The 211,467-nt window shown below is 32.2% G+C and overlaps 2 protein-coding genes across 7 annotated transcripts; one reads left to right on the top strand and one right to left on the bottom strand.

Annotated features, from left to right (window-relative positions):
- The first annotated feature begins 41,238 nt into the window (after positions 1 to 41,238).
- On the top strand, positions 41,239 to 43,817 carry LOC129945991 (transferrin). The gene is made up of 9 exons (XM_056055990.1): positions 41,239 to 41,395; positions 41,468 to 41,710; positions 41,774 to 41,892; positions 41,957 to 42,116; positions 42,180 to 42,337; positions 42,420 to 42,784; positions 42,857 to 43,141; positions 43,196 to 43,580; positions 43,647 to 43,817. Exons 1-9 carry the CDS (start codon positions 41,305 to 41,307, stop codon positions 43,743 to 43,745), a joined length of 1,905 nt encoding a protein of 634 aa, XP_055911965.1. The 5' UTR covers positions 41,239 to 41,304; the 3' UTR covers positions 43,746 to 43,817.
- Positions 43,818 to 64,297: 20,480 nt separating this feature from the next.
- LOC129944323 (cytosolic purine 5'-nucleotidase) lies at positions 64,298 to 210,893 on the bottom strand. Of its 6 annotated transcripts, none has more exons than XM_056053676.1 (10): positions 210,689 to 210,893; positions 200,187 to 200,284; positions 82,415 to 82,488; positions 74,815 to 75,028; positions 74,602 to 74,748; positions 69,474 to 69,594; positions 69,085 to 69,402; positions 68,784 to 69,019; positions 65,288 to 65,681; positions 64,298 to 65,221 (listed from the first exon to the last, which is right to left on the bottom strand). In XM_056053676.1, the coding sequence occupies exons 2-10, from the start codon at positions 200,270 to 200,272 to the stop codon at positions 65,066 to 65,068; spliced, it is 1,746 nt and encodes a 581-aa protein (XP_055909651.1). In that variant the 5' UTR covers positions 200,273 to 200,284; positions 210,689 to 210,893; the 3' UTR covers positions 64,298 to 65,065. The 6 variants fall into 6 exon arrangements, with proteins under 6 accessions (XP_055909651.1, XP_055909650.1, XP_055909648.1 ...); XM_056053675.1 differs by lacking the exon at positions 210,689 to 210,893 and adding an exon at positions 206,243 to 206,486; XM_056053673.1 differs by lacking the exons at positions 200,187 to 200,284; positions 210,689 to 210,893 and adding exons at positions 179,442 to 179,806; positions 181,135 to 181,153.
- Between the last annotated feature and the right edge of the window lie 574 nt (positions 210,894 to 211,467).

Below are 211,467 nucleotides of genomic sequence, written 5' to 3'. Positions count from 1 at the left end.
CCCCGCATTCCGATAATTCCAACCGATTTGCCGTTTCAGTTTAAAAGAGTGCAGTTTCCTCTGAAAGCAGCATTTGCAATAACAATTAATAAAGCTCAGAGACAAACGCTGTACATTTGAAGAAAAAACTGTTTTTCCCATGGGCAGTTATATGTATCGTGCTTACGAGTCTGAAACCCACAAAACCTTTACATTCTGGCCAAGGAAGGAAGAACAAAAAACGTCGTATATAAAAATGTATTGCAGTAATCTATCTTCTTCTAAAAATGTATTAACCTAACCTAACGTACGCTCTCCAATAATATTAACATCATTTTGTGTGAGATGAACACATTAGAAGTCAATATCTTTCTTTGTTCTCATGCAACATTGTCAATTAATTTTTCTTAAAAAATAACAAACAATTATGTACAACATATTCCATATGATGATATAAGTTTGATTTCAATATCTAATTTCGATCAATTTTATCAGTATTTTTTAAAAGTATTTGTATTCCTTTAAAAAAAATACTGATCGAATTTTTCTAAGAACATTGGGTCATATGCAAAAAGATGAGTTCAAGCTCTTTGCTCACTTCCCTGAGAACTTTCTTAGAGTGGTATGCAAAAAAAATACAGAGATCGAGATCGATCCTAAGCTATAAGTTCGAACTCAAAGTGTTGAGATCGAGCTCTCGATGAAAGCTCTCTGTGAGAAAATTCTAGTTTTGATATGCACAAAGATGAGCAAACGCTCGATAGCTTGAGATCGATCTCACAAATTGTTCAGGATGGGTTTTACCTTTACTCAGTTGATAAAACAACTATTAAAATGGCCGAGTTTCTTAATAATTTTGTTACAAATCGTGTTTTTAAAAATAGAAGATGCCAAATTGGTTAAAATTTTCGAAAATTGTGTAAATTTAGTGATACAGGTGAGAAAATATTGACAGATGAATTTTTGGGCCCAACCATGGAAACACACAGTGGTGCTTTGACTCACATATGGGCCATAAAGCTTATAGAGTTTATTTGTATAATTAAATATTCTATCTTAAGATTTGGCAGTTATTAAATGATATAATAAAATAAATACAATCTTTGTTTTTACACAAATTAGAATTATAAAAATCTTTAGTAATTCTTTATATTAATTTCATAAGATCTTTTCTGAGAGAATACAAATCTTGAATAAAAGATAGTCTACTTGGTACTACATGCGAGTTCAAGCTCAAGTTTCCTGAAACTCGCCTTCAATTCCTTTTTATTAAGGAAATCCAATTTTTGCTTTTAAAGCTCTAGAACTGAGATTTAAACACGAATTTCAAGAATATAAATGTCCCAAACACAACAAAAGTAACAATTTCGTTAAACAAATGGATAATTCAAAAACATAATTAAAGTTTTATATCTATTACTTAAATACAAAAGACAACTGAAGTGCAAAGAGATTCTACAAAGTGTAGTTTGTGAGTGGCACACTAAAGTTTCTTCCCAACTTATTTGTTTACCTTGATTTGTTTTTATTTAATATTTAGAGAAACAATTTACTTCAATGCATCTGTTTCCCCAAATTCAAGAACAAAACATTTTTCTCTTTACAATTTGTAAGATTTGCTGACTCCTTTAAGACAAAAACAGTAATTTGTCTTTTAGCATCAGCTTTAATCTACGAGTAAGCAGACTGACAACGATAGTAATACATATTAGTCTACCAAAAATTGAGCCCGAAAAAATACTTTTAAAAAATACCAACAAATTCTTCCTAACGTATCCTCTTTTATATTCCTACGAAAGAAGATCAAATCTTCTGGCATATTTAGAATCATGTTGGAATCATCGAGTCGTACCAATCTAATAGTTAGACCATATCTTGCTGGACAACAGTGTTCTTAAATAATCTAATAACTTAAAGTGCCTCTTTAAACTTGAAATATGTAAATGTTAGGTTGAAATACACATTATGTTAGTAAGAGAAAATTAAAGAACATTTTTAAGCGGTGTTCAAAAACTCATCTTTATGTTAAGTGTATGAGGTGTTCCCCCTCCCTGATTGAAAGTCTGGGTCCGACCTTGCATCAGTTTTTACCAGTATTGTGCAGTTTGTTTGTAGATTCATATTTTTATAATAACATCTAGCTGACGGATTCTACTTATATTAAAATAAATGTTTTATGTAACATTAAATGGGCCGTATTCATACATAGTTCTTTGATAAGTTCTGATTTTTTCTTTGCTTAACTAAATTCCAATTTATGGTATTCATAGACAATTTATAGCCATTTTGAGGTGATAGCCTGGAGTCTAAAAATAAAAATAAACACAACAGATCTTGCCTTTAAGCTATTTTTAACTGCATAAAACGTCAAAAATAAACAAATTAATTGAGAACAATAAACCGAAAAATTGTATTTGACCACATGGATGGACTATGGTTTCTATATCGATAATTTCAAATTGACCTTCTAAATATTTAGGATCGAATTGGGATTAGATGTTTACTAATATCTGCGAGTTTCCCCTCGGAATATTCAGCAAAGTTACATAGGTAATATGGTTCTTGCTACTGCACCTATGTTTACCACAATTAGTAATAACTTTGCCGTAACATGCGATTCAATTGGAATTTCTCAATCAAAAGTCAGCAAGAATTTCAAAGAAATTGGCTTTTCATTTATCGTACCTCATGTGACTTCCCTCTCTAACCCGTTTTTTATGAGTTCAAGTGAAATTGTAGTAAAATATAGATTTATCCAGTTTCTTACTAAATGAAGCTGCCAAATTATCTGTGCGTATCTGTACTTAAGCTTGATGTGAAATGTAGACTCTAGTTCAAACAGACTAGGGTTTAAAATATTTCAATGAATATGCCCCAATGTCTTTAATTTTTAAAGATATTCGAGTCCAAAATCAATTTTTACTATCTTTAAGTAGAGTTTTTATTTTGAGTTTTAATTGTTTTTAAATAGAACCATTACTTCGATTTTTCTCAATATTTTACCAAAAATGTCAAATAAATTAACTTCATTGCATGAAATTCTTGTTTTTTTTGAAAACCTACTTAGTTGGTATCACGTTGCATCACATAAAGTAAAATTTAATTAAAGTAGCTAGCTCTTTTGATTCCTGAGAAATTTAAGGCCAACCAAAAAGTCCTTTCATCGTCTTTTGATGTTATCTGTAAATCAACATTTATTTGGAGTCGATACCTCCGCCAATTCTTGAAATAAGGACAACGAAAAATGGTATCCTTAACGTAAGAACGTACACCAAGATTTCTATCTAAAAATCTTTGATTTAGAATCTAGGAACTTTAAAACCTCAAAATTTTCAATTCGACAAAATGAACCGATTGCAATAACTTTCTATGTTAATAATTTTTAAATTAGTACAAAAAGAAAACATACAAACATTACCACATTTAGCTGCAGCAGAAAATCATCAACCTGCAAATATCATCACAGTGGTATCTAAATTTGTATGATTTAATTTATTTATCATTTCACTTAAAGAACTAAAGTTCCTTAACCATTCTTTGTTTCGTGACATTTGCTGAAATATAATAAATAATTATTTGATTAATGTATACCTACTATCAAAACAATCGCGCAAGGAAAGCCTAGTTATGATTGGGCTGTCATACTAAAATTGTCGGCATTTTTGAAAAATAAAGATAACTTAATTCCTTATAAATAGTCACATATGGCAAGCCTGGTTGTAGGAGTTGAAGAAGGTAAGTATTTGTGTCAGATGTTTTTTGTTATTGTTTTTGATGCTCTTTCTTCCCCCATTGCGTTCTCACTAAAAAAAAAAAAAAAACAATTTTGTTGTGTTGAATGAAAATATTTTGATTCGAAGTTTGAATCACACCAACATATAGACACATAATACATAGCCATTGCCAGACAGAAATATTGTGCTTTTAAAATGAAAAAGCAAAACACAAAATATGACGAGGACGACTGGATGGAGCGTCGTCGTCGGAGTGTCACGTAGGCCAAAGCTTTTTTTCTCCATGCGATGCTTATTCACCACATCAGAAGTCATAGTCATAGAATTACAGTTGCAATAACAAATTGGCTTTGGTCTTCGCAATGTTATATTTTAAAATACACAGATCTAAATAATGGTTTTGAAAGAGCTTTTAGAGTTTAAATTTTGAGGTTTAAGCTCTTTTGTTCAACAAAAATAAAGCTTTTATTAAAGCAAAAATGGTTCCTGTACGTACTTTGAAAATTGAGGTAAGCATCTTTTCATGTTGGACTACAACCGATAAAGATGAGAACTAAGAGCTTTTGTGGTAAAATAGTTTTCAAATGTATTTTTTAAAAATGAAGTTGGGCAAACAAATTTTTTGTCAGTGTTTTTGATTTATGAAAAAAACGTTAGTTGGATTTTTTCCAAAAATATACTTGTTTGGTATCACGTTACAATATATATATAATATAAAATTTAATTCAAGTCTCTAGCGTCATTGTTTCGTGAGATATTTAGGGTTAACCAAAATGTTCACCTTTTTTTAAACTGCTATGGTAAAAAAAAAACACCAACGCATTTGAGAGCCCTTTCTACATGTTTCTGCATTATTATCTGTATAACAAAATTTATTTGAAGTTGATATCTCTTTTGGTTTTTGAGCTATGGACGATGAAAAAAACGTACGAACGTACGTTCACACGCACGCACAGACATCTTTCTAAAAATCTTTTAATGCGACTGTAGGGACTTTGAAACGTTGAGAAATGTTAAAATTTTCAATTTGACAAATCATTCCCATTACAATAACTTCCTATGGGAAGTTTACAAAATTTGCAGTAGACATTTTTTTATTGAATCCGATGAAAGGTTTATTATACAAAAAGGTAATGAAAATCCCAAAACAAGTGCTCCCCAACTGACTGAAAAAGCCTAAGATATCTAAAGTCTGTTTAGCCAGGAAGAAGCCGTTCGCAAGTCAAATTAACAAGTTGAAGAGAGTTGCATCGCCAAAGAAAACCTTTGAGGAGATTTTAGCCATCGGAAGACAACAATGTGACTAAATTCAACCTTTTTGGCTCAGATGGCAAAGTTTGACGTAAGCCCAATGAAGAGAAAAAAAGAGGCTGGGATGCGACCCACACTGATACCTTCCCATCCCGTCTGTCGATTTGTCTTGCTTCTAAGTTTGTCTATATTATGTACTAGTACCAATTTTTACCAAATTTGCGTACTATTTTTTGTAGATTTGTTTTAATGAAAAAACGGATTGTTGGATTTTTATATACATATTACTGAATATCGAAAACAATATTTTCTGTGAAATAAAATAAGTTTGAAGCCAATATTTTTAATTTTTGAAAAGCTATTTAAATTGAAAGTAAATTTTTACCAAGTCTTAGAATTGTTTTTTTTAGAGTTTTGTTTTTTGTAAAAAAAACTGTCAATTCGATTTTTTTCAAAATTTTATCGAATATTGAAAACAATATTTCTTATAAGATAAAATTAGTTTGAAGCCAATATTTTATAGTTTTGAAAAGATATTTGAGTCAAAAATCAATTTCACCATCTTTTGGTAAATTTTTATTAGGTTTTTAATTTTTTGCACAAAAGCTGTCAATTCGATTTTTTTCAAAATTTTATTGAAAGTTGACAACAATATTTGTTGAAAGATAAAAGTTGTTAAAAGCCAATATCTACAATTTTTGGAAAAATATTTGAGTCGAAAATCAATTTTTACCAACTTTTATACATTTTTTTAATGTTTTTATTTTTTGTAAAAAAACTGTAAATTCCATATTTCTCAAAATTTGTCCTAATGTTCAAAACAATATTTCTTATAAGCCAAAATTAATTAGAAGCTATTATCTCAAAGTTTTCAAAAGATATTTAAATCGAAAATCAATTTTTACCAACTTTTATACATTCTTTTTTTAGGTTTTTATTTTTTGTAAAAAAACTGTCAATTCGATTTTTCTCAAAATATTTCAAAATGTTGAAAACAATATTCCTCATGAGATAAAATAAGTTTGAATCCTAAATTTTAAGTTTTTGAAAAGATATTTGAATCGATATTAAATTTTTACCAACTTTGAGCAATGTTTTTTTTAGATTTTTATTTTTTAAAAAATAAAACTGTCAATTAGATTTTTCTAAAAATTTTATCAGATGTCAAAAACATTATTATTCGTTGCACAAATTTGTTTTGGAGATGAAATCATATTTCAGTCGTAAAATTTTGGAGGTGACAAATTTATTTTTTCAGTTTTATTGATTTATAAAAAAAACCGTTATATTAATTTTTTTCAAAAAATATACTTGTTTGGTATCACGTTACAATATATTATATAAAATTTAATTCAAGTCTCTAGCGTTTTTGGTTCGTATAAGATATTTAGGGTTAACCAAAATTTTCACCTTTTTTTCAAACTACTATGGTAAAAAAACCACCCACGCAATTTTCTTGAGAGCCCTTTCTGCTTCTTTCTGCCTTATTATCTGTTCAACAAAATTTATTTGAAGTCGATATCTCTTCTGGTTCTTGAGCTATGGGCGACGAAAAAAACGTCGCGAACGTACGGACGTACGGACGTACAGACGTACGGACGTACGTACACACGCACGCACAGACATCTTCCTAAAAATCTTTTATTTCGACTCTAGGGACCTTGAAACGTCGAGAAATGTCAAAATTTTCAATTTGACAAATCGGACCCATTACAATAACTTCCTATGGGAAGTTAAAAATGTAAGAGCGAGGGTTAAACATGTGGTGGGTCGGTCATAAATTGGGGTTGTATTGAAATTTCATTAAACTTAAAATATTTTAGGTTACCATCGACCAGGCCTGTAGCCAGGATTTCGGCTCGGGGGGGTGGGGGGTTGGGGGCTTGTTCAATTTCGAAGAAGTAATTCTATATACAAAAATAAAAAAACTACATGTAATGTAAATGTTTTATTTTTGTTTGTATTCTTTTTATTTAATTCAATAAATAGTTTGGATTTTTACAGCAATAAACGCCTTGTCTTTTTTTTAGACATAATGTCGATCACTTCATCTGGATCCACATCAATACCCGAGTGAACAGACAGCATTGCAAGTGCGCTTAGTCTTGGATGGCCCATAACGCTTCGGGATACTGTTTTGACACTTTTCATCGTTGAAAAGGTTCTTTCAACGCTAGCTGTTGTAACTGGTAGTGTGGCCAAACTTGTAAGCAAGTAGCTTATGCCCCTAAAGTAGGTCTTGTCACATATATCTAGCAGTTTCAGAACATCGGATGAAAGATCCATCGATGAAATTCGCACCAGAGTATGTACTCCGCTCTAACAGCTAACAAGGATATTGCATTATCGAAGTAGAGTGTTAGATTTTCCATTTTATTTAGTAAAACGTCCTCGTTGACCATAAATCTGTCAGTAAGATTTTGTATAAGAGAATCTAGACAGGGAATAAGTATAGAAACTCTAAAATAGTCTTCTGGATATGATGTTTCTGGATTAGAGCGCGTTGTTTGTTTCAAAGAAAGCCTTGGAACTGTTATGCTGACTTCAAATAAATCCCTGGCAAGTTGTGATGCGGATTGAAAAGCGTCTCTGAAAAGTCTCTGGCTGTTTCTCTTATGTTCTTAAGACTTGTTTCGTGTGATTTATTGCAGACACGAAATTTAAAGATTCATTTTGAAGGAAAATAGATAAGGGTAGCGTTAAACTTAAAAGTTTTTCGCATACCATGAGGCTTACCAGAAAATCACTTCTTTGAATTGTTCCTAACAGAGTTGATGCTTTTGAAGACATTGCCCACGTCTTGGTGGATATTTCTTCAAGACTAATAGCAATACATTTGAACAGCCATACAAATGAAAGAATGCTGTCATGCCTTTCAATAAACCTTGTTTCACAAAGGCGCAAAAGTCGTTTTTTTCTGCTTTCTGGTACGAATTTTTGGATGGCGGTTTGGAAAGTCTTATTTGCATTTGAATGGTTTCGGAAGAAATTAGCTATTTTGCTTACTACACCAAGACAATTGCGAATCGAGCCCCTCTAGCCCCCCCTTGGCTACGTGCCTGCCATAGACCCACACTGATAACTTCCCAAGCTGTCTGTCGATTTGTCTTAAAACTTCAACAAAATATAGGTACATAACAATATTTTGTGCAAGACAAATACATAATTTGAAGTCAATATCTTTCTTTCGAAAACCAATTTTTAATAAATTTAAGAAGCATTTTTTTATTTTCAAAAGTATAGGCACAGCGACAAGCGATCAACTCTCCTGCACCTATTTTCAACACATCACCACCAGCCACAACACACCACAAAAAATCAAAATAAAACAGTTTTGTTTTCATTTGTGAGAAATGATCTGGGTGTATTATGTGTTACTGTGCATTAGGATTATGAGAGGAAAAGAACATACAAAAATGATTTCAGATTTTTCTTTGCGTTAGTTTTCATTCATAGGAAAAAAGACGAGCATTCATTTAGTGAATGTGTTGAACTTTTTGAAAAAGCTCTTTTTGGTTGATTTCAGTTTTATATATCATTTCTCGGATAAGGGTAAGACATCTGTATATTTATTATCCGTGGTATAGGGCTGGAATCCGACATCTGTCTTACTAAGTTGCTTAACAAATTTTTTTGTGAAAGTCTGACAATTACGAAAATTGATCGCTTACCTACCGCCATTGAATAATTATGGAATGCTATCGCACAACACACACAAATTGTTGAAACTTACTACAAAAATGGAGATACTGCCACAGCCACACATCGTGCTTTAAGAGAAGGTTATGGTTTACATAATCGTGGAACTACGCAAGCAATTGGCAAAATTGTGAAGAAATTTTAAGGGACTGGATTAATTAGAGATGTTGTAAGAGCTGTGCATTATTCTTTCACTCGTACCACTGAAAATATCGCTTCTGTTAGCAGTGGCGATTCCTCTCAGTTGGCTAGGTTGGCTGCGCCAACCCTAAAATTTCAGCTTAAATAGACAAACAAATTATTTCTATAAAGATTGAATGCATAAAACAAAAAAACATAACTTCCTCATGTGCTTAAATCATTATAAAACCAGCAAAACCTATATAAATAGAGCCATTTACTGCAACCCGTACGTGCTATATTAATCCCATACAAAGTTAATTTTTAATGCTTTTAATTTCTGTCTAGAGTTGGCGATAAAATTTGTCGCCATCAAATGATATTCAAAACTATACTATTATTCCCGATGTGCCGATATGCTATCTCATTCTATCTTTAAGAACAGACTGAAAAAATATTCACAAAAGTTGGCGCTACTAATATGCGCCAACGCAACAAGTAGAAAAATGCGAGAAGAAAATGTGTGTTTCTGCTTGGTCGTTTGTAGCGAGACAGTCTCAGTGCGAAAATCATAAAACTAAAAACAGCAGTTGCCAGAGTCCAAATTGCGTGATATATCTTTTTTTTAATGCGATACAGGCTTATAAAAATCTGGCAAGACTGAACCTGTGGAGAAAAACATGAGAAAAAAATGCATTGGGACTGTAGCTGTGGGATATGGTTTTCTCTATTTGGGTAGAAAAACCCGAGAAAAATATTGATGGTGTGTGCTTACTGCTTGGTCGTTTATCCTAAACATAATTTTCAGTTAATGAATGTTCTGTTTGAATGAATTTGTCTTGAAACTTAATTGTAGTTTTCTTTTCAGTGGCGGAATTATTTTTAAAAAAAACTTTTAACTGTCATAAATTAAATTATACGTATTAACATTTTTGGTACATTTCTTAATATTTACAAGCATTTTAAAGGCAAAAAAGTGGTACATGAATCTGTTTAATTTAATTTTTTTTATTTTTTTTGATAGTACGTTATTTAAAAGTTCTTATTAGTGTGGCGATTTCATGTGGCAGTATTTTATAGGCGAATTTGAGCTTTCCTTTTAAATTTATTATCAAAAACTTTGTTCTTAAAATAAGCTTTATAGGTATAGATAAAACCTACGAGTTTTAAAACATAATTCAATTGTTACAAAAAATGGGTGTCAATGTGTTTCATGTAAGTTTTTTAGCATACACCATTTAGTCCAGCAAAATAAGGGTTCTTATATTGAAAAAAAAAAAAATTGTATAGGTACCTACCTACCGAGCATAGATTTCATAATTTTATTTCGATGATTCTTTTTACTTTTGATAACCTACACTACATAGGTACATAGTTACAGTGCGATTTTCATACAAATAATCTATCCAAAATGATGTGTATGGGCGGGTGGGGTATATGTTCGTAGCGTACGGCTGTATTTTTCTTTGGGGTTATGCAATCTTTTACATTGTACATTACTGCTCTAAAATAAGAAAATATCATTTCATCTTGCTGGGTTTCGGCATAGATAGTCCAGTAAACGAAATAATGTTGTTTGCAAGAAATAATGCTCTCTTCGTTATTTTTGTATAGGTATGCTAAGCGTTACCTCCAGGTATGCAAAACATTCCCAAACTCCCCAGCCCAGGGGCCGGAAACTGGACCTAGAGGGGGGTAAATGTCGCCCTTTTTAACTTGTTGTGAATGCTTGTTAAACAAATCATATGAGTGGAAAAGTTAAAAGCAAATTACTAGTAAATTAAATTGCTTATAAAAATGATATTTTTTAATTAATAATGTTAAGTTGTTTAAAGGTCGTTGAAATGTTTTTTGTTTATAAAACTTAATAAATTTGCATCTGGTACGCTTGAAATTTGCAATATTTAAGCCTGTTTTTATTAATTTTAATTACAAATTTTAATCCAATCAAGTCAAAAGTAGGTTATATAATTGAAATAAGTCACGATAAGAAAATCTATCTACTTAGAAAGTGCCAATTTCATTTTTAAGGCTTAATATACTGTGCTAACATGAAAGTTAAAAATACTGTTGAAATGCCATATACGAAGTTTTAATACAACTCAATATTCACTTTATCCGTGGTTAGCAGGGTGTGAAAACAAAATTGCACTGTTCTATTGGCCTTGTCTACTTTGTTCCTCTCTTTGAATCGAGGAAACTAAGTTGAAACTCTCAACCTGTACGACCCTATCATAGCTGAACACTTTGAAACTGCTACAGTTTTTAAAGGAACATCAATGGCGATTCAGAATGATTTAATCAAAGCGGTTGGAGAAGTACTCAGCTCAGCTCAGCTCAAATATAACGAAACAATTACAACAAGCAACATTTGTTGCCATAATGCTCGATGAGTCATCTGACATCCAAGATAGCGGGTTTGATCAATTTTGGCAGTATACCATCGAAATTGTTTCATTAAACGCTAAAAAAGAGCGGTTCGAAACGAAGATTTGTGTTCAAACGAAATTAAATTCAAGAAATTATTTTTCTAAGTAATTGACAACCTAAGCATGCAGGTTTCAGAGATATTTTCATCTATTGAAAAATTGAAGTTTTTCAACCTGATAAACGACAAAAAAATATTAGAATATCGCCAAAATCAATATTTTCCTAATGATTTGATAACAAAACTGATTGAATTCTACCCAGAAATATTTGAATTCAGTCAACTGATTAATGAATTAACCGTATTATATGCTAACTATACCGAATTTAAACTGCCGGAAAATACATCAACATTAGCGAAAACTTTGAATCCATATGACGTCGAACGTAACTCTTAACTTAACTCTTATTTTAATAGAAAAAGAAATGTTGTCAGAGTTAAGAAAAATTGAAAGCTTTTATGAGCAAGTTCTTGAAAAATTTTTGAAAATAGACCGACGACTTGATTTTTTATATAAATAAATAAGTTTTTAATTAAAAAAAATAAATAAAATTGTTTGTTTTTATTACGTTTAGATTTGATCAAAGTAGCCAACCCAGAACTTAAGACCAGGAATCGCCACTGTCTGTTAGAGAAAGTATTGCGGAACACCCGAATGGGTCAATTCCTTGTCGTTCTCAGGAATAAGAACTTTCTTATCTACATCTATGTACAATTGTACATCCACTCCAGCTGACCGTTCACAACCTCGATGATAAGTCGAATGGGTGCTTGAACAGGTGGTGGATGGCGATTTTCAGAACAACATTTTCTTCAGCGGTAGTGTACATTTCTCCCTTAATAAACAAAATTGTTGTATTTGGGGTTCTAAAAATCCTGAATGAATTGAAGAGAGGCCATTGTATCTTACTTTTTCGAAAACGACGCACGATGGAACAATTGCCACCGTCAACTGGGAACGTTATGGTCAAATGATAACCGACTTTTTTTTCCTGCTATTGAACTATAACACTTTAGCTTTTTTCTGTACTGTATTTTCTGTGAAATAAAAAAAGTTTGAAGGCAATATATTTATTTAATTTTTGAAAAGTTATTTGAGTCGAAAGTAAATTTTTACCAAGTATTTTTTTTTAGGTATTGTTTTTTTAGGTTTTTTATTTTTTGTAAAAAAAACTGTCAATCGGATTTTTATCAAAATCTTACCGAATGTTGAGAACAATATTTCTTATAAGATAAAATAAGTTGTAAGCCATAATGTCAACATTTTGAAAAGTTATTTGAGTCAAAGTCCAATTTTTAACAACTTTGAGTAATATTTTTTTAGGTTTTTATTTTGTATACAAAAATGCCAATTCTATTTTTCTCAAAAATTGTTAAAAAAGATTGTAAAAACGTTAATGTTCGTTGCACAAAATTGTTTTGGAGATAAAATCATTTTTTATTCGTACAATTTTCGAGGTGACAAATATTTTTTTTTCAGTTTTTTTTATTTATAAAAAAAACCATTAATTGGATTTTTTTCACAAATTAAACTTGTTTAGTATTACGTTACATAATATTATATAAAATTTTATTCAAGTCTCTAGCGTTTTAACCAAAATATCCATTTTTTAAAAATTGTTATGGTAAAAACCCACCCACTCAATTTTCTTGAGATCCCTTTCTGCATCTTTCTGCATTATTATCTGTATACTCGTAACAAAATTTATTTAAAGTCGATATCTTTACTAGTTCTTGAGCTATAGACGACGAAAAAAACGTCACGAATGTACGTACACACGCACGCACAGGCATCTTTCTAAAAATCTTTTATTTCGACTCTAGGGATCTTGAAACGTCGCGAAATTTCAAAATTTTCAATTTGGCAAATCAGACCCATTACAACCACTCCCTATTTGAAGTTAAAAAAGTATTTTTAAATCAAATTTATATGAACAAAAGACATAGTTTCCACTGCTATGCCACGTTTACTCTCGACAGCTACCGGCAAAATACGAACTGTGTTGGTATTCCCCGAGCTTATCTCGGATAGTGGTAAACACATGTGTCCACTTTGCGAGTGTCTTTCGAAAAGATCGAATGTCGAGAGTAATAAGTTAACTCTCTGCGAGCTGCTCTCCAGACTATGTCCACGTGCGAGATCGCTTACGAGAGTAGCTTGAGAGCGACTCGCAGTACTTTTACTCTCAAATGGACACCCACCTTTAGACAATATGTGATTTCAACAAGACCGTTTCACCGTTGGGTTTCGTCGTACTTATATAATAGATCGTACAGCGTAGTTTTTAGGAATGTGCAGTCAACATATTTTTATACCAACTCTGGCGTACCACAAGGGAGCCACTTAGGCCCTTTACTGTTTATTTTGTAAGTTAAAGACTTACCATCTATTATTAAGCACTCATCTGTTTTAATTTACGCTGATGCCATTAAAATTTTCAAACGTGTTGACTCACTTGACGACTGTTTACTCCTACAAGATGATCTAAATATAATAAATAAGCTTTTACTAAACATAGACGAATGTAAATCAATGTGTTTTACATGCAAACAAAATGTTTTGACTTTCAATTAGACTCTTCTTATTTGAATAAACTCTCTACTTTCTCTGACCTAGGTATTATTCTTGACTCAAAATTAACGTTTACAAATCACTATGACTATGTTATTAAAAAAGCAAATAATACAATCGGATTTATAAAACGGGTTTCACCTGATTTTCGCGACCCATACATTCCTAAACTTCTTTATATATCATTTGTAAGACCAATATTGTAATATTATTTAGTCCATATAAACAGAATAGAAGGAGTACAAAGAAGATTCATGCGCTTCTGCCTCCGTTTCCTCCCATGGTCCAATATTCTCGAACTTCCAGCGCACAATCATAGGCTCACGCTCATAAATCTTCTATCGCTTTTTAAACAAAGAGAGTATATGCAGCTGTGCTTTATTCAGTATATCACCATCAAATTTTTGGACAATTAAACTTTATTTATAGCAGTTTAAGTATTAGAAGACAAGTTCCTTTAAGTCCTACAGCAGATCGATCTATGGTAAAAACAGTCCCCTTAACCAATTGATTTCAGTTCACAACAAGTATTACTTTTTGGAACATATATTCCGTAAGCGATGATTTTAAAAGTAAAACATTTACATTAAATTTTTTCAACACTTCAGTTTAGCTTTTTTTTGGAAATGGCTTCAAGCATTGTAAATCTATTAATCTAAGAATAAATTTTATATAAGTCTTAAGTTCTAACGTTAGTTTGTTTAACGAATTCAATAAATAAATAAATGCACATGCCACACAACTCGAGGGAATATGGCTTTATTGCAAGAGACATTTCCTGACCACGTAATTTCTCGTCGGGGCAATATCAACTGACCACCAAGATTACGCGATTTGGATTTTTTGTTTTTTGTGGGTCTACGCTAAAGGCCGTGTTTATGCAGATTAATCTTTAACTCTTGAACACTTGGTCATTTAAATGATGTAGTGTTTCACATAAAATTTCAATTTTTAAACTCTGTGATAAAAAAGAAATATCATGAAAACAAATATTTCATATGTGTTTTATTTACATTTACTTTTGAAACCGCAAAAATTATAACCATGTAAACGGTGATTTTTTAAGAGCTTGAGAACTTTAAAAAAAAACCCATAAAATTTGCAAAATCTCATCGATTCTTTATTTGAAACGTTAGACTGGTCCATGACATTTACTTTTTAAAGATAATTTCATTTAAATGTTGACCGCGGCTGCGTCTTAGGTGGTCCATTCGGAAAGTCCAATTTTGGGTAACTTTTTCGAGCATTTCGGCCGGAATAGCCTGAATTTCTTCGGAAATGTTGTCTTCCAAAGCTGGAATAGTTGCTGGCTTATTTGTGTAGACTTTAGACTTGACGTAGCCCCACAAAAAATAGTCTAAAGGCGTCAAATCGCATGATCTTGGTGGCCAACTTACCGTTCCATTCCTTGAGATGAATTGTTCTCCAAAGTTTTCCCTCACAATGGCCATAGAATCGCGAGCTGTGTGGCATGTAGCGCCATCTTGTTGAAACCACATATCAACCAAGTTCAGTTCTTCCATTTTTGGCAACAAAAAGTTTGTTAGCATTGACAGTAGCGATCGCCATTCATCGTAACGTTGCGTCCAACAGCATCTTTGAAAAAATACGGTCCAATGATTCCACCAGCGTACAAACCACACCAAACAGTGCATTTTTGGGATGCATGGGCAGTTCTTGAACGGCTTCTGGTTGCTCTTCACTCCAAATGCGGCGATTTTGCTTATTTACGTTGCCATTCAACCAGAAATGAGCCTCATCGCTGAACAAAATTTGTCGATAAAAAAGCGGATTTTCTGCCAACTTTTCTAGGCCCATTCACTGAAAATTCGACGTTGTGGTAGATCGTTCGGCTTCAGTTCTTGCACGAGCTGTATTGTATACGGTTTTACACCAAGATCTTTGCGTAAAATCTTCCATGTGGTCGAATAACACAAACTCAATTGCTGCGAACGGCGACGAATCGACATTTCACGGTCTTCAGCAACACTCTCAGAAACAGACGCAATATTCTCTTCTGTACGCACTGTACGCATTCGTGTGGTTGGTTTAATGTCCAATAAAGTAAACTGAGTGCGAAACTTGGTCACAATCGCATTAATTGTTTGCTCACTTGGTCGATTATGTAGACCATAAATCGGACGTAAAGCGCGAAACACATTTCGAACCGAACACTGATTTTGGTAATAAAATTCAATGATTTGCAAGCGTTGCTCGTTAGTAAGTCTATTCATGATGAAATGTCAAAACATACTGAGCATCTTTCTTTTTGACACCATGTCTGAAATCCCGCGTGATCTGTCAAATACTAATGCATGAAAATCCTAACCTCAAAAAAATCACCCTTTATAAAGAAAAAACAGATTGGATTTTTTAGGAACAATATCTTACGTTAACAACAAAATTTAGCACAAATAGAATCGTTTTGAAGTCATGACATATCGAGGATCGAAAAACAATAATAATTTTTAACAATTTTACGTTCTACTTTTAGTAGATTTTAATTTGTATGACTGTACGATTTTTATAAAAAATTGACTGAATGTCCAAGACAATGTTTCCTATTAGATAAAATAAGTTTGAAGCCAATATGGTGGTTTTTTCTTTTTGTAAAAAAAACTGAATTCGATTTTTGTCAAAATTTTACTGGGTCTCAAAAACGTAAATCTCCGTGGGATTTAATTATATTGAAGATAAAATCATTTTTTCTTCGTAAAATATTCGAGGTGACAATTATTTTTTTTAGGTTTTTTTTTTTATAATTTATAACGAAAATCGTTAATTGATTTTTTTTTTCAAAATATATCAGTTTGGTATCACGTCACAATATATAATAAAAAATTGTATTAAATTCGTTAGTGTTATCGGTTCGTGAGATATTTTGGGTTAACCAAAATTTCTATGGTAAAAAAAACCCGCTCAAATTTTTTGGGAATCCTTTCTGCATCTTTCTGTGCTATTATCTGACAATTACAAATAATATTGTATATACACGTTTTAATAGCTCCAAAATTGTTCGAATTCAGAGAATACGATTCATCCAAAATATTTTTAGACCACTTTGCATTTTACGTGATTCTTGTTAAGTTTTGTTAATCTTGCATTTTTTTTTTAAATCTTTTGCTCTTTATAATTTGTATAAATGTGATTCTAATCACGTTTATCAATACAAATTTAAACAAGATCGATTGCTAATAAATACAAAAAAGCTACAAATCTTTGAAACAAAGCTATGAGCCGGTGATTTACTTGGTAAGAAAGTATTTAAATATTCTATGTAAATCACCACACTGGATATTTTTAGTTTTTACTTCATTTGAAAAAGAAATCTAATTTAGTTTTGTTTGCCAGAATTAGAGATATTGCACCTAGTGTTTCACTACGGGATTAAAATCAAATCTTAGTCAATTTTCCAAGTTCAATAATATACTAACCTATTTTGATATTTTTTTCAAGCGTTAAGTTTGAATCAAATCGATCAAAAATTTCTCTAAAAGAGAACGTATTATTTTAAGGAATTTTAACGACTTTTTTTAAAGGACTCACTTATCAAAAATAATCAAAAATATGACCTAAAGTAAGACTAGATCATAATCATCGGATAGTAAACAAAGAATGTATACCTTTTCAATTTAGTGTCGTTTTCAGCATTACATATAATAGAAGAATATAATTCTTGAATAAGATTTGCTGTCTTAAATTTTCAAAAATATGTTAATTTTTGGTTAATAGAAAAATTCAAATATCTAAATCGAAAATGTTTCCAATATTCTTGCGTCTCTTAATAAAAAACTAATTGTTGGCAAACATAAATCAGTATATTTTTTGGCCCATAACGTACTCGTAGGTGCAATAATTTAAAAATTCTAATGGGAGTCAAGTTAATTAAATATCTGATGAAGACTAATGGCCCTACCAAGAATAAAATTTAGAGTGGTCTTTAAAATTTGTGAAAAATCACCATGCATTGTAAGGATCATAGATAATAAACCATAAATGTTAAGTGCAATTTGTTTTTTGAGTTTAAACCATAAATGGTTTATTGTTAAGACTTAAAGTCGACTTTAATATCAGGTCATAGCAAGTGCTGTTTATTAATAAGAGACCAATTTCAACCTCAACATAAACTTCATTGAACTCGATAATTATCTTGGAACTGTAGACTGGAATACTGAATTTTTAACCCTAAACTTGAAGAATATGCTTAACCGTTTCACGGGTGTCTTAAATACAGCTTTGAACTTATTTGTTCTTTATAGGACAGAAAAGAATATCTCAAAACCTCCGTGGTATAACAAAAGGCTGACTCATTTAAAAAAAATTTAAAAATAAATCATTTGACAAGTATAAAATGTCTAACACTTTAGATGACAAACATTCATTTTGTAAACTTCGTAAAGAATTCATGGTTCTCAGCAAATTCTTGCACAGGAATTATATTTCGAATATTGAGCTTAATTTGAAAAGTGATCCGAAACGATTCTGGAGTTTTATTAATTCTAATAGGAAATCAATTGACATTCCAACTACGATTAATTGTATAGGTTATAATTCTACTGACATTAATAAAACTCTTTATCTTTTTGCTCAATTTTTTGAATCAGTTTACTCAACTTCACAAACTTAGATTTGCTTTCAGATATTACCCTAAAGTAGATATTGGCCCAATACCCTTAGAATTATCTGAATCATTAAATGGTCTTCAGAATCTTAAACCCAATCACATTCCTGGTGTCGATGGAATTCCTGCTCGTGTCTTAAAAAATGCCTTTGTTCTGTATGCTTTCCATTGCAAATTACGAGAACATTCAACTTATCTTTACCGTGCGGACAATTTTTGGACGAATGAAATTTATAAGTCTGGTTCGAAAAATAATGTTGAAAATTACAGAGGCACTTGTAAGCTGTCCACAATTGCTCGAAAGTTTAGTAAAGACTAAAATGGATTTTTTCGTAAAAGAATATGTAAGTGATGCCCAACTTGGGTTTATATCGGGGAGATCAACTGTCACTAATCTTACTTACTTACTTACTTACTTAAGGTGGCGCTACGGTCCTGTGTGAACTAGGGCCTCACCAAACAAACTTCTCCATCTAGCTCGGTCCCTAGCTAGATGTCTCCAGTTTCCAGCTCCAAGTTGGGTGAGGTCACCTTCCACTTGTGCGCGCCACCTGATCCGCGGTCTTCCTCTACTGCGCTGTCCTGTGGGTGCGGATTCGAAGACTTTCCGGGCGTTTACAGCGGAGACTAGGTAGACGAAGTCCTTGACTACCTCAAAATTACGTCTGTCGATGGTGACGTTTTTACCAAGACGTCGGTGTTGTATGTCCTTTCTTGACGACAGCATGTACTTTGTTTTGCCCTCATTAACCGTTAAACCTATTTTTGCCTCCTCTGACTCAATACTCACAAAAGCCCCATTGACATCACGCTGAGTTCTTCCGATTATGTCAATGTCATCAGCATATGCTAGTAATTGGACAGACTTTTGAAAAATAGTGCCTCTAGTGCTGACGTGTGAGCTCTGCACTATTCTTTCAAGCACGATGTTAAAAAAATCACATGACAGCGCATCACCTTGTCTAAAACCTTTTTTGACATCGAAAGGTTCTGTTAAGTTTTTTCCAACCTTTATGGAGCAGCGTGAATTCTCCATGGTCCTCCTGCACAAAAGGACGAGTTTGGCAGGGATGCCAAAACTAGACATGGCTCAATACAGCTCGTCCCTGTCATATGCGGCCTTGAAATCGATGAAAAGATTGTGGGTGTCGATTTGGTGTTCTTGGGTTTTTTCCAGGATCTGCCGTGATGTGAATATTTGATCAACTGTCTTTCCCGGTCTAAAACCACACTGATAAGGACCTATCAGGTTGTTGACGATGGGCTTTAGACGTTCACATATTATGGCAGAGAAGATTTTATATTATGTTAAGTAGACTTATTCCTCTATAGTTGGTGCAGTTTAGAGGGTCTCCTTTTTTCAGGATCGGGCAAACAATACTGAGGTTCCATTCATCGGGCATGCTTTCTTCCGACCATATCTTACAAATAAGTTGGTGCATGCTCCTAACCAACTCTTCTCCAGCTGCTTTAAAGAGCTCGGCATTCAAGCTATCCGCTCCAGCGGCTTTATTAGACTTCAGCTTAGATATGGCAATCTTCACTTCGTCTAAGTCGGGAGGACGTGATTGTTGGCTTTCGTCGTCTATGTTGAATGGATCATCCTGCCTGACAGCGGAATTCAGTTTGTCGTCGCCGTTATACTGTCTGCAGAAGTGGTCCTTCCATATCCTCAGCATTGACTGCGGTTCCACTATGATGTTTCCACTTTCGTTTTTGCAGCCTTCGGTTCTAGGTTTATGTACCTGTGAATTTCGTTTCACCTGTTCATAAAACTTTCGAACTTCATTCCTGCTATTAAACTTCTCAACATCTTCGACCGCACGCTTCTCATGCCCTCTTTTTTCCTTCTGTGAAGTCGGCGTTCCTCTCGCCTCTTCTGCTCATAGAGCTCTTAGATTTGAAACTTAGATTTTCTTTCAGATATTAGCCCCAAAGTAGATATTGGCTCAATACCCTTAGAATTATCTGAATCATTAAATGGTCTTCAGAATCTTAAACCAAATCACATTCCTGGTGATGGAATTCCTGCTCGTGTCTTAAAAAATGCCTTTGTTCTGTATGCTTTCCATTGCAAATTACGAGAATATTCAACTTATCTTTATCGTGCGGACAATTTTTGGACGAATGAAATTTACGAGTATAAGTCTGGTTCGAAAAATAATGTTATTGTTATTAAGTAACTGTCACTAATCTCGCATGTTTTTCCTCTTTCGTTATTAATTGTATAGACAGTCAAAGTCAAGTATACACTATCTACATAGATTTTAGTAAGGCATTTGATCCTTTATGCCACAACAAACTGCTTCGTAAGCTTCATAACTTTGGGATTCACTCTTAACTCCTTCAGTGGATTTCATCTTTTTTAACTGATAGGGTACACAAAGTAAAATTTGACAATCGAGCCTCGAGATCTATTAAACTAACCTCAGGAGTTCCCCAGGGTAGTCATCTTGGCCCACTTTTATTTATAATCTTTATCGATAAAAAAAAACATGAAATTCAGCCAATGTCTGATATATGCTGATGATCTAAAATTGTTTTTAAAAGTGAGTTCCATTTATGATTTCTTTATTCTCCAAATAGACCTCGAACTGGTGTTTGGTTAACTGTCTTAAGTTTAATGTCAAGAAATGCTTCGCTATCTCTGTTTCTAGGAAGCTTTCAACTTATGAGTTAGCGTATTCTCTTGATCGTATCCCTCTTCAGAGGACTCCTGCGGTAAAGGATTTGGGTGTATCCTTTGATTCCAAATTTACATTTGTCCTGCACATGGATGCTATTGTCGCTAAAGCCAATTCTATGATTGGTTAAAAGAAACTCAACTGACTTTCGGATCCCTATACTTATCTCTCAATATTACTCATTAGTTAGATCATTACTTGAGTATGCTGATGTCATATGGAATCCTTTCCAACAAATGTTTTCGGATAGAATTGAGAAGAGTAGAACGTTAGTGCGTTGGACTGTCATGCGAGAGGTTTGGGTTCGATCCCTGACTATGCGACTTAAAGTTTTTTTTCACGGGTACTGCCTCTTGCAAGGAGTTGATAAATTCTCCAAGAGTAATTCTTGTCATGAAAAGTGCTTTCTCAAAATTTGTCGTTCGGATTCGGCTTAAAACTGTAGGTCCCTGCCATCCCTGACAACAGTACTCGCACACAGGAATGGTTGAGAGTTGTCAGTCACTAGGCCCTAGTTCTCAAACGGACTGTTGCGCCACCAAATTTGTATGAGATATTTTATGTTACTATATAAAGAGTTCTAACCTTCAAATTCAAAATTGATTTGTATTACCTATTTTAAAGAAATTAATCATGAATTGTAAATTATTTATTTATTCTTTTTTGCATCTGTTGAGCCTGTAGCTCGTAGATTAAAGAAATAAATAAATGAATAAATAAATTTAATTATTAATAATGTTCTGAGTATAGACAGAGTAAAATTTTGAATTTATAATAATTTTTAATGAGCCATTGAATTTCTTTAGATTGATTTATTTGCACCTGAAACAATTACGGAATTTTTTCCGAAAAATGATTGGACCTTTAAATATAGTAAAGGGGTTTTCCTTGACAGCTCGTGACGCATATATTGTTTCTTTCAAAATATGGTGGAGCAGTCGGAAATGGGGGTGGCGCAACAGTCCGTTGTGAACCAGGGCCTAGTGACTTACAACTCTCAACCATTCCTGTGTGCGAGTAATGTTGTCAGGAATGGAGGGGACCTACAATTTTATGCCGAATCCGAACGGCTAGTTTGAGAAAGCACTTTTTCATGACAAGAATTACTCTTGAAGGATTTGTCAATTCCTCGCAGAGGCAGTACCCGCGAAAATTAATTTTTTTAAATTAAGGTGGCACAGGCAGGGATTGAACCCAAGCCCCTTGCATGACAGTCCAACGCACAAACCATCATGCCACGGGTACTATGGAGCAGTCGGAAGCTGATCCAAATTTTAGTCTATAAATCATCTTTAACAACAAGGTCCATTTAAATATTAATGGATACGTGAATAAGCAATATTGTCGGATTTGAAACGACACCAATTCACGCGATATTGACAAGGAGCCAATGTATCCAAATAAAGTTACTGTATATGGAGTGAATTTTAGGCTGCATGCATTATCGGTCCGTACTTTTCTGAAAGTAATACGGCCAGGCCATCTGAGGATCTTCTTGAGGATCTTCTTGATGCCACCTGTTGTGGTTTTATTTATTAGAACAACGATTCCCACATTGTGGAATGTTTTGGCACACAATTTCCTAGCCCGCTGCGACAAAGCCTCCACCAGTCTTCCTAGTCCTTGGGGTCGTCAAGCCAGATGCCGTAGTGAATTCCGGTTCCTCGCTTAAGAAAGAGGGTCACCAAGCTTTTATTCTCGGCGTTTTTTTGTTGCCACGTAGCTCCCCAAAGTTTCCTTTTTTCCATATTCTGTAAATAAAAAAAAAGCAATAATTCTTGTTTTGTAAGGAAAATGTATAAATAATATTGCTCACCACGACCAAATTTATTTCAAAATGAAATATTTGTTTCGAAGGTTTGTTTGTTTAGTTCAATTTTGAATTGCTAATAGTTTTCGAGAGGTTTTATATAAAACTCGTCGTTTACAAAAACTTGTGGTTTACCAAAAATGTATGGGAAAACTTGAATTTTCGATGTAGGTTTTAGGCCAAAACCGATAATATCGTGAAAACCGGTTTTTGGGCTTATTAGACTTCTTCCATTTGGAGAGTAACACGGATACGGCTTTGACATTGCCCTCACGACAGAAAACAGATCTAATGGCTTTCTTCAGGATATGAAATGGAGGTTAGAATTCTTCATAACTCAATTTCAAACCTCTTCGAAACCGACACTAAAAGGAGGGTAAAGAATGATAATGGGATAGCGACTTTTGGCTATTGTATTGATTGGTTTAGTCAAAACAGCAATTGAATTTAAACATTTCATTTCCCCAAATGTAACGCGAACAAGAAAAAGACCCTACCACTTACCGACAACTCACAGATTACTTTTTGTAGGAATTTAGAACAATCTATAGTACTGGACACAAGTCCATGGAAATCTATTAGAATTGGTGTGAACAATTTTTAACTTCCCATAGGAAGTTATTGTAATGGGTCCGATTTGTCAAATTGAAAATTTTGACATTTCTCGACGATTCAAGGTCAATAGAGTCGAAATAAAAGATTTTTAGAAAGATGTCTGTGCGTGCGTGTTTACGTACGTTCGTACGTCCGTACGTTCGCGACGTTTTTTTCGTTGTCCATAGCTCAAGAACCAGAAGAGATATCGACTTCTAATAAATTTTGTTATACAGATAATAAGGCAGAAAGATGCAAAGGGCTCTCAAGAAAATTACGTGGGTGGTTTTTTTACCATAGCAGTTTAAAAAAAAAGGTGAAAATTTTGGTTAACCCTAAATATCTTACGAACCAAAAACGCTAGAGACTTGAATTAAATTTTTTATAATAAATTGTAACGTGATCTCAAAGAAGTATATTTTTTGAAAAAAAATCTATCTAACGGTTTTTTTTATAAATCAAAAAAACTGAAAAAAAAAATTTGTCACCTCCAAAATTTAACGACCAAAATATAATTTCATCTATAAAACAATTTTGAGCAACGGAGAACAATGTTTTTGAAATCTGATAAAATTTTGAGAAAAATATAATTGACAGTTTTTTTTATAAAAAATAAAAATCTAAAAAAAACATTACTCAAAGTTCGTAAAAATTGAATATCGATTCAAATATCTTTTCAAAAACTTAAAATTTAGGCTTAAACCTTATTTTATCTTATAACAAATATTGTTTTCTACATTCAGTAAAATTTTGAAAAAAATCGAACAGACAGTTTTTTTACAAAAAATAAAAACCTAAAAAGAAAAAAAGAAAAGTTGGAAAAAATTCATTTTCGACTCAAATATCTTTTCAAAACTTTGAGATATTGGCTTAGATTCACTTTTATCTTTCAAAAACTATTGTTTTCAACGTGCAGTAAGATTTTGAAAAAAATCGAATTGATAGTTTTTTTTACAAAAAATTAAAAACCGAAAAAAAATAACAAAAGTTGGTAAAAATTGAATATCGACTCAAATATCTTTTCAAAACTTTGAGATATTGGCTTTAATTTACTTTTATCTTTCAAAAAATATTGTTTTCAACATTCAGTAAAATTTTGAATAAAATCGAATTGACAGTTTTTTTACAAATAATTAAAAACCGAAAAAAAATTAATAAAAGTTGGTAAAAATTGATTTTCGACTCAAATATCTTTTCAAAACTTTAAAATATTGGCTTCAAACTAGTTTTATCTTATAAAAAATATTGTTTTCAACATTCAGTAAAATTTTGAATAAAATCGAATTGACAGTTTTTTTACAAATAATTAAAAACCGAAAAAAAATTAATAAAAGTTGGTAAAAATTGATTTTCGACTCAAATATCTTTTCAAAACTTTAAAATATTGGCTTCAAACTAATTTTATCTTATAAGAAATATTGTTTTCAACATTCAGTAAAATTTTGAATAAAATCGAATTGACAGTTTTTTTACAAAAAATTAAAAACCTAAAAAAATTTAACAAAAGTTGGTAAAAATTGATTTTCGACTCAAATATCTTTTAAAAAATTTTAGATATTGGCTTTAAACTTATTTATTTTACAGAAAATATTGTTTTAAATATTCAATGATTTTTATATAAAAATCCAACAGTCCGTTTTTTCATAAAAAATAAAATCTACAAAAAATAGTACGCAAATTTGGTAAAATTGATAATAGTACATATAGACAAGCTTTTAAGCAAGAGAAATCGACAGACGGGATGGGAAGTTATCAGTGTGGGTCGCATCCTAGCCTCTTTTTAGGTTTTGAAATTATAGTCGGCATTGAGCAAGAAAGAAAGAACACCTAGCTTTAAAAATATATACTTAGGCAAAGATTAACAATGAAAGGAAACAAATAAAAGCTTATTTAATACCTGCTCGAGAAGAAGAAAGAAAACAAAACTAGTATCCATAAAACCCCATAGATATGAAGAAGATTCAACACCAACTCTTTGGCTCAAGTAGCAGAATAAGCCACAAGCCGTTGCGACGCTTGATATTGTTTGCTGGTGTTCAGAGCTTACACGGTTAAAGATACATTTATGTAGGTAATGCCTTGCTTCGGGTAGAAGGCGGAACAATAACCTTTCTTTGGCTTTAAACCCTGACTTTGACTGAAATCTAATTAATTTCCCAATGCTCATAGAGGTGGCATGGGTCTCTTAACGCTTCCCCGAGCAATGGAAAAAGGGAATGATTGTTAAGTTCTCAAAAAAAAACTTGAGGAATTTCGAAATGCTTTGTATAAAAGGATAATGGATCTTCATCAAAAAACAACAAGGGTCAAGAGAGACGCAGAAATCATAAGCTCTTAAGTCATCCTCATAGATAAACGTAACTTAACAATCAATAGAAAAATTATAGAGCTTCCAGTTTCATGGACTCTTTTAATGAAAGGTTCTACGTATATATGTAAATCAAACAATAATTCGGAAATTCCTTTGTTTTGTAGATATGCTTATTTTAAAAATAAATTGATTAATATAAATGACAAAGGAACAACACAATTTTTAATCAAACCGTTGGACATATGACCTCTATAACATTATAAGAAATTCCTATTCCAAATTGTCATTCTCCAGCTTGCCGTGAACTTTTTATAAAATAATTAGGTTTTGTTTGTTTTGATAATAAAATCAACATTAAACATTTTTAATTGTGAAAAAATGTTATCACTGTACGGGAAAACAATAATTATGTGCGGTAACCTTATCAACAGATGTGGAAAACCCATCTTCACTTGATATTTATTTGCAATGACTTAGACCTCCAATTCCAATTCTTAGAATTGATTATTTAGAATTTAAAAAACTACACTAATAAGTAATAAAACAAAACTACTTAGAAATTGTAATTGCATTGCACAAAAGAAGAAAAATAAAACAATGAAGCAGTATCAAGTTTCACATCTCAAATACGATTTTAATTAGTTTATTTTATTAATAATATTTCAGAGCTAAAATTCAGCTTTCGTATAATGAATTTATCTCGAATCGGTGCATTTCTTGTTGCTTGATTGATATTAATTTCAATTACTGCTAGACAATTTTAGAGCTCTGTTTTCTTTGACTTTTTCAGGCTTGTATATTTGTTTTCTTATTGAGTTCTACAAGTAAAAGGTGCTCAATAAACTTTTCGAATAATCTAATATTTGCTTACAGCTATGGCTAAATTAATGAGAACATTACTCAATTTTTTGTAAAATTGACTTTAGCGCTGTGTTAGTCCAAAAATCTAAAATTTAGACATTAAATTGAAGTTCTTAGTATTTTATAAATGTTTTTAATGATTGTTTTTTAAAACAATTCTCTAGCAAGATTGTGGATTCCATTTGCTGCAGGCTTCATAATAAGCTGACCAGAAAATTGATTTGAATTAGAAAAGAGATGCTGGGACTGGGCGACCCACACTGGTAACTTCCCATCCCGTCTGTCGATTTGTCTTGCTTAAAAGTTTGACTATATGTATGTACTCGTATCAATTTTTACCAAATTTGCGTACTATTTTTTGTAGATTTTATTTTTTATGAAAAAACGGACTGTTGGATTTTTATATAAAAATTATTGAATATCGAAAACAATATTTTCTGTGAAATAAAATAAGTTTCAAGCCAATATTTTTAATTATTTTTAAAGGCTATTTGAGTCGAAAGTAAATTTTTGCCAAGTTTTAGTATTGTTTTTTTTTTAGAGTTTTATATTTTGTAAAAAAAACTGTCAATTCGATTTTTTTTAAAGTTTTATCGAATGTTGTAAACAATATTTCTTATAAGATAAAATTAGTTTTAAGCCAATATTTCAAATTTTTGAAAAGTTATTTGAGTCGATATTCAATTTTTACCAACTTTGAGTAATGTTTTTTTTTTAGATTTTTATTTTTTTTTTTAAATGTCAATTCGATTTTTCTCAAAATTTTATCAGATGTCAAAAACATTATTCTTCGTTGTACAAAATTGTTTTGGAGATGAAATCATATTTTAGTCGTAAAATTTTGGGGGTGACACATTTTTTTTCAGTTTTTTTTTTGATTTATAAAATTTTCTTCAGAGCCCTTTCTGCATCTTTTTGCATTATTATCTGTATGACAAATTATTTGAAGTCGATTTGTCTTTTGGTTCTTGAGCTACGTACACAGGTACGCACAGGCATCTTTCTAAAAATCTTTTATTTGGACTCTAGGGACCTTGAAACTTCGAGAAATGTCAAAATTTTCAATTCGACAAATCGAACCCATTAAAGTTAAAGAAGTTAAAAACTAGATTTTCTCTTAACCCAAAATTGTACATTATATTCGATTTAGTTAAAATTGAAGATCAAGTTAGTTATTCTATTATAAATTTACTACGGCACATATACTATTTGTACTCTTACAATTCTTCATTAATTTCAAAATATACATGTGTAGATATTACGGTTAATATAATATACAGTTTAACTCTAAAATAAGGATTGTTCCTAATATTATGGCCATAGCTTTAAATTTCTATGCATGTATTTGCCTTCTCATTAAATATAAATTTATTATTTTCTTAAGAAAATGATATACTATGACGTTTTATAGATTTGCAACTATTTATTAGACACAAAAATAGATAAAATAAATTAAAATGAATCGTATCTAAATAATTTAAATTCTAAAAATAAGTGCACCCATGTTTTTTCTTACTTTTATTATTATTGTTAAGTCAATAAAGAAAATAAAAGAATACCTGCATAAATTAAATTATTGAAATTGAAATTAAAAACGGCTCTCGAACTTGAACTTGTTAAACAAGAATAAAAAAGAACGATTTAGAGTACTTTTTGTTTGATGAGGGTTGATCTAGTTTATAAGATGACTCATCTTCAGCCTTATGAGAAAAATGAAGAAGATGTGTGGATAAAAACTACACGAAAAACAAGTGTGGCAGTCAATGGAAAATTTGTAGTATTAAAAAATAGCTTTTAATTAAAAAAAAACAACTTCTACCATTTTAAGGGAATTAATACAAGCCTTATAGAGAATGAACAAATATTGCAATAAAATAGTAAAACTATAGCCATATGAGTATAATGTGCAGCAGTCAAGGCTATCCACTTTAACGAGTGTAGGAAGAAAAGATTATAGACAATTATGAATGCTTATACTTAACTTTTGGTATCATTTGGACTTATATTTAAATGCAAAAATTATGTGACTCATAAAAATACATTTAAAATACGTAAACTAGGTCTGATAAGATTAAAAATGATTACGATTGATTAAAACAAAAATTAATATAATTTGAGAATAGAAATGCAATTGGCTATCTCACTTAATCATTGGTTATCTATGTAAATATCGGTTATATAAAACGTTGAGGAAACCTCAACACTTATCAGCGTTTTCGGTGATGTCAAATGCCAGATTTGATCACTCTACAAAAGTTTTTATCAGATGTACAGCTATAGAATTTAAAAGTGCTAGGCATGAATAGTGGAATTTAGGAAGGGTTACGCTTTACCGAAAGTAGACTTGATTTCGAACATTGTTAAGTTCTATACACGGTTTAAGACAAGGATCCAATAGAACTCGTTGTGAATTTTTGAAAATATTATTTCTAACAATCAGAAAATCTTACTTTCTAAGAAACCTTGTAAACATTTGTTCCGCACTGCACTTTACTGCTACAAAAACCGTACTGCTGGTCATTGAGAAACTTTGGTTCCTCAAAATATTTCTTAAACTGAAAAATCCTTGATCTTGAAAAAAAGGCTACAGTATTGTTAAGGAAAATGGCGATAAGACAGTGAAAGCTATGAGACATTGCGATAGCAAATACTTTAGTGCAAAATTTTACAATTATATTCGAAAGGCTAAATTCTGCAACATTGAACTGACATGCGCGCACACCCCCACAGAAGAGAAAAATGACAACGCCAAAGATATGTTCTTCGAGCTCTTAGACAAAACATATGAGCAGTGTCCTAGCTACGGTATTAAAATCGTCCTGGGCGATTTTAATGCCAATCTAGGAAGTGAAGACATCTTTGGTGGAATAATCGGGAAAAACAGCCTGCACGACAACACTTCCGACAGCGAATTGAGACTCATAGATTTTGATGCGGGGCGAAACGTCATGGTAGCCAGTACGCGTTTTCCACACCTCAACATCCACAAAGGAACTTGGACTTCTCCAGATCAATCTACCGTCAACTAGATTTACCATATTGCGATCGACGCCAGACACGATTCCAGCATTATGGATGTCCGAACTTTACGAGGAACTAACATCGGCTCGGACCACTACCTCGTTGTAGCCAAGGTAGCACTTCTGGTTTCCAGACCCAATGCAAAACAGGAAGATGCTGGGAGAAGGTACAACGTCGAACAGCTACAATCGCCAAAGATCGCAAAATCCTTTTCCGGCCGAGTTACAAGTAACCTCTCTCGAAGTTCTCTGCCGCCAACACAATGCATCGAAAACCAGTGGTCACATTGCCAAGATGCAATCAGAGAAGCCACCTCTGATGTGCTGGGTTTCAAGCAGCCACCAAGAAGGAACAACTGGTTTATGAGGAATGTCTGCAGTCAAATACAACCAAACAACAAGCACGAAAAGGTCTATGAGCAGAAGAGGCGAGAGGAACACCGACTTCTCAGAAAGAAAAAGAGAGGGCATGAGAAGCGTGCGTTCGAAGATGTTGAGAGGTTTAAAACCAGGAATGAAGTTCTAAAATTTTATGAACAGGTGAAACGAAATTCACAGGTACATAAACCTAGAACCGAAGGCTGCAAAGACGAAAGTGGAAACATCATATTGGAACCGCAACCAATGCTGAGAATATGGAGGGACCACTTCTGCAGACTGTATAACGGCGACGACGAACTGAATTCCGCTGTCAGGCAGGATGATTCATTTAACATAGACGACGAAAGCCAACAATCCCGTCCTCCCAACTTAGACGAAGTAAAGATTGCCATATCTAAGCCGAAGTCTAATAAAGCTGCTGGAGCGGATGACTTGAATGCCAAGGGAGACCTTCTAAACTGCACCTATAGAGGAATCAGTGTACTCAACATTGCCTATAAAATCTTTTCTGCCGTAATATGTGAACGTCCAAAGCCCATCGTCAACAACCTGATAGGCCCTCATCAGTGTGGTTTTAAACCAGGAAAGTCCACAGTTGATCAAATATTCACATTACGGCAGATCCTGGAAAAACCCAAGAACACCAAATCGACACCCACCATCTTTTAATAGATATCAAGGCCGCATATGATAGCATCTACAGGGACGAGCTGCATAGAGCCATGTCTAGTTTTGGCATCCCTGCCAAATGCAGGATGACCATGGAGAACTCACGCTGCTCCATAAAGTTTGAAAACAACTTAACAGAACCTATCGATGTTAAAAAAGGTTTTAGACAAGGTGATGTCATGTGATTTTTTTAACATCGTGCTTGAAAGAATAGTGCAGAGCTCACACTTCAACACTAGAGGCACTATTTTTCAAAAGTCTGTCCAATTACTGGCATATGCTGATGACATTGACATAATCGGAAGAACTCAGCGTGATGTCAATGGGGCTTTTGTGAGTATTGAGGCAGAGGCGGCAAAAATGGGTTTAACGGTTAATGAGGGCAAAACAAAGTACATGCTGTCGTCAAGAAAGGACATAGAACACTGATGTCAAGGACTTCATCTACCTAGGCTCTGCTGTAAACGCAGAAAAGAACACCAGCGCTGAGATCAAACGCAGAATAACTCTTGCTAACCGCTGTTTCTTTGGACTAAAAAAGCAATTGAGTGGTAAAGCCCTCTCTCGAGGGACCAAAGTGTTGCTATATAAGACCCCGTCCTGCTATACGGTGCAGAAGCATGGGCTATGACAAAAGCGGATGAAAGCTCCTTGGGTCGATTCGAGAGAAAAGTTGTTCGTGTGATCTACGGTCCCGTAGATCACACGAGTAGAGTAGAGCGCAGTAGAGGAAGACCGCGGATCAGGTGGCACGCAGAAATGGAAAGTGACCTCAACCAACTGGGAGCGCCAAACAGGAGACATCTAGGTTAGGGACCGAGGTAGATGGAAAGGTTTGTTGGGTGAGGCCTAGTTCACACAGGACTGTAGGGCCACCTTTAGTAAGTAAGTATTCAAAACATCCAAGTGCGGTGTTTTAGTACCAGCTCATATATATGAGAATCATGTTCGAGTTTTTGACGAACAAAAGGCTTTGTAAATAGCCAGATCAGATTGTTTAACAAACATCTTGTACTAAGCAAAAATTTTGGCGATGTCAAATATGTGATCACGCCACAACAAGTGGTTGTGATGCACATACCTAGAACTGAAAGCTGTGAAGTCTCCTCGATGCAAGTACCATCAATGGAATAAGAAGAGTTTTACGGTTTCGAGACAGTAGACAGCATTAGGTTTTCGAAGCATTAAATTAAACGTGGTTGTTGATTACCCATGAGACAATCCTGTCATACGCTGCCGTTGGTAGTCACCATTCGAAAAACAAGGATAAGATCTTAAAACAGCGAAGAAATTCGGAGACAAAACGGAAGCATGGGGCATACCAGCGTTTATTTTGTGGAAATCAGACTTGAATCCGTCTAACATAACTTGAATGGAACGATCCGAAAGGTAATTTCTAATTTAATACCAAATGGCATTTTCGATGCCACACTCAAATGCCTTTGAAATATCAAGTGCAATAATTTAACTCTCTCCAAAACGATGTAAGGAATTGTTTCACTGTTCGGTGCGATAAACCATCAGATAACCACTGGCCCTATTGCTACTGCCTGCTATTAAGAAGCTTTCGTTCTTCGAGATTATTTTTAAGCTGAAAATTGATCAGCGTTTCAATGCCCTTGTATAAAAGAGACACAAGTGCAATTGGACGATAGTTAGATGGGAAGGAGAATTCACATTTTTGGGGATAGGCTTGAAAATTTTTTTTCTATACACTCCAAAAAAAGAGACATGAAGAATAGGACAGATATAAAAGCTTACGTATTGGTTTTGCCAGTGTTCTAGAACACCTCTTTGGAACAATAAAGATTTGTGATTGTCAAGATCCTTAAGTACTCTAGCAACTGTACCAGGTCGAAAGAAGATTCTCCCATAAAATCGTGTACGCTTTCAAGTACAGGAGAAGCCATGTCACTCATTGGCAACAGCACACTGTCCTGTAAGAAAATTGGCTTTATCAATCGAGCTTACCAAAGGAGAGTCATTAGAAACGATCGCAAGAACAGACGCACGCATGATGACGCGTTGGTGAGCACATTTTTCACAAATGACTTTAAATTTGTACTACCTTTTGGTACATTGTAGTATTGTTTGTTATAGTTTTTGGTCATGCAACAATTTAATGCGTTGAAATTGTCCGTTTCAGTTCTGTCTAGCTTGTTTTTATTTATTCCAGTTTTTCCCAATGGAGTTTGCTTTTTAATTCATAAACTCATTTCCTTGAATCTAATAACCTCTTTACAGCTCGGATCAAACTATGAGTTTTCTTTAGGTTTGATAGATCCTTAAAAAATTGATACCTTATTAAAAAATGTAATACCTTAAATAACTAGGTTTGTTATCATATTCGCGCTGAAATCCACGTTACTATCGAGAAATCATAGTAATCAATTAAAGTTCCCAAAGAATTCATTGCGACCGTTCAGTTACTTTCTCATTCTGCCAAACGGTTCTAGTAGGAGTTTTTTTTATTTTTTGCCCGTATATTTTTTTCTGGCATGCGCTATTTAAAGATATGACAAAATAATCTGATATGCCTAGAGGAAATGGCATATTTGTTGTGATAGTCTAAAGTATTGGCGACTTAACCTCAATCTTCAGGAATCCGAGTTGGCTCGTAAACTAGCTGAGTTGACTGATCAGAAAAGTTCTTGTACAAAAAATAAAAAACCTACAAAAGTACTACACAAGTTGGTAGAAATTGATTTTCGACTCAAATATCTTGCCAAAATTAAAGTTTCCTTCCAACTAATTTAATCTTATAAAAAATATTATTTTTAATAGTTAGTTTAAATTTAAATTGATAGATAATAATATCATCAGACGTTCGTTTACTTCGCTTGAACATCGTCGTAAGGTCTCTTATCTGACTCTTTTTTACCGTTATTTTAATGGCTTATATGCTCTAGTGAAATATCCAGATGCATTCATCCCCTTAAACAGTTCAACCGAATTACTCGCGCTTCTAGAAATGCTCATCAGTATACCCTCGAGTCCAACTACGGCTGTACTGTCAAAATACAGAGATTCCTTCATTAGCCATACTACGGGTATGTGGAATGCCTTACCACACTCTGTTTTTCCTAGTAATTGAAATATTCAGTAATTCAAAACCAACATCTCCTTTCAAACCCTCTCTCCTCTTCCTAATGCTCACACTGGGAAAAAAAAGTTGAATTTTTAGAAATTGTTTTAAGAAAAATCTAATACTTCACAAACTGATGTTCGATACGAATATTTCGGGAATAGATGAAGGTATTGACTTCAAAATTATTTCATTCAATATTAATATTGATGTTCATATAAACTTTCAAAAATTTCTACTAAGATTGGAAATATTTCGAATTTGACTAAAAATCTCCATTGCTAACTTAGAAAAATCCAATTGACAACTTTTATTTTTACAAAACATAATACCTTCACGGAACACAACAACATATTAAGAAGAAATGGGTTTACAACTCAAGTATTACGAGAACAAAGAAACTTGAATCTTTTTTATCTTACAAATGTTGTTATTAATATTCCTGTAGTATTTTTATTTGACAGACGGGCAAGAATGGGAAGTTACGAGTATAAGGCGCATCCCAGGCTCTTTTTATGTAAATTATTTGCAGTTTCAACCTCCACCTGTCATAATTTCGCTATTTTCAGACAAATATCCAAACGGAAAACAAATTAAATCAAAACAATAAATAATTCGCAATGATAACGTAAACTTTGGTTTCCTCCTTTTGTGATGTTGATGTTGTTAAATTCAGTCCATAATTATTATGTTTGCTAAATTTATTTTTTCAAAGTATAGTATTTCTTTTTGTTCTGATCCTTCTCGAACAGCTCAACAAAAATTTCCATTACTTAGGTCTTGAAGTCAAGTCAACAGATTCAAAACCATTAAATTACGTATAGGTAGGTAGATACAGAAACTATTTTGTATACACAGTACACACCCACAAGACAAATTTATTTATTCGAGAACGAGTATTCCTGGTGTACGACTATCTCAAGCTTAATTAGCAACCGAAATGCACATCGCAGCAAAACACCGGCCGGTCGGTAAACAAATTTAAAATCAGCTGTTGAATTTATGTGAATGTACATTTATAGCACAAGACATCAAAACGAAAACAAATTTAAAAATTAAAAAACAAATAAAGAAAACAAAAATAACTAAATGGCATTAAATTGATTAAATTTGCATACGCAAGCATAAGTGGCTATAAGTATCTATATGCATGTAGAATTGCTGATACAGAACAAGTAAAATCCCCGTGATAACTAATTTTTTGAAAAAAATAAAAAAATAGTATTACCTCCCTCACGAATCACGAATCAGGCTTAAATTGATATTCCCCTTGAATGTCTTCATCTTTATAAAGTACATCACAAGCGCTCAAGCTCACGCTCACGCTCGCGCTGCTCTCTTCCAAGCAATTATTATACATATGCACATAATTTGTATTTAGAATTAAGATCTAAGCCATGACTGTGTTGTAGGTACCTGCTTAAAGAAGCTGTTTAAAATGTTATGCATTTGTACTTGTACTTAAACATTATAAAGTTTTATAATCTTGTAGAACCCTATAAAATCTTAACGATTAGGAAGATATTTAATCTATTCAGCAAAAAACTTTAATGATTAATCATCTCAAGTTCCCAATAAGCAAATAGAAAGAATAGTCCAGGTGGTATAGGAACTTCAAAAAGAAGTTCAATGCAAACTAGTTTAAGTTCCTTAATCTTGAAATAACACTCCTATTTCAATCTCATACTTCAGATTAAAAAAAAGTGTTTCAGTGCATCGATTGTCGCACCATTCCCTAAACATTAACAAGTACATATTCTTTTCAGAAGTTTATAGTAAACTTTTGAAAACCTATGTATCAGCATTAATAAGGACGGATGAATTTGTTATGATTGAAACCAAGTCATTTATAAATAAAATAAATACTTGTGGACCTAAATGGCTTCCCTGAGGGACGCCAGAATTTACAACAAATTGATCCGAATACTCATTACGAAATACAACACTATGCATTCTATTTTTTAAATATGATGAGATCCAATTTAGAAATTGTTGTTGTTGAAACCTTTATTGTTTAGCTTTAAAATAAATGTATTGTGACACATCTTGTTACAGGCTTTACCAAAATCAGCAAATACACAATCGACTTGTCCACGTTTTTCAAAAACATCTAACCAAAAAGACGTGAAGTTGAATAAATTAGTAACAGTAGATATCTATTTCACGAAACCATTCTGATTATCATATGAATATAATAGAAGTACAATGAAATGAAGATAATCTAGCTATAGGTCTTTAGTTCATTACTTCAATTATAGGACCTTTCTTGTGCATAGGTATAATGTTCCAGATATAAGAAAAATGCGAACTATTCAAGGACTCATTAAGGACAAAACGTAACAGATATGTGAAATAAGCAACACATTTCTTTAAAATGTAGCATGGTACACTATCACTACTCATCCAATTTCATGATACCCTGCGCAACAATATCTTTGTTTATTTTAAAATTAATTGAATTGAAGACAAGAAAATTTCTTTTAAACGGTGATTTTTTAAGAGCTTGAGAACTTTTAAAAAAAAAAACGCATAAAATTTGCGTTAGATTGGTCCATGACATTTACTTTTTGAAGATAATTTCATTTAAATGTTGACCGCGGCTGCGTCTTAGGTGGTCCATTCGGAAAGTCCAATTTTGGGTAACTTTTTCGAGCATTTCGGCCGGAATAGCCCGAATTTCTTCGGAAATGTTGTCTTCCAAAGCTGGAATAGTTGCTGGCTTATTTGTGTAGACTTTAGACTTGACGTAGCCCCACAAAAAATAGTCTAAAGGCGTCAAATCGCATGATCTTGGTGGCCAACTTACCGGTCCATTCCTTGAGATGAATTGTTCTCCGAAGTTTTCCCTCAAAATGGCCATAGAATCGCGAGCTGTGTGGCATGTAGCGCCATCTTGTTGAAACCACATGTCAACCAAGTTCAGTTCTTCCATTATTGGCAACAAAAAGTTTGTTAGCATTGAACGATAGCGATCGCCATTCACCGTAACGTTGCGTCCAACAGCATCTTTGAAAAAATACGGTCCAATGATTCCACCAGCGTACAAACCACACCAAACAGTGCATTTTTCGGGATGCATGGGCAGTTCTTGAACGGCTTTTGGTTGCTCTTCACTCCAAATGCGGCAATTTTGCTTATTTACGTAGCCATTCAACCAGAAATGAGCCTTATCGCTGAACAAAATTTGTCGATAAACATATTTCGAACCGAACACTGATTTTGGTAATGAAATTCAATGATTTGCAAGCGTTGCTCGTTAGTAAGTCTATTCATGATGAAATGTCAACGCATACTGAGCATCTTTCTGTTTGACACCATGTCTGAAATCCCGCGTGATCTGTCAAATACTAATGCATGAAAATCCTAACCTCAAAAAAATCACCCTTTATAAGAAGAGGAGTAAGAGAGGAGTAACTGTTGTCATCTTTTGTAACGTTGGAAGCTTCTCTAAAGAAATTTGCAAACAAGTTTGCGATAACCTTGGTTATCACTATTTTTGTTTTTACAATTAAGGAATTTCCAGAAACGATCTGGATTATATGTAACGTCACTTTCTAAATTAGAAGTATAACTTACATATAAAGAACTAGAATAGTAATTTTAGAATTAAAAAAGTTTCATAATATTCATCAGCTAATGTCCTACTATATTTTAACCAGATTTCTATGCAGACATACAATTTTCGTAAACATCGTTATTAGAACTCGGAGGTTTGTAAGCCGATATTATAAATAGATCCCAGCCCAACTGGCAAATAATAGTACGCGTTTTTATTGGAAAATCTATCCATAGTATAGTAGGATGTTACACGAATAACAAACACAATATCCATAGTATGAATAACACCGATAAAAGTTAGAGTCTCGAATGGATCGATTGATATTGCATTTGGATCTCGATGGCTGTGTTCGTTGAGTAGTTGTGCATTTGGAATCATGTGTTTACCATTGGGGAAAAAATCAATCTGTTATTATTTTGTTTTGTTAATGAAAATGGACTAACTGGGCTTAATTTGCAAGAGAAAACAATATAAAAGATATTTAAGTATTCCTATGTTTCCACAAAATGTTTATCTCAGCTTAGAGTAAATATATCTTTTTGGCATTTGCACCGCACAAGATGATTTAAAAATGATTAAGTTTGACAGTACTTTTTAAAATGCAAATGGTGTTTCGATGTTTCTTATGAAGTGGAAGTGAGACCGTTTGATTTGATAAATAGTTCAGCACCATAAAATAATATGCTACCTACTCCATGTGCATGTGCTCGCTTCAAGCTCGCTTCAACACCACATGTTAATGTCGTAGTCTACAAACAAACGCCCTCCTTGAAGCAATTGTTAAATTAACTTTTTTTTTCCAGATGTTTTCTTACCATTCCTTCCTGAAAATTGTCCATTTTATTAGTTTAGTAGTTTTTCTTTTTTTGCTGAAGTTAATTTTAACTTTTGATTTTTACAAAACTTTCTTCTATTTGTGTTTTTTTTTTAATTATTATTCTGACAGGTCTTCTTCAGTTGTACCAATCTTTAATTACAAAAATCTGGCACTGCCTACTGCGGATCGTTTTGTTGGCAATTTCTCACTGTACTATGTATGGAATACCAAAAAACGGCACTAAGTGTTTCTGTGTGTTGGATTCGTTCAAAAAGCTCAGAGTCAAGAACATAGCTGTTCATGCAAGTTTATGCCAGTGTAATGACGTCGTAAAGAATATTGTTTGCATTTTTATAGACCATATTAATCTTTATCCGAAGTCCATTTACATTTCGATAATATATTAATATCATATTAATTTCCTTTGACGTTGTTTTAGAGTTTTTTACATATAATTCAGAAATATTAATTTATTATTTGTTAAAACATACACTAAATTAGAAATATTAATAGCTAGCTTACTTGGCAGACTTCTTACTGCCTCAATCGATGAATGAAAGACATAAACTTTTGTATGACATCCTCAACTTTGTATTTATTTGTTGCCTCAATGACGTTATTATTGTTCACAGCGAGTCTTGAGGTTGGTTAATTTCACGCAACATGATGACAACTGAATTCTGATCCTCCTTTTAACTGCAAATTGTGAGGTGGTAATTTAGTCAATTCCAATGAATTTAAAAATTTCTGGTTCATAATGGTATCGTCTAATTTTCTGCATTTTTGCATTGAGATCATTGACATTCTTATTGCTTGTTGGTCCAACCAATTACGTTTATGGAACTGTTGCCTTATATCTGGGAAAACACGCTGAGTAAACTCCTCTTTTGAGTCTGTAATGTGACAAAAATCTGTGGAAAATTCAGGGCAAGGAGTCCACTGTGACTTTATTATTTCAAATGTCTATAAATTGACTCAGAAATACTCGGTTGTTAGTTGTTGATGGAAGTGCCTTTACTTACCCTCACAAATATGATGATTTTAGGCATGCGTTTATGTTGAAAATCACCTGACAAAAGAATCATGGTCAAATCAAAAATAGAAGATTTTGCAACGTTCTGTCGAGTGCCTTCAGTGATCTCTTATGGGTCATTGTGTATTCATCCCAAATAAATAAATAAAATAAATTAGATGGAGCAACAGTCCGTTGAGAATAAGGGCCAAGTCCGTTGAGAACAAGGCCCATTTGACTTTCGACTCTCAACCATTCCTGTGTGCGAGTTATGTTGTCAGGAATGGAGGGAACTTACAGTTTTAAACCGAATTTGGAAAAAAATCAATTTCCATGACAAGAATTATTGTTAGAGAATTTGTCAATTCCTCGCAAGAGGCAGTACCCAGAAAAAAAAAACAAGATAGCAGAATCAGGGGTCGAAAAAACCATCATCCCACGGGTACTACTTCCCAAACAATCTAAACAATATTAACTTGTATGTTGAATGAAAATTTCAACACTGTTGCAACTATTTCAGATGAAGCCAACGCTAGAGCTACATCATTTTACGGGTCCTCTGACAGCATCAAAGAAATAAATTCCACCAGATCCTCTGTTAACAACTTCTACCAAAATGTCGTAAGCAATTTTTTGCTGTCGATTTAATTATGGAACATTAATTGTACGAACTGTTTTGGCTTCTTTAATGTACTTCAATGTCGTACTGTTTTTCTCTTTGCAACTTATGGTCTAATGTATATTCAGAGCTTTTTCATTTCTATTTACCTTTTAAACTCTGGACTTCCACAAGTAATTGAAGACCAAAATAAGCCAAATCGATCCAGTCGTTCTCGAATATTAGGAAGATGATTGCATCCTTACATTACCCATTTAAAGTGTGTCTTGAGTTAAGTTTCTATGTTCAATAGACAATTATTAATAATCCTGCAGAAAATAAAGCAAATCTTACAACAGTGGTTAGGTTCAGACAACATAAGGAACTTTATTTGCATTCCTGCATTCTTTGAACGTAAATTTTGATTATGGCAACCAGTAAGTTTTTCAAGTGTCGAACATTTCAAACTCGGTAACTTACTTTATTAACCTATACCTTCAGTTAATCGTGCCAAAAAACATTTATGTCTACAAAATACATCTTACTCAAGGAACTAGCTTTGAATAAGATGAGTTTTGTAGACACAAGTCGTGTATTTTGTATTGTTATAAAATATTAATTATTCCATTTCCAATATAGAAAATAAATAAACTACAGAGTAACAAAGTTCAGCTTTCAGTTGAATGAAAAAACATGATCAGCTGTCATTTTGGCATAAGTGGTCTTGACGGGTAGTTAGGGAAATTTGCATTAACTAACTCTCCAATCAACATTTCAATAAAGTCGTCTTGATTGGAAGGCAATTTTTTCCAGCAAATCAATCAGATTCTAGAAACTTGTCTTACTTTCAAGTCCCTAATTTGGTCTAAGCTTACCTAGTGACAACCTTTGAATTGCGACGTCTATCGTTAAAGGGAACAAAAAAAACTTTTTAACTTGAAGTTAAGTTCTTAAAAGTAAGTTTATTCTGCCCGTCTTTGAAACTCATTACCAGAAAGTTTTAAAAAAGATTTAATTTTTATTAAATTTGCAACTTGATTCTATGTTATTTATTAACATCTTTGAATATTTTATATCTTATAAGATTTGTATCTTGCAGTTTGTGAAGAAACAACAAATAAGTTTATAAATAAATAAGTCGGTATTACTTGATGCCCATTTTTTAATTTGAAAGCCTATACAATTACCTTTAGAATATATTAAAATAAAAACGACAACTACTGCATCGCGAATTAAGATAACGACAAAGCAAAACATAGGTGCATGAACTGATGAGGGGTCCCAATAAAAACAAGAACAATTATATAGTTATATCAACAGCAGTATGTTTAATACAAAAAGTAAAAAACAACAACAACAATTCAGTGGAAATAGCCATCAAGATGAAAAGTTCATAATGAAAATAAAAAAATCCCCAACTTAAAAAAACCACACCTATATAAAGGAACCAGAATCCAAGTTATAGTCATCAGTCGATTCGTGTTCAACCTAACGACAAGATGTTGGCTTCAAAGTTAACACAAACCTTTCTAGTTCTAGCCTTTGTGGCTGCTGTATGTTCAGCAAGTTCTGTCCAAAATGAACAAATCTGTAAGTAGTTTCACAACAATTAAGCTTCATCAGAACTTAACACTCAGAAATTATGTGTCCTTTTGATGATAGACAAAATGTGCGTTCCCGAAAAGTTCTACCAGGATTGTTTGGATCTTCTAAAGGATCCATCTGAAGCAGGTATTCATATGGAATGTGTAAAAGGACGTGATCGTTTGGAATGTTTAGATTTGATCAATCAACGTAAGGCTGATGTTTTAGCTGCTGATCCGGAAGATATGTACGTTGCTTACCATAAGAAGAACGAAGACTACAAAGTGATCTCGGAATTCAGGACTCAAGTTGAGAAGGATGGTAAGCTTGGAATAAATATAACAGAATGAAAAGATTATTCATAAATTTGATGTGTGTTTTTAGCTGAGTTTCGTTATGAAGGAGTCATTCTAGTCAAAAAGAATTCCAATATTCATAGCTTAAAGGAACTTCAAGGTGCCAAATCTTGCCACACTGGATATGGAAGGAATGTTGGTTACAAGGTAAGGATATAAGCTAATTTCATAAGGAAGCAATTTTGTATTTAAAATATATACTTTTCAATAGATCCCAATCACAAAATTGAAGAACACCGGAATTTTAAAAGTATCCATGGATCCAAAACTATCGTCGACTGAACGTGAACTTAAGGCATTGTCTGATTTCTTCTCACAATCCTGCTTGGTCGGAACTCTATCACCACAACCTGAAATCAATCAAGCTTTGAGTGAGTAGATCAGAAAAAGTTTAAAGAAAGTGTAAACTAAATAATTTATTATATTCTTTTTAGGGAAGAAGTATTCAAACTTGTGTGCTTTGTGCGAAGATCCTGTTAAGTGCAACTATCCTGATAAATTCTCTGGCTATGATGGCGCTATTCGTTGTTTGGACAAGGGCAAGGGAGATGTTGCATTCACTAAGACATCGTTTATCAAGAAATACTTCGGTGTAAGTTTTTTTTAATTTGTTTTCTTCCGTACTTCCAAATAGCTTATTTTTCTAAATGCTTCCTTATCTATGAAATTTGTAGCTTATTGATGGCACCAAAGCCGAGAGTACTGATACTGCTAACTTTGAATACCTTTGTGAAGATGGAACTCGTCGTCCAATCACAGGACCTGCATGCTCCTGGGCTCAACGACCATGGAAGGGATATATTAGTAACACAGATACCGTTAAGGAAAAATCTGCCCTAGAACGTCTTCAAACCCGACTTGAGAAATTCTTTACCAATGGTCTTAAGGCTGAGAACAAGAAGGCTGCAGCTGATCTTTTGATTGAACCTGATCTAGTCTATCACAATAAGGAGAAAATTGTTGATCCAAAGGAGTATTTGGAACGCGCTGGATACAAGGATGTCATTGAGCGTGATGGCAGTGCAATCAACAAAATACGGTTAGTTTTAGAAAAATGAGTTCTTTTTGAAAAAGTGCCTTAAATTTGTTTTGGAAACTTGAATCCTTACAGATTATGTGTAAGTCAAGACATTGAAATGAAGAAATGCAAGGCCATGCTTCGTGCTGCATATTCTCGGGACATCCGACCAGAACTTGAGTGTGTCCTAAGTGACGACTGTGTAAAGGCTGTTAAGGATAGCAAGGCTGATGCTGCAGTTATTAAACCTGGACAGGTCCAAACTGCACGCGATCAACACTTACAACCCTTGGCCTATGAAACGATCTTGGAAAACAATCTCTACGTTGTAGTAGTCGATCCAAGTCTTTCCAAGGATATTCTCACCAAGAGTCCAGTGTAAGTTGGTATTGTGCTATTTTATGTTGATCCATTTTAATTGTTGTCCTTTAGTAAATTCGATGCCTCCCAAGAACGTGCCCGTGCCGCTGCTGCTTTATTGAGCAAGAAACGTGGCAAGAGTCCATGTGAGGTTCAATCAAGTCCCAATGATAAAATGATGATTGTCAAGGCAAACGAACTGAACAACTACAAAAATATGCAGCTTTTGTGTCCAAACATGGAGAAGAAGGCTATTTCTGAAGTAGCAACATGTAACTTTGAAGCTGCTCTACCACGCACAGTGATGGTTCGCGAAAGCATGGACAAAATTGAGAAGGACAACATTATTCATGTGTGCAGCTTGTTGTCGGAGAAGTTTGGAGGTCTGGGTAAATTGAATGATGTCTTCGAGATGTTTGGCGAGTTTGAACAAGGAAACAAGGATGTTATTTTTACTGTAAGTTTGGTTTTTTATTTATTTGGTTTCGAATTTGAAGGAACTTGTTTTTGTTTTTTTTTTAAGGATGACGGAAAATCACTAGAGACTGAATGGAAAAACACCAATGTTGACGAAAAGACTGCAATGGAGCTTCGATGTGGAAATGCTATTTCAAAATCTTAAATTTTAAAGAAAAAAAAACCATTAAGAATTTGTATAGTGCTTAAACTTAAATAAAATAAGACACAGAAGTTATTCTATATATTTCTATTTTCATTAGAAAAAAATAACTTACCATCACCCGTTTCACAGAGTTAATTTATGGAAAATGTTAGGCCTATAAAAATAGGTCAAACCCAAGAAATGTGCATATTTGGCAATCCAAGCTATTATCTTATTTTTATAGTTATATAAGAATATTGTCTAAAATTTGGAGAAACGTTCTGAACTTTGCTAAACTACCGAAATAGCTTTGAAAATTGAAGCCAGCTTGGCTGTGTACTGTGTTTCCTAGTAAATAGTAGAAGATTGCACGGCTTTACTTTATTTTCCTACCATTTTACCCTTAGATAATTTGTATAGTAAACCTAAATTTATGGAACCTACTTTACTAATGCCACATTTTTGCAAACTTCATTGCGCTCTAAAATGTATATTATGCTGATAAATAAATTACTATAAATCGCTGCAGGTGTTATAACAAAATTCTACAACTTGCATTTAAGAATTTACTCATATTGCAATATTGGCAAAAGAAATTTGCTTATTTCAATGGTGGAAATAAGCAAATTTCTTTTGCCTCTACGATGACATTAACATCATCGTTAACGTGGCCACAGTGACATTGAAGTGAATATAAAAAATGTGTTGCATTTTGCATTATGTAACGAAATATGAGTGCATTACGATTAATTTTATGTTCGCATTTAAACTGTTTTCATATTATGTGAACGAACCAATATGAAATTAAGTGTGTTGTAAGAAAATAATAATTACGGAATTTAATTGAATAATTGAAATGTTTTCAGTTGTTTTTACGAAAGTTGTGTTGGAGTTGTTTCTTGGAAATGCCTTAAGTTTTATATTGCAAATTTATAAATAATTGCAATTGCAGACGTTTTTACTTGCTAAATACTCGTATAGGTCAGTATGTATTGCATTCGTACAAATTTTCGAACTCGAGATTTTAATCAAACATGACATTACGATGGTAGAGGAGTCGGTAAAAGTGAGCCCCCCGATTGTGTCCCTCTGTCTGTCTGTGCTCATCTCCATAGCCCAAAACCATTTGGTCGATTGAGTTCAACCCGCATAGAACCTTTGTTTTTTTTTCAAGAACAAAGTAACAGATTTTAATCATTCAAATCAAATCCACAATGACACTCTATTTGTTAGCTCCTTAGAGAAAGCTAATCTCTTTGTTAGGCAGTTCGCAGCAAATTCAACGCTGCCAGTGAGTGTTATGACTCCGCCTGTATTTGATCGAGTTAATGATTCTATGGGGCAAATTTTTTTTTACACTCGTACTGCAGCGAGAGTCCTAAAAGATCCTAACATACATAAATCTGCTGGTCCGGATGGTATTACCGCTATTGTTCTGAAGAGGTGTTCTTCATCGCTGGCAAAACCACTGCGTATGCTTTTTGATCTGTCCTACTCCTCAGGTCTCGTTCCGAGCGGATGGAAAACGGCATTTGTTCAGCCTATTCCCAATAAAGGCGAATCCTCCTCACCCTCTAACTGCCGACCGATTGCACTTACGTCCCTTCTTTCCAAGGTCATGGAAACACTGATTAATTATCAGCTCAAGAAATATCTTGAAGATCGAAAGCTTCTTAATGACCGGCAATACGGCTTTCGTAGCAATAGGTCCACTGGTGATCTCATGGTTCATCTCACCGAACAGCGGAACAAATCTTTACATCGTTTTGGAGAAAAAAAGATTATTGCACTAGATATTTCAAAAGCATTTGATAGGGTTTGGCATCAGGCTCTCTTATCGAAAATGCGTGCTTTCGGTTTTCATAAATCCCTTCTTCATTGGATTAGTAATTACCTTTCGAATCGTTCAATACAAGTAGTATTGGATGGATTCAAGTCTGAAAACCACAAAATAAATGCTGGTGTGCCCCAGTGCTCTGTTTTATCTCCAACACTTTTTCTCATTTTTATTAATGATCTCCTGTCTGCAACATCTAATCCAATACATTGTTTCGCTGACGAAAGTACTCTTAGCTTTTCATATGGGGAATAAGAAACCGCTTGGAATTTAATGCTTCGAAAACGCAATGCTGTCTTGTATCGTTAAAGCGAAATATACCCCCCCTGCCATTATCCATAAATGGCACTTGTATCGAGGAAACTGAACATCTTGATATTCTCGGTATGTGTATCACCAACCAAATTTTGTGGAACAATCACATACGCGATGCCTCCATAAATGCCGCAAGATGTTTGGGTTTTCTAAGGCGATGCAGGAAGTTTTTCTCCCCCTCTGATCTGGCTGTGATTTACAAGACTTATATACGTCCAAAGCTTGAGTATAACTCCCATCTCTGGGCTGGTGCTCCTGCAACTTACTTAAGCCTCTTGGATAGTATTAACCGCAGAGCATTTATTGATTAGAGATATTACCATCATATGATCATTTACGTCACTTGAACATCGTCGAAATGTTTCTTGTCTCACCCTCTTTTACCGTTATTTTAATGGTTTATGCTCTAGAGAAATATCCAGCTGCATTCCTCCCCTTAAACAGTTCAACCGTAATACTCGCGGTTCTAGGAATGCTCATCAATATACCCTCGAGTCCAACTTCGGTCGTACTGTCAAGTACAGAGATTCGTTCTTTAGCCGTACTATGCGAATGTGGAATGCCTTGCCACACTCTGTCTTTCCCAGCTATTGCAATATTCAGGAATTCAAAACCAATGTGCACCGACATCTCCTTTCAAGCCTCTCTATCTTTCCTAGTGCTCACACTGTGTCTACATAATAAGGGTAATATATCCCTTTTAGTGTGCGCTTATTATTTAAAAAAATAAAAATCCCTTATATTTTTTTCTTATTATGAAATTGTAGTCTTAAGGTTATAACATCAGATTTTTAGAATATATTTTAAAAATATAAATATGTACATAAATAACGATAACAACGGGTATTTCTGAGTGTGAGCACATAAAGCTAAAATCGAAGTTTTGAATTCGGAATCAGCAATACAAATTAGTTCTAAATTCTTGATTCTTGAATTCTTCAAGATCATAAAGGTTTTTCAAAATTTCTTATGAGAAATTACTAGAACTTAGTGAGATACTAAAAAGATTTAAACTGTATATAAAAGATTAATATTTGTTTTTTTACAAAACTATATCACACAATTTATTGTTAAAGGATATGTTGTATTTTAGCTTGTAGTTAGCCTTAAAAAACTCGGCTTTGGTTGACTTTAGCCTTTTTAGGATGGAATACTTCAAAAACCTGATATGGTAAAAAAAATTTAAAGGTGAGATTCGAATTCAGGACATTTTAATCCTTTTAAAAAGCATTGCTTCGTTTCTGAACTAACAAACAAAATGTATTATGTCGACCAGTGTTATGTAAGGATACAAATTTGTTTTAAACAAGGTTTTGGGAAATTAAAGCTATTGCTAGTAGGCAGGTTATGGTTATGCAACTATTTAGTGTCTTGTAAAGGGTGTTCTTTTAAACATGTGGTTTCAAGAAGAAACAAAACTTATATTATCTAAAATTGGTTATAGCCTTGTTATATATGAAAATGATCAAAATACTACAGCCAACCTGTTCAATCAGCATGTCATACCGCAATCAGAGCTAGTCTCAAAGTTTTTAAGACAAGTCCTTTAAAAAATATGTTAGCTGCGGTAGGTTTTTCGTCGTTCACCGAAAGAAAGAAAGTCGCTTACATCAAGACTTGTAGAAAAAATACTTTAATCATATGACTTGTAGGAAACCTGTAGTCTCAACTATCAGTTAGACCATATCAGGAAGATTGTGTCAGAACAAAGAACTGCATCCTTTTCTCATAACGAAAGAGTCGAGGAGCGAACTCGATCTGTTAGTTTATTTTTTTTAGAATAGTAGGTCAAAAGTTTGAGAAGCTGTGAAAGATTAGATTTTTATTACATCATAAATTTAACGTTAAAATGGTTGCATATTCGCAGGCGGCTTAAATATTATTATTGCTTGTTTCGAATGCTAAATTTATATATCTAATACTTATTATGTAGTTTTAATAAATAATGTTGATTTTCATAATTTGATTAAGAAAAAAAAACAGTAATAATTAAATAAAAGTTTAAAAAAAGAAAAATGAAAAATAATAATATAAAAAGTTTTATAAACAAAACTAAAATTATTGGTGTGCGCACTAGGGATCGAACCGGGTACAAATGGTGTGGGACCGGAGTCTCAACCCTTTGTACTACGAGACACTCTAAATTTTTGCCATTCATAAATTGAAATGTTTGTGAAAGCAAATTGAAAAAGCGAATACAAAAACAGTTGAAAAACATCAAAACAATTTCAAGGCCAAATTAGCCGAAGTTTCGAAGTCCAAAATCACATGACTGGAAAAAACTTACACCTACATTCAACATAAAGCCTGTACATTTTCTTTTAATCAAAATATTTTAACTAAAATATTTTGGAAACCTAACACTTATTTAAGAAAAAAAATGTAATGAATTTTGGTATGGAATTTGGATTTTTTTGGTTAAAATTCATAAAGAAAATTGTAAATCGGAAACTGAAAATGTACGTCCATATTTATTTTGGTTGAATGTATGTGTGGAAGAATCAGGGTAGGTTGAGGGTATAAATACCAGTGCTCAACCCGAAAATTGTTCTTTTTGGTGTTTTTTCTAGATTTATAAAAAGTATTAAAGATATAAGATTGTGAGCCTGTACAAAAAATTTTGTTTTTCGGCAATATACAAATTTTACAAGTTATTGTAAAAAGTCTTTAATCAAATAAGATACATATGCGATATATAGTGCAAAATAAAATAAAACATAAAACAGAAGGTGAGATATCGGTGTTAAGAAAATATAAGTGCGCGAGAAAGAATTTTCCCTATACCTATTCCGTGTTTTTTTTTCTTCAACCAGGTGCTCCAGTGGAAAACCACAAATCGATTAAATACTATTTAATTAGACACCTATAAATTTAGCGTATTGTTCTGGTTCTGGTTAAAATAGTTAATCACTTGGTCAAGGTTGTCTTTTTCTTGGCACACCACACTACACGATACCGTGCTGCGAGACATAAGGCTCAAGCACAATTCTCTTCTAAGCGCTATAAAAAAAAGGGAAACAAAAATTGGCTCACAGAAAAAAAACACCTCCCAAAAAAAAGTTCCACCTTGACATTTTATCTGAACCAATTCTTGGAACAATTTTTTTCGAACCTTCAGAACTTCTCTATATACATACGCTCATCGTTCAAATATTCATATACACATTGAGAACACAATAGAACAATCCATTCACTCAGAAGCATAAAGCTGAAACGAACATGCACACATCATCCATATACAATCATCAGAATCATCCAGTTTCATCCAGGATTCCTAAAAACAGCATCTTCAATTCCACATACATACATTATATCCAATCTCACCAACTTAACTTACCTTCAATAGTCAACATATTAATTTTAATTAAAAGCTAAGTACCTACTTCCATTCATTCCTTCTTGTGAAAAAAAAAGATCATAAAATTTAAAAGAAAAGATCAGTATACATTAGTATACCTGACAAACCAAAAGGAAAAGATTCTTTTTTTTTCATAACGTCATGTAAAATCAAATTCGTTCAAATCAAGTGTTTTTTTTATTTTTATAAACCTTTAAAGTCTAGCTGCATACAAAAGTGTTCTGCAACAACAAAAACCATCCTGCGATGCTGTGCACAACATCAGGAGGAATGGAGCAATTATAAGTGAAGTAAAAGTACACCAAATGGGGTAACCCAGAAAAATATGCAATATAATGCGGTAAGTGATCTTTAACTCAATACTTTATTTGAACGAAAAAGAGAACATAGAGAGTAAATTAAATTCAATAAAACTTAGTGACAATATTTGAAAAATCTTAAAATTAATTGTAACTAAATTAAATTGGAAAAATTTAAGTTTTTTTTTTGTTTTTACATAATTAGTATTTTAGTCTCTTTTTAATATTTTTATTTATAATTGGGATAAAAGATAAAAGATTTTAAATTTCATTAGGCTAAATATCCAATTATAATTTTGGTATTGTCCTTTCTAAATTAAGTGATTTGGAATAAAATATTAATTGTTATTGTTTTTCGAAATTTAAAAACGTTTTTTTTGGAATTGAGATATTTCTTTTTGAGACAAATGGGTTTGCCTAATTTCTTTCACTCCTTTTCTTTTACATTGAAATCGATGTGATGATTTTTTTCTGTAATTTTATTTTTGTCGAATTTTTAATTTAGTTTTGAAAACCATGATTATGGTTTAGATATTTTGTAACTTTTAGGTGGATGTAGCTCTGATAATAAGGGCTAAGCGATAACGAAGGCATACGACAAAATGGGAACATAAAATTATGTTTTCATGATCGTTTGGGGTTACCAAAATAGTTGAGGTCTTGGTAACCAGGTTGATCGCATGGTCTTGCTCATAGAGTGAGATTGTATGATAAAAGGGTGGGATAATCCTCTGAGGGCAGAACATCTAGCTCTCCTCACACACACAGGGACATAAAACATTAATTCAAGAAAAAGGACAAGTCAGCTCCGCGAAGATTATAGTACGAATTTTTAAACGGCATGAAGAAAAAACGTAACGGCCGTCCAATTTCCAAACCAAAAGAACCCCGACAACCCGACGAGCTAACCTTTGGCCATGCAAGCATGCCGCGGTAAGGAAATTGGGCACCCATACACTTTGCTGCCAGGACAGTTTTGGAGTCCCTGTAAGCTCTAAGACTTACTGGTAGTGTACGGAGTGTATGGTTTAGAGGGTTGAGATTTTTGTATTTCATCCCTTACTCGATGTCAGCTCGAGGTACGTTACAGGTGGCGCCCAACGTGGGGCTCGATTAGCATCCTTTAGTTGTTTTTAAAGAAAAAACTTTTACTGTCTTGAATTTAGCGTTGCGTTTGTGCGAGCAAGATTTTTAGTGCATTCATTAATTTTATAATAAAATTTTGGTTATTTTTCTTTAGTCATATTGCCTGACAAGATTTTCGAGAACTGGACCAGTAATTGGGTGAAATCCTCAATTAGTCTGCAGCTGGTATACGTTTAATACTTGTCAAAGAAAAGATAGTGATTATGAAATTATCTCGGCAATAAAAATCAATGTAATTTGCTCCCAAATTGATATTGGAAAAGATGTCCAGTAGATGGGTGATATCCTCGTCTAGTCTGTTGCTTCGGACCTTTATCTTTTTGCAGACTTAAGCGTTTTTACCTTCATATCCGCTCAGTATTTGGTTTATTTTAGTTTCAGTTTTTGATGAATTGTTGTTGATCTTTTGACCGATAGCGTGGCTAAGAGCCTGACTAGTTCGCTGCAGAAGTTAAACAACTTTTCCAACTCTAGTTTTGATTTATTTAAATTTCTTCTTTTTTTTTAAATTTATAGTTTTAACAAAACAAAGGAAATGTTGAATTACATTTCTTTTGTAGCCCTATAAGCACTAATTTTCTGAAATCGTCAACGCATGCTCAGTAAAAATATTCGAAGACATTGTTTCTTGATGTGAGTGAGTTAAACAAAGTTAACTTCGTCGTTTAGCCTCGGGTGTATCCTAAAAACAGAGTTATATCCACCTACACAATGAATAGTGAACAAAAACAAGCATTTAGATTTTTTTTTTAACTTAATATAGTTGAAGATATTTTGTGTATAAATATTAAATATCTTTAGTTGGAAAGATTTTACTTTTATTTATCTTATTGTATTTTTTTTTTTTTTTTGATTAACTTTTCGAGTCCATTTCAATTTTGATCGTGATTTGACTGAACTTGGATTACTCATTTCTAAAGTTTAAACCTCGATACAGTTCTTATAAAATCTTAATGTTTTCCTTTTACGATTAATTCAGCTATTTTTTTTTATTTTGAGTTTCAATATTTCTGGATAAAGTCCTGATTTGTTTTTGAAACCAATTTTGAGTTGAGACCTTAAGTTTTGTTGGAAACATTTTTTACAATTGCTCAATGTCAAAATTCTGACGCTTGAGCTATATATATATTTTCTTTTCTTTCGGAGTGTTAAATATTTGTTTCACCATGTCGAGAAGGGGTCTTCCTCCTAGGAAAGGGACCTTTTATGGCCGGAATCGAAACAATAATTTCAGTATCAATGATCGGTCGATCAACATGACAAATGATACTTCAAATGCGGGGAGGGCTTCAAGTGCCTCCAATTTATCTGACGCACCAAGTTTAAACATAGGGAATCAAAATCCAACTGGCGCTATTCCAAAAGTTCCACCTAATAATCAAACATCCACACAAAATCAAACAGAAGCTTCAGAGGACATTGGTGAACGAGAATTTTCAAATTATGTCCAGGGAATTGTTTCTGCTACAGTAGGATTAGGTAGAGCTGAAGACATGATATATATACAACAAGAATTGGAGAGGAGGACTGCTTTGATAAGACAAGAGCTGGCCGCTCAAATCCGTCAAGAACTGACTGTTGCGGTTTCAGAAACTGCAGCAGCAGTGTCTTCCACTGAATATGACTTGCATAAAAGCAGTGATGCTCTCCCAAAATCAGTCTCAGTTAATCCTCCTATTCAACGAGACTCACAACAACAACATCAGACTTCTGCTTTGAATTCACATCAATCACCGAATGCTACAGCTAACGAATTCTTAGCTCAACTTCATAACTTAAGGCTCAGCGATCCGTCCATTATTGCTTCAGGGGCAATCCCACCTTCCCAAGCTAATGCAAACGTGTCAGGTAGATCTTCTAATTCAAGTTCTAAATTCTTTAAATGTGATAGATGGGGTCTCAAGTTTAATAGCACTAATATGGCCATAGATGAATTCCTGTTCAGGTTAGAGCGTCTTAAAGAATGTTATGGGGCAACTTGGCACGATATTTATCTCAATTTTCACCATTTTGTTAGTGGCTTCGCTGAAAGTTGGTATTGGTTGTACAGCAAATCACACCCTTCTGGTGATTGGTGTACTTTGAGAGTAGCTCTTATTGACCAGTTTCGCACTCTGGAAACAGATGCAGAATTGTCAAAAAAATTATACGATAGACGTCAAGGACCAAGTGAGAAATTCGATGACTTTTATGTAGATTTGCAAAGATTAAACTCAAGACTTCCTGTTCCAAAACCAGACTTTGAATTAATAAGTCTTATTAAGCAAAATGTGCGTAGGAGAATGGGCGAATTACTTTTAACCTACCAAACACACCACTTGCAGGAAATGGTCTACGTATGTAGAAAAATTGAGAAATATATCTACGACCAAGATGCTTTAAGAAATAAGACTCAGCCAGTTTCACAGTTTCGCAAATATGTCAACGAAGTTGACTTTGATACAATTAGTCCCTCGTTAGAGCCAGATGGCCAAATTGAAGAAATACAATTGAAAAAAGATTCAGGTTTATACAAATGTTGGAATTGTAAGGTTGTTGGTCACGGTTATGTAGAATGCCCAGTGGACCAAAGGTCGCTGTTTTGTTATAGATGTGGGAAGGAAGATACAACCTCTCCACATTGCACGAATCCCAAATGTCCGGGAAACATGCGAAAGAGCAATCGGGTTCCCGAAACTTATTGCTCTCAGAACAAAAATCGGGAAATGAAATAATAACAGAATCGAAAATAGAAAACAATTTGAATCCAAATAAAGAGCAGGCAATTCAAATTGTAAAAAGAACAATTGGAATGGAACCCAAAGAAATTGAAACAAAATCAGAAAAAAAAGAATATCCACCTAGAAAATCTTTACACCAACGTCTTTTAGAGTATGATGCAGCTAGGGAAAGAATCTTTGGCCCTAAGTCTACACCACTTTCTAAAAACATCCACAGAATCAGAAAAAAAGCCAGATCCAAAAAGATAATCCATAAGGCTGTAGAAGCAACCACTCTTTGTACAAATGGAGATCTCCGCCCTTATGCTGAGGTGACCATTTGTGGAGAGACTATGTTGGGGTTGCTTGACAGTGGCGCTAGTATTAGTTGTTTAGGACAAGGTGGGCAAGATTTGCTGAAGAAATGGGGCGTTCCGTGCGAAGACTTTACATCTAAAGTTAAAACAGCGGATGGAAAAAATCAAGCTGTTGAAGGAAAGTTTACAACATCAATAACTTATAAAGGTCTTAGTAAAGATATTGAAGTCTTCGTAGTTCCATCATTGAAGCAACCATTGTATTTAGGTATAAATTTTTGGTAAGCATTTAGCTTAGCACCACAAATTATTTCTGAGATAGTACCGGACAGACCAGACAAAGAAACATATCATAATTGTTTTGAACCACACGAGTTGACAATAGAACAGTCGAGAAGACTTCAATCAGTAATTAAAATGTTTCCGTCATTTGCCATACATGGTCTAGGTCGTACCACCTTAGAGGAGCACTACATCGACACCGGGGATGCCAAGCCCATAAAGCAGCGGCATTATCCCGTTTCTCCCGCTATCCAAGAACTAATGTTTGCAGAACTGGATCGTATGATGAAGATGGGTATCATTCAAGAGAGCAATAGTGCATGGAGCTCTCCTGTAGTATTAGTGCGTAAGCCCGGGAAAAATCGCTTATGCCTGGACTACAGAAAGGTAAATGCTGTTTCTAAGAATGACGCCTATCCGCTTCATCCGATTGAGGGTCTTTTATCGAGGGTTGAAGATGCGGTCTTTATTTCGAGCATTGATCTCAAAGATGCGTTTTTACAAATCCCACTAGAAAAGTCATCAAGGGAAAAAACAGCCTTCACGGTACCTGGAAAGCCTTTGTTGGAATTCGTAGTAATGCCTCCTGGTCTAAGTGGTGGTGTCCAACGAATGTGTCGGCTTATGGACAAGGTGATGACACCTGAGCTTAAGCTAAACGTCTTTCCATATGTAGACGATCTTTTAGTTATCTCACGTACTTTCGACGAACATATCAAAATCCTAATGCAACTTGCTAGTAGGTTAAGCGTAGCTAATCTTACGATAAATGTCGAAAAATCGAAATTTTGCTACAAAGAATTGAAGTTTTTAGGATATGTTGTTAGTAACGGATGTTTAAAAACGGATAAAGATAAGGTAGCAGCAATTCGAGATTTTCCAGTTCCAACCACACCTCGTCAAGTCCGCAGGTTTTTGGGTATGTCAGGATGGTATAGGAGATTTATTCGAGATTTTGCTACCCTGGCTACACCAATAACGAATACCTTGAAAAAGGGGGTAAAATTTGAATTTGGCGATGACGCTGTTAAGGCTTTTGAAATTTTAAAGGACATGCTTACGACATCTCCTGTGCTTGTTTATCCAGATTTCTCTAAGCCGTTCGTTATACTTTGTGACGCATCAGATTCAGGAATCGGATGTGTGTTATGTCAGCTAGACGAGAATGGAGTAGAACGCCCAATATACTTTTACTCACACAAGTTGAATGGCGCACAAAGGAACTACAGCGTGACTGAAAGAGAATGCTTAGCAGCAGTGATGGGGGTGGCCAAATTTCGACAGTATATTGAAGGTTACAAATTTAAAATCATTACAGACCATGCAAGCCTGAAATGGCTGATGGGACAGCAAAATCTGAGTGGTAGGTTAGCTCGATGGTCCTTAAAACTTCAAGGATATGACTTTGAAATCGAGCATCGAAAAGGTTCACTGCATGTGGTGCCTGATGCTCTCTCTAGGGTTCATTCATCAGATGCAGTGAGCCTGGAAGCTCTTTCAATCGACCCTTCTGATGTCCTTCACATAGATCTTACAGATTCCGCTTTCAAATCGGACGAATATCTGAAGATAATTGATGGCATCGAAAAACAAAAACACCAGCTACCTGATCTTCTTGTTTCGGACGGTTTCGTTTACAAGAAGGTTAACCATAGTACAGGTAATCCACTTGAAGATGACCAAACATGGAAGTTGTGGGTACCGTCGTTGCTAACAGATCATCTCATTTCTCTAGCTCATCAGCCTGCTAAAGCAGCACATGGGGGAATAGCTAAAACTTTATACCGTCTCAGACAAAGGTTCTTTTGGCCAAATATGGCCTCTCAAGTCAAGACATTTTTAAACAGTTGTGAAACATGTAAAACATCAAAATCATCTAATCGAATTTTGCGAGAGCAAATGGGAAAAGCGTTTACCGTCGACTACCCTTTCCAACATCTTTATGTGGACTTTCTTGGTCAATATCCACGTTCCAAAAAAGGTAACACGTATATCATTATTGCTCTAGACCAATTGACTAAATTTGTCACCGTAAAAGCTTTGCGAAACGCAACTTCGGAAGTTGCAATCCAATTCTTACATGAAAACATATTTTGTTTGTTCGGAGTACCGGAGTCCTTAATGACTGACAACGGAAAACAGTTTACTAGCGCATCCTTCACAAAATACTTAGAATCTTTAGGCATACGGCACATCAAAACAGCATCGTACGCCCCTCAAGCTAACGCTAGCGAACGAGTTAATCGCTCCATACTCACAGCGATAAGATCATATCTTAAGCAAGATCAGAGAGATTGGGATACCCATCTACCAGCCATTGGTTGTGCTCTGCGTACCGCGGTGCACTCTGCAATTGGAGTATCTCCGTATGAGGCGTTGTTCGGTCAAAAGATGATAGAGCATGGTTCGGATTTCAGGCTTTTAAGAAAATTAGGCAAAGTAAACAGCTCGGAGTTAAATATAATTCCTAGGTCTTCAAAAATCAACATGCTACATGCAAAAATTAAGGAGGCGCTTGAAAAGGCACACTCGCAATATGAGCATAAATATAATACTAGAAGTAAGGTCACAAATTTCAAAGTCGGTGATGTAGTCTATAGACGAAACTTTATCTTAAGTGATGCGTTTAAGAAAAGAAATGCTAAACTATGTCCTAAATTTCTAAAAGCAAAAATAGTTAGAGTAGTAGGTAATCATTCATATGAGCTTGAAAATGATCAAGGACAAATAATAGGCGTATTCCACTCGAAAGACCTTAAAGAGTAAATAAGGGTCCGGCTAGCTCAGTCTGAACATGAGACACTTGTTGGGGTGTGGGTTTTAGTTTTTTTTCTCTTCTCTACACTTAAATACAGGTTTCTTTCCATTTTCATTTGTTCGCTTTGGAAGCTCACGAAGTGAAAAAGTTTTGTAGGAAACCTGTGGTCTCAACTATCAGTTAGACCATATCAGGAAGATTGTGTCAGAACAAAGAACTGCATCCTTTTCTCATAACGAAAGAGTCGAGGAGCGAACTCGATCTGTTAGTTTATTTTTTTTAGAATAGTAGGTCAAAAGTTTGAGAAGCTGTGAAAGATTAGATTTTTATTACATCATAAATTTAACGTTAAAATGGTTGCATATTCGCAGGCGGCTTAAATATTATTATTGCTTGTTTCGAATGCTAAATTTATATATCTAATACTTATTATGTAGTTTTAATAAATAATGTTGATTTTCATAATTTGATTAAGAAAAAAAAACAGTAATAATTAAATAAAAGTTTAAAAAAAGAAAAATGAAAAATAATAATATAAAAAGTTTTATAAACAAAACTAAAATTATTGGTGTGCGCACTAGGGATCGAACCGGGTACAAATGGTGTGGGACCGGAGTCTCAACCCTTTGTACTACGAGACACTCTAAATTTTTGCCATTCATAAATTGAAATGTTTGTGAAAGCAAATTGAAAAAGCGAATACAAAAACAGTTGAAAAACATCAAAACAATTTCAAGGCCAAATTAGCCGAAGTTTCGAAGTCCAAAATCACATGACTGGAAAAAACTTACACCTACATTCAACATAAAGCCTGTACATTTTCTTTTAATCAAAATATTTTAACTAAAATATTTTGGAAACCTAACACTTATTTAAGAAAAAAAATGTAATGAATTTTGGTATGGAATTTGGATTTTTTTGGTTAAAATTCATAAAGAAAATTGTAAATCGGAAACTGAAAATGTACGTCCATATTTATTTTGGTTGAATGTATGTGTGGAAGAATCAGGGTAGGTTGAGGGTATAAATACCAGTGCTCAACCCGAAAATTGTTCTTTTTGGTGTTTTTTCTAGATTTATAAAAAGTATTAAAGATATAAGATTGTGAGCCTGTACAAAAAATTTTGTTTTTCGGCAATATACAAATTTTACAAGTTATTGTAAAAAGTCTTTAATCAAATAAGATACATATGCGATATATAGTGCAAAATAAAATAAAACATAAAACAGAAGGTGAGATATCGGTGTTAAGAAAATATAAGTGCGCGAGAAAGAATTTTCCCTATACCTATTCCGTGTTTTTTTTTCTTCAACCAGGTGCTCCAGTGGAAAACCACAAATCGATTAAATACTATTTAATTAGACACCTATAAATTTAGCGTATTGTTCTGGTTCTGGTTAAAATAGTTAATCACTTGGTCAAGGTTGTCTTTTTCTTGGCACACCACACTACACGATACCGTGCTGCGAGACATAAGGCTCAAGCACAATTCTCTTCTAAGCGCTATAAAAAAAAGGGAAACAAAAATTGGCTCACAGAAAAAAAACACCTCCCAAAAAAAAGTTCCACCTTGACATTTTATCTGAACCAATTCTTGGAACAATTTTTTTTCGAACCTTCAGAACTTCTCTATATACATACGCTCATCGTTCAAATATTCATATACACATTGAGAACACAATAGAACAATCCATTCACTCAGAAGCATAAAGCTGAAACGAACATGCACACATCATCCATATACAATCATCAGAATCATCCAGTTTCATCCAGGATTCCTAAAAACAGCATCTTCAATTCCACATACATACATTATATCCAATCTCACCAACTTAACTTACCTTCAATAGTCAACATATTAATTTTAATTAAAAGCTAAGTACCTACTTCCATTCATTCCTTCTTGTGAAAAAAAAAGATCATAAAATTTAAAAGAAAAGATCAGTATACATTAGTATACCTGACAAACCAAAAGGAAAAGATTCTTTTTTTTTCATAACGTCATGTAAAATCAAATTCGTTCAAATCAAGTGTTTTTTTTATTTTTATAAACCTTTAAAGTCTAGCTGCATACAAAAGTGTTCTGCAACAACAAAAACCATCCTGCGATGCTGTGCACAACATCAGGAGGAATGGAGCAATTATAAGTGAAGTAAAAGTACACCAAATGGGGTAACCCAGAAAAATATGCAATATAATGCGGTAAGTGATCTTTAACTCAATACTTTATTTGAACGAAAAAGAGAACATAGAGAGTAAATTAAATTCAATAAAACTTAGTGACAATATTTGAAAAATCTTAAAATTAATTGTAACTAAATTAAATTGGAAAAATTTAAGTTTTTTTTTTGTTTTTACATAATTAGTATTTTAGTCTCTTTTTAATATTTTTATTTATAATTGGGATAAAAGATAAAAGATTTTAAATTTCATTAGGCTAAATATCCAATTATAATTTTGGTATTGTCCTTTCTAAATTAAGTGATTTGGAATAAAATATTAATTGTTATTGTTTTTCGAAATTTAAAAACGTTTTTTTTGGAATTGAGATATTTCTTTTTGAGACAAATGGGTTTGCCTAATTTCTTTCACTCCTTTTCTTTTACATTGAAATCGATGTGATGATTTTTTTCTGTAATTTTATTTTTGTCGAATTTTTAATTTAGTTTTGAAAACCATGATTATGGTTTAGATATTTTGTAACTTTTAGGTGGATGTAGCTCTGATAATAAGGGCTAAGCGATAACGAAGGCATACGACAAAATGGGAACATAAAATTATGTTTTCATGATCGTTTGGGGTTACCAAAATAGTTGAGGTCTTGGTAACCAGGTTGATCGCATGGTCTTGCTCATAGAGTGAGATTGTATGATAAAAGGGTGGGATAATCCTCTGAGGGCAGAACATCTAGCTCTCCTCACACACACAGGGACATAAAACATTAATTCAAGAAAAAGGACAAGTCAGCTCCGCGAAGATTATAGTACGAATTTTTAAACGGCATGAAGAAAAAACGTAACGGCCGTCCAATTTCCAAACCAAAAGAACCCCGACAACCCGACGAGCTAACCTTTGGCCATGCAAGCATGCCGCGGTAAGGAAATTGGGCACCCATACACTTTGCTGCCAGGACAGTTTTGGAGTCCCTGTAAGCTCTAAGACTTACTGGTAGTGTACGGAGTGTATGGTTTAGAGGGTTGAGATTTTTGTATTTCATCCCTTACTCGATGTCAGCTCGAGGTACGTTACAGACTCTCTAATTCTATTGGACTCTACGAAAATGATTAAACGCTTAAAGACCCCAAAAAACTATAACTTTAATGTATGCGAGAGAAATTGGCATTGAACCAAAAATTAAAAAAAAAGATGTCGAGTGTAAGCCTCCTTGGCTATGCCCGAAGAAATCCATCAACACTGCTCTCGTTCGATTTAAAAAAGATTCAACTCCGAAAGAGGTTTATCTTTAGCATTTTCACGAATTAATGAATCCTTTCATCAGAAATATCTTCTTTAACGATGGTCCAAAATTTGAGGAAGGTACCTCTTTCGCAATTGTTGAATCAAACAACAATCGAATTTCTTCAGAAAAGCTGCCACCATTTTTCTTTGTTTTCTTAGCCGAAGCCTTAGCGGTCTTAAAAGCCACACAATTCGCCTGCAAATCTAAAAAATTGATTTTTAGGGTGCCAAGTCACATTGGTGTAAAAGGCAATAAACACGCAGACAAATGAAGCCAAAATAACCGCTAGGCCCAAAAACTTATTATTATTCCATCAACCAAAATTGCAGCCCAGTTATGTAACCCACCTCTACCCCTACAATCCTGAACAAATGCTTCACCAGGTTGAGGATTGGACACACCCAGCTCACCCATAGTGACCTACTCAACAAAGATCCCCCACCCATTTGACAACGCTGCCAACTCAATATTCAGCTGACCATCAACCATTAAACTACAGACTGACCGAAAATCAATAAAATTTGTAATAAACTTTTTAATTGTAATCTAAAAAATCTCCTTTTGGTCGCTTCCCAACAAAACATACATACGGAGTAAGTCAGACCTATTACTCTTACTACCGCCCCCTGCAGCTGGCAAATTTAAAACATCATAACAACCAAAAATACTACTTTAGTCATTTCAGAAGCTCTGGTAGCTATTAGCTTTTAAGTATTATTCTGTACATTTATGTATAGTTCAATAAATAATAATAATAATATAATTTAATGTTATGGCTAATAATGTAGTTTTATTATGAAGTCGAGGGTTTGCTATTAGGTTATAAAAACGATTTCGGCTAGGTTGCTTCTGTGGCTAGCTTTAGTAAATTCCAGCGGAGAGCCCCAACTTTCGGCCACTTTTTGTAGTAATTGGGGACGAACGTCAACAATAACACACCAAATATTCTCTTTTAGACCAGTAATTCCACATAACCCACAAAAAATACAAACAAAACCATTATTTTCTTCAAGAGTAAGCCTATTCATTATGAAATGACCAACACAACTGAGCTTTAATCAAGTGATACCTGTAAAAAAGAATAACTCCGAAAAAAGTATTGCAAGATCACATTATTATTTGTACATTAAATAATCACGCAGTCTTAAATCGTTTCTAATCTTATCCAAAATCAAGTCGTCAAAAGCAATACAATATTGCTTAACCGAGTTTTGATATCCTACACCCCCAAATTTTAAATTCTAATAAATCGAAGTTCGAACTTTAACTGATGTCTAAATCTGAATTCTAACGCTTAAAAACTTGGTAAAGAAATCAGTTCGATCTCCACCAATTATCTCCGTAAATTAGCAAATCATTCACTACTGCTTCACTTATCGAAGGCCAAATTTAGATAGAGTATCAACTTCTCGTGAATTTGATGCTTTGTCTGATTTCATCTAAAGAATTGTTTCGTCCTATCCTCGCATTGAAATCGTTGTTACGTGCGATTTCAATGTACACAATTCTTCATGGCTTCAACATTCAGCCCCGACAACAACCGATATAGTGTGTGCAGAAATCTTCGATAAGTTGAATCACCTAACTCAGCTAGTCAACGAGCCCACCCGAATATCAGACGTTGAAGGTCACTATGCTTCCTCGATAGTGACGTTGACGCCAGCGCTGATATGATCACAAGTTTAATTCTCCTGCGAATGAGAACTTTTATACCGAACAAGGTTGAAAGTATCAGACACAAGGAAAAATCTTGGTTTGATGCGAGCTGTAAAGAGGTTATTAGGGCCAAAGAGGTTAGTTTGCATTGTTCAAAGTTCAAACAAGTCAGGAAGGCCTGCAACGCCCTTATTCGATGGACCAAATTTTTACATGACCAAAAGTTACGGCAAAAAATACTGCAATGTCCCAAAGGCAGTAAAAATGTTTGGTCATTTGTAAAAAACATGAGGAATTCTTCCTCCTCTTCGGTTCCTACGCTCGTTGACAATGACTCTCCTTTTGTTAGCTATTTAGAGAAAGCTAATCTCTTTACTAGGCAGTCCATCGCCAATTCTACGCTCCCGGTGAGTGTTATGACTCCGCCTGTACTTGAGTGAGTTAGTGATTCTATGTGACCAATCTTTTTTCGCACTCGTGCTGTGGCAAGTAGTACCCGTGGCATGATGGTTAGTGCGTTGGACTGTCATGCGAGAGGTCTTGGGTTCGATCCCTGTGTATGCCACCTAAAGTTTTTCACGGGTACTGCCTCTTGCGAGGATTTGACAAATTCTCCAAGAGTAATTCTTGTCATGAAAAGTGCTTTCTCAAATTTGCCGTTCGGGTTCGGTTTAAAACTGTAGGTCCCTTCCTTCCCTGATAACAGTACTCGCACACAGGAATGGTTGAGAGTTGTCAGTCACTAGGCCCTAGTTCTCAAAGGGACTGTTGCGCCACCCAATGTATTTATTTATTTTTACTGTGGCAAGAGTCCTAAGAAATCTAAGCACACATAAATCCGCTGATCCGGACGGTATCACCGCTATTGTTCTGAAGAGGTGTTCTTCAACGCTGGCAAAACCACTGCGTAAGCTTTTTCATCTGTCCTACTCCTCAAGTCTCGTTCCGAGCGGATGGAAAACGGCATTTGTCCAGCCTATTCCCAAAAAGGCGAATCTTCCTCACCTTCTAACTACCGACCGATTGCACTTACGACCCTTCTTTCCAAGGTCATGGAAACACTGATTAATTATCAGCTCAAGAAATATCTTGAAGATCGAAAGCTTCTTAATGACCGGCAATACGGCTTTCGTAGCACAGCAATAGGTCCACTGGTAATCTCATGGTTCATCTCACCGAGCAAATCTTTACATCGTTTTGGAGAAAGTAAGATTGTTGAACTTGATATTTCAAAAGCATTTGATAGGGTTTGGCATCAGGCTCTCTTGTCGAAAATGCGTGCATTCGGTTTTCATGAATCCCTTATTGGTTGGATTAGTAATTACCTTTCGAATCGTTCAATACAAGTTATATTCGATGGATTCAAGTCTAAAAACCACAAAATAAATGCTGGTGTGCCCCAGGGCTCTGTTTTATCTCCAACACTTTTTCTCATTTTTATTAATGATCTCCTGACTGCAACATCTAATCCAATACATTGTTTCGCTGACGATAGTACTCTTAGCTTTTCATATTCGTTTCAGATTCACACCCCTCTTCTTCGGATGTGGAACTGCAACGACAAAATATGATAAGCTCATTATAACCGCGTGGAATTTGATGCTTCGAATACCCAATGCTGTCTTGTATCGTTAGAGCGAGATATACCCCCATTGCCATTATCCATGGATGGCACTTGCACCAATGAGACTGAACCATCTCTTGTGGAACGATCACATACGCGATGTCGCCAAAAATGCCGCAAGGTGTTTGGGTGTCCTTAGGTAATGCAAGTAATATTTCACCCCTTTTGATCTGGCTGTTATCTACAAGACTTACATAGGTCCAAAGCATGAGTAAAACTCCCATCTCTGGGCTGGTGCTCCTGCAACTTACTTAAGCCTCTTGGATAGTATTGAAAGTAGAGCATTTAGATTGATTGGTGATATTACCATCATAAGATCATTTACGACACTTGAACATCGTTGAAATGTTTCTTATCTCACCCTATTTTACCGTTATTTTAATGGTTGATGCTCTAGAGAAATAGATAGCTGCATTCCTCCCCTTAAACAGTTCAACCGTAATGCTCGCGCTTCTAGGAATGCTCATCAGTATACCCTCGAGCCCAACATCGGTCATACTGTCAAATATAGAGATTCGTTCTTTAGCCGTACTACGCGAATGTGGAATGCCCTACCACACTCTGTCTTTCCTAGTCATTGCAATATCCAGGAATCAAAACCAATGTGCACCGACATCTCCTTTTAAACACTCTCTCCTCTTCCTAGTGTTTATTATAAAAAAAACAAGTTCTAATTTCTCATCATACTGAGTTTATCAAATTGGAACTTTGTCAATGAATTTTTCAGAGCTTATAAATCATCGAGAAATTGACCTAAGCTAATATGAAGATTGACAAAATGAAAACAACTTATTTTTAACTCTTTCTAAAATATATAATCATTTCATTTTACTGTTTTTATTCATAAATTTATAGCTACATTGACTTTATATACTTGTTATTTTGGTTTGTTAAATTGCTAAAGTTCACAGCAAAGAGCAGTTAAATCTTATAGTGCCTGGTTAAAACTAGCTTTTATAATATTGCTATTTTTATTTAAAATCATAATATTTTTTTTGAACGGTAGTAATAAAAAATTAAATTTAAAATCAGGAATAAAACTGTTTTTATTTTGTTTTTATAAATTCGGATTTTCTTTTTGTAATAAAAGAAAATAATGTTTTATTACTTTCAACTATGCATATTAAGATACAGTTCACAACATTTGAGATTTTTATGATTTTAATTTTATAAAACGAAAAAAGGTACAAGTACTTAAAGGTAATTTAAGTAATTCTAATAATTTTGCATCTTGATTATTATTTAGGCGTTAAAAATATTTCTTTGCAATAGTTACTGTATAATGTATGTATGTATATTATTAATATAAAAATGCTATACCATAAAGAACTAATAACTTACAAATTTATTAACAATTCATGCAGATTTTTAATTCATTTTCTGTTTTAAAATATTTCAAGTTTTTTTTTTGTTTTTAATTTTATATTGCTAATTTAATTGTTTTGTAACCGTTAACGAGGAAAGGCTTTAATGATGTTAGGCCAATTTTATTTTAAAGTCTGAAAATTTGTGACACAACTCGAATAAATTTTAGTAGAAATCTATAACAACTTCATGTCTTATAAATTTAAGAGAAGTTCAATTGGGACTCAAGGAGAATCTGTCTGGCGTTGGTCCGATTTAGTGTTGTGGTCACTTTCTTCATCTGAACAATCTTCGTCGTGGGTATGGGTAACAGTCCGGGGAGTTTCTGGACGAGCATGAGGTAACGGCAATGCAGGCGAATATGACTCAACTCCCAAAAGCTATAGTAAAAATAAAATTAAAAATTAATAAAAAACAAAAATAAATTGTTTGTTTTTTTTTCTTACAGATTTATCCTGAAGGATTATTAAATCATTTGTTACACCCGATGACGTAGGCTTTGACTCTCCATCATCTTCGGGACCCTTAGCTCTAGATCTTTGTATCATAGGTGCTCCCATATTAAATCGTTGTTCATGTGTTACAGTCGATTCGTGAGGCAATAACATGGCCGGCGCTCGGAACATGTACGAGAATGGATAGTAAATTAAATTAAGGAAAGTTGCCGCATAAAGATCAGCGTATCTGACAACTTGACTTGAAAAGAATGTTTGTCTTGAGCCCGAACGAAATAGAGAGCCCATCATACCGTAGGCCAAATCCATTTTGTGCGTCACATCACGAATGCTTGTTCGAAGATTGGATATATCAGGTTTCTCCTTAGTACTTGAGTCAAGATTTCTAAAAACAAATAAGATGTAAGCAAATGGGTTATTTGTGTATTTTTGAAACTTTTAAAGCTTAGACAAAAAACATAAATTAAAATGATTGAATTTCAAAAACGTTTTATTAATTTTGGGAGTTAAAAAGAAAGAATAAATATTTTGTGTGGTGCTGTTTAATGTAAAACCAGACGGTAGATTTTCAAGTTTTGGAATAACCTCCTAATAAATAAAAAAAGAGGCTGGGATGCAACCCACACTGCACTGATAACTTCCCATCTTGTCTGTCGATATGTCTTGCTTAAAAGGTTTGTAGGTTTTTGAGTTTTGTTGCAAGTTGCATTATTTAAAAAAAAAAAAAATATAATTACCAACAATATTTTGCATATGATAAAATAGTTTGATTTCAAAATCCGAACATCAATTTTTACTAATTTTGTGTAATATTTTTTGTAGATTTTATTTTTTTATGAAAAAACTTACAGTTGGATTTTTATACAATACTTTACTTAATGTCAAAAACAATATTGTCTATAAAATAAAAAAAAAATGAAGTTTAAAATTTTGAAAAGATATTTGAGTCGAAAGTAAATTTTTACCAAATCGTAGTATTCTTTTTTTAGTTTCTTTTTTTTTTGTAAAAAAAATCAGTTCAGGTTTTCTTAAAATTTTACCGAATGTTGAAAACAATATTTCTTATAAAATAGAATTAGTTTAAAGCCATAATCCCAAATTTTTGAGAAAATATTTGAGTCGAATACTCAATTTTTACCAACTTTTGCCAATTTTTTTTTAGTTTTGTAAAAATCGTCAATTCGATTTTGCTTAAAATTTTACTGAATTATGACAACAATATTTTTTTTAAATATGAATTAAGTTTAAAACCAATATTTCTAAGTTTTGAAAAGATATTTGAGTCGAAAATCAATTTTAATGAACTTTTATCCATTTTGTTCAGTTTTTTTTTTTTTTTTAATAACTGATTCGATTATTCTCTAAATTTTTTTGATGTTAAGAACGTTATTATTCGTTGGACAAAATTATTTTGGAGATAAAATTAATTTTTTTTCGTAAAATTTTCTAAGTGACAAATATTTTTTTTTAGTTTTTTGATTTATAAAAAACTCGTTAATTGGGTATCACGTTACAATGTATAATATAAAATTAAATTGAAGTCTCTAGTGTTATTGGTTCGTAAGATATTTAGGGCATCTTTTTGCATTATTATCTGTATAACCAAATTTATATGAAGTCGATATCTCTACTGGTTCTTGAGCCATGGACGACGAAAAGAACTTCCCGTACACACGCACGCACAGACATCTCCCTAAAAAAAAATTTGTTTTCGACTCTAGGGACCTTGAAACGTCGAGGCATTTAAAAATTTTCAATTCGACAAATGGGACCGATTACAATAACTTCCTATGGGAATTAAATAAGCAGCAATGGCCCAAGGTGGCTCCGTTGAGGTACACCAGAATTTACTTTAAATTCACATTAGGCTTACTTTTGAACATGGAACTATACAGGGTCCGGCAAAAACATCTCCCATATTTAAAAAGTGAATGTCTTGAATTGTGTGGTGTGGCTACATCTTGTTGGAACCAGACTTCATTGTGGTTTCTAGTAAACTGATTTGAATTTGGTTGGAGAAAGGTCTCAATCGTGTGACAGTAGCGATCCACATTAACTGTTACTTTTTGCCCATTTTCTTCGAAAAAATACGAAAATACGGATATATTCCTCTCCGAAAAATGCTCGACGCTTACCATGCCAGGCCATTGTTATTACTAAAAACGGCACGTAGACCTCCATTTATCTATACCCGGAATACAATTTCATCCATAAATAGCTTTAAATATAAACGTCTTAAAATACGGGAGGTTTTTTTGCCGGACCCTGTATTATCTATCTCAGAGATATGTTTAAATCTACATAATGACACAATCGTTTAGCCCAATTTTACTTATTTGTTTAGAAGAATTCCAAGACTTAATTTGTCAAATAACTTGCTATGATCTTTAAAAATGCCATCGATTGCATTTAAACAAAAAGCTGAGAATTTTAATAAATTAGTAATTGTAAATTTATATCAAAAAGTAAATAAAATTATGTGACAGACAAGAGATTCAAACAATAAAGGACCTTTTTTCCTTAGAACTCATTGAAAAGAATACAAAATGGATAAGAAATATAAGGCATTCAACTTTAATGATGGTATTCCATTAGGACCAGGACTGAAACATTCATTTAGCTTTGAAATATTGTCACGTATAGAGGCTACAGAAATCGAGAAATTGATTGATGTAGGATGACTGTACTTGTATGTGTTAGAAGAAATAAGAGAAGAGGTGCTTTCAGAAGTGTTAAGGGAGTCTTAAAATAATCTGGATACTTATTCGAAATTGATTCGGGAAGATGGCTTGAAGAATTTCGAAAGATCGAACTAGCTGCATACCAGCCAAATTTACGTTTACTATTAACGTATCTTCAAAACATGTGGGGGTTCATTTTCACTCAGTATTAGAAATGAGTTAAGAGTACAAAAAGTTTTAATAAGTCACAAAGTTTTATTGCAGTTTTTGGTAAACTCAAAGCGTCTCATTACTCTTCGATATATTGAACTTCATGCTGGCCTAATTACTTTAATATTTTAAAGTTTTTAAATGCAAAACAAGTCTTGGCGGGGTACCAATTAAAGTTTTGTTTTTTAGTTGTGGGATGGTTCAGCTACCAAATTGATGTCTGAAAGCTTCAAAATGGGATGTCGAGAACTACAGAACTACACATCAAGTTTGTTAATTTAGCCCTTTTTTTAAGATTTCAATGGGATTGGTCCTTTTTCAAAAGTATATGTTTTTACTTCTTTTTTCTCCATATTTTCTAAACATTTTAAAAACATAAAACATTCTGATTGAATATTTGAACTAATTGACCCTTTTTTCGTTTTCAGACTAATGTTTCATTCCACATAGCTTTTTGCCTTGACACTTTAAGGCAACGGCTGACAAGAGAAACATCAAGTTTTTTAAAATCTTGTAATGATCCAATTAAAAGCACTCTACTGGAAATGGCACTTACATATCTGTGTATTCCGTAAGGAATCTCTAACTATACTTACTTGTACATATCACCCAACATTATATCCAATTGCTGAAGTTCAGCAAAAAATTGACATTTATCAGTCCACACATGAAGTTCCTGAACCAACTCAGGGACAATTAAAAATGTCCTCCAGCCTCGGATTTTCTTACTCTTCAAAATGTCACCGAATATGTGGTCACCAATGTAGAGGACATCCTTGCCCTTGGCGTTCATTAAAGAAGTAAAAACATCACATGAGCCACCTGAATAGACCTGTGTCAAAGAGAGTCATCAAATTAAATTCATATTATGACAACATTTATATCGAATCTATTTACCTGTCCCTGTTGGAGTGGTCCAATATGTGTGCCAATTTTCAAAGCACCAGTTGTTGTATCTACTTGGCGTAAAATTGTTCCCTCATCGAAGAACAATGGCTTCCGGGCGTCAACTACAATCACATCAAAATAAGTTTTCCAATTGCGATGGGGCTCGTTTTCCTTGGCTCCATGTGGAAAATCGAACAAGTAAGACATTATCTTATCGGTAAATCTGTAGTCACTGTTTGTCAGCAAAAACACTTTGGCACCTGAATCACGGATGCGAGACAAAACCATTGGAAGCCTCGAGTCCTTCTTAACGTACATGTCTAAGTTCTGTGAGGCAAAAAATAAAACAATAGTTAGGTATAGATATATTCGTACATGAAATATTTCCATGAACTCACTTCAGTGGTCTTCTTCTTCAAATCCCCTTGGAGATGTACATAGTCCACAGCCCGTCGAACATCTTGGAAGATCGATTTGAATGACATAAATAACTCTCCAGCTTTAACACCGGTCTTATCTCTGCAAAAATGAACAACAAAAAAACAGAAATTAGTTCAAACAAGAAGAACGAAACGATGATACTGGGAATTGTTGTACAACAAAAATTCTTGACCCGATGCGATGGTGACACATGTTTCTGATGTGTAGACAAGTGGACCTCAAGGTCAAAAGCGCTGAGATAGATTGCGTTTGCGCTGGCTGGAATTTATGTGAAAATGGGGATTTTTACTTTGGAATCTGGATTTGATAGTTCGCATTGCGATGAGTATTATACTTGGTGATGGCCATGGTCTTCGACCGTGAGCCCGACATTCATTTAAAGTCCACTGCATTTGGTCAGTTTATTTTGGTATTCCAACGAATATAAAATAGTTCCATTCGGGAAGAGAAAGCCATGTGCACACATAGGTTAACGTGTCGAAAGCAATGTCGAGGATTCAAGAAATGCAGGAGAGCAAATAAGGACGCACATGAATATATAATGCGAATATGTCATCAGTGAGATTATGCAAGTTTATAGGAGGAGAACGTGTGCTTGAAGAATTATTCAACAGGTGAATAGAATATGAGTGGGTTCATATGAGCGTTGACGACTTCGTTTGACGAAAAAAGCATTCGAATATAAACAATTTATGAGGATAAGAAGTTTCCTCAAGTTTTGTACCAATTGCATTATAAAATTAAATTCAGTTTATTTTTAAAATTTAATAAGTCCAACGTGTACCAATGAATAAAAGTTTTCATTTGTGTGAGTAACTATGAAGACAATTTTAGTTGGTAGTGTTCAGGAACATTTCCTATCTAATGATAAAATAACTAACATTTTTTGAGTAGTACCAATCCTAAGGAACTAAGTAAGTGTTTCATAAAAATGATAACTTTAAAAAAAAATTGTAAATCTGAATTTTTGAGTTTTTACTTCGTATTTAACTTGTGTTTTTTTTTAGACGTTTGGTTTTCAATCTGGCAGCACTTTTTTTAGAGTATTTTTTTTGACGGTTGTCAGAGTTTGGTTTTAAATTCTATAATGAATAATGACTAGACTTTCTTATGAAGAACTTTAGAGAATTGTGCAAAATGTACAAAGAAAAAAAGAGGCTGTCGATTTGTCCTGCTTAAATGTTTGTAGCTTTTCGTCTTGGGTTAAAAAAGTTGTCAGTTGAATCATTCTTAAAAATTTCAACAACAATATTTTTCATATAAAGAAATAGTTTAGTTTGAAAATCTAGTTTTGTTAAATAGATTTTTGGCCGAAAACAAATTTTTATCAATTTTAGTAACATTTCTTAAATTTGTATAAATATGACGAATGCAATTAATTTGAGAGATATTAAGAACCAAATATCAACTTTTACCGAATTTGCGTATTATTTTTTGTAAATTTTATTTTTTTTATGAAAAAACGGAGTCGAAAGTAAATTTTTACCGAGTTTTAGTATTAGGTTTTTATTTTTTGTAAAAAACTGTCAATTAGATTTGTCTAAAAATTTTACTGAATGTTGGTACCAATATTCTTTAAAGGATAAAAGTAGTTTAAAGCCAATATATCAACATTTTGAAAAGATATTTGAGTCCAAAATCAATTTTTACCAACTTTTATAAATTTGTTTGTTTAGGTTTTGGGAGTTATTAAAGACGGCTGACGTTTTAGACCTTAATCCTCTTACATTTTGATACTAAAGGCTAAGACATTTAGGTTTAGTGGTCTTTAGGTTAGGAGCGATAGTATTTCTTCATATCTGCACGGGATTTTTTATATGAGATAGTCGTTTTGAAGAGATAAACGACGCAAAAGAGGCTAGGTTTTCTCTCATTTTTTGAGGAGAAATTTCAAAGCCATCATGGAATTTCAAGAATATTTCCATAAGTGCATCACGTTTGGTAGGGAGGCCTTCTTGGGAGATTAAAACCTTAATGTTTGTATTTGTTTTACCTTCAAAGCAAACAGAATCTGGTTGGTCGTGCAGGAAAGCTAGGTAAAGACGAACATTAGTGTAGATTTTGTGGTCTCTAAGACGGGACATAACATACCGATCATTAGTATTGGCTTCAGATTAATGTTTAGTTAACTTAACATTTTTAGGGATTATTGGCTTAAGGAATCCTTGTAGTTCCTGGAAAACTGATGAAGAAGAAGTAGGGTTGATGGTGCGAGGATGGATGAAATTTGTATAAGCGGGTGTTTTAGCAGGAGCATCAACCATCGGAGAGCAAAAACCAAGACCCAGATGAGAAGGTTTAAAAGAAACTTGTTTGGATGAAGGCTTTACAGAGGTAGGAGAAGTTTTCCGTTTAAGGGACGAAAGTTGGTTAGAGAGAGAAAAGTTTGGAAAGATTTGTATTTTAAGAGTCTAGTTAGTTTCAATATTTTTTTTGGGATTAGGATTAGGTTTATTATCACACGACGGTATGCCAGGTTTTTTAATGATATCGAAGAGAAGCGATTCAATTTTTTGAGATTTAACATTTAGGCTTTCAATTCTTGATTGCTTATATCGTAAGCAATAGATATGAGTGCCGTTGGAACCCGAGAAAGCATACAATTAATGTTTTCAAATTCGTTAACGAGTCTAACGTTTGTAACTTCACTCATTTGACTGGAGGAGGGGGAGAGCAGGGATAACGAACTCAGTAGGTTTAACTGGTCAGACAAGTTTTTTTTGGATCGTTTGCCGACCAAGTTAGCACCTTTAACTTATCGTCAATGTCTAAACGAAGAGAATTCAACCCACCTATGACGTCACAGTATTGTTTTTCCAAAGAACGTATCGTGGAAAGCCACTGCGTAGACGATTGTTGACATTGGATGTTTGAGTCCTCAACAATGTTCGTTAGACAGGGATTTTTTTAGACATTAAACTCCAATCATAATATCCGACACAGATATTTTATTGCATTCATCGCAATAAAACGCACTTTAACTTAAATTTAACTAACTTTTGTTAAATTTTCTCTTAAGTTTTTATTTTTTGTAAAAAACTGTCAATTCGATTTTCTCAAAATTTTAACGAATGTTGAAAACAATATTTCTTATAAGATAAAATTAGTTTGAAGCCATAATCTGAAGTTTTTGAAAAGATATTTGAGTCAAAATTCAAATTTTACCATTTTTTTTTCTTTTCAGATGTTAAAAACGTTTTTTTTTTCGTTGCACAAAATTGTTTTGGAGATAAAATCAATTTTTATTCGTAAAATTTTCGAGGTGAACATTTTTTTTTCAGTTTTTTTTTCGATTTATAAAAAAAACGTAAATTAATTTTTTTCCAAAAATATACTCAATGGTATCACGTTACAATATATAATATAAAATTTAATCAAGTCTCAAGTGTCATTGGTTCGTAAGATATTTAGGGTTAACAAACATTTTCACCTTTTTTTTAAACTGCTTTGTTAAAAAAACCCCACGCAATTTTCTTGAGAGCCCTTTCTACATTATTATCTGTGTAACAAAATTTTTTGGAATCGATATCTCTACTGGTTCTTGAGGTATGGACGACAAAAAAAACGTCGCGAACGTAAACACGCACGCACAAACATCTTTTTAAAAATCTTCGACTCTAAGGACCTCGAAACGTAGCGAAATGTCAATTTGACAAATCGGACCCATTACAAAACTTCCTATGGGAAGTTAGTAATGGTTCGATTCACTTGACGCTTCGAGAGCTGCGTCTAGTATTTGGTCGTCGTAATCGCTCAGTAGATTCGGTACATCGAACTCTAGCGGATAATGCACATCCTCAGAGACACCGTTTTACAGTGAGCACCGAAGACGATATAAGAGCTGTGCCTATCCACTTTATACAAGATTTTGCGGAAGGATCTTGGTATTAGGATTTAGGTCTTACGAAATCCAAATCGTGGATGGAAAATAATTACAATACATTACATTACACATTATTCAGCACATAAATGTACAGAGTAGAGAACACAGCACCTTGAGCGACAAGACTATGTAAGGAGATAACAACACAAGACATTAATAAAAGACAGAAAGACAGAAGAGAAAGAACAACAGACAGAAAGAAAACATGACTACAGCACGCGTTAGGTTTCGACTTTCGAGACGGTCCTCCATCTGTCTACTAACGACACTCACTGATGCTTGATTTCGGTGATCGATGGGAATCGAAGCTTTATCAGTGACTAGGCCGTTGCCAGAAAAAAAGCTCACTTTTGTTGAATGGATACATTAATTTACTAAATTGTCATATCGCAATCGATTTTGTAAGATGCTGCCGTTACATCCTCAAAAAGTCAAAGTTTTGGTGTGCTCCATGGAAAATTATTGTTACATATTTCTTTAAAAATTAAACCGGCCGTAACGTTACAGTCAATTGACAATGCTATAGTCTTGAATTATGATTTTCTCATGGCTAAGTGGGAGGATGTTGATTTTAACGACATTAGGTTCCAACAAGACGGAATTTGGCATAGATCAAGATCATACGATTTAACACCGTTGGGCTTTTTGTGTAGGGTTACGAGAAGTCGCTTGTCTAGGCAGGCCACCTACCTCAGCCACTTTTCCGAAATCGTTTTTAAAACATGACGGAGAATCCTTAATTTTATAATAAAGCTCAATTCTTCTTGAAAAACATACATCTAAAAAAACACTAATAAACTTCAGCATTCTAGAACAAACAGAAGAGTTTACTCTTATAAAAAAAGTGGTTGTTTAAATTTTAAACTTTGATATTTGTCATCAATGAAATGGTAGTTGACACTTGCAACAGGGTTGAGAAAAAATCTAAGTAGTTGGAACTCTACGGGCTCGGACATTTAAAATACTCCTGGAATGAGCACAAGTTTTAACGAACCGTTTTAGTAAGAAATATATAATTACTGGGAAAGCTTTTTAAAATGTATTGACCGATAGCTTATATATAATTTTCATCCTTTCAAGTTTTTCGCGGTAATAATGAAGTAGTAATGAACCCAATTTCAGGAAATGCATGTGTCTGTCCATATGTTCGATAAATAGGTTTATGGCTCACAACATTATTAACATTTTTTTTTTATTCTCACCTGATATACTCCTTGCTGTTGGTAAAGAAATCGATCAAACATGCTAGAAGGTACGTTTCTGGTAAATTGAATAGCGTATTCAAAACATAAACACGTGATTCGTCCAATTTTAAAAATTTATTTGGATACAATTCATAAACTTGGGAACTAAAATAGAAAACAAAATAAAGGTAAGTACATACAAAAAAATGTATAGAAAACTAAATAACTTACTGTTTTAAAAATACAAATCCATGAACACACACAAGAATATTTCCATAGGCATCCATTTTCAAAAGATTACCATAGAGTGTGTCAAACCATAAACCACGTACCGGAAATGATGGGTCATATTCAAATTGTAGAATTTCCTTCGGATATCCCATGCTGACCATGTGTTCCTTAACCAAATCAAATCCAAGTGTTTCATATTGAGGTGATTTATATTCTGTAAAGTTTCGAAAAAAAGTAAAGATTTAAATAAATATTTTTAAACATAAAATTTGATTAAAATCCATGACTTGGAATTAAAAACAATTTAACTAAAATGAGTTAAAATTTTTAAGGGATTAAGATAATCTTAATTCGAAACTCGCCTTCTAATTGTTCTTAAACATGAGGCTTAAAATAAGAAACTGTAAAAATGCTTAAAACAGCCAAAAACGGAATTTTTAGGGCCAACTTAAAACTTAAATATCTATTAACAATTAATTGCATGATGATTTTACAAAGTACAAATCTTTCCCCTCTACATACAATTTAAATCATTTTCGTATTTTACTTAGGTTTTGAAAATTGACAATAGTTATGATTCTTTATTTGACTCCATATGAAGTTTTGAGAATACATTGAATTTGACACTTTCATACTTTTGAAATAAGCTTTGGAGTTAGTTTTAAGTGCTGATTGCGATTCGTAATTTTAATTCTAACTATTTACTCATCATTTAAAAATACTCGTTTTCAACATTATTTTTACATTTTTTAACATACATATTTCAAAAACTTGATACAATTAATTTTTTGTAGAAAACCGATTCTTACTTATTTTGAATTTTTCAGTTTAACACCGTTTAAGCATATATAGTTTAGCGTTCTTTAAGATTTTTGTAAGACAGATGATTTCTGAAACTTATGAAGATTTTTCGAATATTGTGTAAAATAAGTACAAATATCTCAAAGAAATATTGAATAGATATGATTTTAGATTTGGAAAACCATCACGGATTTTATTGGACAAAAAAAGTACTTCATAAGTTTAGATAGCCTCAAGACACCTTTAGTAAGTGTTTTTCCCAGATTTAAAAAGTAATATCTCAAAAACCAGAAGTGATACAATAATTATGAAGTCGGATTTGAATTAAGGCCAGGAGGAAAATCTTGCCGACCAGCTAATTAATAACAATGATACTCCTAATAATGTTATAAACACCAAAACTTCTTGTGTTATAAACTTCCCATAGGAAGTTATTGTAATGGGTCCGATTTGAAAATGTTGGTTGTTTTTTTTTACCATAGCAGTTTAAAAAAAGTGAAAATTTTGGTTAACCCTAAATATAAATCATAAACCAAAACGCTAGAGACTTAAATTAAATTTTATATTATATATTGTAACCTGATACCAAACCAGCATATTTTTGAAAACAAATCTAATTAAAGGTTTTTTTTTATAAATCAAAACAAATAGAAGAAAGGTGTCACCTCAAAAATTTTACGACTAAAATTCCATCTACAAAATAATTTTGTGCAACGAAGAATAATGTTCTTGACATCTGATTAAATTTTGCAAAAATTCTAACTGACGGTTTTTTTATAAAAAATAAAAACCTAAAAAACCATTGCTCAAAGTTGGTAAAAACTGAATTTCGACTCAAATATCTTTACAAAAACTTGAGATTAAGGCTTCAAACTTATTTTATCTTATAAGAAATATTGTTTTCAACATTCTTAAAAATGTTGAGAAAAATCGAATTGACAGTTTTCTTACAAAAAATAAAAACCTAAAAAAAAATAATAAAAGTTGGTAAAAATTGATTAACAACCCAAATATCTTTTCAAAAACTTTGAGATATTGACCTTAAAATACTTTTATCTTTCAAAAAATATTGCTGTCAACATTCAATAAAACTTTGAAAAAATCAAGTTGACAGTTTTTGTACAAAAAATTTAAAAACAATAAAAAAATTAACAAACGTTGGTAAAAATCGATTTTCGACTCAAAAATCTTTTCAAAAATTAAAAATATTGGTTTCAATTTAATTTAATCTTATAAAAATTATTGTTTTCTATATTCGGTAAAATTTTGAGAGAAATAGAATTGACAGTTTTGTTTACAAAAAATAAAAACCTTAAAGAAATAATAATAAAACTTGGCAAATATTTGTTTTGGACTCAAAAATCTTTTCAAAAATTAAAAATATTGGCTTAAAACTATTTTAATTTCACAGAATATATTGTTTTCGACATTTAGTTAGTTTTTTATAAAAATGCAACGGTCAATTTTTTTACACAAAATTTAAATCTGCAAAAAATAATAAGATTGGTAAAAATCGGGTTTCGACTAAATATCTCGTTAACTAAAATAGATTTTGACTATATTGTCATAAATGCAAAATATTGTTGATAAATTTAATTTTTGTTTTTGAAATGATTCAACAAACAACTTTTTTTAACAAAACTCGAAAACCTACAAACGTTTAAGTAAGGCAAATCGACAGACGGGATGGGAAGTTATCAGTGTGGTTCGCATTCCAGCCTCTTTTTTCAATTCAGACTTGTATCACTTAAAATAACAAAAAGAGGCTGAGATGCGACACACACCGATATAGTCCGTATGTCGATTCGTCTTGCTTAAAAAGTTAACAAAATATTCAAAACAATATTTTGTGTGAGATAAATAATTTGAAGTCAATATCTTTCCTTGCTCTCCTAATACTTGAGTCGGAAACCATTTCTTATAATTTTGTTGTTGTTAATGTAGGTTTTTGTGTTCCTTTGAAAAACTTGTCAGTTAAATTTTTTTAAAAGATTAACTAAGAATTACCAGCAATATTTTACATATGATGAAGTAGTTTTATTTTAAAAATTATATTCGTTAACGAAAAATATTTTTAACTAATTTAATTATCATTGCTTGAACATTTCTTTTATATAGGGTTCATTAATTGGTACGGGTAGATTTTGGCGACCTGCGGCTGCCATTTTGTTTTGGTGATATCTGTCAAATCTTTTGTATATTATTGAGTTGTTTATGCCAAATCATCATGGCGAGTTACACGATTGAACACCACTTTGAAATGATAAAACTTTATTTTCAAAATAAAGTGTTCCTTAACGCAAACGTTGCGTGTATTGCGCCCATTTTACGGTAGACGTGGTGGCACTTCACCGTCTGGTGGAGAAATTTGAGAGCACTGGTTTAGCAAACAATCAGCCAACACCCGTAAGTTCAAGGAATGCAAGACCGGCCTATAACATCACTGCGGTCCGTGAAAGTATACAACAGAAACCGAGGTAGTCTATTCCTCGCCGTGCACAAGAACTCGGCTTGTCGAAGACTTTCCGTAATTTCCGAAACGATAATCGTCAAAACGATTATCATTAACGATATCGTCAATAATTTGGTTCACGTAACTTTATCACTATCGTCTCGTTCAATCGTTTTCAGTAAAAGTTCGTTGAGTACATTTCAAATGTCAAAATGAACTCAACAAAAGATAATGCTTGTTCAATAACTTGAAAATGTTATTAAACTTGGTTTTTCTCTATGGGAAATTTTGAAAATTTGCAAAAAACGTATTGTAAATAAACATACCAATTATTTTGTGATGTTTGTTGTTATTGTCACTTTTTGTGTTTTCATTTGTTGCCGCCGAAGATAAAACAATAATATGAAAATGTTTGTTCAATGTCTTATATTTTTGTAAATCAGCTGAAGTAATAAACCCAATTTGGTCAAAGGGAAGGAAGTGAAGACTTCATTTTATCCACAGGGAACATAACTTGGCTATAAAAATATTTAATGTTTCCAAAACTTATTTGGATTAGTGCTTTGTGCAAGCAAGGGCGGATCCAGACTTTTCATCAGGGGGGGGTCACACACTCACCGCTTAAAAATGTTCTTTAATGTTTTGTAAAGGATGCTAACAAAATTTAATAATTGCTAAAATGACAACTTTAGTTATCAAATTATTTAGAACACTGTTGTCCAGCAAGTTATGGTCTAACTTTTTAATTTGGATGACTCATATAAAAGCATTCCAAGATTCGAACAGTTGTCTAAATATGCCATATTTAAGAGCTTTCCAAAAACAAAACACACTTTTCTTGTTTTCATTTCTATTTATGCGAAGAACGCTGCAAAAATTTAAAAATCCAGAAAACAAGAGAGGATCTGAAATGTAAAAATGTGGGGCTTTTTTTGACGTAGGTTTTTCGAACTCAATTTCCGGAAGTCTCTTATTACTATCGTTATCAATCTGCTTACTCGTATTTGGATCCTATAAAGTCGTCAACAAAACTTAAAAATTTTAGAGACATAAAGGTTTGGTTCTTAAATTTAAGGAAATAGTTGCATTTAAGCACATAATTTCTCTAAAAAAAATTAAATTAAAACAAAGTAAGGTAAGTAAATAAATAAGTTGGGAAGAAGAATTTAGTAGTACTCACAAATTACACGTTTCAAAGCTTTTATATCAATAGATATAAAACGTTTATTATGTTTTTCACTTAGCCATTAGTTTAACAAAAGTGTTACTTGTTTTTTTGGGACATTTGTATAATTGAAATTCGTGTTTGAATCTTAGTTCCAGAGCATCCAAAGCAAATTCATTTCAAAAGTAGATTTATTTAATTTTGTAAGATCTTTTGTATTCAACAGAAAACCAATTTTAAAAGAAATGAAATGCACGACTGGGTCGCAAGAACTTGATAATTTCTTCCAAAAAGTCTGTTTAAAAATATTGCCTATATTTTAAGATTTAAAAATGTATACCTCCAAAATAAGTTTTTCTCGAAAATTTAATTGCCATTTTATTTGTCAAAAAATCTAGATCTACCTATTTTTTTCGAAAATCATTTTAAATTTTGTCTTAAAAATATGTTTGGTATAAGCACTAAATGAAGAGCTTATAAATATATGAACATTTTACATTTAAATTTCGTAAAAAAATGTTGTCCCCTCTCTGAGATATCGAGTTTTGTAAACAAAATAAATATATTATTATAAATAAAAAAAATACATTTTTGATCATAAAAAATCATCATTAATTTTATCATTGACAAGAGCTTGCACAGAAAGAGAAGAATTTTGAAATCGGTCCATTAGTTCTTGAAAAAACTAAAAAACTAAATAAAAGTTTTTGAAGGGGTACCCTTCCGGAGCAATACGAAAATATGTTTTTCTTGTAGAAAGAAGCCAAATTAAGAACACAAAATTTAGAGAATGTTTTAGAAAAATCACATGTTTGTACCAAAAAATTTGTGTGGGGTATGCTGTTATTTTTCGTAGTAATAAAATGATAAAAACTCCTTACACTAATCAGCTGAAAATCTTTATTTCAATCAACACAATTGGTTGGACTGTAGGGGCCAGGAGAGACAGACAGACGGAAGGAATCGAGGTACATACTTTTTTCGACTTCTCTACCGCCGTAATGTCATATTTGATTAAAAGCTCTACTTCGAAATTGATTACTTATGCAAAACTTGCCATATAGTTCCTATACGCCGCAAGTAAAAATCACTTCAATGCTCACTATCTATATGCGTCAAAAAAGTTTAATAATAAAATTGAAATTGAAGGAATTTAAAGGCAACTAAATATATAATTGATGATCTCTTATTCAAGGTTTCTTCTTAAGAACCTGAATATTTGCTCTTTTTTTTAGAAACAGTTTTTATGAAAATAATTTAAAGCATGACTACAGTTTTTCAAGTTCTAAATTGAGCGAAAATCAAAATTTGAGTTGTTTTTGACAGCAAACCACTTTTTGGTAATTGTGGTTAAATTACTAATAAATCTTTAATTGAAATCTTTACTTATACAACTTAACTGTATAAGTTTTTTGGGTCATATGACCCCCCCTGGATCGTCAAGTGGTCAAATGTTGATGAATTTGTGCTGTGTTTTTAGAATAGGGCTAAACATTTGATTCATATTATGTTTTTGGTCCAATATTCAGTCAAAAGTAGTACTTTTAGCAACAAAGTTTGAGGAAGTAAAATACAAATGTTGTTTTCATATACAAAAAATAAATAATTCAAAATATGGGGGTCATATCCATTAAAGCAATACGATTAGTTTTGAATTGAAGGGAATTCATACGAAAAAGTAAACAAATTATCTCCCAGGGGGGGAGATCCGCCATTGTGTGCAAGAGCGATACAAAAATCGTTGCCTGTCGAATATACCAATGTTCCTACGCCCCAAAGTTTCAATAGTTACAACACATTTTAACATTGAATGTATATATATACATTATGTATGTAGAACGACAACCGTCTGGCAAATTTATTGTTTATAATATCATTATAAAGTCCTCTTTTGCAATTCCAAAACTACAAGTGTTTTATTTATTTAACAACAATTAAGAGAGATTACTAATGTTTTGTATATAAAAAAATGCGTAACCGAATTCATTGTATTTTTTTGAGTTTTTATTTTCATTTTGTAACAAAACTAAACTATACCAGAAATTTTTTTCTTTAATTTGCTTAGTTGTCAATGGGAATTAATAGCAGACGATACTACTTAGCTATCGTGTAAACGCTATCGTTTTGACGATATCACTTTGACGATTATTGTCTTACGTGAAGTGAGACTATCGTCGAAACGATATCGTCGAACGATTATCGTTTTACGGAATGACCCCCCAGTACAAGATCCAACTGACCCAGAAGCTCAAAGTTCATGGCGATAGACAACTCCGTTTGTTCGCTGACAGGGCTTCGAATCGCTTGGAAGAGAACCCCAATTTTGATCGAAAAAGCATCTTCTGTGACAAGACGCATTTTTAAGAAGCAAAATTGCCGTACAAGGGACGACACCAACCCACGCGAGGTTCACCAGGTGATAATACGTCATCAAAAAGTTATCTTTTGGTGTGGATTTTGGGCTGGTCGCGGCAGCATGATTGGTAGTTTTTTTAAAACGACGTTAGTGTGGCGGTCACCGTCAACTGCGAGCACTACATAACGATGATAACTAATTTCATAACTATTTCAAATTGAACCATATGGACCTAGACGACATATGGTTTCAGTAGGAAGGCGTGGCGCTACGTGAGCAATATCTTGCGTTAACGACAAAATTTAGCACAGAATGAAATGATTTTGAAGTAAATGCCTTCGTTTATTCAAGAAATACCGAACATTAAATATAAATTTTTACCAATTTTGCGTACTATTTTTTGTAGATTTTAACTTTTATGAAAAATTGACGTTTGTATTTTTATAAAAAAAAATTCTTAATATAGAAAACTATATTTTTTATAGAATACAAAAAAAGTTTGAAGCCAAATCTTAAATTAAAAAATCAATGTTTACCAAATTCTAGTAATGTTTTTTTTTAGGTTTTTGTTTTTTTTTTCAAAAAAACTGTCAATTCGATTTTTCTCAAAATTTGTCCAGGTGTCAAAAATGTTATTGTTTGTTGCATTAAATAATTTTAGAGATTAAATAATTTTTTTTCGTAAATTAATCGAGGTAACTTTTATTTTTTTAAGATTTTTTGAATTATATATTTTTTCAAAATTATATAAGTTTTGATACCAAACTCACAAATAACCACAATATGACAAATTCAAACAAATGTAAATTTTTGGGTATAAACTTACCAGCCAAGGTATAATCCATATCGAAGCCATAGAACTTGATGTTTTCCAAATGCAGCGATCTGTTAACGAAAATTCTGAAAAAAAAACAAAAATATTGTTAATTAATACCTTTGACACATTAATAAATAATATTAAGTATTACAGTTTAAAAAATGTTTAATTTAATTTATTCTCTACTTAGTTATTTGTTTTAAATACAACAGAAAGGTAATGTTTTGCAATTAAGCTATTTCAAAATGTTAACCCTTTGCTAACTAAAATATACAAAATTTGTTTATGTATTAAAAGCAGTGCATCTAAACGCTTGTTGTCATAAATCGTGGAAAAGAGAACATTAGCTGATTATCAATGAATAGTTAGACTCTGAAGTTGTTAAAAACAAGGAAAATTATTTTTAAGTAACTTAATCAGTCACACTTAAAACTACCCGCTACTTGTACTGGTACTGGGACTTGACTACAGCCCAGGGCATGTGTTTAAAAATCCGATTTTATCGGATATAATTCTGTACTTTATCGCATTTTGTAAGATACTTGTTATTTATCAAAATACATTAATTGCTAAAGTTAAATTAACAATATTAATCTAAATATATTCTTAAAACTATCAAATTTAAATTTAAATTTAAAGCTTCAAGATTTGTCATTTGTAGAGTCAATGATTATGAGAATTTGTTAAACTTAATAACTAATTGCTTAAGAGGACTGTTAGAGCCATATTTTCATATGCTTAACAGGTAAATTTCCTCTTAAACTAGCCTCACTGAGATTGAAATACAGTTCACAAAAAATAGATGAGCATGAGTTATTTAAAATAGCAATGGACCAAGGTGGCTCCCCTGAGGTACACCAGAATTTACTTTAAACTGACATAAAAGGTGACTTCTGTACATATCGCTATAATATCTTTCCTTAAGGTATGACGTTTTGTATATAAGTTAAGCTGTTGATAGTTTGAAAATTAGAAATAATTGAACAACGAATTGTTTTAAATGTTGAAATTATCTTTTTTGTCAACCTTGTATTTAATACGAATATTTTTCATCAAAATATCATTAGTTGATTCGTGCTGGTTTAATTTAATTATTTTTCCGAAGAACTATAACTTTTTCCTGGTTTTGTTTTCAAATGTATCTTTATTTTATGATTGCATTGATTTTCCAAATAAAGACAGACAAGTTCTAAATTAAACATAAATATTATATATGTAGTTAAGAACAAATGAATTACAATGAAAATCCTGAAATAAGCTGAATGTTATCTATTTTTAATTCTACCTACGAACTACCTTACTACGTTCATAATAATTAATTTTGCATGATAGTTTGAAAGTAGGGCAAAATCCATAACAACCCGGGGATGTGTTGTCTTCAATTTTTTGCCTCTTTCTCTCAATGCTGTTATCTAGCTGAAAGGTGAAAACCTATATTTCATTGATTTAGTCCTGTAAGCTGCATGCGAGTTTTATACCCTACAGCTTTTCATTTAATTTTTTGTTGGGAGTTATTTTTTTTTATAATTTTACTGATACATATCTATACACACTCAACACACTCATTTATATACATACATGTAACCTAAAGGGTTTATAAATAATTGGTATAACTTAGCTGGCAAATGTCCAGTTGTACTTTTCCTATGCATTGGCGACAGTGTCCTTGGGGCGAGGAAATGGACTATGAACTTGATCATATCACTATAGCATACGAGAATGTCGTAAAAAAAGCCATTTTAATTTCGTTTTTATATCGGACAGGCCCCGACAGTTTCAATTCTTTTAGGTCAAATGCTGCCAATTTATTCAACGTAGTGTTGAAGGAAAATCTTCCCCACGAAAGAAATAGTTTTATTCAGGAATAGAGAAATTAGACTTTTCTTAATTTATCAAAATAACTTTCAAAAATATAAATAAGGAATTTATAACTGTAAAAAGTAGTAACAAAGTTTACTGAGTTTGACTTATGTCAAAAATGTTACAACACAACACCAATTTCGCACTTTAGCTTTTTCAACAGAAAAATACAATAAAGTAAAATTTAAGGTTGCACTTTTGACAGCTCACCAAATGTGATTGACATTTTGTTAAAACCATTTACAAACAGAAAGAAAAGCGTTCAAAATTATATTTTCCAAAATCAACTTGATTGAAAAAAGTGGCATTAAAATTGCATTTTTTTAATGGGGTTTGGTGGCCTTAACTCAAAATCAACTTCAAATTGAAAGTATTACTTCAGGTTTCTGATATATATCTTTTAAAAATTCGAGGATAACTAAATTTATATTATTTATTTAAGAATAAATTCGGAATTGTTTTACAAATGTATAATCCCTTTTTTCAATATTCAGTGCAATTATTTATGTATATTATTCCATATAATATTTGAGAAATCTACATAAGTTGTTATATTTCACATGTCTTACAAAAATCTAAAAGAAACGCTAGACCATTTACGCTAGAACGGTTTTCGCGTTTTGAAGGTAAGTTTTGTCCCTGTAACGAATCTGTTGTTTGCACAAATCTATTATATCAATGTCTTAAAACGGGTATTATTCAAAATCGGCACTAAAAATTAACTGCAAAACTTGTTTTTTAAAATGTGAAAATATTAATTTCAAGGTTTTTGCTCAAAACTTCATATTGAGTCACATAATGACTCATAACTAATGAGAACTTTCAGAAACTAAATGAGATATCGATTTGTGCTTTGCAAAACACCATTCAATTAATTGTTAAAAGATATTTTGAGTTTTAGCGTTAAAAATCTCTCTTTTGATTGTTTTCAACATTTTAAAGGGGAATATTTAAAGAAAAAATTATTTTATGTGCAGGGAAAATATTTACATTAAGGACTTTTTATTCTATAAAAGTAAAAATTTATTTATTTAAGTAAAATATTATTTGTGGGGCTGAAAAAAAACCTAATTGTTTCAAACAATTTTATTTACCTACGTTAGGGTGTCCCAAGGTATAAGGGAACATTTTTTTTTTCGAAACTTGATATGCATACCCTCCAGTTTTGTTCGTATTAGCTTTAAATACTTGACTATAAAATTTTACATCGATTGGATAACAGTAACCCGTGCCGACTTGATGCCAAACTTAGAGCCTAAGAATTTATTCTTTTTCAGTTTTCAAGTACTTAAAACTCATGAAAATAAAACTACGTACATTTTCACAAAACCAAAGTGTGATTTATTATTTAATATTTTTTGATAAAGTCTTTTCGTAGTATTGATGCCCTTGATACAATACTTTTATAACGAAGAAATTTAACTAATATTTCAATTAATTTCATTTTCAAGAAAATACAAATTTCAATTAGGTATCATGCTAAGTAAAAGCAAACGGTTAATTTTTTTATTTTGTTTTGCATAAAAAAAACAAGTGGCAACACTTAATTCTCAATGTCAATTCGGTTGTGTCCACAGGCTTTAGTTTAAAAATGATTTGTTTAGTGATAGTGAATTTAATTCCAAGACGATGTCACTTGTCACAGTTTGTTTCACTGGATTTGCTGTCAAACAATAGACCATGCAGACTCAGACAAAAAATGAAAGCAGAACGTAAACGTTTAAATGTCTACTCTCTTTACGAAGGTTTTGTTTTTTGGTTCGAATACTTTACTTGACAGAAAAGCCTGAACATGTAACATGTCCGATATGCCCTATATCTGTGCATATACATTTTTCTACAAGTTGAATCATTGTTTTTCACTTAAGTCAGGACAATACATTTTCCTACAACAGAAAAAAAAAGATGATAGACGTTTTCGGTAGAGGGCTTCTTTGTTTTGTTGTCTAAAATATAAAAGTTCCAGTTAAGCCTTAACTTTCAGACAATAATTTATGACAGAAGAATAAAAAGGGTGAAATGAAAAATTAGAGTAAGGAAATGTTGAAAAGTTAACACAAAATTTGATATAAAATTAGTTTTTCATCACATTTTTAAATTTTGAAGTTGCATATTTCTCTGTGTGAATTAAGGTTAAGGTTTAATATTTTTTTAAAATACTCAAAATGACAAACCTGTAGGGTAAAAGAATTGGCGGGAGGGAAAAATCTGTACGGATTTAGTTGTGGTTTCGTTTTAAAACCACAAAACGACAAGGAAAACAATGAAAATAATTTCGACGAATATTTTTTGGTCAACCTTATTAATTTGAGGGCGATGGCTGTTTTCTTGCTTCGTGTATTTATATTTATATTTGAGGAATTTTGCAGGTCGTGCATCAAAAATGCATGTTTTTTTTTATTAATTTTAAATTAACAGATAGTATCTACACTAACTTATTAAAACGTGGTACTTCCTTAAGAAAATTTTACAACAGCTTGTAAATATTGTGATGATGTTTAGGGTGTTCCATTAAGCGGTTTCTTTAAAAATTAGCACATTAGTTCGACTGCTGTTTCTGGCTGGCAATTTTGTCTCAATGGAAATAAAATTGAACTGTTCTATTGGGCTTTGGAGGACTTTATTCAAATCCTTCAAAAATACGTCACGTCAGGATTTTGAGATTTTGCTTTTTAAAGTTCGAAAAAACACGTAAGAAAGGCTCTTTGAGGCTATCTAAACTTCAACTAGGAAGTTATTGTTTGTCGAATTTTGATATTTCTTAACGATTCAAGGTCTCTAAAAACTTATACAAACAATCTTAGAGAGATGTCTGTGTGTGTGCGTAAGTTTGTACGTTTAGGAAGCTTTTTTCTTCATCCATATGTCAAGAACCAATAGAGAAGATATCAAAAACTTCAATACTAACACTGGTCAACAAAATTTTAACTTATTTTTGCCACACGGACTTTTTTGATATTTTTTGCTTAAGTTGGTGATCATAAGAAAAAATAAATAGTTAAAAAAAAATTGTTGGCCAAAGATTTTATTTTATTGAGTAATTTCAAATATTGCGAAATAACACAGATCTTGTTAATCAAAACTGTATTTTTTTTATAAATGACTTAATAAATCTTAGATTTTCTTCCATGTTTCGCTTCTGGTTGGTCCCTTTTAATTGCCCAGCAGTAATCCACTAACATATTTGGGTTCCATATGCCCTAGTTCAACTTTTCCATATTCAAAATGTGTTGATGGAACCTCTCATTGTGCTCGTCGCTGACAGGCACTAAATTGTCAGGAAATAAAGTGGATCTTAAGTGACATGTTGCAATCCAAAGCTTTATATGTCATTAACAGCTCGCTAACAAACTCCCTGTAACTGTCACTCTTGTGGTTAGCCAACAAATTTGCAACATGCAGATTTTTTTAAATCGCTTAGTTTTTAGACGAGATCCTAATAGTTCTGATGGTTTTTTGGACAAATTTAGATTCCGAACCAAATCATTTAATTCTCCTTGAGTTGGCTGAAAGTCATCATGACTGAAAGTCATCGTCCTCGTCAACATATTTACCTGAACGTAGTTGCAACTAGAAATAGTTCTGGCAATTTTTTACAATTAGAGACAGGTCTTATAGCCGAAGATAAGTTAGGTTAAATAACAGTATTTTTTTCTTGTATTTTATACCGTTTATGTCAGTGAGACAAAAATAGCAATCCAAAACGTGATCTCGCTGTTCAGTCCATATCATGGGTACTGCAAAAGCCAAAGGTCGTGCGCCTTTCCTCCAGTCGGTTGAATTTTTCACACACGTTATGCAACAGACATAAGGAGCCCAGGATTTGTCTTGACGGGCGATAGAAAAACCAAAACATTGGTGATAACACTCCAACACAAGATTCGTAAAGTTTCTTCTTTGTTTTTTGAATGTAAGTTCTCCGCAAACATAAAATAAATATAAAGGATCATTGTTACACTTCCTCGACATGTTCACAGGGTTAAAAACAAAAAAATGCTAAAACAAAAAGGTTTTAAAATGCAACCACACATATTTTTAAAACGGTTTACTTGGAAGCGCTTCTGTCAAGTTTTGAGTTATACCCTATCACAACAAAACTGAGACTAATTGACACTTGACAATTGTGATTTGATAATGAGACTAGATTGACAAAACAAAATAAGCTATCAAAGTTCGTGTGACAAAACCAGTGTTGACCAGTGTAATCTTATAAATCAATAATCTGTTTTATATAAAAATGTTAAAAATTGTGAAAAAAAGACATCAAGGATAAAGCTTCGCACTTTTATAGCAATTTATATTCAAAACATTCATGTGATAGCGAAAATACATTTTTCCAAAGTCAAATCGGAAAAACGATACATAGTTCGAGAAATGATAAATGCAAAGGAAATGATGGAATCTTGACTTAATATCTCAAGATCGGAAAATTTGTATTGGCCAACTGGTTGACAGATATTTTGAAATAGGTTTCGGTAACAGGTGAAGAATAAACAAAAAAAGACGATATTAATAACTATAAACCTATAAACATAAGACCTCCAGTTTATAAAGTTTCTGCAAAGTGTATTTTTAAGAGGATGAAAGCCAATTCTTAATTCAACCAGCCATCTAAACAAGCTGGTTTCAGATCTAATTTTTACTTGCGACATATAGGAACTATATGGCAAGTTTTGTATTCGTAAAAAAATTTAACTCGAGATTTTAATCAAACACGATATTACGATGGAGTGAAGTCTAAACCATTGGATAGATTGAGTTCAAACTTGGAAGTTAAGTACAATTTTTTTTGGTCAAAAAATAAAAATTCTAATTTTCTCAAAAATAAACCGATAGATTTTTTTTTAATCTTCCCTATAATTTTATTTTTTAACTTGTTTTTTTTTAGTAAGAAAAGCATATTTTTGTACTGCTCAGGAGAGGTACCGCTCATAGAACAGTAATTTTGTTTTTAATATTCTCAGCAACTAATGAACCGATTCCAATCATTTTTTTTGTACGAGCTCATATATTGCCTTAACAATATTTGATTATCAAAAATGCAATTTTTTTTGTTTGGATTTTTAAAAAAATATTGATTTTTTTTTTCAAAATTATATATCTCAAAAACAATTCAACATTTTTTTTAGAAATTCAAATGCAGAAAGTATATTTACAATCACTAAATAACTGCATACCAAAAACATGTTTGGAACAAAACTGAAAAATTGTATACATACAAAATTAGTTAAAAAAGAACCGCTCTTTGAAAAACAAATTAAAAAATCAACGGTTATTTGATTTAAAAATGGCGTTTAAATTTTTGAAGACAAACTTATTTTTCAGGTTAAATTTTAAATCTTTAAAGGTTTTTTTTTTAAATTATTTTACTTGTATTAAATGTAACCTCCTCTCATGTCATCAAATCAAAAGAATAAATATATATTAGGATCACTTTTTCAACGTATACACATTATATTACGTACAAATTCTACAATTACTGCTTACGTGTCACTTCATAGCTAGAATCCAAAACGCACAAGAGCCTGATTTTAAGCAATTACCTACCAATGACATTCTTTCATTATCATCATAAACTTGTCTTTATCTATCTATCTGTATAAAGCTGAGCACGCTAATGAACTATTCTTTATTCGTTTTAGACACCTACCTAACTACACAACCAATAGGCGATCGCTTTAAAATTTAAACATACATACATGTTCTGCCTCTTTCTTATCTTCAGATAATTCATTTTCCATCCTGGTTCTTCTAATATGAAATTTAAATAAGGCTATGCAAAGGAAAAAGCTTTGAACGAACTAGTTGAATACACAAACAATTGTTTTCGTTAAGGATGCTTACAAGTATTTTCATTTCCGGGATGAGTTGTGTCTTGGGATGAATCGCGCCTTTTTTATACAAAGGAAATACCTGGAAACTATCTTACCGACAAAAAATGGTGTGTATTCCACACGCTAACATAATGTTTTCCGAGCATTTCATATTTTTATTATAATACAAATTTAAGTTCTTTCAACAAATTATAAATTAATATTCAATAAAATACAATTCGGAAAATTCTCTTTGTTTTGACACGTCCAGACAAAAAATGGAAAATTTGTATTTATACAAAAATTAATTTAAATAAAACCGGCCTAGCGATTTTCAAACAAAAAAAAATGAAAAATGGTGGCTTTTTTGAGAAATCAAACAAACTTATTTTACAGGTATGTATATTTTTAAATCTTATATACATAGGTACTTTTTTAAACAGGCTATTTGCCTAAAGGAGTAAGTTCGTGCGATGCAGTCGTGCTTTTCATTTAATAATCGATCACTTATAAACTGTAAGCCAAATAATAGAAAAATGGAAGGGTACAATATTACTATCTGCTTTTATCGATTTTTCCGTTCGAAGATAGAAAAATAAAAGAGGTAGAACATCAAATGACAATTGTATGGAACCAATTTTAGTGCTCCCAGTTTTAACCTGCGGATGCCAAACGTGGCAAATCATTAGCTTAGATAGTGTCAAAGAGCAATGGAGAGAGTACTTTTTAATGTTTGCACCTATCAACAAATCAACAATACCTCATTAATAATTCAAACTAATTTTGAAGATATTCGTTATATAATTTAAGAAGTTAAATGGAAATGGGCGGGACATATCATGCCCCTTTCTGATGACGGTTGGGCGAAGCTGTCTACAGAATAGTTTAAATAATGAGTGAATAAAGCTTAAAATAATAATATTTTATATTTATATATTTTAAAACTTTCAAAATTGTAAAAAATTGGTTTCCCACAGAAAACGTCGATAACAATAACAGATTTTGAAATTAAACTTGTTTTATCATATACAAAATATTGTTGGTAACTTTTAGTTAAGTTTTTAGAAAATTCAATTGATAGCATTTTTTATAAAACACTTTCCACTTCGTTATCGTTTCTTAGTTTGGGCCTTAAAACCATATTAAATTGGGCAACGATTTTGACGATCTGCATTTTTATCTCACCTAAATTTAAAATCAAAATAACCGCATATGTGCCTCGAAACAGGTTTCCATAAATCGGATTAGAAGATTTTAATAAATCTCTCCTACACAAGATAGCGAAACAAAAATATTTTTCGAAACTTAAATAACAATAAACAGTTTACAGCTCTAAAGGAAAAACAATGTGTTGATAAGAGAAAAAATAGTTCTTTCATCCATAAACAATATTTTAAAAATAATACAAATTTTGTGGTCGCAGATGGAAAATAGTTTTCAATTTATGGTCGTAATATTGATTTAGTTCTGTCAGTTGTGAAGAGAGTAATTGGAAATTCAACGAGATTGACCATTAATTCGTTTTATTTCTGTTAGGTTATTTTAATTTCAAGGCCTTTACGCCTACAAGTTACATACAAATAACCACCAGTACCTACGCCTGTCGTGTATTGAAACAAAGGGAGAAGTAAATAGCTGGAATAAAAAAATATACGTTAACGCAAAATTGTAATGAAATATTTCAACACAAATAATGTTTAGCAGTGGCATTAATTTTCCCAATTCAATAAATAAATACAATTTCATGAAAATAGAGCTGTGTTTTAAATATTTGATTGAAATCATGTGTGAATTTTGGGACACACATTTACGTGTATGAAAGGTTTTAGTTCTTCATGAGAAAAATATACATTTGTATCTGTTTTTAATTGATGGTGAATTGTTTTCAACTTTGGTTTTGAGTTTTAAGCCGACTTAATAGAAACACTGTGTTAAATGTTTTAATATTAGATTTTGGTCATTCGCTGGTTGTGAAAGAAGATTTGACGGAATCCCTTCCATCATATCTCATAAAGATGAAACATGCCATGATCATCAGTATTTATTAAACATGGTTGCAGAATATTTCAAGAGTGTTTATGAAGGCTTGTTCCTCAGCAAATTCTAACTTGTCAAATAACCGTTTGAGTTCTGAACAATTTCGCCACTTGGGTTTTATTAATATGACAAACTCTGAAGCAGTTATTCTTTAAAGCATTTTAAATGTTGACGACAATATAGGTCCCAGACCTGATGGCTTCCCATCATTTATGCTGAAAAAATGTGGAAAACATTTATCATATTTGTTGTTTGACTTGTTTAATAAATCTATTAAATGCTGTCACTTTCTAAATTTATGGAAATGCGATTTCCTTAAACCAACCCACAAAAATGGAACAAAGCACTTAATATCTTAGTCATTCCAAAATTATTTGAATGAAATCTACAAGTTAAATGCGTATTTACGGACTTCGGTAAGGCATATGATAAACTAAGCCATATATTGTACATTTGATAAAATTGGAATTAATAAAAAGATTATTTATTAGATTTCATCATACTTAAGTCACAGATATTAGAGTGTTGTTTTTGAAATAATCGTTCATGTAAATTTTTAGTCAACTTTGGTGTTCCACAGGGAAGCCATCTTGGTTCACTATTATTTGATTTATTTATAAATGACCCTTCTTCCATTTTAAAGTATTGAATGGCATTAATATGCATACACTGATGTTCCGAATTATGATATCCTTAACTGACTGAACTACTTTAAGAGAACCTTAAAAATCTATGGGTATCTCGGATTCCTAATCGTGTAATATCAAACATTTATAAGTGTGTTTTTGCACATATAGTTGGTGTTGTGAATGTGGTTTTTTGTAAGGTTTGTACAGCGAATGAAATTATGTTGAATTGATTCAATACGTTTTCTATGAACTTCGTAATAGGGAGCCCATACATGTGAAGCATATTCAAGATGAGGACGAACATGGCAATTATACAAAGAAATAGTAACATAGGGATCATTGAACGCCTTTGCCAAGAGTTTTATAAAACCAAGCATAGAACTTGCCTTATTAACAATTACATTAATGTGATGGGTAAACTCTAAGTTGGAACAGTAATGTACACCTAAATCTTTAAATATGGAGACACTACAGAGTTTTTGCTGTGATATAAAGTAGTCAAATACGTTACTGATTAGTTTTTTAGTAAAAGTTATCGTCTGGCGTTTTAAAGGGTTGAGTGAAAGGCAATTTATTTCCACACCAAAATGTGAAACTACCAATGTCGGCTTGTAAAAGAATACGATCATGGGTGGGCTTCATTATTTTGATAATCTTCATATCGTCAGCAAAAATGAGAAGTTCACTTGAGCGTAGATATGACGATACATCGTTAATAGACAGGATGAACAGAAAAGGGCCAAGATGGATTCCCTGGGGAACACCAGATTGAGCAACAAAAGACTCAGAATGACAATTTCTAAATCTTACCTCATAGGATCTGTTTTCAAGGTATGATATAATCCAAGTTAAAAAAATCGTGGAAAACCAAGAGCCTTAAGTTTAAATAAAATAATTCCGTGGGTAGGTTGTTCAAAAGCTTTAGAAAAGTCAGTGTATACACAGCCAACTTCATAACCTTGTTCTAAAGCGTTTGAACATGTGTTTGAGAATGTTTGGAGATTAGTAACGGTTGATCATTTTTTCACAAAACCATGTTGCTGTTCGCAAATGATATTTTTACTTAAAAATGCTACACTTTCAGAAACAACTTGTTCAAATACTTTAGGAATGCAAGAAAGCTTTGCAATAGGTCTGTAGTTGCTTGTATCCGACTTTTTACCTTTCTTGAAATTTGGTGTTTAGACGAAGTAAAGATTGCCATATCTAAGTTGAAGTCTAATAAAGCCGCTGGAGCAGATGGCTTGAATGCCGAGCTCTTTAAAGCAGCTGAAGATAAGTTGGTTAGGAGCATGCACCAACTTATCTGTAAGATATGGTCGGAAGAAAACATGCCCGATGAATGGAACCTCAGTATTGTTTGCCCGATCCTGAAAAAAGGAGACCCTCTAAACTGCACCAACTATAGAGGAATAAGTCTACTTAACATCGCCTATAAAATCTTCTCTGCCATAATATGTGAACGTCTAAAGCCCATCGTCAACAACCTGATAGGTCCTTATCAGTGTGGTTTTAGACCAGGAAAGTCCACAGTTGATCAAATATTCACATTACGGCAGATCCTGGAAAAAACTCAAGAGCACCAAATCGACACCCACCATCTTTTCATCGATTTCAAGGCCGCATATGACAGCATCTACAGGGACGAGCTGTATAGAGCCATGTCTAGTTTTGGCATCCCTGCCAAACTCGTCCGTTTGTGCAGGATGACCATGGAGAATTCACGCTGCTCCATAAAGGTTGGAAACAACTTAACAGAACCTTTTGATGTCAAAAAAGGTTTTAGACAAGGTGATGCGCTGTCATGCGATTTTTTTAACATCGTGCTTGAAAGAATAGTGCAGAGCTCACACGTCAACACTAGAGGCACTATCTTTCAAAAGTCTGTCCAATTACTGGCATATGCTGATGACATTGACATAATCGGAAGAACTCAGCGTGATGTCAATGGGGTTTTTTGCGAGTATTGAAGCAGAGGCGGCAAAAATGGGTTTAACGGTTAATGAGGGCAAAACAAAGTACATGCTGTCGTCTAGAAAGGACATACAACACCGACGTTTTGGTCAAAACGTCACAATCGACAGACGTACCTTTGAGGTAGTCAAGGACTTCGTCTACCTAGGCTCCGCTGTAAACGCAGAAAACAACACCAGCGCTGAGATCAAACGCAGAATAACTCTTGCTAACCGCTGTTTCTTTGGACTAAGAAAGCAATTGAGTAGTAATGTCCTCTCTCGAGGGACCAAAGTGTTGCTATATAAGACCCTTATCATCCCCGTCCTGCTATACAGTGCAGAAGCATGGAACATGACAAAAGCGGATGAAAGCACCTTGGGTCGCTTCGAGAGAAAAGTTCTTCGTGTGATCTACGGTCCCGTATGCATCGAAGGGGAGTGGAGGAGAAGATGGAACGACGAACTGTACGGGCTGTACAGCGACGTAGACTTAGCAAGAAGAGTGAAAGTCCAACGACTAAGATGGCTGGGTCACGTAGAGCGCATGGAAACCAATGCTCCGGCCCGGAAAGTTTTCGAATCCGCACCCACAGGACAGCGCAGTAGAGGAAGACCGCGGATCAGGTGGCGCGCACAAGTGGAAGGTGACCTCACCCAACTTGGAGCGCGAAACTGGAGACATCTAGCTAGGGACCGAGCTAGATGGAGAAGTTTTTTGGGTGAGGCCCTAGTTCACACAGGACTGTAGCGCCACCTTAAGTAAGTAAGTAAGTGAAATTTGGTGTTAGAAATGACTTCTTCCATGTGCTGGGAAATTTGCCTGTTTTTAGAGAAAAATTGAATAAGAACGTAAGATGTTCAACTAAAGCATTACTGCACTTTCTTAGTACTATCGGGGGAATACCATCGGCATCGGCTGAGCAGTCATCATTTAACGCAGATAAAAGATCAAGGACCGTACTGTGTAGCGCAGGTATGTGACTACAGCTAGGTTGCGAAAAGGGGGAAGATTATGAAAATATACTTCATCAACTTCTTGAGGACTATTAACAAAGGACTATCGGAATTTTGTTGCGAAAGCGTTACAGATATCAACAGTTTTATCTAACGAAAGGTTCTTGTAAGTAAAGTTAACTGGAAAGCCATCTAATTTTCTCTTTCATAGAGGTGCCCAAATCAGTAACATAAAAAGCATATACAAAATTAGAAACAAATCAATGGGTGAATTACACTGATCGACAAGATTCCGTTTTTTTTTTGTTGCACAAATAAAAGAATACTTTTTAAAGGCTTAGGATGTCCTTTAATCAAATATAACATTTAAATTTTGCTACCACATCAGTTTTTTAAATACTCAAACCATCAAACCTAAACCATTAAACCTTTATTATAAAACTCAAAATATCTCTTAACAATAAATTATATTCTGATTTTGAAAAGTGCCAATCTTTATCTTTGTATCTGACTTAGTTTCAGGAAATTCTCATTGATCTTGAGTCTTTATTTGACTCTATATGAAGTTATGAGCAAACCTAGAATTTAATTCTTTCACTATCTTGTACTTAATTTTTAATGCTGATTTCGAATCTATGCTTTAATTATTTGCGGAAGTATTAAAAAAAACGGGTTTGCAAGATTATTTTTCAATAAAATACTTGAAAACTATAAAACTTGGAATAATATAATTGTTTAGACAACAGATTCGATACAAGAGCAAAAATTGCAATGAAACCATTTTGTCTTTTTCTGTTAAAAACTGTTTAAAAATAAATGATTTAACATTTCTTTCAGATTTTTTTTAAAACAGGTCAAATCTAAGAACTATTGAAGTTTTTTCGAATATTATATGAAATAATATAAATATTTGAACTGAATATTGAAGAAAATGATTATAGATTTAGAAAACTGCAACGGATTTTATTGAAAAAGCTGCTTCATAAATTTATAAAGCCATTAATTTTGACGTTGGATTTGAGTTAAGGTCGCTAAAACCTATTGGAAAAGTGGGATTTCAATGGCAGTGAGAAAGCATTGTCAACCAAAATCAAATGATAAAGTTTTTGAAATATCCCAAATTGCTTGTTCTTTAATTTGAAAAAAGTTCAAGTCCTTATTCGTAAACGCTATTTTCAAACTGGAAAACTATATCGTTTAGCTTGTGTAAAGTTGAACCTTCTTGTTAACATCATTGACTACCTTTTCAAAAAATGCTAAGGTTTCATGTCTTTATATTTAAATAAAAAGTAAAAAGGAGAATGTTGAAATAGTTTTGTGTAATTTACCAAAAAAAATATGTACAAACGATCATTACAGTCGGAGGTTAAATTTTAAATGCCACGCGACAACTTATCATGTATAACAAGCTTTAGTTGCAAAAAAAATCTAAATACAAAATTTCAAAAGCTGAATTAATTGTAATTCAAAAATAAATTACATCAAATCAGAGCCAAATTTTATTTTTAACATTAAAGAATTTTCAAAAGGCTTTTTGATATAGCCACACTAATGACCGTTCTTTTTTATTACGCAGAGATGTATTTATATGAGAGTAATTATAGATTAAAAAAAGAATTAATTTTATTTGGCAATAATTTGCTTTCATTGCCAAATCAATTTGTAAATCAAACTTATTGGCGAAAACGAATTGCAATGAAAAAAATAAAAAAAAAACAAGGAAGTTAAAACAAGACGTGTTAAAATTAATAGCGCCATTTGCATGTTTGTGGGTGTATGTTGATTTGTGCAATGCACTAATTGTACCTAAATATATTTATACCCCTTATTATATGTTTGACGATATATTTTTGGCATGACCAGGGTTTTGAGATCACATTGACGATGACCGAATATGAGGCAGGGTGTAACGAACGACAAAATGTTGTTGATTTGTGTTGATGATTTATCTTGTCACGAAGAGATTTGTCTGCATACATACAAAACCAAAACAAAATGTTCATTTTAATTAATTGAGTTGTTGTTCTTAAGTGATCTCTTTCATGGTTAGGGACAATCTTAATGAGTTATTGGCTTCAGGTGGTAACATTTAAAGAGTTTTATTTTGTCATTAATTTATTTGAAAAAAGGTGGAAAAGCATTAAATGAAAAAAATGTTGAATGGGAAATTATTTATTTTATTGCAATTCAGATGTTTGAATAATCTTTTGCCAAAGGAACTAATTTTATTTTAAAGGCCTTGCCATTTGAAAATTGAATTGAAATTACTTTGAAAATAAAGAAGATTCATTTAAAAAAGGATTTATTACAAGGTTTGTTCTTGAAGTACTTATAGATTTGTGTGAAAAAAAAATGTGTTGCTTATAAATTGTCATTAGAATATAAATTTGCATAAAGCCGCTTATAAGAATAGGAGAAAATGTAGGTCATAGTTGTTAATGAGTTAAAATTTTGTTTTCAATTTGCTTATAGAAGACACTTAATAATATAGTAAAAAAGTAATAAAAGTAGTCATGGGTTCAAAACATGCACATTTAAGCAAAAATACAGTTAGATATTATTAATTTTCAAAATCTCCTACGCTAGAGGGAACACTATGTTTTTGAAACAAGATGCATTTCAACCTTTTTTTAAAGACAAATAAGGTTAATAGAAAAAATAAGCCATCTATTAAATTTTTATATCACATCAGGTTTTTAAAATATGGCACTTTAAAAATGCTTGAAACAATAAATTGTATGGTGATTTGCAAAGCACAAATTTGTCTTTTTTATAAACCATTTGAATATTTTAGTATCTTACTTAGTTTCTGCAGAATATAAAGTTTCGAACGAAACGCGAATTTAATACTTTCATAGTATTGAAAATGCCTTTTTTTTATTTCTTAGTGCTGATTTCGAATCCAAACTTTAACTTGAACTATTTGCTCAAGTTTTAAAAATACCCGCTTTAACATTATTGTTTATATTTATTTTAATATATATTTTAAAACTTGATGCAAGAGAATTGTTAAGACAACGGATTGCCTTTTTTTGTTGAAAACCGTCTTATAATAAATGGATTTTTGTAAGAGGGATGAAATCTAATGACAATTTTTCGAATATTGTATGAAATTATATAAATATTTCAACTGAATATTCATGAAAGGGATTATATTATAATATATATTTAGATTTGAAAAATTGTAATTAAATTTATTGAAAAAAATCTAGTTGACAAATTTAGATAGCCTCAAAAACCTTATAAATGTGTTTTTCGAATTTTAAAAAGTAATTTCAAAAACTTGACGAGATACATTGATTTTGAAGTCGGATTTTAATTAAAGCCATGGAAATTCATTTTAACGTCCAATTTTACTGCCAGCAAGCAAAACCTTTCCGATCAGTGTCATTTTAGTGTCTTACTAAGTTTTCTCATTAATAGTGGGTCTTCATTTGACTTTATCTGAAATTTTGAAGAACCAATTGCATGTAATTCCTCTAAGTTTTGTTTTTAATAAAGTTGGAGTTACTGTTAATCTTAGTGATAATTCGAATTCAAACAATGAGCTTAGCTATGTGGACATAGATATTAGTTGTATATTTGTTTTTAATATATATTTCAAAACCTTGATGTTATAACCTTAAGACCACTAATTCCTAAAACGGGAACAAACAGTTCTTTTATACCGTGTTGGGTTGTTCTTTTAAGAACCGTTTTAGTATAAATGCTGTGGTGTTTTTTTGATGTGTATGTTGTGAAGACTAACAATTTTTTTTTTTCACTAGAGCATAATCCGTTAAAATAACGGCAAAAAAGGGTCAGACAAGAGACTTTACGGCGATGTTCAAGCGAAGTAAATGAACTTATGATGATATTATCATCTATAAATTTAAATGCTCTACGTTCAATACTATCCAAGAGGTTTAAGTAAGTTGCAGGAGCACCAGCCCAGAGATGGGAGTTTTACTCAAGCTTTGAACGTATGTAAGTCTTGTAGATAACAGCCAGATCAGAAGGGGTGAAATATTTCTTGCATCGCCTAAAGAAACCCAAACACCTTGCGGCATTTTTGGTGACATCGCGTATGTGATCATTCAACAGTCTCATTGATGCAAGTGCCATCCATGGATAATGGCAATGGGGGTATATCTCGCTTTAACGATACAATACAGCATTAGGTTTTCGAAGCGTTAAATTCCACGCAGTTTTTTAATCCCCATTGAACAATGCTGTTTAGGTCGGAATTTAATGAACTTATCATATTTTGTCATTGCAGTTCCACATCCGAAGAAGAGGGATGTGAGTCTGAAAACAAATATGAAAAGCTAAAAGTACTATCGTCAGCGAAACATTGTATTGGATTAGATGTTGTAGACAGAAGATCATTAATAAAAATCGGAAAGAGTGTTGGAGATAAAACAGAGCCCTGGGGCACACCAGCATTTATTTTGTGGTTTTCAGACTTAAATCCATCCAATACTACTTGTATTGAACGAATCTAAAGGTAATTACTAATCCAGCGAAGAAGGGATTCATGAAAACCGAAAGCACACATTTTCGATAAGAGAGCCTGATGCAAAACCCTATCAAATGCTTTTGAAATATCAAGTTCAATAATCTTACTTTCTCCAAGACGATGTAAAGATTTGCTCCACTGTTCGGTGAGATGAACCATGAGATCACCAGTGGACCTACTGCTACGAAAGCCGTATTGCCGGTCATTAAGAAGCTTTCGATCTTCAAAATATTTCTTGAGCTGATAATTAATCAGTGTTTCCTTGACCTTGGAAAGAAGGGACGTACGTGCAATCGGTCGGTAGTTAGAAGGTAAGGAAGATTCGCCTTTTTTGGGAATAGGCTGGACAAATGCGGTTTTCCATCCGCTCGGAACGAGACCCGAGGAGTAGGACTGATGAAAAAGCTTAAGCAGTGGTTTTGCCAGCGTTGAAGAACACCTCTTCAGAACAATAAAACAAATTAAAAATAAGCACGATGCTGATCATTTTTAAACGGAATTTTGAATTAAGATATCGTAGATTTCAACAATCATCACGAAGAAAAACTACTTCATAAATTTACGCACCCTGAAAAACGTGATTTAAAGTTTTTTTTTTAGTTATAAAAAGTTGTATATCAAAAACCCCTGACATGATGGTTATTGTGTAAAATTGTAATTCTAAAGTTCTTGGGCTCAATCCCGGAATATGACTCGTAAAGTTTTCACTGTTGCTTTCTCTTGCGAGGAATTAACAAATCCCTCCAAAGAGCAAATATTTTGTTGACATTTTTTTTTACAGCTGTTGAGCTGTCATACAAAGCAAGTGTTCAGATAATAGAACTAGAGCTTCCGTTTGGAGTCACAATACTTTACATTATTTTCTTTGCCTTACGATTGTCAAACGAAATGTGAGGTCAAAGCTCCAGCACGCTTTAGCTTCGGCTTCACCTGACGTTTAAGAATTCAGCTATAGGAATTCAATGCATGCTATCACAATGGAGATTCCACCTCACGTTGCTTTGTCTGACAGCTCAACAGCTGTACACAAATTTCAACACACAAAATATTTGCTCTTTGCAGGGATGAAGTAATAGCGTCACTGGACAATACGAATTAAAAGCTAATGTTTACCCACAAGTTGCCAAATTTCAGAAAAAACGGATGATTGGTTACGCTAACCATTGCAGCACCTAAAAACGATTCTGTAATAAGCATAATAATATAATTCTTTCAATGTTTCAGGTCCATCAACAAAGCTAAGCTATAAATTCAGAAAGTTGTGAGTTGAGATTTGTAAACGTGATCTAAGTAAAAGAACAAATAAATATATAGAAACAAAAGTTCAAAAATGTCTTTTAACAACCGAAATTTAATTTGACAAAAAACGTATATTGCAAAAACACGTGAATAAATATATTTTTTCAATATCTACATAGCCTCATGCACAAAAATATCTATCTACAATAAAAAAATACTCAACAATAATTTGAATAGCAATCATTCATTTCCAATTTCAATGACAAACAAAAATATTTTCCTTTATTACTTTTCCCTCGAAATTATTCCGAAAATGCTATTTTTGTATTTCTACTTTTTTTCGCAATATAATAAATATCAAAGTTGCTTTCACTTTACCTACCTTCATACCAACTGTTGGAGGACAACCGCAGATTGAATTAATAAATTAACTTATTGATGGAATTTTATTCAAAAGCCTGATTTTTAACATGTGCCATGATTTATTTTTTCTGTTTATATTTAAACAATATATAAAATATATGTATGTGCGTATTGTATTCATATACATACAAGCTACGTACCTTGGAAGAAAAATATGTGCTTTCCATTGTTTGAGGGATTTCTTTAAAAGTTCTGAAAAATTGAAAAATTTCGATTGGGGGAACGACTTTTTCTTTCAATAAAAATAGAGAGAAAAGTTCACAGGTCTTGAAATATTTAATTCAACTGTAAGGAGTTAAATTAAATTTTTAACAAGTCCTTTCTAATTTTAAGTAGTAAAAGAAAAACAAATCTCAAAGTGCTAAATATTTGATTTATGAGTGAAAAATGTAAAAGTTTTAAAGGAAATTTTCCAAAAATCCAAGAGATTGAAACCATTAATAAAATATATGCATTGATTAAGTTACCAAGCATGAATAGACAGTTCAAAACATTGTAAGTACCATACATATATATGGTTAATATTCTCGGAACAAATTATTTAAAAATCTTAGTTGAAAATTACTTATCTATATTTGCTGCTTTATAAAGGCAATTCTTCCTGCCGGAAACAATACATGGAATTTGAAATTGAAATTGAGAATTCTATTATAAAATACCTACATATCTCAAAAATCCTCACCAATCAGGCAAATATCCATACATAAATATATTTATGTATATATTTTGTTTCCACAAGACTGCATCTTCTAAAATAATTGGATAAACATTAAGGCTTACCTACCTCTTATACATATATATGTAAATAAAATACACAAATAATGATATTAACTCCAATTCAATGAATAAGCTTTATACATACCCAATACGACCTACAATAATTCCTTGAAATTCAAGTGCTCTACCTTAATCTTAACTGAAACTGACGTGATGCGAGTATGTTGAAATTGCAAAATGGTATGGATAGGGTATACCCATACGAGAGATATACAACCGCGTCGCCAAAGTTCGTCCCAAAAGGACCACAAATGTTCTCCGTCAACTTTGGATATTAATAACATATTCTCATTTCGAATTCAATTTTTTAGGATTAAAAGGAAATTGGAAATGTCAACATGGATAAAATACTATTGCTATCATGTTGATTGAATGCATATAAGAGTCTGTTAACGAGCGCGTGACTTAACAAATTTCGTATACTCAAGATTGTTCTAATACTCGTGTACCTGAGACAATTTCGGCACAGTTAGAATTAAAAATAGAATTCCCTTGTGATTGAGATTTTTATTTCAATTCAATCTACTTATATAGAGGTAAGAACGAAAGAATGAGGCTCATTAGCAACTTCTTACAGTTAAAAAAAAAAAACTAGTTCGTAATAGTAGAAAAAATCCAAAATGAAAGCAAGACTCATTTTTAGTAGTAATTTTAGTTAGTTACCGATACCTAGTTTTAGGCTATTATTTTAACATATCCAGCACTGGTAGCTATTTACGATTTGAAAAAATGTCTGCTTATTTTTTATAAAAGCAACAAACAATCACTAGCCAATGGGTTTTAATTTCCAATAGATCCAATAACTATAACAAATCTATTTGCTAAATACTTTAGCAAATCTTATACTGAACATCTTCATGATCCTGATCCTCACTACTTTAGTTATTTTGATGGTTGCAATCAAACCTCTCTTTGATCTTTTACAATAACTGAAGAAATGGTACTTGCCAAAATCGTAATCCTTAAAGAAAACTTTAGCCCTATTCCTGATGAAAAAAATGTATGCATTCTCTGTCAAAGCCTCTAACTTCACTCTTTGAACTCTCTTTTTCACAAGGTGTGTTTCCTCATATATGGAAAGATTCATTTATATTTCCGATTTATAACTAAGGCAATAAAACTGAAATTAAAAATTATAGATCTATTTTTACAACAAATTATGCATACCAAAACTTTTTGAAAGCTTAGTTTATGATTCCATTTATTTCCATTGCAAGCCCTTATTCTCTCTCGTTCAACATGGTTTTCTTAAAGGAAGATCCACTACGATTAACTTAATTGAATTTATATCAAAAGTGTTGTCAGCCCTCAAGAATGGCAATGAAGAAGCCTTTGATAAAATGTCTCATAAGATAGTTTTTCTCAAACTTAGAGCCCTATAGGCTTTCCATCTATATTCATAAACTGGATAAGCTACTACCTTGCGAATAGAACTTATAGTCTACAGTCTCCAGTCCCATACATGCTACTTTTGGAGTCCCACAAGGTAGTCACCTTAGCCCCCTACTCTTCGTCTTATATGCTAACAATGTCTGTCTTTAATTACAAAACTTATACATCCTAATGTTTGCGAACAATAAGAAAATTTTTAAGTTAAACTCAACTCCATCTGATTCCTTATTTTTACAAAATGATCTTAATATCTTTTTAGTTAGGTGCATGCATAATTTCCTAGAGTTAAATGTAGGTAAATGTAAACTAATGCACTTTTTGCGCAAACAATTCCCATGTCAAAGAGTATACTACTTCCTTAATGACTCCGTCAACGTTGTAGACTCTATTAGTGATCTTGGCATTATGTGTAAGTTTTGCGCTTGCAAAGAATCTGTTGTCCTTAAAATTTCTCTTATATCAAGTTTTTGAAATATAGTTAAGATCAAGTTGGATTCAAAATCAGCAGTAAAAATTAAATCCAAAATTTGTTTTTGCAAAAAACTAAAAGTATCAAATTCAAGGTTTTCTCAAAACATCACATAGAGATAATTTAGGCTTCATAATTAATCTAGAAACTAAGTAACGTATTAAAATGATTTAAATTGTATTTATTGTATTTATTGTTAAGAGATATTTTGTTACTTAGTTTAAACTTAGCGAATGTAAAAAACTTCCAATATAACATATTCACAAGGCCCAATCACGAGGGACAAGCTACAAACAGGCTTGAACCATTTAAATCTGTAGGACTAGATGGCATAATACCAACCAAACTACAATATGTCCACCAATCTCTGAGGCAATTTTCAACAGCTGTTTATATCTGGTTCATATTCCTTTCCCGCCTTTGAGAGAAGTAAAAGTTGTTTTTTTACCCAAAGTAAAAAAATTCTCGTAAGCCAACCCTAAAGATCAATGACCTATAAGTCTATCAACATTCCTTCTAAATTGATATCCATTTAAAGGCAAGTATCTATCTATGTGTCAAAATGCCTACTGTAAAGGAAAATCGGTAAAAAAGACCCCTTTCCTCTGGAACCTGTTGATAAATGTAATCTTAACTGGTCTCGATGTGGAGGTTTTCAGAGTGATTTCCTATGCGAATGACGTTACTATAGCAGTTTCAGGATATTATCTTAACACACTAAAAGAACTCTTACAACACACAGAAAACCGATTCATTCTTTTTTTTGAGGAAATACAAAATTCCATATATTAAATCTCCTAAAGGTGTCCAATTAAAGTTCTGAGACAAGGCTTAACACCTCGGCCTTATTTTAGAACAAAAAGCTGAATTGGAAACGCAATACACGGAAAGAGTCAAAAAAGCTTATGCAGCTCTCTTTTCTTGAAAAAAGATATTGCCTATTACAGTCCCCAAGTACCCATTGCTTTTACACATCAGTTATCAGACGTACGTTGTGGTAGTATGGTTGATTGCTTTAGAAAAAGATAGAAACCGCGAAAAACTAAATAAAGTCTAATGTTTAGCTTGACTATGTACAAGCGAATCACTTCACACGACCCTACCTGTGTCACTTGATACCCTACTTTATCTAACATATCTTAATTAACTTAGCGAACAAATAGCTTCAAGCTCCGTTATTTTCCTCAACTCTCCATTGCAGTGGGTTAACAACAACATTGGCTACTCTGTAATTCTTAAGTATTTAGAATCAATTTCAAAGTACACAGACTACATCTACAATACAATTCGACAGAAACTTCAAGGTTTCCTTACCTACCCAATCTTTTTGGGAGGATAGGAAATTTCTGAAAAACAAATTAAATGGGTTTGGTGGGGATATGTTCTCTGAAAGACTGAAATTTTATCTCTCATTCCGTCTTCCCAATCGTTGTAGCGTTTGCCAGGCGGTACTTTTGGCGATAAAAGAAATCTTGAAATCTGATACTCATATCTTCTACCTCTTCTAGGTTCCGGGCCATGGATATATTCCAGACAATTGTAAAGCAGATAAACCGCCAGAAATGGTATAGAACAACCCATTCTACCAATTGCTTCATTTGCTAATTCAAAACGCTATGAAGAAGTTAACCTTCAGGTGAAATATTATCACCACGAAAAACATCTGTCCTTCACTAGATTTAAAGTGCTCAAAGTGCTGTCTTATAAGAAAGCACGCCACGCAGCTAGGCGTATTCTCATATGACTTTGCAGAAACTGTATGAATGAGGAAGAGGAGGAAACAGTTCTTTAACTCCTCTTTACATGCCCTGTTCTAGTTCAACAACGCAAAAATTACCTAGGGGAATTCTTCTATAACTATCTAAACGATCGCAGTCATATTCACGTAATCTAGTTTCTTTGAGCTTAGAAAAAGTTTGCACACAGGAACGACTGAAAGTTGCATGGAACTATGCCCTGGTTCTCTAATTTATATATTTAATAATAATTGTTTAGTTTTTTTTGAAAATTTTCAAGATATTTTGGTTCAATTGTGTATTTATTTATCGGATTAATATTATTCATATTTTAATAAAACATTTGTCACTAAAATCAACATGATATTGAAGAAAAAATCTGTGTACAATTTCAAAGCTCTATCCTCAATAAAGCTAAAATATCAATTTATGATCCGTAAAAGTTTTATTATTTTCTACTTTGTAACACTTCCACATTTTGGAAGTTTACATTTAATAAAAAAAAAACTAGTCAAGAAATTCATGAATCACTTGGTTCAGTTAAAGTTCGAGTCTAGTGTTAAGAGCTAAGACAATCCTCAAGCATTAAGGGTCAAACGCTGTCATCGGTATCATCGATACATATTTCTTCCGAAATAACGAAGAAGCAGCCGTTAATCTGAATGTTGAGACATGTAATCGAAGTATGTGCGTTTTTAAAAATTCATTATTATATCACTGCTCTAAATGAAATAATACTTAGTAAAATGTAGAAGTGTTTATTTATATATGAAACTTTACAAGATACGCAAATTCTCGAAAGCATTTGACCTCATGCTATCTCAGCACAAATTATTTCTTATCGAAGGCTTTAATCGATGCATGTTTACATATTATATTTGAGTTCACAAACTCAAAAAAAAAATAATCTCAAAAATTATCTGTCTAAGAATCTTTATAAACTCTGTCTGAATCAAAACAACACACATGCCCATAAATCTCACACAATGAATTGAAAAACACAAACAAGTCAATAATGTAAGAAGATTGGTTATTTTGATGAAGTATTGATATTGAGTGCTCCCCATAGTGCCACCCGTGCGGCGGCGATGCTTTACAGAAGAAACAAATTTGACAGAAATAGCTCACATTATTACGAATAATATTTTTTCCCATACGAAGAAAAATAATAATCATTGCATCATTAATCAACATCAATTCTGAATTTTCTTTTTAGAAAGTTCAAACGTCACAACCGCACTGGATATTTGGTTAACCGGGTGGCGGGCGTATATACTACACAATATCAACTTTCCATGCCAAATAATACCAAAGTTTGATACAAAAAAATCAATAAATATGCTTTTAATGTTTCAAGTCAAATATGAGTTATAAACTTTCAAGGAAAAAACGAACAAAAAAAATATCCTCAGTTCAAACACTGAGAATTAACCCTTCTTTCCATACAAATATTTTCAGGGAGTTGGAAAAGAAATACGATTCACCATGATCATGTTTTCTGGGCGCATATGTTCCTAAAGTTCCTTTTCATCAGAGCTCTTTACCAAACAAAGCCATAAATCGACGAAGATATACGAGTATCGTCTGACATTGGATGGGTTAAGATTAGGTATTTGTTTTGCAAATAAAAACACCTGTGGACCTTCTACACTTGCACCTACATAAATACTTGATTTGAATTCCAAAAGTAAAATGATTGATTGTTTGAAAAGGAGTCCCTTTTGGCAAAGGTACTCCTATCTCTTTCAAAATCAAAGTTAAATATTGACAAGCTCTTGTTGTAGAGGTCGATGGGGAAAATCTTAACAAGGTTAATCGCAGCAACAAGTAAGATTACACGTACATTATTGTGGAAGGACATAGAACAATTACAACAACTACACTATTCTATAGAAGTTATGCACATACAAACTCACTCATTCTTAATGCTATTCTTTGTGTTTAAGAAGAAGCAACAATCGTCATAGATACTGGATGCCTGAGTCACATCTTCTAATCTGGATTCATCATCATCATCATCGTCGTCACCATCAGAGACTTCTATTTCATCGTCATAATCTTCATCATCCTCCTCGGCATCACTGAAATCATCATTACCGTCCTTGAAATCATTTTCTGTATCGATTTCATCCCTATCCATGGTGTTGTCAATGTGGTTGGTAATTTCCGTTCCAGAAGTATCTAAGCAATTGTAATCATTGTGATTTAGTGGATTTTCCTCATCGCAAGCAATATCCTTATCCTCTTCCGGATTGAGTGTTTCAAAAACTTCATTTGGATTTTTCAGTTCATTGGATTTCACACATATTGTTTGTGGATTCATAGCTTCAAGTTGTTAATGTTAATTAGGTATTATAGTAAGCATAAGCACCATTTTGAGTTTATCTATAAATATTATAGTTATTTTAGCAGCTTTTATGGGATTCTTCGTGAACGAGTAGTTTTTGAAATGAAAACTACAAGTGTTTTGAACTTAAGAAGGATTTAAATTGGATAATTGAACAATTAATCTCTATCTAATGAATGAATGGCAATGATAATAAAATGTATTAGCATACATTGGTCTTCAACAAATTTCGAAAGAAGAGATACCTAAGTAATGGTTTTTGTAAGCTTGAAAACAATGATAAAATTTCAACACTTTTTTATAATGAGATTTAGACATCTTAAAAATAATAACTCTGTTTTTTACTTTAAAAAATGTTTGAAAGTTCATGAAAGTTAATTTAAAAAATTTTCTTTGCCCACACGTTCTAGGAAAAACTTGAAAAATTCTAAAAAAAATTATCTATTCTCAGTTATAATTCATTTTCTAACCAAAAGTTTTGAAGCAAGACTTACTTACTTCAGTACTTTGTCGTTGCGTAATGTCAAAAGTTTGCATTGACAAAATTAGAATGGAAATTATCATTTAAAATGATTTCTTCTCATTTTCAAAACACTGGCTTTTTGCTAAAGTACAGCTATGGATTTGAGATTTATTCCGTCCGTATAGAATCGTACGATGATACTACACGGTCGTTAAATGACTATTCTCTCATTTAGTTTTTCAAAAAACTAATTTCATTACAACACAAAATGTGGGTGTAATTTCAACTTTCAAACCAAAGTTGTTGGTTGGTTGTAAATAATTTTTATAAAACATATAATTTATTTAAAGAAACTAATGTAAACAATATTTCCATGATTGCAAGAAAGAAGGAACATTTATTTCTAAATATTATCTATAAAACAAAAAAGCACGTATACGCCCAAGTGTACCACCAAATGTTTATTTTTTGTAATTTATACAAATATGGTTGATGGTTGTTTTTAATAACGTTTGTTATAATAAATTTTTGTAGAAAACATAATAGGAAATTTTCGGGCAAATCAGTTCGTTAGTTCATCAAAAAGAACCGGGGAGAGTCTAAGACTTCCAGTTATTTTTTCAATATGGACCACCTTCCATTTTGAATTACGTTCTTTCGAGGCTTTTCCAGTTGATCAATATATTTATTCAAAAATAGGTTCCTATGGGAAGTTAGTAAAATTCAGGAATATGTTATAATACAATAAAATCAAACACCGCACCCGTAAGGGAACTCCTGCAAAAAAAATATGTTTTCAAATGAAGTTACGCAAAATTAATCTTGTATTTTCAACTTTTTGTACTTTTGTTTTTTGAGCTTCAAATTTCAATCAAGAACTTTTACAAAAGTCTTGATTATGAAGTCAGCAGAATATTTTTTTTTATTAACTTCCCATAGGAAGCTATTGTAATGGGTCCGATTTGTAAAGTTTAAAATTTTGACATTTCTCGACGTTTCAAGGTCCCTAGAGTCGAAATAAAAGATTTTTAGAAAGATGTCTGTGCGTGCGTGTGTATGTACATATGTACGTCCGTACGTTCGCGACGTTTTTTTCGTCCTCCATAGCTCAAGAACCAGAAGAGATATCAACTTCGAATACATTTTGTTATACAGATAATAAGGCAGAAAGATGCAGAAAGGGCTCTCAAGAAAATTGCGTGGGTGGTTTTTTTACCATAGCAGTTTGAAAAAAGGTGAAAATTTTGGTTAAACCTAAATATCTTACAAACCAAAAACGCTAGAGACTTGAATTAAATTTTATATAAAATATTGTGACGTTATACGAAACAGGTATATTTTTTGAAAAAGAAATCAATATAATGGTTTTTTTTTTATAAACCAATAAATCTGAAAAAAAAAAAAAATGGTCACCACCAACATTTTACGACTGAAATATGATTTCATCTCTAAAACAATTTTGTGCAACGAAAAATAATGTTTTTGACATCTGATAAAATTTTAGGAAAAATCTAATTGACAGTTTTTTTTATAAAAATAAAAATCTAAAAAAAACATTACTCAAAGTTCGCAAAAATTGAATATCGATTCAAATATCTTTTCCAAAACTTGAAATTAAGACTTCAAGCTTATTTCATCTTATAAGAAATATTGTTTTCAACATTTTGAAAAATGTTGAGAAAAATCGAATTAACAATTTTTTTACAAAAAAAATAAAAACCTAAAAAAAATGTATAAAAGTTGGTAAAACTTGATTTTCGACTCAAATATCTTTTGAAAGCTTTGAGATATTGGCTTTAATTTTCTTTTATCTTTTAAAAAATCTTGTTGTCAACATTCAGTTAAAGTTTGAAAAAAATCGAATTGACAGTTTTTTTTTTTATAAAAAATAAAAACCTAAAAAAAATCTATAAAAGTTGGTAAAAATTTATTTTCGACTCAAGTATCTTTTCAAAAATTAAAAATATTGGCTTCAAACTTATTTTATTTTACAGAAAATATTGTTTTCGATATTTAATAATTTTTATATAAAAATCCAACAGTCCGTTTTTTCATAAAAATAAAATCTACAAAAAATAGTACGCAAATTTTTTTTTAGACAAACTTTAAAGCAAGAAAAATCGGTTATCAGTGTGGGTCGCATCCCAGGCTCTTTTTTTTTACAAATTACATAAAATGGTTGTCATTAAGATGCATAGTATTGTATAATGGAAGGCTAGTTCTTGAGAAAAAAACATTCCGCAAGTTACATTCCCATATCTAAGCTCACTTATCGAAAGGAATGGATTTTGAATGACAAATCCTGTTTCTAATTAGAAGACTATTTAAAGGAACTAATAGAAACCAAAAATTTCGGTTTGTCGACACAGAAGTGTCGATATTTTCTCGTCGTTGAATATTTTGGTTAACTCCAAATAAAATTGATTTCGGGCTTAAATATCAGCGTCTTACATTCTATCTTAAATGACTATAATTCGCATTCAATTTTTATCACAGATTTATCATATTTTGGAGGTAAAGTTAGTAAAAAATCTTCATTAGACGTTAGAATTTTTTTATAGGAAGAGAGAAGTGGGGAGCAGAAAACTGTCTTAAGATGTTGTTTACATGTATGTATCACAGAAAAAAAGTATATTAATACAAAATAATAAATAAATATATAAATCAACAAGTGAATAACGAATAATTAAATACAAACGAGAAAGTAAATAATTTAATGACAAAATGAACAAATAAATAATAATATAATAAATAAATAAATAAATAACAAAAAATTAAACACGAATGAACAATTTAAATAAATAAATGAACAAGTGAACAAATAAATACAGAGATTAGCAAATAAATATTTTAATAAATTAAAACCCATAAATAAATTATCAAAAAATATTATACATAAACAAATAAATAACAAGAAACAATAGAGAAAAAAAGACAGTATATAAATAAATAATAATTATTTAGATAAATGTAGTATTCATTCATTAATAAATTAATTAAGAGAAAACAAATAATTTGTACTAACACCTTATGCAGCTAAGTTTGAGCATAAATTGTTACCTGAACAATTACACGATAAAATATAACGGTCTTTTAACTTCGAAGCTCTTACAGGAACCTTGTCAATATTTGCTATTCTATGAAGCTCTTCTGTAGAAAAGTTCCGGAAAAAATTAAGCATAATTTTTATTTATTTTATTTTGCATTATTTGTAATGTTTGTATATGAGTTTTAGTGCATTTTCCATAGAAAATTATACTTTAAAAATAAGACTTAAATATCATTAATTTGTTTTTTGCACTCATTTTAGACTTGTAATTTATAAAAGGATAAAGTCTTTTATCACAATATTTAGCTTATTTAATGTTTGCTGAATGTGCAGTTTAAAGGTCGATATTTAATCCAGATGTACCCAAAGATACTTAGCACTTGACTTCCACTCAATTTGCGCTCCGTTCAATTGAAGGCTATTGTACGGCAGTAAACAAGGTTCCCTTTTTTTCGTAAAAAGAGAGCCTGTGTCTTTGGTGCATTAAATATTGAAATAAATCCGAAAAGTATTCAGAGCAGATTGCAAGTTGGTTTCAATGCAAAAACCAGTTGAATCTGATGAATAAACACATGTGTCATCAGCAAATATTGCAGTAGATATGGTGTATAAAAATGAACCTAGAACTGACCCTTGGGGTATACCTGAAGTGATATTATTTTCTTCAGTGTACCAGTTGTTCACGCAGTCTTTAAATGTTCGGTTTGAGAGAAATGACAAAATAATTTTTACAATATACAAGGGAATTCTTAAGGTAACGAGCTTATGAATAAAGCCCTTATGCCAGACAGTATCAAAAGCTTATACCACATCAAGAAGTATCATTCAAAAATTCAATCTGTATTAGTTTATCAGTTATCAGTGTGGGTATTGTTGAGTATTTTAACAAATAACTAATTCATATTCAATACAAATTTAATTCGCGTAGTAAACAGTTTGAGAGTCGGAAAAGAGAGACTTACTAAAAAATACATATTATTATATCAAAAAATGATTAACTCCGTGTGAATTTGTTGGCCAACTTTTGAGTTTTAAATGTGAAAAAAAAGATATTGAGATGGAATTTTGTTTTCTCCAAAATTTATTTTATTAAAAAAGTTAAATGTACGACTGGGGAAGTAGTACGAAGATTTTAAAAATTATTTTTCTAAAAAAAATTAAAAATTAAAAAGTAAGCAACTGGGCTACGAGTTGTGGACTAGGAGTTAACCAAAGTAAAACTGAACTGTTGCTCTTTACCACCAAAACTAAAGTACCGTCCTTCACGCTACCTCGACTCAACGGTCAAATCCTATCATTGTCTTCCAGTGCAAAATATTTGGGAGTTATACTCGACCCTAAACTAAACTGGAAACTTAATATTGAAGTACGGGTTAAGAAGGCCTGTGTTGCCTTCTACGACTGAAGCAAAACTTTTGGCAAAAAGTAGGGACTTCAGTCGAAGATGATTTTATGGACGTACACAGCCGTAGTACGCCCAATCTTAGCATATGGTTCGATTGTGTGGTGGCCTGCTCTTAGCAAAGCCTATAATATTAATAAGCTAAAGAAAGTTCAGAGAACAGCTTGCGTGGGAACCACAGGGGCCATGCGTACTTGCCCAATGGACGCCTTAAACGTTATTTGGATCTTCTACCAATCGACCTTTTTATTAAATACATAGATTCCTGCAGCGCTATTAGGCTGAAGGAATCAAATAGCTGGTTGTCAAAACCTTATGGTCACAGCAACACTACGAAATTGATTCCCTCAGATATTATCTCGGTAGACACTGACTACTGCACTCCTACTTTGAACTTAAGTTAGAGTTTTAAGGTTATTTTCCCATCGAGAGAAGATTGGGAGGATGACATCGTGTCGATAGGTTTCGACACAACCGTCTTTACTCACGGCTCAAAGATGGAGTGCGGAGTTGGTTCTGGGATCTTTTCTGAGTCCCTAAATGTAGCCAAATCCTTTAGGCTTCCTGACTTTGCTAGCGTTTTTCAGGCTGAGCTGTTGGCAATAAGGGAGGCATGTAAGATACTTAAACAAAACCCAAACCAAAACCGAGATGTGGCTATCTTTACAGACAGTCAGGCAGCTGTCAAAGCCATTAACTCGGCCATATCCTCATCAAAATTGGTCCAGCAATGTCGCGATGAGCTTGCGAACCTGAATATTAACCTCGGTGTCACCCTGATCTGGGTTCCGGGCCATAGTGGTACCGTGGGAAATGAACGGGCTGACGAGCTAGCCAGGCAAGGATCGGCCCTTCATAGCTCACTTGCGGAAATGGTTAACATTCCTCTTGGTGCTATGAAGAGTAAAATCTTTTCTATCTACCAAACTGAATCAAACCGAAGGTGGAGCAATTTACCCAACTGCGTATATCTAGGAAGATATGGCCCACCTATAACAAAACCCGTACAAACGATCTTCTATGCAGGCCAAGGCAAGACATAGCCAGAATTTTTGCGGTTTGTACCGGACATTGGCCGATAGGAGTTCATGCAGAGAAGTTGGGTATCTCTTACAACACCTTTTGCCGTAGCTGTAGTGACCAAAGAGAAAGTGAAACCATAATCCATTTCCTCTTCAAATGTCCTGCTTTGGCAAACACCAGAATGAAATGCTTTGGAAAAGCATTCCTTCAAGAACTTGATGAGCTATCTGAGACAAAGATTAGGGACCTAATCTTTTTTCTCAATGCGACAAAATGGCTCTAACATAATCGCTATGAAGCTTCTCTATTAATCTATCCCTTTCAATCAAAGGTCAAACGAGTTTTGGTATAAACGGCGCACTACAGCGCTAATTGGATCTCAGGCTAGGTTGCCTTGAGATCGCCATTTCTACCTTCCTATGGGAGGTCGCCTCATAAAGAATTTTTACAATATTTTTTTTTTCAAAATGAAGACTTTTTTAATAAAACTATGATTTTGTTAATAAAGGTATTAATAATGTTATTTCTGGATATTGATGAACTCATGATATTCTTAAAAGAAAAACAAAAAATCTTTACTCTAAAAATAATATATTTTAGCACTAGAACATATTTTCGTAAATTATTAGAACAAAAATCAATTTTAGTACTTAAATCAAAATGAGATCGAAGAGTTTTTTTATTTGTACGAAACAGAAAAAGAACGCTAAACATACATTTTGTTATTCTAAACTATTAACTTGAGAGTTTAAATTTTAATTGTAAGGTTTAAACAATTCAAACACAAGCTCAACTTATTTTTCTTCATGGTGTATATAATTGTTTAAAAATAATAAGAATAGAAGTTACTAACTTTACAAGCCCGAACCACTTATATCCTCGACAACTAAAAAAAAAACTGGAAACAAAATAATCGATAAGTTTCGCAGGGTATAGATTGGTGTTCACCATCATGCACTTCACTGCGTGGATAGAATCGCAAATGGGTGCACTTTAAAAGGCTTCCGGTAGTCATGTTCCCTTACCACATATCATTTCGCTTAGAAGTAATAACCCAAAAACAAAATTCCACCGTACTTCGGTCGTCGTTTTATACACTTCTTGAACAATAGAAAAATAAAGTACTCACGTTCAACACGAATGAACTAAGGAATTTATCGGGGGTTTCCATTTTTCCTTTGTATATGTTTTTTTATTATTTATATTTGTATGTAGTTTTTTCTTGGAATAAGAAGAATCCGAACACCTTTATTCATAAATGAAAAAGTAAGGACTTTAAAAATCTTAAAACTCACAGAAGAATTACCATTTTCTACGAAAGAAAACAAAAAATACATCCAATGGCGATGTAAACCTTTACCTATTAATAAATTCACCGCGTGTGGTCTTCATTCTCGAAGATAAACCCCTAGGAAGAATAAATTTTATTGAAAAATTCCTTGGCTCAAAAGCAAACCATCAAATTCTGCAATCTGCAGTGCCTTTGGAAGATAATAATAAAAAATCGACTGCGCATTTAAAAGCTTCCACGACACGACCGACACGACGATGGAGCAATGGAGCTTGGATTTCCGGTTTGAGCACGATGTGTAGTCCTATAGTCAAGCGTATGGTAAGTTGATTAATGTACTGTAATAAATATCATTGCAGGGAATAGAAAAATGAAAAAAAGCAAAGGACGAAATGACAATGGAAAAGAATGTTTATTGATAACACGGACATGAGGTTGCACAACTGAAATGTGTAAATTGGATTTTAACTTTCGATGTCGTTATATGAGTTGTATAGTTTAGATATCCTACTCTAGGAAAAATGGTATTGTAAAGGTTTTGTTATTTAAGGAAATGATTCATTTAATGATGCTGCAAACAATTTTGTTTTCTTTCTTTTTTTTTAACCATTTGCTTTTAAAGCTTGATGTTTTTGTTACTCTTAGAAAAGAGCTGCAGTAACTATGCTTATATTATTTTGTTAAAATAAGTTTCAAACATTTAATTTGGCTTGGAAATAAAAAAAATAAATTTAAGCTAGTTATAACGCTTTTGTTATCAGATCAGACTTTTGGTGGACACACTATTTCTTTGCATTTTTTAAGCATATTTATAAGTCATAAAAATACTCTTAAAGTCCTATCTCTCTGAAGACGGATATTGCTATAGAAAATGTATGATACCATCCCTTTGACTTCGGTTACAAAGATCACAAAAGACTGGCAGATCGTTTCGTACGTAATTAAGATGTAATAATTCCCGTCGTAGTTCGTTGTCATCTAGACAATAATTATTTTTCTTAAGAGAATAATCAAGACGATTAAATATTGATTGGTGGAGAGAGTTTCAAGCTTCTTCTTCGTATTTAGATGTATATTTTAGCTATGCTTTTCTGATCAAGTCAAACAGCAATAACTTCCAGGTGACATTCCTCTGCACTTAAATTCAGATCCATATCGCATGTTTTTCTTGCTGTTTCTTGCTGTAGTTTGGCAGAAGATAAAAAGTTCTTTTGATGACGAACCTTAAAAGTTTTTCAATTGCTTTGTACTCTTTTTTTCCCCATGTTTGTGTAGCATAGAAGAGAATAGACTCCACAATGGATTCAAAAACGAGATACTTGCAGCTTTAGCTAGTTGAAGCAATTTTTAAAAGTTGCATTTATAGCAATTTTTGCCTTTCAAAGATTTTCACACAAATGCTTAACCACTTTCATATTTAGCGTAGTCAGCGCTCCAAGATGTTTGTACTAATTTACAACTTCAACAGGATTTTCATCATAAAACTATTTCTTGTTCACCCTTGTTCTTCCACCTAACTTCTTTACTGTCATGACTTTGGATTTATCCAGATTCTCAAGGTTCCACAGATCGCAATATTCTTTTAACTTGTTAATCATAAGTTGTACAGTTTAGGGAGAATATGCTATCATCACTACAATATCTGCAAATAACAGACCTTTGATTTGCAGTCCTCCATATACACTACCACCAGGTAAAGAGTTCACTAAGTCATTTATATAAAGAGCGAAAAGAATTGGACTAAGGGTGCAGCCCTGTTGGACTACGAATTGAGTTGCAAGCCACTCCGATTTATTTTTTTCTGCTGACTTTGTGTCTTTCTATATATTTTGAATTAGTTTTCTAAAGTCTTGAGACTACTAAGTCCTTATAAAGGGTTATATTTTAGCTACTATCTTTTTGGCAACACTGGTTTAAACAGCTGACGAACGTTTCGTGTTTTGTTTCACTGCCAAACTTCTTCAGTTTGGTCTATAATTTAACCATGAATCGTTTTACAAACGAACGACGCTTACAAATTATTGAATTTTATTATTAAAATGCGTGCTTCGACGAAGCTCATTTTTGTCTCAATGGCTAGTTAAATAAGCAGAATTGTCGATTTTGGAGTTAATATCATCCAGAAGCATTGCAAGAGCTACCAATGCATCCAGAAAAGTCACAATTTTGTGCGAAAGAAGAATGAAAGATGATGCGAATCGTAACGTAACTGTGAATGGTGAACGCTACCGTGAGATGATATCCAACTTTTTCTTTGCCAAAATGCAAGAGCTTGACTTGCATGACATGTGGTTTCAACAAGACGGTGACACATGCCACACAGCACAAACAACAATGGACTTATTTAGAGGCGAGTTCGCTGAACATTTTATTTAACGTTCGGGACCGATCAATTGGCCGCCTAGATCGTTCGATTTGACGCCTTAAGACTATTTTTTGTGGGGCTATGTTAAAGCTCATGTCTGTATAGACAAGCTTGATCAATTGACGCATTGGAAGACAACATTGAAGAATTTATTCGTGAGATACCGGCCGAAATGTTGAAACTACTATGCAAAAATTGGACTAAGTGGATGGACCATTTGAGGCGCAGTCAAGATCAACATTTACATGAAATAATCTTCAAACATTAAATTATATGGACCGTACCATCGATTCAAATAAAGATTTCATGCATTTATCTGAATTGTATGTGGTTTTTTTTTAACTGTCATATAGCTTTCAAAAAATCACCCTATAGATTTGTAATAAGAGCATAGCAATCCATGATATCAAAAACCGCTCTGAAGTCTATAAAACGAACACACAATTTTGTATTTATTTTTAGTACAAATACAAATACGGTCTTGGGTTCGATCCCTGTGCCATCTAAAGTCCTTTCACGGTTACTGCCCTTTTGCGAGGAATTGACAAATTCTCCAAGAGTAACACTTGTCATGAAAAAATGCTTTCTTAAATTAGCCGTTCGGATTCGGCATATAAACTGTAGGTCCCCTCTATTGCTCACAACATTACTTGCACAAAGTAATGGCCCTAGTTCTCAACGGACTGTTTCGCCAACCAATTTATTTATTTTATTTTAGCTCGATGAGTCATTAGTAATGATTTTTTAATGTATGGAAAAAATAAGTCCTTCCTTAAACTGATCTGGAGCTATTTCACCTATGAAAATTTGGTTCATTATAACAATCAACTTTTTGGTAAGGTTATTTGTACCGCACTTATAAAATTCAACTGGTATTCGGTCAGCACCTGATGCTTTGCTATTTTTAGGTCCAGCTATAGGTATCGAAACCTCTTCCTCCGAAAGCGGTGAGTCAGGACATGTTTGTAGAAGACTCGATTTCCAAAGATTCCTTAGGGTAGGGTTCAAGAATTGACGAAAATGGTAACGCAAAATTTCAGGGCTTAAACCGACATCAACAGTATACTTTTAACCATTTAAAATTTCAGCAAGATTCCAAAAATAAGAAGAGCTCTAAGTATAATATCCTAATTTTTGTAATATTTTCTCATAAACAAGTACTATGATTTTTCTGAGAACCTTTATTTCCGTTTACAAAAAAAAAACTTTAACATAACAGTAAATCACTTTGAACTGAATACCTTCATTTATTCACGAGAAATTGAAAATAGAACATCAATTTCTGAAGTATGTTTCGTAGATTTTAATTTTTATGAAAAATCTGATTGTTAGATTTTTTTTTTTTAAATTACTTTATTTTGAAAACAATATCTTTAATTTTATGGATGCGCAATCTTCGGGTTCTCTTTATCTTTTATTCTTATCAAATTTATTAAGAAACTATTATGAAATGTGAAAGAGAACAACTTTTAAAATCTCTAAAGAAACAAAGTATAAAGGCAGGGTCGGATTTAGAGGTCCAGATGCCTCGGGGCATTAAAGAAGCGGAGGCCCCCTCAGCTCAAATGATTTTCAAAATAAAGCAAACCATTTCTTTTCACTCGAGTTTTTCAAAAAATAATTTATTGTGATCCCTTAAGTATTGACCAAACACATATAAATATAAACGGAAAAAAGAATTTTCTAAAATTAAGTTTTAGGGTTAACGAACGGAACCTTTCGAGCTTTTTTCGCCGAAAAATCGTTGATGATTTCATTGAAATCTCGGAGTACATCGTTTTCAATGCTCAAGAGAGAAAGCTTCGATGTTTTTGGCCCATCGGGGTTCGAAGCTTATTTCTTACTATTTTCATTTTTGAAAATGAGCGCTCTCCAGTGCGATTTGTTACCATCAAAACCAAATACGATCTCATTCTCATTGCAATTTCGAGGTTTGGGAATGTAGCTCTGAAATTTTGATTGTCGAGAATTTGGTAATAAAATAGTTCCGGTGATTGATTTGTTTATAGTCCTTTTCCTTTTTGTATGAATCAATCAAAGAAACAAAGTGAACCAACTCATTACCAAGACTAGGCTCAAAATCATCTAGATCCACTTTCACCAATGCCTCTGTTGTAGCGTGCAAATTTTCAGTATCGATCTTTTCGATACTGCTTCATAGGCATGCAATATTTCAGAAAGAGAAACCGATAGCTGGTCAATCACTGGGATCATGGCTTATATTTTGTATTTTTCTTTAGGTAACAGATTTGCGTCTTGTGCTTTCTCGTAATCGAGGGGATTCAAGCTCACATTTCTCGTTCTGGTTCGGGTGCTTGATGGTTTATATTCATCAGTATGGGATTTTTTTTTGTTGGCTGCTTCCTCGTATTTATCAAAATCATTTAGCTTAGATTACAGGATTGGTTTCAATGATTCTAGTGCACGCATTCCCGATTCAATAATCATTTTCGGGTCTTGCAACATCTTGTTTGTAGCGTTGAATCGCTTCAAGATATTGTTCCAAAATCCTACAAACAAAGCGGTTTCGAGACCACTCATCTTCTGTAGAAGGTGCGTTGCTCCATTCCTCACGATGTCTTTTTGACTAAGTTGACTAAAGCTTTCGTAGCTTCAGCTCCGCAAGGCCAACGAGTGTTGCTAAGCTTTTTCAAGATTAGAAACTGGCCGCTTTTCTTTTCATTTCTCAATCAGAATTCGGTGCCGCTGTGTACTGGCTGTGAAAAACGGGTACAAATTCTGCACGAAATCAAAGAATTTAACAGCCGATGGACAAATTACCAATTAGTCAATAATAATTGATTTTTCCAAGAATTGAAGAACACCGATTCTTCATATACAGCGATTATACATATATGAACAAAAAAATGTCGAGACACGGAACCGAATACCCAATCTCCAAGGTTCCGGTCAAGTACTACTCCACTTAGCCACTAACCGATTGGGGTATTGGGAAGAAAAAAAAACGACTTCATTGCCATTGTTATTATATTCTATTTTTAATATGCATGAGTTTAATTCATCTATAAAAAAACACGCATTCAAAACATCAACCAATATTTCAAAGTCAACACCGACAGAAATATAACCAACAACTCGAGGTCATCTAGCCCGTAGCGCGTGTCTAAATAATAATAAATTCTCACAGCCGATCAAGATCTATATATATTTCTAGCTATATAAATATTACAATGAAAAATATTTATCAATTTGTGAATTTAATGCAATCATAGCGATATAATTTTTTATTTGAAATCAAAATCCCGGCGTGAATTTGACTACACACTTTCTCTACATACTTTTGTATTTTTTAAACAATAAAAATGCATACAGTTTGAAATATGCCAACAAAAGATTCAAATCCCATAAAATAATTTATTTCGAAAGCGAAAATGCAAATCGATATCCTCATTTTATATTATGTCCTTAAAGTGGGGTTAGGTATATGTAGCTCATAGCAAAGAAAGGCAATTCGACCACAACTGGTGGGACGCGGTCTGTGTGGCGATGTGGTATAGACGTACATTTTTAAAGTATCCTTTTTCCTGATAGGAAGGGATAGTGGTAATAATATCACTTACTCTTGCACATAATATTTGTTCAAAATTGAGGACATTTTGCGTTGTACCATCTTTTAACTAAATCATCAATTTGATTTTAAAGTCATTACAGCGGGCGAAGCTTTTGTGAAGTGGAAATTCTTCGATATAATATTCAAAAGGAATTACCTCAAGGATAATTACACGCTGGGAAACCATTTTAAAATCGATTATAAATATTGTCTATGTCTAGAGCCAATGAGACGCCCGGCCGGCCCGTGTACGCGTTGTCACCGAACAAACAATGATTCATGGTGATGGGATAGTGGAACTTTTTGAATAGGAGATTAAGTTGCCACTGATGCCACCGTACCGCTTTAAATTGACTTTTGTTGTTCTAAATGGCAGAATAATGTTCAAAAGAACAATATCTTGAATAATTTAACATTTATGCATGCCGTTGAAAACCGCCACATGACTCCTGGTCTTCTGGTTAACGTCGTCGTTGTCATCGTTGTAGTTGTCGTCATCGTCGACGTTGTCATTGTTCTAGTTCTGTGATTCTCAAGAACCGTATTGCCTTTTGTTTGCCTTAGCATACTCGTACATTGTATCAGAGAGTGCATTATTTTTGAATATATGTGTTTATATTGTGTGTGTCACATTTTGATTATTATTTTCATATGTCCCTGTTCTGTGTTTTCAAGGATCCCTTCAAGAATTTCCAAGAACCTCAAATGTAGTACGTTCATACCAAACATATACTCCTATAAGTATGTGTTTTGTATAGTGATTGAACGTTGCACTTTGATCTGTGTGTGATGGTGTGCATTCGATGAAAATAATAATTTTCCATATTATGGTTTTTGTTTTCAATTTCTTTTGCCTTGGAAACAATGTGATGTTCGAAATTGCTAACACGGGACACAGAATAGTTGTAGGGAGAACGATTGCGAATTGAGCAATGGATGATGCGGTATTCTGAAAATATATGGTATACAAACAGATGAAGGACTTCATCCAATTTCAATAGTCTTGCATCGCACTATGCATAGATATGAAATTGTGTAGAAAATGAAAATGTATATTAACATCCTTTGAAACAATAAAAATTGAGTACATTATCCTATAGTATGTCTTTGTGTAGTTTTTGTAGTAAACGCATCATTTTCCTCTGAAATATAGGAACCTACATTTGACTTTAAAATAGGGATATGTTTCGCTTAGTAATAAGATAGCTACTTTTTGTTAGATACACAACCCAGAAAGGAAAATAGGAGCGATAAAGTTAATTTAATACTGGTGTTGATTCATTTCAATTATTTATGTTAATTTAACATCAGGATTTCTAGAAATATACATAAATATTCAGTTGTGCATAACATAATTTATTTTGATACATTTTAAAGCCCCCTACGAATGCCCGTGGCATGATGGTTAGTGCGATGGACTGTAATGCGAGAGGACTTGGATTCGATCCCTGCTTATGCCACTTAAAGTTTTTTTCACGGGTACTGCCTGTTGCAAAGAATTGACAAATTCTCCAAGAGTAATTCTTGTCATGAAAAGTGCTTTCTCAAATTTGCCTTTCGGATTCGGCTTAAAAATGTAGGTCTTTTCCATCCCTGACAACAGTATACTCGCACACAGGAATGGTTGAGAGTTGTCATTTACTAGGCCCTAGTTCTCAAACGGACGATCCCATCTACGGCACAGGACACCTTAATCTAACTAACATCCTTATGATATACTTCGCAAACAAATAGCTGCAAGCTCTGCTATTGGCCATAAAGCTTCATTGCAGTGGGTTAACAACCACATTGGGAACTCCGTAATTCTTAAGTATTTAGAATCAATTCCAAAACACACCATTCCCCAACTCAAGTTTGAGAGAAATATACAGGTTTTTATATCTTCTATAGTTTTCTGAAAAGAAAGGGCACTCCTAGAAGAAAAATGAAGGTGTTGGTGAAGATGGGTACTCTGAACGACTGAAATTAAGCCTCACATACTGCCTTTCCAATTATTGTAGAGTGTTCTAGGCGGAACTTTTGGCGATAAACGAAGTCTTGTTCCGTATTTTCTCAGATACAAACTATAACTATAACAGTCCATAACTCCCGATAATCTCTAATTGAGATGGCACAACAGCTGATTATTACCCTTTGATTGGCCACAGCCATGGTGACATTCCAAAAAATTATAAGGTAGATGAGTTCGCCAGCTCAATGTGTTTGCTATCTCTAAGCAGATTGCATATAACCTCGATAATTAGGCACTGACAAATACCAAACCACGCCACGTGGCAAGGCGCATTCTCAAACGATTTTTGCAGAAGCTGTATGAATTAGGAAAAGGAGAAGAAAGTTGCAGTTCTTCACCTCCTCTCCACATGCCCTGCTCTAGTTCAAAAATGCACGAATAATTTTTTGTTCGTAAAATATTAGAGGTGACCAAATATTTTGTTTATTTTTTTTTTAAATTTTCACCAGTTTGGCATCACTTCAAACTCTATAATATAAAATTTTATTGATGTTGCTTGCCTTATGGGTTCGCGAAATATTTCAGGTCAAGCAAAATTTTCGGTTTTTACTTGCAAAATAAATTTGAATATACGAATGGCAAGATTTGCATTCGTAAAAAATTTCGGACTCGAGATTTTAATCAAACATCATCTTACGTTGGTGTAGAATTCGAAAAAAGTGGATCCCTCCATTCCTGGCTTCACAGCCCAAAGCAAAATTTCGAATTTTCTTAAAAACAAACCAATAGATTTTAAAATTTGTTCTTTAAAACTTGTTTTTCTTAATTTGGTTTCTTTTGATGTAAAAAGAAATGTTTTTGAATTGCTACAGAAGGGTACCTCCTATAGAACCGTTATTTTGTTTTTAAGTTTTCTTGAAGAATAAAACAATCTGCACAGTATCCTATAATAACTCAATAATATTTGATGATCAAAAACTGGATTGCTTTTATTTTTGAATTTAAAAAGAATATTAATTATTTTTCCGAAATTTGATATCTCAAAATTTGGTCGTTATTTGTTTACGATAATAAAATGAAAAACGTTTATTAATAAGCTCCAAACAACTGCATACCAAAAATATTTTTAAACTTAAATTGAAAAATTAACTAAAAATGATCTAACGTTTAAGTTTGCAAAAACAAAACGAGGCTGGGATGCGACCTAAACTGATAACTTTTTATCCTGTCCGTCGATTTGTCTTCCTTAAAAGGTTTCTAGGTTTTCGTGTTTTGTTAAAAAAGTTTCAATTTAGTTTTTATAAAAATTAAAAAATAATAACAATATTTTGCATAAGATGCAGTAGTTTGATTTCAAAATCAATTTTTGCTAACAAGATTTTTTATTCGTTAGCCAATTGTTTACCAATTTTAGTAGCATTTCTTTAAATTTTTTATTTTTTATGTAAACAAATACAAATTGGATGAATGAAATTAATTTGAAGTCAATACCTTCACGTAATAGCGAGAACCGAACATCATTTTTACCAAATTTGCTTACTGTTTTTTGTAGATTTTATTTTTTTTTATGAAAAAACGGACTGTAGGATTTTTATCAAAAATTTACTGAATGTCAAAAACAGTAATTTCTTTGAGATAAAATAAGTTTGAAACCAATACTTTAAATTTTTGAAAAGACATTTCAGTCAAAAATCAATTGTTACGAACTTTTAGAAATCCTGTTTTTAGGTTTTTATTTTTTGTTAAAAAACTTTCAATTCGATTTTTCAAAATATTTTATCGAATGTTCAGAAAATATTCCTCATAATATAAAATAAGATGTTTGCCACAATCTCAAAGTTTTAAATGATATTTTAGTCGAAAGTCAATTTTTACCTACTTGAATTATTTTTTAGGTTTTTAATTCTTTGTAAACAATTCGATTTTTCTCAAAATGTTACTGAATTTTGGCAACAATATTATTTTAAAAAATAAAATTAGTTTCAAGCCAATGTGTCAAAGTTTTGAAAAGTTATTTGAGTCGAAAATCAATTTTTACTAACTTCTATTCATTTTTTTTTTAGATTTTTATTTTTTGTAGAAAAACTATCACTTCGAATTTTCTCAAAATTTCACGGAATGTTGAAAACAATATTTCTTATGAGATGAAATAAGTTGAAAGCCATAATAACACATTTCTAAAAAGATATTTAAGTTAAAATTCACTTTTTACCAACTTAATGTTTGTAATGTTTTTTTAGGTTTTTTTTTGTTTTTTTTTTAATAAAAAAAAACTGTCAATTTGATTTTTCTCAAAATTTAACCAGATATTAAAAACGTTATTCTTCGTTGCACAAAATTGTTTAGGAGATGAAATCGTTTTTTATTCGTAAAATTTTCTAGGTGATAAATTGTTAGTTTTTTCTGATTTATAAAAAAGATGTTAGTTGGATTTTTTTCAAAAAATATACTTGTTTGGTATCACGTAACAATATATTACATAAAATTTAATTCAAGTCTGTAACGTTTTTGGTTTGTGAGATATTTAGGTTTAACCAACATTTTCATCTGTTTTTTAAACTACTATGGTAAAAAAAACCACATACGCAATTTTCTTGAGATCCCCTTCTTCATTATTATCTGTATTAAGAAATTTATTTGGAGATAATGTCTTTACTGGTTCTAAAACTATGGACGACGAAAAAAACGTCGCTGACGTACGGACGTATGAACGCACGTACACGGGCAGACATTTTTCTACAAATCTTTTATTTCCACTCTAGGGACCTTGACACATCGAGAAATGTCAAAATGTTCAATTTGACAAATCGGAGCCATTATAATAACTTCCAATGGGAAGTTTAAAAGGATTTTTTTTTAACAGACTCTTTGGATACATGATCAAGTTTGTACATGACCCAGTCGAACATTTTTGTTTAAAGATTGCTATAATAAAAAACACGCTTCAAAAAATGTTAGACTTACGAACCTACGTTCACACACAGACATCGCTCTAATCGCTTTGATTTAGTTTCTAGAGACCTTACGATTGACGTTTTTTATCAGAGGGAATAAAAACTTTATATGTGCTTAAAACCATCGGCAGAGTAATAAAATAATTTTGAAAAAGTTTAAATGGTACAAGATCCATCACCGGTAGTGTGATGGGTTAAGAGTAAAACAATCCAACTGCAACACGATTCGTTTCCTAAGAAATTGTTAGATATCCGCGATGGATTAATTGAAGTTCATGAAAAAACTGTATGCAGAAAATTATCTTATTTCACTGATGAAAGAGTTATGTGTGGCTGGATGCAATAGCTATTTTGGAAGCAAAGAATGTTGACTTTGACGTAGTGAACTTAAAGATCCAGCAGTCACTGGTCAGGACGGACTTATTGTCATGCAAACCATACGATAAAGTTTGCGATACACGAAGCTGCTAATAATTTAATGTAGATTTTGAACTCTCCGATTGTATTATGTCGGCTGTGCAGTAGCACATTAATTAAATCAATTGGAAACGATATCGGTTCTTAATTTCGATCGGAATATGTTTCAAATGCAAAGTCACACTCATAATATTGTGATTTATATCCACATTTAAAAAAAAAGCTAATTTCACTTATTCAAATACAACACTTATGCGAAATTTCATTTAAAATAATCGCGTCTCAGTACTTTTCGGGTACTTCGTCTCAGAGCTAAAATGTATTGCTTTGTATGTAAATATATCAGACATACAACATTTCATATAATCTTTCATTTTCATTTGACCTTCTTAAAAAAGGTAAAAATAGAACCAGCGTAATTACGAGTAAGAAAGTAAACATTTTATTAAAAGAGGTCACTTCTCCTAGAACTTATATAACCTTGAAAATCAAATGACTTCTTTCGAATCTTAAGCTTATTAAGATGAATTAAAGTTCTTGAGATGTTTCCCTTTTTTTTACAGAGAAAGCAATTACAAAAATATCTAATTAAGAAAAAAATAAAAAGGACTTCTCTATCAATGACTGTCCTCTCATTCTTATAGCTAAGCCCATTGACATCTTTCAAAGATTTCTGTAAGAAATTCGTTCGTTTACTTTTCTCTTTTCTTATTTTCAAAACGAAACAGAGAAAATGGAATGAAAAAAAAAGGGTACTCGTATATCCTTAAAATGGTTTCAATGATAATATAAGCAACAAATAACAAATCTCATTGGAATATTTGTGTGTAATGTGTTGATATATGTTTGTAAATATTAAAACAGTCAATTAAGAAACTTCACCTTTTGTCCTACATATCGACCGCTACTTCTCTTACCATTCACTGGCATCTGCCCCAAAAGTTTGAATCAATTAATTTGGTTAAGTGCTTGAAATATTTTGTTTCAATTTGGTATCCTTTTATTTAATCCTTAACATTTTCATTTTATTGCGCTCGTGTCTTAAGCCTTTAGTTGGGCGTTACGAAGGCCGCGGCGGCGGCGGCGGCGGTGGTGGTTGCTCATTGAATTTCGCTTATCGAAAAATTAATGTAATAAATTTTGTTTTGGCCAGGAGCAGAAAGAGCTATTTTTTGTGTTAAGTACGAGTAGCATCCTGGAAGCAGTACGATTTAAAAAAAGAAGAAAACTCAGCACGTTTTTAAATGGACGGATATACTAGATGTAGATGAAAGAATGAGAAGGATTTTTCTTTGCACTCATTGTGCTACGACAAAGGATTTATAAATCATTAAAATAAAGAACAAGATAAAATAATCTTCTGTATCCTTATTTTTTGTTCATAATCCCTTGGGTTTGTTGGTGTCTTTTTTTTTGTGTGCACTCGGAGAAAAACTTTGGGTAAGATATTAACACCTATTAGCTATTCATGGATAAATTTTGTTATCACGGGAATGCTCAAGGTGTTCATTTCTTGGAAATGTAAGCTAACTTTTAAATTTGTTTTTGTTCATGGTATAGATTGCCGTATTTCAATTACCAACTGGTAAAGGTGAGTACTGAATATTCTTTGGTATAATTTAATTTTTTAAGATAATTGTTGTGGAAAATTGAGTTTTTAATCAAAACAGATCCAACAAAAAAATTGGTTCCACCGCATAGCTCTAGGGTAGCCTTACCCGTTGTGATTTTTTTATCAAAGTATTTTGAAGTTCAGAAATTGAATCCTTGCATTTAAAGTGAACAAAAAAACTCTTGGATTATTTACTTAATGTTAGATTTATTTAACGAGACCTTACAGCTTACTTTCAATGTATCATACTTGTCAGTATAAAAGGACATCAGGTATTTCATTGTGTATCTATCGTATACATTTACTATCATGAAACCTTGAAATAAATAAGTAAAACTTCAAGAATTACTGATTCTATGTGGGGTGTTTAAGGTTATGTTTGTTTCCTTTGTGTATGAACAATAAGAAGAACTAAAATGCGAAGTATGTTTTCTTATGACATCATAACAACTTTTTGACCAAAAAGATTATGCTTTCTATCCTTCAAGGTAAATATATGATTTTAAAGCGTGGTATTTTTTTCAAGGTTTCAAATCAACGTAGGGGAGAAATTATGCATTTATAAAGTTTGGTTATAAAAATATTCTCTTTGTTTATTCCTGTTTCTGATGGAAGCCTTGAAACACTATTATATTGGAACATGAGAATTCGTTTTTCGTTGTTTGAATGAGGTCAGTTAACATCACGAATAAACTAAGTGCATAATTGGAGGGTTGTGTAAAATTATTGTAATTTTGAAGTTTCTTATATATGTTTATAAAATAAGAATTTGCTTGCACTTATCGCCAACTGATAATTTTGAAGTAGGAGAAACTGATGTAAGTGAAAATATTAAATAATTTCTTTTCTGTTGAAATAAAAATTCCTCTTTAAAAAATTTATTATTTAATCCGTAGGTATGATGTAATTCGATTGATAAAATGTATCATTTTAATTCTATAAATATAAAGATTAAAAGTCATTATTGATTTTGTGTCACGATTTTTAAAACCGAATCGTTTTCTCAACACTGATGTAATGATAATGATGGTAATAAAGTTATTTGTCATTTACTTTAATCCCTTATTTGGTACTGATTGGGTGTGATTTGGTTCGAATAAAAAAATGGCATACTATACCCATAAATTTCAAACAATTAACACCTGCAATTAAAAAATCAGTGTGTACGTTTTTTTCTCTTTGGAGCTATGGAAATAATTCGATAAAAGGAAAATCATTCCATGCAAGCATGTAGTCATATGCATATTTATTATATGTATATGCAATATGCATGCTTTTGTTGGATGTTTCATGTATATGGCAGTAAATGGTAATTATACCTACACCACATGAAGGTATATGCACATATAAAAGCATTAATATGAAATGAAAAATCAATAACCGTTAAGGTAAAATTGTTTTTAAATTATAACGTTGAATGAAGTAATAAAATACTATAACGTATGGTATTAAGGATTGAAAGTCGCACTTATTAAATTTGTAAAGAACTGAATTTTATATGTTTGTTAATTTAAGTCTATTTTTGTTAATTTAGTCTATATTTTACAAAAACATAAAAAAAGGCTGGGATGCAAACCACGCTGATAACTTCCCATCCGTATCCATCTGTCGATTTGTCTAAAACTTAAAAAAAAATATTTAAAACAATTATTTTTTGTGAAATGATCAGGTTTTTGTAGATTTTCGTGTTTTGTCAAAAAAGATGTCAATTGAATTTTTCTAAAGAAATTACCTAAAAATTACCAACAATATTTTACATACACTCCGCTTCAACTGAATACGCACACAAATTTTTGAAAATACTTTTTACAGACGTTTTTTTTTTTCAGTTAACTGAATAGATAACACGACAATTAAGTGAAATTCAATTTGTGATCTTAAATTTTAAGAAAAATGGATAGATGCCTTATAATGGTTTCAAAAGCTAAAATCGATTTTAAGGTGTGCATCCGATTCTTGTGTTTCAAGACAAAAAAATTGGCGAAAACGCAAGTCTCTCAACAGTTTCAAGAGTTATTCATATTCAAGCCGCCTTAAACGAATTAAACTTCTGGAAAAACCGCTATTTGATGTACAATGGAAATGTATGCTTTTAGAGTTTTTCAAAACTCAAATAACATGGAAAGAGCACGGTATCACGTGTTTTTTTTCAGACGGTAAAACATTACATTTCAGTGGCTCTATTGGGTCAGCCATGTTCACGATTTGAGAAATTAAAAAAAGGTGTTTTAACCTTCATCACAACTTTGACGAAGGTGTTATGATAGTGAAAGCTTTCAGTTATTATGAAACACTTAAGGCTGATAGAACACTGCAGCTGTATATTTGCTTTTTATTTGTATTTGTATTTTATTTATTTCAAAAATCGCTTACAAGGTAGGACATGAGTCTTATAAAATGTTGCAAGCCTTTACATTAATTTCAGAATTTGAATACAAATTATATACCTAAGACTTCTATTTACATATTCTTTATGTATATAAAAGAAACGGTGTAAAATATGAATAAAAAATGTACGCTCAGTTCAGTACAGGACTTTAAAGAAAACACAAAGTTAATTCGCAGCTTTCTACAAAAAATTGAGTGGTTAACAGTATCAAAAGCCTTGGAATAACCTAACTGTGTTAGAAATGTAACATGATCACTGTCCATTGCCATTCTTATTTCATCAGTTACAAAAAGTAAGGCGGATTTGCAGCTGCGCTTAGGTCGAAAACCAGACTGACAGATACTTAACAGATTGTTGATTGTAAGATATGTTTGGATCTGCCCCAGAATAGTTTTTTTCAAATGGATTGGCCGAAATCGGCGGAAATTCTGTTGCAGTACCTGTTTGCTTTTTGGGTATGGGAATAATCTTAGCCTTCTTCCATTCTAAAGGAAACTCAGAAGTAGTCAATATGGTTTTAAATATGTAGGTTTCATAGTGCATTATATATGAAAGCAGTAGTCTCAAGAACTTAGGGTACATTTGGTCCAGGCCAGTAGCATTAGATTTAATCGATATTATTGACTCTACAATGTCTTCCTCCTGTATTCTTATAAAACTCAGAGAGCTGTTGATAGCAGTAAGTTCATCATCAGTAAGGGAATGAACAGGTAAAGCAACGTTTAAGGGCATGGACGTAAACTTTTTGTTGCTTTCATCACAATCGACGCACCAACAGGCTTTTAAGATTGTTTGCCAATACCGATTTCAGGCAGGTATTTCCATAATTGTTTTGTCAGAGGTTAAAGAACCAAGTTTATTTTCATAATAAAGTCGTTTTGCCGTCCTGACCATTACGCCAACTTGCAATACAATTCGTGGAAGTGCTCCAGTTTGTAACTTCTCCATTAACTGTAGGCGGCATCTCATCGTGAAATCAGAGCAGAGATTTGGCTATTCAGCTCAGGTACAGTGAGTTTTATTCTACGCAGTAAAATTAAGCAATAAGTTAGATGTGTTTAAGTTTTTGAAGTCTCGGTATTGAAAAAATTGTTGATCAACGTGAAAAACCAAATCCAAACATACAAAAAGTAAATCGTGCTTGGAAAAACCAGGTGCTAAAAGCTGGCTGTAAAGCATTACCTTACCAACATCGCTGGCAAGATACAGATATAGCAGCGAACTCGACTCTTTGGTGAAGTGGGTAGGAGTGTAGCAGTTAACGGGACTCAAATTCAGAACCTTAAATACATTAAGGAAATTAGAGCTAAACGCTTATTCAACAGATTACAGTTGAAATCACCACACTGTATGTTATAAGAAAAGCAAGAAGACATTTTCTCTAACGTCGTAACTAATGGTATTATGGTTGTATGGTTATATGGTTTGTAAACTGATCCAACTAAAACATTGTAAGAGTTGCAAAGACAAATTAAAAAGGACAGTCGTCATCAGATTTACATATTCATTTAAAACTTATCCCGTCACGCAAAAACAAAGCGGCACCTCCCCCATAACTGAACTTTCTATCGGATCGGAAACACTTTAAACTATAAAAATCATCACAAATGCCTGGTTGATACCAAGTTTCAGACATAGATACGATATCTATTTTAGATTCCACAAACAAGTACCTAGGTTAGGATAGGTTGGAGTGGCTGTCCAGATGTCATTGACACACGTAGACCTCAAGGGTCCATTTTGATACCACTAATGAGGTTACTCATGGGAGAGTAATGAATTTAAACAAACCATTTTGTACTTAAAGTTAGAGAGACGTTTTGTGTCAATCGTTGCCAGTTCACTGGTGTTATCGAAGAAGGGATTACCGAGAAAGTAATTCCTTCTAATGGAGAGTTCTGGACATGTACATAGAAGGTGTTGGACTGTTTCCTCTTCCTCCTCGTCCATGCAGCTTCTACAGAAGTCATTTGTGTAGACCCCTAGCCTCAGAGTATGTCTTTCTATCATGCAGTGTCCCGTTATTACTCCAATTGTAGAGCTTATACTTTGTATGCTCAGTGATATCAAGCTTTTTGACCGTTTTAAGTCATACTTGGCCATATTTGCTTGGTTGCTTCGCAGGTGGTACTTTGTGACCATATAGCATTTGTGGTTTCTCTGTGGCCCGGCACCCAAATGAGGTGAATGTTAAACTGTTCCGTCATCTCATTCAAAGATGATCGACAATCGTGGACTGTTTGAGAGTTTGTGGAGACAGACGCGAGAGATTTAAGAGCGGCTTGGCTGTCCGAGAAGATTCGTATATCCTTACAAGATATAACGTTTTCTTTGAGCCAGGATAGTGCTTCTTTAATCGCCATTACTTCTGCCTGGAATACACTACATTGATTGGGAAGTCTATAGGATAGACTGAGATTCAGTTGTTCTGAAAAGATACCACTTCCAACTCCGTGATCGGTCTTTGAACCGTCAGTGTAGAAGTGTACCGCATCGTTTTCCAGGGGTCCCTCTTCTTCCCAGGAGGATCTTGAAGGGATGGACACATGGAATCTTTTACCAAATACCATTTTTGGGGTGGTATAGTCTAAGCGATCTGGGATAGATCTGAAATTGTCTAGAATGGTTGTATGTCCAGTATTGTTACTGGTCCATTGAGAGGTGGCTCTAAGCCTTACACATGAGTTGGCAGCCACCTTTTTAGAGAAGATGTCAAGTGGTGTTAGGTTTAAAAGCACTTCCAGTGCTGCGGTTGGTGTTGTGCGAAGTGCTCCTGTGATGCACATACCTGCTGACCGCTGGACTTTAATGAGTTTATTTAGATTTACCATCTTATCCAGTGCGGTCCACCATACGACGGCTCCATAAATGAGTATCGGCCTGATTACCGAAGTGTATTGCCAGTGGGTTTTTTTTGGGGAGAAGTCCGATTTTGATCCTATGGCCTTTTTACAAGTAAAAGTAAAGCACAAGTAAAAAGCGCTACAGTAGCCTTTTTGACTCTTTCATCAATATTTGCCTTCCAATTTAGTTTTTTGTCTAAAATGAGGCCCAAATATTTAGCTTAATCGGAAAAGCTTAATGGTATTCCTCTAATCTTGGGTGGGCTAATCTGAGGAATTTTGTATCTTCTCGAAAAGAGTATTAATTCTGTTTTGTGTGGGTTGATGTCCAATCAACATTGCTTAGCCCATTTAGTTAGCCTGTTTAGGGCATTTTGTAGGAGTTCCGAGAGAACTTGGGGGTGCTTCCCCGATACGGATATCGCAACGTCGTCAGCATAGGCAATCACCTTAAAACCCTCTGCTTCCAATGCTATAAGTAGGTCGTTTACTACCATGTTCCATAAAAGAGGCGAAAGGACTCCACCTTGGGAAGTGCCACGATTCATGAGAGCATGAGACTTATAAGATCTATGAGTGACTTCTCTAATTTCAGCTTATCCATTGCTGTTGTGATCGCCTGGTAACTGACGTTGTTGAAAGCTCCTTCAATATCTAGGAACGCTACCAGGTTATATTCTTTGTATTCGAAGGAATGTTCAATAGTACGTACCAGCGAGTGAAGTGCTGATTCTACTGATTTTCCCTTAGAGTAAGCATGTTGAGCTGTGGAAATGAGACATGGTTTTAAACTATGTCTGATATAAATTTCAATCAATCTTTCCAAGGTTTTAAGAAGGAAGGATGATAGGCTGATTGGTCGTATATCTTTAGGGTTAACGTGTGAGGGTTTCCCTGTTTTGGGAATGAAGACTACTTTTGCCATTCTCCAGGCTTTGGGAATATATCTTAGTTTGTCAGAATGATTTCCAATGGTGGTATAATCATGTCTGAGCATTTTTGTAGTTCGACCGGAATGATTCCGTCTGGTCCTGGAGAAACAAGTACCTAAATTCTCCTAATTTATTGGACAAACTCTGGGCGTTTAAATGACATATCTTTAATTAATTATTGTGTGCTCTTAAAATTCGAATCATTTCGTGCAAATTCGTATTCATACTATTGCCAGTGAACCCTCTGGTGGCGTTAACTGCACTCGTGAATTTGTAAGCTTTGAACGTGACAGAAGCTTGAGAAGGAATATGAAGCAAAAGGAATAATAAAACTAATAATAACTAGTAATAAACACAATATTTGGCAAAAAATTGTTAAATCAGAAATTTCCGTAGGTACTTATTTGATCTAACGATAATTATATACATCCTTGGGGATGGTTAGTACCCAAAGTTAGTAATGGTGGTCATTAATTATTATACCTAATCAAATCAACAATCGTAACTAAAAGTTGGTAAAAATTGATTTACGACTCAAATATCTTTTCAAAAATTTAAGATTTGGCTGCAAACTTATTTTACCTTACATAAAATATAGTTTTTGACATTCCGTAAAATGTTTATATAAATTCGACTGTCAGTTTTATTTATAAAAATTAAAATCTACATGAAATGGTATACAAAATTGATACATATTGATATTCGATTCCCGAAATCTCGTGGGTAAATGAGGGTGTTGCCTTGAAAAAGATTTCATTATGTACTTAATTTTTATTTTCGACTTAAATTTCATCATGTACTTAATTTATTTAAGAAAAATCCAATGTATATTTGTTTGTATACAAAATAAAAACTTTCAAGAAATGCTACTAAAATTGGCTTTCGACTAAAAATTTCTTTAACAATAATTAATTTTGAAATCAAACTATTTCGTGGTATGCAAAATGTTGTTGTTAGTTTTAAGTTACTTTTTTAGAAAAAAATTCTACTGACATATTTTTAACTCATTAAATTGTCATTCAGTAAACTTTTTATTTCAACATCTGCAATTAATTATCATGGAAGTTTAAATTTTCTTATGTCAAAGTTAATAAAACTACTTAAGTATTATTTTGAATAGGATTTTGTTTGTTCTTTTAATGTGTTACTTACATTTTCTATTAATCTTACAAATTTTAAAAACGAAGTTTTGAGGAAGATTAAATAAGATAAGATCTAATGATTGAAAATTAATATTGAACAAAATTTTAATAATATTTGTTGTGATCTTTCATTTCATATTAAAATCTTTGTCATTATCCTTCGTACACATCTATCTAAGGTAACATATGTATATATACGAGCTTAAAAACATTTTGTTTTTAGTACTTTCATATATATAAACAAATATATATATGGTTTAATATAGATGTATGCATAACAACATACCAAACAATAAAAACCTTGACATTCATTGATGTTTTATTTTATATGCATTCTTTAAGCTTTTCACTCATTATGCTTCGTTCTATTATGTATATATGTTCATTCATAGGGAGGAAAAATATCTATAAAAAGAATTTACAAAGTTATCGTCAATCGATAAATCACCAATAGGCCCAGTAGCCAATTAAGAGTGGGTTTGTGCGGAAATAATTATGTTTAGTAAATAATTGTAATCATGAAATTACATGACCTGCTTCTCTTAGAATTCTATGATTTCGAAAGGTTTTATATTGCAATTTGAATTTGTTGATTTCTCCTGGAATAACAGTTTTATTGAACTTTTGAAAATCTTATTATAATGTTTATGGATTGTTTTGTTCAAAATAAATATTTTTTAGTCATTTCCACTTTTAGGTTGTTCATTGTTTTAAACCTTATAATAAAATAACATTACATCGATTAAAAACTGAATCAATTTTGCTACACAAAATCCTAGAATCGTATCAATGAAATATTTCCAAAGTTCAGTTATTTTCAGATATTGGTTCATTGGTCCATTGTTTCATAAAATTCGATGCAATTTTCAGATATAATGAACTTGAATACAAAATTCTTTTTCGTAAATCATTTCATTTGCTATTTATGGATCGAAATTTATTATTCCAGAGAAAACAATAGAAATCAAAAATGTTTGTTTCATCACAAAGAACGCGTATCTATTGGTTTTTTAAAAAGGTTTTCAACATTAAAATTTCTAAACTGTAGATTGTACATGTTCTGATTAAGCATGTGGCTGTATACGAGTATTTTGCATGTGATGGTTTGATTTAAAAATCTATTTTTGTAAACGAGATATTTACCCGAAAACAACTTTTTACCAATTTTGGTAGTATTTCTTGAAAAATTGTATTTGTTTTATAAAAAAATACAGGTTGAATTTTTCTAAAAACAATATCTTACGCTAGCAACACAATTAAGCACAGAATTTAATCATTTTAAAGTCAACGCCTTCATTTGTAAAGAGATATCAAAAATCGAATATAATTTTTTACCAATTCTATTTAGTATTTTTAACTTCCCATAGGAAGTTTTTGTAATGGGTCCGTTTTGTCAAATTGAAAATTTTGACATTTCTCGACGTTTCAAGGTGTCTAGAGTCAAAATAAAAGATTTTTAGGGATATGTCTGTGCGTGCGTCTGTACGTACGTTCTGTACGTCCGGAATTCAAATAAATTTTGTTATACGGATAATAATGCAGAAAGGTCCAGAAAGTCCTCTCAAAAAAATTTCGTAGGTGGTTTTTTTACCATCACGAACCAAAAACGCTAGAGACTTGAATTAAATTTTGTATAATATATTGTAACGGGATAACAAACTACTATATTTTTGGAAAACAAAACCAATTAACGGTTTTTTTATAAATACAAAAAAAACTGAACAAAAAATTGTCACCTCTAAAATTGTATGAATACAAAATTTTCTTATCTCCAAAACAATTTTAAGAAACGAAAAATAACTTTTTTAATATCTGTTAGAATTTTGAGAAAAATCGCAATGACAGTTTTTTTATAATAAATAAAAACCTAAGAAAAACATTACTCAAAGTTGGACTCAAATTTCTTTTCAAAAATTAAAGATTATGGCTCAAAACTTATTTTATCTTATAATAAATAATGTTTTTAACATTCGGTAAAATTTTAAAAAAATCGATAGTTTTGTTTCAAAAAATAAAAACCTGAAGCAAAATTAATAAACGTTAGTAAAAATTGATTTTCGACTGTAATAACTCTTAAAAACATTCAGACATTGGCTTTAAACTAATTTTGTTTTTTAAAAAACTATTGTTTTCAAGTTCAGTACCATTTTGAGAAAATTCTTATTGACAGTTATTTTACAAAAAAATAGAAACCTTAAATATAATGAACAAAATTTGGTACAATTGATTTTCGACTTAAATTTCTCTTCAAAAATTTAAAATATTGGTTTCAAAATTATTTTATCTCACAGAAAATATTGTTTTCGACATTTAGTGAATTTTTGATAAAAATCCAAAAGTCCGTTTTTCATAAAAAAATAAAATCTAAAAAAAATTACGAACATTTGGTAAAAATGATTTTCTGTTCTCGATATCAGGTGAACAACAGAAGGTATTGACTAAAAATTAATTCAATTCATCCAATGTGAAGCCGCCTCTGATGTGCTGGGTTTCAAACAGCCACTAACAAGGAACCCCTGGTTTGATGAGGGACGTCGGCAGGCAAATGCAGCCAAACAATAGCCACGCAAAGCTGCGCTGCATTAAAGGACTAGAGCTGCTCATGAGCTCTATGCATGAGAAGCGTGTGGTCGAAGATCTTGAGAGGTTTAAAAGCAGGAATGAAGTTCGAAAGTTTTATGAACAGGTGATTTCACAGGTACATAAACCTAGAACCGAAGGCTGCAAAGACGAAAGTGGAAATATCATAGTGGAACCACAGTCGATGCTGAGGATAGAAAGGAGCACTTCTGCAGACTGTGTAACGGCGACGACGAACTGAATTCCGCTGTCAGGCAGGAAGATACATTCAACATAGACGACGAAAGCCAACAGTCCCGTTCTTCCGACTTAGAAGAAGTAAAAATTGCCATATCTAAGCTGAAGTCTAATAAATCCGCCTAAGTTAAGACCCTCTAAACTGCACCAACTATAGAGGAATCAGTCTACATAACATCGCTTATAAAATCTTCTCTGCCGTAATATGTCTATATGAACGTCTAAAGCCCATCGTCAACAACCTGAAAGGGTCCTTATCAGTGTGGTTTTAGACCAGGAAATTCCACAGTCGATCAAATATTCACATTACGGCAGATCGATGTCAAAAAAGGTTTTAGACAAGGTGATGCGCTGTCATGTGATTTTTTTAACATCGTGCTTGAAAGAATAGTGCAGAGCTCACACGTCAACACTAGAGGCACTATCTTTCAAAAGTCTGTCCAATTACTGGCATATGCTGATGACATTGACATAATCGGAAGAACTCAGCGTGATGTCAATGGGGCTTTTGTGAGTATTGAGGCAGAGGCGGCAAAAATGGTTTTAACGGTTAATGAGGGCAAAACAAAGTACATGCTGTCGTCTAGAAAGGACATACAACACCGACGTTTTGGTCAAAACGTCACAATCGACAGACGTAACTTTGAGGTAGTCAAGGACTTCGTCTACCTAGGCTCCGCTGCACAGTGCGTCGATTGTATGGGGGTGGTGGACAAAAATCAGAATGCTAGGAAATTTGTTGTTTTTGCATAGAATGAGCTTGGGAAACACAAATTAGGATTTAATTCTGTAAAATTGCAAGTATTAGTAAAAAAACTCAACACTTTTGGAAAATAGAAAAATAAAAAAATTTAAAATTAAAAAAAAAAAATGCTACAGCTTCCTACAGTCTAATTTAAACAACACCAAAAGAGAGTTTTTACGTATCAAAAGGTAAACATTTGATTTTAATTTGTTAAACACTTTTTTCACTTAAAAATAAATAAAAAACATACGCACCAGATCTAGAAGTATCCATTTTTATAATTCACAAAAAAAAATATATTTAATAATTTAACTTTTATTCACACGCTGAATGATTCATCAGTTTAATCTGATTAGAACGAGACCTGAAACTCAAATGACCTTAACATCTGGAAAAAAAACCGCTAAAACATCAAAAACTGGAATGTAAACAATGCAAAAATAGGTCATAATATATTACTAATATAAGCCTTTCAAGATAGGCAGCATTTTTTCTTCATATAACGGACTTGATTTTTTCGTTTTTGTCTACTGGTCAACGCACTGTGCATCGTCGTTTAAGGTTTGAGTAAAAAACTTAGTTTTGGACTTTAAATACATTTTTATGTTTTAAGAAAATTTGTTTATCTTCACTTCGTTTAAAATAAATGTTAAAATATTTTTAATTCGTGATTTTTTATCAAAAGAAATCAATTTTTCATGAATTTACTGATTTTTAAAGATTTGATCTGGTCCTATAAAAAGTTGAATATTTTAAAGGTTAGCAAAGATTAGCAAAAAAGCTTTGCATTTTTACATAGAAGAATAATAGGGCAATGCAATAATATTAAACATTTTGCTACAGCTTGCTACAGTCTTTTTAAAACCTTAACCAAAATGAAAAAATGCCTTAAAAATTACTTTTTTTTCAATAATTCGCCTAACTTACAAATTATTTCAAAAGCCAAATATAATAAGTCATACCAGCTCTAAATGAACCCATTATTAATAACCACTATCCAAAAACATTTTGCTTCTATTACTTTGCTTTCACCAGCTAAATCACTTTGCACAAAATCGCGTTTCACAACAAGGCTGACTATAATTACCTTATTATGTCTTAAACAAGTCCGCTAATCTATCATATAAAAAAAGCAAACAACAAAAAAACTATAAATAATAGTTATTCAACGTGTGCTAGACCCGAATCAAAGCCTAATAGAACAAAATTGGATTTTTTATTTTTTTATTTTTGTCCACTGGTCAACACACTGTGCGCTGTAAACACAGAAAACAACACAAGCGCTGAGATTAAACGCAGAATAACTCTTGCTAACCGCTGTTTCTGTGATAGAGTGGTAAAGTCCTCTCTCGATGGACCAAAGTGTTGCTGTATAAGACCCTTATCATCCCCGTCCTGCTATACGGTGCAGAAGCATGGACTATGACAAAAGCGGATAAAAGCACCTTGGGTCGGTTCGAGAGAAAAGTTCTTCTATACGGAGGAGAAGATAGAACGATGAGCTGTACGGGGTGTACAGCGACGTAGACTTAGCTAGAAGGGTAAAAGTTTAACGACTAAGATGGCTGGGTCACGAAGAGGGCATGGAAACCAATGCTCCGGCCCGGAAAGTCACACCTACAGGACAGCGCAGTAAAGAAGACCGCGAATCAGGTGGCGCGCATAAGTGGAAGGTAACCTCACCCAACTTAGAGCGCGAAGCTGGAGACATCTAGCTAGGGGCCGAGCTAGTTTGATTTGTGAGGCCCTAGTTCACACAGGCTGTAGCGCTACCTTAAGTAAGTAAGTATGTGTATTTGTTTATATAAGAAATCAAAACTAAGTTTTGTAAGATGAAATTGTTTCTTAATTCAATATCAAACATTTTTTCGGTGATTATCGAAAAAAGAAGAAGTAAATAACTCTAATTCTTGCTTAGATATTCGAGACGATAATCAATTTTATACAACTTTTAATACTGTTTTTTGTTTAAGTTTTTAATTAAAAAAGAAAACATTATTTTTATTTTTCAAAACTTCACAAGATGTAAGAAGATATTATGCTTCGTTTTATATGATTAATTTGGAAACTTCAGTTTTTGATATATCATTTCCAAATATTAAAAGGGAGCAATAACAAAGCTATCAGTATGAGCAGCATCTTTGACAACTTTTTATATGTTATATATTTTCAAACATTACGTTTAAAACAACCTAGCGTTTTTTTTAAGGAACAAATTTTGACTCCTATAGGTAAAAAAGATATTTTAATTGATTAAGAAAAAATTTTAACGCTTTAAAAAAGCTTTAATCATATTTTTGAAAACTTCTAATTTCTTTGTGAATTGTGCTCAAATTGGCACCTCTCCCTATAAAAATTGATTAAAATTTGACTATTTTCTAAAAAATTTCAAGTTGTTTTATTTATTTAGTTAATTTGTTCTTTTAGTACGATTATTTTCTTTACACGTTACGAGTTTTTTAAACTCTCAACCTATTGTACTCAATTTGAAATTACAAAACCTACACAAAACTTTCTTTTATACCAGACTGTGTTATTATAAATAAAAAACAAAATTATGAATGAATTCAAAGCTAATTTATTATTCAATTTGAATTTACAAAACATGAATATAATCATTCATGTTTTGTAAATTTGTTACAACTTATTACATTTTTGTTATGTGACAGGTCGCAAATGTTAGGCGTGAACCAAAGACCACAAAAAAGTTGCATGCATTCATACCTTAAACATTTATGTTTTCTTTTAATTTAAATTAATTTCTTTTTGTATTTTATTTATTATTTTTTGTTCACCTTTCGTAAGTTGTCAACATTTTATTTTGTTGGTTTCCGTTTGGAAATGGTTGTTGTTGTTGTTGTTCAACTTAATCCAAAGACCACTTGCACACAGTGGAAAACAAATACCAGGAAAATATACGAGTAATAATGAATTTTCTATGACGTCGTCATCTGCATCGGATACAAAATAAGCACTTCAAGTGATGTAGGCGAAATTTTACTAAAAGCTTTGAGGAAAAAGGAATATTCGTTCTTAAAAAGGATCAACAAAGGACTACGAAAACACTAAAACAAAAAGTTATATGGAAATAATGACGGTTAAATGACAAAGTTACTCAAGCTAACCTTTCTGATTTTGCATGTGCAACTTTTTAATATAATTCACTTTAATACAAAACTAAAACACTTAACAAAATCTAAAATAGAAACGAAAAATTAGAACATTTGAAGAACTTCATTAAATTCTCGTTAAACGGTTACGAGTTACGATATTATAATACGACTACACGATAAAAATGGCACGATAAGAGTGCCTCAGAGAACGACACCACCGTCCGCACGTGTAATAGGTCTGGCGTGAACTGTTGTGGCAGTGGCAGGGTTTAGCTAGTTGGAAAAAAAAACATCGTGTCTAGAAGAAAATTGCTAATAACAAATAAAATTATTTCATTATGTTTATGAATAAGTATCTAGATACTTGAAAGTGAGTACCAGTACCTATACCTACGCTAAAGAAATTCACCATGTGCCAATTTATTAGAACTAAAAGTAGGTGTAGGCAGGGAAGGTATGAAGTTGGAAGAACTACTACGTGCTACTTATCATCAAATGTCAGTGGGAAGTGGGGTATTGGATATAAGCGAGTCATTCCACTGACATGAGTGTCGCGTCGCGGTATGTTCGAGTATTGTATGTCGTGCTTTTTCATTCGTGTAATCACTTACTATCACTTTTCCCCATTAAGTTGAACATAAGCTGTACGAGTATTTGAGAGTGAGAAGTTGGTATAGACGCAGCATCAGAGAATATGAAATTTTTTGTATTAAGCTGTTAGACTTTAATAATTAAAATAAATAAGCTGAGAAGTCATCGTAATAGTACAACAGTACTCAACTGAATGAACAGTTTGAGTGTTCTTTTAAGATTGCCTTCAGTTGGTGTTTCAGAATGACCAGGCTATTTTATTTTTGAAACACATTAATTGTACAGTTTTTTTGATACCCGTTTTATGCCAAGAAACAGTGTGAACAAAAGGAACATTAATTTTAAATTCCTGTATATTGCAATGACTGAGAAAAAAAAAGTGTGGTCAATCCACATTCGCGTAGTACTGCAAAGAAACGAGTCTCTATAACTACCTCACAGCATGTACGAGATGCAAATACTATCCTACCGTTCAAAGACAAGAAACTTTACTACGGTATTCAAGCGATTTAAATGATTCGATATTGTCAAAGAGAGTTTAATAAGTTATAGGAGAATCAGCCCAGAAATTAAAGTTTTATAGGTCGTATAAAGCAAGAAGTGGAAGAAAAGCTTTTTGTATTGCCTTAGGAAACAGGGATTAGCCCAATAAAGTCCAACGTTCAGCCTGCCTATGTATAAGCGGATCGCTTCGCACGACCCCGTCTGCGCACTGGACACCTTGCTCTACCTTACACCTCTTGACATATTTAGCAAACAAATAGCTGCAAGCTCTGCTATTCGCCTCAAAGCTTCGTCGCAGTGGCCTAACAACAACATTGGCCACTCCGTAATTCTAAGCACACAGACTACACCATCCCCCAACTACAATTCGACAGAAACTTACAGATTTCTATACCTACCAGATCTTTTTGGGCGGATAGGACATTCTTGGAGGATGAGTTAATCCATTTTTACACAGATGGGTCAAAAACAAAAGAAGGGGTTGATGGAGGTGAGTACTCTGAACGACTAAAATTAAATCTCTCATTCCGCTTTCCAAATCTTTGTAGCGTGTTCCAGGCGAAAATGTTGGCGATAAAGGAAGTCTTGTCCTGGCTCAAAGAAAACGCGATATAAACATCTGATATCCGTATTTTCTCTGATAGCCAGGCCGATCATCTCTAATAAAGATGGCACAACAGTTAAATATTCACCTTTGCTGGGTGCCGGGCCATGGAGACATTCCAGGTAACTGTAAGGCAGATGAACTCGCCAGGAACGGTACAGTACAGCCCATGCTACCACGTTTGGCAAGTACTGGCATACCAATCGCTACTTGTAAACTGCTGCTAATGGTGGAGCAACATCACCACGTGTCAAGTCACAAAAAACTTCTGGCCAACACTGGATTTAAAACGTTCAAGGCGCTTGCTCTCTCTAAGCAGATCGCATATAAGCTCGATAATAGGTGTCATAACCGGACACTGTCTAATAGGAAAACACGCCACGAGACTAGGCGTATTCTCAAATGACTTTTGCAGAAGCTGTATGGACGAGTAGGAGGAGGAAACGGTTCTTCATCTTCTCTGCACATGCCCTGCTCTAGCTCGAAAACGCAAGAATTACCTAGGAGAATTCTTCTTTAACGATCTAAACGATCTAAATCATATCAGTATAATCAGCCTCTCACGTTTCGTAAGGGTCTGAAGCTGGTTCCATTGAGCTTATGAGGAAGCCTCAAGATTCATGTGGTATCACAATGGGCCATTAAACTGGCCTAAGTGTGTCCGTTTCCATCTTGGATAGCCACTATAACCTAACGTATAACCTAACCTAGGAAACCCAAACATATTGCTACAAATACCGTTAAATTCAAGGTTTTCATACTTTTTGATGCAAGTGATACTCATTGATAGTGGGAAAGTTGGTAAATTATGTTTTAACGATATGACAGTAAGCAGCATTGATTTTTCACGTGGATTATGCGTTTCAGACAGTAGATTATTAATAAAAATGAGACCTGGGCACACCAGTATTTATTTTTTATTTCTTATTTTAATTCATTCAATACAACTTGTATTGAACGGTCCGAAAGGTTATTTCTTATTAAAAGGAGGCAGGATTCGTCAAAACCGAAGTCACGCATTTTTTATAGGAGAGCCTGATGTAATACTCTAACAAATACTTTTGAAATATCAAGCGCAATCATCTTACTTTCTCCAAAAAATGTAAAGATTTATTCCACTGTTCTGTGAGACTAAGATCAACAGTGGATCTATTGCTACGGAAGCTGTACTGTCGGTCATTAAGATAAGACATTTCTTGAGCTAATACTTAATTAGCGTTTCGATGATTTTGGAAAGAAGAGACATAAGTGCAATCGATTGATAATTATAATTACAACTTTTCACATTTCTCGACGTTCCCTTAGAGCAAAATATTTTGTTCTAATGAGACGTGTGTGTGTGTTTGTGTACGTTAGTGCACCCGTACTTTAGGGATACCTTTTTTCGTCAACTATATTTCAAGAACCGGTAGAGATATCGATTTCAGATTGTTTTACAAATAATAACATCGAATGATGCAATAAGGACTTTCAAAAAAATGTTGTTTTTTTATTAGAGCAAATGAACAAAAGGGAAAATGTGGGTAACTCTTGATTTGAATGAAAAATCAAAAAAGAGACTAGGATGCGACCCACACTGATAACTTTCATCCCGTCTGTCGATTTGTTTTGCTTAAAAGGTGTGAAGGTTTTAGTGTTTTGTTAAACAAGTTGTCAGTTGAATCATTCTGAAAAATCTTAAATTACCAATAATATTCTCGATTTTAATTTCAAAATCTATTTTTGTTAACGAGATTTTTAGTCCTAATCTAATTTTTAACAATTTTAGCAAAATTTGCGTACTATTTTGTTTAAATTTTAAATTTTAGTTAAATTTTTTTTTAAAAAATTGAATTTTGGATTTATATAAATATTACTGAATGTCGAAAACAATATTTTCTGTGAGATGAAATAAGTTGGAAGTCTATATTTTTAATTTTTGATAAGATATTTGAGTCGAAAGTAAATTTTAATCATTTTTTATAAATTCATCAATTCGTTTTTTTCTCAAAATTTGAACAGATGTCAAAAACGTTATTTTTCGTTACTTATCTTTTATTTAGACTCTAGGACCTTCAAACGTCGGGAAACGTCAAAACTTTCAATTCCACAAATCGTAACGATTACAATACAATACAAAGAATAATACATTTTTTACATCTGGCAAAATTTTGTTAAAATTATGGCAACGGTTTTCTTGCAAAAAATTTAAAACTAAAAGCTGGTAAAATTTGATTTTCGATTCGAATATCTTGGCAAAATTTAAGACATGGCTTAGAACTGATTTCATCTTAAACAAAATATTGTTTTCAGCATTAAGTTAAATTGGTATAAAAATTAAACACTAATTTTTTTCATAAAATTAAATCTACATAAAATAACACAAATAGGGTCAAATTTTAAGAATTGGCTTATTTTTACTTTTGTAAAGTTTATTAAAGCCAAATTCCAACAGTTAAGCAAATCGATTTTTTTTTAATTTTTGAAAGTCTGTCTTTTTTAACTTGGCCTCTTTCACTGCACGAAAAATTGATGTTCCATAGATTTATATATGCAAAACTAGAATTTCAAAACACGCTACTTAAATTGGTAGGAATAGGTTTTCGATTAATAATCTAGCAAACAAAAAAATGTATTGTACCCAAACTCATATTATCATATATAAAATATTGTTTCTAAATTTAAGTTACAAATTTGTTGGTTATAAATTTGCACGATTTTCAAACGTTGTGAGTCTATTCATTACGAAATTCCAAAACAAAATAAGGAAAAATTTGTTAAAAAGACCAACACCAAAGAAACTGTTGCCAGATTGAAAACCAAACTTCTAAAAAACACCCTTTAGATACATTACCTTTAAAACTTTCACTTCCTATTTCTTTTTACTTACTTATTGGGCGGAAATGTCAATTGCTATGCTAACAAAGTGAAGTTACCACATTTTAGATTCAAATGTATTTTGAAAAGATACACTCATAACAAAGAAATACATGTAATACTTCTTGAGAATTAAAATCAAATTTACATTTATGAATAAATTAAAAAAAAAAAAATATTTATAAACTTCAAATAACATGAACTACTTTTTATTTTGTTTTTATTAAATGTTGGTCATACTAGTTATGGCACCCACGGTTAAGTGTTGATAAAGTGCACTTCGTCAAGTTTCTGAGTGTTTTTTGTTTGTTTGTTGTTGCTATAAATTTGTGTTGATGTAGTGTGGTCGTAAATATTAAATTTGTCAGACAATTTTTGGCGGCCCTCTCAAATGGACTTATTTAATTTTGTCGTTATGGAGGTTAACGATCTTTTTGTTAATTTTCTAGTGGGTGTATTTTTTTTAAAGACTGAACTTATGTGTGTAATAAATATAAGTGGAGGAGTAAAATCATAAAAATATAATTTGTAGCCACAGAAAATGAATTACCAGATCTTTTGTTTTTTAAAAGACATAAAGAGATACTTTGCAGTGGGAAACGTGTGCCTTTGAAAAAAGGGATTAGGTTTTGACATACGATTAATATTAATAAAGAAAATAGCAATATAACAAAAAGATAAAACTTTGAGATTATTGATGTTGCAAATATACATAAATGTATTAAGCATAATTTGGTTAAGCTTTTTTGAAAAACGGATAATGTATACATTGCTCAGGCAGTACACTTAAACATTTTATACAAAACAGTTATTTTGCTCTGATTTGTTTATTTTCAGAAAAAGTACCCGTGCAATCATGGTTAGTGCGTAGGACTGCCATGCTATGGGTCTTGGGTCTAAGGTTTTTTGTTTAAGAGTACTTGCGAGGAATTGACAAATCATTCAACATTAATTGTTGTCATGAAAAGTTAACTCTAAATTTTGATTATTGAAATACCGCGGTGAATCATTATGTTTGAAAATATTTTATTAACTGACGAAACACATTTTCGTATTGATGGATATGTCAACAAACAAAATATTTAATACTGGAGCTCCAAAAATTCTGGAGAATGCCATTAAAAACATTTATATGTTTAAAACGACATTTTTAACCAAAGTGAGACAGACAATACTCCGATTTATTGTATTATGAAATTTTATGGTCGTCAGGCCTGACACCAAAATATTTTTTTGGGGAAGGTTAACAATATCAATCCCCAGACAATTCAAGTCCAACATACAAATATTAATCAAAACCGATGTGTTTTTTTTTTGTTATTCATTTATTTATTTCAACTTCAAACTCATGTCTAAGTTCATTATTTGCTTCCGTCATTTTCTTCATCATCTATAGACTAAGTAGAATTAGTTCATAGGAAGTAAGACGTTAATTTGGATCCCATAGAAGACAAGGAAGGGCGAATAACAAAAACAGTTTTTGAACATTTTCTATTTTATTTATTAAGACGTTTATGCAGACATATGAAGCTGCACTTCAGGATTCTTCAGATTAGGATGAACAAGTGCACAATAGAGGATTTTAGAAAACTGGTTGATTAATCCAAGGCGGCTTCTTGCCTTACTTGTGATAATAGCATTATGTGAGTTAAATGTGAGTTTGACATCACATAAATAAAAATAAATTGAGTAGCGCAACAGTCCGTTGAGAACTAGGTCCTAGGGCCTAGTGACTTACAACTTTCATCCATTCCTGTTTGTAAGGAATGTTGCCAGGAATGAAGGAGATCTACAGTTTTAAGCTGAATCCGAACAGAGTAAGCTAATTTGAGAAAGCACTTTTGGATTTTATTTAATGGCTCCACGTGATTATTATAAAAGACGAAGGACACTTTGCACTTTTTTATATTGATTTCCATTCCATTTGAAGAGCGCCATTCAACCGCTTTGTCAAGATGGTTCTGATAAGGATTATTGATTATTTTGTTATATTAGCAATATAACAAAAGATAATACTTTGAGAGTATTGATGTTGAGGACTAGGTCCTGGGGCCTAGCGACTTAACTCTCAACCATTCCTGTGTGCAAGTAACGTTGTCAGGGATGAAAGGCACCTAATTTAAAGCAGAATACGAACGGCTAATTTAAGAAAGCACTTTTCATGACAATTTGACAATTCCTCGCAAGAGGCAGTACCCGTGACATCACATAAGAGTCCCAAATCATTTAATGTCTCCACGTGATCATTAATAAAATACGAAGTATATCACCTTATACTTCTTTATATCGAGCTTCATTCCATTTGAAGAGCAACATTCAAATGCTCTGTCAACATCGTCCTGCAAAAATAAGGATTATTGAGTTGGGTACTGAATAAAAAGAGCAGTGGTCTCATATAACTGTCTTGAGGAACTCCAGATGATGCATTAATACTTTTAAAAATACAGCTTTTGAATGTTATGTTTATGTGATTGCAGCACTAATATAAAGTCTTGACAAATATTGACGGATGGTGGGAAACATAAAGTTTTCCTTATAGAGTTTCAAAATAACTTAAAATTTTTTATTGGACCTTATATCACATATATAGTTTTAAAAGTCATCCTTAAGGAACGTTTAAATAGTCTTTGATTGTAAGAGAACAGGCTGTTCAAATGGTAGATTTGTGCATTCAAGAGGACACAAGCTTACAGATATTTTTCTTAAAACCCACAACTGTCTATCAACTCCTGCTTTCTCATTTCCCCACTGTGAAAATCGGGTGCCTAGTACCTCAATTGGATATTGGAAAGTTGTGTGGGGGTAGCATCCAAGAGAAGGGGGGATGGAGTTTAAACTAATGCACATTTCCCAAACGGGAAAACAGAAATTCACGAGATGGAATCACTCGGATACTGACGGATTTTCTGGTGACGAACCGCAAACGAAATAGGTCTTTTAATAGACCACTTGCAACCGAAAATTTAGCCCTACGGATATCCCAATCTAAACCAAGACAAGGAGGAACAGTGAAAAGATTTGATGTTAGACACCTACAATCGCATGAGACTGCCATGCCCTTTTCCGATCTAGTCTAGGAGTCCTATTTTGCCTGCATTGAACATTGAAAATCAGTAGCAACATCTTCATCCAGACATCAGAGAGGCCGCCTCGGAGTGCTAGGTTTAACACGAAAACCACAGAAAAACCTCAGGTTTGACGACGAATGCTGGTTAGCGCATAAAGCTGAGCAACAGGTTAACAAAACGGAAGAAAAGAACCAGAGCTGCTTGCTAGCCCTACGAGCAGAAGAGGAGAGAGAAGCCCTGGATTCTTAAACGAAAAAAGGGAATATAAGAAGCATGAGATTGAGAGAAAATGTAAAAAAAAAATTAAAGGGTGCCAGCCACGAACCGAAACTTTTAAAGACGATCAGGCGAACATTGTGGTAGAACCGCAGTCTATGCTATAGAAAGACTACTTATCCAAAATATATAATGGCAACGCTTGAATTCCAGAACGAATTGAATCGATAGGACCACTCAACTATGTCGACGCAGAACATCAATACCTCACTGCCAAACTTCAAAGCAGCAGGCGATGACTTGGTGGAGAATATGCACCAACTCATCTGCAATTATGGTCGGAAGAAAACAAGCTTGATCATCATAGTTTGCCCAATACACAAGAAAGGAGATCTTCTGAATTGTGCCAACTACAGAGGCATCCGTCTCCTGAGCATCGCATCGTGAACGTCTGAACCCGATCGTCAACAACCTGAACTTCAAAGTTGCGTATGACAACATCTATAGGGAAGAGCTTTACAGAGCAATTACAGAGAATGACGATGGAGAATTCACGCTGCTTTATTAAGGTCGGAAATGATCACACCGATGCATTTGATGTCGAAAATGGTTTTAGACAAGGCGATGCACTGTCATGCGACTTCTTCAACATCGTTCTGGAAAAAATTGTGCAAAATTAAACCGTCAACACCAGAGGCGCAGTCTTCCAAAGGTCTATCGAATCACTCGGATAGTTGGAAGATCAAAGTGTGATCTCAGTGGAGTGTTTTTGAGTATTGTTTCTTAAGCTTAGAAGATGGTTTTTAGTGGTCAATGAGGGCAAGAACAAGTATATGCTGTCATCCAAAAAGAACATTGAAATACGACGTCTTGGACAAATTGGCACTATAGACAGCTACAACTTTGAGGCATTTAAGAACTTTGTCTATAACTTCAAAATATGTTTACAAAACATAAATTAACATCAGAACAATTTATTACACGTTACGAAAATATTGCTGTTACCTCTCTCCTTAATTTTATTTTTTTTAAATTTAAGATTTAAGTTAAAGTTACAACTTTTAAACGAAGAAGTAAAGTTTACATTTTGTAGAAACAGCATTTATAGTTGGACGTATAAACACCCAACAATTCCATCAGTCTTGCAACAGTAATATTAATTTTTATTTCATATTTTTAATAACCTTGAAATTTTATGTTTTCACTTGGAATTGTGCTCACTGAAAAATGATGATACATGTAATATTGTGAAACCCACTAACTATCTGAATTCGTATTCAAACCTGGACATCATTTACAAGAAAAAAAAATCAATTTGAAAGTTTAAAAATGTATTGCCTTTGAACTTACAACAAAATGTTATATAAATAAGACAGGAACAGAATTAAATGAAACGTTATAAATTTACAAAAAAAGAAACACAAATAGAATATCATTTGATTTGATTCAGTAGCGGACTACCATTGAAAAAAGTCCTGAATTTTCTTTCCAAGTATAATAAATATTTTTTTTAATGAAGATTGTCTTCTTGTAAAGATTAACCAAAAATGTTTTAAATCATTACTCTGTCATAACTAAAAATTCAAAAAATATAATTCGTTTCTAATGACATTTTGAAAAAATGTTAATGCGTCAATTGAATTTTTTAAAACCAAACCAAAGATGTTTCCATGCAAACACAATATTTTATGGTCTTGAGTTATAGAAGACATAAAGCCTGCTGTGATATTTAAGTGATACGTACATCAAATCAATCAAATAAATTATAATATCATAAATGATTATGAAAATCGATTTGATTTAAAAAAAATATCACACACATTATAAGTCGCTTTCAATTCAAACAGAAAACAACTTTTTTTGTATTTTATTCCTTTCAATTCAATATTCAATCGATTGGAATAATAATTGTTTTTCAACGATGTCAAATTGAATTGTGGAATGAGTGTTTTTTTAAATTTTATTTTTATTTTATACACATTTATTTATGATTGATTGAGAGAAAATTGTGTTTTAAAATTTTCTTTGGAAATTATGTTGTGGTTTTGAAGTGTTTCCTTACACGAGACACATTATAATACAAACATATACAAGAAAAAAATATTGAAAATTATATCAATTTCATGAAATAAAATTTTGTGAAAGGAAAAATAGGCTGAAGTAAACTTAGAAATGTATTTTATATGCCCTTACAAGTTTGAGAGATTTATATTTATTTTTAAAAATGTAGACCACTTAAATTGGTTACGGGGAAGGACATTCACATCCATCTACAAATGCTGGTTGATAAAATAAAATTTAATGAATGTTAAATTTTTCATTGCCATTTTTAAAAAGCTGTATCAGGTTGAATTATTATTTTCAATATGTGCTAAGGAACATATCTTTCTACATTTTTATAAATAGGAATATTTTAAATAAACTGAAATATTGTACCCATTTTATTTTTGGTGACTTTAACAATTTATCAAAAATAGGGAGAGTAAAATTTAACATTAAAAACAAAGTTACGTATACGCCCTAGTGAACGTTGAAAGTGTTCTTAGCACATAATTTAAATATAATAACTATCTGATCGAGGGTACTAAAAAATTCAACATTTAAGAATCATGGATACGATGACATCATAAAAGAGTGAGTAAATGTGAACAAAGTATAAAAAGGACTTAGAAATTGACGATTCTTTTATTTCCAGGGAAATCTGAGTGTGCAGATTGTGATAAAGGGAAATCGCTGTCCTTTTTAAGAAGACAAGGAGATGAGAGACTGTTGCATTGAATTATTTAATGGAAAAGTGCTTTTGATATATTTTTGATAGCGAATGAATTAAAATCATTTGTTTTTAATAAGTAGAGCAACTAAATTCTTTTTTTTATCGCATATTCAACTTTCTTAAACACCTCCACGAAAATAACAGCATTTTGTGACTTAGTAAGTTAGTGTTTATAAAGGGTGTCCCAAATTTAACGCAAGATTTGAATTAAATAGAAATCGCCGTTTTGAGTCTTTTGATAGTTATATTTTTATTGACTCGTAAAGTACATAGGATAGGGTTATGTATGGAATAACACATCGGACAAATGGCCTCCTCGGCTTTGCATGCACATGCGCACTCTTTTGTTGAAATTTTCCATGACCATTCTGCATAAATGTGGCTGAATTTCGTTGATGCAGCGTTGAATCTCCTCTTTTAATTCACGGGTGGTTGTGGGCTTGTTGACATAGACTTGTGATTTCAAATAACCCCATAAAAAGAAGTCTAATGGTGTTAAATCACACGATCTAGGAGGCCAATTTTAATCACCGAAACGAGAGAGTACACGACCTTTAAATGTCTCATGCAGTAATCATGTGGCACCGTCTTGTTGAAACCACATATTGGACAAACATCAATATCATCTAATTTTGGCAGAAAGAACTGTGTAATCATGTCGCGATATCGAGCACCAGTAACAGTCACTGCTTGACCAGCATCATTTTCAAAAAAATATGGCCTAATTATGCCTCCAGCCCAAAATCCACACCATACAGTCACGCGTTGTGAATGCATTTGTTTTTCGACAATCACATGTGGGTTCTCTGAACCCCAAATGCGGCAATTTTGGCGATTGACAAAGCCATCAAGATGAAAATGTGCTTCATCGCTTACGATGATTTTGCTCGAAAAATCAGGGTCCATTTGTTGATGTTCAATAATCCATTCAACGAACTCTCTTCTCTGTCCATTGTTGTGTTAATTGAATTTTGTAAGCATGAAGACACATATCTTTGGTGAGTATACGCTGTAGAGAGGTACTTGAAATTTGCAATTCTTGTCCACAACGTCGAATTGAGGTTCCTGGATTGTCAGCAACACTCTCACGCACTGCTTCGACATTCACATTTGAACGGTTTGTTTTTGGACAACCAGTGTGTTTGGCGTCTCCAACATATCCAGTCTCCATGAATTTTTCAATTAATCTCTTCACAATTGACGAAGTTAAAACACTATTACGACTATATTTTGTATGAAATTTTCGAACTGCAGCCGCCAAGCTTTTGTTAGCTGTCAAATTTCTTTTTTCAGGGTTGCCAACACTTCACTGCACAAATGGCGGAAAATTCAAATCTTGCGTTAATTTTGGGACACCCTTTATTATGTAAATATTTCGGTTGAATTATTTAAAAAAAATTATATGAAATATAATACAAAATAAATTGTTTGAGATCTCAGAACCTTTCCTACAAGGTTTTAATAGATGACAGGTTCAATAAGGTGTGAATTACATCTATACAATACTTTCATAAAGAGGTTTTTGTGTATACAATAAGTTCAAAAGGTTCTAAGTCGAAGGTTTAATTTGTTGGCGAAAAGATTTATTTAGGTTTTTCTATCCTTAAGCTTTATAAATTGTTGTACAATTTCTCCACACACGCGTAAAACTTTGAGATTTGAACTCTCAAAGGCATCCCAAATATTTTCGAATTTAGTAATTTATGATTCGAAGAGTTATTTCCATAAATATAAATTACAAACAAAAGTCTCTCGTCGTTAAGCAAAAAGGGATTGCTTCATCGTATGCTTAACTATATTGGTTATCATTTATATTATGGGAGTTATAAAATCCTTCTTTTTGTAAATAGAATATGATTTTATTAAATTTGTTGTTATAAGAAGGTTGAACTTTGTTGGTAGTTTAATAATCATATTTTATGTATTTTGATCTAATAATTTGATTAATATTTTTTAAAGTCATTTATTTGATCTAAATACAGATATAGGAATTCAATGAACCATTTCACTTCTTAATCTTCTCCTTATTTTATTTTAGTGGGAATACCTTTAAATATTTGTTAACGCCTTACGGGGGTAGATAGATTTAATCATGTGGAACAACATATGGAAAGATTTAAATTAAACCTATTTAAAACTTTATTGAACTCATTGGTAAGTACATATATTTATTTAAAAAAAAGATGCACAAAAGAATGTAAATTTGAGTTTTAGTGTCACCTTAAATTGAAAGTGGAAGTTATTGTAATCTGTTCTATTTTTTGCATTGAAAAGTTTAATATTTCTTGACGTTTCAAGGTTCCTTTAGAACCTAAAACAAAGGTTTTGGGAGAGATGTGTGTGTGCTGATAAACTTACGTTGAGATTACCTTTTTTCGTCCTCAATATCGTAAGAACTAGCAAAGATAACAAATTCAATCAAATTTTGTTTTCCATTGATAATAATGTCAAGATGTGCTGAAAAGGCTTGTTAGTACGTTTGGTAGTTTTTTTTATATTACCAACTTTTGAATAAAGTACAAAGTTGGGTTGTGTCCAAATTTCTCACGAACCAATAAAGCTAGTCACTTTAACAACATTCTATATTGTATACATTTTGACGTAATACAAATGTGGTATAAAGTCAGAAAAAATACGACTAACATGTGAAAATGTTTGTACAACTATAACATAAATAACAAATTAACATCGAAATTTTAAGAAAAGATAAAATGATAAATAAAATTATTTAAGGGAAAACACTCCAAGAAAAAAACTATCATATTAATCTTAAGAACTAGTATTGCACATTAACCCAAAATATTAAGAAATTACTTTTTATTGTAAGTTTTGAATGAGATCATTATTTGAAAAAGAACATTTCTCGAAAAACTTGTCTTATAATTTGTAGAGATTGGATTTAATTAGGTTGACATTTCTTTTTTGTGGAGTCTTATGTATATAAGGACTTTATTTTGATATATCTGTCGTTTGAACCAAATGGCCTGGCATTTTTTGGCATTGACTTTAATTTTCCACTAATTAAGTAACTAAGAAGTTTATCCGAAGTAGTACCCGGGGCATGATATTTAGTGTGTTGGACTGTTGTGCGAGAGGTCTTGGGTTCAATCCCTGCCTGTGCTAACTCGGGAATGGTTGAGAGTTGTGAGTCACTAGGCCCTGGTTCTCTACGGAATGTTGCGCCACCTTATTTATTTATTTTTTAAAAGAAGTTTCTCTAGGGAAAACTGTAAGTAGTTAAGTGCGTCTTAAGCAAAAACACTTGATGCAAAAAGGGCAGTGTACGTATAATCTGTTGAAAGTAATTTTCGAGCTCTTAAAGTTTTTCGCGAACAACGGTTACGTTTAAGCTTAAATGAGCGGACACTGAATGATTGCGGTTGAAATTTTGAGCGAAGATATTTGCCTTTTCTTCCTGCTTAGTTGGTTCCCTAAGTGAAGGAATAGCTGAACCTTTGTTCTAAGATATTTTTGTTGCATTCCAAAAAGGTTTTTAATCCTTATCAAAACTGGACAGTAAGTTATTCCACTTTTGATTACGAAACACTAACATTACATTTTGAATTTTACGATTTAGGATATTCACTTTATATGTAAATATTTCTAATTCTAATTTATTTTTGAATGTCTATTAACTTACTGCAATATTTTGATTCAAAAATATTTGTTGAACTCACCTGAAATAAAAAAGAAAGAACGATTAGAATACATATATTTAAAATTAGACTGATTATAATTGTATGTTGTATATTTTTTAACAAATTTCAATTTTCAGTTTTCATTATTATATTGATGTCAAAGCATTGTAAAACAAATTTCACATATTATTATGTTTTCATTCATCTCATTCATCTAAGCAAAACAAGCAATGATTAAAAATATTGGTCAGTTAGTATATTTTATTACACTTTTTAACACTTACACTTGAAAACAAATTTATTTTTGAATTTTCTTTAAATGAATTTAAATAAATCCTTGTTAAAATAAGTTTTCTTTCATTGAAATAATCAAAAATAAGCCCTAAATGCTTTTTATTGTTATTTGTGTGGAAATCGGCAAAACATAGTTAAAGCTTATAAAAAAAGAGATCAAATAATACAAGAATAAATCTTTGTCCTGTTAATTGTTTTAAGACTCTAAGCCTAAAAAATGCGTTAAAAACATAAATCTTTGTGAAATCAATACTCTTAACTAGGTCCAACGTTAGGGATTAGAGAAGCAAAACTGAATTTTAAAAAACGCCTGGGATAGAAAAAAACTAAATCGTAGATAAACCTTAAAAGTTTTTTTAGAGTTGTATAATTTTAACTTACATATATTTATGTGTAGGACATAGATAGACAGGACATACTTATGGCAATTTAATGGCCCATTGTATCCCCAAATGAAAAACGAATCTTGAGGCTTTCTAATAAGCTCAATAAAACCTGTTTGATCCCCTTACGAAACGTGAAAGACTGATTGTGTTAAAATGATTGAGATCATTTAAAACGTTATAAAAGAATATCCTTATATAATTCTTGAGTGAGAACTAGGAAAAGGAGAGAGGGCTTGAAATTAGATGTCGGTGCACATTGGTTTTTGAATTCCTGAATATTGCAATCATTAGGAAAAACAGAGTGTGGTGAGGCATTCCACATTCACATAGTACGGCTGAAAAACGAATCTCTGTATTTGACAGTATGGCCGAAGTTGAACTCGAGGGCATGTTGGTGAGCATTCCTAGAAGCGCGAGTACTTCGGTTGAACTGTTTAAGGGGGGGAATGTAGCTGGCTATTTCACTTGAGCATAGTCCGTTTAAAAAAACGGTGAAATAAGGTCAGACAAGAAACCTTACCACTATGTTCAAGCTAAGTAAAAGAACTTATAATGATATTATCGTCTATCATTTTAAATGGTCTACGTTCAATACCATCGAAGAAGCTTAAGTAAGTTGTAGGAATACCAGCATAGAAATGGGAGTTATACTCAAGCTTTGGACTTGGAATAGATTCTCAATACTTAAGAATTACGGAGTGGCCAATGTTGCTAACCCATGCGATGAAGCTTTGAAGCGAATAGCAGGCCAAAATATAAGTTTGTCTAAGGCATTTTGTAAGAGTTCTTTTAGGTGTTTAAGATGCTTTCCTTAAACCACTATTGCAACATCATCTGCATATACAAAGACTCTGAAACCCTCCTCATGCAGACAAGTTAGGATTTCATTATAACCTTGCGGTGTTTATCTAATAACGATACCAGAACAGATGCCCAGTTTTGAGTAAATTATTCGAACCATCTAGATGTTAGTGCAGATGTGATTGCAAATGTTACCACGTTGTTAAGTGCACCTTCGATGTCAGAAAGTAACCATAATGAACTCTATATGATAGAGGGAGCATTCGATGGTGCGTACTAAGGTTTGTAACGCCGTTTCCATCGATTTGCTTTTATAGAAAGCATTTTGAGACATAGCCAGAAGTCTTGTATGAATACTTGCCTTTAAGTGGATATCAATAAGTCTTTCTAAAGTCCTAAGAAGGTATGATTGTGGACCTATAGGTCGAAGATCCTTAGGGTTGACTTGTGAGCATTTTCCTATTTTCGTATAAACGAAATTCCAATTCTCCCCATGCCGTGGAGGTCATAGATAGGGTTTAAAATATTTGATAAAAGCGCGATGCTTGAAACTGACTTAAGTCAATAGAAAAATTATTTTTCTTTAAATTTAAACCGTATTTATTGAATCAAATTTTATGTGTTCACACAATTGAACCTTATCAATCTTAATATAACAGCCCATATCTACGCTTTCATTAATGAATTATTTAATGAACGAAGAATTAGGTGCAAAATTTGTTCCAAATTTATTTACTCGCCAAATGAATTAAACAAATAACCAAATTATACTCGTTAAAATGTAATACAAACATTAAGTCAACTGTTTAAAGATATTAATAATAAATAATACATGCTAAAATTTTACAATTTAAAAAAAAAGTGTTGTTCTTTACGTAAAGGTAAGTCAGTAACAGTTACTGCTGATATTATTTAGTTTTGTTAATGTAAATGGACTAACTGGGCTTATTTTGCAAGAGAACACAATAGAAAAGAAAGTTAAGTTCTGCTATGTTTCCACCAAAGGTTTATCTCAGTTAAGATTAAATACATCTTTTTGATAGCACTTTCTAAAATGCAAATGGTGTTTCGATGTTTCTTATGAAGTGCAAGTCAGATAGTTTGATGCGTGTAAAACAATGAAAAACTGAATAGTTAAGCACCATAAAAGAATGTACACCCTACTCCAATGTTTTTTTTATTATTTAATTGATACAAAACTATATTTTCTTTAACCAACTCCCACACACAGGTTTTTCTTCACAAATTTTGACTCGACTCCGATCCCCGAACGGAATCGAAGCGAATCAAACTCATTTCAACTCGATTCAGGTATATAAAGAATTTAGGCGAGCTTCAAGCTCTCTTAATGTGGTAGTCTACGAACAAACCCCCTTTTTGAAGTTTTTATTTTATGTCAAATTGTTTGGTTAAAACTTTGAAATCGACTATCCCATTAAAGAGACGCATTTTCTTGATTTTGATAGTCAACTATCAAAAATCAGTTTATGATTATTATTATTAATTATTCTGGCATATATTCAATAGTATCAACTTTCAAATATAAAAAACGGACTACTGCGGATCGTTTTTTTGGAAATTTCTCACTGTACTTTGCATGGAATATCAAAAAACACGGCTAATAAACGGTGCAAACAAAGATTTCGAAACTGATTGTTCTCCTCTTTTTGGAACATACAAATGTTCATTACTTTTTCCTATAATTTCGAAATATGTTAGACAACAAAAAAAATCAGAAAAATTTTGAATGAACCAAATTACAATCAAAATATTGATTCCTACGTGCAAAACACTCATGTCTGCTATTTGAAAGAAATATGTACCATTTTCTTTTTTTCAAACTTTTCTGTCTAAATTCTTAAAGTTATGTAATTACATCGGCAACGAGACACAAAGGAAAGGCACGAAACGAAAAGGAATCACCATTTTTTTTCAAGCACGTCCTACACAACTTATCTATTTCCGTTTTCAGCGCATTAACCATCATCAGCTGCTTCATTATTTTATTCACGTTCTTCTTTTGAACAAGTTCACAAAAAAAAGAAAATCTAAATTAAACTTAACTCTAAGAACCATCTCTTTGAAGACATTCTTTTTCTCTTCTTCAGAGAAAAACTTTATTCCGATTTTATTTATCGATGAAAACTCCCATAGACTTTATTTAAAATGACAATAATTTACTGGTCGTCCTTTCATATCGTTTGTCCTCTGATCACGTAAAAGATTTTACCTATTTTGAATGCTTTCAAATGTTTTTATTTGGCTTTTAAGTAAAAACCACTTTCGGTTAAAGCAAACTCATTGGGTGATTATGAACATTTATCAGTAGATGGGTGCCTATGTTCTTTAATATTCCCAGGAGTCTGACGCATCTGGAATAAGCCCGATTGACAATAAAGTATATTTTAAGTTCATGCTTTTTTGCCATCAGTGTTGTTGAAATGTCACAGGAATAACATTCTGATGCTTGCTTGTGGGAGGTTTTTCTTCTTTTTTTTCGAAACAGAATAAATGCGCTTATTTTGTGCACACGCGTGTGTCCCTCTGTAGCAAAATATGTGTGATAAACAAGTAGTATGAAGGATACAATACATATCAAGGAAATATAAAATATGCGGTGTCCTTGGGATCCAGGACAGTCAGCCTCATAGAGTTCAACAAAAATGGAAACCGAAAAGAGAACCGAATTCAACCGAGCACGTACTGATGCATAGAAAACTGAAGATATCCGTCATAGAGTCCTGTTGAACGTAAATGCGCTTTGGACAATGGAAGGGTTTTCCATTTGCTTACAATATGATTGATGTGTTTAAGACGATTTTACATTTTTGAATATTTTATCTATTTTTCAATAAAAAAGTAAAAACAGAATCTATGAAATTCATGTCAAACGGAAGTGATGGATTTTTTTTTTAAAAATATATACACTTTTTATCTTTTTTTTTATGAAAAAAGGATCATGAAATAACTGCCCCCTTTTAGCATATTTTAACTTGGGACTGACAGATTTATTGTATTTAAAAAATATGAATAAATCAGTATCATATCCTGCTATTGTTGTTCGATTCACCAAATTGCGTAACGCTTGAATAACTTTTGATAACTTTAGGTAAAGGCTTTAAATTAAAAAAAAAAAATAAGATTAAATATAAGCCCCTTAACAAGCGCATTGAGTTTTTAAATTTAAAATTTTTACCAATTGATACATTTTGCTCTATTGTACTTAAAACAAAAACCGAAATCTTAGTAAAATAAATAAAACATGATTATGAAATAATTCGCTGATAAGAACACATGTGATAAATGATGTTTAAAGAAATACTTTTTAAAGTTTTGCCTACAAGATAATTGAAAATATTGGAATTGAAATTCCATTTAATAATGGTTCCTCAATAAAAACATATTTTTAACAAAAGCGCTTTTATTTTACTAAAGATCTTAGGAAACTTATAAGTTTGAATTGTACATTCTTGATTGGAGGTGATCTTGCAGAAGTGGACATTGAAATTGTCTCGGACGCAATACGTGGGGTAATCTAGTTTTTGATTTAATGATTTAAATACGAGATATCATATTATATTTTATATCCACCTACAAATAACCGTAGGAATCTTAGAAATCTTTATAAACGCTATCGAAGTAAACAATTTCAACCTATGCCAAACTTTCGTTTTACTGAAGTGAGAGTTTTGACGAAAGTGATACTGTTAGATTTTGTTAGCAATTATTTAATACTTGTTTAAAAATTAATATTGAAAAAGCAAAAATTATTCCTCTATTAAAATCCGTCAGGAGCTCTTTCGAGCCCTCACTTAGCAAAGGCTTTGAATCATTGATTAATTCTAAAATATTATTCCATATAGATCAAAATAATTTACTTCTTCCAGAACAGTTTGGCCTTAGAGCTTTTCACAGTACTGCTCAACAAATGAATATAGAACAACACAATATGTGAAAAATATTTCGGGCTCTGGAAAAAGTACCGGAACGGTACTATTTGGATATTGAAAAGGCATTTGACTCTGTCTGGCATAAAGGACTGAAATTAAAAACTCTAAATTCTCATATACATATATCAAATAAAAATTGTAAATTCCTTGCTTTCCACGAAGCAGTTTCAAGTTTCTGTGAGTAATGAACTTTCCGATTTATTTAATTTAAATTTGAGATATTGTGAAGAGGGCGATCTTGCCATTGACAACATTTAAGTATCGGATCAATTTTGATCCGTTATCCAAACCAAGTTGCAATACGGTCTAAATGCAATTCATTCATATTTTAATGATTGGAAAGATAAAATATGATGATAAGACCCAAAATCCAAAGTTAAATGTAAGGTATCTTATTGCATGCCAAGCATCTTAATTTCTAATCTCGTATTTAATTAAAACCTTTCTTTAAAAAAAAACTAAGACATAAAAACAAAATTTAAACGCCATTCAAAAAAACCAAGTTAATAATTATATAGATACGTTTATCAAATTTAAAAAATATAGTTGTTTACATTTTCGTTATATATTTGTCCAATAAATTTGAATTTGTTACTTTATTCATTTATTAATTTGTTCGTCCATCTGTTGATTATGAATCTATAGATATGTTTCTATTTATTCATTTGTTTCTTGTTTATTTATATATTTTATTAAATTTTATATATATTTAATTTTCTGTTTTTATTAATTAATTTATTTGTTCATTTATTAATTAAGTTATATATTTGTTTTAATGTATTTTATTTATTTTGTTACTTAATTTGTTACAAACTGTAAAATAAATGCATCTTAAAAAAAAAATTTGCATCTCTAATCCCGTTTCCACATTAATTTAAGCGTATTTAATTTTTAAATATTGATAAAGGTTTTTGCCACTAGCTTTTCCTTCCGGTTATTTTACATGTTCTTTCAAATTATTCAATCATATTATTGACGAAAGCAAGGATCCGAAACCATATCTATGTAAATTGTGCAATTTTGTAAGAAAACATAAATTAACGCTAATAATAAATAATAAATGTTTAAATATTCGTTTAAAGATAAAACTTGTTTAAAAAATATGCTTTTTGTTATCTATTTTTCCAAAGTTTATTCCATTTTTAAAACTTCAAATCATTGCTTCCTTGTAAGGTCTTTGAATCCAATCCCGAAGGACGGTGCAGTAGAGGAAGACTTTGACTCAGCAGGAGCACACAGGTGGGTGAAAACCTCAACCAACTTGGCGTGTGAAAGTGGAGACAGCTAGCTAGAGACCAAGCTAGCTGGAGAAGCATGTTGGTTGAAGCCCAGGTCCGCCCGAATTGTAACGCCACTTTAAGTAAGTAAGGATTCCAGCACAGATATGGTTACAAATATATATAATATATATAATATATAGGGTTAAAGTTATCGAGCGCAAAGAAAAGTCATTGTTTGATTCGAGTTGTTAGGAAGTTACAAGGATCGAAGATGTAAGTTTTCGGATTTATAAAGCCAAGTGCACTGAGGATCACCACGTTAGAAAGACATGTAACAGACATATTAGACGCATTATATTTTTGCATGACCAGAAATTACGCAAAAAATACAACAATGTCTCAAAGGTATTACACATTTCTCATCATTTGTAAAAAATGTGCGCAGCACTACATCATCGTCGGAACCTATGGTTTTGTAAGCTCCATTGGCAAATCAAATTTGCTTGCAGAAAAGTTTGCTGTTATTGAATTGAATTGAATTGAAATATTTTATTTAGCCCAAATTAGCTATTTATAATTTACAAAATGATTATGATTAATATATATATACATTTTTATGTTATTTACAATGGCATTGGCATTTATATGTTTTGTTTAACAAAGTTAATTATTGCTTTTTTAAATATAAATCTATCAGTCTGTTGCTTTACATTGTTTGGTAAATCGTTAAAAAGCTTAAATCCTTTGTAAATTAAACTATTTTGTGATCTTGCACTTCTGTATGATTGCAGTCTTAAATCCTCTCCATTTCTTAACAAAAACGGTTGAACATCTCTTACGTAACGAATATGTTTTGACAAGTATTTTGGTAGTAAATTATTTTTAATTTTGAATACAAAAAATAAAACATTGAAATAAATACGCTGTTTAACATTCATCCACATTAAAGTATTTAACATAAGCACTATAGAAGTATATTTACTACATCTAAGTATTGCACGCATAGCTTTATTTTGCAGTTTTTGAAGATTATTCATTAAACTTTCATTGATTAAATATAAAATTGTAGAGCAAAACTCAAAATGAGGTTTTATTATAACATTGTAAATATTTATAGCAGTAATAGTGCCTACTTTATTTCTAATTCTTCGCAAGAAACCTACTTTTTTTGCAATTTTCTTTACAATATACTGCACATGAGATTCAAAACATAGTTTATAATCAATAATGACACCTAAGTACTTAATTTCTACTACTTGTTCTACTATTTCTTGATCAATTGTTACGTTAACATTAACATTATCATTTAAAACAATACATTTAGTTTTTGAAACATTTAGTTTAAGCTTATTAGCCTTAAGCCATATATTTAATACTTTAAGGTCTTCATTTAATAGTCGTTCGCATTCCTGGACTGTTTCAGCTTCAACAAACAAGAGTGAATCGTCAGCAAACAAAGCAAGCTCGCAATTTTTAATAACTTTGTTCATGTCGTTGATGTAGCAGTTAAAGAGGAGTGGTCCCAGTATTGAGCCTTGAGGGACTCCCAGTTCAATCGGTTCAATTTCGGATAATACGTTGTTAATTTTGGTTTGTTGAGAGCGCCCCAATAAAAAACTTCTAAACCAACCAAGTGCGGAGCCCGTTATTCCGTAATAGTGCAATTTATCAAGCAATATATTTGGATCGATTGTCTCAAAGGCTCGTTTGAGGTCAAGAAAAACACAAACAACTTTCTTACCTTTTGAGATAGATTCTTTCCAACTTATTAATACCATATTTACAGCAGATTCGCATGAATGTGATTGACGGAACCCAGATTGATTCTCGATGATGATTTTATTTTCATTCAGATATTGTGAAAGTTGCTTATAAGCGATTTTTTCAAGTACTTTTTCATAGACCGGTAATGAATTAATGGGTCGAAATTCTTCACACTTTAAAGTTTTTTTGATTTTCTCAATAGGTGTCACAATAGAATTTTTCCATGTTTGAGGAAATTGACCTTGTGTTAATGATACATTGATTATTTTTAACAACGACTGTCCGACTACATCAAAAGCGTCAATAAATAATTTTGGACTTAGTAAATCACTATCTTTTTTATTGTTTAATTCTTTAATTGTCTTCATCAAATCATTTATATTAATTTCATTAAACTTGAAACGATTTTCAACAGAAAAGTCTATTTGATTAACATATGGAACATTTTCAATCGTATTATTTATTATTTGCACACTATTGATAAAAAATTTATTAAACCGATTAGCTAGCTCTTTGTCATCTGTGATAAATTCACTATCGAACTGAACTTTTGTTATTTCACTTTTTTTTTCGCGCAGTACTAACGATTTTAGTGTTCTCCACATAGCTTTTTGATTAGTGCAGTTTTCAAGGGATCTTTTTATAAAATTATTTTTCGCATGATTAAGTTCTTTAGTGTAAGTATTTCGTATGTTTCTAAAATAACACCAATCATCCAAACTACCTGTAAAGATTGCTTTACTTTTCGCATTATGTTTTTGATGTTTGAGCGCATTCAAATGTTGATTAAACCACGAATTTTCTTTTTTACTTGGATATTTTAGCGTTTTAAATTTAATCAATACCATTAATAATTTTTTTTGAAATTTTTTCGCGTACTGGTGTATATCATTAACAACAAGAGAATTTATACCACTTTCTTCAAACGATGATAATAAGTTGGCTTTAGAATATTTTAAAACTTGTATTTTTTTAACTTTTGGTTTGGAAAATTTTGCTCTCTTTGGGAGTTTTAAAGATATAGCTTCATGATCTGCGATATCAAAATCACCACTAACATTAGCCACTAAATAAGAAAAATTTGAGACGACATAGTCTATTAAGGTTCTAGATGTACTTGTTATTCTTGTTGGTTCATTTACTAATTGTGTACACCCGTTTTCAAGTATAATTTTGTTGCAATCACGCCTATAAATATTATTTTCATCGAACCAATCAATATTAAAGTCTCCAACTATTATAAGATTATTGTTATCTTTCACCAAATTATCCATTAACTCATTAAAACGGTCACAAAATTGTCTATTAGATGATGATGGAGATCTATATAAACCAGCGATTACAAAAGAGCAAAAACCACATCGCACTTTAACAGCAAGACACCAAATATCCATATTCACTACTAGTGTATATACTTGTTCACACTGCAGATTTGCATTTACATAAATAGCGACTCCACCTGTATGCCTAGATAAGCTATCACATCTAATAAGATTATATTTTTCAATATTAACTTCATTATCTGAAATATTTTCAGTCAAACGTGTTTCACTAAGCACAATTATATCAAAAGTTTGGTTTATTAAAACTTGTTCAAGCTCATTAAAATTTGCGATTAAGCTTTGAATGTTAAAATACACAAAAGAAATTTCGGTTGGTTGCTAATATTTAATTTTGTCCTTTTGGATCTGAACTTTTTTTTTGAATACCGGACATTCATTACTTCGACTATCATGGTCAACGTCAAGATTAAGTTTTAAATTTGCACAATTAATACATTTCATTGCTTTTTCACATTGACGTTCATCGTGAGATTCACCGCACCGAGGACAAACTGCTTCACGTTTACATGTTTTGGCTTCATGATTATAGCCCCAACATTTATAACACCTTTTAACCCATGTATAATCGTACACTGCACATTGGTCCCATCCGACATTTACTACTTGTAAATCTAAAAACTTTTTATATAGTTCACCATTAATTTGTAAAATTGCATTAAATTTATTTTTTCGGGGGCATTTATAAAACCGGACACATTTGAAATTGTCACTAATATCGTTTTGCGATTTTATTGCTTCACATAGAGCCTCGGCTCCCCACTCATCATTTAATCCACAAATTATAACATTAGGATCATTTAATTTAGGTGTTATTAAATTATAATCATCACACATTTTGGACGATACTTCATGTTCAATTTTTTCTCTTGAATCGGTATCCACACATTTAATTGCAATAGCACCATCTTTCCTATTAGAAACACTTTTAACTTTTAACGACAGAGCCTGAGGATCAATGTTTACTTTTATCGCTTTTCTTGTCGCATCGTTGTTTTGTGTATTCTTAGGTGCAATGATGACAGGTGGTTCATTTACCAAAACATTTGAATAAGAAGCACTATTATTATTATTTATGGACATTGATGAGCACGTAACATCATTTATTTTCTTATCAATGTTTTTTACAACTTCACTATTCTTGATTAAAAGAGTTTTTATTTCATTTACACTTTTTAATAAATCATTGGAGAATTTTTGACATTCTAAGCAATGAAAAAGCATGCACTCATGTTCCATTGTCATGCGTTTCTCATATTCGCTTATGCCAAAGCAAGAGAGATGAAAAACACCATTACACACACCACTGCAAGAGATACCATCTTTTTCTTTCTTTATGTGTTTGTTGCACAACTTGCATATGATAGAACTCATTATGTATATAATAGCTTTTTTTTTAACGTTTTGTCCTTTGTTTAATTTTTCACTCAACAATCACTAATATTTAAGTTTTCTTTTAATTGTTTATTTATGTTTTAAGCTAATTTTGATTTAAATAATTTATATTTCTTTTAAAATTACTACTTAAGTTCACTTTGCACTATAATTTATAATTGCCAATGCCTTATAACAACTTTAAATAAATAATACAAATGGAGCACTTACAGTACCGAGCAAAAAAAATGCAACCGAAAAAGTTGGTACAATCTTTAGCAAGAACTAAGTCATTTTAGATTATAATACTTTGAAATTTAGCATAAAATGTTCAAATAAATTTTTTTCTTTAAACAGATTTGAATTTTACCCAATCTTACTCCATGAAAATAGGAATTGTAAAAAATGTTCCTTAACTTGGATTTTACGCTAAGCAAAAAAAAATGCAAATTCGTGGAAAATTTTAAAAATAACGGATTTATTCATCTTTTTTGAAGAAATTTTGTACTTAAATGTTTTAATATTTTGTTGCGAAACCTTTATTGGCAATAACGGCGCGTAACCTTTTAGGCATTGAGTCAATCAACGACACCAAATAGCTCGCAGGTATTTGTTCCCATTCAGTCCTTATTTGTTCTATCAACTCGGTACAATTTGAATGATTTCGCATTCTTATCTCCCGATCTACATGATCCCATAAATTTTCTATGGGATTGAGGTCGGGAGATTGTGCTGGCCAGTTCAAAACATGAACCCTCTTCTCTTCTAAGAAGTTTCTTACCAAACGGCTGGTGTGTTTTGGGTCGTTGTCGTGTTGAAATAAGCTGCTTTCAGGCATATTCGTCCGCAAATGTGGAAGCATATGGTCTTCTAAAATGCCCTTATACATTTGGGCATTCATCCGGCCGCTTACTTGACAAATCGGGCCCACGCCTTGACGAGAAAATGAGCCTTTGAAAAAGCCAAACTACAAATTTGATTTCATGAATATTTTAAATTGCTTACCCCACACCATTACTGACCCTCCCCCATGCTTAATTGTTGGAACTTGATATCTAGGGCTGTACCTTTGTCCCGGGGGCCTTCGCACATACCTAATGCCATCTGACGAGAACAAGTTGAACTTGCTCTCATCACTCCATAAAACTTTTGTCCATTGCTCACTTGTCCAATGCATATGGCGCTTTGCAAAATCTAGCCGTTTCTTCCTATTGATGGAACTGATGTATGGTTTTCTAGCTGGTCGTCTTGCATACAGTTTTGACTCCACTAATCGTCGCCTAACTGTGTGTACCCCTACGTTAACATCAAAATGTTCATTCACGTCCTGAGTAACTTCCACTGCAGTTGTAAAGGGATTAACTTTAACCTGTCTTATGATTTCACGATCTAATCTGGAAGTTGTTTTGCGTGGACGGCCACTTCCCACTTTGCGATTGATATCCCCTTGTTCCCGATATCGGGATATAATACGCGATATTGTTGATGTTGCTACACAAAACTCCAAAGCGATATCCTGCATTAATCTTCCGTTGTTAGCAGCGTTAATTATTGCTTTCTTGCATCCAATCGATAGTTGCTTCTATTAATTGCATATTCTAATTAATTGAAACCAAAGAATACATTTTATGTACCTACCTTCCTAGTCATATTTGCCATTTGCATTTTTTTTGCTCTCACTAAAATTATGTTTTTCTAATTAAATGTAAATTTGCAAACACTAGAGAGAGACCAATTACATATTGCTATTATAAACAGAATGCCTACACAATGGGTACACATATCCGAAACGGAAAAACAAAATTTTACCGTTACGAAAGATAAAGCAATAATAATTGATTTTGGTGTGACTGTTTGCATTTTTTTTGCTCGCTACTGTAATCCGCACAACTGTCGCGATCAAGAGACACTCATGACTCGTTATCAAATGAACAGCAATGCTGCCAATGAGTGACATGACTTTTCCAGTACTTGGAAGCGTTAACGATTTTATGGAACGAATCTTCTTTCGCACTCGTACTTCGTACAGTTGCTAGAGTTTGGTCTGTCTCGTAAAACTACGAATTCTCTCAACGCTTTGTCTATCGTCCAATTGCACATATGTCTCTTCTCTCAAAGGTCATAAATAAACGCTGATCAATTTTCAGCTTAAAAATATCTCGAATAACGACGGGCAGAATGGCTTTCGTAGCAATGGGTCCACTGGTGATCTAATTATTTAGGTCACCGAAAAGTGGAATAAATCTTCACGTTATTTTTGAGAAAGTAAGATCATTGATATTTCAAAGTCTGATTGAGTGTGGCATCAAGCTCTCTTATCGATAATGCATGCTAGTCCAAGTAGCATTGGAGGTGTTAAGTGGCCCTAAGGCCCACACAAAAGCTCTTAATTATACAAGAACCAACAATTTTAATTTTATTACACATAAAATTAAAAGGGACGAGGAATGCTGACTCAAAAAGGGGAAAAGTAGAGGGTATCTTTCAGATGGAATTTGGACGATGAATTCTTTACATTGGTTCAAAGTGCCCGTAATTAGTGCGGGGATGAGAAATATAGAAAAGGGAGACAGATCGCAGATTTTAGTGTTAAGATGAATATCACTCAGGAGTGCCGGGGAATCTATATTGCCCATTGACAATTGGTGACCAAATAATACATCAGCGGTCTTGCGTCTATTAAATAAGGGTTGCAAACCTATCACTTATAATCGATCGGTATAAGGAGGCAAGTTGGATGTATCATACCGGGTAAGGCCACGTAAGGCAAATTCAAAAACAGTGTAGAATTTAACTCTTCGAAACCCTCCATGAGTGGTACTTGCCTCGAGGGAACTAAACAACTATCAAATATAAGTATGTATATAACGAACCACTTGTTGATGGGTCTTTACATATTTGGCATCGCTAAAAATGCTGTCAAGTTTAAAAGTTCCTTCCGAAGATGCAAGAAGTCTTTCACCTCTTTTGATCTATCTAAAATTTACAAAGGTTGTATTCGTCCAAAACAGGAGTATGATTCCCAAACAACATATTTAGGTCTTTGGAAAGAAAGTTCTAAAAACTTTGCTACCGTTGAAGATCGCGATAATGTCTCATTCTCACTAATATTTTATATCTATTTTCATAAAAAATGCAAAGCAGCCAGTTGCATTGATCCCATCAAACAATTCAACCGTAATACTCGTACTTCTAGGAATGCTCATCAGTTTCCCCTGAGCTCTATTTCAGACGTGCTGTTAAGTAGTGGGGTTCTTTCTAAAGCCGCACTACAAGAATGTTGAATACTTTACCAGGTTCATTATTTTCCACTCATTACAATGTACAGACATTAAAAGCTAATCCTCTTTTTCTAATTGCCCGCAATGTGTTTAATCATTATAAGGGTATTTTTTAACCCCTCAAATGGTATATTTCAAATATTGCAATTAAAGACCGAATCTATAGTTAATGGGCTAAACAATATCAATAACAATAACAATTCGTTATGTTTGTTTTGCTGAAAATATAAAACAAATTTGTGTTTATAATTTTATTACATTAAAAAAAACGCTTTCCTCTTTAAAGTCAGAATTGAACGAAATTTTCATATTACTATCATTTTGACTATATCAATTTTTTGTACACAAAATTAATAAGTTTATTGAAGTTTTATAATGCTTAATTCACCAAAATATTGATTGTATTTGAATAAACTAATGAATGAGCAAGAATGAGCTTAGCCTTCACTACACAAAGGATTATAATTTCTAACCTAATTCAGAAGCTCCAATTAACTTATCAGTGGTGGCAGTGTGGCGGCTAAACATAATATTCATTTTCAAAATAGGTACATTTCCAAAGAATCTCACAGTACTGATTTTGGTTTGGTCTATTTAGATTTGCTTGATTGCATATTTACTTTTAATGCTCCCCCAACATAAAATGTTTAAATCTCTGTCCCTAAGAAGATAAGTGATTGCGGATACACAAACACATTTCCAGTGGTTTCTATACACATACAAAAAGTAGGAAATGTGATAAATTAGTTTTAATTGAAATACTAAAACCCAATAAGAATAAAAATGATTCAATGGACCTATTTGTATGGAGATATTATTTATCACAAAGAGATTCTGGGAATCATATGAATGAAATTATTAGGGGATGTTATTTCAAATAAATTGCAGGATTGAATTGCAGGGATGTTCAAATAATTGACTTGCATACAAGTACATTGACATAACCGTAATAATGAAATATCTCAAAAGAAATAATTGCTTGTCACCTGAAAGAAGATTGTCAGACAAATTTTTAATTTAATTAATGATCCTAACACTCTATTTATAGTCATGAAAAAGGTATGTTAAGGCACTGATGAAAATTCTTTTGGACATTAGATTAACCATTTCAATGGTTATAAAATGGCCATTAGAGATCAACAAGCTTTTAAGAAATTGGACTTATCAATGGATTGCCATCTTGCTGAAGATTAATAATAAATGTAGAAAGCGTTATTTGGGTAAACTAAATGGTAATAAGACATACTATCATGCTCGATAAACTATGCAAAGCTCAAAGGATTGAATTCATGTATGTACTTGTTTCTATGTATTAGAATGTTTGTACACATAGGATCATTATATATTCTATTGAGGTATTAATATTAACTATTCATATTAAATTTATCAAATCTTTGTCGATTTGTAAAATAACACATTTAAGAATCAAATTGTCATGTTTTAATTGATTACACATTGGCTATAATCAATATATGTAAGGGAAAAGAGAAGAATTGAAGAGATATTTTTGTTATTTTATACAATTAAACTTAACAAAATAAGAATGATTTCTCAACAAGGCATCAAACCAAGAAGAAATTCGACATCAACATTGCTGAAAGTTCACAAACACATCTTGAAAACTATGTGTGAATATAAATCTATGAAAATTTAAGGTGTTATACTAATATTAAACTTAATATATTAAGAAGTTTCTTTTATATTCATCACTTTACTTATTGAATAAACATTATACTTTCTGAATTGTTAACAGTTCGTGTTTAAATTTTGTTTTTGATACAGAACATTAAGTCGCGACGAGGGAAAAAAAATAATAGAATAAAATCAACTCGTTTTGTTTATTATAAAATCATTAAAAAAAGTCTTTTAACAGGTGTGCCATAATGTCAAAATTAATTGTTTATGTTGAGCCATACGAAATCGGAGATAATTCAAAGATTATAAAAAAACCGTATAGTTAATTTCTTTGAATTAAATACAATAAGTTATAACGACAAAAATGCCTATTTTATTGGAATCGTGGGAAAGTGTATATACGAGCTGTTGGCGAAGCTTTCTTATCCAGCTAATCCAAGTGAAAACACATTCGCCGAAAATATTGCCCTGCGGCGCAGTCATATTGCGCCCAAACCCAACAAGAGAGCAGAACGGTTTAGATTTCATCATATTGTCCAAAATACCTTGAATCTATAGGTGAGTACGTAGTTAGACTCAAAGTTGATTCTCAGGAGTGTCATTTTGGTGATTTCTTGGATAAATTTCCAGTCACCGCAAAAACCACCGAAGCTAAGGATAAACAAACTCCAGATTTTAATTTGGGAGTTAACAAGTTGAAAATACGAGACAATCAATTGTCCGATCGTTTTATAGTAGGTCTCAAACATGAAAAAATTCGGCAGTTGCTTCTAGAGCATGACAATATAAGTTTTGAGCAGTACTGCAATAAGGCTTGTAAATAGAGGCGTCCGAGGAAGCTGCGTCATCAGTACAAGCACCTGTTACAACAAATGCTGTCTACAGGTCTGAAAACCCAAACCAGAACAAAAGTCCACCGATATCAAAACAATCATCGTCATCGGGTAATTTTAGGTCACACAATTCATCAAATTCAAATTCAAATTGGGTGGCGCAACAGTCCGTTGTGAACCAGAGTCTAGTGACTTACAACTCGTAACCATTGCTGTGTGTGAGTACTGTTGTCAGGAATGGAAGGGACCTACAATTTTAGGCCGAATCCGAACGTCTAATTTGAGAAAGCACTTTTTCATGACAAGAATTACTCTTGAAGGAATTGTCAATTCCTCGCGAGTGGCAGTAACCGCGAAAATTAATTTTTTTAAATCAAGGTGGCACAAGCAGGGATTGAACCCAAGACCCCTTGCATGACAGTCCAACGCACTAACCATCATGCCACGGGTACTACAATTCATCACGCAGTACAAATCGCCATAAGTCGAAAAGTCAGAGCAGCAAATGTCCACGATGTGGAAGACCTGCACATCGAAATTGTCCAGCAGTCTACTGGGAATGCTTTACCTGCAATAAAAAAGGTCACATCTCTACCATGTGTCGAGCTAGAGAAACCACGAGCATAAAAGTCATAACAGTGTCAATGCCGTGAGTCAACCTCAGCAATGTGTCGTCAATCAACAAAATAGACGTGTTAATGGAATTTGACACTGGAGCTGCAACGTCCATAATGAACGAAGAAATATTTAATTTAAGTTTTTCTAATTTTAGTCTTATAACAGATTTTTCTAATCTTGTGTCTGTTACAGTTTGTAAGATCGAGGAATTAGGAGTCATGGAGTCCGAAGTTGAGTTTGCCTGTCGAAAATTTTATTTGCCCGTCGTCGTCGTCAAAGGTGGTAAGCCAAAGTTGTGTTTAATGGGTCGTGATTGGATAGACCAAATTTTCCCAGATTCGAGAAATAATTTTAAGAATATTTTCACAGTAAGTCACGTTAAAAATGATGTAAATATTGTCGCGGAGATAAAATCTAGATTTCCAAGTGTCGTGAATTTAAATTTAAAGTCTTCTATAATCGGTTTTGAGGCAGATATAGTCTTAAAAGAAGATGCAATACCAATATTCCATTCAGCATATAGTGTTCTTTTTAAACTTAGAGACAAAGTCGCAGCTGAAATAGATCATCTGATTAGTGAAGGAATTTTAGTCAAAGTCTCGGTCAGTCTCGGGCTAGTCCCATTGTCATTGTGCCAAAAAAGGATGGTGCAATTCGAATTTATGTGGACTGCAAGGTCACATTAAGTAATTGCATGTACACTATGCACCATCCGTTTCCAAAGATCTAGGAAATTTTTGCAGAGCTATCAGGTTCTTTTGTGTGATTGATTTCATAGGAGCATACCTGCAAGTGAAAGTTAGTGACTCTTCTAGAGCATTAATAATTATCAACACCTTTTAAGGTCTATTTGCATACACTCGTCTTGTACTTGGCATAAGTAGTGCGCCAGGCATTTTTCAGTCAATTATGGACAGGATCATCCTTTAAACGTAAAGTCGGAAATAGAACATGTTCCTATTAACTACTATGGTTCAGAAACATTCCTTGGTTCAAGCATAAACCCTCAAAGATGCGGATCTACATTCAGTTTCAAAATTCCTTCGTTGTGGCGACCTAGAGTGATTAAAGAAGATCTTCGACCGTTGTTTTTGAAAAGGGATCAACTTTGTTTAGAAGACCAATGTGTTTTTTATAGTCATCGGTTAGTCATTCCTACAAAATTTTGATACTCTGTTCTTAAAATCTTACATAATGGTCATGTAGGCATCGTCCGTTTGAAGATGTTGAGTAGATCGTACGTAAGGTGGCCTAGCGTCGATAAAGACAAAGAAATATATGTTGGGTCGTGCAATGCATATAAGATGACGGAAAATGGCCCAAAAGAAAAGTGTCTCATCTCGTGGCCTAAGGTGTTTCGGCCTTTTGACAGAATCCATCTCTATTTTTTCATTTATTTGGTAAAACATGTAATGGTTGATGCTTATAGCAAGTTCTTTTTAGTCAAAGGCATGAATTCAACCACATTGTCATCGTTACTTTTAAAACTTAAAGTTATTTTTGGTTATACAAAATGTATGGTCACGGACAATGGTCTCCCGTTTTACGCATCTCTTTTTAGAAATTACAGTCAAGAAAATAAGATCTATTATAAGCCGACTCCACCAAAGACAACCAAAGTAATGGTTTGGCTGAACGGGGCGTTCAAACGGCTAAGTCTTCGTTGGGAAAATTTGCGTTAGACAAAAGCAGTAGCTCAAGTTTGGAAGATAAGATTTTTGATTTTTTTAATGGTTTACAATAATACTCCGTGCACTACAACTGGCAAGTCACCTTCGGAGCTCATGTTCTCGTTTAAGCCTCTTAAACCATTAGATATTTTAAATCAAAAAATTAATGAAAATGAAAATAATGTCAATATAAAAAAAAGAAAACTACTGAATTGTGTAAGGATTATAAAGAAAATTTTCATTAAAAAAAAAAGTCGAACTCAAATTTTCAAATTAATCATAATGTCATAAATTATGAAATCTCAAAATCAACTGCTGGTACACATGCTGATGCTACAGTGCCTGTAAATGAAGACTTAATCGACAATAATGACGTTGAAAATGAATTGGTCGATGAAAATAATTTTAACAAAAATCAAATCAGCCATGAACCAATAGCTGTACGAAAAGCTCAACGAGCTGCCACAAAAATTGTAAAATCTTATAAGTATTAAATATCATGTATAACTATTATATTGTCCATTGTAAGAGGTTAGTTAAATTTGAGTGGTGGATAATGTTATGTATTTACTCAACTTCTTTACTTATCTCATAACGTGAGCATCACGTCATTTAACTGTTCAGTCCAATGACATCGAATGTCCATATACCTTTCAGTTGTTATCAAATATGAGCTAACAGTCGGCACTCAAGCTTAAGTCGTCCTCCAGTTAAGAAGTTTCTTTTATATTCATCACTTTACTTATTGAATAAACATTAAACTTAATTATTTGTTAACAGTTCGTGTTTTAATTTTGTTCTTGATACAGAACGACGAAAGGCAACAATCGCGTCTTCCCGATTTAGACGAAGGGAAGATTGCCATATCCAACCCTTTTTCAACAATAATCTTTATTGTGGCTCTAAAATACTAACATTTAGGACGAAACCTGGCATCCATCAACCAGAGTCCTGCCTCTTAGTATTTTGGAACAGCAATTAAACTATAGGTCGTCGAAAAAACAATAAAATAACACAGTGCTTTCTCCAAGTTTTAGATTTGGGCCGGTTTGGGCTGGGGACTTTATTCGCAAGCTTTTAATAATTTTTCGTTTTACTTTAAGATCATTTGAAATTGACGGAAGAGAGCTGAACTCATCCATCAAGCCAAGGTTGGTGTTCAAATCACCAATATAAACAAGACCATATATGCGTGTTGGGTTCGACAATCGCATGCCAATGGATGGTGTCTATGTCGTGGCCGCATGATGAGGGAAGTTCGACATTTTGACTGGCACTTTTTAGAAAGGTACGAGAGTGTGGTTGAAAAAAAAGTGATAACGAAAATTTAGAAAAAGCAACAGAAAAATCGAGTTGTGATATCATCTTGCTACTAGTTTTAAAGTTAATTTTTTGGAAAGAATCTCAGTTGGGGAGTTAAAAAAAAGGTGTCATAGTTTTTCGTGGCGGGAGAGCATTCTGTTGGATAAGTTAGGGCTCATACATATAAGTAAGTTAATCGTAAAAAGAAAACTTTTATTCGTTTGGTTTTGTGGCTATAAAGTTGTCCTTAAAATAATTCATTTGTACTTTCGCTGCGATCTTTGTTTCTCGAAATTGCGGGACTAGAGACCGTTCTAAAGATTGCGTTGTTGTTTGGGAACTTTCAAAACAAAACCCCTGTTCTTTATTCTATTGCTTTGTTTTCGGTAAATTCGACACTTTAATTGTTAACTTTACTTATGGTTTAAAAAATTCTGGGCTTCATCCCTATATCGCATAAAGGTTTCCCAGATAAGTTTTAGTAAAATAATAAAAAAAAATTGTATTCAGGTTAATCTGAAAAACTTTATTTTCTGTTTCGATCGGAGGAAACATTCTTTTTAGCTTCTTTTTAAGAAAAAAAAGGTTTGTAATTTCCTTTTTCTAACAAATAAATTACTGGCGCACACTTTAATTGTGAAACACCCTATCATACAACGTATATCTATTCATTCATAAAATAATATTGTTTTATTAATTTGATTAATCAAACCCCGCCGGTCACCATCAACAACCTGTTCTTTTAGAATACGAAAGTCAACAGTCAATAAAATATTCACATTAAGACAAATCAGCACCCACCACCTTTTCTAGGATTTCAAGGAAATTTATACCAGCATCTACAGGGAGGAGCTGTATAGAGCTATGTCAGGATTTGGCATCCCTGCCAAAATCGTCCGTTTGTAAATGATGAGAATTCACGCTGTCCCATGAATGTTGGAAACAACATAACAGACATTTTCGATGTGAAAAAAGACTTTAGGCAAGGTGATGCGCTGTCATGCGACTTCTTTAACAGCGCGCTTGAAAAAATAGTGCAGAGCTCCCAAGTCAACACTAGAGCCTGATGACATTGACACAATCGGAAGAACTCAGCGTGATGTCTATGGGGATTTTTCGAGTATTGAGGCACACGATGCGACGACACGTCTTGGTCTAAACATATCCATCGACAGACGTAACTTTGAGTTAGTTAAGGACTGCGTCTACGTAGGCTCCGCTATGAAACTTGGAGTGTAAAACTGGGGACATCCAGCTAGGGACATAACTAGATTTAAAAGTGCGTTGGGTGAGGCCCTAGTTTACACAGGATCGCAGCACCACCTTGAGTAAGTAAGTAAGTAAGACAATTCTTAAAATATGGGACTTAATTAAATCTTTTTCTTAGTACTTATTTTGTACCTTTTTGGAAACTTATTTCATTTTCGAATTTGGGGATTAATAACTTTCGTACGTTCGTTCGCTCGGGATACCATTTCCCATCGTCTATATTTTAAGAACCAGTAGAGATATCGACTCAAATATCTTGGTAAAAATTAAATTAATTAAAATTTCATCTTACATAAAATATTGCTTTCAACATTCCCTAAAATTTTTATAAAAATTCAACAGTCAACTTTTTCATGAAAATTAAAATCTACAAAAAACTGCACAAAATTGGTAAAAATATATATTCAACTCTCGATATCTCATGAATATATGTTTTTTATATATACACATAAGAAATACAAACTTTCAAAACATATTACTATATTTTTACAAATTTGTTTTTGACTCCTTAGCAATAACTGATTTTGAAATCAAACTTATTTTATCATGTGGAAAATACTGTTGCTAACTTTATTTATTTTTTAGAAAAATTCAATTGACAACCTTTTTTTTTACAAAACTCAAAAACTTATAAAAAGAACAAAAAAACGCCAGTATTAAGTCAAAAAAGAAACTTCAAATTTTGTATCTCACACAAAATATGGTTATTAATATTTTGTTTTAGACGATTCGACAGATTGGGATTGGAAGTTATCAGTGAAGGTCGCATCCAAGCCTCTTTTTCAGTTGCTTTATCGATTTTATCTTAGTATGATCTCAAGTTTTTTAAACTGAACCTTACCTGTGCCCCAATTCTCTTTTATGACCCTGAAATGGATCAGGCTGCAATCCATTGATAAAAGAAGAATCCATGTCTTGTTCTCCAATTGTACAGGTCCTTGATCTGCTAACTCTTATATTGTTCTTATCATCATTCATCACAAAGGGATTGTTCTCATAAATTGTCGGCTCCAAAGGTGCATTTAATCTGAGCGAATTTTTTCGCTCTGTTGAATTCGATCGCGCACGCAATTCCATTGGTGATACAGGTTGTGAAATTGGATTTAACACTTCAAAATTATCTTGAGAGATCTCTGGCATAATAACACCACTGCCAACAAACCGATTGCTTCTCACTAAAATGTGTTTACGTTCTATTTTTAGTCTCTTTGTCAGAGAAAATAATTTAAAGAGAGCCACCACAATAAAATTTAAATAAAAATAAAAATCAAAATAAAAATAAAAAACAAAACTGGATAAAAAACAATTTGTTTACGAATGCGCGGATGACTAAGAGTATAGAGAGTGATAAAAAGAATAAAGTTGGTAGCAACAAATAAAAAATAAAATTACAGCCGGGGGAGGTATGTGTATATCTCAATAAAACTCAACTCTTATATGAATTTGACATTAAACGCGTGTCAGAATATTAATTAGAAGACTTAACGAAAAGTAAATGCCGTTCCGATTCTAACAACTCTCTTCGATCAACTAAATGAGCATGAACACTTCGTTCGTTGGTTTTGTTCGACGTTATACACCGCAGAGCCGCCGCCCGCCGCGGGCCGCCTACCGCACCGCGATCTGACGGATACAAGCAAGAAAACAAGTACCTATAGCCTACCTACTCGCAGCTCGTAGGTATAAAATAGAAAAGATATGACGTGAGACGTGATACGCTTGATGGGAAGTCTGCGTTTTCTTATCACCAAATGCCAGAATAAAAAAAATGTGTACAAATAAAAATTTTCGCTTTAGCTTCGTAAAAATCGTCAACAATGTGACGAAATTTCAACGATAAGTTGCACGGATTTAGTCTTACGATTATTGGCCGTATTCTTTTGTGGCCCAGCAGCGCTGATAAGCCGGCAATCGTTTACTTGCTTTGTAATTCAGATTACCTTTGAACTTTTGTGTATAGAAATAGTATCGAAGCTGTATCAATGGAAACTTCCTTGATGTGAAAAACGTTTTTTTCAAACAAAAAGACACCAACAAAGTCAACAACAACAACTGCCAGACGTAAATCTATATTTACACAGAGATACGCTGCTGGCTGTCGACTTCGCGTCGGTGAAAATTCTAAATAAAAACATTAACTATACACACTGCACTTTAATAAGTTTTATGAATTTATAACATCATCATTAGACTTCCAAATGCTAAATAAACAACAACTCGAGAAGTTAGGTTTTGGATACTTTCAGCATTTAGATACTTTTGCAGTGAATGTTTGTTTTAATTTTGTCACTCATTTCGGGAAGTAAAGGCATAGATACTGAGTTGGTATATTTTCAGAAAATGTGTTGGATGCATAATTAAATGACAGATTGTGTCGACGGAAGTGTTAAACAAGGTCAAATTCCGTCATGCCACATCTTCTTCCGCTCAAATAAAAATGTAAAACTGGATATAAATTTATAAATTTGTGTGTTTTGTTTATTCTTCGCTATATTTAATTAATTGAATTTGAAGAGCTTCGATCAGATGGTTACTTTTTTGTGTGTTTCTATTCTCTTTGTTTTACGCTATGTTTGTTTGTTCCGTTTTTCTAGACGATCGCTTCGGTCGACTCGACGCGACGTATTGGATACAACTGCAAAGTGAAGTTCTAGACTGGTGAATGCCAAAAAGAATGCCATATGCGTAGCAGTTTTCTTTTTCATGGGAGGGGCATTTGGACTATTTGAAAAAAAAGATGTCTTAAACAAATAGCAGATAGAAATCGATGTTAAGCAAATGGACATAAGTAGTGAGAAAGTTGAAAAAAGTTGATTTATTGTTGTTGGCAGTACAGTTAAGAGTTGTAAACGAGCTTTAAGGCAGGTTTTTGAGGTATGACATTTTAACTTGCGATAGGAAGTTATTGTAAACGGTCTGATCTGTCGAATTGAAAATTTTGACATTGCTCTACGTTTCAAGGTCACCAGAGTCGAAATAAAAGATTTTTCGAACAAAATATGATTTTATCTCTAAAATAATTTGTGCAACTAAGAATAACGTTTAAAGCATCTGGTAAAATTTTGAGAAAAATCGAGTCGGCAGCTTTTTTTATAAAAAAATAAAATCCTAAAAAAATATTACTTAAAGTTGGTAAAAATTGATTTTTTCACACATCTTTTCAAACATTAGAAATTATAGCTTCCAACTAATTTAATATTGTTAGAAATATTGTCTTTAAATTTTGAAAAAAGAAATTAAATTGACAACTTTTTTACAAAAAAAAATAAAAACCTAAAGAAATTAATAAAAGTTGTTGAAAAATTTGGGTTTCGACTTAAATATCTTTTAAAGACATTGCGATATTCGCTTTAAACTTATTTTATCTTTTGAAAAATATTTTTTTTAACATTTGGTTAAATTTTGAAAAAAATTAGATTGATAGTTTTTTGTTTTAAATAAGAACTTAAACAAAACATTACTAAAGTTTAGTAAAAATTGAAGCTTAAATAATTTTAAACTCAAATCTCTTTTCAAAACTTTGAGATTATGGCTTCCAACTTAGTTTAGTTTATAAGAAATATATAAAGAAGATTTGACAGTTTCTTATAAAAATATAAACAAACAAAAAATGAAAAAAAGTTGGTAAAAATGTACTTTCGACTCAAATACCTTTTTAAAAAATTGAGGTTTTGTTTTCAAATTCAGTAAATTTGTTATAAAAATCCAACAGTCAGTTTTTTCATAAAAAAATGTTCATACAAAATAATTCAACTTACATCTTTTTCAACAAAACACGAAAACCTACAATTCTTCTAAGCTAGACAAATCAACTGTCGGGATGGGAAGATATCAGTGTGGGTCGCATCCCAGCCTGTTTCTTAAGTGTAAAAATAAGCACGTATATAAAAGGCTTAATTAAGACTTATTTTTTTTTAATATAATCGTTTTATATATTGAAATATTTATTTTATTTCATATAATATTTGAAAAATCTTCAAAAGATGTTTGATTTATCCTGTCGTACAAAAATCTAAAAGAAACGCGGGACCAGATATGCAAGAACGAGTTTCAACAGAATAGGGCAAAACGGTTTTAAAGTAACTTTTGTAACGAATCTCCTGGGTACACAAATCTATTATATCAAATTTTTAAAATAAATTGAAAAATATAAAAATAATGTTGTAATTGGTGGCCTACTAAATGAACTCACTTCAAGAACTATTAATTGCCTAAGGAAAGTTCTGAAGAATAGAATGTTTTGGATCCTCTCAAGCCAATAGGAAAATTCTAAGATATCTTAGAAATTTAAACTAGTCACTGAATTAGTTAATATTTAAAGAAAAATGTTTGATGAATAAACTCTCCTTTTTCTTTCGAGAAAATCAGGATGTGTTGACATTTTATGTTTTTGTCACGGCTTGTTTTGCCTATGTTAAAATGAGAACCTTGAAAATTATGTAATTAGCAAACACTTTAAAAAGGTACAAACAAATTTTGAAGACAATTTTTCGTTTTAAAATGACATATTACGGTTTTTGGGGTTTTAAAAGTGTTATATCTTCGAAATTGTTTCTGATTTGAAATTGAATTTAAATGAAGTGCATGTTCTTAACCAGATTTGTAAGTATTGCAAATTTGACTTGATTTTTTTCTTAAAAAAGGTAGGAAAATGAAACCAAAGTTTGAGTAAACAAAATACTAACAATTTGGTAGAGCGTATCACTTTCAGAGATGGGGATAAATAACCACTTCTTATGGCCTTGTTGAGACCGCACCTGAAGTCCATTGTACTCTTTCTTTTCATACGCAATTAGTAAGCATGATTTTTACACCACAAGTCTAAACCAGGGGCAGCAATTGAAAACCAAGAAAAAACAACAATACAATTTTCCAACTCACATTTGGTAAAAAGGTGGGAAACAAAAGTGAATTTAAAATTTTCCTGATTTTTTGTTAATTTGTTTTTTTTTGTTTCTCTTTTCTTTAAAGTATTTTAATTTAATTTTTTGTTTGTATTATACATTGTGATTTCAATGAGACTATAATTATATTTTATTTGTCATGTTTTTGTTTGGCTTTTGATATTCATTTTTGCTGACAAAAGGGAGCTATTGGTTAGGTTATTATATGATGATGATTAAAGTCGTTAATCTAAAAGTTTTGCAGTTTTGTTTTTGTTACTTTTTTTTGAAACGTTATTAACGCTATCAATAGAACAACGGAAGATAAGATTAAAGATTATGAAAACCTTCAAATACGAAGCTTTACAACTTAATAATTATCTACAATAGCGTTGATATTAATTCATGTTTAAGGCATTTGTTTTTATTAAGTAAAAAAATAAATATTATAAAGTAAATAGTATTGTTTAGTTTTTGAATCTTTTGCGTTTGCTTGTATTTGGTATTCCGAATAAAAAGTTATAGTTTTTGATAGATCCGAACGAGATTATTGAAATAATTTTGAACAACTTCACAACTTTTCTGTGGTGGTGCACTATATTTTTTTAATACATTTTCTGAAAGTAAGAAAACCCGATTAAAAAGTATGAATTCAGTTTTTGCATAAATTTTTAATTTGTACAAATTTGTTTGTATAAGAAAGGAAAGATTAGACTTTAAATCAAGGGGGCGGTTGGTTTTTAAATGCTCTCTAAAGAATGCAAACAAAACCTTCTCTCTTCTCACTAAAACTCTCGAGAGCTACAAAGTTTTTATATTAAATTAATAGATAATATGAAACGTAATGTGTTTCAATTATTAGCTATTACTTTAACGAAAGTATTAGTGTATTTCTAATTTAAATCTCAACTCTATAGCATCTGAAGCTACCTCAATATTGCTTAATATTTATTAAGTTAATAAAAAATACTATGGATTTGAAGTAAAAGTTTTAGAAATTTAAAGGCAACTAGTTTGTTTTAGGAAAATAAACTAAAATAACACTGGTCGATAAGGTTTTCTTACTGGAAGTAAAATTGTACTGTTCCCATGATGTTTGATGACCTTAATTCAAAACCGATTTTAAAATCAATGCAGTACCTACAGATTTTGAGATATAACTTTTTTAAATTCGAAAAAAACTGAAGTTGTTTTTTTTCATAAAATATTAATTCAAATCCATAATCCTTTTTTTTATATTCACCTGAAATGTTTACATATTATTTTATATAATATTCGGAAAGTCTAGATAAGTTGTTAGATTTTACCTGCCTTACAAAAAACTGAAAGAAACGCTCATGCTTAAATGGTTTTCAACAGAAAAACGGTTTAAAAGGACGTGTTCTTCACGAACAAATCTATACTAAAGGGTGATTTTTTTGAGGTTAGGATTTTCATGCATTAGTATTTGATAGATCACGCGGGATTTCAGACATGGTGTCAAAGAGAAAGATGCTCAGTATGCTTTGACATTTCATCATGAATAGACTTACTAACGAGCAACGCTTGCAAATCATTGAATTTTATTACCAAAATCAGTGTTCGGTTCGAAATGTGTTTCGCTCTTTACGTCCGATTTATGGTCTACATAATCGACCAAGTGAGCAAACAATTAATGCTATTGTGACCAAGTTTCGCACTCAGTTTACTTTATTGGACATTAAACCAACCACACGAATGCGTACAGTGCGTACAGAAGTGAATATTGCGTCTGTTTCTGAGAGTGTTGCTGAAGACCGTGAAATGTCGATTCGTCGCCGCGCCGTTCGCAGCAATTGGGTTTGTGTTATTCGACCACATCGAAGATTTTACGCAAAGATCTTGGTGTAAAACCGTATAAAATACAGCTCGTGCAAGAACTGAAGCCGAACGATCTGCCACAACGTCGAATTTTCAGTGAATGGGCCCTAGAAAAGTTGGCAGAAAATCCGCTTTTTTATCGACAAATTTTGTTCAGCGATGAGGCTCATTTCTGGTTGAATGGCTACGTAAATAAGCAAAATTGCCGCATTTGGAGTGAAGAGCAACCAGAAGCCGTTCAAGAACTGCCCATGCATCCCGAAAAATGCACTGTTTGGTGTGGTTTGTACGCTGCGCTGGTGGAATCATTGGACCGTATTTTTTCAAAGATGCTGTTGGACGCAACGTTACGGTGAATGGCGATCGCTATCGTTCAATGCTAACAAACTTTTTGTTGCCAAAAATGGAAGAACTGAACTTGGTTGACATGTGGTTTCAACAAGATGGCGCTACATGCCACACCGCTCGCGATTCTATGGCCATTTTGAGGGAAAACTTCGGAGAACAATTCATCTCAAGGAATGGACCGGTAAGTTGGCCACCAAGATCATGCGATTTGACGCCTTTAGACTATTTTTTGTGGGGCTACGTCAAGTCTAAAGTCTACACAAATAAGCCAGCAACTATTCCATATTTGGAAGACAACATTTCCGAAGAAATTCGGGCTATTCCGGCCGAAATGCTCGAAAAAGTTACCCAAAATTGGACTCTGAATGGACCACCTAAGACGCAGCCGCGGTCAACATTTAAATGAAATTATCTTCAAAAAGTAAATGTCATGGACCAATCTAACGTTTCAAATAAGGAATCGATGAGATTTTGCAAATTGTATGCGTTTTCTTTTTTTAAAAGTTCTCAAGCTCTTAAAAAATCACCGTTTATATCAAGTTTTTGATACATATTAAAATATATTAAAGTGAAGTTGAAAACGTTTATTTTTTAAATATTGAGCAAATATTTAGAATTAAAGTTTGGTTTCGAAATCAGTACTAAAATTTACTTCCAAAATGTATTTTTTCGAAACTATGAAAGTATTAAATTCAAATCTTTTCTCAAAACTTCATATAAACCCTTATTAGGCACAACTAATGAGAATTTCACAAAAAATAAGTAAGATACTCGCCTATGTTCCAAATTTCGATCGAAAATGAATTGAAATCACTTTTCAATTTCACGTGAAATGAAATTGCATGTTCTTTAATTCGATCGATTTCGAAAACTTCGAAATTGCTTCGAACTGTCAGAATCGAAGAATCATCCATTTTTTTTTTTCTGAAGTAAAATTTTTGTTGTTTTAAAGATGGATGCAATATTATTGGAAATTTTAAGTGAAAAAAGGAAGCAGAATTCAAGAGAAAAAATTAAAGGACGAATTTAGGGAGACAAATATTGGATTTACCTGATACAATGTAAGTGTGTGAAAATTATGTAGAATTGTTCTGATAAATTATAATTTTAGATTCAGCAAAGACGCTTTTTTATAATATGTTCTAAGTCAAATAAGAACCTTTTATAATACCTTCATCGATTCCTTCAATTCAAAAACTTCCTGCAACCATGCGTTTCCTAGCAGAAGGAAGCTATCAAAGATCAATTTACAGAAATAAAAAATGTGATTTGAATCCGTTCAATAAATGAAAGAAAAGGAAATACAGGACATCCATTTGCATGTTCGAAAATCCAATTCACGATAACGAATTTTGGAACACCCAAATTCACTTTCGCAAAGTGCATTCACAATAAGTGAAATGCAGAACAGGGGCAACTAAAATAATTTAAATTATGTGTAGAAAGAAAGCTTCGTTCATTGTTAAGAGATACTTTGAGATTAAACTTAGGCTTAAAAACGATGAGTATATATTATAAACCCAATGTAATAGAAAAATTTAAAGTCGAGATTCGAATGAAATACATCCCAATTCTTTAAAGAAGTATTGTTTTGTGTGTGAACTAGAACAAACCTAATTTTTACGATCTGAGGTATCTCTAAAGTATTTCAAAATTTTAAATTTTTTTAAGACTCTTAATACCAATATGTTTGTGGTTTTTGATAAACAAACCGATTTTTTGCTGAATGTCGTTTCAAAAAAATCTGTAGATGCAATTTTTTCTCAAACAACTAAACTCTATAATTTGCAAACATTAAGAACTCCTCAGTTTTGGAATTAATTTCGTTACTAGTGTAAAATAAATGCGTAATAGAAAAATACTGTTTATTTTTAAATATAACATAAATATAAGAAATTTGTACCGCAGCTTATGACGTCAAAAAGTATTTTTTTCTTTCTTTAGAAAATACATTAATAAGTTTATCAATTATAGAATTATTATTACTGATAACTGATAACCTTATAGCAGTTCAAATTTGTTTCTAAAGCTATTTCAAAATACAAAAAGTTGTTGCCTTTGTTTTCTTTTAATAACTCAAGCTATTACTTAATATGTATGTAAATAATATAAAAATAAATAAGAAAAGAAGAAGTTCCATAAAAAGAGATCCACTGTTGTATCTTTTTATATTATAAAATGCACCTTCTCTTCTAATTTGTTTCTACTTAATTAAACTCTGGTGTTATAAAAAATAAATACATAAATTGATTGTATTGGTGCACAAAAAAAAACGCAGAATTACTCATATCATCAAATTACATTATTTTTATGTTGAGTTCCCTTAAGTATCTTTACTAAATGGTCTATAAACGCAGCTTTATTTGCTTTCAATTTTTTTCCCATATCGTATCAACTGCTTTGTTTAATCAAATTAGAATGATTTTCATGATGTTCATAAATTTCATAGAGTGCCGTTTTTAACATCATTCATTCTTTAGCCAAATTAAGTTGAGTAGGTACTTTGTTTTGTAAATATATAAATGTAATCCAATTGATGCCAAAGTCAATTGTTTCTGATGGGTTTTAAAAGGTAAAATAAAACAATTACACTGTTTATAGGTGTATATATATATATACAAATTGTGCGAGCGTAAAAACAAGTGCGAAACATTACGATTTTATGTTAAATATTCAGTAATTAAAATGACAGTTTGTTTTAAGAAATTGACCAATTCCAAAAATACATAATGCGTATTAAAATAATATTTCTAATCCTTAAAGTTCTCACATTTCACCTAAGACTGATTTTAAAAAAAAATTATCATCTCACCCCTCAACAAATGTTTTTGAAAGGAGTTTCATTTCAATTTGTACAGAGAAACACATATAAAATATTTCGTTTCATGATATTTCTTTTTAATTATACATTTTTAACGTTGACATTATATGTGAAATACTACATCATTTAAATGGCTTCCACGCGCATTGGAGCAAATATCGAATCTTTTGAGGTAGTTTTTCGACCACATATTGGGCGGTATCTGAACTCAACCATAACTTGACGAATCGTCGCTGAAGAATTATTTTTCTCAAAAAATCGACGTCCACCGACTGTTGTTCAAGCACACATTTGACGTATCTACGACGCACGTTGTGAATGGTCAGCTGGTTTCAGTTATTGTGTGAGCTGGACTTTATATGGATATTGGTGTAGATCCAAATGCAAAATACGCTATAATGTTCCGTAAGACATTTCTATTTCCTGAGAACGATGAGGAATCGACACATTCGGTTCTTCTGCTAAACGAAACGATGAGGCCTTACAATATCTGTAACCAATATAATCACTTCAAATTTTTTCATACTTTAGCCAAATGCGTAAGTAGTTGGACAATTGTCCTCCTCTTCTCGTAAAGCAAGATATGTGGCTGTGGCAGAATCACAATTTTGTAGTAGATTTTTTTAGTGCGATTGCTAATCGTAAATGACATACTTTCAATTGAAAAAAAGTAAATTTTTTAGATGTCGAACTCCAGCAATAAAAGTTTAAAACCGAAAAGGGGATAACCCGTAATATTATTATAATTATGTTAATATTTTGAATTCAACTTCCAAATCAATTTGGTACAAACCGAAATAAACATACTATGTTTTTAATTTCCCATAGGAAGTTACTGTATTCGGTCCAATCTGTCGAATTGAAAATTTTAACATTTTTTGATGTTTCAAGGTGCATAGAGTCGAAATATAAGATTTTTGGAGAGGTGCCTGTACGTGCTGAGTGTACTTTTCGAACGTCCGTATGCACCCGTACATTCGCGAAGTTTTTTCGTCGTCTATAGCTCAAGAAGTAGAGATATCGACTTCAAATAAATGCTGTTATGCAAATAGTTTTGCAGAAAGATGCATAAAGTACTATCAAAATAATTCAGCATGTGGTTTTTTACCAAAGCAATTTTAAAAAAAGAGGCTGGAATTCGACCCACACTGATAACTTAACATCCCGTCTGTCGATTTGTCTTGCTTAAAAGTTTGTCTATATATACTCGTATCAATTTTTACCAAATTTGCGTACTATTTTTTGCGTAGATTTTATTTTTTATGAAAAAAAACGAACTGTTGGATTTTTTTTATGATTTATAAAAAAAAAAACCGTTGAATGGATTTAAAAAAAAAAAATATACTTCTTTGATATCACGTTACAATATATTATACAAAATTTAATTCAAGTCTCTAGCGTTTTTGGTTCGTAAGATACTTAGGGTTAACCAAAATTTTCACCTTTTTTTCAAACTGCTATGGTAAAAAACCCGAGCTTTTTGCATCTTTCAGCCTTTTTATCTGTATAACAAAATTTATTTGAAATCGATATCTCTTCTGGTTCTTGACCTATGGACGACGAAAAAATTGTCGCGAACGTACGGACGTACGGACGTACGAACACACGCACGCACAGACATCTTTCTAAAAATCTTTTATTTCGGCTCTAGGGACCTTGAAACGTCGAGAAATGTCAAAATTTTCAATTTGACAAATCGGACCCATTACAATAACTTTCTATGGGAAGTTAAAAATGGTTAACAATATTCTTGAACCAATAACGCTAGAGACTTGAATAAAATTGTTTATTATATATTAAAACGTGATAGAAAACAAATATATTTTTGAAAAAATCCATTTAACGGTTTTTTATAAATAAAATCCTTAAACAAAATTAATACAAGTTGATATAAATTTCTTTTTGACTCAAATATCTTTTCAAAACTTTAAGATATTAGCTTAAAATTTATTTTATCTTTAAAAAAATATTAACAAAAGTTGATTAAAATTGATTTACGACTTGAATATCTTTTCAAAATTTTGAGATGTTGGTTTAAACTAATTTTATCTTATAAGAAATATTGTTTTCAATATTCTATAAAATTTTGAGAAAAATATAATTTGTACTTTAATAAAAAATTAAAACCTAAAAAAAAACAATACTTAAACTTGGTAAAAATTTAGTTTTGACTAAAATAAATACATTTTTGTGGCACAACAGTCTGTTGAGAACTAGGGCGTAGTGACTTAAAACTCTGTCAAGGATAGAGAGGAAGGGGACTTACAGATATAAGCCGAATCCAAACGGCTAATTGAAAAAAACACTTTTCATGACAGGAATTACTTTTGGAGAATTTGTCAATTCCTCGCAAGAAGCAGTACCCGTGAAAAGACTTTAGATGGCACAAGCATGGATCGAACCTAAGACCTCTAGAATGACAGTTCAACGCACTTCTTTTTATTTTAAATTCATTTTTATAAAACTATCTAAAAGCTGACAAAACTTCATAAAACAAGCCTAGTTAACCATAACCTAAAACTAACTTACTGGTTCCATACGGACACTTTAGGTTAAACAATATGTAATACATAATTCGAATGCCTTTCTGCCCTAAAATCTTCGCAGTCCAACGCACTAACCATCGTGCCACGGGTACTACTCAAATATGTTTTTAATAATTAAAAATATTGGCTTCACTTATTTTATCTCACAGAAAATATTGTTTTCGACATTCACTCGTTGATGTTCGGTTCTCGATACCTCGTCAACAATAGAAGATATTGACTTCAAATTAATTTAATTCATGCAATTTGTATTTGTTTATATAAGAAATAATTGTTTTTAAAAAATGCTACTTTAATTGGTAAAAACTGTTTTTTGACTAAAAATGCCTTTAATAAAAAAAATAGATTTCGAAATCAAACTATTTCATTACATGCTAAATATTGTTAGTAATTTTGAAAACGAAAAAACGAAAACCTACAAACTTTTAAGCAAGACAAATCGAAAGACGGGATGGGAAGTTATCAGTGTGGGTCGCATCCCAGCCTCTCTTTTCATGTTTATTTTAAGATTAAAAATAATAGTAATCCCCTCAAAAGTTGTGTGGTCAAAAATCGAAAGTTAAATTTTTTCTAAAAAACGGCCCAATTTTGTTTCTCCATTTAACTTCTTTCAATATGAAAATATGTTTTTATTTTTTTAATTTTTTTATGAACCTTTTTCAAATACAAGCTCCTATCGTTTTTAAATTAATATTTGATGATCAAAATCCACAAAATTAATAAAAGGTATTAATTGTCTGTTATTTTTTTGCAGAATTTGGTACTTAGCAAATGGGCCAACATTTTGTTTTAGAAAAAATCAAATGAACTTGTACAGATAGTTAAGGACTTTTTGAGAAATCAAAAAGCATTTAAATTTTTAAGAAAAACTTATTTTTAAATTTTAAATTATAGATACTATTTTTAAACAGGCTCGTCTCGAACCTATCTTCGTAAACAAGCAACATCACATAATTCAAATGATGCAGAGGTGTTAAATCACATAAACTTGGAAGGAAGTGCACAGGTCGCTCAAATCAGTTTAAAGATATTTTCTGTATTTAAAGATTTAAAAATGTGTCTTCAAAATAAGTTTATGTTCAAGTATATGTACGCCATTTTATTAATAAAAAAACCTCGCTTTACCAAATTTCTTTTCGCAAATTGTTAATTTTTAAATTAATTTTTTATATGTAAAAAATTGAAATTTCGGCGTAAAAATATTTTTGGTATGCAGTTATTAAGTGGTTACAAATATACATTTTTCGTTTACAAATTCAGACCTCTTTCTGATATATCGAATTTTGAAAAAAATGTTTAATATTTATTTTACTAATCTAAACACAAAATACTAATATTTTCGATCATCAAATATTATTAAAATAGCATAAGAACATATGCAGAGAAAAAATTATTGAAGTCGGTTACTTAGTTCTTGGTAAAACTTCCCATCCCGTCTGTCGATTTGTCTTTCTTAAAAGTTTGTAGATTTTCGTGTTGGGTTAAACAAGTTGTCAGTTGTATTATTCTTAGTTTTTTTTCAAAATCTAGTTTTGTTAAATAGCTTTTTAGTAGCATTTTTTAACCTTTATTTTGTATATAAACGAATACAAATTGGAAAATTAAATTAATTTGAGATATATTGAGAACCGAACATACGTTTTTACCAAATTTGCGTACTATTTTTTGTAGATTTTATTTTTTCTTATGAAAAACCGGACCGTTGGATTTTTATAAAACAAAATCACTGAATAACAAAAGCAATACTTTCTATGAAATAAAATAAGTTTGAAGCCAATATTTTTAATGTTTGAAAGCTGTTTAAGTCGAAATTAAATTTTTAGCAAATTTAAGAATGTATTGTTTTCTTTTAGGTTTAATTTAAAAAAAAAACTGTCAACACGATTTTTCTCAAAATTGTTTCGAATGTTGAAAACAATATTCCTTGTAAGTTAAACATATTTTTTTTATATTGAAAGAAGCCAAGTCAAGAAAAAATGTTCAGAGAAAGTTGATTTAAAATATCTCACAAACATCAATAGCGACTAAAAAACTAAAAGTATCATCTTTGAACTAATTTCTTCTCACTAAACATTTTTGTGTCAATATTAAGTATTAAGTTTATTATTTTTTTTTTCATACAAATTAAATCTACAAAAATATTACACAAAATTGGTAAAAAATATTTTTGATATCAAGTGAATAAATCTATGCCCTGACTCGAAAATGATTTCATTCGTTCCATATGCATTATGTTTTTTATATAAGAAATATTAACGTTCAAAATATGCTACTTAAATTGCTTTTCGACTGAAAATCTCTTTAGCAAAAACTGATTTTGAAATCAAAGTTATTTCATAATATTGAACATATTGTTCAAGTTCCAACTTTTTTACAAAGCGCGAAAATCTAGAAAAAAAACAACAAAATACTGATAAGAAGTGATTTTCGAGTCTAGTATTAGAACAAAGAAAGATATTGGCTTCAAATTTCTTATCTCAAACAAAATATTGTTATAAATATTTTGTTAAAGCTTAAGACAAATCGTAGGACGAGCATGGATGGGAAGTAAGCAGTTTGGCTCGCATCCCAGCCTCTTTTTTTGGCAAGGAGTAACTTTAGTCATTGTGAAATATCAAACTGAACTCACCATAGTGACAGGTGCTAAAAAGATACGCTCTAAAAAAGTATTGCCACATTGAAAACCAAACGTGATCAAAAAGTCATACAAGTTTACCATTAACGTCTATTTACTCAAGAACAATGAAACACAAGACACCACCAAGTGCCGTCGGTCGTTCGTTTTGTAAATTATTCAAAGAATCATTAATCTTATCGCCTCATTAAGAATTCCTTTCTTCGGTTTTCAAACTAAAGCATTGATTAGTTTTTGAGTTACAGTGGAAAAATTAAATGAAAGTGAATACGTAAGTACCTAAGTTGCAAGTGAGAGTACGAGTACGAGTATACACTTAATCAATGGAAATTTACTTATTTACCTTACCTTAACCTTACCTATCTACTCCCACAAAACATATGCTGTGGAAATATATTCAATGTTCATAATGTTTGTCAACAAATATATTTTCTCGCTACAGAATGTCTCTACCTCTCTATAAAATTTAAACTTGTTTGTTTTGTTTTTCGGGGTCGAATGGAAATTTTTCATACATTTTAATCAACCAACCAGTTTTCTTTTTGTCAACACATGAGCTGAGCACTCCACTCCGGCTGGCACCATGATGAGTTTTCTTTTTGAATCAATTTGAACATGATAATGCCGCAAGCATATAATATTGAAAACAAAATAACCATTAATTATCATTTTTCGATTTTTTTTGTTTAATTAAAGGGAAGCAAATCAGAAGAGAAATTGTATATGCATTAAAGCTTTAAAGATACATTTAAAGGTTTTTCTCTGTTATAATGTGGATACTTTTTTTTATTTTGTGCCTAGGTATATGCACACCTTTGTCTGTAGGCATTTCAATATTTAATTTAAGACAATTTCAGTGGCAAACAAAAAGACCCAGTGGTATAGCAATTCTGCTTTGAAAGACATTTTTATACCCTGGAGGACTGTTTCGTTGGCACAAGTATGCACGAGTATTTATAAAAACCAGAAGAAGACTTTTTAGGTTCTATCCTCGTTGAGGATTTGAAATACATTTCTTGGTATCTTTACCTTTTTAGGATGATAGAATAGTTGAAATACATACATTTTGTACATTAGAAATTTAAATTAAATTAATTTGTTTTCTTAATTCTTCTCTTGTCCTTTAAGAGAATTTTGTGTGTGTTGACTGTTGTTTTTGCTGATGATTATTATTATTGCAATTATTAATTAATATTGATGCAGGATATAATAAATGTATACTCGTTCATTGTTTTCTTATTTTTAAAATAATTGTATTGAAAGGTTTTTGTCTTTTTTTTCTTTAAAGAAGAGTTTTCCATGAAACGCGCATTTAGTATTGTATAATTAAAAAGAGGCTGGGATGCGACCCACACTGATAACATCCCATCTGTACCCTTCTATCAATTTGTCTAAGACTTTGTAATTTTAATTAAATTTCATTATTAAGGTAATTTATAACCATATCTTTGTAAATTGTGCAATGCTGCCAAATTTTATAAAGTATTTTTTGATTTTAAAATCAATTTTTGTTAACTATATTTTTATTGGAAAACCAATTTTTACCATTTATAGTATCATTTCTTGAAAGTTTTTAACTCTAATACATAATAATATCACCAATTTTGATTACTATTTTTTGTAGATTGTATGTTTTATGTACTATTGGATTTTTCTAAAAATTCTGTCGAAAAGAAAATATTTTCTAAAAGTTGAAATTAGTTTGAACCCAATATTCTTAATTGTTGAAAAGATGTTTGATTCGAAAATCAACGTTGGCCTAGTTTTAGTAATGTTTTTCATTTGTTTTTGTTTTTTGTTTTTTAACTGTTTATTGGATTTTTCCTAAACCTGTCAATTCGATTATTCTCAACACTTTATTTAAAGTGAATATCACTAATGGTTCTTGAGATATGGACGACAAAAAGATCTTCCCGAATGTATGGACATAAAACGTGCAAACGTAAGTATACACGCACTCACAGACATCTCTGTAAAAATCTTTTATTTCGACTCTAGTTCCCTTGAAACGAAAAATCGGACCGATTATACAAAAACGCAAGAAACATATTCTATAGGTGGTTTCCAACCACGGTTACCATTCAAAGTACTTGCTATGCAATTAAGTCTTCGGATTTAATGTAAGATTTGACACAACGATTCAAAGTGTATTATATTTTTATTCTGATCAAGATTGCAAAACGAAGAAATAGGGATAAATATACGGTCTATAAATCAATTCTAGTATTGCAGTTCTTACTTTGAAAATCAAGCTCATTTCTAAAATTGATAACTCATTTCTGAAATAATTCTTTTCACCTAAGGTAAGAAACTCTTTCCATACAATTATGATACAACTCTGTTCTATTTTAGGTATGTAGTCGTATAAAGACATTTTTAATTCTTGTATATTATCGATACGCAAAATGATCGGAAATTTATGCAAAAAAGCTAGATCATACCAGTTTTTGACTGTTCTGTAACCACTTTCAAAACTTATTAACTTTCCATGGGAAGTTATTCTAGTGGGTCCAATTTGGACATTTCTCGACGTTTCAAGGGCCCTCGAGTCGAAATAAAAGATTTTTAGAAAGATGTCTGTGCGTGCGTGCGTGTATACGTACGTTCGTAGGTTCGTACGTTCGCGACGTTTTTTCGTTGTCCATAATTCAAGAACCAGAAGAGATATCGACTTCAAATACATTTTGTTATTTAGATAATAATGCAAAAAGATGCAGAAAAGGCTCTCAGGAAAATTGCGTCTGCGGTTTTTGTGACCAAAGCAGTTAAAAAAAAAGTGGTACCCGTGGCATGATGGTTAGTGCGTTGGACTGTCATACGAGAGGTCTTGGGTTCGATCCCTGCTTGTGACACCTAAAGTTTTTATTCACGGGTGCAGCCTCTGGCGAGACATTGACAAATTCTCCAAGAGTGATTCTTGTCTTCAAAAAATGCTTTCTCAAATTAGCAGTTCGGATTCGGCATACAAACTGTAGGTCCCCTCCATCCCTGCAATTACTCACACACAGGAATGGTTGAGAGTTGTAAGTCACTAGGCCCTGGTTCTCTTCGGACTGTTTCGCCACTTAATTTATTTTATTTAGTTCAAAAATAAGGTAAAATACTTTTGGAAAAAATCTAATTAACGGTTATTTTTATAAATCCAAAAATAAACTGAAAAAAATGTCACCTCGAAAATTTTACGAATAACAAATGATTTCATCTCTAAAACAATTTTGTGCAGCGAAAACTAACGTTTTTAACATCTGGTAAAATTTTGAAAAAATCAAATTTAAAATATTTTGTATAAAAAATAAAAACATTACTCAAAGTTGGTAAAAATTGAATTTCGACTCAAACATCTTCTTAAAAACTTAAGATTATGCCTTCAAACTTTGTTTACCTTAAAAGAAATATTGTTTTAAACATTCGGTAGAATTTTGAGAAACATCAAATTGATAGGTTTTCTTAAAAAAATTAAAAACTTAAAAGAAAATTTGGTAAAAATTGATTTTTGACTCAAATATCTTTTCAACAATTTCAGATTATGTCTTCCAACTGACTTTAACTTATAAGAAATATTGTTCTCAACATTCGGAACAATTTTGAGAAAAATCGCATACACATTACAAAAAATAAAAAGCTTAACAAAAAAATGAATAAAAGTTTTTAAAAATTGTTTCGACTCATACATTTTTTCGAAACTTTGAGATATTGGCTTTAACTACTTTAACCTTTTAAAAAATATTGTTTTAAACATTCCGAAAAATGTTGAGAAAAATCAAATTGACAGCTTTCTTACAAAAAATAAAAACCTAAAAAAAAACAATACTAAAACTTGGTAAAAATTTACTTTCGAATCAAAAAGCTTCTCAAAAATTAAAAATATTGTCTTTAAACTGTTTTAGATATTTTTTTCCATATTCAGTAGTTTTTTTTTTTATAGAAATCCAACAGTACGAAAATTTGGTAAAAATTGATATTCGGTTCTTGATATCTCTTAAATTAATTTTATTCATCCAATTTGTAGAAAATTAAGAAATGCTACTTAAATTAATAAACATTTGTTTTGGACTTAAAATCTATTTAACAAAACTAATTCAAACTAAACTATTTCTTTATATGAAAAATATTGTTTGTAATTTTAAAATTTTTATGAATAATTTAACTGACAATTTTCTTAACCCAACACGAAAACCTACAAACTTTTAAGCAAGACAAATCGACAGACGGAATGGGAAGTTTTCAGTGGGGGTCAATAGTTATCAATGATCATTTATTCTTTTCTGTTTGAGAGCAAATTATATTATTTTATAGCAAGAAATCTAATGAAAATCTACCAACTATTTATTTTATTAAAGCCAATGTTGATTTCTTGAATCTTACCATGTTCATATATTATTTTAATTCAAAATTCCAAAAAATATGTTTTTTAATGAAATAAAGGAAAAATAATAAAACAGTATTTAATATGAAGCATTATTTGAATGTTTTTTTTAGCAAATGTTTTTCTTACGTTATTTGATGGAGTCTATTCTCACTACCATCTTATTCTTTATAGAAGACAAATTCTAAAAAAATATGTAGTGCGTAAACCTTATTCTAAAAGGAGTTAACAAAATTTTAAAATTTGAGAAAGAAAAATGTTTGTATCTTGAATTTATTGAAATAACGGCATTTAGTCACTGAATTCCTTTTAAATTTAAAAACAAACAAACTGAGGTAAAAAAAATAATTTAGGAAGAAACTAAACTGTTGGACTCACAAAATACACTTAGCAGAATCCATTCTCACTTCAACTTTTGAGAGATTAAAATCTTTTATATTGTCTATTAATAGATATGAAACGTAAATTATGCATTTTAATCAGCCATAAATGTAACGAAAGTGTCACTATTGCTGTTTTTAGTTCATTTATTCTTAAAATTCATGTATAAATCTTGATTCTAGAGCATCGAAAAGAAATGCACCGTAAGAGCTAGATTTTTTTGTAAAGATTTTTCTATTTTATTATTTGGCATAAGGAATACTCTTTCAGTACTTCGCACTTCTTTCATGACATTACTTGTGAATGCATTCAGTAGGCCGCGGCCGTGATAAAATATCTTCACGATGGTTAATAGAGCAGTGCCTCGCAGTAGCTATTGCTAAGAAGCATATTTAAAGAAAACCTAGACCTTGTTTCGAATTTAATACAATATTAAAAATCTTATAAAAACGTGACTTATTTTATCCAGCCAGACACGTTAAGATGTCCTTTAAGTACCTTAAAATATCAAAATATCAAAAGATTTACTATCTTCATATTCCGTATAAAAGTCGATACATCACAAAATAAATCAAGGGCAATGTACTGCTTACTATTCTACCAACTTAGATGTATTATAATTTAAACATCAATTTTTAATTACGAACAAAATAAATAAAAAAAATAGTAATTTTAATTTTGATTGGCACGAGGCTGTTTTTTTTTTTTATTATCACAACAAATCACGAATCACCCCATGCCAACAAGAGTAAATGCGAATGACGCTCTACGAGATGAATCTTATCGTTATCATTATGATGTTGTTTTGAGTCTTATGTATAAATTCCACTATAAAAATACAATTAAGGCGTTCTAAAAAAACAGAAGAAAAAAATGCGCAGTTCACGGGGGGTTGACAATCTCTGACGTCAAATTTAATAATATTTGTAGGTAAGGAACCTTACCTACTTTACCCGCTACAACTAACCCACTTGCAGTCTTCGTCGTCGTCGTTGTCTTCGGATTGAGGATTGAGATGCCGTGTTCTACATATTTGTTTACATAGAAATAATCTTGCTTTCTCCTAAGGGTGGCCGATGAGACGCTTAAAATATCTGAATATACGTAGGCTGATGCTGAAGTAGGTTCATGCGGTGTGTTGTTAAGGATAATGCGAATAGTAAGTATCCTTACAGAAAATTAATTGATTTGGTTAAAGGCGAACTTAATTTAGATCTGAATTCAAGTCAATCGGCGATATGCATAGGTTTCGTGACATTTTAGAAATCAGGCACGAGTTCTGGTTAACCATTAACTGCTACACGAGATACTGCATCAAATTTAGGGTTATTAGTGGTAAAATAATTGAACTAAAATTTGTGTAATAGAGGGGGGGTGGGGTGATTTATGACTTTCAGGTTTTTATCAGAAGGTGATATTAGATATTAATACAAACATTATGTTGCAAATACAAATGATACTGAGCAGGCACACGGAGCCTGTCTTAAAATTAATAAAATATTATTCTTGGAATACCCACTGAGGTGTAACTTTCTTAGCTTAAATGAGGCTGGAGGCGGGTAACATAAATCTAATGTACACACAGCATATAAATATAAATCCCATTTTTTTCTTCTTCAATAATTTTGAAACTTTTTGAAATATCATGGCCTTAAGAAACATAAATATTTACTATGTAAATGTGGCAAATATTGAATTTAATTTAATTTTTCATTAAAATTAATTTATGATAGAGAATTCGTTATAATAAATTGTGTTTAAACTTACCTATGAGCAGTCTTACGATAATACTTCTTTACGGCAGCCTGCCCTGGAGAAGTAGGGGCACTGGTTTCAAATGATGCATCACTCATTGTAAAACTTATCTATAAATAAATAAAAAGAAGACAATATAATTCATTTTAATTTCTAAATAAAAATCCTGTTTCAGGAGAGAAGCCTTACATACAAACAATGTATACATTTATACAAAATAAAAGTATGGGTGTGGAAATATAATGAAAGAAGGAAATAAAATGCATGCACCATTCATATACAAAATGTCAAATGTTTTGTTTAGATTAAAAAATACCTGATATTGTTTTGTTAGAATTCAAGAGAAGCTTACTTCATTTCTTTTTATTAAATTGAAATTTAAATCGTTTTTGTCTGTGTTGGAATGAATTCCTAAAGAATTTAATTTAGCATTTGTTCAATGTTTTTTTTTTTAATGTCATTATGTGAAACGCATTTCAAAGCATACTGAATTTGTTTATGCATCTAAAGGTACATAAAATAATGAAAGTTTTTAAGATTTAAAAGTATGGACTTTTATACTCTTCATTTAGTCCAACGACTGAGGATGAATGTACGAAAATTCTTTGACTTGAAAGGTTTTCCATTGTTAAAAATTATAATAATGGGGTAAGACTTAAGTCTCAAGGCCTAAATATACGACTATTGAAATATTTGAAAATTCATGGAAATTTGTTTTTCCTAAGGTTTATTGTCAAATTGGAAATAATTAAATAGAAATGTGATGGATTAGTTTTTGCTTGTCTAGGATGCGGACCACACTAATATATTCCCATTCCTTCTGTCGATTAGTCTTGCTTAAAATGTTTGTAGGTTTTCGTGGTTTGTGAAAAAGTTGAAAAATGAATTATTATAAAAAAATTGAAAATTAATTACACTATTTTGCATATAGTGAATTCAAAAACATTGTTTTTGGTTAGTGAGATTTTCAGTCGAAACCCAATTTTTACTACTTTTAGTACTATTTTTTGGAATTTTTTTTGTATAAAAAAAACCCACTGTTAACCAAAATGTTCAACTTTTTTTTAAACTAATATGGTTAAAAAACCACCTACACAATTTTTTAGAGAGTCCTTTCTGCATACAAAAATGTATCTAAAGCCTATATCTCTACACTAGTTCTTGAGCTATGGACGAACATACGGACGTACAGACGTATGGACTTACGAATGTAAGTTCACATTCAAGCTCAGAAATGTCTCTAAAAATGTTTTATTTCGACTCAAGGGAATTTAAAACGTCGAGAAATGTCAAAATTTTCAATTTGATAAATCGGGCCGATTACAAAAACCTATGAGAAGTTAATAACTTTCTTCTTTTCCTAATACCGAAACCGAAAACCATTTTAACAGGTGTTTGTTGATTTTATACGTTTTCGTCTTTTATAAAAAAAGTTCTCAATTGTTTTTATCTTAACAAAAAAATTACTAAAAGGTAGCATTAGATAAAATAAGTTTAATTTTTGTTCCCGATATCTTTAATTTTTATGAAAAAACTTAACGTTTAATTTAAAAAAAAGTTTACTGAATATTGGTAACAAAATTTTTACAAGATGGAAATAGTTTGTAGCCATTTTTGCTTAATTTCTTCGCGATATTTAAGTCGAAAATCAATTTTTATCAACTTTTAGTAAAGTTTTTTATTTTTTGTAATGAAACCGTTAATTCGATTTTTCTCAAAATCTTATCAGATGTCAAAAACGGTATTTTTTGTTGCCTTAAATTAGTTTGCAGATATTTTTTGTTCGTACAAAATTCGGTGTGAATAAAAATTCTTTTTCAGTTTTTTGATTTATAAAATATATCGTCAGTTGATTTATTTTAATTTGATATAAAATTTATTTGAGGTCGATATGCTATTTGTTCATGAGACTTTGTCAAAATCTTCAATTTGATAAATTGGACCTATAACAATAACTTTGTATGAGAAGTTAAAAATACAAATTAGAAATCTGTTCCTCTTTGGTCTGATAGGTGTCGTTAAATAAGACTAACTTTCAAAAATTGATCTTATCATAACCATATTCAAGGCCGGTCAGACTTTTAATCAGAAGTGGCACAATTAACACAAAGACGAGTTTTGGGTATACTGCTTTAGATGTTCTGTAAAGGAGGCTGACAAAATTACAGTAACGTATTACTCGTGTTGTTTTTGGCGTTCTATAAATAGTAAAGTAGAAAATTCCCAAAAAAACGCATCGGCAGTAGCCAGAGTTTTTTATTTAAAAATTGGTACAAGTGAAAGAAGATCTGTCAGAATAATAATAAAAAAACACACAAATAGAAGAAAGTTTTGTGAAAATCAACTTCAGCAAAAAAAATTGCTAAAACAAATAAAAATTTTCAAGAAGAAATGGTAAGAGGTTCTATAAAAAAGTTCATTTAACAATTGCAGCTTTGACATAAAATAAAAACTTCGGGAAAGGGGTTTGTTTGTAGACTACTACATTAACATGTGGTATTGATGCGAGCTTGAAGCTCGCCTAAATTCTTTATATAACTGAATCGAGTTGCAATCATCTTTACTTGACTTGATTCCAGTGTGGGATCGGGGTCGATTCAAAATTTGTGAAGAAAAACCTGTGTAGAGGAGTTGGTTTTATAGATAATGCATTATGGGCTGTTTATTTGCATGTTTATGTACAAAAAAATAGTTCTGTTTTAATCAAATTAAAAAAATTAGTAGGTATTGTATTTTTATATGTTGCTGAACTATTCAGTTCTTCATTGTTTAACACGAATCAAACTATTTCACTTGCACTTCATAAAAAACATCGAAAAACCATTTGCATTTTAGAAAGTGTTGTCCAACTTAATCATTTTGTCTTCTTTTTGTGCGGTGGAAGCAACAAAAAGATTAATTTATTCTAAACTGAGATAAACCTTTAGTGGAAACATAGCAAAACTTAATTACATTTCTATTCTTACAAAATAAACCCAGTTAGTCCATTTTCATTAACAGAACTAAATAATATCAAGAGTAACAGATTGATTTTTGTTCGCCAATGGAAAACACACGATTCCAAATGCCCAACTACTCAACGAACACTCCACGAGATACAAATGCAATATCAATCGTACCAACATTTGAGAATGAAATCACATACGATCCGTAGTAAAAATATACCTTAACTTTTATTGGTAGTATTCATACTACGGATATTGTTGTTATTAGTGTAAAATTCTACTATAATATTGATAGATTTTCCAATAAAACACGGGTATTGTGTATACACACCCTAACTTTTTATTTGGTATTTCAAGGGCTAAAGTGACGATTTTCGTCTTTAGATTTTGTAGAACATTTTTGTCTAACAAATTTAATTTCCATGACTGTCTACATCTTAAAGCATTTCAAAATTCGAACAGTTTTCTAAGTATGCCCCCTTAAACAGCTATTGTACAATAGTTCAGGGGTTTCGGTTGCATTTTATGCAGAAATGTTAAAAATTGTGCTGAAATGTAGCTTTTTTTTTAAACCTATATATTCTGTTCTCGTTGCCATTTCTATAAATGCGAAGAAAGCTTCAAAAATATAGATGTAAGAAGCTAGAAAATGAGAAAGTTTGCTAGAAATATGTTATCTTTTTTTCTAAGAAAATAAAAAAGTTTTTCATATGAAGAATTTTCTGGCTATTTTAGGGTTTCTTTCTTTTGATGCAATTTTTCAAGTATTTTATTACATTTATTTTCAGTCTCCTTACCCGAAGAGCTGATGCCAGAAAAAAAATGAATGCGTGCAACATTAAACAAATATATAAAATACAAAACTTTGAAACTGGAGGGTTAAAAATTTTTTTTTTTTTCTTTAGTTTAATGAAATAAAAACTAAAAATTAACAAACTAAGGTAAGAAAATAAGTTGGGAAGAAACTTTAGTGTGGAACTCACAAATATTAAACAGAATCTCTTCTCACTTCTATTCTCAAAAGAGTTTAAGTTTGTGTGCTTCAATTTTTCAATTAGTCATTTGTTTATGGAAATCGTCACTTTTGCTGCTTTATGACATTTAAAACTCTTAAAATTCATGTCTTAAGCTCAATTCTAGGACATCCAAAGCAAATTCACCCCAGGAAGTAGAATTCTTTAATTTGTTAACGTCTTGTATTTAATAGTTAGTCAATTTTAATAGAAATGAAAGAAAGGATAATGTTCTTCATGTTCATACAAAACGAGGTATTTCGAAACGAGTTTAAAAAATGTCTGTTTTAGAAAATACAAAAAATGCAGTTTTTTCAGAACACAATATCAAATTGACAGTTTCTTATTTAGGCTTTCTTCTTAAGAATCTGAAGTTTTGATTTTTCTCTTAGAAAACCATCTTATACGAATTATTTAGAGCATTACTAAAGTTTTTGACAAATTTTAAATTTCTGTGAATACCTTCAGGAATAATAATAAAGATTTCAGTTGTTTTTGACAGCAAACCGCTTTTGTGGTGAAAATCGTTAAATTTCTAAAAAATCTTCAGATGAAATTAATACTTATACAAGTCAACTGTATGAGCTTTATGGTTCATATGACACCCCTTGGATAATTCATTAGCTAAAAGTTGATGAATTTGTGCAGAGCTGGATTTAATTCAGTTAAAAGTAAAACTTTTAACCACAAAGTGGAAAGTACTAAAATACAAATTTAATTTTTATATATAAAAAATAAATAATTTAAAATAAAGGAGGGGGGGGAAGTCATATCCATTAAAGCAATACAATTCAAGGGTATTCCTGGACCCACCATTGGATGAAAAATACAGAAATGCGTTGAAAATTGTTCAACACTCGCCAGGAAAGCTCGTTTATTTAACATAAAAAACTGTCTCAAAGTTCAGCAACATACAAAATCTCTGTGTCTGAAAAATAAAGTTATCCCTACATTTCCCATAACTCTTCTTATATTCGGAAAATTGTTCGGCCTTCAAGGCAAACTAATACCATAAATTATCAGTTCTTTTCAGATGTGAGACCCAAAAAACATAGTTTTTATTATTCTTATTTAAGTTTGTTACCTTAATCAACAAACACATTTTGGAAAAAAATACCCAAGAGTGTAGTAACTCACACCTTAATTATCAGATTATATTTTAATTAACGGGTTGCAAAAATAAAATACTGCAAACAAAAAATAGAAACACACTACAAAACAAATTATCATTCTCATTAACACAATATCCTCTTTTCATTACTTATGCTTGAGGTTTCATAATCATTCCTAATTTGTTGCCTTTATAATTAAAAACTCTACATTTTTTATTGAAGAAGAAGGACGCTACCTTCACAATCTCTTTTATCTTAAGCACGGATGAAGTAATAAAATATAAGTTGACCATAGGTCTGTTAAAATAGTAATGTAAAGGTACCTATTGCCTAGTAAAAGTAAATAAAACAAAATTACTAAAATTAATTACAACTGTGTATATTAAACTAAGTTATAAATAATAAAAGTTCATAAAGTTCGTTTTGGGAAATATAATTCAACTGATTTTAATTAACTCCGAGTTTTACGAACAATTTATTAAGTAACCCCTTTTTTTATTGGTAGAAATCTCCTCTCGGTCATTTTGATGAAAATAATGCTAATTTTTTTGTTTTAAAGTTAATGGCTGGTTTACTCTTTTTGTTAAATGGGTTGCTTTTCTCAGAATCTAATAACATTTATATTTTTACATCTTTGGAGTAACTGTGTGTATGCGAGAGTTTCGAGGAAGTGTGTTAAAAAATTCCTTTGAATCCAAGAAAAAATCATGAATTTAAAATACATAGCCTTTGAAACATTGCGTGCTTCAAAATTTCATAAAGATGAGACAATTTTTAAGAATTGTGATTCTTTGTTTCCCAAAAATGCACGTAATAAATATGCACTATAATCTTTCTACTAAAAGAGTTAGAGGTTAAATAAAAAATATATTTTAATCATAACAAATAAGCCTTTGAACTACAAATTTCTAGAACTTTAAACTTTTATGAAGGATCTTATAAACTTCGAACTAGTTAAACAAAATATTCATGCAGTAAAAAACAAATTAAATACTCACTAGACTAGTGTTAGAAAAGTTGAGCCGCTTGATTGACATTTTTTGACAGCTTAAAAAATGAATTTATTTAAAAAGTTAAAATTAAATGATGTGCTTTAAAAATGTTAATAACAATGGTTAAATATACAGGTCGGAATATGTTATTTTAATCGTTGTTAACAGAATTATAACATCAATTCTTAACGTCTTGGATAGATGTTTTTGAACTTCGATTTATCATCAAATTGAAAAATTTGACATGTTCTTCCGTAAATTGTGACTCATTTATCGAAGCATAAAAAATAACTTCAAATAGATTTTGATTTTGTGTGCGCAGATTACTTTTTATTCAGTAGATATTTTTTAGTGAACATTGCTTATATAGGGTGCGCCAAATAACTTTTTTTTTGAAAATGGACGCTATGTGGCACATAACGCCGCCGTTCTGTTGAAACCTCTTCAATTGAACACACATTTTTTCAACATGGCCCGATAACGATCGCCATTGACTGTAACGGCCACTACGTCAAGATCAAAATGAGCTTCATCTGAAAAGATGATTTTTTTTGGCAAAATCCGTTTTTCCCAGCGTTGTTCAAGCGTATACACAACCATATTCTTTCAGCGGAAGGATACAACTAATTATCTGTCAAATCCTATTCAACCCTATTCAAAATGTTCTTTGCCGTATAGTATGTGAATGTCTGAAGCCCATCGTCAACAACCTGATTCTTATCAGTGTTGTTTAAGACCAGAAAAGCCCACAGTTAAATAGAAACCCACCATCTCTTTATCTATTCAAGGCAGAATATGACAGCATATACTGGAACAAGCAGCACAGAGCCATGTCTAGTTTTGGCATCCCTGCCATATTTGTCTGTTTTTGCAGGATAACTATGGAGAATTTGCGCTGTTTGGAAACAGTTTGACATAACGTTTTGATGTCCAAAAAGGCCTTAGACAAGGTGATGCGCTGTCAAAGAATAGTGCAGAACTCACACGTAACATTAGAGGCACTATTTTTCAATTCTGTCAAATCTCGTATGATTAGGAGATTGACATAATCGGAATAGCTTAGCGTGATGTCAATGCGGCTTTTGTGAGTATTGAGGCAAAGACAGCAAAAATTGGTTTAACGATTAATGATGGCAAAACAAAGTTCATGCTGTCACCAATAAAGGACTTATATAACTTCGACGTCTCCGTCAAAATGTCACTATCGACAGCTTAACTTTGAGATAGTTAAGTTCGTCTACCTAGGTTCTGCTATGAACGCAGAAAACAACACTAGCGCTGAGATGAAACGAAGAATAACTCTTGCTAACAGCTGTTTCTTTGGGCTAAGAAAGCAATTGAGTAGCAAACCCCTTTCTCGAGCTACCAAAGTGTCCCCGTCTTGATATACGGTACAGAAGCAGACTAGGATAAAAGCGGATGAAAGCATCTTTTGCCGTTTTGATAGAAAAGTTCTTCGCGTAATCTGCGGTTCCATATGCATTGACGGTAAAGAAGAAGACTAAAAGTCCTTACGATTGTGATGTCTGGGTCACGTAAAGCGCATGGACAGCAATACTCCGGCCGGGATCGTTTCAAATCAAGTGGCTCGCACAGGTAAAAAGTGACCTCACCTAACTCGGAGTTCGCAACGGGAGACGTCAAGCTAGGGGCCGAGCTATATGGAAAAGTTTTTTGGGTGAAGCCCTTGTTTACACAGCACTGCATGTGTAGCTACACTAAGTAACTAAAATAGATCCTTATACAAATATTACTAAATTAGTTGGTTTCTTTTTCCCCTATAGAAAACAGCTTGAGCTTTGATTTAGTTAATAATTGAATTTACAAATTTTTGTTTTGTAATGAACAAAATACTAGTATACATTTTTTAAATAGAACCCAAGAGTTAAAAAGTACATAAGCCGATTGTTGGCCTTAATTCATCAATTTTAATTTTTGAATAATATGTATTGAAAAAAGGTTATCATCAAAATTCTGCTTGAAACATCTAATAATGAAAATGATATGGTTTTCGAAAACCTGTTCTTATAAGGTTTGCATATCTCCCTAAGTCGAAGTTATATCTTTTGTCAAAAGTTTGTGACCTTTCGAAACATTTGAAATATCAGATAATTTGCTTTATAAGAAATAGGCGACATACACTAATAAGTTCCCATGCGTGCCTATCTGTCGATTTTTCTAAAAATTTAACAAAATATTAAAAAAATCTTACACATATATAGGGTATTTCAATAAGGGCGGGTTGGTGTCGTGGCGTTCGCTGTGTGGCACGAAACGCCGTCTTGCTGAAACCACATGCCGTCTAAGTCAATATATTTCAGTTTGGGCCATAAGAAATTAGTTATGTAGAGTTCGCTTTTAACAGTGACCGCCTCACTAATGTCATTTAAAAAAAGTACGGACCAATTACGCCTTCGCGCTGGACCAAAATCCAAACCAAACGGTAACTTTTTGATGCATTATCACCTGGTGAACCGTGCGGGGGTTTGGTGATGTTTCATATACTGCAATTTTGCTTGTAAACAAGATGATTTTTCGGCCAAAATTGAATTCCTCTTCAAAACAATTCGAAGCCCAGTCGGCGAACAAATGGCTTTGTCTATGGATCTTGTACGGGCATAGGCCCAAGTCCCAACACAAAATTCGACATGTCCGAGTTCTTGTCTTGAGAAATAGACTGCCTCCGGTTCTTTTGTATACTTTCACGGACCGCGGCAATATTCTGGGCCGATCTTGCGTTTCTTTAACGTGTGTGTGTTTACTGAACCGGTTGTCTCAAATTTGGCCACCAAACGTTGAAAAGTCGACTGTGAAGGGCAACCACATCTAGGGTCAAATTGGCGCAATGCTCGCAACGTTTGCGATAACGAACACTCATTTTGATAATAAAGTTTTATCATGATTTGATAAATGTCACCGCCATAGGGCGGGCGCCAAAATCTACCCGCTCCAATTTAAAAACACTTTCTTTTTATCAGTTTTGCTTATTGTTTTTGTAAGTGTTTGTGTTTTGGAAAAAAGTACTAATTTTCATTTTTCTTAAAAAATTAACTAATAAATAGCAAAGTTTAAATAATATTGCGCAATATTGTAAACACGTATGTTCGATTAGAACATTTCGGGGGTTAAATGCCTTCAAAATTATTTTATTTTGTTGTTATCGAAAGATAATGGTCTTACAGAAATCCATTCGCTTATTTCTTCCAAAAAATAAAAACTTTAAAAAATCCTGCTAAAATTGAAAACAAAAAATGGTTTTTGACCTAAAATTTCGGGAACGAAAACAAAAATCAAACTATCTTATTATTGTCAATAATATTTTGTTAAAGTTTAAGAAAAATCGATTGACGGGCACGGATGGGAATATATCTGCGTGAGTCGCTTACCACCCTTTTTTTATTTTTAAATTGATGTAATAAACGTTAAACGGTTTTTTATAAGCCCTTTCAGCACATTTTTATTTTATTATCTGTTAGAAAAAATGTATTTAAAGTCGATATCTTAACAAGATCTTGAGGAGGACTACAAAAGATATGCACAAAGTAATGACGTACATCCCTTTTAAAACCTTTGATTTATGTATCTATATTCTAGGGACTTTAAAAGGTCAAGAAATTTCAAAAATTTTAATTTTCCGATTACGATAACTTCCTATGGGAAGCTTACAACGTTTTTGTTAAAAAGGAGACTTGGAATCATGATCCTCAAAAGAGTGTGAGGTAAATCATTAAATTTGTTGATAAAGTAGCCAAAACAAAAGTATATATCACATACATGACGATTGAAATAGTGTTAATTTTAAATCCAAACCAAATGCACTTAAAATAAATGTACCAAATAAACGAATACGATTTTGATTGACTGTACCTAGACCATAAATATTTTTTCTTGTTCGTCTATTTGAGGCAATGATCATCAAATATTGTTTAGAAACACCTAAAAGTATGCATTTGCAACAAAAATCAATTTAAAGCTTTTCATCTTTAAACAAAAAAAAAAACATACTAACAAATTAGTTTTTGAATTTTTGATTTGAAGCTTTGTTTTATGTTTACTTGTACAAGATTTGGTTGTTTGTTTTTATCTTAACAATGACACATCTTAATTTTGACAGTTTCGGCATCGAAAACCACATACGGCTATGCATAATTTGTATTTTTACTTCTTCATTAATTCACCGCTAAGGAAAACGTCAATGTGATTATCGATTCTTTCAAACAACTGAAATCATTTGCATAAACAGCTGCTGGTGTTGATGGTGGCCAAAAAACACAATTTTTGAATCACAAAATAAAATCTATTTTTAGCCAAGATAACGCTGCTATATCTCTTTGGAAAAAAAACACTCATGGATATTCTAATAGCCGAAAAAAATAAGCAAATGGATAATTTTCCGTAAGCAGAATAAGGTTACACATTTAAGCATGGAGAGCACATGAAATTCTTAAATACCTATCGAGGATGAAGACGGTCCAAAAACAAAGGCTATACTTCTTTTTAAAACTGGTTGAAGTTAAAATGAAAACTGTAATGAATCACTGAGATTTGTGGTTTTAAATTAATCAATTTTTTAACAACGCGGTTACACTTAGCTAAGGCTTTAAACTTTTTCAAATTAGATTAAAACGGATTGATTAATTGCGGGGTTTTCACAATGCACGAGAAATGGAAAATCTCCGAAACTGCTGAAATGACAACTAAAAACGCTGACAGACGCAGCCGCAGTAGAAAAGAGCAAAACCAAAAACAAAAATAACATAACGTTTTTGTTTATTTTTGTCTCCTTTTAAATATTGTGTCTTATATATGTATTTGTAGGTATGATAGGATAGGTTTTGGAATTGGAAAGCTTTGATTTGTTTGTTATTATTTATAAGATTTCGATATAAAATGGATATGAATGGAAGCTTTTTTTCTTACGTCATTATTTTATGTGTTGACATTCGTACTGAGTGCAAGCATCGGACAGCCGATTGTTTTTCATTTTCAGGTACCAACTGTTTTGTGTTTATGCCGGCCTGGATTTGATAGTTCGAAAACAAACAATTTATTTTTTTATGTTGTTAGCATTGCTGTGGAGAGTGTGGTGGTGGTTTGTGGTATCTGGTTTTATATGTCAAATAAATAATAAAATAAATTGTTAAGACTGTAGATCTGTTTGTTTAAAATATGAAAGACTTAACTTTTATTGAATATGGTTCTGGTATGACATTATTTTTTAGATAAGTAGT

This window comes from Eupeodes corollae, chromosome 2 (genome assembly GCF_945859685.1).
Source record: "Eupeodes corollae chromosome 2, idEupCoro1.1, whole genome shotgun sequence".
Taxonomy (NCBI): domain Eukaryota; kingdom Metazoa; phylum Arthropoda; class Insecta; order Diptera; family Syrphidae; genus Eupeodes; species Eupeodes corollae.
The sequence above is the reverse complement of the archived record's forward strand: the minus strand, read 5'-3'. Positions and strand labels throughout refer to the sequence as shown.

Bases quoted from the DNA above. Each gene is read 5' to 3' on its own strand.
- LOC129945991 (XM_056055990.1), top strand. From the start codon at position 41,305: ATGTTGGCTTCAAAGTTAACACAAACCTTTCTAGTTCTAGCCTTTGTG. The intron at 43,142-43,195 runs GTAAGTTGGTAT...GTTGTCCTTTAG, and splicing joins ATTCTCACCAAGAGTCCAGT to TAAATTCGATGCCTCCCAAG. The intron at 43,581-43,646 runs GTAAGTTTGGTT...TTTTTTTTTAAG, and splicing joins ACAAGGATGTTATTTTTACT to GATGACGGAAAATCACTAGA.
- LOC129944323 (XM_056053673.1), bottom strand. From the start codon at position 179,740: ATGCCAGAGATCTCTCAAGATAATTTTGAAGTGTTAAATCCAATTTCA. The intron at 69,020-69,084 runs GTAAATAGATTC...TCTTTGACACAG, and splicing joins GACCACTCCAACAGGGACAG to GTCTATTCAGGTGGCTCATG. The intron at 65,222-65,287 runs GTAAGAAAAAAA...TTTTTACTATAG, and splicing joins TAATCCTTCAGGATAAATCT to CTTTTGGGAGTTGAGTCATA.